This window comes from Lichenostomus cassidix, chromosome 14 (assembly GCF_008360975.1).
Source record: "Lichenostomus cassidix isolate B80296 chromosome 14, HeHo_3.0, whole genome shotgun sequence".
Classification (NCBI taxonomy): domain Eukaryota; kingdom Metazoa; phylum Chordata; class Aves; order Passeriformes; family Meliphagidae; genus Lichenostomus; species Lichenostomus cassidix.
In genome coordinates this window covers 127687-414183 of record NC_139495.1, presented here as the reverse complement: position 1 = coordinate 414183, position 286497 = coordinate 127687, and the positions used below count along the sequence as shown (strand labels likewise).

Here is a 286497-nt window from a genome sequence, read left to right as displayed (position 1 = left end):
CCATTGCGTGCCCAGCGTGCTGTCCTCAGAGAGCAGGACAACGTGGGGCAAAGGGGCTCAAACTTGTGGCCAGTCCCTGCTGACCCCCTGGGCACTGGTGGCTCCTGGACTGTGCTGCCAGCTGTGGGAGGAGGATCATAGAGTGGGGGCTGCCCCAACTCCCAGCCCAGGCCAAGGCTGGGCAGCAGGACTCTCCTCCAGCCAGGTGCCACCCACACGGCTGAACCAACCCCCTGACAGCAGGGCACAGGAGGGCAGCTGCGGGGGCAGGCTCACATGCCATGCATGCCACAGCAGCCCATGGGGCTCCCAGAAATGCCAGTGCACAGACATGCTTTGCCAGAGGTGCCATCATATGTAGAGCTGCCCCGTCTGTTTGCAATGCACAGCAGTCAGGTTTCATTTAAATATTTGCTCTGCTTATGCCAAATAGTTGTTCAAAATCTTCAGGGACATTAATATTTATGCATGAGTTTTGAATAAATCTGTTATGATCAAAAGGTCTTGCATAATTGTGGCTCATTGCTGCTGCCCAGGACCCTTCAGAGCCCACACACAGTGTCAGGATGGAGCGGTGCCACCACCACCCCAAGTGCTGACCTTTATAAGACTGTGTGCTGGGCTGTCCTCATGTCCTGCTGTTCTCCCATCCTCCTGCATCTCTGTAAGCTGTCACTGCACCAGTGCTCCCGGGCTCTCCCTGCCAGTGCCCTGCACACAGCCCTGCTGCTCTGTTCCACCCTGTCCTTGCCCTGTGGGGTGACACACCACCCACGAGCAGCAGCTCTCAGACTGGCCAGGCCCAGTGTCTGATGGTCTCTTCTCTACACTGTCCCATGGTAGATGGGAGTTTGTCACCCACCCCTCGGCCGGCAGCAGGTCCCATGTACCAGGTACTGCCAGAGCAGCCTGTGCACCCAGCCCTGTCACCCTGTTCCCCCATCCCCTTCCCATGCAGGAATTCTATGGTCCAGGGCCTCTGGCATCCTGGCCAGGGTGATGCTTGGGGGCTGCCAAGGGACCATGGTGGGATGGACCTGGCAGGGGGACCTCCAACTCACTGCTGCAGCACCAAAATCACCCAGGCTCCTCTCCTGGGGGAACCTTGGCTTTGCAATCGTTAGCCCAGGGAAGCTGTGATTAAAGAGTGATTCATATCCGGCATAGAGGGTCCTTCCAGCAATCCATCTCCCAAACAAGTTCCTCTGGGCAGAGGCAGGTAAATCAGAGCAGCTGGCAGTGGGCCCGGCTGGACAGTGTCACCTGGGGGCTGCCCAGCTGTGATGGAGGGCTGTGATTGCCACCACGGGGGGCTGCTGCCACTGCCAGGGATTTATCACCCCTGTGCTGCCAACACAAACTCAATGTGGGGAAGCAGTGTAATTATTCTGCAAATATAATTAGGTACAAATGTAGTGAATAAGTAATACTAAAATATATTTATTTCCCACTATTCTCCTGACTCTTACAGCCCATTAAAATGTGTTTTTATGATAATTTGTCATGGAAATGACAACATTTATTAATGCATTAGACTAAATTCCTAGTAAATTAGTAATTGGCTAAACAATGCCACTCAGATCACAGCACTGGGGCCTTTAGCAAAAAAGAGAAATGCAAGAGGAAACCCATTTGTTTTCGTAGTTTCTCCCACTCTCCTCAATGGCAGCTTTGAGTTAACCAGTGGGAGAGTGTGGCCAGCGAGGCCAGTGCCACCTGGTCCCTGCAGGTAGGCAAGCCTGCTGCCAGGCACCTGCCAGGGCTTGGGGTCAGTGCCTCAGCAGGATGGGAGCCCCAGCATGAAGGAAAGGGAAGAGGTGGGAGCTCTCTGCAGCTCCCTGACAGGCAGGTGGAACAACCTGAAGGGGGTCAAGCTTTGCTCCCAGACAACCAGCGACAGGATGAGTGAAGTGGCTTCAGGCTGTGCCAAGGGAGGCTCTGCTTGGACATCAGCAGGAATTTCTCCATGGAAAGCGTGGTCAGGAAGGGGCTGCCCAGGGAGGGGGTGGAGTGCCCATCCCTGGAGGTGTCCAAGAAATGACTGGACGTGGAACACAATGTTCTGGTCTGTTTGACAAAATGGTGACTTAGTCAAAGGTTGGACTCAATAGTCGTGGAGGTCTTGTCCAACCTAAATTACTCTGGGACTCAGATAGCACTGGGGTGTCTGTGTCTGAACCTTCTGACCATGTTTTAAAATTCCTTCTGAATACGAAGCAGCTCTGGGGAAGCTGAAGCCACAGTCGGTTGGGGTGCGGCAGCAGCTACCATTGCTCCTGGGCAGCAGTCGTTGTTGGGGATATGTCTGACATCCTGTTCTCCATTAAACACCAGAACATACCCACCCAGCTCCGCCAACCTCTGCTCTCCATCTTGTTTATTACACAGGAAATAACAGAGTGACGTATGAATCACACTGAAATTTAAAGCACCCCACGGCCCCAGCAGCCTTCCCGCCCGCCTGCCCCTCGCCGCCCTGCCGCCCCTCAGCCGCCATTTTGTTTGGGGGGGGGGCAGCGCCGCCCGGCGCAGCGCGGCTCTCGGGCCGACAGCGACCTCTGGCGGGCGCGGAGCGCAAAGGCGGCGGGGAGCGAAGATAACGGGGAAAATAACGGGGATAACAACGGGGATAGCAACGGGGATAACGAGAACAACAACGGGGATTGTCATGGGGATAGAAACGGGGATAACGAGAATAACTGCTGGGATAACAACGGGAATGGCTGCGGGGCGGGTTGGGTGGCCATGGTGGTCTCGGGTAGCAGCTCCGCACCCTCTGCCTTCCCGCGGTGCCTCAGCAGAGGGCGCTGTCTCTCCAGGCTAGGCTGCTCTCCCTCAGGCGGGAACGCCCCTGAGCGCTCTTTCCAGGAAGGCATTTCCTCAAATATCCCATCTAAACCTCCCTGGTGCTACTTGAGGCTGTTTGTTCTTCAGGCTGTTGCTCATTACTTGTGAGAAGAGACTGACGCTCCTGCCTGTGCAAACGTATGCTGGGAACAGCTGCGGCCAGGTGTGAGCAGGGGCTGCCTCGTGCCCCTCGATGCCACCCAGTGCCGCACGGAGTACCACTCGTCCTGTCCATTTCAGAGCTGCCTCTGCAAACTTCTGAGCCATTCTGGGCCTAAGGGGGCCCCAGAGAGCCTAGAGGTGCTGCCCATTGATGTGGCTTTGTACCCTGTGGTCCTGTGTTGGCCCCCGTGCTGTCCAGCTGGAGGCTCGGTGGGATGGCACAGCCTGATCCAACTGCGGAAGTGTCCCAGCCTCACCCCAGCAGCCAGGCGATGTCTGTCCCTGATGAAAGCGACATGCTGCGTGGTCCCATATGAACAGAAACAACCTTGACACACTCGCTGGCAGGGAGCTGGACCCATTCCCTCGGCTGGCTGTGTGCTGCTGGCGTGGCTGAGCATGGTGCAGTCCAAGTGCCTGTCATGCAGCCTGGTGTTGGGCACAGCGTGCTTGTGTGGATCAAGGCTGTGTAGCAACAGCTGCTCCTTCTACCTCTTCTGCCTGACGAAACAGAAAGAAAAGCAACTCTCTGTAGTGGGCTCTTTAATTTTGTGTGGCTCTTTACTGCCAAGGGGAAGGTGCTCTAAAAGCCCTAGGCAGGGTGGCAGCAATGGCAAATGTTCAGCTGTGCAGCTGAACACTCCAGCCAGCTGAGGTTCAGGTTCCCACCATGGCTGCTCTGAGCAGCTGCAGGAGCACTGCAGCTGGATCTGCCTGCTCAGGAGAGGCTTTGTCTGGCCAATGCTTCTGTCCAAGGGCTCGACTACCTCTGGGGCTGGCTGAGCTTTCTGTTTGCTGGGACTGTGGGAGGCTCCTGCCTGCCTGGTGCCCAAGGGGGAGAAGCAAAGGCTGGTCCTGCGCCAGAGGCACCTCCTGCTCTCCTTGATGCCCCAGTTGGCTGCTGGGGAACAGCTGCCTGTGTTTAGGATCAGCCACTTGCCTGTTTGATTGCTGAGCAGCAGGCAACACTGTACCTACTGTGAGAGTCCAAGTAAGTTGTGTTTGTTTCTGCATTTCTTCCAGCTGAGAAATTCACTCTGTGAACTTTTCATCCTGTTTTCATGGGGCAGGAGAGGCCATTGTGGGTGAGGTGGGCGGTGGTGAGCAGCTGTGTTTGCTGCCTGCTCATGAGGAGCTTTCCCAGCTGAATTAACCTGCAGACTCCAGTGGTGTGCAGGCAGCCCATGTCTATCACACACAGGTCTGCAAAGCAGTGATTTTGGGGATCTGCTTTGCTCTTCATGGTGTTGGAGGCTCCTCAGGCTTGTATCAGACTGCAGAGTCACCCTGGGAATGGCAATGGAAGGAACCTGAGGGGCTTGGAAATGAGGAGGATTTGCTGCATTCCCTGTGGGATAGCCAGGCTGCCTCTGTGTTAAAGACCCTTGTGTGGGCACAAACAAGGCAAAACCAGGATCAGGAGGAGGAGATGTGTCCAGCCAGCTCTCCCCATTGCCTGGTTTTTGTCAGGGGGCTGGAGAAGTCAAAGACAGGGTGGAGCAGGTCTGCTCAGCAGGCAGAGCACCTACATGAGCCCGTGGGGAGCCAGGCCTGTGCAGTGACCCAGAGATCTGCAGCCCGCAGCACGGTGGGGAGCAGGGCAGGGAGATCAGCATTCTCCTGCCCTCCTCACTATAGATGGGACTCAGAAAGCACTGCCTGCCACTTCATTCCACTCTGTTAAACACCTGTAACTGTGACCGATGGCATGGCCCCAGGCAGCTGCTGTTCTCTGCAGTTCTGCTGTATTTTTGCTGTGCTGGCAGCACAGAGCCAAGCAAAGGACGAGAGTAGATATATAAAGACACTCACTCAGGCACCTGAGGTGATGTTTAGGGAACTGCAGCAAGGAAAACAACAGCTTTTTAGGGAAATCCAGAGGCAGGGAAAACAGCTGTGACACAGACATTGTGGCACAGTTTTCCAAGCACCAGACTTGGGCACCTGGCCCTGCTGATGGGCTCTTGCCCACTTCATGCCCTACCTGCCAAGCTGACCTTCTGGCCTGTTACCTTCCCTACATCAGTCACCAGATGTATCTCCATGGATGCACTGTTCCTCTCTGTAACAGCCAGGACCATGCCTTGCCCCGGGTATGCTGTGAAACCAGCTCCTTCTGCTGCAGTGCATCCATACTATCCCCTGCCTGGGGAACAAGGATCTTGGAAATACTCCCATCCATCCCCAGATTGCCAGAGCAAGTCCCCATGCCACCAGCTGGCACAGAGGGGAGCCACTGGGATGCAATGGATCCCAGGGGTAGAGAGCTGCACTTGCGCGTTTAAACATGCCAAATGTGGGTGGAACCACCACTGGCACCTGATTAAATGGGGATGGACGTCTGGTGTCTTGTGGACAGTCATTAAAGGGACAGACTGTAGAGGGTGTGCTGCCCTGATTGTCTTGGGGACTTTTCTGTCTCAGTGAAGACAGACAGAGCAGCACCTGGTAACTCTTTGTATGCCAAGACTTGTGGGACAAGAGGAAACAGATGGTGCTTTGTATTCACACAAGATGAGAGCAGATAAGTCTGTTCTGGTGCTTCAAGTGCGAGCTAGGCAAGGAGCAGAATTCTCTACAGATAAAATCTTCCCCTGAATATGCTCATGTTCTGGCAACAAACTTTAAAAAATCAATCCTCAGCTGTCCTTCCTGGTGCATCAGCCCTTGCCCCCATGGAACAGAGCTGCAACTGGGAGGAAAGAACATTTGATGTCACAGAGAAGTTATATGTTTTGCAGCCCCCTCCAAGCACCCCCATGGCCTCCCCAAGGGCATCCCCACCCCAGAAGAGGGCTGTTTCCCAGCAGCATCGGGGATGGAGGTGACCAGGCCAGTGGCAGTGTGCCAGTGGTTGCCAGGGCAGAAGTGACTCCCTGGCCATGCAGGGCTCAGTGGCTTCTGCAGTTTCAAAGGGAACTTTGGAGCATGTGGCTGTTTTATTTGCTCAGGAGCAACCTGGAGCCCCAGGATGAGATCAGGAACCTGTGAGAATTTTCAAGTCCTCCTTTTGCAATAAATCAACATCTCATTGCATGTGTTACTTATCAGCTTAATGAAATCCTTATCCAAAAAGCACTAATCCAATTCCTCTAGAGAGATGTGTCTGATTAGATTACTTAATCTGTTTGCATTGGAGATTTCCTTAATGCTTGAACTACTTTGGGGCAAATTCCTCTCTGAACCCCAAGTGTTCTGTCTGACCGGGGGAAGAAAGGGGAGAAGGGCAAAGGCATTGCCGAGGTGGAAAAAAAGGCCCTGGTGCTGCAGCTGCTCTAGTCAGAACAGAATGGGGAAGGAGTCTTGGAAAGCAGGGTGCTTCCCAGGGATGCTGTGAGCCCTGCAGCTGGTTGCCAGCTCTGTGCCCCACATTCCCAAACCCCACACCAGACCCCACAGCACCAGCCTCCGTCTGGTGTAGCACATCTGACCAGGTAGCTCTGCAGGGGCTGTTTCTGGTGTTTTTTCTGAGTTTCCTCACTTTGTATACATATTTTGCATAGTAAATTTACCTTATCAAGCTAATCTAATTCCCAGCAGACCTCTCTGTGGACTAAAACAGGATGGAATCAAAATTATGATTTTCTAATTGCCAGTCGGTGTGGGGACACATATTTGTAGCCATTATCTTCATAGCTGCCAAGATAAAAGCTTTGGAAAATTAGTAGGTTTTGCTCAGGAATTTGCTTAATTGCACCAAGATTATTGTGTTGGTCAACAGTGTGTATGTGAGGAGCTGGGGGGTGGGAAGGGCAGCAGGGCCCTCCTGGGCAGAGCTGGGCAGAGTTGTGCTGCTCAGAAGGGTCCAGAGCTGGGGACACAGCACTGAGCAGCATCCCCACCGTTATTCCCACTCTCTGGCAAGGTCTAAAAAATATTAACATTTGTATTCAGATGTGCTCTCCCTGCCCCTTCTCGCATACAGCAAAAGAGGTGATTTAAAATTTATCAGCAAGTGTCAAGATAACCTGTGCAATTCAGCATCAAAGTGCAAAGACCAGTGCGAGATGACAGCTGCAGCATCCATGGAGTCACATGTTTTATCCCAGTAAGTACATGAAAATTGCAATGTGCTTTTCTGCTATTCAGGCTGAAGGGCTCCTTTAGCACCGACCAGCTCCTGATATCAAAGTGAATGATTTCTTTCATTATTCCTGGTTATGAAGCCTATTTTCTTGTTATTTGTCATTTGTGAAGCAATTTGGTTTAAAGATGGCTCGAAGCTTTTGTACCGAGCAATCAGGAAGAAAGTAGGGAAGGAATAACTAAGGGGAGGATTGGGATTCTTCATCTCCTCCTGCATAACAAAATGCAGAAGCTGTCACATGTGGGACAAGACCCATTCCTAGCAACTGGATTGCATGAGCTCTGTGAGGGTCAGGAGATTTCCAGGCTGGTGGGGTGCAGGAGAGGGGCTCAGCTCAACAATTTCAGGTACTTGAGGACTAACAGCCCTTCTGGGACATGGCAGGAATTTAAGCGACTTTGGAGCCAGTGACTTTCTGCAACTCACAAATCTGGACTTAAGAGCCAATCAATTGTGTAGTTGTTTTTGCACCACCAGAAATGGAGTATGGATCTGCTGGAGAAATTTTAGAGGGATTTTTTATCCTCCCATCTGCAGCTGGGCTGCTATTCCTCATGCTGAAAAGCCAGCCATAAGAGTGTCCTGAAAACCAGCCTTGTGTTGCTGCAGGGCTTATATATCGCTCGCCGAGGAGCAGTACTGTAGCAGCAGCTAGGAGGGAAACAAGAGGCAGAATCAATTCTCCAGCAAGTGTTGTTTGATTTTGTCATAAACCCCTAATACTCCATATTTAAAAATGTGGCTACTCAGCCTGGAGATGAAAAGCTGTGTCATTCAAACACCACGGAGGGCAGCTGCAGGTGGTGAGTGCCTGCTGATTCCCATGCCAGGAGATGGGCATTTGGCTGTCTGGTGCTGCTGGGCTGAGCCAGCCTCAGCCCCAGCTCCCTCACACCCTGACCCACACCCTGCAATGCCACTTCTCTTCTGAACCATGCAGGACAATGTCCCCCAGTGCTCCTGCAGCCAGAGCTAGCAGGACTCACTGTTTCAATGCTCCAGCATGAGACAGAGCTGCCCCACCCCACAGGGTAGATGTGCCTCCCTGCGGGGGCTTTGGGGCTGCCTGGCCTCTCTCCCAGTTAGTGCACTGGGCCGGAGCCCTGGGCCCTGGAGCTGGGGGGTGTCGCCATGGGGCTGAGAGGAGCACAGCCAGAGGGGATCAGGGACAGCACAGTGAGGCTGGGCAGCCTCTGCGAGTGCCACAGGTGTCCTCAGTGCCAGGGGCTTGTCCTGTGCTTTTAGGAGATGCTGCTTGCCATGAAGAACTACTGGTGCTTTGCACTCCAGATGAGCAGCTTTCCTCCAAGTGCAGAGGTAGGAATACCAGTGCTTTCCACAGGATATTTTTATTGGCTGCTCGCAGAGAAGTGTCATTGCAAGTCTAAAATAGCTAGTGATGTAAAAGCAAATACAGGGAATGTGCCTGCAGAGGCCCCCTCCCGGAGGAGACAGATTCCATCTGCTCTGGTACCCAGCACATTTCAAAAGAGTTTTAGTCCAGTTTCAGGGATTTGGTTCTCTCTCTCCAGTCTGTATTTTAAGACTGAAGTGAAAAAGGGTGACGTGAGCAGGTTTTAGCATGCACACAGCATCCTCCCTCTCTCAGAGCCTGTCACAGGGCAGCCCGGAGCAGCCCCAGCTGTGTCTGCAGTGGGTCCCTCTGGGTGGTCAGGGACCTTCTTGGGGCTTCCTGCCTTTGGAACTCTTATGTAAGACCTACATGTTCCTAATTTAATTAAAATTTGTGTTTTTCAAGGATTTTAAAGAAATAAAATACTTTTTTTCACCACTGAACACCTGCCCCTGGAATGCTGTTTCCAGCCAGAACAGCTCCGCGATGGAGTCAGGCTCCTGAGACAGTGCCCCGACTGTCACCCCTCAGTGGTGGCCCTGTGCAGAAAGGGACATACAGGAGCTGGGAGGGCCCAGAGCAGCTAGGGCAGGGGCTGGGGCCAGCCTCCCCCTCTCTCCTCCCTGCTACACTCACGGTGCAGCTTGAAAGGTCTTTCTGCTCTCTGTCCCTTGTCTCCCCACCTGCCTGCCCTGTCATAGCTCTCCTGGTCCCCACATGAAATGTCTGCTGAGAGGAACATAAATACAATGGTCACCTTAGAAATGTGTTTTATCAAGCTTGCCTTTCTCCCAGGAAACCTGCAATTAGCTCTGTGCTGATTAGAAGTCCCTGCTGATGAAGGGAGCTAGTGAAGGTGGGCTGGGGTGCAGCAGGTAATACTCATATGGGAGAACTGAAAATTAATTGTAAAGGCAGCAGAAACGTAACAAATCTGTGGAAAGTGTAATGCATCGTCAAAGCAGAGTGCCAGCTCCTGTGCTGCCCTTCAGCCTTGTTGTGCATCCCAGCCCCTCCAGCTCCTCAGGACTCACTACTGGGCACTGAGCCCCCCAGACAAGAGAGGATGTTACACGCAGCTCGGCAAAAGGCTCTGCTTCCTGGTGCCTCTGGGCATGGCAGCCTGGTTTCAGCCTGGTGTCCCCATGGGGACACACTGCTCCATCGCTGGCCATTGGATGGGGCCACCTCACAGAGTGGGCAGAGCATCCTCTGCTCACCCAGGACTGCAGCCGGGCTGGCAGCCAGCGGCAGGCAGCACATCGGGGACCCAGGAGCCTTCCCCTGCCTGGGGCTGACAGGGGGAAACCCAGGCTGTACAGCTTCTCCTGCAAGACACACACATGTACTGGTTCTGTTCAAGTCTGCATTCTTAAAATTACAACAGTCTGGAGGCAGCAAGAAAGCCCCTTCTATGACTGCAATTAAAGATACTCCTTCCTGATTATTGTAAAATTGACTTCTAAAATAAGATACTTAATTAAATGCATCCATTCTTATGATACTACTCAAAAGAGTTAAGTCCAGAAATGATGCAGAGATACTGAGGGATAATGTATTCATGGGGATGGTTATCTGCCTCATAAAGGCATTATGAAAGTAGCAAAAGTAATTGCATTATATTTATGTCGATTCTCTTATTTAACTTGGCTGCAAATGAAGTATTCTGTATTGAACTGCAACCCATTTTAATTTACAAAACCAGCCCTGCTTTGCTCAGTAGTATTGCAACTAATGAAAAATGACTCAAAGGACTAGATCTTTTCCATATGAATGCTCATATAGACCTCGAGCAGGCACTCGATGGATGGAGCAGCTGCTGGGCCTGAGGAGCTGTGGGCTGAGGGGAGAATGAGCTCTAGCTCGCTCTGAAACTTGCAGGAATGGAGGGCTCATCTCTGCAGGTCCCTCTCCTGGGAATGCAGCTGGAGGAGCTCCTTATCTTTCCTGGGGCCCTTTTGCATTGCCTTCAGCCTTGTCACTGCCAGCAGGTCTTGCTGCAGCCATCTCTGCTCCTCAAGGTCCAACTCTGCTCCCTTGGGCTGGGAAATTCCCAGACTGAGGTGGTGTCTATCTTGGACACTTTAGGGAGGAGCAGGGCTGTATGGTGCTGCCCATCGCGTGACAGTGACACCTCAGCCTCGGCAGAGCTGCCAGAGTGGCAGGATGTGCCCTTTGCTGCAGGCAGAGAGGCAGCAGTGGCAGCACCCTGCTGTCCCCATGTCACTGCTGTGCACTAATCCAGCCTGATGTTTCTGCACACAGAGGCATTCCTGTGTGTGCTCAAACATGGTAATTTATTATTATTTATTTACAAGCAACAGAATGTCTTCTGACCTTTCTGTTCCGCTGGGCTGACTCTGACGCTGCGGCTCTAATAGTGTCTTGTACATCTAAAGAATGCCAAAAGCGATGCTGTCCTGGCCTGAATCCTGGCAGCACGAGGCTGGTGTGGCCACAGGAGGCTGTGTTTGCCGCGGCTCAGGGGAGCAGTTGAAGGTGGCAGTGCTGGTGCGGTGGGCTCGGGCAGCTGGCTCTCTGTTCCGGTGGGCAGGGAGGTCTCCAGGCCAGGCAGCGTCACTGATGCTCAGCTCCTCCTCTCTGCCATGCTCCAAAGTGCTTTATCTCCTTCTGCATCCCCTGAGCCCAGGCTCAGCCACCTCCATCAGCAGGTCCCTGCATGTCCCAGCAATCTCCCAGCTCGGCACTTTGCATAATATCTGAGGGAAAGCAGAGGCCCTGCTGTTCTGGGGACTCTGCTGTGCTCTCTGCTCCAACCCCCGCAAGCAATGCCTCAGCGCTGTGGTCCTGAGCCCAGTCCTTTTCCTCGCTGGAGCCAGGAGACTTGTGTGCAAGTCCCTGTCAGTTCTCTGCAGCCATTGTGCCCTCCCCTCCTCCTCCTGCCTCTGCTGCTCTGCAGATTCTGAACATCTTGAGGATGCACTGCCCAGCTCTGAATCTTGGCTGAGCAAAACCCTCCCTGTGTCATGGGCAGGGCTGGGAGTCCAGGGCTGGGGCTGGAGGACGTGATGGGTCTAAAGGCTTCTGCCCTTCCAGATTTGTCGGAGGTTTTGTTTGCATAAAGCTGGGAGTCGCTGCTCATCCTCCAAATCCCTGACAGTGCAGGGTGAGCACTGCTGGGTGAGCTCCCTAAACCCTGCCCAGCCCCACGGCCAGGCTGGCCCTGGCACACCCCACACGCACCCTGCACAGTCCTGACCTTCTGCCCGGATTTGGCTGCCTGGCAAAGGCACTGTGGCCCCAGCCCACTCTGTGTCCCTCACCCTCACTCCGCTGTGGATGCAGCAGCGTGGGTATTTATGAAGCACATCTGAAGGCCACGGCTGGCGGGAAGACATGGCGATACAGAGATTTTCATTGTCAGTGACAATATTAATGTTGCGTGATTTACAGTCTCCGGCGTGCTTGCTCTGCTGGCAGCCCAGCAGCTGCTTCGGGCCCATTTGGGTGGTTTAGATCTGTCCTTGAGGGTGTAATAGAGTTATTGAGAGGGCGCAAACTGACTGATTTGTACTGACTTGCTTGGCAGACAGCCTCATGTGGTTGTGTGGGAGTGAAGGTTTGGGATAGGGGACCATGGCATAAGGGACAGGGACTCACTGGGCACCTACTGGGCACCCCAGAGCCAACTCCACTGACCTGTCCTGGAAGCACAGCTGCAATGCTGAGCCACGTCCCTGCCACTGGCATTTGGTTCCTGGCTCTGAGCAGCAGCAGAGCCCAGTCTGGTTCTGTCCTGGTGGCACTAGCAGCTACTCACTTCCAGGTCCCTGTGTGGAACCTACCTGGTGCCATTGGTGCCCACTGATCCCCAGGGCTGATGCCTGTGCCTGCTGCAGCTAACCCATGCCTGATGGTGGCCTGCTTTGCTCATTCCAGCCATCCAATGGAATTACAGAGATGCTGCCATGTGTGGGCTAAAGGGACAGCACTGGAGGGAAAGCTGTCCACATATTTCTTGCCAGCATGACTGATGGCAGGACTGATGTCCTACACATCCCTGCTGCCACCACACAGCAATAATGAGAAGGATGCAGAAGTGGGGTCACTGTCAGCAGGGCCAGAGGGCAGGAGGTGTGGGAGCAGCCAGCCCAGCTGCTCCAGCAGCAGCAGGCAGTGAGGGAAATGCCTCCTCACCTGGCATCCATGGGCACAGGGTACCAGTACAGGCTGGGCCCCAGCGGCCCATTGCCATGTCGTCCCCCAGCAAGAGCCAGTCGAGAGCCCGTGAGAGAGGGCAGGGGGCTGCATAGGTTCAGGGGACCCTGGCTGCTCAGGGCCACACGGAGCTGCAGCTCTGCCTTGCCCTGTCTGCAGCACAAGGGGACTAACCTCATGTCACCCCCTGCAGTACCAGCCTGCTGGGATGGGGACATCCCCCCGAGGGCAGTGGGAACCTGCTGGGCTGGCAGGGCAGCTGGCCCTGCTCCTCCAGTGCTCCAGGCATGTGCTGTGGCAACTCCTGCTGTGTGGCACCCCAAGACATAATTGAATTCACACTCGAGTTTAACTTATTATCCTGTCAAGACTTTGGCATTTCAAATGATTCACAATTGCTTTAATTATAACAATTGGGGTGTTTAGACAATTCTACCCACCCTGCCTTCCGCCCTTTCCCTGCCTGGTGTTCCTGGCTGCCACGTGTGTAAATCCATGCCTGCTCCAGGACCCCCAGTTGGAGGAGGGTCTCCCCTGGGGCTCAGCTCTCCCTCTTGTCCACCTGCCCTGCCTGGGCACACTGTGTGGCCGCACATGAGGTCCTTTATGGGTGTGGCGTGGGGTGGTGCTGGGGACCTGACTGGTGCAAGCTCCCCTTCCACCCAGAAATGAGCAGCATTCACTGAAGGCAGCATCCATCCTGGAAGTGCCCTGCAGACTTGCAAGGAAATTAATAGCTCTGTTTCCTCCTTCTGTGGTGCAGAATTGTAATTCTTCTGGCACAGTGAAGAGCTCTGCCCAGTGGTGCAGGAGGGATGGACGGGAGCAGGCTCTGCGAAAGGACATTTAGAACTGACCTCCAGAAAACATTTATCACAGCAGGACAAGCTGGAATAATGAATAGCTCCCTGTGTCCACACAGGGGACAGGCAGGAGATGAAACCTGTGGACAGTCCCTGCTCGGTACTGGGAGGTGCTGCTGGAGCCCATGGGCAGCTCTTGTGCCCCGGGATGGAGAGCAGTCAGGGTGCTGGGAGGGAGAGCATTGCCATGCGGGAGTTCACCCCATTCTCCTTCATCCACCTCCCATCAACTCCCAAATCCTCCCCACAGAGCCCACACCTCTGGGGCCTTCTGAGGGCAGAAGATCCCACTTTGGTGTATGATTATTTTATCCAAATCACCAGATTGATACTGGAGCAGCTTGTAAGTACCCAGGACCAACTTTGGAATCTTTAAATGAAGAAATTATTTAAAAAACAAAACAAAACAAAAAACCCCCAAACAAACAAGCAAAACCCAAAAGCAAATACGGAAACAATAACAGCATTTGCCACTTCCTTGATATTTTAATTCAATTACTCGAAAAGGTCCTAAACATTTCCTTTCTGAACATCTCAGCTTGTGACCTGGGGACTCCGTGGTCCCTGTCCCCTACTCCACAGCCTCTCCCTTTCTGTAGGAGCCCAGCTGTGGGTCTGATCAGCCCCAAGGCAGGAATCTCCCTCCAGTCCACCTGAAGTCACTGCCATGGCGTCCAACCAGCCTCAGCAGCTTCCGTGCCCTGGGCTAGGGGCTTTCCTGAGCTGCCAACCCATGCACAGGACAAGCCCCAGACAGGCACAAATAGAGGCTCTGAGGCAGTTTAGTGCCAAGGTCATTTGTGAGTTTTATTCTTTCTTGCCCGTGTTGCCCTTTCCTTTCTGCGCTCTGAAAATATCAACCAGCATCACAACACCACACTGGGCTCCGAAAGTCATCAGTCAATGATGTGTAAAATATGTATTTGGAACAGGAACACAAATTCATCATCTTTGCACAGCAAATATTTCCTATTTTGAGTTCCATGACAAAGTGTGTATCAAGACATGTTATGTAAAATGGACAAGTTAAATTCAATTTGGCCTGGGTTAACATCAGCATTAGAAACTTGATTTCTGCATTTCCAAGCCTTTTGAAACTTCCAATCCATAATTTCACTGGTGGGGTCAGGTTGAAGAGTTTGCTTCTGATACCTGGGGTCCCCATGGTTCATGCAGGACATTTTCTAAAGTGTGTGGTGCACCAATGCCTGGCACTCCCAGTGGCACTCATCAGTGTTCAGCACTGAATGTGCTCACTGGGTATCCACAGAAGGCAGCTGTGTCTCATTTGTGCAGGTGATTCCCTGACCTTCCCAGGTATTTCAGTGTTCAGCACAAGCATTCAGATGTCAGCAGCACAGCTCGTGCCACTGAAGGAGGGGACAGGATGGCAATGATGTGCAGTTCCCATGGGAAAGCAGTGACTGGCTTCCCTGACCAGGAAGCCAGGAAGCTTTGCACTCCCACACCTACCTTCTCCAGGGATGTGGGCTTGGGCTCCCTTGTTTCTCCAGTGGTTGCTTCCGACCCTGTGTTGCTAGTGGGGGTTTCTCTCTCGCCTCCGGCAAGTCGAGGAGAGGAGGTTTATGCAGCATGTCCTGCTTCTCTGGGAATAACAGAAACAGCTTTCTGTAATCCTAAAGGAATGCATTCACTTGGAGATTGTTAGCTCAGACCCCTTGGTGAAACTGTTCTCATTGAAATACATCTCAACTCTTCAATAGAAAAGGTAGAAATTCCTCTGCTATTCATCTCCAATGTTTATATAACAAACCACTGACCTCCTAGTGCTGATCTCAAACAAATACTTATTCAAGACTTGAGACTTAACCATTACTTTTGAATGCATTGTTGTTATTTTCTTTGTTATATTTTAGAGAGGCAGAGAGAAGCATGGTGGCTTTTTCAGCCTGTACCTGGCTTCACTGTGGGTTGTGGTCCAATGCAGCTCATCCTGTGCCCAGCTGGGATCAGAGCTGTGCTGCTTTACCCCTCCTCAGCCCCTGCAGCCCCTGATCCATCCCCACATGCAGGGTCACTTCTCATCAGGCAGGTCAGCCCTTGCCTAAAGCCAAGAGAGACTCCTGAGGAGTTTGCCCTGATCGGAAGTTTTTCTCTTGCTACTGATTCCAGAGCAGAGGTGGGGATGAGGTGGGGGCTGGGAGTTGCTCCAAAGTGAAGAGGCTTCAGCATGGTGGATGCTCCAACTCATGGCGGGGATTTTGGAAGCAACTTGTGACCTCCAGGTGGTCTCAGCTCTTCTAGCAGACACTGAGTGGCACCTGAGCACAGTCCCATAAATTTCCAGGGTGTTTGTGTTGGCTCCTGAGCCATCTCCAGAAGTGGAGTTTGGCCTCTGGAGCTCAGTGTGGAGCACTCACAGCCCTGTGATGCTGGCAGTGGGGCAAGGGCTGGTTGCCTATAAGCCTATTCCCCCCACAGCCTGGAGTGCTGTCCCCACCATGCAGACAGATCCCAGCTCTGTCACTGCTGGCCATAGGGCCACTGCCACTGGCACCCTTCCTCCAAGCATGCTCTCAAAGCACAGGGCAGCAGAGCAGCTGAGATTCATTAGGCCTTAAATTGTACCAGAGCGCAGTCAAGAGCACAGTGTGTTTGTTTTTGAACAGGGCACATGTCACAGTAAATGCCAGCGGCCCTAGTGCTCCGAATAATAAATGTGCAAACAGCAATTAACAGTTGCGTCTTCTGCGCACATGCAAAGGACATAATTAGCCAGTTCCATCTGTTAATTATACCTGCCATGGCTCAGATATTCATATCCCAGCCAGAACTCAGAGGAAGAAGGTGAGTCTGTGCAAGTAAACCTCCTCTCATCCAAACATCAGATCCCATGAGCTTCGTCTCCCTCTCTTGGGTGCTGCTCAAAGCAGGAGGGCAGCAGCTCCCATCCCCTGCTCCAGCCCCTCCCTGGGGCTCTGCCTAAGGGCCATTTCTCCACTTTGGGAGGCTCCAGCAATAGCTTCTCACTGGAAAAACCTGCAGAGCCCTTCGCAAGTGGTTTCCAGAGACAAAATCATATCCGGGGTGGCTTTGAACAGAGTTGTGCTGCAGCAGGAGGTCTGGGTCAGACCTTGGGCTGGTGGGGACTGATGAGGCTGAAAGCAGCTCAGACAGAGCAGGGGCATTACACTGTGCTCTGGCAGTGCCTGGAGCTGGCACTTCCCCATGTGTGTTTTTAGCTCCAAGGAGGTGGAGGATGCATGTGGCTGTCTTGCCACACACCAGCTGTGGGTGAGGGTGGAGGCAGCGCTGGGGGAAGGGGCTGGGGACAGTGCCAAGGAGCCAAGAACAAGGGATGCTGCTTGGGGGCCATCGATCTGGCTCCCACCCTGCCAGCTCTACCATTAAGAGTAACTCCACATTCCAGTGGGGAGGGCAAAGTCCAAGCCCTGGCTCACAACCCCATTCCTGTGTGCTAATTTCAAACAGACTTGCAGGATGTGCTCTTGTGGATCTAAGCAAGCAACAGAATCTTAACTATCAGAGCTCCTTGCTGACTGATAAAATATGGATAAAGGAGCCATCACTTCAGAGCAGCAGGAAGAAAAATAATTGCCAAGGTTGGCTCTCATTTGAATATTGTTAAAACCCTTGTAGCGTGGCGATGGCTGCTGCAGGTTCATTCTGCTTCTGGGAATAATTTTGCCAGACAAGATTTCACTCGGCAGAGAGCAGTGGTAACAAGGGATGCCTGCTAATTGCCCCAGCAGCCCCAAGTGGTCTGCCTGCTCCCGCCTGGTCACCTCCCCCCGGTGCAGGGGGCCCTCCGATGTCACAGCCTCATGCACCAGCTGGGACGCAGCCCTGGCATGGGGCGGCAGCAGGAAATAGTGTGAGCCATGGAGGAATGAGCCACAGAGAGAGGAGCCAAGCTTTGGTATGATTTGCTTTGGTTTGAACAGGCTTTTTTGAGTGGGTTTTTTGGTTGCTTTTTTTTTCTCCTGAGCTGGTGCAGAAGCTGACAAGGACAGTAAAGTGACACTAACTAATTGAATTCTGAACTAGCAGGAGCAATGCAAATATCTGACAAATTGATTTAATTGCATTCACGTACAATAAAGCTGAGATCTAAAAGGTCAGCTAGAAAATGGAAAGGGTCCCTGGAGTGCTAACTGGAGGAAGCTGACTTTAATACACATTCATCACATTTTATCATCTAATTAGTTCACACAATGCCAGACTGATAGACAGAGGCCTAAACAAAAGTATCGATTGATTATTAGCCACATATCTATCATATTGCCTGGAGCTGGCTGTCAGTGCAGGCTGGCAACTCCTGCCCAGTGTATCAGCAGAGGGGGGCATTTGATAAATAGTTTTTCTATAGCAGAATTTAGACTCTGGAAAGTGTTTTACACAGACACTGAATGATAAAGATCCCTGCAAAAGCTCTGTAGCAAAACCACCATCAAAACCCAGCCAGTCTTGCCTGCATCGAGAATATTTATGAGTGTGTGGGCAGCCAGCCCTGCTCAGTGAGGAATGTCCAGCCCCAGCATCGCTCAGCACCTACTCTGAGCTGCTCGTACGCTGCTCCTGCCCCTCCTAATTCCCCTCAGTGCAAATAATGCCCCGGGACACTCGAGCTCCTTTCACATGTTGGTCCAGAGCCAGTGCTTCCCCTTCCCTGGCTGGGAGCCTCCCTGCATAGCCCCACAGGAGAGGTGGCAGGTCCAGGGGCAGCTTGGCATCCGCAGGCGCTGCAGGGCTGAGCCCATTGTGCCTCTGCTGGCAGAGCCACCTCTGCTCTCCCGACCCCTCAGCAGCACTCCTTGGCGAGGCTCACGTGTTATTTACTACTGGTTTGTGAGGCGGCAAACTTGTGATGTAATTCCAGAAGGAGCGGAGGTGGCTCCAGGGTGGCTCCAGGGTGGCTCCAGGATGGCTCCAGTGTCCCTGTCAGTCGGGCGGCAGCTCTGGCAGCGCCGGCAGCCCTGGAATAACCCGCACTGGGGCTCAGAGCAGAGCCCAGAGGATAACTACCGACAGCGGCAGAATCCACACAGCGTCACTCCATCCGCCACTCACAACTGGTACTGCAGCCAGCCTGGAGCAAGTGCCACACTCCGGGAGCTCCTCTGGAGGAGTGAGGTGTCCCCTCTGAAAACATGGCCCACACCACAGGCAAACCAAGGATGTAAACTGAGTCTGCAAAGTCACTCTCCAGTCCTGCCGTACACCTACACCTGCCTTTATTGACGTTATTTTTGTCAGAACATATGGGATGGGACCTCACTAGATGGCTTGTTTTCCCTTTTCCTTTTCCTCGGGCTTTATTAATTTGTATTCAGGATTATCTAATCATTTGGGCTTTAAATATCTAGAGCTAGAAAAAAGAGGTTTGACTATGTCTGATTCAGAAGAATTAGATTCTGCAAAGACTGACATGTTCAACAGCTGCCAAAATAACATCAGACTTGCAAAGAAAATGTCTTCACTTTTTATTGTGAGTGGAGTTAATACGGGGGATGGGGGCATCGAATCTGTGCACACACTGTGCTGCATCCAGTTGTTAACTAGACTGAGATCAGAGCCCAGAAGGAAAGCAGTTCTGAGCCTGAATGTTCAGCCGGAGTGGGGTGCAGGTCGGAGCCCTGCGGGGAGTCCTGGCCAGACCTGGCTCACCTGCGGGGAGCACCTGCAGCACAGCACCCACATCTCACTCCCGAGGCAGCCCCGGCTCCGGGGAAACCTTCCCTCCTCTGCGGCAACGCAATGCTGGCCAAGGAGCGTCCCACCAAGGCTTTGGCTCTGCACAGTGCCCTGCCCTCACTGCTGCTTGCACCCCTGCCTGCTCTCCTGCTTGCACCCCTGCCCGCACTGCCCCCACTGCCCGCACCCCTGCCTGCACCCCTGTCCGCTCTCCTGCCCACACTCCTGCCCACACTCCTGCTGGCGCCTCTGCCCGCAGGCAGGACTCCCTGCGGAGGAAGGAGCTCCTTCCTGGCAGCCCTCTGGCAGTGCCAGGGCAGCAGCACGCACTAGCCTGCACCAGCTTCATCTTCCACCGGCATTTCATCATCGTCCTCCGCGGCTCTAGGAAGGGAGCAGAAGGTCCTGGGCATAGTGGGATGAGCAGACTCGTGCACATGGCTGGCTCTGCAGCCTGGTGTGGCTCTGAACTGGAGAATGCTTCCTACATTTTGGTGTTTAGCCTGACTCTCATTATCTCTCTGAACAAACCACCACAGCTAATTTATTTTGAACAAAGCTAGAAATAAAAGGATAATCAGGTTCTCCCAAATGACAGCTGCAACATCTGTATTTTCTGGTACACTGGCACATTTGTTTTACAAAATACTGTAATCAGGCTGAAAAACTTGTCAATGATATTTCTTTTGTCCCTTCCTCAAAGGAGCAATAGTTGCCTCTACAAAAGAATATAAATTGGTGCAAAATATGGGAAACAGGGGTTTTCTGCAATATTTGTCATATGCAGTCATTTGTTTTTCTGCCATATCTGTCACTTGTCTTACTTTGTGCAGAAGCCCCCTCCCTGCAGCAGCAAGCATGCCTCAGCCCTTCCCTGGTCAGTGGGCAGCATCTGGAGCTGCCTTCTGGAACGTTCACACCCCCAGCAAGTTGAGTTTCCAGCCAGAGCCCCTCACGGAGCTGCCCTGAGGCCCAGAGCTCAGCACTTGCTGGCCCAGCAGCTCAGGGGTCTGATGCTCAGGCCCTGGTGGAGCAGTGGATATCTCAGTGTCACAGCACCCACAGCTCCAGCGCCAGACACACATTACGCCATCAAGCCTGTTTGTTTGACTGCAGGAAAACTGATAGATCTGTGCAATTGGCACTGTAAGAGCCACTCTGCTGCCCACCACAGTGTCCCTGCTCAGCCCTGCCTCCTCCCACATGGGAGCCCCCCTGGCTCTCCTGGAGGTCTCTGCAGGACCCCCTTCTGTCAGCCTGGCCATGCAGATCATTTCTCTGCACACACAACTCCCCTGTGGCATCTTCTGAAGCCACACAGGGCTCCCCCACCACCCAGAGCATCCCTGACAGGTGTGGGCAGAGCCCCTGGCCCTGTACTCGGGGTTCTGGGTGCAGGATCTGCCCACCAGACAGGTGCTGGAGCAGCTCCCAGCAAGCAAAGCTGCACAACAATTGCAGATTTTCTCTTTATGCTCTTTTTTGCTTTCAGCTCTTTAGGTCTGCTTATTCTGCAGGGATTATGTGCTACTCACTGCTGGACTATTGCTTCAGTATTTTAATTCCTTTTTTAGCTGTAAACCCATTTTCCACACTCTTTCAAGGAATGCAGCAGCCAACGCCGATTGCAGCTACTGGGTTGAGGCCAAAGGCAGGGCAGCATCTTCCCAGCTCCAGGGCAGGAGCTGTTCAGGGCCCAGGAGGTGCTGGCTTTGCCGACTGTGACAGCAGAGACTCTTCCTGAAGCCCTGATGAAACTTGGGGCAGCTCCTGTTACAGATTTTACTTTTCCAGTTTTATCCCCATCAGTCACTGTGGCTGCCTGTGTGCCTATTTGTGGTCGTGCCACTGGGTATGCTGCCAGCACAGCAGGACCAAATGGGGTGCTGGCTTGGGTGACAATTCATAATTCCCTAATTTTCATTTAAATCAAGCTTTGTGCTGCCTTGATGAGGGAATGTATTAAAGCCAGAATGGCTGATGTTTTTAAAATAAATTCCAAGATGAATTCCACGCATATCCTGCATTAATGTGGAAGGTGGAGATAAGAGGCTGGAGTGAGCTGAAGCAGAAAGTATACTGTAAATTGAGGCTTGGCACCGAATATAAATGGCAAAGGTTGCTGACTGCCAATAACAGTAAATCAGGCCTGAGCAGCACGGCAAGAAGCAGAAAGATGGATTGCCTTCTGCCCAGGTGGGAGCAGCTCAGTGCTGGGCAGGCCAAGGGGACAGTCCTGGCAGTCAGCAGGCAGTGCCAGCAGCACTGTGGGCACACGGTTTGTGCTGGCCCTAGGGGGGACATGGCAATGCCACACACTGGCTCCCCAGCTGGCCATGGTGTCACAGTGGGGCTGCCCAGCCACCTCCTCCCTGTGAGCTCAGCTATAGTGTCAGGAGAGGTTGAGGCCCTGCAGGTGCCTGTCTGGGGCAGAAAGCCAGCAGTGAGTGCAGTGACAGTGAGCTCAGAGCCTGTTGGCCCAGGAGGGCTGACCAAAGGGTCTGTGGGCACCTGGGCGTGAGCCCAGCCCAGGGCACTGCCAGCTGCTGCCAGCTGTGCTCCCACACAGGGCTCTCTGTGACAGGGAGATGCTGCTTTGCCGCAAACACTACCTTGGTGCCTTGGCAGGAATTGTGTCTCTCCTGAGGACATACCATGTGCCATGTGCACAGGGACGAGTTTCCTGTGCCTCTCCCGTGGGAAGGTGCAGGGGTTAAGGCTTTTACTCTCCCAGAGAGCTGGGGTAGGAAAGGGTGATTTGTATCGGCAGCAGGAGAGGAGAGTGGAGAGGGGAGAGAAGGAAAATGATCACAGAGAGACAATTTGAAAAATGAAAAGACAGATCAGAATGTTTTTATAATGAAAAAGGAACCTGTGCAAAATTGTTTTCGATTAATTTGCAGTTAACTGAACTTATTAAATTGAAATTATTTTATACAGGGTCACATGAAAGCTCAGCTAGAGAGCAGGGAGGTGTCAAATCTGCATTGCTGGCAAAGTTTTGCCTCGGGTCCATCCAAGCAGGAAAAGCAAGTGGGAAGTTGGCTGTCCAGCCCTTGTTCAGCCACTCTCCTCAGGGCTGCTGGGGAATAACAGTAGTGTTGGAGTGGAGTACTCCAGTAGAACCTTGTGGTAAATTACCTGGGGGGCACCTCCTGCCCACTCCTTCAGAGAGGAGTGTTGACCCTGTGCTATCAGACCCTGTGCTGCTGTGCTCAGCCTGCTGCTGGGCTCCCCAGTTCCAGGGCAGAATGAGCTGCCCAAGTGCAGTGAGGATGCCTCAGGTAATCAATCTCCTGCTCAGGATCACCCAGTGTGGTTCTGCAGCCCCAGGAAAGGCTGTCACCCATCAGTGGCAGCAAGGTGGACCAGCAGCTCTCGACAGCCAGGACTAAGGATCTGAACTGGCTCTGAGTTCCTCCTGGAAACCCAGCTGGAGTGGGGTGCTGCCAGTGATGCTGGACTGCAGCACTTGCTCCTCAGAGGCAGAGCAGCTCCAAGGTCACACACACAGGGATCTTCAGGACTTAGCGCCGACATTAATCCCAGGTCTGAGACTCAGGAACAAGTCCTGATTTTGTAAAAGCATCCCCCAAATCATCCATGTCAGCACACTCTTATCAAGCTGGGTTTTGCCGTGACAGCAGCCTGATTCCTCTGACCTGGAGGATTATTCCAGATTTGTGCTGGTATGTGAGAAAACCAAAGACTGATCAGGCCTGATGGGAGCAACAGAAGGCAAATCCCAGCTGTCTTCCTAACATGTCCTTAATAATTAAAACCTTTTAACATAATAATTTTGCAAACAGATTTATCACAAATGAGTCTGACAGCCAGTCTGCTCCTGGAAATCAATCCTCTCATCCCCAGACTGGAGGAATCACAATAAAGGGTTTTTGTAATGGCCAGTCCCAGTCTCCTTGGTTTGCTGGTGCCTCTCCCACGGAAGGTGAAGTCAAACAGTCTCAGGCACCTCAGATCCTTGGGGCAGGAATAGCCCCAGCCTCCTTGGCTTTGAGTGGGCGGCTTTCAACCTGCAGAGGGTGTTTTCCAGGAAATGATAAGCACTCACTGAAACTCCATGACAGTGCCATTGCCTCAGGTCCTTGAGGATCAATTTCCACGTGGATCACTCTGGCCATGTTCTTGGCAAGGTGATGTGATTCTCTTCTGTGTAAACAGCCATAACTTCAGAATTACTCAGGAAAGAAAAGAGACCTCAAGGGATGTGTAAATGACCAACTGTCTCATTAATCAGACACAAATGCAAGCCCAGCAAAGGCTCTAGTTGCTGAGCTGGAAAATTCATTCATTGAGACAGCAGGAATAGTGGATCCCTGCCGAGGTCCAAGAGCTGCAAGGTGGCCCTGCTGACAAGTGGCTCTGGAGTGCTGCTGGCCTGGGCCCCTGTGTCCTGCACTTGAGTTTGCTCCTCACCCTGAGCCAAGCTCAGCACTTCCACCAGTGGAAATCAGCCCAGGAGCATCCTGGCAGCTACACCCCACATTTGCCACAGAGCTGCCCTGTTTGGGATTATGGCACTGTCTGCCTTGATCAGCAGGAGCACAGGCACGGAGGAGCCGGGATGTGTCTGCATCACTGAGAGCTATAGCAAGGCTGTGCCATCCATCCTCCTGGGTTGCCATGCCAACGAAGAGGAGACAAGAACCGATGTAATTTGCAGAATCACCCTCTTGACACAAAATCCAAGCAGCTTGTGAGGAGTAGGGTGAAAGATGTCAAGGGAGCAGGGAGAGACTCTCTGTGCCTCTCTGCATCCAGCGCATGGCTGCGTTCCATTTCCCAGAAAGGATTCTGACATCTCTGCCACTGAGCTGGAGGTACAGAACCCAGACACCAGCCCATGGGAAGGTCACCTGGTGGTGGGAAAGCAGCTGGGACCCCATGGGAAATCTCAGCACAACATATCATCATGTGGTGTTGTGATGGCCTGGCTGGGTCACTGACCTTATGCTTGGAACTGCCTCAGAAGCTTCAGTATTCTTCCCCGTTGCAAGGAGAAGGGGGAGAGAAATGGTGGAAATTGCAAAGCCCTTTCTGCTCTTCATCCTCTTATTGTCATGATGAAGACTCAGCATCGTTCCTCTCTGACCAGCTTCTGCCTGGACTTGCATCCCAAGGAGGTTCTTTCCCTGGAGAGATACCTGAAGACCTGGAAGTGACTGCCAGTGCTGAAGGTCTTGCTCAATAGCTGATTGCATCCATGAAGCACAATCCATCATGTCCAGTCATCCCTGGAGCCCTCCAGGTTTGTCTTTCTGAGTGCATATCCTATTTATATCCTACAGAATGACACCAGAAACACAGGAGCTCCACGCTGTGCTGCCAGGAGTGGGGCTTGCCCAGTGCTGTTCCACAGGCTGAACAACCTGTGCAGTGGGGAACAGAGCTTGGGGCTACCTGTGCCCATTTCCTTGTGCCCAGCTGTGGGTGTTTCCCTACCAGGAAGGTCACAGTGGTAAAAAAGAAAAAAATTTATTTCTTCAAACATCCTGTGGTGATGGTCCATTTTCCTCTGCAGTGTCCTCTGCTCCTCGCTTTCTTTCCACCTCTGTGCAGTTGCCACATTTTGCACTGAGCTCCAGCCCGGGTCACACTCACTGCAGAGACCCTGTCACCACCCGTGTGTGCTGTGTGCCCAGCTGGGGCCCAGCTCCTTCCTGGGGTCCTTCTTGGCCAGTGTGATGGATGTGGCAAACTAGTGATGAGGCCTCAGTGTCCTAAGCAGCTGCACAATGCTTAATTCCATGTTCCTGCTTCAGCCTCTGATCTGAAATCTAAAGAAATACAGATTGCTTTTGGAAGGGGTTTTGGGATTTTTACAGCTGTCTGCAGCACCTGGGATTACAGGATCAGGCCACAGCATCTCAGCACTGGGCTGCCATCATCACCAATCAATATCCCAAATTACCTCTTCACACCAAAGGTGCTGTGCTAATTTTCATGGATCCCCTGTGTTTCATGCCCTTGGTGTCCTGTCATGCACTGGTAGTTTTAGCCCACAAGCTGGAGTGCAATATGCTTATGAGTAATAGCATCTTATTGGAGTGTAAAGATGTTCCTATTTCGCTGATTTATCCTGCACTTAAACTAATTCAAAATTCACTTACTTCAGAAGTACTGGAAGCAAAATGCTCTCTGTAAATAGCCTCGCTTTTCTAAACTGATATCACTGAATGGGAAGATGGAATAACTCGCACTATCTATTTTTCCTCAGAGGGAGCATTGCTGTATTATTTTGACTGTTTTCCATAACGAGAGCTATAGTTGATTCTTCTCTAAGAAGGGCTCATGGGCTGGCAAGGACTATTTGACCTTTATGGCAGACTCTTTAGAAACTCTGCTCAGGTGTAGCTGAAGTTTGTTTGGGCAGTGTCAGGCACCCACTCTGCTTCCAGCCCCCTGCATGGTGGGTTCTGAGTCACACAGTGCCCAACTGTGCCCAGCACCCTTGCTTTGGCATCATGAGGGCTTTTAGCTTTTCCTTTCCTTAAACGTTCTCAAGACTCTCGTGAGTTTATGGGCTATCACTTCTCACACCATGGAAGAAAACCTGCACCTGGCCAGGAGTGGTTGCACTGCTCAGCTGTGACAGAAAGGGGCACAGCTGGAAAGGGGAAAACAAGGGAGGGGCAGGGGGTGTTCCCAGCACCATGCTGGCCATTCATAGGACAGGGACAAGGAGAACAAGTGGGAAAGGGCCCAGGGATCCCTACACAGGGTATTTCCACCTCCATCAGAGGGTCCTTTCCCTGTCATGTCCTGAACTCTGGCAGGAGGTAGCTGCCTTTCCTTTGGGGTCACTGTTCCAGTTTGGAACCAGTCCAGGAGCTCCCCAAAATCCACACTGGGGATTGGAGAAGTCCTGGGAGCTGAGTGCCACAGCAAGGACAAACCTGGCCCATGCTGGCCAATGTGCTAGAGTTGTTGGAAGAGGGACCAGGGGCATAAAGGGGTGACAGGGGCTCTTGGGGGTTGCCAGCTGGTCCTGCAGCCACAGCCCTGGGGGTGGCCAGCTGCCAGCAAGGCCAAGCCCTGCTCTTCCCAGCCAGTGGGAACTGAGGAAAGCACAAGGAAGTGCAGCAGGGCAAGAGGGGCAAGTCCAGCCTGGTTTTGCCCCTGACAGTCCTGAGAGGAGGTGAGGACACAGGACTGTTCCCTGGGGTCTGTGGAACTGCAAGTGACACCCTGGCCTGACATGCACTGACACCAGCTTGCCCAGTCAGTCCCTTGGCACACAGCAAGGGTTTTCTCCTCCCAAATGAAGCCAAATATTTTTACGTGAGTCAGTTCTACCTGGAACTCACTCCTGCAGCTGGATTGGATCACAAACTGAATACATTTGCTCTGCTCTTACAGTAAGGGGATAAGCTCAGGTTTCTTCAGAGAGAACTACATGTGGCAAACACCCATTTTATTTCCTGGTCCTTCTCATCCTTCCTCGATGTTCTGTCCTCCAGAACATGACTGCTCCATCTCTGGCAGCTATGGAATGGGAAATATCATTTCCAGGGAATGCTTCCAGGCTCAATCCCAACTGAAATAATTCAAAATCCTGAAAGAAAGTCCTTCAGCAGTTAAGAGAGCAGAGCCCTGCCAAGGAGTTGGCATGGGTGTTTCTGAAGAATAAATCTTAGTGGTAGCACACTGGGTACCTTGTTACCAGGCAGAGTGATAAATTAGGCAGCTCATGGAAGAGCTACAGAAACTATGCTATAGGTGGAAGATCTATCTAATGAGCAGGGATTAAATTACTTAAATTGGCAGGGCTTGGCTGAGTGGCAGGTGAGGAGGAAGGAGGAACCTTACAGGGAAGGGGAGGGATGAGAGAGAACAGATGATTTGCAGGGACTCACACTGGGTATTGTTGCTTCCAGCAAAGGACAGTAGTGACTGTCTTTGCTCCATGGCCAAAGAAAGTCATGCGAGGGAGAAAGGAAGGAAGAAGAAAAGCACCTTGGCTGGTAGGGCTTTGGCTGGCGCTCAGGGTGAGCTGAATTCCCTTGACCACACAGCTGCAGCGACTGGACTGGCCATTCCCTCTCTGAAAGCTATGATGAGAAAGCACATGACGAGAACCTCAGAACATGGTGTGAGCCAGCTGCCCCAGTGTAGCTGGGAGGCTGAACGTCTGCAGTGGGATCCTGCCATGGACACTCATCACTGGCCCATGAGGAGGCACAGGAGGTGTCCTGCAGCAAGGGATGGCACTGTGCAGGGCTGCAGCATGTGGCCCAACTCCTTGGGCAGCCAAGCTGTCCAGCCAGGGAATTGTCCTGGTGTGGCCCAGCAGCTGGTGAAGGGCGTTTTACGTTGGTGAAACATTTGTAATCCAGCCTCCTGGTACCAAGCTGGCAGCAGGCCGTGCAGCAGATGAGCCATGTCTGAGGCCCTGGCCTTTGCACTGCTTGGTAGGTATGCACTTCCTCCCACTTCAGGGTTTGCCCCAGTGCTGAAGGGACTCTTCCAGCCCCAAGTGAGCAGGGCACTAACAGTGGGAGTCACAGGGCTCAGGTGGCACAGCAGGGAGGCCAGCTGGTCTGCTGGCTGTCCTGTTACACACTTGTCCTTGGCTGACTGGCTGCAAGGTGTCCTGATGGCTCAGAATGAGCTTCCTGCAGCCAGCACTGCACAGTCCATGGCAGCAGTAGGACACAGCTCGAGTCACAGCTGTCCTGGAGGCAGCCCTGGCTGTGAAGCTGAAGCCATACAGTCAGGGCTGGTATCTGCATGATGCAGCCTGCAGCCTCTGCCAGCCTCTGCCAGCCTCTGCTCCCCTCAGCCAGTCTTTGTCAGCCTCTGCTACCCTCTGCAAGCCTCTCTCAGCCTCTGCAGCTCATGCCAGCCTCCAGCAGCCTCTAGCCTTGGGTGTCATGCCCTCACCAGGGCTGGGATTGGACAATGTGACTTCAGAAATGGGGATCAATTTCACTATGTGACCATTGGTGACCTCTGCCTCCCTCCCTGCCTCAGCTTCCCTCTCTGTAACCAAGCAAAGATGTACTCAGAAACTTTGCAAATCTGAGACAGCTTCTCTGTGGCTGCTGTCTTCCCCCTTCTGACCATCATCACTGCTTAGCCCAGGATGGAGAAAGCCAACTAACACCGTATTCAGCATAGCTTTGCCATGTCATCCTGTTGTGCAATCAGCAAAGGGCTGCCTGTGCAAGCCCTGCTCCTCATTCTGTAAGAACTGAGATTAGTCTGGGAGATTATCTCCTCATCCTGTGCAGATAGAGCCACTCACCCATTTACACTGATGAGTACATGACAGATGGGGCAGGTCCTGCAATGCCCTCCTACTGGCTACCAGAGCAGCCAGTCCCATGCTTAGTGAGATTGAGGGTGTCTGGGAGGGAAGCAGAGGCTTGGACCTTGGAGGCTTGGACCTGAGCTTGGAGAGAGGGAGCAGGCTGCTCGGGAGGTCTGACCTTGAGGTGCAGCTCCCCTCAGCTGCATGTGAGCACAATGCCACATCCTCTGTGTTTCTCCATCTGCATATCCCCAAGGAGAGACAAGGCTGGCTCTCCCCGGCACTACAGACATCTGAGTGGGCAGTGGGTTGATTGTAGAAGCGAGGGGGAGGAGGGAGAGCCCCAGCACTGCACGGGGAGGTTTAAAGGGAGCAGATCTGTAATTCAGGTGTTCAGGAATGGAAGGAAAATTCCTGGTTTAGGTCTTTTCTTGGCTTTCCTAAGGTCTGGTTTGTCCCGGCAGTGACAGCAGAAACCAAAGATCCTGAAGCTCCTGCATCCCCTGTTTGCCACAGTTACTGTCGTTAATGGTACAGTGGGAGCTAGAGGCTTTTAGCACCTTTGACTGTGCAAAGACAGACTTCAAGATCTGATGGGACCTTGAGGGACCATCTGTGTCATCTATGAGTCGCCCTTGTCTGTGTCCTCTCTTGCCTCTGCTAGCACACCTCTCAGGCTGACTGGTTTTTCCTTCTGGCTCCACTTTCAGGATTATTCACTGGATAAACCACGTTCCACACCGTATTTGTGGCACACGCATTTTTCTGTGTCCAAGAGCTGTTCCTTTTTTATGACAACTGTGAACAGCATATCAGCGAAACAGTGGATTTGGCACCTGAGCAGCTTTCCCAGAGATGTCTTCTTCCGCCTTTGGCTAATTTTAGGTCAAGGAAATGAACGTAGGTTCCCTGACTGTGCAGTTTAGATCACAGGAGCTGCTATTAACAACCATCAGAATTACCAACAATTTTAAAGCTGAAACTGTTCCTATGAATGGGAAAATGCTTTGACAGTGTGGAATGCCACTGCAAAACATCTTGAGTGCCTTCTTTGACTGGAGTTTGAATGTCATTGCAGTTCTACTGTTTATTTGCTATTCAGTATATATTTACAAACTTCATTCATTCCCTGAAGTAAGTAGAGCACTGTGTGCATTAATCCACTTCTTTTCAGGGTGTTTCATTGCTTCTGTTGACAAGGAAATTATGAGGAGGAATTATGGGAGGTTAACCTCTGAAGTTTCCCAAAAAAATATATTCCTAGTGTTTGTAAAAGTCAGGAAATTGAGGTGATAATCTCTAGAATTTGGGCCTTAGCAGAAGCAGTAATTGGGATATTGGCATGTAGAGATTCTCAGGCTAGAGACTGTCCTGCAGGGACCACATCCCAGCTCACAGCTGGACCCAGTGGGACCAATTTTTTACAAAGAATTCCAGTTCCTGTGTAAAACCTTCCAAGAAAAGTTCCCATGATATTCCTTCACAAATTATTACAAAAGGAAATTACTGTCCTTCTTAAAATACACCCTTTTCATTGCACTCAAATGAAACTAATTCCAGCTTCTCTTCAATGGATCTTGTTAAGCCTTTGATAGATTAGAAAGGCCTTTCCTGTTAGAGGGCTCCTGCTCTGATCGGTGCTTGTGAATGACAACAGGAGTGTGGAACTAGAAAGGGACAGCTTGGGCCATCAAATCCCATTTCCCTGCAATTGCTGGCAACCATGTTATAAAGTCCATTTCAAACTCAATCTTAAAACTAATTGCGTGCCTTGCCCCCAATGCTCCTCTCAGGAATCTGTTCCAGAAAAACATTTCTCCCACTGTTAGAAACCATCTGATTTCCAGCCAAAAGTTATTTGTGCCAACTCATACCTCTTTGTTTTTGTGCCAGCACTGCCTATTATCTGAGGCCATTTTCCTCATTTGTTGATGCTCATCTGCTTGTGCGTTCAGAGAGCAGGGACATGCTCTCCAGCTCCCCTCTCACTTGGCCAAATATGCCCTGGATCCCTCTGACAGGCTCTGCAATCTAAAGATGTCCTCGGAGTCTGGCTCAGCCCCTGCCCCTCTCCCAGGCTCTGTTCATGGAGCAAAGGTGTGAGAATTCTGGAGTAGATAATCCCATGTGTAAGCAGGGATTGCACCAGCACTCAGTCATCTCTGCCTTGGAGTGGAGTTCTGCTTCCCCTCATGAGCCAGGCCACTAGGGTTTGCACAGCAAAACCTCTGAAAGGGCTTCCCAGTCTATTATGTGGGAAACATGGCTCTATCTGGAGGCTGGTCTTCAGTATGTGCAGTCAGACCCTGCCAGCTGGTGCTGGGAAGGGCTCTCAGCTGCCTACCATGACTTACTGTCATATGTCCTCATAACCAAGATTCTGGGACAAATCTCAGCACTGCTGTCCGTGTGGAGATGAGAGTATCACAGGCATATCCCCCAGGTTGGGGCAGCTACAAGTCACTCCAAATGACGGGAACTTAGAAAAAAGCACATGCAAGGGGTGGCTTCTCCATGGTCACCCACAGCAGAGTTCCTTCCCTTTCATCAAAATCAACTGCACCTAATCCCTGCCAAAATGCAGGGCATGACCTAAGTGATCCACCTGACCAACCTACCTTGGCAATTCCCAGCTGGCCTTGCTAGACTGCTGCCTGCCTGGGAAGTGCTCGCATTGCTAATTTATGTGCCTTGGAGGGGCAGGTATGTAGGGTAAATACAGAAGCCTTTAAGAGCAGAACTGTCAAATAAAGTGTTACACTCCATCAGCTCCTATTGCATCCACTGGCTGAACAGCACTAGCCAGCATTGGATAACACTCAGATCTACTCAGGGATGCGTTTGACATCCGTGCAGGAGAAATACACACACTGTGATGAATCAGGAGCTGGAGCCCAGCAGCAGGCATCTAAGGCTGAACCATTTGTTTTAGAGGGCTTTACATTCTGGTTATAAAATTTTTTTCTGGGCTGGAAGCTGGTGCCCAAGAAGAAATTGTCTCTCTGTTCTGTGTGGTTTGCTGTAAATCCTACTAGTCTCTGGTGCAGCATGTCGTGGGAGCTGGAGCCACAGGGATGTCAAGCTGGGGCATTCTGCTAAGCACTGCAGTTTGGGTGTGTGCTCAGTATCAGAAAGACCAAAGCACTGTGACTTCATTAAATAGGGTCCAGTTTGAGGTTTATCTTATATTTTTGGAACTGAAAACTATTTGGGTTTTGGCTTGGGTTAGGTTAGGGGTTTTTGGAGTGATATTGGGAAATTCAAGAGCAGGTTTGTGGCTGCCAGCAGGATCTCTGTGGTTTCTCCAGTTTGGAATAAACGTATCTCCGTGTATGAGAAGGATTCATCTCTCTCAAGGTAGATCCATGCATACCAGAACAATTATATGAGACGCCATGTGTGTGTATTAAGCAGAGGAGCCAAGCAAAGCTGCTCTGCCCAGGGCTTCCTGAGAGCATCCCCCTGTCCCCAGTCCTGCAGCATGACCCACACTGTACCTACTGGGATTCTCATTTAAGGTTCTAGCCTGATTTCCAAATTTGCAGCTGCCTTCCTGTGGGCTTGGGCTGTCCAGGACAGGGACTGTGTTCCTCCTAGTGGGCTCTTCAGCACCCGAGGGGATGCCCAAGGCCAAGTGCTGATGCCCGGGGGTGCAGCTGGCATGGGACACTGCGAGAGGCAGAGCTGTCAGCCTCTGGGGTGGAGGGACATGAGGCTTTGCATCTGTCAGTTCGAGTTAGTCCCCAAACATTCACATTACTGTAATGCAGTTGAAAAGGAATCCACAGGTTACAGGAAATTATTTACAGGACACAAGACACTGCATTTCAGAAGTCTCATGTGTGCCATAAAAAATGTATTATGAAGGAATAATCTCCATTGGAACTGGAGCTGCACAAGAGAGAACACATGTCCAGCTGAGAGCAGCATTGAGCTTTTGTTCATTATGGGAAACATTGGTGCTTTTCCTCTTCTTTCATGAATAGATCTCTCAGCTCTGGGTAGCTGCTTAATATTGGCACTTAATTTTTGTTTCCAAATGTTGCTTCTGCAATGAGACCAAATGTAGCTGAGACTCTAAAGACATGTTGCTCTGGTGGAGGTGGCAGTCCTGAGGGATTTAGATCAGGTGAAGAGTAAAGTCAGGGCTGTGAATTTTAGGAAAGCAAACTGCCAGCTCTTCAAGGAGTTAGTCAATGTGACCCCTGGGAAACTGCCCTCAGGGACAAGGAGAAGAGCAGAGCTGGCAGGTCTTTAAGGACACTTTCCATAGAGCAAAAGGGCTCATAATCCCCAGGCACAAAAATCAGGCAAGGAAGGCAAAATCTGACATGACTAAGGTGAGACCTGCTGGTCAAACACAAAGGAAGGAAGGAGATGCACAGGCAGTAGAAACAGGGAGAGGTATCATGGGAAAAGTATAGAGAAACTGCTGGCTGTATAGGGATGGGAGAAAGAAGGCCAAGGCTGGAGCTGTGCTTGGCAAGGGACACAAAGAATAACAAGAAGGACTTCTACAGGTATGTCAGATGAAAATGGAGGTCCAAGAAATCAGTGACAGGACAAGGGGGGATGGCTTCACGTGTACATGAAGAGGACAGGGTTAGATTGGATATTGGGAAGAAATTCTTCCCTGTGAAGGTGGTGAGGCCCTGGCACAGGTTGTCCAGAGAGAAGCTGTGGCTGCCCCTGGATCCCTGGAAGTGTCCATGGCCAGGTTGGCCAGGGCTTGGAGCAGCCTGGGAGAGGGGAAGTGTCCCTGCCCATGGCAAGGGTTGGACTATATGACCTTGAAGAATCCCTTTTAATTCAAAACATTCCATGATTCTGTGTTCCCTATGCTGCAGCAAGGTTTGGAGATGAGCTTCCCCTGCAAAACCTAGGCCATGGCTTATCAGCTGTGGGAGCACGAGGAAGCTCTGCCAGCTCTCTCCCATCCAACCTCACCCACAACACCTCTGTGTGATTGGATGCACAATCCAGGAATTCCCCAGAGTGGTAAGTGGAGAAGTGCCACTGCCTCCAAATACTCCACCTGCTCACAGACAGGATGAGGTACACAGCATTCACGGATGCACAAGGCTGGACACAGTCTGCATTTTCCCAGTGCTGGTGCAGAAGTGCAGCTGTGGCCATCGTATGCATGAACATGTAGCTGCTCTGCAGCTTTTGCCACTGGGGTCAGGAGCTAGCTCTCTCAGTGATCTGTGGTCCTCAGGTAGTGCTGGTAGTGCAGGTGCACAAGGTTGGATTGCTGCTTGTTCACCTGAGAGGGTTTTAGCAAATGGCCATGTTCCTCAGTTCATCTCTGTTCATGGCACTGCCAGTGCTGTTCTGCTGTGGGGCAGGATGCCAAGGGCTGTGACATGCCCCAATATCCCAGGGCAACACTCATGATGGAGAGACTCCTGGAGACCCCAGAGGAGGTATAGGAGAAAGCTGAGAGACAATAATGCATTTCTTCCCCTCACAAGATCCTTCCTAAAGCCAAAGCTGAGAACTGGAGGTGGGAAGTGACAAAACGTGGAGCTGGAAAGAGGTGATGGCTGCTCCAGAAAACTGTGAGGACGGAGGCTGTCAGCCCCAGCCTGCTCCACCAAGGCTGGGGGCAGAGTTCCTGGAAGAGCAGCATGCGAGGGTGTAATTGGCCTCATCTACTAGTGCAGCTCCTGGCACTTAAACTATGAACCCTCCATGCTCCAAATTAAGTTCCTGCCTGCCCCTGCCCACGGTCTGCCACCTCTTCTCAGGATCCCAGGAGAAAGCAGGCTGCCCTAAGAAATTGTCCTCTCTGTCCCAGATCCCCATGGGGCCAGAACCAAGGGACCTGTGCCCTGGTCAATGGGGCTGTCCCAGAGGAGCAGTCTCGTGGCAGCTGGAGGCTTTGTGCAGGAGCCATGGGCTGGGGACAGAATAGACTTTGAGGGAGGTGGAGGGGAGCAGGCCAGAATAAGGGGCCAAGGAGCTGTGGCACGGTGGTATTTTTGCAGGGGAAAAGGAGGAGGATTTGTAGGGTACTGTTGACGCTGCCCCTGCTTCTGAGGCCTTGCACCCTCCGCGTGCCGTGAGTGCTGACACGGGTGGATGTGGCCCGGCGGGAGGGTCTGGGAAGCAGATGGGGCGAGAGGGGTGTGGGGCAGCTGAGGGCTTTCCCCGGCGAGACGGGTGGGCCAGCGGGACTGCGGCAGCTGCGTTTGCCCGGTCAGGGGGGTCCGGGCTCCCGCACCGCCTCCCGCCGCTGTCCGCGGTGCTGCCCGGCGGTGCCGCTGCCGCCCGGCCCGGCGCGCTCTCCGCGCTCTCGGCAGTGGGGGCGGGCCGGGCCCTCCCCGCGCCGGGAACGCGCTCCCGCCTCCCTCCCGGCACAAAGTTTCGCGGCAGGAACTCGGGCGGCAACAGTGCCGAGCCGGCGGCACCGGAGCGCGGCCCCGCGGAGCCCAAGCGCCCCGGTGCCCCGCGGGGGCCGGCGGCGAGCGTGCCATGCGGGCTCCCCCCCCACCGGCGGCGGCGGGGCGGGCGGGCAGCGGCGCCCCATGCGGCTGGGGCGGCCGGGCGGCGGCTGACACCATGTGCGCCCGGTGCCCGGGGCGAGGAGCGGGGAGCAGCCATGTCCCCCCCCGCCCAGCCGGGGGTGCCGGGCGGGCGCGGCTCTAAGGGACCCCCGGCGCGGAAGCTCCTCTGCATGTGCAGCCTCTCCCTCTGCCTCACCTACCTGTGCTACAGCCTGATGGGGGGCACCGGTCCGGCCGCCCTGCGCTCCCCCGCCGCGCTTCCCGGCACGGCGGCCCCCGGGGCCCCGCGTTCCCCCGCCGCCTTCCCCGTCACGGTGGCCCCGCGCTCCCCCGCCAGCCCCCCGGGCACCCCCGCCGGCTCTCCGGTCCCCTCGGCCGCTCCGCCGCGGGCCTCCAACGGCAGCCGGGAAGGGGCGGCGGGCACCTGGCTGCGGACGCAGCTGGCCCCCGGGGAGGTGATCACGGCGCAGAGCGGAGCCTTCGAAAGGGACCCGCAGGAGTCGAGCACCACGGACGAGGAGCTGACTCGGGCCGGCAGCCCGGGAAGCCGCGGCGGCAGCAGCAGCACCACGCCGGACTACGGGGAGAAGCGGCTGCCGCAAGCCCTCATCATCGGAGTGAAGAAGGGGGGGACGCGGGCGCTGCTGGAGGCCATCCGGGCGCACCCCGACGTGCGGGCCGTGGGCACCGAGCCCCACTTCTTCGACAGGAATTACGAGAAGGGTCTGGAGTGGTACAGGTGAGGGCGGGGGACTGCGGGCGCGAGCCGCGGCGGAGCGGGGGGAGGAATGCGCTTCCGTGCGAGGCGGGGGAAGCTCCTGTGTGATGCCGGGGGTCTCCTGTCGCCCCTCGGGGGGAGTCGGGCGAAGGCGCGGGCTGCGGGACCCCCGCGTGTGGCCGCGGGGACTTGGCGGGTGCGGAGCCGGAGAGCCAAGCCGCGGCGCCGGGGCAGGCGGGAGGTCGCCGGGGGCCGCACTTGGCAGCGGTGGTGTTTGAAAACGCCGTGTTCTAGTGGGAAGGCAGGAAATGTGTAATAACATCCCTTTCGGTTGCTCAGAGTGCGTGAGTAGACCGTAGCAGTTCATCTGTGTATTTGGTGTAAAATACACCTAAATAGGTCGGTAATTAATAATTACTGAAATAAACAAGATCGCAAGTTGTTCCAGGTGCTGCTAGGGCTGAAGGACTGAAATGATGCTGCTTTTGTATGAGCACAGGCTTCACTTCACATACAACGTTTACCCTTTATTCAACAAGTTTTACGTCAGGAAGTTTTTTCCATTGACAAGATCTAATCCTGTCGTGAAGAAGTCTGTTGTCTGACGTTGGGTAATATTTTGAAGGAATGTTATGCCAGAAGTCCTGGTTATTAGAAAACACTGGACTGCAGTAAGGAAGTGTTAAATGTCTTGGCAGATTTAGCAAATCAATGGATTGTGATGGCTCAGTGTTTCTCTCTCTGTTTAAAAATCTCTGAGCAGAATGCAGCACATCAGTGGAACTTAAAAATTCCCAGTAGCTCTGTAGTTCACTGTTCAAAGCAAACCATATTGGTTCTTGATGAGAGCTGCTGAAGTTTGTTATGCTTAGTTGCTCTGAAAATGAAGCTAAAAAAGAGAGGCAGCAGGTTAGTTACTGCCTGGATTATCTGCTCACTCTTTATTGGAGTACATGGTCTTTGTGTCAGGAGTATTTAAATGTGAGAAACTCCAGGCCATCTTCTGTGGGGATTGTGAAAGCAAAGTCTTCATAACACTTGGTTTGGCATCTGCTTGGTTCTGATGAAATGCTGTGGGATTTTTTGGAGGGATTTCAAGAAAGTGGACATAAGCACTGAGAAAGTGAGGCTGTCCCTGAAAGTGTTTTCAGTGTGCTGCTCTGATGGGGGAAGAAATAAAGGACTGGCTGTGGTTATTGTATTTATAGATATCATTTCGGACCCAGTATTTTATTGTACTGAATTTTACTGGAGGAAATGCTTACCTTGAAAAATTAGTTCAGAAAACTTTCTAGAAGATGATGGAAAGTGGCATATAAAAAAGTTTGGTTTTATTCAAAGCAGGCAGAAGATCAAGCACTGAATATGGTGAGCAGCTGCTTTTTCATCTTGAAAGTCATGCTACTAGAAAAGGGCTAGTGAGTGGGTGTAACTCCTCTCGTGGAGTAAGAGGCACACAGATTTTGATTTGCAGAATGGAGTTTCATATTTTCTATCCCTGCAGCAGCTCTCTGGTATGTGCAGCTCATTTCTAGCCCTGGAGCTCTGCTGCTGGGGGGAGAAGTGAGAGAAGAACAGGTTGGGGCAGAGCTGGTGTGTGAGGGTCTGGGCAGAGCAGGCTGTGGGATGGATGCTCTGGGGACAGGATGAAGAAATGACACTGCTCCTCTGTTGCCACTGCAGCCCTGGCTGCCTGACTTACAGTTACCTTCACAGTGCCCAACCCAAACATGTGCTTCTCTCTCCCTCCTTCCAAGAGTGCTCAGCCTTGCAGGGCAGGACACTGCTGGCAGTCTGCGCCTCAGCAGTAGCCACATCTCCCTGGTGCTCTGCATGGTGTCTGTGTCGTCACGGAGCGGCTTGGTGCCATGCAAACACAAACCAAAAGCAGAATGGGGAAAGATCACCGTCCATGCCAGCAGCTCTTTCTTTCTGACCTTCTCTGAGATTACCTGATTGAGTGCACCAGGGAGGCTGGCAGCTCACAGCTGTGCCCCAGGTGGAGTAATTGGAGATTTTCCCTATCCACAGAAATGTCAATGTTCTTTTAGCAAAGAAGTAACTATTGATGTTTTTACCACATCTCCTTATGGTGACTTCTGTGTTAAAAACAGTGGGCTTTTAACGCTGTCAAGTTTTTTCTTACGTAGTAAAATAAAGGATGGCAGACCTTCAGGGTTCCTTGCTTTGTTGTTCAGTCCTGAGATTATCTCCCAGCCCTGAAGAGCAGGAGGCAAGGGAAATTCTGTCTCCACCTTGGTTTCTGCACCTGTAAAGTGGAGACGACACCAGGGCATTGCCATTTCTTTGTGTGTGCCGCATGCCATGTTACCCATGTCTTTGCTGCCTTGAGATTAAAAAGCCCTAAACTCTCTGTGTCTGTGGTCCAGGGGCTCTGTCAGGACTGTCTCAAAGGCTGGAGCTGCTGAAAACAGTGGGCCAGGGGATGCCAGCTCTGTGCTGCTGGGGACAGAGTGGCATGTTGGGATGGCAGTACCACACTGCCTGCTCTGTTTTCCTGGTAACCTGTAGGGAAAACTGACAGGTTTGTATGCTGTCTGATGTCTTTAGCTCAGTGGCCAAAGTTCATGTGGCAATTCCACACAGAGGCCTCACCACACATGTACTGGTGCAAAATGGGAAAAGGTTAGTTTTGGCTAGTTTGTGTTATGCTACCAGAATTTTATGTGTGGTTTCAGTTTATGATTCCATCCATCCCAATCTGGGCTGTATGAAGGACAAGTTCTATTGCACAGCTTTCCTTAAATGGCATCCAATCTCCCTCTGCTATTCCTTTGTACATTGTTGTCTTTAACTTGCTCCTTCCTTCCCCAGGATATGCCATCCTTCCCTGCAGGAGCTGCTGTTGATTTTTAGCCAGTGTCCAAGCATCCCTCTGCTCCCTCACATGCCCAGGCACAGGGTGATCCCTGCATGTCCCCTGTGGCCAGGCTGGACTGCAGGCATTTGCTCTCTCCAGTGTGATACTCATGCTTCAGTAGGCACGTCCTGTGCCGTGAGCTCTGCCCTGAGCTATCCTGCATTTGGAAAAGCACTGAAAGCCTTTCTGAGAGCACAGAAAGGATGGCAGAATGACAGAGAGGCCTCTGAGGTGAGGGAGTGGAGGTTACATCCACAAGTGCTCATTACAAGCACAGACGGATGCAGCATCTGGGATATGCCTGAGTTTCCTGCCTGGGCAAGGATCGAGGGCACACAAGCGTGAAGGGATGTTGTGGATAAGGGGAACTGCAAACTGCCCACAGTATCCAAAACCCGGACAGGTTCATTCCCTTGTGGTGCTGCGTGCCTTGGTTTGGTCTCAGAGAGGAGAGAAGCCAGGGAGCTGGGCAGGCATCCACAGGGGAGCCCTGGAGTCGGTGTGGTTCCAGTGGCTTTGTGTGACTGGAGGAGGAGCAGGAGGTCATCCTGTTTGGCACTGTGCAGTGACCACACTGGCCTGTGCCAGTGATGGGTGGTGCACCGGGTTAACCTGTGCAGATGCCAACACCTTGGGATGCTCAGATGCTGCTGGCAACGGGTCTGGGGGTTTCGGAAGAGAAATGCTGCAGGTGGCTGTGTGAAGGGAGTGGGGGCTCCAAGCACCAGCATGGAGGGGCTTTAGTTGTGTCTTTCTGCTGGTGCAAATGACCAGCACAGGAGACCTCATCACTTGGGCATCCTTGAGGTTCTCTGAGCTGAGTGAAACAGCCTAGTGCTCCCAGTCCACTATCCCCAATTGCCTGCAGGCTCGGCATGGTGAGGTGGTTCAGTTCTGTCACTTCATGCTTTCAAGGCCACTACCTTGAAATCCTGCCTTTAGCAGAAAAACTGGGGATTTGTAACAGTATTTTGAAAGCAAACTTGCAGTTTTAACATGAATATGATTTCCATAATGCAAAAAGAACACCTGATATTGGTGAGTTGAAACTGAGGAGTTTTAAGGTAGAGTTGAACTCTGTGTGTACATGCACATTGCTTTACTCCTTGCTTCCTCTGCAGTGGAAACCTCATGGAGAGGCTGCAGCCATATCTGTGATTAGATCACATTCCCCTTCCTGCCCTGGCCCTCCAGTGCTGAGCGCTTGGACAGGGTGTAGCTCTGTGTGTGTGTGGAGTGGCTCTGCTGCAGGAGCAGTCACCATGACAGGCAGTGGAATGGCTTGCATGTCTAATGCTATTTGCACCGCCTGTCTGAGTTTTTTGGAGTGTTCTCCCGAGCAGTCAGGCCTGCATTTTATTTGGTGTGCTACTGCCCTCATACAAATAATGAATAATGCCATGACAGGGAGTCTTCTCTCAGTAATAAACATGTGCTCACGAGTCAGTGGTTCCACAGAGCCACTGGCTGTGGCTCCAGAGATTGCACTCCCAGTCGCATCGCTGTGGACACTCAGTTCGTCTGTATAGGGGAAGTGCCTGTTGTGTGTGGTTATTGCTGCCATGGGCTCTGCTCCCCGTGGGGCCATCGCACCTCCCATCCTGTGCTGGCCTGGAGGCTGGGGCAGTGGGGCATCACTGCATGCACAGGGATGATCTAACCTTGGAGCAGCTGACATTTGCTGCCACGGCTGCTGGCTGGAATTGTGTCCAGGGATGTAGACGGGGACCCCTCTTCAGCATCCCCTAACAGCTGTTGGGCAGCAATAGCTTGGGGCCATTTCAGCCTCATCCCACACAGTGTCACCCCACTGTGAGCTGTAATTGTGTTGCTGGGAAATGCCTGTGCTGTTCTGATCAGCTCAGTGTATTCAGGAAATCAATCAGCACTGTGGGATCACCTACAAAGGGCAGATGGGCTGGGGTCTGCTGCTGCCCACAGGCACTGCTGCAGAGCCTGGCAACTGCTGTGTTTCTCTGCAAAAGGTGGTCCCAGAGTTGTACCCACTGCACTTCTGGTAACTTAGGGAAAGTATATTGATTTTGTTTCTGGGCCCTACTGTGAGTTGGCTTTTGCTGAAATATAGTGACTCAGCTGCCTCTCTCCTCTGTGGATGCAGTGTATTGGACTTTGCTGGCACCTGGGTCAGCTCTGGGCTGGGGACTTTGAGCAGGGGTCAGGACCTGTGCTGGTTGGCCCCTGTGTTTCACCCATCTGGGGACAGAAGAGAGGTCACTCCAGCAGCAGGTATGGATTTTCTTCTGCACCCAGAGCTACTGCAGTGAATCTGTTGTGTGCCAGAGCTGGGGGTCTCCTGGCTCTGCCCCTGCCTTGAGTGCTGGGCCAGGGGAACCCACCCTGCACCATTCCTGGGCAACAGCTGTCTCCCTCCTTGCTGCTTTATTTCAGCTCAAGGAATGGAATGAAGGAATGGTGTCTCTTTGCAGTGTTTTATCACCTGATGATGGTTATCCACAGGCTGCTCAGTTGTAGCCATGGGAATGGCAGCTGCTCTCAGCACCTGCAGAGCCCCTATGTGCTGCGCTGGCTCTTGCTGCAAAGAGAGTGAGAGAAGTGCCAGGGCCAACACACTGGCAGGAGGGCTCCGGGGCACCTGCTCCTGCAGGGTTTGTCACCGCTTCTGCCTCCCTGTGAAATGTATTTGTAGCTGACTGAGGGCACAAAGTGCTGAAGGAAGGGTGGCAGCAAGAGGGGCAGGCAGCAGGGTGCTGCTCTCTGTGCCCCTTGGCTGTCCCCAGGCACCAGACCCACTCTGCCCTGGCAGGGAGGTATCCAGCCCCATTCCCTCAGAAGGGTGGAGGGGAGTGACCAGGGCTACATCCCACTACCTGCTCAGCTGGGGTCCTGCCCTGCTCTCACTCTGATCCCAATGTGTGTGGGGAGCCTGTGAACAGCAGCAACCACAGAGCTCCCTTGGGACACAGGGCTCAGCACACCAGCCACGCATGTTTGGGATGCCTCTTCCAATGACCGTTGCAGCATCCCTTGGAGCACATAGGGAACTGGCACATGTCACCAGCCCTGAAATCACTGAACTGTTGCACTGTAGTCTCAAGAACATGCTTCCTCTAGGATTTTACTCAATAACCCACTTTGTAAACACTCTGATGTTTTGCTGCTAATGGTTTAATTGTTTGTGAGCTTCTCTCTCTTTGTGAACGCAGTACTGCTCGTGTGTGTAGAGTTACAGAAAACTCGAAAATAAGCCTGGGGAATAATAGCCCCCTGGAGAAGCAAAAGGGGAAGTGTTGGGTGGTTAGGTTCTCAGGTTTAAATGATGCACCTGACCCCTGTGTGCTCCCTGGCTCAGCGAGGCTCACTGCTCTGCACAGAGCCCAGACTGGCAGGGAAAGAACAACAGCTTCTGAAAGAAAGTTACGGGCAAAGACTTTAGATTTTCAAAGTAAAAATTCCAACACAAATTTGTGACACCTTGTATCGACAAAGGTCAGAGTCTTTTTCTTTTCATGGTTTTCTTTCATTCTTCTTGTCAGGGGGCATCCTTTTCTCTGAGTCATTATTTCATGCACTTCAGCAGAAATTTTATTGCTTTGGGGGATGGACTGGCTCATGTGGGACATTTCTCACTGCTCAGAGTGTGAGACGCAGAGGTAATTTCTTTCAAATTATTTTTTCTTGATGTGGTTTCAATGAATTGCAAAGGGTATGAGGGTATGAGCATGAATGAATGGCTGAAATGTTTGTATGGCGTCCAGGTGAGGAACCTGCATGATCAAACTTTCCAAAGCATCCAGTGTGGATAGTGTAATTTCACTGTAGTGTGCATGTGAGCAGCAGTTCATTTTGGCCTTTTTATCCACTTTTTAATGTTTTATTTAGGGTTGGAAGTAGTTTAAATTGGTTTCCCATATATTTGAAATAGTTTAAAGGAAACCCCAGAATTACGAGAGTATTTTCAGTCATAGTGAGAAACTCCTGTTTAGATCAAAGGTGCCTGTCTCAGGCATGGGGGGAGTGGCAGGGCAGGATTGGGCTCTGACCCTGTCGAGAGCAGCTCCTCTCCCTGGGCATGGCCAAGCTGGTGCCCAGACCCTGCTCCACACATGATGGCATGTGGGCACCACTCCCCTCGTTTGTTATTTAAGTAGCTGCTGTTTGCGAGCTGCAGGGGAGTGTTAAAAGCTGGCTGTAGAAGACTGGGGAAAAGACTCATACTTATGAAAAGGAAGAAGAAAAAAGCCAAGATAAAACCCTCAAAAAACCCCTCCTATTTCCCTCCCCAGTGTTAACACACCAATTTAGTAAATGTTGCAAGGCCCAGTATTCCCCCCCTTGTCATATTATACATCCAGGCATCAAGGATGGATCATAAACTTGCTCTTTATGGCTTTAACATTTCAATTGCTAGTCACATTTTATGTAAATGGAGGTATTTACCTTGACAAGCTCTCCTGTGAAGTACAGTACTTCTTTACAGAATATATTTGGCAATATAAACAGGCCAAATGCTGAGGGTGGATGCAAAATTCACAATTGATTTTTACAGCTAAGTAGGATCCTCCCAAAATATACTGGCAGTTGTCTGCTCCAATCTTGTCAGTGCCTGGAGAAACTGAGGCAGGGGGACCTGGGGGGAAGAGGAAATAGCAAAGGGATATCAGTTATAGCCACCGACCTACTAAACAGAACTAGCTTTGGATAAAAATAACTCCATCTGCCAGACTTTATTTTGTATTACAGAGATTGCTGTAACACATTTCAAGCCAAAATCTGATTTCCATTCCCTTCAGAGCCAGGCTGGACTGGACTTGGCCCCCTCCTTCATTAGCAGTAATCATTTTGGATGTGAGCAGAGCAGTGCTGCTGTGGTAGCCCAGATCTGCAGTTCTCCTTTGTTTTAGAGTGTATTTCCTTTCATCTTGCATTGAGATGAGTACAGTGATATATTTAGTATTAGCATTCGTCCACGTCTGCAAATAACTTTATTTCAGCCTCAGCTCTGTCCTTTCTGTATTTGTTCTTGATGGGCACTCATATAATTAAGCTGAGCTGTGAGCATGCTCTTGGGAAGCTGATGTCAGCAGCAGGACTGGGTGTTAAAACATGGTTGGATTCAGCAGCCGACAGCTGCCCCCAGCCAAGGGGGAGATAAACCCACCCAACCTGTGTGATGCCAACATGGGGGGATGCACCAGCTCCAGTGGCTTTGAGGCTCCTCCAGGTGCTTCTGTGCCCCAAGAGGCTCAGCTGCTGCCCACCCCTGAGCCTCAGCCATGTGGGAAGGGGTCACCTCCCAGATCAGCCCTGGGTGGACGGTCACCTGTGCAGGTGACAAACTGTCAATAACTCAGCTCTGGTCTTGCTTATTCAACAACAAACTGACCCTTTTCCATCTGCAGTGCAGACTCAAGAAATGCTGGCGGCAGACCATGGATCCTAGAGTCGCTGCTGCTGGAGGTCTTTAACTGGCTATTGGTTCATCCCCCTTGGTCTGTTGCCTGAGGAGCACCAGCATTGATCCCACAGTACTGCTCCCCTGCACTGTCAGCGCACACACTTTCAAGCTCATTTGGGGGCTCTTTATTTGTAGGCTTTTAATTCCCACATTACTAGTCATGACCTCTGCTCCATGCTCTGTGGCACTGGTGCCTGCAGAGCCAGGAGGTGCACTGAGGGACAGTGGCACCTCAGGAAAGGGCTCTGCCTCCTCTACATGAGCTATTCATCTTGCACAGAAAGGCAAACGCACAGGCATGAGCTGGAGGGGCTCCAGGGTGCTGGGCTGTGTAGTGGACAAGGTGATTCACAGCTTGGGGGAGGATGTCAGGGCCATGAGTGGGGCTGGTGCTGAGCTGTACTGCAGACAAGAGGGCATTACACCTGCCCAGAGCCCAGCTGTGAAGGGAGGGTGCTCAGCAGTGTTCCTGCTCTCTGTCTTTGTTAATGGCTTCCCCAGAGAAATGGGGTATCTGGCCAAATGAGCACAGTCCAGGGCACCCAGGCACCTGTTGCACCCTGTGCTAACTGTGTGCATGACCCCCAGGAGCTGGGTCTGGTGGGACAAACCCCAAAGGGGCTGCTGCAGTGTGGAGGGGCAGAGACCCTAGAGCTGCACGGCCCCTGAGACTGGGGCTGCTCGTCCTCCACTGCCAGCATGAGGAACAGGGTGCAGGAGCTCTGCTGGGTCTGCTGCATGCGCTGGGATGTGGAGTGATAACAGCTCCTTACTCAGCTCAAAATCCTCTAGAAACCCCCCAAAAAATCGAAGCGCTGCGGAAAAATGCCTGAGGCAACAACTTCATTGGTAAACTAAAGCATCTTGCTGAGAATTTCATAGACCCAGCAAATCATAATGCAATTTCCTATGCAAAAAGGGTTTATCTCTATCTAAATATTATTCTGCATCGTTACTCATTGTAGGGAAGTTATTGCTCTCCTAGGTTAACTGATTGAACTTTGGAAATAGAGCTGCAAGCTTATTGTACAGACGGGAGCTTGACTTTTATTGCTCCTAAATTGTAGTGATACTGTTAGATGTGAGTAAAATATACACTCTATTAGAAAATATTAAAGTTTGGTACTACTTTAGAATTAAAAAAGATTAAAAGAAGCATTTCTGCAGCCTAGCCCACCATGAAATTGGAGTCTATTTGGTATCTGAAATGCGTAATACAAATAACCTAACAATTAATGACAGAGGAAGAGCTGGGATGGATTTATGGCTCAAACTACCCTGGATTTCACAAGGCTGGAGTAGCATCAAGGGAAATGTGTTATTAGATCATTACAGGCTTTTCTGCTAGAGCCACTGCTGCTAAAGTTACAGCAAGGTGCTTTATTATTACTCTGTTCCCATGGAATACTCTGAAGCACTCTTGTCTTGGGATATGGTTGTCTCAGTGGGAGACAATCTGTGTCTCTGCTGCAGACGGATTTCTTTGGAAAACCTGATCAGGAACTCCTCAGCCATTTTTTTGCTGTAGGCAGTGGTGAAGTGCTTTCCCATGGCCAGGCTGTGGAAGGCGCTTGTTTATTGGTGTGTAAGTTCAGCGCTGCTGGCTGCAGCAGGGTGATGGATGTGGGATCAGGGCTCCAGCTGGTGAGGGCACCGTGGTGGGTGTGTCTCCTGCTGCCCAGTTTAGGATCCCTCCCCGGGGTGCTCTGGCACAGCACTGCCCAGCGTGGCTCCCCCATGACTCCTTTTAACTTTTTCTAATGCTCGGAGTATGTTGCAGGCAGAGGTGAGCCTGAAGCTCTTTGCTGTCCCCAGAGGGTAAGGATTTGGGATGCTGCTGTAGGGAGGGAGGGGATGGCTCTGCAGAGAAATGGATTTCACCTGTGCAATTGTATCTGTAATCCAGCTTTCTCACCTTGCACTTCATATGAGAGTCATCTCGTACAGGTGCCTCTGTGCTGGAGCATACAATGCAGGATACATATTTCGTTCTTCATTAACGGGATTTATATCCTCAGTGTTCCTAGCTGGATGACTTAGTATTGTAATGAAGAACATGAGTGCTGCCTTAATTAAAATGTAACCCCCACATTAATATATATGTTGCCACTGAAAATTACAGTTCACTGAAAACTGAGTTTAAAAGCTTGTGGCAGGTGTAACTGGCAGCATGTGAAAGGGGAGGTGATGTCGGGTGAAGTGCCCCAGCTCGGCAGCCCAGCCACACAGGACTGCACTCAGCCCACAGCAGGACTGAGGTCAGAGCTGCCTGTGTAGCTTCCTGCCCAAGTGCCTGGCGCTGGGGGTACCAGAACTGTCCCAGGGCTGTTCACTGCTGCCTGCCCTGAGCTCAGTGCCGCTGCAAATCTGCGCCAGTTCCCGTGCTCACTCCCGAGATATTCTGTTTCACCAGGGCGGTGCAAAGCAGATTAATGAACCAGAGAATTTGTTCCATAATATTACTTAAAAAAATATAAAATAAAATCTTGTAATGCAAACATTCTGAGCCTGTCTCCGAGCTGTGTGTGCATTGCCATTGGCAGTATGAGCAGTTATGAAGATATTTTGCATTCAAGGATTTGCAGTTTCTAGGTCCATGAATATTCAGGCTCCAGCTCGCCCTTTCTGTCTGTGCTCCACACCTACCCTTTCCATTCCTTTGCTCCCTTTTTTTTTCCAGTGGATTCAATTAGTTCTATTTGCTGCTTTAGCAATAAAACAATTCCCTCTGTGGCATTAAAATGAGTTTCTTTCATTATTTCATTTGGCTTCTTGTTATATGTGGAAGGAAGGGAGGGAGCTGTGCTCTTTGCACCAGCTCACAGGGGCTGCCAAACCCTGGAGGACACAAGATGTACTTGGGGCAGCATTAGGAATTAATGAAGGGCACTGCCAGTGCAGAGCCGCAGGAGCCACTCTGACAGAGCCACGTTCAGGGCCACCAGGAAAATCTGACTGGTCCCAGAAACTTTCAAGAGGACTTTGGCACCTGCGTCACTGCAGCCTTCGGTGCGCTGTGGTCCTGACCGTGCCTGAGTTGGGTCTGGTCAGTTCCCACACGGCCTTTGCATTACCTGTTGGAAAGAAAATGCAGGGACTGAGCCCCTATTTGGCTTAGATAAGGCACAAGTCAATCTGAGCTGCAACATCAATTAAACCAGCAGACAGGTTTGTGGAGGCAGCATGGCTGGTGTGTGGCAGCAGGGACTGAAGCTGGTCAAGGGTTTTGGTCCCCTTTCCTTCCTAAGCAGAGCCAAGTGCAGTGTGAGGAAAGCACAGAGGCACTATGAGAGCCAGGACAGCAGAGATCGTGTGGACAGGGTGTACAAAGAATTACATGTAGTGCCAGAATGCTCTCGTCAGGCTGCTCTTGGAGCACCCTTTTGGGGGGCTGCAATACTGTTGGGAGTGTGTAGTGCAGACAGACCCATAAATCATTTGTTTCACACCGTGCTAAATGCAAATCCTATTAGTGCACTGAGGAGCATCTAAGTATATGAAAAGAAAGAGGCAAGATAGAAAGAGGCAATGAGATTTAAATCTAATTGCTTTTCTGCCTGTGTTTCACTACTGTTTGGCTGGGACATGATGAAACACAGCGGAGGAGAGCCAACACAGGCAGGAGTGGGAGCCAGTGGTGCTCCTGCTCCGCTGGCCTGGACAGCTGACACAGGTGTTGAAGGTCAAGGAGACGAGATGTGGCTTTGTGTACTTAAAATTATTTTTTTAATTACTTTTCCTCTTCTTTCTGTGACTGGGGAAGGTTAAAGCAGTTGTGTTGATTCTAATTTCTTTTTCATTCTCGGGTTAAATCTACAACCAAACGAGAATTTCCAGGCTGGCAGAGGGGCTGACAAGCACCCAGATTTTTGGAAAAAGAGGTCTTTGCTTTTCCTCTCCCCACAGAAAGGCCTGAGCCCCTCTGCAGCAGAAAGTGAGCAACCACTGGTGCTGGATGTCTCCAGATGGAACTGCAGAATCAGACAGGATGGGTGGCTGCCAGTGGGATGGATTAGTGACAGCAGGTTTCAGAGGGACAAAGTAAAGGAGCTGGAAAAGGAAAGGTTGTCTATTTGGGATGGAAAGCCATTTTAAAAGGAAGCAAAATTAGAGCATGCAATAGGGTAAGTAGGACTGCAAAGTTCCATAATTAATCACACCGTTGGAACTTGGAAAGGAAATAAATGTGATAAAAGGATTTGTCCGAACAGATTACAGGCAAATTAGAAAAAAAGAAAAAAAAAAGCAGGGTCATCACGGCTTTGGGAATTGTGCTCTTCAGAAATCTTCAATCATCCTCACAATCAATTCTGCGTTTCTTTAATAGCACTGTGTTGGATTAAACGCCACCTGCATCCAGACATTAAATGAAGTATCGAGTATTTGTCTCTCAACAATACACTTGGAAATTGTTTATTTCCCTAGTTGTCTTTTGCACTGAATTTCAGTGCTGTAACCCAAGCTCAAATCCAACCTGCCCGAGGTGCCCAGCACTTGCTCCTGCTGGTTCCTGCCCCAAGGATCTGCAGCACGGGAGGGTTTTCTCATAAACTGCTTGTTTGTTTGTGCAGACAATTACACCGGCTTGACTATACAACAGTGTGTTTCTCTGCAGCAAACAATCTGCTTTATGGGTTTTCCTAGGAAAATATCAGCTACTATGCTCACTAATATGATTCAATTGTGTTGTGTTATCTGACCTTTAAGGAACTTGCAATCTATAATGACATGGTTCTACAGCAGAGCCACTAGTAAAAGCCCTGGCTCCTGGGGAATTCCGGCTGCAAATAAGTGAAGCCTGGCTACGGAAGGCATAACAAGGCACTTTAACCCCGTGGCTGCCGGCCAAGGCAGTGACAGTGGGTCGCCATCCCCCTGGCGAGGTGCTGTGGGGGTGTCTGTGAGGGGAGCTGCAGGTGGGAGTGCAGCTCTTTGTGTCCCATCCAGGAGCACCCAGAGCTGGCACCTCTCGCCCCTCTCCCCAGAGGCATGGCAGGACACTGGGCACAGGGAGGGGACTTGCTCTGGGCCAGCAGAGTGGTGGCATTGGCTGTGCTGAGCAGGCAGGAGTGGCTCACCCGTGCCCTGGTCGCTGTGCCTGGCAGCAGGGCGGCGCAGGCTGCGCGCTGCTGCCTTCATGTTCAGTGCCACGGAAATGATTAATGCTGCTATCACTGCCGCCCACCCACCACTCCCGTCTGTCCACTTCACTCCGGGCACTCTGCCACATGTGGAGGCACTGGTGAGCTCCCCTATGGATGGGGGACCCCACGTGTGTCCCCTTGCCCTGCTGGTGGGATGGGGGCCATGTCACTGCCAGTGCTGGCTCCAGGCTGCCACTGTAGAGTGTGGGATTCTTCTGATCTGGCATAGCATGGCCTCTGGCCCTCCCTCCTCCCTTCTGGTCTGCCAAGGTCCCAGGGGGACACAGCACTGCAAGCCATTGACCCCATGGCACATTGGAAGCTCAGGAGCCAAACTGTTAAATGCTCACATCATCCCTTAGCTCCGTCTGTTCTTCTCCCACTTGGAATTTGTCTGCAAGGTACTTAGGGGAGGTCTGCAGGTCTTGGTCTCACTCAAGACTGGAGTGACCCCCAGCTTGTAGGTCAAATACCTTGTTTTCTCAGGAAGGGAAATGCCACCTACCAGCTCCCGCTGCTGGTCCCTCCCTGCATCCCTCCCAGCATGGCTGGGAGGACCTCAGGCTGGAGCAGGACGTGGTGCTTTTGAGGAGGCCTTGGTTGTATGTACAACCTTCAGGGTTGTATGTCCACTGTGCTCTGTTTTGCTGCATTGTCAGCCCACTAATCACTGTCTGATCCCTCTGATTGCTTCTGTCTGACCTCCCTCTATGGCTGGAATGCTTTTCCTAAGAGGCATTTTAGGGATTTTATTCAGCTGCGTGAAAGATGGGGCATAGTCAGGAATCTGTTAGACCCAGAAAACTGGCAAGAGATGGTGAACTTGAGCAGAGAAAGAAACACTTCAGAGATTCACAGAATCACAGAATAATTTGGATTGGAAAGGACCTTAAAGATCATCCAGTTCCAACCCTCCTTCTACCCAGGTGCAGGGTGGTGTGGCTGGAGCACTTGCTGGTGAAGACTGAGACCAAAAATTTGAAAGGACTGGTTTATAAGAAGCTGAGGACAGCCTGTGCCAAGTTCTAGGTGCTGGGTTTTAAGAAAGTTTCCTCAGTCTGCTGCATTGGCTTTTGGCAGAAATCTTTGTGAAACAACTTTTCCATTGAGGAACAGGAGATCAGAGAACTGTTCCCTTTAACACTTGAGTGTGCATGAACTTGCAGGGATATCGTTTGAAGCTCTGCTACCCTTGTTAAAGGTCACTTTTTGATCCCATCAAATACCCTCTTTACCTGGAGATAAGATTTAAAAATGAAAGACAAGAGAGAAAGGGCTTAAGGAAGAAGGAGAAATGGGAAGCTGGCTGAGCAGCCTGTGCCTGGCTGGCAGCAGGGGGGAGATTAAAGCGGGCACTGGCACAGCTGGGAAAATGGCTTTGCAGGGTGAGGATGGAGTAGAAACAGAGGGGCTAGGGCATCTGCAGGGCTGTGGGGCAGCCCCACGGCACATCTGGGGCCAGGAGCACTGAACATCCCGTGCCGCTGGTGCTCTCTTGCCCTGCCAGAGCCTGCTGCTGCCAGCGCCACAGTGCAGAGGAAGGAAACTGCGCCGGGCCAAGGTCGTGGCTGAGGTCAATAAATTATACATGACAATTAATCTTAGAAACCTGCGATTCGGGGGAGAAAGGCGAGGACACTGCGGATCCTGAGCCGGGCTGGCAGGCGGATGCCTTGGCTCCATGTCAGCCCGGGGAAGTCAGTGAAAAACAAGCCTGTGCTGGGATGCTGTGAGTCGCTGTGCGTCACTCAGCTCGGCTGGCACACTTTGGTGCCCTTCCCGGTGGGCAGGGGGGCAGTGGCTGTCACTGCCAGGGCCGGAGGCTTGTTCCCACTTCTCTGTGGAGTGGCTGGGCTGTGGTCCCAGGGTGCCCACCTGTGGGAGCTACTCAGCCTTCACGCATGCCATGAGCCTTCCATGCTGGGGGTTCGGCAATTGTTTGCCTGTTACAATCAATTCCCATTTGAGACGTTTTAAAATGTATAACTGTCTCCTTGAGACTACAGCGTTCAGCAGGTGGTAACACTCAAAGCTTTTTTTTTTAATGTGTAGTAAGGATTTACAAAGGAAACCTTGACTTTTAGATTGATTTTTAAATAAGCATATATTTAGCTGTTAGTGCTTGAAGTACATATTGGATTATATTCTTCTGCAAACAGAATATTCTAATTGATCTTGCTAATAAATAATGAAAGCTAGCCCTGCTACATATAATTCAAGGTTACACTGCATTTCTATCAGCAGCACCAGGAGTTTTTTAATGCTTAAAAGATTATTTCTTTTAAATAAGGAAAAAAATGGGGATAGGGGTGAGACTAAATGCTGAGCTTTTCTGTAGAATTTCCTTTTGTTGTCTTCTAAACTGTAGCTAGCAAGTGCCACTGTTTGAGACCCCCCTATACATATAAAGCTAAACCTAAAAGCCTTTCCCTCTCCCCTCAGGAGCAGCAGCCAAATGAGTGCAGCTCAGCCCTGGCTGCCTGCAGCTGGCCCTGTGACTGCCTGGTAGGTGGGAGGGCCAGGTTCCCCCTTCCCACGCTGTGTGGTGGGTGTAAGTAACAATGGCAAGTCCACAGGAGCTCCTGGGAAGAGGGTGACGCTGCCTGTGGGATGTGAGATCAGCTGGAGGATTGATGTTGATGTTCAGCCTGGCACTGATCAGCACTGTGATGGGTCACTTGGCTGGGCAAGGGCAGCTTCAAGGAGCCTCTGCAACGGGACAGATGTGGGTCCTGCACACCCTGGGGATGTGGAGCTGCCTCTGGGGCTGGGCTGTGAGCTGGGCATAGCCATGGCTCCTGGCAAGGGTGCAGAGCAGCTCTGTCTGCCAGTGCCCACTGCAACCACACTCTGACCCAGCCTGAGGCAGGGACAGAACAGCTGCCTGTAGCTGGGGCACTCGGAGTGTGGGTTATTGCGGTTTGCAGATGTGGTGCAGGTTCTTGGAGTGCAGAGCAGGCATTAATCACCCAGTGACATTGCAATTACCATAGTGGACAGGGCATTTATTTGGCATTTAAGTTGCAAATAGGGGAAATAACTATTTCTTCCCCATTCACAGAAGGTGCAAGTTGCAGCTGGCCAGCTTTGACGTGGTGAGTTTGTGCTGCCACGGGGCACAGAGCTCTTGTGTCCAGTGGAGGTGATGCCTGGTGTTACAGGGACATTCACAGCAGCTGTCCCCACTCCATAACACAGCCTCTACTTTTGGGGTGGTGGCAGCGAACAAAGAACCCGAGAGGTCAGGGCACCTTGCAAGGGGTTGGGGCAGGTCACCTAGCCCAGGGTCATGCCATCCCACAGGGACCACAGGCCAGGGACAGGGTGTCCATGTGCGTACAGTATTCCTGATTCCTACAGGGTGTTTTCGCTCTCAAATGCCCTCAGCCTGAGAACCAGCCAGGCACCCAGTGGGGACTGGCAAAGGATAAAGCCATGTGGCTTTACATCCCGCTAGCTGCTGGAGGGAGAGTGAGATCTCCAGGGCTAAGGCAATGTCCCAGCTGGCCAGTGGGTCAGGGCTGAGTTGATACAAAAGGCTCCATTCTGTTCCATGCCTTTGAGACCAGCAAAGCTCCTCATTCCTGAGCAACACCCTGTGTACCTCATGGCTGGGACCTATCCCATTGGGGATAGGGCAGGGATCCATGGTGGCACATGTGTCTGTTGACCCTCTTGCTGCCTTCCTGTTCATGCTGCAAAAAGTCATTTGTTTGTGGAGTCAAGAGTGGTGCAGGTGCCGATCTCTGAGGCAAGAGGAGACATTCCTGTCGTCTTTTTCCCATAGGCAATTGGCAACCACTCTCCCACCAGCTGGAGTGACAACATGATCAGCCAGGAAAAGCAGCACAGTATTAAAGAGCTGCTGACACCTCATGGGAAATTCACTTTAAAATATTTTATTTAGGTGCGTATCTGTGTATTTTTCTGCTTCTCCTCCCCTTGCTCTGCACAACAGGGAGTACTCTCCGGAGTGCAGGGACAGTGCTGAATGGGGTCTCGTGGATCTGAGTGGAGAAGACAGGGACACAGAGCCAAGCCCATAGAGTATCTGGAACCTACATGCCATGTCCCATGCCTCTGGAGCTGCCTCATGTCCAGCACACCCAGGTGTGGGAGAGACTGACATGGAGCCCCATGGGCTACGCGGGGTGAGTTGCCAGGTGGGAGCAGAGAAATGGAGGGTTGTGGGATGAGGACAGATGGACTCTGCTGGGCCTGACCAGGATGGAGGGCTGCTGCTGGTGGCTGATTATTAACAAAACTTCTCATGGTTATGCCTGTTGTCTGTTCTAGGAAGTCATGATAAATATGGATGTGAGTGCACAGGGAGATGGGATGGTTAATTAGAGTGGAGTCCTGGGAGTGGGATCTCCTGGGCTGTAATCACACCCTGGGGAGGGAGCTAGTACTGTGGGGACCCCCTGTGTGCTGCCAGGCTGTGGGACCTGGGGCTATGGACTTCCTTCCCCATGGATCTAATTGTACCTGCCTCACAGGCTTGTTGTGTGAGTCAGAGTTAATTAATGCTCATAAAGCCACTCTGCATCTTTGGAGAAAAGTGAAGTATCATAGCTGCTGTTCTGATTTACTAGGCAATGCAATTAGTTTAATTTCAGAGAGTTCTCAGTCAGCCAGCCCTTCTGCAGCCACTGTGCTGTCCCTGTTTGCCCACTGCCACAGACAGGTTCACAGCCAGCCAGCTCATGCTGTCTGCCAGGGAGGAGACAGCAGTACTCTGTGTCTGCTCCTCCTGAGCACCTTTTCCCCCCTGCACTGTCCCTGCTTCTTGAATCATCCCAGTTGTCACCCTTTGTCCTCTTAATGGCCTGATGTCATTGTGGCCTGTGGCTCTGGTCACAGCAGCCACCAGTGATATCATGAACAGATGATTTATCCTCAGCTGTTTACCTCGACATGAGCTCTGCTGATGCCAGTCCCTCCCCTCTAGCTACAAAGATCTCTAATGACACCCCCACACTACAGCCCAAACTACTGGGAGCCCAGATGAAGGATGTGAATCCAAACTAGCCTTTGTTCTGGTGACAATCTCATTTTTTCATGCTGCTTCTGGCCAGCAGATATGTGGGACCAGCTCTCTCTCAGGCTAGGTCCAAGTTCTTTTAGTGTTGGAGTGTTCCTGTGTCCCAGAGACTTGGGAAAAGTGGAGCATTAAATCTGTCTGTCACGGGAGAAGAGGGTGAGCACTGCTGGGGAATGTGCAGCTCAGCCCAGCCTCGCATGTCTGCAGGATGAGGCAGGGTGGAGGGTGTCAAACCAGCGGGTGTATTTATATATATCTATGTCTGTGTACATGTGTCTCTGTGTGTCTGTATACATTTATTGGGTTAAGAACTTGAGGACCATCTGTTCCAGCTTTTGGGGGAAGCTAAAGCCATTTCTGGCATATGTTGAGGCTGTAGGTGATAAATCACAGAGGGCTCAGTGGTTCACTGCCACACAGTGGGGTTTGGTCTGCATTGGCTCCACCATCCCATGATCTGAAGCCAGGGTGACCTCAGGTCCTATCACCCTCTCTGGGCACGGGCAGTCAGGGCTGTGGTGGGTGGCAGTGTCCCCTCCATGTGTGGTGTCACAGGGCCACAGAGTCCCCAGCCCTGGGGGAGAGCAGAGCTCCAGCCCCTCGAGTTCAGCCTGAAGCAGTTAGACTGGTCACTTCTTTCCAGGCTGCCTCAGGGAGAAAATCTGGCCTCTCCTTTTGTGCCCCATCTCTGCACAAACCATTCTTTGTCACCAGCTCTTTTTTCCTCCCAAGACATGAAAACTGAGACCTGTCGCCTTTCTCTTTGGCTTTGCAGCAGATGAAGATGTCAGGAGCCTGACTGGCTGTTGAAGAGATCTGCCATTACCTTTTTCCTCCTCCAATTTTTGAAATAATTTCATAGGAATCCAATTTTGTCTTTCATATTCACTCCTGCAAACAGATTTGAAAAACTCTTTGTTAGTCAGAATCATCTCTGAAATGTACTGCTGTATTTCTTTTTGCTATTCTAATTAGCCTTTTAACTCAGCACTGCTTGTATTTATAGCTGGCTAATCCTCCCTCTCCAGGCCCCCTCCTCCTCCATAGCGGAACATTTCCACTGTTTAGAAGCCATTTGCTCTTTCCTGTTTTCTGTTTCCCAGTTCCTTTGCTGTTGCTGTTTCAATGTTCCAGCTCTTGACTGAGTTCCCTGATCAGACACAGGGTCCCCTTTGCTGCAGCACCTTTCCTGGAGCGAGATTCAGCTCTAGGCTGGCACAAGCCTTTGAGCAGCTGCCTCGCTTCTCTCATTCAAGATTATTTCAAGACCATCTATTTTAGCTCCTCAGCTCCCACCATCCGCTCCTGCAAAATGGGCAGCCCAGGGTGGGCACGGATGTAGATACGACTGCCTAGCCTGTGCCAGTGTGAGCAAGGAGCCTCTGGCACATTTTTGGTGGCCATAGTTGTGTCCTGCCACTCTTTGCAGTGCACAAGTGTGACCCCCTGGAGTGACATCATGTTCTGACCTCCCTGGGTTCCTCCACTCAGAACAGTTCCTGAATCTGTGCAAAGGAGGCAGTGGAACCGTATTTTCATCTTCATCCATCATCCTAATTAATCACAATAGTTTGGAATACATTTTTACTTTTTGATGCTTTTATGTGCTTAGGAGGCAGGAGGAATCGGTTTGCTGGAGTGTTTTAGTAAAGCTCTTCAGCTTAGCACTGGGAAGCGTCACAGTTTGCCCAGGGTGGGGGGGGTAAATACACACTTATCCCCCAAAGCCAGTGGGAGAGCACCCCATAGAACCCTTTTTGCTGTGCGCCTCTAACCCTTGACTTAGGAGCAATTCCCTTGCTAATGCTTTTGCTCTGCATTTATGAAGCTTAAGATAACTCAGAGCTCTTCTGGAGCAATGCCAAATGCTGGCATAAAATATCAAAATGTCTTGTATGGTGCAAAGCTTTATCTGTGGGCTGGAGCTGTGGGGCTTTTCCTTTATGTGGCCCTCCTGCCAGAGCTCCTCAGAGCAGGCTTTCAAAGAGCAAATACGCAGGAGATCTGCTGGCTTAGTGCAATTCCTAAATGCAGATAAGGCTTAGAGCCTCGCACCAGGTAGGAAGATTCCGGCGCCAGTTAAATGGGCTCGATTGTGCAAATCTCTGTCTGTGGCAGGGAGAGATGGGGAGCGCTGACAGATGGTCTGGCATAGACATCATGAGGAGCTGCTAAGGCACCCTGGGTAAAACCCATCCTGGTGGCCTTGTGGGCGTCTAGGATGACCTCGAGGTCCCAATTCCCTGTCCCTCTGTGGATGGTCCCACCATCATGGCCACTGTTTTCACACTCCCTCAGCATGTCACCTTCCCCTGGGTGGTCTCAAACTGTCTCCATGAACAGTAACCACAGAAGTGTAAATCACTGAGGCTGTGGAGCTGAGGAGCATCCTATGCTGAGAGAATGGCCCCTGCCATAGAGAGTGGGGCTCAGGGCAGCCCCTGATATGACATGGGGATTTGGCTCTTCTGCGCCCAAAGTCCGTGCACAGCATTGTCTATCAGACTTTAGGAGAAGGTGCTCCTTCCTCCACCTTGGATATCTGGAGCCCCAAGCCAATTCCACTGTGGCAGCTCCTGTGGGGAGGAAGGAGAAGGTCAGGGAAGAGAAGGGTGTTGGAATACAGGGCAGCACTGAGGGCAAGGTGAGGAGATTGTGTATGCCAGGGACTTGGATGAGAAGAAAGGTTAATCAGGACTTTCTTCCTAATACCACATTTTTAAATGTGCAAATCTGTTACTACTAAGTTATTTGCTTTACATAAAATATTAGTTCATGTCAAGATATATCTTTCCTGTGCATAAACTGCATAGTTTGATGTCTTGTTTTTTTTAATTCAGTCTCTCTGCTCCTGAAAATTCATCTCCATTTTATCATTTGCTCAATTTTCATGTTTGCGTGGCATTTCTGAGATAGTCATGGCATCAATCCTCTGCTTCAGGAATCTCAAAGCCCTGGCGGAGAAGAGGGGCTCGGAGTGCACCGAGTCACAGATCTGCCCCCTGGCATCAGGATCCACATAGCAGGGTTTGGTACTGATGGATGGAGCATGGAGAACAGATGTGGGTGGGCGACAGCTTCCCAGGGAGCCGGGGATTTGTTCCATGAGTGCTGCTGAGAGGCTCAAATATGGACTGTGGCCAGAGACACAGAGCCCAGCTCACTCCTGCTTACTGGGCACCAGGGCACAGTGACCTGCCATTTGCTCCTCAGCAGCCTCAGGCTGAGGACAATGCCCATTTTCAGCATGAAAAATTGTTTTATTGCATGTAGCACTGGATCACAGCATAGGAAAAATACAAAAAGAGGTAAAGCAAGAAATCCCACTAGGAACATATTTAGCCACCAGTATTGGACATAGCTGCCTCAATGTTTTAGCTGTCACAGGCATCTTCAATTCCACCTTCTTGGTGTGGATGTGATTCCCCAGCCTCCCTAATCCAGCCTCCATCAGATCTGGAATCTCAGTGCCCTGCATCTGCCTTTGGGAAATCACATGGACCTGGAAGACATGGCTCAGGCTCAGGCTGCTCCTAACCCTTCCCCAGCCTGCCTGGATTTGCCTCTCAGTACTTCCCCCAAGCTGGCATTCCCTCAGCTGGTGTTCCAGGCTCACAGCCTCCTTAAGACCTTGCAGTAAAACTTTACACATCATTTATCACGAGATGTATTAATGGTACAAACAATCTCTAAGCTTCCTTTTATCTCAGCAGGCCCACCATGTGCTGTGCCCATGACTATTAGCAGCACAGATGACAGTTTAGGCAGTGAATGGATGTTTTCTAGTTTCCTTTCCTAACCCCACAGTATTAGTGGGGGGTCTACCACCAGCCCAATGTGAGAGCAGACCAGGAAATTTACAGCATGCAGGGAGTTAAAGTCCTGTGTGTCATTATGCACAGACCAAGAAGATTTCTGTCTGTTTCCTAGTCCAGTTGGTGCTTTTTAAGCATCATAAATCTGTCTCCTTGCTGCTGGAGCCAGCAAGAAATCACGCCTCACTGTGTCAGTCTCCAGTTGGTCCCCTGTCCTGATTTAAGCAAAACCATGCAACTGGTGTTACTGTATGGGAATGCAAACGTTAATGCCTCATCTGTGATGCTGCTGGTGGTTCCACAATCATTAATCTAATGAAACTGGTGATAACTCTTGGGGATGTGGTTCTGGGTGAAATCTCAACTCAACCAGAGACATGCTGTGCAGCCCGTCCATTCAGGCAGTTATTTGTCACCTGCAGGATGGAGGCACCTGGAATGACATGACTCCTGGAAAAACTCGATGCTGCTTCTTGGTGGGGAGCAGACTGAAAAAGGTTTGCTGAAGGAGCTGCACATGCAGCACCACACCAGCAGCCCCAGGCAACCTCAGGGCAGGGACAGGCAGGTGTGGCTTTAGCCAGAAAACCACACAGTCTGAAGTCTCCTTGTCAAATCTGACTGAGCACCTTAGAGCCAGGGGTGTCAGCACCTTCCCAGCAGTGTGAGATGTTCCTCCAGTGGTTTCACTGTCAGAGGCCAAGGGGAAATGTAAATGCTCATTTCTCATTCTCACTCTTGGTGAGGAGCTGAGAAAGAGCAGCCAGAGGAGAGGCAGGAGGTTTCTGCTGCTAAGAAAGGGGCTTTCAGTAATTTGCCCCCATGGAAAGGTTTACTCCTGTTTGATGTACCCTGATGTCCATGGTGGCACCTTCCTGCTGCTCAGCCAGAAATGTACCCCACACTGGGGTATCTGAGTGAGATAGAGGCCAGCAAGGGCCTGAGCTGCTGATCAAAACCCCAGGGACACAGAGCCACAGCCGTGCTCTGTTAAACAACACACCATTTTGTTGCCTTTATGGCTGGAGGCTTTCATGAGAACATGCAGCTTTTGTCTGCACTCCAGCAAGAGGAAGAAGGATGCTTATAATCCGGTGCTGGAGAAATTGGCTGAGAATCAGAGCTCTGTGCCAGCCCCCTTTGCTCTCCCAGAATCTGCAGCAGAGATGCCTGAGAGCGTTTCTTAACCGTTCTTTTTGCCACAAAAAAAAGCTGCTAAGTCAAAACCTAAACAGTTTGCAAACTAAAGTTGATTTTGATGAACCTTCAGATTTTAAAGTGTTTGGGGGAAAAGTTCCATTGTTGACAGAACACCTTCTCTCAGCTGTGCTGGTGAACAGGCTGGAAAATGAGTCAGAATGTGAAGGCTTAATTACTTCAGGCCTAGCATGTAAAAAGCCCCAAAACTAATCGGGCTGAAATCTGGGAAGGATGCATTTCCATAGAGGCCAAATAATTTACCGAGAGATCATAAGATATTGGCCTTTCATCCATACAGAAAGAGCGTTATATATTTTAAAATCTCTTCAGGGGAAGAGAACCATTCCTGGCTGGTCTGTAAGTAGGAATTCCTTGCAGACTGTCCCCAAGTGGTGTCCAAGTGAGTAGGGCAGGCTCTGAGATGGACCAGGAGCTGATTGCAGACTGGCAGCCCTTTGTTCCCAGAGCTCCCACCCCCCAGCACACCCTGGCCAGGAGCTTTGCCCAGGGACACCTTTGCAGGCAGCCACTGTGGATGCACAGAGACTCTCAATGTGCAGAGACCCAGCTCCCTTGCTCTGTGCTTGCCCTTTCCTCTCTGCCTAGGCTGGCAAGGGGTGAGCGATGGTGCCAGCTCTGGGAGCTCCTCATGAGATCTGCCCAGCTATTGAGCACTGTTTTAGCTGTTGCCTCCTCAGAGGCCTCCCAGGATTATGCTGGTTATCCCGCTGGTTTTATGCACTTCTGAGGGGGCAGAGAGAGGAAAGTTTATGGCTGCATTTATGAGGAGCTTGAGATTATCTGCATACGCTAGAAAAATCACAGAGGCTATATAAAAAAGGGAAAGTGCCATCCCTCGGCAAGCAGAGTGAATTGGTATTAGCCTGCAGTCAAAGAGGATCTTAAATTATTGTTGTCTTTTTGTATTGCTGTACAGTAGTTTAAAGATAAAAGCCATCTGGGAAGAGTTGAGATAAGTTGTGGGGGGAGCCAGCTGAGCTCAGAGCTCAGACACTGCAGCATGCTGGAATGAACCTGCTGCCTATGAGGGTTTGTGCTTCACCTCCCTGGGCTCAGGATGATAAAGCTGGGACACCCCAGAGGGGCAGGGTAAATCCTACCTGGACGCTTCAGCCTCTTCCCCACAGATGCCCCTGCAGATCCTGCTGGCTGCACCTGCCTGTTGCAGACACCTGCTTATGAAGCAGAGCTGGCTGTAAATTCACTTGCTGTCCTTGGTGCATATTATCACTGCTCTTTCCCCAAAACAGAAGCTGCAAGCTCTGAGCCAGGGCTGCCTGCTTGTCCTCATCTCCCTGTTGCCTGTGACATCTCCATCACTGGCACAGCGCAGACAAGGTGTTCCTTCTCTCCCAGTGCTGAGGTGTGTGGCTGGGCATGTGGCAAGTGTCTTTGGCTGTTCTTGGGCCCAGGGGACACAGCTGAGTCTCAGCTGGTAGAGGAAGAGAGGCTGCAGGGCTCTGTCCCAGCTGATTGTGGGGGTGCAGGTGAGGGCTTTGCCTGGCCCAGTGCAGACTGCAGTAAGGCTAACGGAGTGAGAAGCACTCAAATCAGCTGGCCCCTGCCTAGTTGGTAATTTAAACATGGATTTATTAGAAATAATTAATTTAGCCTGCAGCAGAATGGTGCAGGGAGAGCAGCAGGAGCTGGCACGTGGTGGGAAGGAGAGCTGGTGGCTCAGTCAGACCTGTGCTGAGGAGCCAGGAGTGCCAGTCTCATTGACAGCCCCACTCCCCTGCTCCTCTCTTCCCTGCTGCTGCTGCCCATGGCTCAGTCCCATGGATGGTCCAGGAGCATTTCTCCAGGCTGTGGTCACTGCCTGAACATACAAGTGGCATTTTGTACCTTTCCTGGGAGGAGGAGGTTTCTAGCAGCTTTACCCCATGCAGGGAGCATGCTAGGCACCACCAGTGCCAGAGCAGTTCCATGCTGCAGTGCCAGGTGTGATGGCAGCCTGCAGAGAGGTCAGCAGGGACAGAACACTGTTAGAGAAGTCACCCTGCTGGAGCCGTGGGGAAGGCAGCAATGGAACACCCGGGGCTCCTTGCCAGGGGCAAACCCTAGGTGAAAGCCGTGCTGAGCCCCTTGCAGCTGGGGCAGTTGGGGCACAAGGAGCACAGACTGGGCTGACTCAGTGATGCTGGGAACCCAGAGCAGTCTGCTTTCCAGACCTGTCCAGGAGGGAAACCCACCAGGAGCAGTCCCGGGTAAGGAGCTGGGTTGATGGTGGATACAATGGGCATGCTTGGTGCTGCCTGTGGGGCTGAGGGCTGGGATCAGCCCTCCTGGCAAGCGGCGAGGCATTACTGTAATCTAGTCTGCAGGAGATAAAAACTCAGCGAGCTTTGTGGAGTCAGACAAGGATAAGCACTGACAAAGTCTGGAATGTTTTTTCAAATTATAATGTCTCTCCTTAATAAAATGCCAAACACAACACTGGCCAGGGCTGAAAGCAGCGGCAGCAGAGGCTTCATGGCCACCCTGAGCATGGCCACCCCAGCCTGGGAGCCAGCCACAGGCCGGCTGGTGGCAGGGGCTTGTAGCTGGCCATAACATTGATCTGGCAGCCTGGAGGCTTGCCCAACTCCACCGCAGCCAGCAGCATCCCCTGACTCCAGCACCTCAACAGAGCCCACTCCCACCTCCAGCAGCTGGGAGCAGCACCCCACTCCATGGGCAGTGCCGGGACTGACCCTGCTGCTGCCATGTGAGGGACAGTGCTGGGAGGGATGTCTGACGTGCACCGGCCTTGCTGGGACTAAGTCACTGCCTGGGCACCAGTGATGCTGGAACACAGCTCAAATCCACCAGGACAGGTGCAGAGCAAGGGAGTCTGAGAAACTATTGCTGATTCCCCAACGGCTTCAAAATCTGTATTTGTGTGGTGCTGCTTTTTGAATTGCTGTGTTCACACAGCAGCTTGAGGGGAGTGATAAGGCTCATGAATACGGAAATTTTTCTCAGATGGGGGAAGGGGGTTTGCTGGGACCTGGGGTGCTTTCCTGAAGTGCTTCTATCCTGCCTTTCTTGGGGCACCACGTGCTCCAAGAAGTGATGTCTGAAGCAGCCCCTGGTGCTCACACACAGGGGAGCTGGCTCTGCTGGCTGCAGGGGCCAGCACAGTGCTGGACCAGGGGCCCAGGGGAGGGCCTGGGGGAGCTCTGTGAGGATAACAAGACATTACCTGTGCCTGTGCACAGACACCCAGTTTTCCAGCAGCTACTTTGGGACTGGGATGCACCCTGTGCACTGCAGAAACAGGCTCATTCCATTCAGCACACACTAACCCTACCAGCAGCACAGCCCAGCATCATGCTGTTTGGCCAGTGCAAATGGTTTTCTAGTTTCTTGGCTTTGAGCACTCCTTTCCCTGCTAATCTGCCTGCCAGTTTGAATCTAAACTTGCCCTTGCTCCTCGCAGCTATCCGTGTGCAGCCAGAGCCTATGGTTCTGAACAGGCATGCGAGAGCCCTCTTGCTGGTGGGGCTCCGTGTGCCCCCAGCCATAGTCTACAGCAGCAGGACTTGGTGTGCCCTGGGAACCCCAGAAATGCTGGCCTGGTTTAGTTCTGCCCAGGTCCTCTGATGGCCCCAGCTCTCAGTGCCAAGAGCCCCCAGTGCTATGGGGTTCAGCACCCCAGTCCCCTGAGCTCTCCAGCGCCATGGTGCCCTCCAGTCCCGAGCTGCAGGGCACAGTCACCACACTGGGCAGGGGGCTCAGCACAGGTGCTTGTTGCACTGGGGCTGTCCCTGGCCCCTGCTCCAGCCTGCTCTGCACACATCCACTGGTTATTGATCGCTCTAAAAATCTTTAAAGATTAACTTCTGGGAACAAATATAACATCTTTATGGAGAGCCAGAACAAGCTGCTTTAGCATTCGGGTGGCTGCTTTGCTGCACAGAGACATCTGTTTGCACCAGGACGTGCAAAGCAAATGATCTGTCAGCGTTCGGGGGGAGCGTCCTACGGGCGGCTGCTCCCCTTGATGGCAGATACAGGTAACCTTGCCATCCATGCAGCTGCACAAGTGGCACTTGTGACACTTGTTACTACACGAAGTTCTTGGCATGTGCTGTGACACCAGCCAGTGTTTTTGCTATGTGCAATCTCCAGCATAACGCCAGGTAGGGCATGGCCTTCCAGAAGCTTGGAGGGAGCAGCTGGCAGCAGCTGAATATGTCCCAGTCCTTTGGATTAATTTCTTTGCCACAGCTAGAGAAAGCTTTTCTTGTGGCCATGATTGCAGAGCACACCTGGGAGCAGGGCACTCTGGCTTCCCAGCCTACGGACACCATGGCACTGGGCAGCAGAGCCTCCATGGTTGTCCTGCTGCAAGAAGATAACCTGCTGCAGAGAAATAACTCCCCTGGTGCAAAGCCTAGCCTGTGGCAGGGCAGCAGACTGTGAATGAAGGCACCTTTACCCAGAGCAGTGAATCAACATTAGAAATTACTCAATGATTTATGTCAGGAAGAGCAAGTCACATATTGGGTCATCCTGCCCACCTCACTAGCCAGCATTTGTGCATTCCCTCTGGGATATTACCAGGGATCTCTGACCCATCTCATGCCGTGGCGTTTTCCCCCTGTCCCTAGGATGGCAATTCCCTGATTAACATGGTTTGCTTCCAGAAAACTTTCTCCAATATTCAGTCTGTGTTTTCCTTATGTTAATTTCTTGCCATTACAGCACCTGATTAATTACTCTGTTTATGCCACTAGAATATTTGCAGGCCATTGCCATTGATGCAGGGACACTTAATAGAAGAGAAATGTCTCTAGATCTAATTGCTTAATGAAGGGATGAAGAACATTCTCTGCTCCCCTGGGTTCTGTAGGACCAGCAAAAGTTTCTGTGGTCTGACTGTGTCCAAGTTGATGTTCTCTTGGGCTTGCTCCAGCTTTTTTTGGTTTTGTGTCTTCTTCTGCAGACTCCTTGTCCCTGGGAATGCTGCTTCAACAATGCAATCCAAAAACGGGACAGGGTTTCTGTATGGCTTTTTAGTGACTTGCAATTTAGGGTAAAAACCCCCAGGGAGGTTGCCCAACAGTGAGTGCCTGGGGGGGTCCAGGTTCCTTGGCCCCACTGCCCAGGTGTGTGTGCATTTGGCACTCCCTACCTGTCATTGAATCCATCAGTTCTCTCTGTGTTTCCCCAGCTCTGGCTGTTGTTTTTTCTCCCCAGCACGTGGCAGTTCCTCCTCTGCAGACACATAATGCTGTGCATGCCCAAACAGGAGCTGAAATCCAGCACGATGTGCCTTTCCCAGTTATCCCAGTTTTCCTGTGGCACTGCTGAAGCCAAATTTCCTGCACAGCCCAGGGTGCCAGCTGGGCAATGCTGGCACCTGAGCCCTGAGATCAGTGTGGCTCCCTGCTGCTGCCCAGGCATCTCCTCAATGGAGCAGCTTGCAGGAGCTTAGCTCTCCTTAGCTGAGACTTCAGCAACCTCAAAGTATAAAGAGGCTCCAAAAGGTCTTCTGACCCCCCCCCAAAACTCCCCAGCCTTCTTGAGTGGAAGGAAAGGATCCATTAATGTTTGGCTTCATTTCTGTTTATCAAAGAGAAAAGCAGCTTTTGTCAAGCATCAAAGTGGAGATTCAGGACACAAAGCAACTGCTTTGTTGTAGGCTCCTGAGGAACCTGAGGAAGGAAAACAATTATTTGAAATTCCCTGCTAAACTGGTGAGTCTGAAAAACCCAATTTGTGAAAAGAGGAGGATCAAGAAATTCCTTGTCTGCTGTAAGCCTCTCTGGAGCCTGGAGCTCCATCCACGTCTGAAATCCTGGGCACCAAGGATGAAGATTCTACATCCTGCAGGGGATTCAGGGCTCCAGGCTGGGCTGAGGCTGGAGCTGGAGCCAGAGCCAGCTGTGCACAGAGCCCTCAGAGAGACCAGAAAGCCCCAAACAGGCTGAAGTAGCTGCAAGGGAAACGTAAAATAAACATGTGGCCTGAAGTCCGGATGTGCAGTTTATTTTAAAACCTAATAACTCCAGATAATTGATAGTGGAGTGCAGTATTTTCCATGCGTTGGATTACGAGCGTCTGTCGCTCACCAGAAGCTGTAACCTTGAGCTATGAGACATTATTGGCAGTATTTAACACAAATCTGTTTTCCATCATTGTCAAATCCCACTTCAATATGCACCACAGGAAGAAAGCCGAATACTAAATTGATTTCTTTAATGGGAAGTGTTCTTCAGGAGATACTGACCTGTGTGGAGATGCATTAATAGGATTACAATGGAACCTTTTTATTTTGCTTTATTTTCTATGGAGATTTTCTATCCTGACACACCCACAAGATGGTGATAGGCCACAGACATCATGATGGAAAGGCAAGGCAAGGCAAGGCAGTGTACTTTGAGGAGAGCATCTTTTGCTGGAGATGTAGCTCCTGATCTTGGGACTGTTACTGTGGTGGTTCTGCCAAGCTGTGGCTGCAGGGAACAGCATGTCAACAGCAGCATTCACCAAACACCACAGGAGAGCTCTCCAGGTACTGCTGATTGGGATAAGGTGCTGCATCCTGCTGGGACAAGAGAGCACCCAGGACACCCCTTCTTCCCCTGGCCCAGCAGCCCTTGGGAGCACCTGGAGAAGCATCTGGAGAGAAGCAGGACAAAGGGAGCACAGACACAGCATGGAGCTGGGTGTGGAAGCCAGCGCAGGCTGTGCTCATCCTGTCCCAGTGCTGGTGCTGTGCCCGGGCAGCCAGTGGCCAGAGCAGCAGAATTGGCAGCACTGGCCACTATCCCATGGGCACGGGACTGGGCGTGGTCAGCATGGGGATTGTTGGTGCCAGGCACCGAGGAGAAAGGTTTGCCTTCTCCAGGAGAGTGGGAGTTCTATAAGCGATGAGATAAATACCTTTCTTCAGCAAAAACTGATTGACAGAGAGCTAATTGCCTGGTAAAAAGTTCCTGTCTGTCCTGCCTGGGCTGGGCAAGAGCCCCCTGAATTTCTCTCAGTTGCTTCTGCTGATGTTGCCTGAGCTGAGGCCTGGCCAGGAGTCCCCAGCCCAGGTGGCTGAAACCTCCCAGCTCATGGGGGTCTGGCCAGCAGGGTGAGGAGGTGGGAGCTACACCCTGCAGGGCTGGTGGTCTTGCCACAACCCTCGAACAGCAGGTTCACCTGGCAGCTGCTGACTCAGACACAGCTGGGTGCATGACAGTGCCACATTAAAATGTCTGTGTCAGGACTGTGGGCTACTGCAAGGTGGTGTACGAGTCTGACTGGCAAAGCTGAACCTTTCCTTGTGTTATGCTGAGGATTTATGACTGTAAATAGTAAGAGGATGTGTAGGAGGTGTGACTAGTAACAGGGCCATGCAGGGCAGACCCTCTGCAGGCAGAAGGTTTGCTCCTCGCAGTAGCTGCACTTCCACTGCGGGGATGGATGCTGCTGAGGGTCTTGGTGTGGAGCAGGGTGTGTGGCACATGGGCTGGCATGCAGGGGCTACACTGGAGGATGTTGTTCAGGCAGGGAAGAGCCACCAACCAGTTGACAAACGAGGCTTTGTAGATTTACAGGAGCACATTACATGTTTCCAAAGGCAGGATAGTATGCTTTGGAGCTAATTTGAAGGATGGTTTTGGACTCAGAGACATGCTGCTCTGGCATACCCTGACAGTAAGTGATGCTGTTGCCGTGACAACTCCCCAAATCTTCTCTTCACTCTCAGAACCCACCTGGGTCTCCAGCTGCCCTGGGAGTGCACAGGGCTAGTGCTACACACCCTCTCCCTTGGCACCTGCCCTTGTCTTTGGTCAGCAAGACTCATCCTGGTCCTGCTGCTCCAGCCCATCGGGTGCTCACGCTGCCCCACTTCTCCTGTACTGCATGTGCAGCACTGGGTCCTGGGCAGGTATAAACAAGCTGTCACTGTGATGGATAAGAAAATCACAGCATAAGTTAGAGCAGATTATAGCTTTTTTCTCCTCTGACAGGAAGGAGATGTCTCTCCATATGTGCCTGAGGTTGCTCAGGGCAGCTACCACCTTCATCCATCACTGCTGGTCCCCAAGCACTCCTTAGCCAGAGATGCATTTAGTCTGAAACACATCCACGTGGACTGAGGCTTTTAAGGTGATCAGAGCTGATGCAGGCCGTGCTGCCTGGAGCTCTGTCTCAGGCATGGAAGTTGTCCTGCTGCCTCCAAGAAGCATAGCCTGTCCCTTCAAGCTGCAAAAGGCACAGCAAATATGGAGAGTCTGGTGACAGTGGGGAAAGTAACTTGGTCCCAGTCAGCATGTGTGCCCAGCATGTGTGCCCTGCTCTCGAGCCCATGCAGCTGGGATGCAGTGTGAGCACCTGCCTGTGGGCAGCGGTGACAGATTCAGACTGAGTATCACCAGCTGGAGCCAGAGGAGCTGGGTCTGCCTTAGAGCCAGGCATTTGTGGCCAGTCAGATAACACAGAAACATCTAATGGTGGTGTCAGGAGTGTTGGGTATGCAGGCGGCTTTGTCCTGTGCTCTGCACAACCGCGAAAGGCAGAGCTGCCGAGTGTCCTGTGTGGCAGAGCCCCTCGAGGGCGAGAGGTCATACAGGAACAGCAGCTGGTACTAGGCTGGGGTTATTGTTCCTGGCAATGTGAACAAGTTTCACTGGGAGGCTAGTGCCCTCCTGGCAGAGGCTGTGCAGGGAGAGTGGTGCAGATATGCAGTGTCTGCATGGCAGCACACAGCCCTGTCATAGACCTCCCTCTTCGCAGTGCACCGGGGACATTGGGGTCACTGGGCTCCGGGAAGATGCTCTCCTCTTCGGGTAGGAGCACTCTGAGGGGCACAGGCCGGGCAGCATTTGCTGCTGTGGCGCCCGAGGACGGGCGGGCTGGGAGTGTATGAGTGCGTCACCTGTCAAACAGCATTGATCCGGGTCTGTCTTATCTGAACGAGCTGTGGCCCCGAGCAAGTGCCAGGAAGACATTCCACTTAACAAGCGCAATTAGAGCTGTGACACAATGACAGGAAAGGAGCTCAGCCACAGTGATTAATGTCCTCACACCTCTGTGTACTGTGGTGAGGCTGCCCGGCTGCCTCTGGCACAGAATGGGCTGACCCATCTGCTTACTTACAACACCTATTTGCTGGAAACTTTCAGGAAATTTTCAAGTAGAGAGGAGAAGTATTTCCTCTAGGAAAGTATGTGGAAATGTAGTGCTTGCTTTTGGAACCAGTCCTGTCGATGTTTTCCCTGGCAGCTGGGAAGCAGGGCAGGCAGGAGCTCGAGCCGGGGCGGGAGTGATGTGGCGCTGCCCTGAAATGACGGTGCGAGAGTGGCAGTGGGATCCGGTGTGCCACAACAGCTGCCTGGGGCAGGACAGGACACAGGCCGGCAGGCTGGTGGCACATCGCGTCTCTGCCAGCTGGAACAGAGCCGCTCGCATTACAGAAGCATTTACTGTTGAGGCTGTGCCCATTTTCCTTCAATGTAGCCTGAGGCTTCTCCAGCTCCTTCCCAGCCATGCTCTCGCAGCACCGCCAGCCCAGTCTCTCTGCAGGTTGTGTTCACAGTCCCAGTGCTGGGGCATCGCTGCTGCTGAGCACCAGAGATTTCATTGGCCATTTGCTAACGGAGTCAGGGATTAACATGGTTATTTTGCATACTAATTGGTGGCATGTGTTGCGAGGAGATCCCTATGTGAGGAATGAGAAGTGAAGAGGTTTAGGGAAGTGGGATACTTGGGGATTGAGACAGGGTGTTTGGGTGCCGTGAGTCACTGCTCCGTGGCCAGGAAGCCACCCAATGTGGGGAACTTGCTTCCAGAGCTGCCGTGGCTGGGGGTTGTGGCTGCCCTGAGCAGTCACAGTTCGGGGGTGCTGATGGCAGGCGCCCAGCGCGCCGGTTGGTATCCGCCACAGGCAACGGCGGGCGGAAGCTTTCCCTCCCACGATGCCATACGGGAAGGCTTCTGTCACTGTGCCACTGCAGAGAGAGGAATTTAAATGTGTGACAAGGCAGGTTCCTCTGAACTGCCTCCAAATACCCGCCTAAGAATAGTATCTCCCTCCAGAAGGGCGGCTGGCTCCAGGCTCTCAGCTCCCCGCGCTCCCAGCACTCCATCCCTCCTCCTGTCAACCTTCGGGCTGTGACCAGCTGCCGGGATCGATGTGTGAGGCGCGGGGTGGGATTTAGGAGTGACACGGAGAGCACAGATCTTCTTCTGCAACCTAAATCTGTACTCCACCTGCACAAAAACAGAAATCCTGGATTTATTCCACAGCTCCTTCCTCTGTTAATAGCAGGCTCTCTGCTCTGCCCATGATGTCTTGGCACAGCAGCTTTACCAGGTGATAAACCAGGCTCAGTGAAGCCAGACTTGGTGTGAAACACTGTAATATTCCCCGAGCACAGCCCCAGCAGTGCACAGCCTAATGCCAGCCATTTCCCTCACGGGGTTAGTCGGCAGAGCCCCTGTGTCCTGTCAGTTGAGATACAGCAAGTCTGGTGCATGCAGCACGGGAGAGGGGGAGAGAAGCACAGTGGCAAGGCTTCCTCCCTGTTTGTCTTCCGTTGCCGACATTTACCTTTGAAGCAATGTGCTGGAAGGTTTCCTTGCTGACAAAGTCAAGCATTAGTATGCAGATGAAAACGTGAATCGGCCTGGATGAGGCTTCCTGGGCAGTAGTGGAAGTCAAGAATTTAATCTAGCCTGATCTTGGACAGGGTTTAAACTGTTCAAAACAAGAGCACATAACCTGCTGCAAAGGTTTCATTTCAATAAACCTTCCTGTCAACAAGCTCCAGCATCCTCTGTTTGCCTTCACAGTGACGCTCAGCAGAGGTGAAGTGCCTAGCATTGGTCCTTGCACCCTGTGCTGCTTCAGCAGCCCGCAGCTGCTGCCAGAACAGATTCTGGCATCCCTCCATGCCCATGGGCTGTGCTGCTTCCCCCCAGCACCTGGCTGAACCTGTTCCTCTGAAACGCAGTAGTCTGAGCCTTCAGCCAGCTGCAACTGAGCCACCAGTGGTGGCTGGACCCTCTCCCAGGACTGTGGTGATGAGCTAGCATGCTTGCTGCTGCTGTTCAGGGACATTGAGAACTCTCTTCTGTCCACCTTGTGTTGCTTGTGGGAAACCCCTGCTTCATGCTCTCCTTGTCCCTTTGCAGGAACCCTACAGCTGTCCATGTGACCAGGACAGCTCCAGCCACGCTGGAGTTCTGAATCTCATCCTTTAAAGTTCTACTATTTCTTCATAAGAAACTAATTGTAATCCCTGTGCCAGGTTCTAGAACTTCTTCTGCCAAATCCTGCATGCATCCCTTTGATACAGAGCCCAAAGCTGTGGAAGTGCCAGCCAAGCCCCGGGTTTTGATCAGAATTTGCAGAAGCTGAGATTGTCTTGTGAGTCTCCAAATCCAAAAAGAATTCATAGGCTGCAAAGTCTATGAACTGCCCAGCCTGGGGGTGCTTGGGTCAGAGCAGTGGCGATGGCATGTTTGGTAGCCACAGTTCACACAGGCAGCTCACAGCGATGGCAGGGCAGGGAGCAGAGTCCTTTCTCACTGCCCATGGCTCAAAAGGTTCCTTGGCCAGGCTTCAGTGTGACAGTGGTCCTGCCTTGTTCCCAAGGGAGCCATGGGGAAGCACGGGGGGATACCATCACCAACACTCAGGGATGGCATCTCAGTGCAGCAGACCCCAGGCCCCAGTGAAATCAGGCTGTTTCTGGGCGGCAGGAAAAGGGCAGCAGGAAAAGGGCAGGCAGAGACAGAACGTCTCTGGACAGAAGACCAGCTGACTCGATCAGCGAGCCATGGATTAGCCTGTGTGCTGCAGCCTCTGTCCATAGCAGCTGTGCACAGGAGCTGGTGGGGATGGGAAAACTTCTTCAGCAAGAAAAAGCAGTGAGACTGTGGGTTCCCAGACCTTCTCTCCAGAGCTGGAAAGCCTTCACACCAGGAGCAGCAGCCAAGAACTGCTGGCAAAGCCTGGCAGCCGAGCACAGCCCTCACTGCACCATCCTTGTGCATAAATTACCTCCAGGCTCTGAGCTAAACAAAGGGCCCTGAAATAATTCTGCATTTTAATAAAGTCAGTGTTCTTGCCACTGTCATCCTTACAGAAAGAGAATTTGCATTTCCTTCTGCCAGCTCGCCCCGCACAACCCGCTGGCACTGAGGCTTGTGTGCTCGCCTGTATTCCCACCAAGGACAACGTTGGATTTTGTTGCTTAATCACTGTGACACCAGAAACACGGCGTAGAGCTGCCTAAAGCCCTAGACTAGAGAGCACACCAATATCTCCAAAGCCCTCCAATGTGCAAGGGTGTCTGAAAATCAGTGCTCTCCAAAACACTTGTGCCAGTGGCTGTGCATCTCCCTCGTGTCCCACTGGATCCCCCTGGAAGCTCATACCCCATGGATCTGAGAGCCGGGGAAGAAGAGCTGGCGCTTGCACTGCTGGTTTGTATTCCTGTAAAATCTGGAAAGAAATAAACGTCAGCTTCTTCCTCCCAAGGGGAAGGAATCCCCTGGGCTTGGAGTGTTCCTCCAGCTGTGCCTCCAGCAGGCAGCATGCAGTGAGCCGATGAGCAGCATCAGAATTCTGTGTGGGTGCCTATGAGTGCTGGACAGATGCTTCCCTGGGCAGGCAGAGCAGAGCCATGTCTTCCTTCTCTTTGATGGGCCTGTCACCCCTCTCATTTCCCTTCTCAGCCCCCTGCGCTGGACACACAGACCAGGGGGTTTGTTTGGCCTGGAGTGCACCACCTATCCCATTGGAGCTGAGTCTTGGGCCAAAGCACCAGTGTGTCCTGCTGAGGGCTGTGGGGCTGCTGTAGGGAGAGGCATTTGCCTGCTCTGGGGTTCACCCCTCATTCTGTGAGGGTCCCCAGCCCACAGAGCTCTGTCCCACCACAGCTAGGTTGCTATGGGCTGAGCAAACCTTGGGCTGCCACAGTCGCTGGGCATCCCTGCAGGGCCCACTGTGGGTCCCTCTGCCACCACTCACCTCCATCCCACTCCCCTCTACTAGCACCTGCACCAGGGCCCTGCTGTGGGGGAAAGCTGCGATCACAGCTTTCAGCGTGTTCAATTACTGTCAGTTAATGATGATTAATTTACAATTAAGGGCCTCTAAAGGGTAGTGTGTCTGTTAAATAAATATTGATCTTTCATTTGTGGCCACAGATGTATTGCCCCAGTTATGGGAAGTGCAGCAGCAGCAAAACTGGGCTCTCCCAGGGAGAGATGCCCTGCAAAAACTGAGCTCATGGGGTTGTTGGGACACTGCAGGCTGCCCAGTGCAGGGGAAGCAGCTCGCCTCATCCCAAGAGCCTGGGCTCTCAGGGCAGGACAAGGATCATGATATCAGGGGTGTTTCAGTGCCATCTGGAAGTGCTCAGGCCTGTTGGTCCTGTTCCCATTCGCAGAAGGGGTGTGGGAATGGAGATGCTGGTGCTGGTGTTTCCCTCTTACATGATCCTTAACTGGGCTTGTAAAGTAAACAAATTGTCCAGAGGCTTCATTTGCAGCCCAACAACAAACTCCTCACTGAATATACGATGTGTTTTCCAACACCATTTCAGCTCTGGAGTCTCTCTCTGGCCAGCGTGGTCATGCCACTGCCCACACATGCATGCCACACTGTGGACTACCTGACTTCTATCTGTCTGAGCCCACTCTCCAATAGGTATTTTTTCTAAAAATCTCTTATCAATTACTTGTTAGCCGTAGAGTTCTCCCCTTTTTCCAAGGCATTGACTCAAATAAAAAAAGGCAATTTCAACCATTTACCAGAGCTGTCCAGTCCTGAAGGCTGGAGCTCAACAGGGATTTCTGCAGGAGTGTAGCGTTCTTCTTTCTCATCTGGGATTCTTTTCCACATGCAGATGAGGTGAAATCACCATTCCACCCCACCTCCAGCCATGTCCCAGGCAGTCCCTGAGAGAGCTCCTTCTCCCTAGCACATTCCCAATCTCCGTCTCTTCACCTCCCTTCCCCTCTGCAGTGCATTCCTTAGAAGCAGGCTCACCAGGAGAACACTCTCTGGCTTCCTCTTTTATTTGAGGCTTGTATTTGGAATGGTGCTTTTGTTCCAAATGGACTCGATTCATTCAGAAGTGCAGTTTCTGGTTTTGAATCAGCAGAGCTGTTTATGCTTATAGTGTCCATAAAACTGTTATTTTAGTCCTGACACTGATGCTTATGAATAAAATTTAGATCTCATTCAGAAGAACATTAGCTGTAGCTATTTGGCGTCTTGTTAAAGCATTAATTTTTATTGAGACCACATTGCCAAGCAGCTCCTTCTGCATCTTGCAGCAACCAAGTACCTCAAAGTGGAGATTTGGGTAGGACCAGATTGCAGCATGTGTCCCCCAAACCCTCAGCTCCAACCACTCTGTCTGCAGTTGCTGGATGATGGTGGGAACCTCCCAATTCCCCCAGGTGAGCAGGGCAGATGGGAGCAGGGGCACCATGCTCAGGGGAGATGCTGGGGTCTGCTGGAGGCATCAGGAGCTGACACAGCAGTGCTTGCTTGTGCTGGGCTGGATGTTGGGTGTTCTGATGCCAATTAGCTCTCCTATGTATTTATTGCACCTTTTTGCTTGAAGCAAGCTGTTAAATGTCAGAAATACTTTAGCATTTTAGCAGAAAGATAATTTTTAATAGATTCCACCTACAAAAAAGAGCTGACTGGCAGAATATTAAACTCAGAGAGATTTATTTTTGCTCTGTGCCTCCAAACAGCTTGAGATAACCATTTTTGCATGGCTCCTTGCTGATTAATGCTGCTGTCTCTTGCCTGTCCTCCTCACTTGGTGCTGTGGCAGCTGTGGCCTCTCACATCCCATTAACCTTGTCTGCAGAAGGGATACCTGGCCAAAGTGAAGAATTAGCCCGTGTAATTAGGAATGTAAACATCTCACACTGCCTAGTAACATCCACACATCCTGCTGCTTCCAGTGCTTGTTAGGACAGGATACCCCCAGACAGGCTATTCCCATCATCAGCTTCCCACACACCAGCTTTCAATAATTTCGAGTTGAAGAGGCATATAAAACCCAAATCAAACCCAAAGTGCCTTTGCTTCTCTAGGGACTAAGGTGAGTGTTCTGTCAGCACTGGCTGTGCACTGGCAGCTGGTGGGGTTTGCTGGGACTGAATGGCGAGCCTTTCCTCTTCCTAAGCGGAGCTGATGGATGCCTGGGACTCGTGGCTGGCAGCAGCCAAGCAATCGTGTTCTTAGTGATGGTGATGTTTGTACCTGGGCGTTGTCACTGGTGGCACAGCACCACAGCAGCACTGCCTGACGTGTTGGAGGGGTGTCACCTGTCACCTCTGCCTGTGGCCCCAGGTTTGATTTTTGGGTGAAGCTGCATCAGTCTGTTCTCAGAATGAGCAGTGACTCCATGGTGCTGGATGGAGCAATTGAGTCATTGCTCATAATACAGCAAGTTCTGAAAATTCTGGTGACTTTATTTGTTTCTCAGTGATATAATGAGCTGTTTTGAGTGATGTTAGATTTAATGGCTAAATCAATGTGTGTATTTAGTGTTAGCCTTTATTTTAGCACTAAATGACATGAGATAAGCAGACTTAGAGAGTGTTAATTGGTTTGTGTTTAGCATTTACACTAATCAGAGTGTGCAGTGCTGCCCAGAGCTCTTCAGCACTAGTAATTCTGTTTATCCAAACCAGGAATTGTTTACTCTATTGACTGGAGTGGCATTGGGCTGTTTTTTCACTCACTTGGATGTTACACCACGTGTGTGAATTAACAGAGAGCCCTGGCTAACCCTGAGTGGTGCTGCACTCTGCCCACTGTGTGTGGGAAAAGGTGGCTCAGCAAACCCTGACGAAACAGAACACAACAGGGCTCCTGTATAGGCAGTGTTGCTTCAGCACTGCAAGTACCAGCGACGCAGCCCTGTGTGGCTGGCGTGTGTCTGCCTTCATTCTGAGCAGCGCAGGGGGAAGAAGAGCCTACACTCCCTGTCCCAGCCCTCTATCGAGGTGGAGCTTCCATCACCCCATTCCTGGTTGGATCCACTGCTGAGCTCTCGGCACCAGCATCACAGCACTCTTTCCATGAACCACACACAAGATGCGGGCTTTATGGGCTGAGATGCTGGGGCTGTGCTGCACAGAGAGGGGAACTCCCAGGCCTGCTGGGCAGTGTGGATGTAGCATGTGGATGTGCCAGGACCCTCCTCCGCAGTTGTGGCTGAACTGCCTGGCCTGGGCTTGCATCCATCCTGTACTGATGGGAGCAGATGTCTGGGCAAGAGCCCACCAGAGCATCCCAGAAGCCAGCGACAGCACACCCCGCCCAGCCAGGAACACACAGCATGGCTGTCTTCAACATGGCTTGGATACAGCCTCACCACTGCTCTGTTCCCATCACCTGGCTGGTTTTATTAGAGTTGGTTTTGGATCATTTAATTTTTATCTAAACTTTCACTTCCCAGCTGAGCTCTTGGAGAGCTCTGGCTCCCTGGGTTGGTGATGAGCTCCTGGAAATGGAACTGCCTGCAGGATGTGCTGATGGCCTTTGCTGCTGCTAGGAGCTGCATCCTGAGCCATTCCTGACCCTTCCCTGTGCAGTCCCAGTGCTCACTCTGCTCCTGGGCCTCTGACTCTTGCAGGGATAGGTGTGATTCACCTGTGAGAACCCATGGTATGGTTCCCAAGCAGGAATGCTCTGGGTAAGAGAGGTCAGACATACCATGGGCCACTCCTGCTCCAGGCTGCTCTAGGCTGTGCGGGGAGGTACAGCAAGATGAATTCCCTTTATTTTACAAAGTGCTGTTTTATTGATTTCAGCCAACCAACCCCAATCTGGGTTTCGGTGCTGCTCCAGTGCAACCCCTGGGGTTAGTGGAGAGAACCCAGAGTCACCATTATCTGGAGCTGCAGCAGCATCATGACAGTCCCTGGCATGGACGTTAAATCACTGTGTGAGGGCAAGCAGAGGGATGTCACTGGGGCTCAGGGAGGAAGCTCTGCTGTACCATTTGCACTGACTGTGTGATCCGAGTCAGAATGAGAATCATAAATCTTGATTATTCTCTGTCTCAGCTGATTTGAACCAAATGCCTTGGACAGGGATATAGTTCACATCTCGCTGAAAACTGCAAAAAAACTGATTAAATGTACAAACTGATATCAATAGCACTCTATCTCTGTTAATACCTAAACTGTCAGAGTTTGGGGAGAGGATCCTGTGTGGGCAGGCTCTGTCCCAGCTCAGAGCAGCTTCCTGGGGGTTTTCAGAGGAAACCTGCCTTTCTCCTCACTGCCATTTATTTTGGTATTTTGTTCCTGCAATGCTGGCTGCTATTATGATGCTGTCAATTACAGATGGCATCTCTGATTCTGATTGCACTTTGCTTACAATTAAGCATCCTATAGAAAAATGGAAATGCTGGGTCATTAACATAGTGTAATAATAAGGTAAACCATTCAATTATGGAGGAAAAACCACTTTGAATAATAAGGATATTGTATGCCTAAAAGACATTCAGATGCCAGTGTATTACCATTTTTGCATACATAATAAATGAACTTAAACCCCAAAATAATCAACAGAAGCAAATAATAAATAGCTGTGCCCTCAGCAGCAGCCTGGCTGGCATCACTCTCTCCAGGGCCAGAGGAGCAGCTCTGGGGTGGGAATGGAGGAGTCCCGGATCTGTGCAGTTCTTGGCAGTTGCTTTGGGATATGCCTTGGTCACCGCAGGACTTGTCTGATGCTGGGACTGGGGTGGTTCCCACTTGCATGGTGAGGAGGCAGAGAAGAGGCCAGGGCAGTGGTGTGCATTGCTGCCTGCAATAGCGAGGGGAGCGCTGGGGCTCTGCCTGGGGCATCTGCTGGGCTCCAGCGGCTGGATGAAAATGCTGGTCCACTGTAGGTGAAACAGTGGGATATTGTGCTTTGGGCAGCTGAGAGGTTAATGCAATTGGGAACTCAGTATCTCTGTGGAGGGATTTGGAACTGTTTTTGCTACCTCCAGCATCTGCTGAGGGCTCGTCACCTCCCCACCTGCCCCTTCAGCTGCTCTGCTCACAGCACTGATGCCTTGCATGGACACATCTCATGGACACCTGGAAGAGGAACAGGTAACTGCAGGTGTGAAGGCACAGAGGGGTCATGCTCCTGGCCATCACCTCTGACCAGCCTGGGGCTCCTGTGGCAGTGTTGATGGTGGTTTTGTGTTTAGCCTTTTCATGCCAGTCCCTCTGGCAGGAGGGCAGGAATCCCTTTTCCATCCTCAGCTGCCAGCAGTGCTGAAACTCAGTGCAGGATGTGAACAATTACTGCTGTTTTCAGCCTATTCGGCAGTATCGCTCCTCCATAACAATTCCCAGCCTTTTAGCTGTTGATGGCTTACCTATTACTCTGGCACTGCGTTAGGATAACATCCAGATACATCTGAAGAATGGAATTTATTTACTCTTTTCCCTGAAAAGCTTTTAGTATGATACAGCCGTGGTGCTTTCACTTAGGCAGCCATTATTGCCAGGGTGTTTTTCCCGGTAGAATTAAATTTTCCAGAAGATTAAAAAGGATTCATCAGGATATGCAGCTATGAACCACTATATTTTAATATTCTATTTTCCTGGCCTTCTTTGGGAAGGGCCCATCCCCTCTTTGGGAAACTGGAGTGGTTTGAACCACCCAGTTGAGTCTGATCAGTGTTAAGGTGTCAGCTGCACAGTGTGCACAGAGCTTTCTCCTTCAGCTGTAGCTTTCCCACATCCAACTGGCTGTTCCAGGAACCACAGCCTGCAATACCAACAGCATCTATTATTGACAGTCTTGAAATTTCCACAGGCATCACTTAGCAACCGTCAAGGCCGAGCTGGGTGGGAGCACTCCAGGGTGGGAGCACTCCTGCACAGCTGTCCATGTGGGCTCCTGTTGATCTGCTTGGGGCAGGAGGAACACGGCTGGTGATGGAGGCTTGTCCTGCTGCATGCTGGCATTGAGGTCCCAGATCGAGAATCCAAAGGAGTGGGCAAGGAAGGTGTGTGATGACTGCTGCCAACAAGGTGCACTTGACTACACATTTTGGAGGGGATTTCTGTCCTGCAAGCAGAGATTGTGTGTGCATTGGCATTTCATGTAACTCTGCCCCATTGCCAGAATGGCAAAAAACAGTGGAAACTGAGTGAACTGAGGGGACTTGAACTCCTGTGTTGAAGGGAAACCTGGACTGGGAGCAGATGACCTTGACTTGACCATCCTCAGTAAGAGGAGGCAGGACTCACCACTGCCTGCATATGAGTCCTCCTTCCAGTGCCGTGTGAGAGGCTCAGACTAGGGCTGCTTTGCTATAACTGTGACTAATATAGTAATTAAATCTGGGAGACAACACTAAGAGATTCCTGGTGAATACTATCACAGCACTTCTGTAGAGAATGGTAGTGAGGCTTGGTCAAAGTAAGTTTGGCAGCACAGGGGTTAGAAATAGGCATTTCCAGCCTTTTTCAAGACCTGTTTTGTGGCTGACTGTTGACCAACAATGAATCTTGCACTAAAATTGCAGAGATTGGGCCAAATTTATCCCTGGTTAAACAATGTCACACTAAATACACATCTCCGTCCACAGAGCTGAGGTTCCTTTGCACAGCCAAAGCCAAGTGGTGCTGAGGGCTGTTTGTAACACTTGGGGAGGTGTGCGATGTACCAAGTGCTCCTAGCCGTGCCAGGAGCTCCCCAAGTGCAGGAGCCGGCATGGCACTGTACATCCTGCAGCTGCTGCCGAGGAGGGCAGTGGGGAAGGGCAGTCCCCATCGGGAACCCCACAGCATTAACCTGAGCCTATCCAATTTGTGTGAGAGCTGTGCACTCAGACAGGCAAGGGATTTTGGCACAAGGCAGCAGCCATGTCCCAGAGGAGATCCACTTGAGGAAAGAACAGAAGAAAGCAAGATTTAGCATTAAGATCATAATTTCAGATTACATGGTGCAAGTATCAACAGTCTATACTCACGAGAGTCTTGGGGAACACAATACCGCAGCAGCTCTCCCAGCCAGCCTGATCAGTGAGGGTTGGTTTTAATTGCAGCTGAATGGATCTAACCTTGTGATGTCTGTTCACAAAGCATTGTTGGATTAATACAGGTTCCATAGTTGCTTCTGCTAAAATATTTTAATGGATCAGCTTAGTACTCTGCTCCATGATTATAGCATTCCTACCCACCTATCATGCCTGAGCCAGATGGTCCCAGTGAAATCAGAGCATATTTATATTTTTGTCTGCTACTCAGCCACCTGCCCACTGATTTTGTTGCATAGTGGTAGGAGGAGAGGAGCCTTCCTAGGTGCAATTTGTCGTGTCGTCCATCCCCCCACCCCGCCCTTCCCTAGCCCTGGTATCTGCCCCACCTCCTAAAAGGAGTAGGCAGGAAAGGGATGTCCCCTCAGGGTTCCAGGGAGGCTTGCCTGGCTGCCTGGAGGGTAGCCACACTCCTGGACAGCAGTGTGGCTCCAACTCCTGGCACAGAGACAGCTGCTTCCCAGGATGCTGGGGGATGTTTCCAGTTCTATTGGTGATGAGAGCCATTAAGAAGGTACAAGTACTAAAGAGATCTTGAGCGATGCCTATAAAACCTTTGAATCCCTGACAGAATCAATAGCAGGTTCTCAGGAGTAACTTCTTATCCAGGCCAACTTAAGCACATGCCAATGAGCTGTTAAAGATTTTGCATTTTGTAGAGACACAGAAGCCCTTTCATTGTGATTGTTGGACTCTAGACTAAGCAAGGTGATGAAAAATCACGTTAGAAATAGACTGTGCTCCAAAGGCCTTTTCCGCAGTGTCTGGGAGCGTGGCTCAAATGGTGCTCCTGGGTGGCATCCTCCTGCCAGATGTGTGCCCTGGGCCTCTGGGCTGCGGAGCCAAGTCCTTTGGGTATTGCTGCAATGAACAGCACTGACCCCTCGCCATGGCTGCCAGGACAGCAAACGAGGAGGACAGGGAACGAGAGAGCAGGAGAACTGTGCCCCATGAAATGGTGGTCCTGGAGGTGGCAGCTGGGATGCAGCCAAGCTGCTGTGGGGTGCCCTGAGCTGTCCCACCAGCCCAGGAGCAGGAGCCATGGGCAGCCTGTGTAGGTAGATACCCACTGGGGTGTCCACAGCCCCCACCAAGCACTGTCGCCAGTGCACGCTTGCTGCCTCTCGGATACCTTTGCTATTGACACCATTTCCAATTTGGCATCTCAGTTGCCATGGCAACTCCAAGCTGCCATTCTCTGATCTGATCAGCTTGCGGTTAGTCAACATGCGTTAGCACCTGCGTTGGTATGGCAACCCGGGACGGCACTCCATCCGGCCGATGTTGCAGACAGACAGATGAACTGGACGACTCCAAGCAGCCGTGGCAGCAATGGGAGCATGGCTGGCCCTGCTGAGGAGCCCTGAGACGTTCCCAAGGCCCAGATGCATCTTATTCCCTGGCTGCACTGGGATCTGGGGCTGCCCCCACTCCAGCTATAGCTTCCTGGGATCCCACATCCTGCACGGCCTGGGGGACACTGGAGAGAAACTCAGCAGGGACATGGCTGGCACAAAGCAAGGAGGTGTCCTTGCAACCCCAAACTGCCCCTCACAAGAGTGTTCTGCATGGACAGTGAATGGCTTTGGAAACTCCAGGAAGAAGGAAAAGCTCCTGGTCTTGGAGAGGGAAACCAACAGTACAGGCAGCCACTAATTTGGGGTTAGAAATCCTACAAAAGCCACAGAGAAGTCATAGAAAAGGGTGGTTCATCCCCTTCTCCCAGCCACCAGATTCCTAATTATTAGGAATGAGTGAGTGAGTCTCAGTGAGTCTCCTGGGGATGGTTTGTGTTCCTTTGGCCCCCAGTCTGAACTGGCACCCTCTTTTCTCAAAGGGCTTTACAATTTGCCTTTAGTGCTTTTTAACAGACATATGTAAGCCGTTTGAATTAGAGCAGTGTGAATCTATTAGGCAGCGACAGATGCAAGTTTTGTGTCTCCTATTAGAAGGGATTGGCTTCTGAGGTTTAGTGATGTGCAAAGGATTGGACTTTAGAGAGATTAAAATTATTTTCAGCGTTAAGCACAATATTTCTGAGCTAATGCACTCACTCTTGAATATAGATTCACAGACTGAAAAGATTATAAAACATTAAACCTATGTAAATTTAGCTGTAAATTTATGTTTGAACAAATTCAACAAGAGATTTGACTCGGGGGCTTATAGCAAATGGGTTCTGCTTTTAATGCGTACTGCAGGCTCAGTTGCAATGCCACTCTCCCCTTGAAAGTCCCACGCCTGCTGAATTACTGGCAGGTCACAGCTGACAGCTCAAGCAATTATACTGGAATGTGTTAATAATAAAAAGAAAAAGGATCCATGTTTGTCTTTTCAGAAGACAAAAGCAGCTGTTTGCTCCACCCCAAGGAGCAGCAGAGGGGAGCTCTGCAGGCAGGTGACACTTTGAGCACCTGGCCATTTCCTCTTTTCATGGCAGCCATGCAAATCCACGTCCTCCTCTGCGATTCTCCTAGCCCTGGGAGTTGCTATGAACTTTTTTCTCTTGTTGAGAACATGAAAATACAGTTAACAAAGACTCCTTTTGAGTGGGCTTGCAGGAAACCTGCAACATCGTGAACGAGCTGCCTACACAGAGATAAATGACAGCTGTGACTGAAGGAATAAACAAGATAATCTGGATTTAAATAAACCACAAGGGGATTTTGGCAACATGCAAATTCGCAAATTTATAAAATGTATCCTTTGAAAATAAAGAGCTTGTTTGAAGCCAGCAGTTAAGAACAATTACTGCAGCACATTTTCCCAATGAGGGCTTAGAGCTGGCCTCTGCTCTGAGCCAGGGCAGGCGGGAGCCAGCTGTCTTCCCTGCCGCACACAGTGAGGTCCTTCCAGGCACAGAGCAGAAACCTGAAGGAGTGATGGCAGCAAGCCCTTGTGTGGCTCAGGGGTGCTGGGAGTGTGCAGAGCAGCCTGGCCCTCCTCAGCCTCTGGGCACAGCACTGGGGAATGAGCAGGAAAGGAGAGAAATATCAAAAGCCTAAGCAAGTACTCAATAATACATACTGGATCATCTGCTTGGAGCACGAAGTAATTCCTGGGCCCAAGACAAGCATGGTAGTTTAGTTTTGGCATTGCACAGTGTAATGATTCTGCACCAACAAGCACAAGGGGATGACACCCATCCTGGAAGGGAGCATAGTGTTTGTTCATGCCTCAGTGGAGCTCCTGCCAGTGGCTTGTTTTCATTGCTTCCCTTTTTCAAGTGAGCAGTGATGGAGAGAGAAGAGGTGAAGGTCGGGAGACACCAGTGGCAGAGCTGTGAGTAGACATATCCCATGCCAATACTTCGCCTCCTGCACTGCCCTGTGGAGGCATGTCAGGTGCAGTCACAGCGTGGCTCTGCCTCTTCAGCAACCAGCCTGGCCTCTAAAGGTACACAAACACTGCAAGGAAAGCTGAAGTGTATTCCAAAGCCTATGTGCCCCATGCTGCAAAGTGCTCTGCATCAGCCACCACAGGAGAGCAATGCGGAGCGTCGCTCTGCCTGCACACACAGAGCTGGTTAGCATTCCGCCAGCACACACACAATTAGGGCAGAGCACATGGCAGCAGCTCTGTGAAGGTTAACTGCTCTGAGGAGCATTCCTGCCATGCCAGAGGCTCGGTTGCTCCAGCTTTAACCCCCTTGTTATTCCCAGGAGCCGGCAGTGCCATGTGCCACACTCTGTTTGGCAGCAGTTATCGCGTGCCACCAGCTGCATGCAGGGCACTTGACCCTAGGGCTGCAGCTTAAGCCTCCTTCTCCTGCACAGTGTAGGCTTGGCGACTGCCCCAGCAGGGCACCACATGGGAAGGGACTCTGAAACACAGCAGAGTTTGGGGTAAAGCCTTTCTGTATGTACATCCCAGAGCCACAAACATTCCAGGCTCTGCAGGGCCAGTGTCTCAAGGACGCACTGTGGCTTGCACTTTATCCTTAAAACTGTTCAGCAAAAGCTGAATCTGCTTCTCTTCCTCTTTTTCTTGATCACTGCTTCCCCATTTTCTTTCCTCAGGGCCAGCCCATCCATCCATTTGTCTTTATTGTGCATGGATTTAAGCACAGTCCTTAAACATGGCAACACTTCCAGATTATTAGCTCTGCAATTTCTTGGCTTCTGTTTATTGTGGTAACATCATCTGAAGGTGCAGTTGTAATTAATAGTTTGTTCATGTTTCTACTATAAACCCCCCGTGTGTTTGTTTTGTACAAACCAAACCAAATGCCATGGGGCATCTGGTGCTACTCTGGGGAATGGACACTATCATGGCTCTTGTCCTTGCTGGAGGTGGATCGCTTCCGATCCTCCACTGCCAGCTGATCCCCCTGGGCTGTGAGAGTGGGCACAGAGCAGTGCTGCTGGTGGTAGCCCCGCCTTGTAGTACAGCAGTGGGCATCCAAGGGCTCATCTCTGATCGTACCATGGGGCTTGCTGTGATGTGCATAGCCATAAAAGCTGCTTCCTTCCCACAGGGCTGTTAAATCCGGGTGCTAGATTCCCCAGGGAAGCTGGTCTGTAATTCTGCTGTGTCTGCAGTCCCCAAGTGCTCACATCCCCCTTAATTTGTTCAGGCTTTTCTTAAAGGAAAAAATACTTCAAGATGCATTGTTCTGACTAATCCTTGCTCCCTTCATGTCACTGCTACTCAAGTGTCTGATGTGAGGCATGGGTGAAGCACCAGAGTGCTCTGGGCAGAAGATGGGACTGCAGGCACCTTGCCATTGGTAAGGCAGCTCCAGCAGGACCTGATACCAGAAGGATGGGCTTCCTATAGAGCCTGGCCACCAGCATGCTGGCCCTGAGACTGGGAGCTGAAGTCCTGCAGCCCCACAGACCCCATTGCTGGTACTCAAACAGAGACTGCAGCAGGAAAGGTTCTGCAGCAGGAAAGGTTCTGCAGCAGGAGAGGGGCAGCCACAGGAACCACCAGCCTTTTCACCCAAAATGCTGAGGACGCTGGCAGCCCTATGGCAGCACCAAACCCCCCCTCACTCTTGCCTTGGTAGGAGACCACTCACCACCCCCAGCAGCCCCTCAGCAGGTAGGCTCGAACAAGCCTGGTAGGCTCGATGGCAGCAGCAGTGAATACACAAATTACAGGGGCATTAAAGCCAGTTGATGCCTATAGCAATCACAAATGCGAGGTGACACTGACAGGCACATCTAGCGGGCTGTGCCTATCAGCTGCTCCAGGCTTCAGCTGTGTGATTCCTGAAATGGGTCTTCCTGGGGCCCAGCAGTTTGACGTCAGCATCACTGCGGCTGTTGCTGCTCAAGGTGCTCTCACAGAGCCATCTCCAGCCTATTCACATTATTTCCTCACCATATGTTTGTACTAAAGATAGTTACAATACAAAGAGATAATCCTGCAAGACCGTGGGCATCACCATCTTCCATGTCTGCCACAGGAGACCTGCCCAGTGCTGTGAGTGCTTCCCAGGAGCTGTGACCCTGCTCCTCCTCCTCGGCACTCTGGCAGGGCTGGGGCTGTCCACAGCCAGGACATTGCACAGGTGGGCGTGGGCAGCAGGCAGGTGCCTGGCTGTGGCACAGCTTCCCCTTTGCCACCCAAGCAGCACAACAGGTGTGAACAAGGCTGCAATGCTCTTCAGGGGACATCTTGTGGTCCCTTCCAACTCAGCTTACTCAGTGATTCTGTGATCACTTAATACTCTCTGGCTGGCTATGATAATGCTTAACTGGTGGCACTGGGACAAGCATTTACCTCTTCATTTTCTTAGATATAACTGCTATCTCACTGCAGTTTCATTTTACAATATGGTAATATGCTATCCAGGAAAATCTTGCTACATGCTAATTTATCCAGTAGGCAAATTCCTTTTGGCTAATAAAAGTGCTTGCACAGGAAGCTCAAAACCCAGTAGCAATTAATTATTGACAGAGCATGTGAATTAGAGATAAAAGAAAAGCCATTCTTTCTCACACACAAGATAGTAAATAAATTTAATTATTGTACTAGAAGCAAGGGATCTTATTCTGTATTAAGTTTTATTAGCTGAGACATTTAAAAGCATGTCATCATAACAAAAAGGTCTTGTGTAATCCGAACTGCGCTGCTCCATACACGGCTCTGGAGTGAATAGGCTTAATTGAGCAAATGGGAGCAGATGGCTTCTGAACAGTCAGGTATTGTGCAGGTTTAGTGTCAATTAGCTTTGGTCTACATATGCCTATGGCAAATTATCTGCATAATGTGTCACCAAGGCTGACTTTACATTTTAGATGCCCACCATGGCCAGGGGCTGAGAAGAAACAAAGCCAGAAATACTCGGGTCTGGGGGTCACACAGGAGTGACATCATCCCCCCTCCTGCATGTCCCACCAACACCTGCATGGTGTGCTCACCCCCCCGTCTGGCCCCTCGCTAACCACCTCCTCTGCTTCTGCGCAGGAATGTGATGCCCAAGACACTGGAAGGACAGATCACCATGGAGAAGACCCCCAGCTACTTTGTGACCAATGAGGCCCCCAGGCGCATTCACTCCATGGCCAAGGACGCAAAGCTGATCGTGGTGGTGCGGAACCCGGTCACCCGGGCCATCTCAGACTATACACAGACTCTCTCCAAGAAGCCAGAGATCCCCACCTTTGAGGTGCTGGCCTTCAAGAACCGGACTCTGGGGCTGATTGACGCCTCCTGGAGTGCTATCCGCATTGGGATTTATGCCCTGCACTTGGAAAACTGGCTGCAGTACTTCCCCCTCTCCCAGATCCTGTTTGTCAGTGGTGAGAGGCTCATCACTGACCCAGCTGGGGAAATGGCCAAGGTCCAGGACTTCTTAGGCCTCAAGAGGATTGTGACAGAAAAGCATTTTTATTTTAATAAAACCAAGGGGTTTCCCTGTCTGAAGAAACCAGAGGACAGCAGTGCTCCCCGGTGTTTGGGCAAGTCCAAGGGTCGAACTCACCCCAAAATAGACCCAGATGTCATCCACAGACTGAGGAAGTTTTACAAACCCTTCAATGTCATGTTTTACCAAATGACAGGCCAAGATTTCCAGTGGGAGCAGGAAGAAAGTGATAAGTAGAACCACAAAATCAGGAAAAAGTCTTTTTTGGTTTTGGGATGTGAATCATGATTTGAGACCCAAAACTCACTTGGAGTCAGAGGCTCAGCCCTGTGTTAACAGGCTCTTGTGTTGTCAGAGCTGCGGCAGAAGTTGTCCCACATGTCCAGTTCTGGAACTGCAGTGGCCTGTCACCTTGGGCTGCACTTAGGTTCTACCCACAGTGATGCTGGGGGTCAGGGATGGGTGGGAGGAGGAGGAGGAGGAGGCAGAGGAAGCAGAGCTCCTCAGGGTGATGGGGTGCTTTGTGTCCACGTTTCGCTGCTGGTGTTCCCCTTGCAGCCAGGCAGGCAGGACCAGACCTCCTGCCACGGTGAGCTGGGTGGGCTGGTGGACTCCGAAAACCCAGCACTGGGACAAACCCATAGATTTGATTTCTCCTGCCCTGCACTTTAGTTTTGCCCAAACAGCAGCATCAGGTCTGGTAAATTCAGGCCATGTGCACTCGCACACTGGTCTTTGTGTGTGAAAGGAATAAAGCCAGTTATGCTGCAAAGGAACTATGTACAGGAACTTCATTTGCACCAGACATTTCAATTACTTGTTGCACTAAAACTAGAATTTACCAAGTGCCACAGATGCCTGGCCTGAATTCTCCTCCGACTGACGGGTGCACCTCCACTGTTGGAAGAGGGTTGTTCCTTCTTTGCTGAGATGCTCAGTGAGACCAGAATTGGGGTCCCCTCAGGTCCCCACCCTCCTGGAAGCTGAAACGACATTCCCAGGCTTCCCAGGAGTGAGCCAGGCTCCCACTGCCCAGCCAGGCTGCCAAGGCACAGTGTGATTCCACACGTCCATGCAGCACCTCCTGGCCAGGCTGTGCCATGCCCTCTCCATGGTTTGGAGCCAGGTGTTGCTGGTGAGGACCACGGGGGTGGCTGCAGGGTGGAGGCCTGGGGACAACCCCAGCATGGGGGTCTGACAGTCAGGACCCCTGGCACTGCCATTCATTTCCACCTTGAAAATGCAATTCCTGCTGCTTGCTGTGGACAGCTGGGGTTGCAGAACAGGGAAGTAGCCTTCATCTTACTTCAAATTTACAAAGGAGTAATTAATTCCCAGGGCAAGCACTGCTGAGCGCACAAAACCTGTGCTTTCTAATGGGAACAGCCAAGTCACCCAAATTTGCAAATCCTGGTAGAAATTGTAGAACAAATCTATATCCCCACCCAATCTTCCAGTGTCATGAGAGCTGTTTGCTGGGCCCAGCAGAGAACAGGAGCAGTGCTTTCACACAAGTGCACAGCTCCACCTCCACTGCTGGGGGAAACCAGGCAGAGAGGAAACAAAGGTGAAATGCAGAGCTGCTGAAACAGTCCCTCACATGGTGATTTCTGAGGGTACTCTGATAGTGCTGGCAGCTCCCTTTGCTCTGATGAGGGCTAAAAATACCTTCAGCTTGTGGTGTAGCCACGAGAGCCCTCTCCCATTGGGCAGGTCCCCGGCAGAGGTGCCGAGCAGGATTGCTGCAGCAGGACCAGGACTCAGTTCAGATTAAGGTGAAAGAACTCCCTAGAGCTCCAGCTAACCAGATGAAATCACTGTTGCATTGGGAGACAAGCTGACCCTGCTGAGGGTTCCAGGGCCTGTCATGTCATTCATTACACTATGAAATGATGCCAGTGCCTTGGATTGGATGGGAAGAGCTGAAGCCATTTGGACAATTTACTACATGGCCCATGCTGGAGGGGCACTGCGAGGCCCTGCTGATGTCACGTCAGTTCCCATCAGCCTGGTCAGATTTTAAAACAGCTCCTGACATAGCACAGTTTTCACAAACTTACAAACTCCCAAATTATTACAAGAAAATTGGAAGTATATATATAAGGAATAATTTTACAGTGTTTCACACATTATTAAAATATCAGAACAGGTCCTAAATGAAACCTGTTGTTGCATAATTTGGATTTGGTGCAAGATGCTCAATGGAGGACAAGAGGCTCCAGGCCTGGTGTCCCTCTCACCACAGAGGGATATCCAGGAATCTCTGCCTGTCTCGAGCGTGCTACAACCCCAGTGTGGTGTCGGGGTGGCCCTGACAGTACTGAGCAGAGGTGCTGGGACTGGTGGCCCTGGCTGCCTGCCGGAGGGGCTCAGCTCCAGGGGATGATGGCTCCTGAGTGGGTTGGGAAGACACTGTGCCCGCTGTGCCCCTCCTACCTGCCCCCCACATTCACTTCTGTTATTTTTGCCATTTATTCTGAGGTTTATTTTTTATATTAGATGCTGTCTCCAGCTCGGCAGGAGCTGATGGATGCCCACTGGGAGAGGAGTCCTTGCTCCTCTGCCCTGAGTGCTGCTCCACCGACACCAACTGCTTCAGGATGGTGGGACAGGACCTTCCCACCCCCCAACCCTCTTCCCAGGTGCAGCTGTAGGGCTACCAGCACTGTAGTGCCAGAAGGGAGTAGGGACATGCCAGTCACCCTGGGGTGGGCTGAGGCATGGGGACTGGGATGGGGTGGGGACTGGTGTTATTTTGTTCTGTTCTTTGGAAATGCGCCGTGTTGGTGCCCCACTGCAGCTGGGACTGGATGGGGGGATTATTTTCTATCCGGCCAGAGACTGGCCTACCAAATGAGAGTCAGGTTAATAACACTTTTTAAAAAGAAAACTATTCAAATGTCAGCATTAGAATACACAGGAAATTGAATTTTGTATTTGGTTTCAATTAGGAAAGCATAAATTATATTTAATTTTATACACAGACTGAGTGATTCATTGTTCTGGAAAAGCTGGTACTTTCTGGTTCAGAGACTGGAAATGGAGAGATGGTCTGTTCTGAGCCCAAACTGCTGCTCTGTCACTGCCTTCCAAATGCGTCTCTGTCCGTCGGTGTCTCTGTACCTGAACGATGTGACTGTCCTGAACTGAACCCTGAAACCCACAGCAGTGAACAATAAATTGTTGTAGCAGCTGTGTTTCTCGGCTCCATTTCTCTTGGCCCCCCCAGCAGCACCAACACACCATGAGCAGGAGCCCAAAACAGAACAAGGCTGGCTGTGACCTGCCACCTGCCAGCCCAGCTGGCTGCTGTGACCTGCCCCACAGGCCATGGCCCCCTCTGCTAGAACGGCGGGGGAGGGCACATGCTGCAGCCAGGACCAGGACAAGGACCAGGACCATCTGGGCCAGCCTGCAGGTCCTGGGGTGGGGGAGAGCTTCCCTCACTGACCTCTCAGTTTGGGGTGCACCTCCCAAGGTGACAAAGAACAAATCCCTGAGCAATGCCTGGGAAATTTCACTTGCTGCTGATTAAAGATAAATCAGTGGCTAATAAAAAGAAAGGGCTGAGAGAGGGCTGGCTGCCAGGCAAAGAAATTAGGAGGGAAATTTTTTTATCTTATTTTGTGTGCATAATTTCCTGCTTGTTTGAAAAAGGGTTATTTCACAGCATGGTCCTATTGTGTCATCTGATAAAAACCACAGAAAAACTTTTATCGACAAAATTAGGAAGTAGTGAACTATAAAATTGCTAATTATTTTCTAGTAAATTTACTTTTAAATAACTTTAGACACCAATTACAGGCGCCATTAAGCACCATTAACACTGGGTATATTTACCAAACAAGGATGGAATACTTATTCAAATCAAGATCATTTTGGTGTAGATTCTGCTCTTTGGAAAGCAACCCCCTCTCACCAGATGTTTAAAAAGCCATCAGATCAATTACACCTCAGGTTCCTAATCTTTGAGTTGTGCTATGATGGAATTCAACCCTTGAAGGAAGCACCTGGGGACAGGAATCCCCAGGTGTTCTGAGGAGCTGCCCGGCAGCACCCGTGCCTCGGCACAGCACCGGCGCCGGTGGACTATTCTCCCGCAAACCCCGGGAAAGCAAGTCTCACATTCAGCTGATCCAGCTGTCTCTTACAACGCCTCCATCCTGCTCGGAGCAGGGTTAACCCCCTTGGCACAGCCCGTCACAGACCAGCGAGCGCGGCTGTGCGGCAGCTGCTGCCCAGCGCCTCTGCACTGCTCTAACCGGCTGCCTCCCGCTGCCGGAGCGGCGCGTTGCTGCCCTGGCCCTCGGGAGCTGTCCGGCCAGCGCGGTGCTGCAGGCTGTCCCGGTGCCGCATCGCCGCTCCCCCGTGCCGGACACTGCGCCAGGACGAACGCAGCTCACGCCTCGTAATTGAAGGTCGCCAAGCGGCTGTCAGAGAGCTGACTGCAAAGCTGCTACCTGCTCCCCCTTTCCTGCTGTCACCTTTGACATCCTCATTATTTATTAACTGCCCTGTACCCAACAGGCTGCCACTGATGCAGAGATGCTCAGATTATGCAGGTTCGATATGCTGCCTGCCTCCAAGGTCATGTCCTCCAGGATGTCTTGCAAGCCAGATTGAAGAGGTACCAGCAAAGATGCAACATGTTCTGTATTGCTGATGCCAAATTTCAAACAGAGCCCTTTGAATAAGGATTACTTACTACATGGCATAGTAGAATCATGGAATTGTTTAGGTTGGAAAAGGTCTCCAAGACCATTAAGTCCAACCATTCCCCCAGCACTGCCAAGGCCACCACTAATCTATATTCCCAAGTGCCACATCTACATGGTTTTTCAGTTCCTTCAGGGATAGTGATTTCATCACTGTGCTGAGCAGCCTGTGCCAGGACTAGACAGCCCTTTCCATGGAGAAATTTTTTTTCCTAATATCCAATCTAAACTGGGCCTAATCCTTTGGTTGTTGTGTACGTGCTGTGTGATGGCACTCAAGATGATCAGGTCCATAAGCTTCCCCAACACCAAGGTCAGACTGACAGGCCTGTAGTTTCCTGGAGGAATTCTGTGCCCTTCAAGACTCCCAAGGAAATCTGTCAGCCAGGCTGCTCAAGAGCTCGGTCTGCCCTCCAGCCATCCAAGCAGGCAGTTCTTCTGACCCCACCTAACTCCTTCAAAAACCCAAACACTATCATTTTGGGTTCTCTATGCCCAAGATGGGCTCTGACCAGATGGTGGTAGCAGGCCCTGCTGTTGCTGCTGTTCCCATTCCTGCATGCCCCACGGAGCATCTTGCACCAGTGTCAGCAAACACAGGAGTCAGAGTGTCAGGCAAGAGCTCCACCACCAGCTTTCATGCTGTGGGACCAGGGGTTTGTCTTTACACCCGATCCCAGGAGGATGGGGATTATTTAGCTAGGCAGGTTGTGACCCTGCAGTGACCTGCTACAGATTGGTCAGCAGGAATAACCCTGCCCTCAGCCACTGCTTCCCTGCTGCAGTGCCAGTGCTGATGACCCCACACCCTGCCGTGCCATGGCATTGCCACCCTGTGCCAACAGCCTGTGACATCCTAGGCAGAAACATCTAAACAATCTTTCACATCCCAGCTTTACTGGGGCCCCATGCTTGGGGCTTTTTTCGTTTTGCTGACCTCAGAAACTCTCCTTTATGAGTCACTTGCTGGGAAAAAATATGATTAGAAAATTTTTGATGCCTTTTCAGATGCTCTTTTAACTTCTGGTACAGGAAGAAATATTTGAGGGTCACATCACTATTACTTTATGCCACCAACAGGGATATTTTGAAATTTTTAGTTATAATGTAAGGACTAATACCAGATATCAGCACTTGTCCATATGTACCCCATGCAAGGACACAGGCTGCCAGATTTACATACAGATTAACAGATTTCTGCTCTCACCCCTGCTGTCGCATTGCCCCCACAGGGCTCAGAGGGAGGGTCACTGTGTGCACAGTCTCCAAGGAAATGAGAAGGGAGAGAACTGGGTTTGTTACAACACCCCATTTGTGACTGAAGTCATTATATGCAGAGAGACATACGGGTAGCTGAAAGACAGAATTAATATAGTTAGTAATCCTCTCTCTTTAGCATATCTTTCTGCATGAAATAATGGTTTAATGTCTAACTTTTCTAGGCACATGCTTTTCCTCATAACAAACACTTATATGAGATGCAGCTATTTGTGTTTCAAGGCAAAAAGTGTGGAATGTAATGGACTCTCCTCTGACTATCTGCCCATGAAGAAATTTCACTGTATCATGGGAAATGAGGAAAAACATTTTATTTGGAGGCAATTTCTTTCTTTTCAAGCCATTCTTATCTTTCTGCCTTGTTCTCTGTTGGAAGGGATATTTGCTGGTTCTGAGCCACCTCTCCTATTGGTAGGCTATCCCCAGCAAGGTCCCCCTCACTGCTCTTGAGCATCCCTCAGAGCAGGCAAATGGCTCATCTGGGGATTTTTCTGATGCCTCCAAGGCCATGGTGGGTGGCACCAGGAGTGTGAGCCCCCCGAGTTGTGGTCTCCACAACTGCAGTGCCTGACCACGGCAGCTCTGGCTGCTCAGACCCCAGTGAGGAGAGCCTGGCTCCACTGCTCCTTTTAGATCCCACAAGGCTAAATCCAGAGCAGTGTGGGACAGAGATCTGTCTCATACAAAGACTTGCCTCCAGGGTGTTACTGTGTGTAGTCACCAAGGCAGATCCCACAAACATTCACACCACAAAGGAGCAATGAGGTTTTCCCTGGCAGTGACACCGCTTAGCACACTCATCCAGATGATGCAGGAGATGTCTGTCTAAGGAAGGCAAACGGTACATCTGGCAATTTTCCACCCAACTCACAAAGATAAACAGTTATAAATATATTCCATTAATAGTGTAAGAATCCTTCAAAGCTTTTGTGGAGAGGCTGTGGGGCCAGCGTGTGGCAAGGGCTGGTGCTGCAGCTAAGGCACCTGAGCAGCAGGTATGGCAGAGCCACCAGGCACTACAGAGCCACCAGGCTTGAAGCCTCTCACTGGCAAGAGAGGAAATGAAGGCTGGCAGTGGCAGAGGGAGACACTTCCTGGGAAGAGAAGAAGCTGGGAAGCCGTAAGTGCACCTGGCAGCACTGCCAGGGCAGCAGCAGTATCCTGTTGGGTGCCAGCTAAGCCATGCTCTCCCAGCCTCCATGGTGACTGCCAGCTCAGCACTGGCAGGTCAGCAGGTGCTCCAGTGCCTCACCCCAGGGACTGACATCCATCCCTCTCCCAGGGAACCCTGTGCAGCACCCAGCAGTGATGAGCAGGTGGACCTGGCTGGGTTTCAGCCCTAGTTCAGCAAGGGACAGTTAACAGCAGGGTTTTGCCTTGATCTAAGAAAGCTACTGCACAGTAAGTTGCAGTTAATGAAAAGAGTGAGGAATAGGCAGGTCATGGGGGTGACCTCACTCCCCTCTTGAAGGATTTTTTTCTGAGCAGAATAAGGAGCTGAGAGCAAGTCCTTTGACGAATTCAGCATTTTCCAGGTAATCTTTACATTCACATGACTTATGAAACTGGAGGGCTGGATGCTGTGCCTGCATCAGAAACCTCTCCCAGTCCAGTGCTGTGCTAGAGGATTGAGAAGGGCTTCATTTCCTCAGTTTCCACATTTACCTGAGAAGAAGTGTCTCATCACAGTTAATTCATGCTAATTTAGTCTAATTTTGCACCACTATGAGTGTCTGCTCCCCCCTGTCCCACGGTCAGAGGCACAGTGGGTGCTGCTGGAGCAACAAGACTTCAGACCTGGCTGATGACATAAGCCGCTCACAGCAGATGACCTCCTTGGAGCAGGGCAAGTGATTTACAGTGCTTTGCCCAAGCACCGATGGTTTTGACTGCCCTGTGGGCTGACCTGTTTGTCCAGCAGATATTTACTGCCTAGCAAAGGTTCATTGCTCAGAAGTTTGCTTTCTCTTAAAAGACCACTGCATCCCCTGAGGCAGTTGTACCATTTCTTAGTCCCAAGCACTGGCACCAGCACGACCCTGCTTGACATGAGATCAGGCTGCCCAGACACTTCATTAGGGACTGTGCAAAGAGGCTGCAATTGGACAATTTTCCAGTTCACACGATCTGCCAGAGTTCACAGCAGAGGAGAGTCCTCTGAGAGGGGCTTCACAGCTCCCGGACAGCTGCAGCTCCCAAGCTGGAGACCAGGTGCAGCAGTAAGCACTTGGCTCATCCATTTGGTCCAGGGCCATCTCTGCATCTCTGTAATATAGAAAAACAGCTTAACTAATATTTTCATCTAGCAAGATTTAATAATAAAATCATAAATCTGGTGTTTTCCTTCCAGATATGACAACTTATGTGGAAAAGTTGATTTCTAAGATTTACGGTGTAAGAACAACTCTCAGAAAGGAAAAAAACCAAGCACACCTAAGGCAGTGCTCCCAGAGGCATATGTTGGAAATCTTCTAATGCCCTGAGAGTTGTGCAGTTTACCCCCATTCTAATAGGGAAAATGTCTTTCCATGTAACTCAGAGGGAATAGCATGTGCCACTGGCTTGTCCATCTGTTTTGCTCTCTTTGCAGCAGCTGAGCTATCAGATCATCCAGTCAGCTCTTGGTCCTGTCAAAACTGCAGCATTCACTTATTATTTTAAACACAGGAAACAAGAGCTCACAGCAATGCAAGCTGTAGCCCTGACCATGCATACCCTGGTTGTGCACTCCTGAGGGTGCTGCACACACACCAGAGCTCCGTGACAGACTGACAGCCATGGTGCCCCAAACCCTGTGGCAGAGGACACTCTTCCTCCTGCACCGTGGAGTGAGCAAGCTGACCTGCACCTTCTTGCAGGAGGTTACACGTGCAGACACAGATTGTTGATGACACTGGCCATGTGGCTGCTGGCCTAGTGCAGTGCAGCCTGATTGGAGACGGTGCTCATGGCCTGATAGCCTGGTTAGGCCAGGCTTGGGGCCATTTACACCATGGGCTACAAATAAAGTGCTGTTGCCACATTTCACCTCCCCCCAGACACACACCTGCTGCTGAAGCCTTCCCGATACGACCAAGAAATCCATCTCTCTCCATGGGCACAGCTGCTGGGACTCAGTCCACACAGCACATACAGTTTCTCTGTATTCACCATCTTGTTTTATGTTTAATGAGTTCATGTAACTTTTTGTTAAGCAGTGAGGAAATGTTTTCCAGGGAAGCCACTTCCAGCACATCCTCTGTGTGTAGGTTGGATGTTATGGAACAGTGGCACTGTTGAATGCATTAGCATACAGCACTTCACTTACTCACCTAATCTGCATATTTTTCTCCGAGGTTGAGGAAAACCTCCAGGTGCTGGTAAGAAGCTCAGGTGGCTGGGGCTCCAGCCCTGAGGCAGGCAGGCATGGGCAGGTGTGGGGCAGAGTGCTGCGGCTGCCCCATGCCATGGGTCTGACAGTGGCAGAGGCATGCCTGACTGACCATGTTCTCCAGCCAAATCACAGTAAGGGGGACCTGCATGAGACAGTGCTAACTCCTGCCGAAACTCTCGCATTCACCTCCTGTCCCCTGCCCAGGGCATGTGCTGCCCCAGCAAGGGGACCATGCCAGCCCGTGTTCTGCTGCCCCAGCCCCTGTGAGGAGGATGAGCAGAGCTGCCCCACAGCTACCTCCTGGGCTGTGCTCATGGAAAGACACACACATGCTTCTGGGATCCAGGCATTTTTCATCTTGGCACAGAATTCTTCCAGAGATGATTATTTGAAAGATGAGTCACCAAATACAATAGCAAAGACACATCCTTGACTTACTGGCAGAGAAGGGATGTGACCAGCATTAAGTCTCCATGCAATGTCTCCATCACACAGTGTCTGGCGTTTATTCTAAACAGCTCTCAGTCTTGAGCAGAATTGTTTTTTCACATCAGAAATCCAGCTACTTTTTCATAAGAAATGTTCCTTAATGAAAAGGAAAACAGACAGTGTTCACAGATGTAAAAATCATTACAGCACAGCTCTGTGCTCTCTGCAGCTGCTGCCTGTTACAGCCTGTTTATAGGACAGAGGCATACCTGGAGATGCACACCAGGATCCCTGCACCAGGGGTAGTGAGATTGTGCCCCTCCAGTGGGGCATTACCAAAAGGACACCTTTGTGCAAGGAGTCACACAGAAAAGATGAGGGGAAATAGCTACCAGTTCCTCCCTAGGGTGGGTCCGTCTGGACACAAGAGGAAAATTTTGCGCAATGAAGACACTCAGATATAGAACAATCTTCCCAGGGAAGCAGTCCCTGCTCATCCCCTCCTGTGTGCCAGCAGAGCCCACAGGAGAAGCCCCTTCCCTTGGCCAGGAGGGAGCAGGGGCTGCATTTCGCACTACCCCTTTGCTGAGCAGGGCTGCTGTCTTGTAGCCTGCTCCAACTCAGCAGTGTCCTGACCTTGATGATGTTGGTTTAACTAGGATATGAAATGCAAATATAGCCCAAGCTCAGTAATTCTGGCACCCAGCAGAGAGCCTGAAGGGTGGAACACTTCCCAGAAGGGTCAGAAAGAGCAGAAAAAAATTATATAGAGCAAATAAACAGAATAAAAGGCTTCCCACTTATCCTGGTGCAGAGGGCTGCAGCTCCAGGGGACTGCAGGAGATTGTGCTGCTCTGAGGCTTATCCTCAGGGACAAGCTGCTGATCGGGAGACAGAGGAAAGGCGAAGGGCAAGCAGTCAATTTGTTTTAAATAACTGCAAGCCAGGAGGGAGTCACCCCTGTTCTGCTTCTTGGCTGATTCTGTGTCACCCATCACCCCACCCCACAGCCAAGGCAGACACCCCAGGGATTTCCCAGGATTTGGGGCCAGACCTTCTGAGAGGTTATAATGTGTGATCAGCCTGGGGAATGGAGACACCCTGGGGGGCAGGGCAGCCCCCATCAAACCTACCCTGCCCCTGCCCCTGCCCCTGCCTAGAGGAGCTGCTATCACCTGCCTTGTGGGGAGCTGAATATACCCCAAGCTACTGCTGCCAGACACAAAAAACCTTTGAATTGATCAGGTAAAAATACCTATTTTCAAATCAAGGTGAGGCTTGCACATTGTCCGTAATCTTCAGCAAAGCCATCCAGAATGCTGATCCCGGCTCTGCATCTCCCAGGCGGAGCAGCTCATGCTCTGCTGTAAGGGTCACAGCCCAGTGTGTTTTGGCCCCATGGGGATGGAGGACACTGTGCTGCCAGCTGTGAGACAGAGCACAGACAGAGCAGACAGAGCCCTTCCAGCCGGCTTTGCCTGGGACCACCACAGCCTCAGCACCCTCAAGGTCCTACTGGTGTGCATCTTGGAGCCACGTGTGAGCAGCAGAGCAAGGGATGCACACCTGCATTCTCAAACCCGCTGAATCCATGCTGGGACTCCCTGGGGGAAGCACAGAGGGGACATGTTTGGACTGGGAGACGGCTGAGCTGGGATGAGGGGTACGTCAGGGGCATCCGGGGCACACCCAGAGGAAGGGAGGGAACTGGCAAAGGCGAAGCTGTGGGCTGGTGCTCCTGGATGCCGTGGGGCAGCCCCACAAGGCACCAGCCGGGGGAGCCCAGCGGGCTGGAGGTTCAAGCCGAGAGGAGCACCCTCATTTAGGCATCATGACTTTATTAAACATTTAAAACACAAATTACAACATTTATTGGGAAGAATCTCTTTCCTAGCAATTACAGTTAATAGGGTAAAATTAATGTACCAATTAATATGGCTGCTTCTAAACTTGGTCTAATATGTTAAATACTGTTCCTATCTCTGTAAATGCAGTGAAATAAAGTGATGATCAGGGTAGGAGCTAATAAAGTTTTGCTTCTCTGTACTTAAACTATGTGGCATCACTGAGTTAAGGCACAGGAAAAAGGAGATTATTTAACATTTTAAGGTTTGTAAGACCCATAAATCATTTCATACATGCCATATTTGTTGAAAAGGATAGAATACATTCAATTTTACAGTATATTAAACTTCATCTAATTTGAACGTAAGAACAGACCAGCAAAATAAATGACCAATTTCTGAAGCAGAAATTACCATTTGGCTGCTGCCATTATGAAGCTGCTGGTATTTTATCATGTTCTTAACATAATATTGCTTGTCTATTGATGCATAGTTATAGTGCTGGTCCAAATTGGAAGGCGGTGAAAGAGGACAGTGCAGAGGGTTTTTTTAATAGGCGTCATTTGTCAGATGTTATTTCAGAGGTCTTTGCACTGATGATAATATGCAGATTAAACCAGAAGTAAATAGGGAAAAAAAAAAAAAAGAGAGAGAGAAAGGAAGGCAGAAAGGGAATGAGAATTTCAGCCCATTTTGGCTGCAGCAGGTGGACTAGCCCCAGTGGGGCCAGATAGCAGTAATTAATCTGGGTTAAAGGGTTCCTTCTGAAACCTCACAGCACTTGACAAAAGGAGATTTCCTCCCCTGCATCCCAATGCTGTGGGGGCCACAGAGACTGTGGGAGCACTAAGTCCCAGGGCAGGACCAGGGACTGAATTCCTCCGGCCCAGCACTGTCCCCCTCCTCACTCCCCCTGCACCATCCAGAAACCTGAGCACAAATAAAAATTATGTTTAGTTTGCAAAACAGGAGGAAGGTATCTCCATCCTCTAGAGTTCATTGTTCTGCTAGACTTGGTATTATAGTGGCAATATATTACAGAGAAGGAAAATCATCTGGCTGCTGCCTCCAGAATGACAATGGAAACCACCAACATGCTGGAGCTGCAGCTGCCCAGAGAGAGCCTGCAGGGCTCTGCAGGCACTGGGGCACCAGAAAGGGTGCTCATGGGGGAGAAGTCCCACAGGCACCCACTCCCATGGACACAGTGTCCCACAGGACACGGCATCCCACGGGGCACAGCATTGCATGGGACAAACAGACACCTCCTGTACAGCAGGGACAGCCAGGCTCCGGGACAAGGCAGGCAGGGCCCCAGAAGCTTTAGTCACTCCTGCTGCTTCTCAGCCCTCTCAGGCTCTTCAGGCAGCAGCTCCTCTGCCAGAGCAGAACACCATCCCAGGGCAGGGCATGACCCCCAGGATAGGGCACTACCCAGAGCAGGGCACTCCACTGGCACCAGGATCAGCCATGGCTGCACACAGAAGTAGTCACTGAGCACTGACCACTGACCACTGACCACAGTGCCTGCCCCAGTGCTGCCCATGGGCATAGGTACAGAGCTAAAAACAGCTTCCTGCCAAATCCACCCAAGCAAAAATGCCAAGGTGGTTCATTTTTATTAAGGACAATCATCCTGTCCCCTAATCCTCCAGTTCCCTCAGTGAATTCCCTCAGTGAAGGGCTTCTGCTCGCTGCAGGCTGCCCGGAGAGGAGGCACAGCAGGGGGGGCAGTAGGGATGCCTGGGGCAGCAGGGCAGACTCTGCAGAGTGCTCTGCACTGGCACCTATTGAGAACCCCCCAAGCCTGGGCCTGTTTAAACCAAATTAATTGCTCCAATATTAGAACTGGAATTGGGTTCTGTACCCTCAAATGTGCACAGGGATATATTGTGCTTTAACATAGATTTCAATTACTTCCCAACCTTCAGTGTGATGATGCGACATTATGCTCTACTGTCAGGGTTTGCCAGCATGCTCCTACTTTTATTTCTCCTGTTAAATATGGTCTTTGTTGCGCTTCATTGATCTCTGAGCATATTCTGCTGTTTACAACTTTGATAATCTTTGTGTAATCTTCAGGGGTAATTGAATTCTGACAAACATAGCTGAATTTTAAACACCACACAGATTTCACTGCATTGAAGAGCCATGATATGAAAGTCAAAACTGGAGATGGGGAGCAGCATTTGCTTTCAGATTCTGTCCTGAGCAACAGGAGCAGAGCCAAGCTCAGAGTCTGGGGACATCGAGAGCAGGTTAGGAGACATGACTGGGGGTGGGACCAGACCTAGCCCAGAGCTTAATCCCAACTAGACAATATCATTCCATTTAATGATTTTTTAATATACACCCCCAAGATACTTCTGCACTTGCACAAAATCCCAGGAATCCCACTGGGTCTACTCTGCTAGGATAGGATACAGTCAGAAGCTACCAATCTTCACTAAATACCTCAGGAATTGCCCTTGCACAAATAATTTTTTTATGGGCATATTTTGTGAATTAGACAAGGGGGAAAATGTTGCAGTTGGATTTTGATGTAGATGGTTTTTTTTGCAGAGCCCACGGGGCACATGCATAGCGCTTCCATAATCATTATTGTTATTTATTATTTGCCAGCACCAGGATCGTGCCCAGCCCAGCTCAGGCCACATGGAACAAGGCTGCTGGGCAGCACTGTGCTCCCAGTGCCCACAGACAGCCACCCAGCCTCCTGCTCCTCGCCAGGACACCAGCGCCACATCCCCTGCCCCAGCCTGTCCTTCTCTCCCCCCACTGGCTCCCAGCTGCTGCAGTAAGGCACAGCCTCCCTTTTGGTGGCTGGAACAACAGCTGCCTTGCTTAAGGACATCAGATTTTTGATGCATTTCCTACAAACTTTAATTTCCCAAACCCTCCTCGCTCAGGATGCAGGGGGACTGCTCGAGCACGCTATAAATTAGTATGCCAGCAGAGCTGCTCCTGGAAGGAGGATAAGCTCAGCCAGACAAGAAGGAGCCTCCAGAAATCTCAGTGCTGGAAGGGAAAACTTGCTGCTCTCCTGCTGTTTGTGCTGGAGCTTCGTGTCTCCAGTTTATTGCAGCAGCACACGACAGCCTCGGTGCAGCAAAGATTTTCTGCCAAAGGGTCTGAGCTGCACGGAGGGTCCCCACACAATCGAAAGAAAAGGAATTAAAGGGCTGTTTGGCCTGAGAAAAGGGATATTGAATCTAATCTGAGACAGCGTAATTTGGAAATCCAATTGCAGTTGCCTATCAGCAAGGCAGCCACTGGTGAGGGGGGCCAGGAGGCTGTGGAGGACCAGAGCCTCAGCACCACAGCAGGGAGGGCTTAGCCCCACAGGACCACCAGGAGCCCCTGGGGAGCCCCAGGAGAGTGCAAAACCTCTGTCACCTGTGACAGCCCACAGCCCTTTCCAGGGGCTTTTATACAGCCTGGCACTGCCACAGGAGCCACATGCAAGACATGCTGCTTTGAGTCGGAAAGGAGAGGCAGGAGGGAAGCAGCTCAGCATAACCTCTCCCCACCTTTGCTCCTTGCCCCAAGACACAGGGAAGGAAATGCTGGCTGCCCCCACACCTGGCATGGCTCATCCCATACCGCACTGACACCTCATCCCCCAGGGGAGAGCACGGCTGCCCCTGCACTTCCCTCCCTTGGAGGTGTTTCAGAAAAGACCAGACACTGATTACAAATGATTTAACACTTTCTGCTAGAGCTTAACTTGGGCTCAGATACCTCCTCAGTTCACTTTCCCTGGGTCATTACACTAATATTTTATCAGAAGCCAGACAGAGTTTATTAAGGTCCTGGATGGACTCAGTGACCCAAATGAGGCCAGAGTCCTCTGCCATATGGCCCTTGGCTAAAGGCTCCTGCAAACCACCTGCAGCTCCCAGCTTCCCATCCTGCTTTCCCCCGCCCCCCCCCCGCCCCAGGCAGGTGGCTCAGAAGGTTTGTCAGGATTTTAGATGCCAAATGTCCATTACTTTGCACACAGGGTTTGGCAGTAAGGACATAGTCTAAGTCTGATTGCAAAGCCCAGCAAGCAGCTGTTCCTGGCACTGGGGTGCTGCCCATAGCTAGGTGCAGGTCATGAGGCCCTCATCGAGGATGGAGTCAGCTCAGCAGCCCACCAGCTCCCACAAGGGGAGCGAGTGGAAAGGAGACACATCAGGGCCACCTGTCCTCAGTCCACCAGCTAGCCCCTGGAACTTCCGCGGGTGAGGAAAGGAGGGCAGAGAAACAGACTCAGGCTCAGTTGTATCTCCTGCGTGACTTGGGGGCCCTGATGGAGCCTCAGGACTGGCCCTGCCCTGATGGAGAGGTGGGGAGAAGACGAAACCTCCCCGCAGCACAGCACTGAGCATCCCCTCAGCAGGAGAGCAGGAGCAGAGCTGCTCTCAGCTATTAACTCCCCACATGTGCTTTATTTCCTGAATTAAAGAGCAGAATTATAATGAGACTTGATGTTAAATTCCATAAAAAGTCAAGCTAATCAGTGACCAAACCTGTAATTGATTCTTTTGCTAGTTCAATACTTAATGCTACATGTTAAGCAATAGGATTTTACAATTTGCTAGCTAGCACTTCACTTACAGAGAATTAAGCAATAAAAATCCATTCAGAGTACAAGTAGCAGAAAGGGAGCCACAGCTGCTAATACGTGAACAAGTCAATAAAGTGGCTCAACATTTGCATCAGTATCTTGTTTTTCTGAGTATCTACCCCTGTTTGATAATGAAACCTCTTTAGCACATGCAAGGGAAGTGTGAAACCCCTAGGGAGGTAATGCCAAGGCAGAGAATGCCAGGTGCAGGTGGCAGAGGATCACTGCCAGGCCTGGGGGGCTGCAGAGCAGGTCACACCTGGGGGAGCACCCTCTCCCCAGCCACAGGGCACTCAGGGGCTCAGCCCAGAAGAGGAGCCACCCACCTGAGACCAGGTGCAGGCTTGTTGGAGCAGAGAGAATGGGACCTGAATCCAGCCAGCTGCTCCCTACACAGGGAGCAGAGCTCCTGCCAGTCGTGGGTCATGGCCACCCTGCATTGGAAGCGGCACTGGAAGGGACAGCATGGCTGAAAAATGCTGCTTTTTAGAAAATGTTTGTTTTCAAGTTTCTTGCCCTCTTTGATTTTATTCAAGACAAAATTCAGACCAAGAAAACAGTTCCCACAACCATTTCCACAGACATGTACCAGAATTCAGTTTCAAACAATTTGTGTTTTAAAATGCAAGATCACCCACACCCCTTTTTGCCCAGTTTGCCCACCAAGCTTCGCACTTTTTTTGTGTCTCAGCACAAGTCAAATCCTTGTCTGGGAACCACATGGAGCTTATGCTGAGTGTTTAACCCCCAGCAGTGTCAGCAGAGACAGTGACAGCAGGTCTCACATGTCCCCAGGAAGGGAATACTATCACATGCTGACCCCCAGCAAAAAACCCTGGACTTTTCCTGCCATGACCTGCTGGGCTCAGCGGTGCTGGGGGCATGGCAGGGGTGCAGATGCTCCCCAGCACTTTTACGTTTGCCACCACCTCCGCCAGGCCCGGTGCACTGTGGTGGGAAAGATGCTCTGGAAATACAATTATTATGGTGAGGGGAAGGGCTGTGCCTCTGGTCTCTGAGGGGGTTCACCTTCCTGCTATGATGATTCAGGGAATCTGCCTAGGCAGATTTTATGAACTGCACTGAAGCTGTGGAACTGCTGCATTAGGCAAACCTTGATGATTATCAAGTCAGCCCCTTGCTGTCAGAGCTGCTCTACATTGTCCAGGCCAGGGAAAGCAAGTGCTCATCAGTAGATTGCACAGCCTCCATGGTTTTCAGTACTAGCCCTACATATCTTCCCTACAGCCCACAGCAGCATGTCCTGCAGGTCCAGAGCCCCTTTCCCCTTCCAGGGCTTCTTTCAAATGTGTGCAGAGATGCTGCAAAGGAACCTGCTGATCTGAACACCCCCCTGCTGTAGGGTTGAAATGCTGAAGCATGGGAAGGAAACAGATCTACCGCCTGAGAAAAAGCTTCTGAATGAAAACTTTAAGTAGTAGTAAATCTCATTTTTAGTAATACAGATTAACACTGCCAGGAGATGTGGCTAAGAAAATAAAATTTCACTGGGTTGGAGTAGAACATAGAGAAATCAAACCCTATCACTAGGCACAGCACTGGGCTCCGGGGGGCTGTGGCTGCAGGGAGCCCCAAGCGGGGGGAGCAGCTATGGGGTGATGGCACAACAGAGTCCCAAGGAGCTGCTGTCACCACTGTCAGACTGCAGGCAGCCCTGCTGGGTCCTGGAGATTATATCTTCAAAATATACCCGGCTAAAGGATTCATGTCTGACAGCTTCAAGTGTTAGACAATTTGTACAGCATGAGAATGTGTCTGAACAGTTGTCACTGCAGACTTGTACAGGGAGCTGTGGCCACACACTGGGCATGCCCTGCATCTCTTACAGGTGCATCCATCACCTTCCACAGGCACCGTATGGAAATCACTGAGTACCCAAGTGATGTGCTGCTGCCACCTCCACAGCAAGGACACCTGGTCTCAGTGGCCTGTCTGCATTCCTGCACCTCCAAAGCCCTGCTCTGTCTGCTGGCAAGGAAGAAGAACACAAATTTGGATGTAAGGTTTCTGCTGTCTCCAGGGGAAGCAGAGGAAGCAACTGGAAATGCAGGTGCCTGTGAAGATGGGAGGAAGGCAATAGCTGCCTGTGCTGAGCCAGGAGCTCTCAGCAGCAGACAAAATCATGATCTTGGGTCAATTCTGGTGGACATTTGGAGATTCAGCGTTGCTTCAGGTCTGTTCTCTCGTGCCCAGGCTGGGAGCAAGAGCAGGAACTGTGGGTGTCAGTGTCAGGAGAGGCAGGCACCCCACACACACCAGCCAGGACCCAAAGATCTGCAAGCTGCGTGAGCATTTCTCCAGATGAGATACCTGGAGAAGCAGCAGGTCCAGCTCCACCACTGCCAGAGCTCAGGACACACACTTGGTGTTTGTAGCTGAGCCTCTCCTCAAATGAATTCTGCACTTCTGTGTCATTTCCCCTACAACATTTAACACCTCATTATCAGGTGTCTGCCAGAGCCTTCAGTCATGAAATTATATGGCTTTACCTTGACTTTAGATTTTCTCAGTGACCATCTCCTGCAGAATACACACCAGAGCTTGGGGCATTTCTCTGAATAAGCCAACAAAAAATACAGCCCAACTGCACTCGCTCCCAGTTCACACCAGTACCCCTCCAGCTAAATACGTGTCTCTTCCTCCCACTGTGCCTGCAGAAACAGGCACCACCTACAAGGATCCAAATTCTTTTATTTCCCCACCTTCTTCCAGAGGATTTAAGAGACATTCATCTCAAAACTAAAAAAGCCCTAACGGTGTGCTGCAGAGCAGGAGGCAGAGAGGACTCACAGTCCTGTGCAGGGACTGGGCTCAGGAGGGCTGGCACAAAGCTCCCAGGGCACCTTCGGCTGGAAAGCAAACTGCATCCCACCAGGATGCTCCTCTGTGCCAGCAAACTGATACCGTTTCACTGCCCGGGGGGAGAGAAGAGCCTAGACAGACACCCGAACCCCCCACCCAGGCAGGGAGCCTTAAAAGCAATGCCCTCGTTCCCTGGGGCGGACAAAAGCCCCTTGCTTTTCCTACCACTCTGCTCCAGCAATCGAGAGGCATCTGATCTTCCACGAGCCTGACAGAATGAGAATGCCAGTGTCATTACCAAGTTAATTACAAAAACTCAAATGGAGCTTTAAACATTTTTATAATACATTTGGGTCTTTTTGGCAGGATTATTGCAATCTTTTGGGTTTCTATTTCCCATTAAAGCACTCTCAGTAATGCACATATGAAAGCCATGTGATCTTGGCTCCTTGCTGCTTTTTTTCCCTTTTTTTTTTTTTTTTGGGGGTAAGATTTATTAAATATTTTAATCAGTTAAATTGTGGCAGCTTAAACATTTTCTTTAATAGCCTTGTTAAATGTGGATTAGGTTTTAAATCCCTGCCTCTGAACTCTGAAGCAGCAGTATTTATATGCAATGTTAAAAAAAATTAAAAGCTTTACAAAGCAGTAATTACTCCTCTGCTGCAGGAGGAGGAGAGATTGACTTTCCAAGTTATTTTTAGGCAAGTTTCCCAGCCTCACCATTCCCAGACAATACCACACAAGCATCATTTATTCCTCCTGAAGGATGCCCTGCCAAGGTGTGGCATGCCTTACCTGCAAAGCCCACACCACCAGCTTCGGCTTTGTTTTGTGACACGGGAAGCAGCCAGCAGCCCTTGCAGGACACTGCTCCCTCTGAGCATCCCACACACAGCAGCACTCTCCCTGGTCAGTGGATGCCCAGCACTGGCCAGGAGCAGTCCAGCAGTAGGTGGACAGGTAGCTGCCCCTTTAGCTGCCCCTTTATCAAGTGAACCCAGCAGCCCCTCACAGCCCCCAGCTGCTCCCCTCAGATGCAATGGGCCAAAGCTGCAGCCCCTGGTTGGGGCAGCTTCTGCTCCTTAGTCACCCCATTAATGAGAGTTCTAACGGTTGTGCTGTGTCTAAGCGATGTCTGCCCTGACTATCGCCACAACTCCATGCTGTGCTAGCAGAGGACACAGAGACCTGGTTTAGCATTACTTGGAGTCCAGGAAAACTTTCAGGTGCCATTAAGAAAAGCTAAAGCAAAAAGGAAGTTTCTTGTCCCCTGTTTTCCCTTCCTTTCCCCCTCCCCAGCAGCAACATATTGCCCCCTGGGCTGGGACAGACCTTGTGCATGCAGGAGCTCCCAGGGGAGGCAACGGACTAGGCTGTGGCAGGGCAGCATCCACATCTCTCTCACAAGCACATGATGGGCTGGGAAGGGTGGGGAGGGTAAGTAGTGTTTTACAAAACATGCCAGTGACACCAGTTTAGGTGTGCAGGAGCAGAGCAGCACCTCAGGGAGAGCCACAGGGCAGCAGCCACTGAACAGGACACACATGGACACCACAAATGCAAAGCCACAAAGAGGGGAGGGTGGCCCAACACCCCTTACACCTTCTGGAGAAGCTGCCCTGGCTGCAGGGATGGGTTGGTTCAGGGCAGTGTGTCCGGCTGGGACAGGAGCAGGTGACAGGACAGGACAGGGTGAGTCCCACAAGCAGGACTGCAAGGCGTATCTCAGCAGGTGTGCCTAAGTCAACAAGGCTTTTCTGGGAGAAAGTGGTATTGCTACATGCACCTCTGGATGATCTGGAAGGCAGCTGGAGGGTCCCAACAGACCCCAGAGGGTGCCCAGAAGAAAGCTGGCTTGTAGGCAGCACCCTGAACTCTGGGGCAGCAAAGCCCGTGTGAGGGAGGGAGAGCTCCCCAAGCAGCGCTGGAGTGCGGAGCTTTCCCTCACCTGCACGCCACTGCGAGAGCACAGAGGAATCCACACAGCCCTGCCTGGGCGGCACTGAAACTCCTCAGCACGTGTTATTGGAAGGATGAGCTTTGCTGAATATTTCTGAGGAACAGAAGGTACCTTTGGGAGCATTACCTGGTTTTAATGAAGCTTTTTGCCATTGAATGGAAGTCAATTTTCTTGGAGTGATTACCCTGTCTCTGGAGAGTATTGTAGGAATAGGTAAGAACTAGAGAGGGACAAGAATAATATCAAGGACTAGAACAATTCTCAAATTAGGAGAGACAGAAAAACAAGGTAGAAACAGAATGAATAAATAATGAATGGTCTTGAAGAGACAGTCTGGGAGCTCCTCTTATTCCACTCTCATAAAACAGGAAACATGATGTTGAATTAAAAGGTGGAATAAAAGGTAAACAGTTTCCTCATGTGAGCTGTTACAAGTGCATGGAGCTCAGTATGGCTCCAGAGGCCAGACACTCCCCCGGGAGTGGGTGCTCAGCTCTGCCTCACAAACTTCTGCCCTGAGATGCAGAGAAAGAGCCTGGGATCTGCTGGTGGCTTTCATCCAGGTGGTAAACTGGCTCCCTCCTGCAGCAGAGGCATCTCCCTGAGCTAATGAGAAACTCAGAGTTGGGGTTTTGGAGCTGAGGTCCCTGCTGTATGTAGGGAAGGATGCTCTGCCAACGCTCTTAGATGCTGATGCTGTGTTCCCACCCTGGGGTGCCAGCTTCCATCGTCTGGATCTGCAGCTGGCCCTGCAAGGACTGTCACAAAGCCACAGGTAAAACACGGGAGAAAACAGATTTAAGAAGTGCTAATGCAGGAAGAGCCCATGAGCAGATTGTTCCTGCCTTAGCCAGCCCTGTGAAGCTGGCTCCTGGGGACGGGACTTCAGGGAACACAAACTCTTCTCAGTTCTGCACCAGAGAATGAAGACTTTCTCCTTTTAAAATTCATAAAACAACGCAGGCTGTAAGTTACAAACTGTGGAGCTCCTATTTACATATATCACTGCAACAACCACAGTGCTCATTATGAATTATTTAGCATGATGCACTCTCACACCAGCCCTGCTTGCTCTGTGGCCTCCTCTCAATTATGCCTTTATGGCAAAGGGGTCAGTAATAACAGGTCACTTAACTGTAAATAAAAGTGACACTGAGAGATACACTGGAGTATTTATTTGTACTGTTGTATTACCGTAAAACTGCGTTTATGAAGATCAGCTCCTCACACGTTCACTTGTCATGCAAAAAATATGTTTAGCAAAATGCACGGCACACAATTTCCCCCCAGCAGATGTGGTTGTTCAGTGCGTGGCGCTGCCAGCCGTGCTGTCAGCTGCCCTCAGCTGCGGGCACTGAGCTCTGCCAGCCCATGGGAGCTGTGGCACTTTGGAGGGTGCTGGCAGCACACAGGAGTTGCTCTCCTTGCCCAGATGAGCACAGTGTTGCATCCAGGCTCAGGACAGCACAGTCCCAGCAAACACTCAAGACAAGCACCATGCAGGCATGGGAGAGCTGCCAGGAGCAGTTGCAGAAATAAACCATTTTGTGGCAAAGAAGCAAATTTGCTGACAGTGAGTTTGGGTTCATCAATTTATTTGGGTTTCAAAAGGACAGTGTTTTAAGGAGAAGTTTTGGTGCTTTTCCACCTGATGCCTTTAATGTTCTTAAAAAGAACAAATTCAGTAAGGATATTAAGTTCCTCACTTTGGACCAAATTAAGCACTTCCCCACACAGAAAGTCTGCCCTTTGTTCTGTGTTTTATGGTACTCTCTGCTTTGCAGAAGTTTTTGAAAAGTCATTTAATGTCAAGCCGTTTCTGGGCTTTTTGAGTTGCAAGCAAATAGAAAAATCAGGTTTTTACCCCACTCCCAAGGCAGCTCTCTCACAGCTGGCAGCACCTTCTCCCCTCTCTGCCTGGTACCCTCCATTCCATGCCATCTATCAGTCTCCACCAGCACAGTTGCACTGCAGCTTTCTCCTGCTACCTGACACAGGGCCCTGGCCCTGGAGGATGGTGGGGACCCTGCAGCCTTCAGCCAGGCAAGGATCCCACTGGCCTTGGTCTGCAACAGTCTACAAATTCATTTGCCGTCAGTGGGATCAACCTGCATCAAAAATTAAACTGCTGCCTAGCGGAGCTGTGTTGTCAGCAGAGGATGTCCCCGGGACCATCCTCGGTGCAAAGGGATGGAGAGCAACATGGGATGAGGATCCCTGATGCCCTGAATGTCTCTGTAGAGATGTACCTCTGCTCCCCTGTCTCCAGAGTATGCAGCCAGCCTAGCCCCGCTTTTCTCTGTGTCTTTGCAAAAGGCTCTTAATCCCAAATCCCATGGGGAGGCACTGTAGCAGCATCTCCCTCCAGAATGCCAGTGTTGGCTGCTGCCTCCCCCCATGGCCTGGCAGGACAGGGCAGTGGGACTGGAGGCTGCCCTACGTACTGTGGGACAGGGCAGGATCCCTCACATCCAGCAGCAGCCCCTTCCCAGGGTTCAGTACGGCTTTTTCCAGGAACAGTTATTAGCTCAGTATGGGAGGTGATAATAATAAGCCATTAATGGGAATCTGTTGGAGTGCCACTGTGTGGCAAGATCGTAAATTAATGGTCGTTTCATTTATTGTCATTTTATCCATAACAAGATGCTGATTTTCCTCCTGGGATAATGAAATTGATCTCTAAGAACCATAAATCCTTCCCTGTGGTGTGGCTGGAGCAAGGTGCTGGATTAACAGGCTAATGGCAGAGATGTGAAAGCTCATGAATCACATGGCAGCGGGAAGAGAGGGCAGTTGTGCTGGGGAGAGCTGTGCTGGCATCACGCTGGCTCCTGTGTCAGAGTGCTCTGCAGGCTGACAGCAAGATATTTTAGGTGTCAGACCAGGAAGAGCCAAATATCCCTCAGTGGCTTGCATTTTCTGTTCATGGAAAACAAGTTTTTAAGGCAAACGAGAATGGTCCAGGACACTCCCTAGCCTTCATCCCATCAGGGGTGTCCCAGACAGATGCTGCCCAGCCCACCAGCAGCTCAGGGTCAGCCAGGAAGAGGATTGATGGCCTCTGTTGCCTTCACCTGGAGCATAAAACAAAAACACATTGAAAATTTATAACACCTATTGAGTTGAAATGCTTCTTTTGCTTCATGTTCCTTATTGTTCCCAGGACCCCCAGCCAAGTACCTTTACTCAGCGGACAAGTCTGGCTTCACAACAGCGACCGCCTGGAAATAAAAATTAAAAAGTGAATGTTTCTCGTAATTAAGTCTTTAAATAGGAGAAGGAATTAGAGCTCTTAGGGTGATGAGTACCATCCCCAACCTGATGCAGAAGCACCAGCCAGAGCAGCAGAGACACTCACCTTGCACCATGCCTGTCCCGTGCTGAGCTGGCTGCAGTGGTGGTCCAGGCAAATGAGAGGGCTGTCAGAGGTCACTGAACCAAGCAGTCACTGTCCTGGTCACCCTTTTGGGACCCCACTTCTCACACCCCTCGAGTGCTTTAACCCCCTGGTGCCAGTTGGAGCCCTCACCCCTAAACTTTTTCCCCTCCTTGTCTTGCTCTCCCCTTCACAAAATGACACACCCTTGCCTGGCTCAGGGCAGGATGTGGCAGCAGGGCTGGCTGGGCACAGAGTCTCCTACCCAGAGGGATCCTTAAGCAGAGAAAGACAGTGGGGAGGATATCCCTTGGACCCTCTGCTGCTCCCAGGAGCCCTCTGCAAACCAGCACATCCTGCGGCAAGGTATTGAGAAGGCCTTACAGCTTTCTGGATTTTTCCTTGTGTAATTCAGAAGATACATAATTTTAAGTATTGCTATTTTTCTCACTCAGATATGAAAAATATTAACTGGCCACACACTGCTGTGGCTGTCACCATCCTTTTAGCAATGCGATTGCCAGCAGGGATTTATGGTCCTCCCCACACCTGGGTTATTTGAGTTTTGCTTTGCTGCAGGGCCAGGGCAACAATAAATTTCCTTCTCCTCTGGAACATGCTCTAACCTCTCATTTTCTAATAAAGTGTTAAACCTCGGAGCAACCACACTGGCCTGGTGTTGGAGAGGAGGGGAGTTCCAGCTAAGCCAATAAGCTGCCTGCTGCAGGCAGGAGGGCATCCTTAGGGCCCTAGACATCTCTTCCCACGGTGGCTGTCTGAATTCTGACTTCCTTTTCCAGGCAGATTCCCCTGCCCTGGCAGAGGCCCCCCTGCACCTCGCCAGGTAGAGGCTATGTCCAGCCTGTCCCTAGCAGCCACACCCAGTGGAGAAGAGTGCCTGAAGGTATCAAGGGAGGGTGTGCAGAAGAACCCACCCAGCGAGGTCTGACCAGGACAGTGGCAAAAGGGAGCAGCTCAGGGAGATCCCCCACCCCACAGACTGCCCCCAGTACAGCCCCCTGCCCACTCCAGCCCACGCTCCTTAACCACACAGCAGGCTGGACCCCAGCCAGAGGAGGAGCAACGGCAAAAGCTGCTGGCAACACTGAGCTTATCAGCAGCACATGGTTTAGGTTGTCAAAAGGGTTCCCAGCTGACAGCCTACCACCCCTTGCCATCCCAGCCCTTCCTGCTCCTGCAGGGCTGCAGAAGAGGCTGACAGGGCAGGAGTGATGATGGGTGGGTGGGCGTTGCATCTGCTGCTGGTCCATTACAGAACCAGAGGTGACTGTGACACCAGCTTTCACTGGCTGAGCTGGTTGGTGAGTTACGGCAAGGGGCTGTGTTGTGGTGATATGATTTTTTTCAATATGTTCTGTTTGGATTGGCAAGTTGGTCTCACTCTTTCTCAACTGACTGATAAAGCGCTAGACAGGGGATTAGTCCTCTTGGAAGCTAAAGAAAGAGGTAATTTGGGTTGTTTATAGCCTGCAGGGGTAGAATCAAAATGTACAATACCGAGAGAGTCAAACTTTTACAGCGTATGGCAGAGCCATAACTCAGAGCAAGTATCACACATTACAGTCCTGTGAAATGCATTCCCGTGACAAAAGGCTGGAAAGGCAGAAAGAATGAGAGGAATTAATCTGTTCTTGGGACAAATATTGTAATGAAGACAGGAAATGCCAAGAAAATTAACCCCCACCTGGTTCAGTGTTGGCATTGGAGTGTTTAGCCCAAAAGTCTTGGCTCTGCACTTTGGGCAGCATTGGAAACAGCCCCAGCCCCAGTGACTGCAGTGTGGGCAGAGGGGAACCCCAGCGTGACCTTGGCTTTTCTGCACTAAAAGAGTAACAGCTTTCCCTCAACTGGGTTGTGCTGGATTTCCACAGCTATTAAATCTAATTGCTGAGATAGAGTTATAAAATTATAATTTTAACCATGCAATTTAGATGGAGTAACCGGTCGCCTATTTCTGTGATTATCCCTGATTATTAAATGAACAGCTGCCTCCAAATATGTTTGCAACAAACTAATTCAATGAGTGCATGTGCCTGAATATTCATGGCCCTGATTCACGGCACAGACTTTTTCACTGTGACTTTAAAAGTTAATTTATCTTGGCAATTTAAATAAATCCACTCCCATCAGCCTTGGTTTGAGCTCCAGACTTTGACACTGAGTTTGGCAGAGAGGAAGGTGTCCCAGCCCCTGCCCCAGCGGCCGCTTGCGCAGACAGCAGTGCCCGTGTCAATTCCAGGCTTCTCCCGTGTCTTGTTTGTGGGTTTGACAACCCTTCTCTGCACAGCACTAACACAGTGTGACACTCCACAGTCTGTTTGGTTTAGCTTTTCCACTAAAATTTAAACCATGCCAAGGAGCCAGAAAATAACCCACCCTCCCCAAGCACTGAAACATGGGTACAGCTGGCCGGCGAGACAGCCAGCCAGTGGCTCCCCTGGCTGCTGGGCCAGTGTCGGCTGAGGAATGGCTTCCAACAGCCAGCAGTCATCCTAGTATCAGGAATTTCATCTTCCTCCTTTCAAAGGAGGTGCCTTGCATTGCCACCAGCCAGAGTGATGGGCAGAGGGGTCAGGAGCATCCCTGGAACTGTTTTCAGCCTGCAGTGTGCCAGGGGTGGCTGTGCAGCAGCCACAGAGCCAAAGGCACCACAACACTGTGGGGCAGAAGAAGGCAATGTGATGCGGTGCAAGTACCCTTTGGCATGTGGCTGCTTTGGCCATCTCTTGTGGCCCTGGCCAGGGGCTGACTGCACGGACTGGGGCAGAGCTGTGTCATGGTCTGGCTCCCCATGGGATAAATGCTACTGCCCCAGCCTGGACTGCAAAAACACTTAATGGATTCCTTGGACTTAAATCTCTGCGCACTCTTGAGAGCAAGCTGCACTGCTACTGACCACAGAAGCATTTTATTAATAGCCACAGCATGCTACAAACTGCTTAGAAGCCCAAAAGTACTGCCTGAATGGGTGCCCAAGAATAGTTATTTCACCTGATGCTGCTCCTATCATGAAGCTCTGGAGTTTCCCCTGGGGTCTTCCAGCCACAGTAGCAGCATGCAGCCTCTGGACCCCAACAGAAACCTCCGGCACTTAAGAATGTGCTAGGATTTACATACTCACTGGAGAGAAACAGCAGCTGCTCAGGAGGCAAGCTCAGCTCCCAGGACGCATTTCTGAGGTGCCTATTAGGCAAATGCTGGCAGCACATGCCTGGGTTCTCCAGGCAACCCATCCATCTTGCCCCCTTGGAAGATCAGCAGCTGCTCCACTGGAACAGGCACGCACCAGCCTGGAACACCGAGCCTAGCTGGGGCACTGACTTGTGCAACCTCTGAGTGTAACAGCTTTCTCACGTTCTCCCTGACATGTCCTTTGGCAAGCAATCACTATTAAAAAAAAAAAAAAGGGTCTTTTAAAAGCTTTTATTAAAAAATCCAAGAAGAAAAAGAAAGAAAAGAAAAATCTGTTAAAGCATTTGAAATGTAAAGTAGGGCTTTCATTTGGACAGCATCCCTGCTGCCTTTTGTCTCTTCCTGTACAGAGGTTTCACAAAAAGATCCACAGTTTGACAGATGTTCAGATAATATTAAAGAAGAAAACATCTGATTGTGGGGGAAAAGAAACAGCTCAGTTGAGGCAGGGCAGAGCTGTTGGACTGTGACTGGCTATTCTGTAGAACCAAATACCAATAGAAAGGAGGGCTCAGAGGGGCCTGGCAGCCCCTGCTAGAGAGAGGAGCCCATTCCACAGCCTTCCCAGCTCCTCGAGCTGAGCATGTCCTCCTAGGGGGCATCCCTCCATCAGTGTGGCCTTGCCCCCCAGGTACAGGGATCTGGGTCTGGCTGGGGCTCCCCAGCCTCTGCAGCTGCCATGGCTCAGACAGTGCTGTCTCCCCAGCTGTGCTGAGGGTGCTGTCCCTGGGTGCTGAGGCTGCATCACCCAGGCCATTTGCAGTGAGTGAACACAGGAACAGGCATCTGTTGCAAGAGATTGCCCTGGTGCTGGGCTCTGCTTGTCCCGGGTTTCATCTAAGGAAATTTCCAAGGATCCACATGGCAATTCACCCCTGTGTACCAATCCCTTTGGGAGAAACCAGGCTTCTTGTCAGACCCTATTATGACTGCTCTCAGCCCTGTGTCCCTGCTCTATGAGGTTGTCCCCATAGGCAGGGCAGGAGCAGGCCCTGCCCTGGGACCAGGCACTCTGGAACCCTGCCCCAGGACCAGGGGCTTTGGGTCCCTGCCCGGGAAGTAAGGCTTGGCAGGGATGTCACTCTCATGGAGCTGGGGAGGCAGGAACAGGCACCAAGGAATGCTCCTGCTGTTCTAACAAGGAACAATAGATTAAAAAGCTAGTTAAAAATTCATCCAGGAGAGGCAGAGTTTCCCAAGCATATCAGAGTTAATATTTATAAAGGGGATTGTTGCTCAGTCTCAATTATCCTAAAAGCTTGGTACAACTGCTGCATTGGAGAAGCCACGAACACAGACGTGTCAAGGGAAAACCATTCCCTGTGACCGCTAACAAAATGCAATCAGATCTGCAGCATGTGGAGCCAATTGATTTTCAACAAGTCCTACAATGTAAACAAATGATTGATTCTCAGTGCTTTCATTTCTGAGCAAGCAGCCAGAATCCTCTCCAGCTCCCGGAGCAGGTGAGGCTGGAGGTAAACACAACTGCAGTGGGGTGGCTGCAGCCCTTTCATCAACCAGAGAACAGCAGGAGCTTTGATTTTTGCTTCCCCAGCCCCTTAAGCAGACACTAAATAATGAACAATTCGTCATGTAAGCAGCCCACAATCATGCGAAATCCTTCTGCTGCCAGTGGTCATGTCGGACCACATTCTGCCTTCAGTGGGAGTCAGGAGATTTTTATTGCTTTTGCATTTTGCCTCCTCTGATGTTTCCAGCTTTGCTCTGATTTACTCGAGACAGATGAACCAGGAATATCTCCAAGAGCTTTATCACTGCTTTGTCAGTGGCTGCAGCAGTGTGCCGGTGTGTGTCTGCACCAGCTGTACAGTGGCTGCTCAGATCGCTCCCTGTGAAACCAATAAGCCATACTCCACTAAACCAGTGGTTTCCTGACCATGCTCCTGGGTACGTCAAATTAAACCTCAACCCAGCGCTGGCGGACGGCCCATATCAGCAACTGTCCCTGGGCAGCACTGGGCAGCGCTGGGCACCCAGGAGCTGGGGCTGCAGCTGCCAGTGCAGCACCGACCCCGATCAGTGGAGCCACAGGGCACCAGGGTGTCAATCACTGGCACATCTCCCTTTCCCTCTCATTCATGCCTCTGGTTCTGCCCTCCAAGCTGTTTTGGTGCCATGGAGGCATCAGTGTGGGGCAGTCTGTGCTCCTCCACACCTCCAAGACCTGCTGGAATCCTGTTAGGATTACTGGTGGAGTAACTGAGGAGAAAAGTCACATTTCCATGAACTGTGATAATCATTGAAGCAGTAGCTGTAAAACTGTGTTTCCAGAGCTCCACCACCTGCCTGTTTCTGCCTTACGTGCAGAGTGATGAGCTGTCGGGTGCCTCTGCAGCACAGGGTCCTGAGGGTCCCCGAGGAGGAGGAGCCACTGCCCCATGTACCAGAGCCCCAGGAAACTAGGGCCTGGAGCTCTGCATTCCCAAAGGTGCCAACCACCTCATGCCATCAGCAGAGAGCTGCCCTTGGGAGCCACATCTGGGTATGCAGTTCCTTCCCTGTAGAGAGGGAACAGTGTAAGGCTGCTGCCTTGGATGTCTGTGTTGGGCTACAGCTGCCCTCTGGCCACAGAACCAAGTCCTTCCCAGGAACAGCCTCCCCTTTCCAGAACTCTATGGGGTTTGGCATTCATGGACCCCCAAACTCTGGGGTCCCAGCAGTGGCAGAGCTGCAGAGCTCCCCACCTGGCCACCCGAGTGGTGTATGTGGTGGAACACACGCTGCGGAGAGGGCTGGTGGCACCTGTGGTATGCTGGCGGCTGCCAGGCATAGTGCCTGCTCCTTGTGCCAGGGGCTGGCACCATTCCCCGCAAGTGGGCACAAATTCTTCCTAAAACACAAACAAAGGAGGAGGTTTGCGTGGGCACTGACAGATTCCTGCACATGGAGGGACTCCACCAGGGCCAGGAGTGTTTCTGTTTAAAATTAAAATGGTCTTTTTAAAGCAAATTAAAACTCGTTGTGAAAGCAACCACGTGATCTCCTCACAAAGGCCTTCCTGGCTCTTTTAGAAATTACCCTGTTCCCATTATAGTATCAACATAATTCTGCCTCTTTATTTCAAGCTTGCAAGATATTTATATTCCAAATAATTTTTACAGAGTTCAAATGTGAATCACAAGTTGTTTTTTCTGCTTATGTATTAATTGCATGTGTGTGTCCAGTGCTGAGCCTTATCACCATGTAATTTGTACAACATAATTAACCATGTAGAAACCATATTACATTGTGTTTGGAAGTGTTACATCCAGTTAATCTAATTGACTAATAACATGTTTTCATTTAGCAGCACGTACTGTATTTCCAGTGATTGAATTAATGTCATGTTAACGGCTGCTTTTTGCAACAACATTTGGCATAAATTGCATTAAAAATTGATGTTCATACAAATGTATTTTGAATACAACTCAGCATGAGGCCTGGGAAAACACTCCTGCTGTTTTTTAAATCAGCTTCACTTACAAGTGCACTCTGAAGCACAGCACCAGTGCCTTGCCCACGTGCTGGGACCCCCTGGACCACTGTCCCCCCATCCTGCCCCAGATCTGAGCCACCCCAGCTGAGATACAGACTACTCTCACTGCCTTGGGCTGGCAGAGCCCAGGGTCACAGCTTTACTGCCTGGGGTCCTGTGACGGGTTTAAAAAGGAATCTCTGTTGATGAGATTGTGGTGGGAAAGCTCCAGGCACCTGCTGGTAGAGGCAGACCCAGAGGCACCACCAGCCGTGTCCTTTGGTGAGTCCCCACTCTGCACCTGGCCAGCCCATTGGCCTCTTCCACAGCAGCTGCACAGACAGGATGGACAGGTGCTCCACAGCTACCTCCTTCCCGCCTGCCCGTGTTTGCAGGTGGTACCCAGGTAGGTGATCTATGTGCCTGTAGCCAGGAGACTACCACTCGCCTTGATCTGTTGTTGGAGACAACTGGAACCACAATGCCCAGACCACTCTCCACAGCTGCCCCCTCTGGGGGGGCCAGGAGAATGGGCATGGGCAAGGTGCACTGAGCACTGCCAGGCCAGTGATGTTCAAGTCAGCGACCACAAGACCAATGAAGGAGCCAAAGACTCTTGCTGTTTCTCTTTGACGGATTAAAAACCTTGATTTTTTTTTAATTCCATACCCATTAGTGCGTTCTGTTTTTGCTGGGATGGAGTGAGTTGGTTTAAGATACTTGTGAAAGCAAAGCTAAAAAAGAACAGGAAAATTGCTGGTTGTAGTGGCACTTGTCCAAAGCCAAGAAAGCAGGAAAACAAGGCACAGATATATTTGTGCTGACGGCAGCTTGATGTCTTGTCTCCTCAGAGACGTTTTCCCCACCTGTATAAGCACCACTCTTGTAAACTGGAGGGGCTGTAAAAGACACCACAAGTGGTCTGTGAGCTGGGGGTGTTTTACAGCTTTGTGGGGGAGAAAGTTCCCTTTTCTGTGTTTGCTGTCTTCTTTGCAGGCTATACAGGCTCCATTTTCCATCTCTCCTACAGTCACTGCTGATCAGCTCCACGGGTGAACATCCTGTGGAGGGGGATTCACTGGAACTCCATTCCTGCTGCCGATATGGCCAGCTGCCACCCTACGGCATCCACATCCCGTGTGGGAGCAGCAAGGAGCCACCACAGTTACACCTTGTGCCCTTCATACTGCCCATCCGTGTGCCGCCCCAGCTCAGCCTGCGCACCGCGGGGGAAGGAGCATCCTGCAGATCCTGCCGGAATGGCACAGACGGTGCGGAAGGCAGTGCTGGACTGGACAGCACAGTGCAGCGGGGAACAGCCTTTGCCTCCCCGCACGGGGCAGGTGTGGGCTGACACCACCAGCCAGGAATGCTGCTCCCGGGAGACGATGCCTGTGGGTTTTCAAAGGCAAATCGTGGACTTGAGCTCCACCCTAGAATCAGCACAAAGAGGAGTGACAGACTCGACTCAAGGTAATGTACTTTATTGGACCCCAGTGTGTTATTGTATCCCACCTAAGTTCTCTGGGAAACAAAAGCATAACCAGAAAGAAGCTTAAATCACAGAACCACAGAGCAATTAAAAGTCATGTTCATACAGAGCCATTAGCGCTGATGCTCACACTCTTTACATAGGAGCAGCACATAATAATAATTTCCAATTAAATTACGCTTCTCCAAGGTGCATTAACCACTTTTATCCATCCAATTAAGTGGATGCATCTCTGCTGCATGAAGCAGTTACACCACTCCAGAGGGAAAGTAGACAGTTAATAACACCTGCTGCTGTGGTGCTAATGCAGGAACACTGCTGTCAAACCCATGGGCACACTCACTGCAAACTGTCCACCCAAACACAGCTCTGCAGCTCCTTGCTCCTGTGCTGTCCTGTGCTCTGCTCGCTCCTGCGGTGTGACAAGGGGATGTACCAGTGCCCTGACTCCACACCAGCACTCGGATCTCGTGTTCCCTTACTCCCAGGACACGGAACCTGGTGGTTCTGTGAGGAGATTGCAGAGGGCCCAATTTGTTCAGGAAGAGCTGACCTGCTGCCATGACCCACGGGTAAGAGTTTATTTACTTGAGAGGGATGCATATTTCCCTGCAAATTCTTTGGGCACTCAACTCTTCAGACTCCCCAGTGAGAAATGAAGGCAGATTCCTCACCTGCAGCAAAAGTGATGTTTGTGCAACACAGCAGCAGCAGCAGGGCATCATGTATCTGAAATACAGTGAATGGGACACCAGATATGTGCATGTTGGCCTGAATGTGTCTGCAGAGAGCACACAGACACAGGGGCACAGCTGCACTTGGGATGGACCCCCAAGGTGCCATCCTACCAAAAAGGTAAGAAGAGATCTTTAAAATAATTGTCGCTGACCTTGGGGCTTTGTTAATCAGGTCAGTACAGTTCCATGAGCCCTATCACCTTCTCATGATTGCAGTTGCTCTGTGGGAGCAACCACGTACACATCTCTTGAGGATCGAAGTGATTCCCCTGTGCTAGGAGACAGTGCAAACACGGAAGATGCCAGGTGCACCCAGAGCAGTGCACACGTGGACCCCAGGCAGTCATATTGGGGAGCAGTGAAACTGGGTGGGCACTAGAATGGTAGCAGGGTCTCTAAACCAGAAACATGGAGCAGGAATGGGACAGAGACAGTCCGTGTCTGAAAGGGAGAGGTCCGTTCCAGGAGGTCTGATGAGTCTCTGACCTGCGCTGGAGGGTGCTGGGATGGCAGCTGGGATGGCAGAGGTATGCATGTGCTTTCTCCCACGTGCCCATGCTGCAGGGATGGCAGCATTCTCACTCATTCTTTCTGCAGGCACGGATGACATACCCTCAGGAGCATGCAGTTATCAAAACGTTATAAATTGCTGCCTTTTAAATAGTGTGGTAATTTGCTAGTCCATTACAGGAGGAGTTGTAGGATACAAGGAGCACACTAAGAAAAATTAAGCCTCCTGCGTCACTGCTGACCTCTGCAGCTGAGGTGCTCTCAGAACTGCTCCATTATGTCAGCCTGCCCTGAGCAATTAGCCACCCATCAGCACTCATCAGCCTGTCACCATGCCTCAGAGGACCACGGGCCTGGCAGTTCCCTTCCCCAAAGCATTCTCTGCAGAGGTTCCAGCCAGGGCTGCATCAGCCCACTGGTCACCGGGAGATGGTCCCAGCAGGGAACCACAGCAGCTCCATAGTCCCCTCTCCTGCTGTAATTAGCATGTTTGTATAGCCATCACTGTGAGATGCATCACCTAATTTTAGTCGAGCAGTTTTTCTCTGAATCCCTCAGACTTGGGAACAATCCTTTCATGTGAGAAGCAGTGTTTTCCGTGGCAGTGCTGCTGCCCAGTTCTGTCCTGCAGAAGGCTCCCGGCTCCAGCACAGCAGCACTGATGATTCCCAGCAGGAGACGTTGCTCTGGGGCTGGGGCAGGGATAGCTGTGATCCCCATTCAGTATCTTGCTGGCAAATGCCAAGCTCTCCTCTTCTCATAACAGTCCTCAGTCCTATCCCAGTCTCATTACCTCCGAGATTCTGTAAGTCCTACTTTTCCAGTGTTAAAGCAAAATAAAGTCTTTCTACATAGTCTATAGCTTTTGTTCAAGGAAAATATATTCTATGATATAGACCATCTTTAGTCTCCTAAAGGATTCTTGGAATTCCTGTGGGTCTTGAACACAGGGATATAAATCTTGCCTTTGTTGCTCACTAACAGAGGTACATGTCAGAGGTCCCCTTTTCCAAGGCCTGAGCCAAATTCCCCAAGGGTGAGCTTCTTAAGGCCAGGAAAAATGCATAGAGCCTTAGTAGTGCCACCTCCACATCACACAAGAGCACCTGAACCAATGGATGGGATTGAGCCAGCTCAGGGTTCTGGGACTTCTGGAAATAACGCTGCAGCAGAGCATGCAGCGTCCTATGGATAGTTGCAGCCTTGGGATGGGTCAGAAGACCCCAACTGCAGCAGTCTGGACAGACAGCAATGGGAAAAGGCAAACCAACCCCTCCTGTCTGCCAGGATGGCCTGTCACATCCTCTGTGCAGCTGCTCCCAGGCCACTCTCTGGAGACTGATGTTTGTATCCTGGCTGGCCACCTGGGCCCAAAAGCCAGGGAGCACTCCCTGTCCATGGACTCCCTGAATGGTCCCAGCCAGCCCTCACATGCCTCCAAACCCACCTGGTTTGTGCCAGCACAGGCTGTGTCCCATCCCCAAGCCTCCAGCCAGGATCCTCCCAGCCCCAAGGCTCAGCAGCGAGGTGCACACCAGCCATGCTCTGCAGTCAGGGAGGGTGGCAGCTCTGGGACATGCAGCTCACACCCGTAGAATTACGTTCAGTACACCAATTTTGTGCAAGGCAAAGGGATATTTCTCGTAACCCATGTTTAATTTCTCAACATAAATCCCTCTGAAATGAAACTTCCCCTTTACTTTATGTGCTTAGATATTTTCTCACAAGGTGCAGGTGAAATCCACGTCCTGGCACACACATAAAAGCAAATGCAGGAGGGATGTGTCCTGGCAATATATGCATCCTCCCTGGAGATAAATATTTTCTTGCTTGCGAGGAAACGCAAAAACACTAGCTATTATTTTTTCTCAAAATATATACCTTTCAGAATAAAAATAAACATGTGAACACAGGATGTGCTAATCCCAGGCTTTCTGCCCAGAGCCAAGGTGACAACCAGCAGTTTGGAGGAGACTTGCACACAAGTTATGCTCAGCCAGCTCAAAAACACATCGAGGAACCTCCAGCACCCTGGGAACCCCTGAAGCAGTTTCTGAGCCTATCACACACACAAAACACACAGGCTGCTGCTGTTCTGCTCTAGCAAAACCCCTCAAAATGGGGAATGCAGGAAAGGGTGGCAGCAACACAGGGTCAGAGGCTGGCAGAGCCTGGCAGGAACGCTTTAGGCCCTCACCCACTATGCCCAGGCACCCAGTGAACCCACTCCCTTCCCAGGGATGAGCCAATGCTTCCACCATGGGTGGCTGTCCTGGTCCCTGTCAGTACAGGACAGCTGTGAGCCAGGGCAGAACCTCACTGGTTTGCCTCCTCCACATCACATTCCTCACAGGAACACCATCAGGGAGCTTTGTGGGATCGTGAATATGAATTGCTTTGACCTCACTTAGTCTGATATGGTGGAGCATTAAATCTCTATTTTTCAAGCATTAAGCCTGTGTAATAGAAGGATGCTGTGAGCAATTTGCAGTAAGATGAAGGGATATTACTGTCCTGGGAGACAGACAATCCAACCACATCCACAAATTGATAACAGAGATAGTGGCTTAGGTTCATGCTAGCTATTAATTAAGGGCATGTTTTATGTGGAAGACAATACCAGCTTACACTGGCAGGTAGTTGCTGGCCTCCCCTCCCCTGCAGTGAGCTGTGCTGGCAGAGCTGGAGCGCAGCCAGGTGGGTTCATATCTTGCTGAACCACAGTTCACACACGTACATTTGAATCTGACAGGCGAAATTAATTTCTCAAGCTTTTAGCATCACAGCTTCAAGAGTGGCTGTTCTGACTGAGGAGCAGTCAGCAGCTGCTGGGAGCCGTGCCACTGGGGCAGTGTGCAAGCCCTCCTTCTGGGGACAGTCAAAGGCTTGGCCAGCCCAAAGCACCAGGGTGCTGAGAACTCTCACGTCTCTGGTTGTTAATGAGCACTAAGCATGTCCCAAGCTCTTCATCTGCCCTCAGAACTCAATGCCTCATTAGCTGGCTGATCCCGAACTCTCAGCAAAGACATCCAATATCAGGTTTCACTCCTCCTCTCGTCTTGGCTGTGGCAGCATCCCACTCTGCTGTTACCCCTCTCCCACTTGCTGCTCTCAGCAGGCTCGCACTTCCTAGCCCCTGCGGCAAGACTCTCCCAACATCTCACATCCACTGATTAACTTAGGATGATTAAACAGCCACTAATTTTGTCCAAATTACCAACAGAATATTACCCTTTCACAATGTTTTGTTCCTTGCCCTAGAATTTAGCAGCAAGCCTGCAATATGCCCTGACAGCTGACTTCCATGCTGGCACAAAAGACCAACCACTGATTCAGCTTTGCTCAGGAAAGCCTCTCCCCAGCCTCAGATGGGTTCCCTGAGCAGGGCAAATCCATGCAGGGACACTCACCCTTGGCAGTTCACAGACACCCATGGCACAAGGTGAAGAACCAAGAGACCCCAGCTGGTATCCCTGGAGCCTGTGCAGCCGATGAAGCCAAGATGCCCAGTGGATCCAGAGCACCAGCAGTGCCACACGGCCCAAGTGCTCCTCTAGAGAGAGTCTTCCCAGATAGAAGTTGCAAAACCAAACAGCACAGGTCAGCCATGGAAGTATATATGCAATACTGAAGGAAGCAGCTAAAAAGTCATACATCATGAATAAATTAAAGCATCCCTGTTTATGGACAGACACCTATGGAAAAGAACACAGATAAACCAGGGGGCTGGGCTGGGGACAGAGAAGAGGTTTATTTTTTTTCAGATGGGACTAGAGAACAGCTGGAGTATCGATGAGGTGGCAAGGACAGGAGATGGCTCTAATGTGTCATTGAGAGCCTGGAGGCCCTGTGCTGGGCCACAGGAAGGTCACATACACCTTTCTGGAAAACAGCGCTCACAGATGGGGGGAACTCCTGGCAGGAAGCACCAACCCTTACAAACCATGACAGCTCCCCTCAGGCTCTCCTGATAAAGTGTCTCCTGGCCACTGTTTCCCAGAGAAATCTGTCAGACCCAGAGTAGGTCCATGAAGCTGGACAGGAGCAGACCTGCTTGGACATTCCCAGCTAAGCACAGCAAGGACAGGCAGGCAGGGATGTGTGTAGGGGCTGTTGGAGAGGGGTATTCTGGTCAATGGTAAAAAATGGAAAAATTAACAAAACAAAGGGAAAAAAGGACAAGCTGGATGTCAGGCCACTGAGGATAAAAGGAGCAGCCCTCATGTTGGGAGAGCTCACAGCTGCAGACATATCTGGCCACAGGCTCACTCTGTCTGCGGGGTCTCCATTAAAAACCCGATGCAAATATGCTTATTTGCGTCGGGCTTTAAATGCAAAGCATGTCCTGGGCTGAAGTGATCCTCCACTCAGCAAATCTGGGAACACCTGGCCTTCACACACCTGGCACCTGTAGCCACATGGCGATGCTCTCTGCAGCTGCTCTGTACTGCACCCAGCACACTGCAATTGCAGCATCCCAGGCTGCCTGCTGCAGCTTGGCTGTATGTCTGATCTTGGGTGAGAAATTTCTCTTTACACCAGGCTGTCTATTCAAGTCATAAAAATAGGCTTTTTTTCCTTCTGTAAGTGCAACACTTTTCATATTTTTACTTCCAGCTGTCTAGATAGTATTTCACTTTTTTCATTTCTAGTACTCGCCCTCAGTTATTTAATGTGAATTTCTAGGGCATGGTGCCCTTAGCAGACATCAGAGCAATATAATACAAGGAATCAGATATACACTGTTCTAGGAGAAGGCAGGAACAAAAAGACAAAGTAGGCTCTTAATCCATATGGTGCTTTTGATTCATGGAATATAGAAAATTGTATTTGATTATATCTGTAATGGATCCTCGTAACTTTAGATTAGGGTTATGCTGATGGCCCAACTAATGGACAGTTTATTGCAGGAATAGATTTCATCCTATCATTTTTTTTCCTGGTATCAATTATTTGGAATGTTTAAATGTCTCATTTCTGTGGATGTTTATTGCTTAATTTTCCTTTCTAAGAAAAGCGTACATGCACACAATACATTGGTGTTCCTCTTCTAAGGAGTAAGGAACTACAGGCTGTGCTCCTGGAGCCCAGAAACTCCCATAATTTCTAGCTGCACAGGCCAGGAGATCCACTCTAGAGGCTCACAGCTACCTGTGCCTTCGTGACACTAAGCTGTGAGGGAACACACGTCTTAGCAGACATGTGATGCTATTGGAAAAAAAAAAAGAAAAAAATTAAAATGCTTACTAAATTAACCTGTCTCAAGAGTCAAAGCACTGGGTGGGATTGCTGCCACAAAGTCAACAGCAGAGCTGACGGTAAGAGAGGCTGGAAGCAAAGACAGTTTGGTGGAGAGAATCTCATTTGCAGTCAGCTGAAATGCGAATATTATGAATAACAATAACAGTAATAATAACAATAAAAATATTACTTTAACAACAATTATTAAATAAGAATATTATAAAGCCCTGAAGAGAAATGCTTGACTCTCAGTAAAGAGTATAGGAGGCTGTGGAGGCACCAGAGATGTGACCTATTGATCCCAGAGCCAGAGGGCAAAGAGGCTAGTGGATTTTTTAATTTTTTTTTTTTACTTTGCCTAGCTGTAACCACACCTGAAATTCTCTCAAAAAATCCCCCAAAAACCAAAAAACAAAACAAACAAAAAAAAACCCCAAAAACCTGAAATAAACTAAAAGCCCAAAAGAAATATAAAAACCCCCAAAATATAAAAACCATCTAAACAAAGAACAGTAACAAAAAAACCCTAAAGCACAAAAAAAACCAGCAAAAAACCCAAAAACTCCCAAGAAAACAAACTTGGAGAGAAACATACCACCTTTGTCCCATTTTAAATACAGCTGCTTAACACCAGTGATTTCAGAATGATCTGTACTATTTGCTTTATAAAAGTGTGCCTTGCTTCATTCCACAATTGATACCTGCCGGCCAAAGGAGGGCCATGAGGTTGGTCTCCCTGACGAGTCACAATCCCGAATCAGGAACAGATGCTGAGCATGGCAGGCATCTGTCAGGGAACACAAGCTGCACATCCCAAAGGATGCCCAGCAGTGGGAATTTTTACTTTTTTTTTATCCTTTAGCTGAACTCTTCCATTTGCCCAGCACGCCAAGAGGGGAGAGTGCTGAGGGTCTTCAGTCCTGGCACGTTTTGTTGCCACAGCCCCTGTTTCTTGGGGAAGAAAGCACCTGGCAGCTGGGACACATGATGGCCCCGAACTGAATTATTAAAGAAGGGCAAGGTGGCATGTTGGCCACAGCAAGAGACAGACATTTCTTGTTGTGAGGTGGGATCATTGCATCCTGCTCCTGGATTTTCCTGGAGCCTTTTCCCTCACACTTAGTGGAAGCCCCAGCCTGAGTTGCAGCCCCTGCACACAGAGCCAGCCTGAGCATGCAGGCTGCTCAAGGACACCGGGAGGGAGGGGACATTGTGGGGGGACAGTCACTCACAGGGCTGGGAGCTTGCAAATGCTGAGCCATCTCAGCTCGCTCAGGCACACTCATTCACATACAGGTGGCATGTTATCGCTACTTCAAGAAGAGAGCTGGCTCCACTTACTTTTTTCATTAAAATGCAAATTAATTTAATAAAAAGTGGAATTGTAAATTAATGAAGCACTCTAAAATTCTACATAATACAAGGCTAATACTTACTCTGTAGTATTTTCTCTGGTTAATACCACCACTAACTCCCCTGAGTGGCACCAGCTCTACCTATTTCACCAACTGAGATGAGGTCAGAGCTTGCAGAAATGGGCACAGTGCCTTCGTACACTGGCCCAGCTTCTGGGGCAGTTCCCAGGTTCCCTCCTCCTCAGGACTGTCACCCTGCAGCATCTGCCTTCACCCTGACGGCCAAGGCACTCGAGAGCAGGGACGCTGCCTTTCCTCTATAAATAGCAATGGATCCCTGTAATTTACTGTGGCCCAACAGTTCACACGGAGATTGAGGGGGCTGCTGCCCAAACCAGCCCCAGGGACGAGCTGCCCTCCCAGCATGGGGTCAGCTGTAATAATCAAGGCTGCCTCAGGTGCTGAGGCAGACTTTAGGCATTTTTGAACTTAAGAGAGACTGTGGATCCACATGGTTTTTTTATCTTTATTTTTAAAAAGCCACATTCAGGTACTGACTCCAAAGCCAACCCATTCTGGGGGTTGCTCCTCACACAGGGCTGCAGCCAGACAGCCCCCCTGTGCTGCCGTTGTGTTCACGAGCAGCTGAGCTGCTGCACAGATCCCTCCCACCTTTGGCCAGGCTCTCAGCAGCCCCTCTACCCCCTCCACTGCTGCCACTTCACTGCAGGAAGAAGCAGAGAAACCGGAGAAGGTACCCGGGCAAGGCTGGCAGGGGGCAATTACTGCTCAGAACCACCTGCCTTCAGGGCAAACCTGGCTCAAGGAAACAAAACATTACCTTGAATATACATGTGCAAGGCTTGTTCTCTACATCTTCCCTTTCTAATCTGTACATGCATGAAAACACTGTAGGCAATCCATCCTTAGAAAATTCATCCTTAAAAGAAAGTAGAACCAGAGAAGCACACTAGGAAAATATTGGGCAAAATGAGTGAGGTATTTCCAGCAGGATCCATCGCTCCTGACTTACAGGTCCACATCTGAGCTCATCACCTTCTACTTTCTTTTATAGCAAAAGGAGAGAAAAGGCAATTCTGAGAATAATTCAGTTCATCCTGAAGTAAGGATCTGGAGTAGGCTGGTAAAACACACCGTAAACCTGCCCTTCCCTCTCTGCTGGTGATAAAGTGTCCCGGCAGACAATTCCTGGAGATGTGGCACTGGTATATCCAGAGCTGGGCGACATGAGTTCTTCCTGTCACCTCTCCTGATGAGACCCTGCTCACCCACGCACAATGCCCCTGCCCTCCCAGAAGAGCCCATGGCTGCTCCATGTCCTTTTTCTCTGACCACACAGTAGGGACCACACAGTCTCTGTGCTGGTGTTAATCACCCACCACACGCCTTTACTGCCATGTGTACACCACATATTATCCCTTAAATAAAGCTCGCCCACCCTATTATTGTAATGTCAACCATGAACCTGAGATAAGCCCTGCAGACAATTTATAATTACACAGCAATAGCTCTTCTAGCTGCATGGAGGGGCCATGGAGAGAGGATTTTGGTCTTTCACAGAGCCAGCATTTGACAGGTCTCTGCTGTTATTTTATCCTGACAGCTCCTTGCCACCCGACTCCTCCTGCAATGCCACGCTCGGGCTTTGTTGTGTGATCTCAGGTGAAGAGAGCACATAATGGGCAATAATTGCAGACGATTACTGTTTACTTGTTAACTCTGCTTAGCAGAGCAGCTGTGATGGACACAGGGACTGGAATATTCTCTTTTATCGCCTGTAGCACTGAGAGTGAGCTGGTGCTTAATTCAAAGGCTGAAATCTATAAAAAATAAGATGAAACCCATCATTAAATTTCTCTTAGTGGCTATGTGCATAATTCATCCAAACACCATCAAATATAAATGGCCTCATGTCAGGCTGAGCACTACAGGCACAGCACATCCTGTCTGCTTCAGGAGACAGGCACAGCCAGGCAGCCACTCACCTTAATGAGATGGGCAGCACCAGCACCAAAGTGAGCCCAGGGGCTCCCCAGCAGGACACGGTCACTGGACTGAGCCCCCTGCTCCTGCCAGCCCTTGGCCCCAGCTGGGCAGACAGAGCAGGATGCATGCTGCCCACAGAGCCCTGTGCCAGGAGCCCACGCCAGGGCTGGTCCTGATCCCCAGTCTCTCCTGCGGGCATACTGTTTACTAACTTTTCCCCTCCCCTCCAGAGTTTAAAAAGGCTTGCATAAATTACAACATCCAGATTCTTTACTGCTCCATGCTAGGGTCTGGGCTTTAATTAGGAGCTGAAAGCCCTCGATTTCACCAGCCACAGGCACATCCCGGCAGACAGCCCTCATTCCACACTGCAGATGTCAATCTGCAGCAGTTTAGAGAACACTTGCAACAAGTTTTCTTGAAAGTTTTTTCCAATTATTTGAAAAACACCAAGTTATTTAATAAATCACAGAAAGTTGTTTTGCAAAAGTATCCTTTGAACCATTAGATATTATTTTCAATGCCAATTTTTCTTCCCACCTTATGGCAGGATAAAGATACCCCACTCAATTTTCATCAAAAGCACATGAAAGCAATCAAGGCTCCTGTAGTTTCTATGGAAATAAGGGATGCAAATTGGGATTGTGTGGTGCCTTTTTTCTTGAATTTATCCATAAAAATGCAAATATTCTTCCACAGATACTGAAATATTTTCCTTGTTCTAAGGGAGCAGAATACACAGACAAGGCTCGTTTGTCCACTGGCTCTTCTGGCAAAGGTTTGATGCCCTGTGAAGCACAAGGCTGTAAAAGCTGAACAAGCCCTGCCAGAGCATGGATGGCAGCAAAACTGGCTCCAAAAGGTGTGTGCTCAGCCCAGAGGACTGAGGCTTCCCCTCACAGGTCCCTTAGCCACCAGCATTAGCAATTGGCTTCTCCTGCCTTTTCCCACAAGGTGATTCACCTCACCCCCAGGTACTGCATTGATCCCTGCCCACAGTGCCAAGTTGCCAGCCCTGTGGCACTGAGTTAGGATAGTGATGTTAACACCTTGGTGTGGAAAGTATATGCCAAGAGACCAGCACAAACAAATCACATTTGATTTGATGCATCTGCTTTACTTTCCTGCCAGACATTTCAGAGCAGACCATCCAGTACAGAATATCCTGCTCTGTTGCTGGGGTTCACCTTGTCCTGATGCAGGGATGGATCAAAACCATAAAGCAGAAGATCTAAGTAATTCCCTTTCAGCCTGAAGGATACAGAAGAGTTAATACTAGCTAAGGTCTCTGGATTATTCCCCAAAGTACTCTCCAGTTCTCTCCTCTCTGTGCAGGCTGGATGTGGTAAATTTCACACAGCATTCACCAATAAATAATCCAACAGCCTGAGGCATTGCCAATCTGCAGCTGGGCATCTTATGCTTGTCAGCTCTGGGTGCTAAGTGCCTCCCATGTAGGAGGTTAGGGCTACTCCCCAGCATGTGCACTCTGCCTGTGGGCTTACTGACATTGAAAAGGTCAACAAATGGTATTTCAGATAATTCTTGTTTGCCAGAATTGATGACAAACCCTGGCAACTCAACTAGTAAAACTCTACGCATGAACTAGAGCATGCTTCAGCTGCACAATTATCAGCCTGCAATTAATTAATTGTGCTGTCACTATATGCACCTGAGAACAACAGCGAGATCAAAGAACTGAACAGAGATCAAAATGATTTGTAGATCACCTTACTTACAGCTGAAAGTGCCAATTAGATACAGCAAAGTCAGAGTCTGGTTTACTTGCTGAACAGCTCTGGAAAAGTCACTCAATTGACTCTAGGAAAAACCCCAAGAAAGCTGGATTGCTTCTAGCCTGGGCAAAGGGGAGCTGTGATGGGACTGTCCATTGACTTCTCCGCTCCAAGGGTATAGGACATCTCTCTGTGCCTGTTTCGCTCTACACCATCTGTACCTTGGGCTGTGCTGCAGTGAGCTGGGCAGTCCCTCTTATTGTGTGGCTCTGGGACCCAAAGGCCCTTCCAGCAGGTCCAGGAGCCCCCAGAAGAGGAGTCCAGCTGCTAGCACATCCTCTGCTGAGGACCCTAGGGGGTGGTTGCCTGTAACCCATTATGTGCCCACCAGGAGCTGCAGCATTGTGGGGCTGAGCTGTGCAGGCAGGCTGTGGAAGTGACTCTGGTGACAGTGCCCAAGGTCCCAGTGTGCCAGTGACATATCCCAAAGCATCGAGGGCTGACCCACAGCACCATTCCCTTCTGCCAGCTCTGTGAGCTGCTCCGCTCTGACTAAGTCAAGCATGTCTGTAGTTATGGTGTTGATTTAAAATCTTCTGTAACGTTATTGGGAAAACACATTCCAGCTGCACCTTCCTAGCCTCCCAGGACGGACTTGTCTTGCCTGTAGACACAGCCTCTCCCCTCTGCCAGCACACTGAGGGCAGCAGTGGGGAATCCTGCAGATGGTCATCTTTCAGAGAGCAACACTGTAACTCACCCAAAAATACAAGCTCCCTGGAGGAATTAGGAATTTGTTCCTCGCACTCGTTAAGGTGGATGCCATGTTTGTGACCACAGAGAGCAGCTTTGACTACAGGGCTGGTCTGTCTGAGCTCTAGGCTGAGACGACGCACTACTCTGAGTTTGAGGGATGCTGCCCTTCCAGAGCCTTCCAAGTCCCCACACTCCTCACCAAGCACCCAGCCCCTGAAGCCAGAAAACATCTGCGCAAGTGCCCAGAGGAAAGGGATTTGCTGGACTCTGCTGCTGGCACAGGAGAGAAGGTGCCAGGAGAAGAGGGCAGACCAAGGAGGAAATATATCCTAAGAAGTGGGCTCTGAGCAGTGCCAGTGCCAGCCCCCCATGAGACAGATCCCACTCCCCAGTGAGGTGATTGCAGAGAGCCAGGGAAGGCACCGCTGCACTGACACTGACTGCTGTACACAGGGCTGTTTTACTGGGTGTCCTTCCTTAGATGTGCCAGCTTTGTCTCCATTGTCTCCTGCTTGTCACATTGTTTAATTTTTCTTTTTAATTGACTCAGACATTTTTTAATTTCTCTGTTTAATTGGTGCAGACTGAGAGGCTGCAGGCAATGTCATCTTCACGTCACGTCTCAGAAACCTCGCTGGCGTGAGGGTGACATCATTGGCCATACACAGCAAGTTGTGCAGAACCTACAGATCCTCCCAGCTGGGGCCAAGGAGCAGGGACAGGGAGCAGATATAAATCATGGATGTCTGCAGGACAAAGACAGGGAGCTATCCTGGACTGTATAGGAGCTGCTTTCATTTACCATGTAAGTGGGATGGCAGGCAGAGAACTCAGCCTGGAACACAGATGACATAACTATTTACATCGTTCAAATCCAGAAGTTCTTGGAGGGGAGCTTCTGAAGCATCTCAGAATGAGGTGGAAGCAGGTAAAGACAGTGAGCAACAAAATCCTGCCAAGAGACTGCAAGATCTATTTAAGCCACATGATTTTCTTTAGCAATACAGAGTCAACAGATACCTGAAAAAGTATTGAACAAATGTTCCTTTGTATTTTAAAATGCCTTGCATCTCACATCATGTATTTTTTCAGTCACATGAATTACTTGAACAGATGTGTTTATCTCTCTGGGTTCAACAGAGACAAGCCAACGGCTGCTTCATCAGCCTGGTTTGACAAACCCAGGGGGTTCAGGAAGTGATTTTCCACACAGGTTTCTTTCAGTGGGTGCTGGACAGGACTAGAACAGCTAGAGGTGAAAAATGCAAGTTCAGACTTTCCCTGGAGAGCTGCAAGTGTTTGAAGATCTGCAGCACTGCTCACTGAAAAGATTTTTAATAGCTTTGACCTTTATGGGGTCTGTACAGTCCCCTTTTGTCAAAAAGTGTATGTGGAAGAATTGTGGGAAAGAGCTGAAGATAATACACATGTTCTGCAGGCTGCAAGGGGATTACAGAGCACTCCTTACTTGCTTGGTTTATTATTCCCAAGTTTAGACCATCAGCATCAGCTGCTGCAGGTGTATGGGGATTTATTGTCAGAAAGAGCAAATCATTGCTGGTCAGGAAGCAATATAAATGTTAGTTATTGCAGATGACTTAAAAATAAATCATTTGAAATGACAAAATTAATCAGACAATTCATCTGACAAATAAGTATTTGATCAGCTCTGTCTGAACCATTGTGGTCCACTAGGCACTCTGTAAAGAATCCCTGAAATTTATGGGAAGCAATATCCCAACCTCAGGAGGCGCAGGCACAGAGAGCAATGGCCTGAACATAAATTGTGGGACTCAGGCGCTCCAGACAAGGCAGGTTCCAGAATGTTCCTGGGGGCAGGGGCAAGAGCAGCCACAGGGCACAGCCCTGGATTGCAGCACCCACCAGGCTGTTGGGGACACTGACCCCTGCGTGGGCACATTGATGCATGGGGCACTTGCGAGTGGCCCTGAAGTTTCAGGCAGTGAGAGGACTGTCGCCAGCCACGTGCTCACATCACTTTCTAACTGTGCCAAGCTAACCTGAGCAGCAGTTTATTTCTTTTCCAAACCCACAAAATGAGCATGTGTCAGTCTAATAGCTCTGTGTATTCTGCCTCATCTGTATTCAGCACATCACCAAAATGTGAGGAAGAAAATAGCCCCTGAAAATAAAAGTGTGAGAGAGAGAAGGAGAAAAGAGCCATAAAAAAAGCAAACAGCTCCCTGCACGTGCTCTGCCAAAGGGGGAGCTGGACACAAGTCCTTCCTGTTCACATTACACATCTCCAGTGCCTTTATCAGAACCCTAAACACTGTGACCTTCCCTTGGGCTGGCACATTCTGAGGAAGTGAAGATCCTTTGACAAGGAAAGATTTCATGTCCCGTCTGCATATTTTAGGAGGAAGCTTCCTATGAAATCACATACATGCAATTTTCATACAGTCTCCAAATCCCCAGCTGCTTTCAGCTGATGTAAATAAAACCTGTTATCCAGCTTACAACTCTTGCACCTCCCTCAGGATGGGGGGATTTATCTGAAGCCAGGAGGAGGAATCAGCAGGTTAAACTTCTCCTCATATCCAACAATTTCATGGTTGATTTTTATCAAGGAGTTTTAATGTCACAAACAAAACAGCAGCAACCCTGCCAACAGCAGTGACATCACAAACCCCATGGCTCGTGTGATGGGGACACAGCAGTGACTGTGCTGGGCAGCAATGGCTCATGCTGGACAGGGCATGCTGGACTCTGCATGACTGGCGAGACCCTGCTGGCCAGAGCCACTCTCACCCAGGGGCTGTGTCAGCCCAGCACTAATTTGGCCAAGGCCTGCTTTGGAGGTATGTGTGCAACCCTGCACTCCACTCCTCTCCCTGGAAGGTCGGGGCCGATCCAGGCGGGATGTGGCAGTATTTTCAGGACTGCTGTGGGTATTTTCTACTCTGTCAACCTTTAATTTAAATGACATTTGGCTGCAGTGCTAAAAGTGTGATATTGAAAATCAATACGTGGAAAGTGTTTGAAAGCCAATCTAAATCAAATATTACAATATGGTGAAGTTAATAATCTGAAATTAACCTTATAACTGCTTGAATCACTCTAATCTATAAAGAAAATCAATATAAGCACATCAAACCCTGCTGAGCTGCTGTCCATTCAAGCTGACCACGCAAATGGAAAATAATAGCCAGTGGATGTTTATTGCTCCCTATACGTTAGCACTTTGTATGGGGCTGAGATGGGTAGATGGACTTCCCAGGGAGATGTGGTCGTGAGATGCAGGCAAAGGCTCCTGCTCCAAAGAGGTCCAGGAGCTGTGAAGACCCTCTGAGACACTCTCCCAGCAGTGGATTTCAGGGAGCAGTCAGTGCTGTGAGTGACTAACAGGCTGTTTCATGAGGAGAATTGATTCTCCCTGAATGAAAAACAACTGCCCCTGCACAGCACCTTGCACCCTCCCTGGCTGCAGCTCCAGGTTACATGCATAGTGGCTATGGCATCATGCTGGTGATTGGACTCAGCTCTGGGTACCAGCTGAGGACACAGGCACACGTGTCCCCACCAGCATGACCAGCAGTCACCCACCCAGTATGCAGTAATCCCAGCTGGGATACCTGCACTGTGCCCACCGCAATGCTCTGCTGGGGCGTTCTGGGCCTTTGGAACCTTTGGTTCCAAAGGTGACCACCACCAGTGTGACAGGGATGTCTCTAGGAGAATTCTCCCCTGTGGAGGCACTGCTGGCTGTGTCACTCTCTCCCAGTGAGCAGCTCCAAACCCTAGGTGACCCATACCCACCCTGGTGAGAGCTGCAACTCCAGGGTGGGGCACAGAGATGATGGCCCTCCCTGTCCAGCTGCATCTCCAGAGTGGCCATCAACGGGCATTTGTTGGAGGCTCTGGGGTATGACAGTAAGTGCTTTGATAGCAGTCAGAAATCTATAAATAAAAACAGTTTCTTTCAACTCCCTCATTTTAAAATAATGAAGACATTTCATAAAGTGACAAGTGTCTCAAACATTGAGAGTAAAAGCTCAGAGAGGCTCTTTTAGAAGTTTTGGGAACTGAGGGGAGGAGTGAGATCCCAGCAGCAACCTGCACAGCCTCAAGAGCCTGGGGCTAGTCAGAGCCAAGGAGCTCAATCACAGGCTTTTCCAGATGTTCCTCCTGGGCACCAGATTTAAAGACGGACGAAGGTTTCTGAGCAGATGCTATTGTCCAGAGAGTGCAGCTGCTTCACACCACTCCTGCCTGTGCTAGAGTGAAGAACAATATTTGCCTCCGAGGTCCAATAGCAGAGCTGGACTCTGAGAGTGCTCAGTGGTGAAGCTTTCTGTGCAAGATGTGGCACAAGGCAGCCAAAGCTCTGACTCCAGAAGGGACAGGCTTTGGCAATGGCGGAGGTCATGACTCCGGCAGAACTTGGTTCTCCGCAGCACAAGGGTCCCCTATTTTGCATTATAATTTAGAGTTTTAGCTTTCTGAGGAGGGCACTGCATCTAATTTAGTGTGGAGAGAGTACACACTGGCCAGGACAGAAAATTTGCTGAAGCCATGAGCTCTGGCACAGTGCAGAGAGTGAAGTAATGGCAAACATTAATATTAACATTCATCCAGGGGTCTCACAGCAAGAGCTCAGGGCAGGGTGGCACAGTGTCAGCAAGGAGGTATGCCATCATGGGGTGAAGGGGTTTACTGCCCTTGTCCTGATTCTGAGCCTTCACAGACCCTCTGTAAAGGAGCTGGGATAAAAGCCCCTGGAGCTGGTACTGCTGTGAGCTCCTCCACATGATCTGCCATGTCTCCCAGTGACCCATGAGAAGGGTCAGGCTCAGCAGCCTCCCTCCGCCTCTCCCCGGTAGCACTCGGGGATGCAGGGATGCACCACCGGGTCAGCAAGTGCACAAATGTAAAGCAGAAGGCAGGCTTTGCCCAATGTCACTAACACCATTTGCAGCCTATTGGAGGGGACAATTGTCCCATTAAGAAACCCAAAGACATTCTGGATCTCTTCAGCCTCAGGGCTTGGAAGCAGGAAGTATTTACTGCCTAATTAAATTTTCATATACTGGCAGAGTACAGTTCTTCTAGTGAATCTATATTGGACAGTGTGCCAGATTTTGCAGAAAAAGAGCAGGCTCAAGCTGCCTGGGGCTGCCAGCATCAGCTCTTGGCTGGCGTGGAGGGCCCCAAGCACAGCAGTCACAGCATCACCTCCCCAGAGCTGCCGTTTGCTTCTGCACATGGATGCACCATCCATTCTCTGCTGCCTGCTAACAGGCAGCATCTGAAGCCAAGTGGTTTTCTCTTCCTAGCAGTGCTGCTCTTTTTTCTTACTAAGGACTCCTCTGGGAGCTTCTCTACTCGTTTTCAAGGGGCAGATAGCAGCCAAAAGGGCTGACGCTGCTCCAGGCAGAGGTGAACACCGTGCAACAGCTGGCAGTGTCCTGGGCATGTGCCAGGATCTAGGCAGTTGCTCTCCTTGTGCTCCCACTTTGGCCCAGCAGTGCCCCCCCTTACAGCACATGGGCTCCTTGCACCAGTGACTCACGGAGTAGGGTGTTCCTTGCCCGTCCCCACTATGCCACATCAGAGCTCCACACCAGGTTTAGCCTTCCAAATAAAACTGCTCCTGACTCTCCTGGTGTCTGCTGCTCTGCACACCAGGACACAGATGGAGAGCCCAGCAGACAAGCTGACTGCTCCTGGATGCCCCTTGTTACTTCTGCCACGGTCTCAGCCCTTGTCTGAATGCCCTTGATTCCTTGTGACAGGATGGGGATAAGGAGCCCTGTGCTATCCCCACCTGGATACAGCCCACCACACGGAAACACCATGGCCAGCATGGGGCTGGCACCACTGGCACCCTGCTGATAGTGCCCAAGGGCTGCAGTCCCCAGCCCTTATTTCCTTGGTAAATAAATGCCTGAAAAGCACCCAGTGGGGACCAGGGACAGGTCCTAGCACTGAACCCATCACAATTGTTCATGGGGTGACTTGTACATTCTCCTGTGCCACAGCGCTGCCACCATGAGCTGCCTCAGGAAATATTCCCACCAGACTTCCAGAGCACAGGGCTGAAAGAAGGTGCTGTCAAAACAACCCAGATTTGCATAGCTGCTGCCAGGAGCTGTTGCTATTGTATTGTCTCTCTGTCAAAGAACAAGTGCTGGAGTTCAGACTGGGACAGGCATGTGAAGTGGTGCTGGGGCAGTATGAGGGATCTGGGAGAGTCTCCATGGCCCAGGGCTGCCAAAGGCACCAGGCAGGTTCCAAGGGCTGAGTTTAGCTCTCAAGCAGACTAAGGCAGAGCATTCCTGCTGACCAGGTCACATCCAAACGTCTGTGTGAATGCGCAGCTCTGAGTGTGTGGATATGTACTGCCAAGTTATACAGACACCTAGCTCTCTACTCCCAGACAGGGACAGCACTTCCTCTCCACACACACCTGTCTGTCCAGCCCTGCCTCCCTCCCTCCGTCCTCCTGGCCACACATGGGGGTCCCCTGCTGCCACTGACCTGGGGCTTGGGCTAAATGCAGGAGAAAACCTGCACTGTGCAAGGCATCAGCCACACACATCCAGCTCCAGAAAAGCCACTGCTGGAAGTGCTGGAGGGTGAAACAGAAACAGCATTGTGCACTGCCCCACCACAAAACACATATGCACACACACTCCCTTGCCCCCCCTGCAAACACTCTCTAGAGCTGCCACACACAACACAAAGTCTTGAGCAATTGAGTAGTTGAAATGCTCTGTTTCAGTCCAGCCAGGGAAAAAAGCCAGTGTTTGATCAATAGTTTCCACAACAACCACTTCCGTGTGATAAATGCAGTTATAGGGAAGAAGAACAAATTAACCTTCTGGTGCAGATGGCAGCTACTGCCTGGGAAAAAAGATAGCTCAATTCTGCAGGGAAGCAGGGAAGGGCAATGCCAGAATTCCTGCAAAACTGACCAGTTGAGGCAGTATCTGGGAGGCATTAATGAAAATCAGCCCCAGGAGCACACCCACTGTACAGGGGGAAGGCAAAACAAGCCACTGAAAGTGGCACCTGCATGACTTGTAAGAAGCTGAACCAGGAGAAAATATATGGACTTGGGGCAGCTGATAGATGAAGACAACTGAGGAACTGTGCTGCAGCACCGAGAATGTCAGAAGATAAAAGGCATCTTGAAAAGTGCTTCCCAACATCAATCCTTCTACCAGTGACAAATTGTCTGAAGTCAGTGTAGTTCAGCAGCTGTCTGGATCAGAGATTCCATCACAGATTTCTCAGCCACAGGCAGCTGGATGCAAATGGCAGTGAGTGGAGATGTGCAAAGGGTGCACTGTGTGAGGTACCATGCATAGGAGCTTTGCAGCCCTGGGAAAACCAGGAGGCTGAAGAGTGGAAAGATGAAAAGGCAATGGTCCATGCAAGGAGAAGAAAGGCAAAACCCGCACGTGGAAGGTCCATCTTTGGGCTGGACATCTGTAACCAGCTGCTTAGTCCTGGAGAAGACAAGGCAGACTTCCCAAACAAACAAACAAACAAAAGCAAACAAACAAACAAAAAAAAACCACCACCACCCCCCCAAAAAAAAAAAGCTAGAGAAAAAGATCAGAAACCTCATAGGGATGAAGACATCAATTTCTCTCTGATTATGTATCTTTGACCATTCAGGTTACTTTTACTCTTCTCCCAGCGGCAAACGTGGGTGAAAAAAAGCTCTTATTTCACTGCTCTGCAATCCATCTTGATTTTGTCTGTATGTGAAAGTAACCTTGTGCTGCCTCAGCATCAGAGCACAGCAAGCAGGATTCCGTCTTGGAGCCTGGTCCATGAGCTCTACAGGAGCTCTGTTTTCCTTCTGAACCCCATCCTGCTTCCCCTGTCAATGCCAGGCTGCCTGGCTTTGTGCTGCCATCAGTCTCATTGTGGGGACACCACCACAGGACTCTAAGGAGCTGGTCCTGTGCAACAGCCCCTAGTGTGTCTGGGGTTTTCCTATCAGATCTAAGCAGATTTTGCCTCCTGGAACAAGCGACAAATGTAGTTGCACACTCACATCCTGTACATGCCTCTCTGCCATTAGCAGTGAGCAGCCCCAGGTGTTCCACAGAAAACCCAGAGCTGTTACTACAAAGTACTGCTAGGAGAAGGCCCAGAGGACCTGCACAGCACAGCATAACCTTGCTGTGCTCTGGGCTGGGCCAGGACAACACGCTGCCTCACTTGAGTCTGCCCTGCAGGCAGGAGATCCTGGCCTGCAAGGACTGAATCCTGCTCTGGAAAAGGGGATTGACGTAAAAAAAAAAGATCACGTGACCTGGGAATAGTGAGCAGCAAGGCAGAGGGGTCATAAAATTCTGCTGAAAGAAGATGAAAGCCTGTTCATGTTCTAGTTTCCCCCTGAAACAAATACACAAGGCATGAATTTGCTGGAAATTCACCAATGTTCCGCGTATTTCCAGGAATTTAATTTATCAACTAGTAACTGCATAAATAGAACAGGCAAAAATGCTGAAAGTAGATTAAACATTGATGTAAGTATATATTGATTTGAACATTCCTGTGCCTTTGCTTGTGACACATCAATAAAATAAAATAATATCGTAATAAAATGTCTTGGTAATTATGTCTTTTCCCTTGCATAAGTGTGCCCTCCAGCAATGTAATTAAAACCAAAATTACATTAACCCTCCAGTGACCATCTTACAAAAAAAAAAATTAAGAGTCTAGAGGTTTCTCTGAGCTCTTACACTGAGCCAGCCCACTCTCGGTCACACACCCTGCACACTCCACTTCCATCCTGATGGTGCTGTGAACAGAGATCATGCTCACTCACAACATGAGTTGAGTGACATCCAAGGAAGTCAGGGAACTCAAAGATGGTTCAAAATTTCTGGGAGGACCTGGTTCTGAGCCCTGGTGCTAGTCCCCTGCAAAAACATTCCCATGGCACTCAAGCAGTGATAAGTTGAAGACAGAGCAGGCACAGAGCAGGATTCACCTATGGGCTCTGCCACTGCCACGGGACCTCTGCTGTGAGGACACCGAACTGACTTCTCCTGTCCTGGACCCAGAGAACCATGGTAAAGCCAGAGCTGCCTAGGCTTGCCCACCTGTTGTGGCAAGACCATGCCAGGGGTGCAGCAGAAGCCCCCTCCTACCCAGCACAGGGACACCTACCACAGCTGAGACCCAGAAGCAGCTCTTTGGAAATGTCACCAAGAAGCTTTGCCATTTCCAGTAGTGATTGGAGCAGATGAGAGCCCATCATCACCACCTGAGGCAGAGAAACCCCTTTTGATTCCCATTTAGTGGGGGGAATAGCTGCTCTCCCACTGCCAGGGACACTGACAATGTGGCCTTTCAGGAACCACCAGTGATCTGTTTGCTCCAACGCTGCTGTGTCACTCTGTCAGCTTGTCACCTAAACTTCCCATTCACATAACCTATTAGTTGTCCAATTTGTCTTTCTGTCATGGCCCATGTGATGCTCAGCACAGTGACTCTGTGCATATTTATTGCTTTCGTTAGTTGATAAAGCACCACTTTGGAATTTGAGGGAATTGAGAAGACACCTCTGTCACAGCACATCGCTGTCCTTGGAACCCAGCATGTCCCACCATGCTGTGGCATCTCACTAGAGCAACATAATGGGACAGGAACACAACAGCCACAGCTTTGACAGTGCTGCCACACGAACTCATCTCCCAGCCTGCTCAGGACACCTGCTGAGGATGTCATAAAGGCATCTGCTCTTGCTTTGGACAGAGCTGGGCATGGATTCCACCACTTCCAGGGCAGATTAAAAGGTCCAGAGTGAGACAGACCCCACCTTGGCTTTCATACTTTCTGCTTCACTTCTGGGCTTCAGAGTGAGAGGGAATTGCAAGTGAGTCCCGCCTGAGGAACAGGCAGCTGCCAGCGGCGTGGATGCAGGGAGGTTAGGGGCATATGGATTAATGACAGCTTCAGCAGCAGAGGCATACTGCAGACAGGGACTTGGAAGGTGAATAGTGTCAGATTAGAGGCTTCTCCTCCTGCCCTGATGCTGTGATGGTGTTTGTGCCATGTAGATGCATCTGTCCCGCAGATACCATGTCCCGGACATCAGTGTGGCTCCAGTAGGTGCTAGACTCACAACTTCCAGGACTGAAGGGAAAACCTTCCCTCATCCTCAGGAGATGATCACAGCTGCATATCTGAGCAGAATCCAGCACAGCAAAACCTTCTGGTCCTGACTGGCAGCACACAGCATCCTTCAAGAGGTGACTGCACCCTCCACTGTGCTCCTGTGGGTATTTCATCTGAAGGACTCACAGAGAACTTTGTAGCCATTCATTAGCACAGAACTTCCTGGCACCATCAGCTAATGAGAGAAGGGAGACAGATGAAAAAGCTGTTCCCAAAAACCGATATCAATCCTGAATTCACAGCAAAGTTTTTTTTTTTCCTGCTTATTAGGTTTGGAACTAAAACAATCTGGCCAACAACTCAGCTACTTTGCATATTTAATAAGCAGGTATTTTCCTATTCAGATACAATTACAAAATGAGCCTTGAGTGGTACAGCAAAGAGCTTGGAGTTCCTGCTCACTCACCTTTTCACTGAAATCCTTGTAACACTGTGTGCCATACTTCACCGGGTAGTCAAACACCATAGTTAAAGCCCCAGTATGACATTTTACACCTGACTTAACCAGCACTAGATTATAAACTGTTGGCACGAGAGTGCCTTTTTTACAACTTGCTTGTCTCTGAACTTGCATTTAAGGGTTCAGGAAACCTAGTGGGACTGAGCAGGCTCAAGATAGCAGTGGTATAACTTCACAGTTCTTGGCGTGCTCGTACAGACCACTAGCTGCAGATGTCCTTCTGAAGATCAAGAGCACTTCAAAGCCTTCTAAATTCCTTCCTAAGCTCCAGAGGCTTGGAACATTTGCACAGCTTATGCCAGCTGACCTCAATTCATGAGGCAGCACTCAGATCCAGACTACTACTTCTCTGGAAGGTAGTTTAAATGTCTCCCATTCTCTGTAATGAAATAATCAGCAGACTTCATTTGCACACATTTGAAAAGTTACATTTTCAGTAGTCTGCCTTGTCTGCTGCTTGCAGACAGTCACCTTCACAATAAACTTGGGGGAGACATCCCATTCACTCTGTCTGGGATATCAGTGGACACATTCCTGTTGCTCCTGGCACTCTTGGGACCAGGCAGCAGCTGGCATTAGTATTTGCAATTTCACAAGAAACACTGAAAATAGTTACTGATTTCTGAGGACTATTGTTAATTCGCAAATATTCTAGTGAATGACAGGTGCTTTGGAATTTGAGGATCACTGATGATGCCTTTTGTCTGTGCTTACTGTTGTAATATTAGCAGCAAAATAATTCAAATTCAGATAAGATAAATGCTTCATGAAAGAAAAAAACAATGCTAGTCAAAGATCCAGGGTCATAGACATTACCCAGGAAGGCAGACACTCAACCTGTACGTGGAAATTTGGAAGGACAGGAACCCCTGGCACACCTAGCTCATGATCCCACTTTCCTCTGAGGACCTCCTGATTTACTGGCACAACAAGGATAATCAATTTCCATGCTTTTAGGAAAATGAGCTAGGCACAGCTCAAGCAGGACAGTCCACAGCCTGGAAAACAAACACCAGAGTGATAACACAGATCAGATGGGCCACACAGGGCAAGTGGTACAGCAGCATCTCCTCCAGAGGAGGAAAACCAGCACAAATAGAAGCGACTTTCCATGCCTCAGCAGTTCCTGCCAGGGGTAAGTTCACAGTGGGCATCGATCAGGCAGGAGCCCACTCAGCATCATCACAGATGGTGCTATATGAGAAATTGATTTCTCCTTTAGCACTCTCTCCTCTAGTGGACACTGGCTCTCTCCGTAGCAATGGGATGGGCTGATGTCTTAACAAGCTGCCAATGGGATTATGCAAAATCATTTTATTGGCTTCAGGAGCTGTGTGAAATGACATATTCTGGAAGCACAAGTCTTTGTGGCACTAACTGCAAAGGCAATGAGATCTGAGCCCAAAGCCTTGTGATATAGAAGAAAAGACACACATAGCCTGAACATCATCAATATTTCAGAGCTGAAAAGTCGAGTTCCTGCAGATGGTGGGCATCCAGGAACTGCTGGGGTTTCTAGGATAGGCAGGGATTTCTGCAGCACACACAACAGAAACTGAGAGCACCACAGCGATGAGCATTTCCCGCAGCAAGAGTGCTGGAGGCTGGTCAGCCCACCCGTGTCCAGCCCGCCCACTTCCTCCCACAGGAAAAGCAGATGGAAAAGCACCTAGGAAAAGCAGATGATGGTCCCTTCGTGACCTCTGCTACTGTCAGGGCCGTATAAAAAAGCTCAGGCCCTCCTAGCAAAAGGTGAACAGCTTACCTAACTTCATTAAAAAAACAGCAACATTCATTATTTCAGCCTTCCAGGGCAGGCACAAAGATAGATGAAAGGAATAAAGGCAAGCTGGGAACATCAATAAATTACTGCATCCTCTTATTGGCTGCAGTATTCAATAGTTTCAAATGTTTTCTGGTGCCTTTGGCAAGCAGAAGGTTTGCAAAAATGCTGAGCCTGTCACCCTTTACATGTCATCATCACTTATCGCTGCTAAGTTGTGTTTTCTCTCCCTTCCCAAGCAGTGCATGTGACTCAGAATGGCTGCAGCAGTGAACTGGGGATGATGGCTCTAAGCTAACAGAGCTTATTGGTAACAGGAGAACAGCCCCATACAGACAAAAGCAACAGAGCTGACTGAGTGCAAGGTAAAAGATGTACTTCAACTACAGTCACCAATTACCCTAAAAGAGTTGGACAACTTCCTAGGTGAGTAGACCTGCCTACCCACACACAGACCTCCCCAGCCTGCCTGGGGACAAGAAGGACACTGTTCCCCATGAAGACTCCTATGTCCCCAAGCAATGATGTGCCCTGCAGCCAAGGACAAAGCTCGCTGTTCTGTGACTGCATGGGAAAGCAGAGGTGAAGGCTTGGGTCTTCCTTACTAATGAGCAGTTGGTAATGAGTCACAGATCCCATTCCTATAACTAGACTTGTCCAGCTCAGCAGCTCCTGAGCAAGTTCAGAGGTGCCCAGCCAAGGGCAATGAGGCCACACTGCATTTTTGGGGCACTGGGCCAGGGAGCATCCTCTGACCAGTGCAGCATCACCAGCAGCACTGACCCTTTTCTGGGAAAGAACTCTGCCTCCAATTGTACACAGGGAGCCCATGAAGAACCCATGCATGGAGGATATAGGATGTGAAGGACATGGTCAGGCCCAAGAGGGCACATAGGGTGCAACAGGCCTGGAGCCATTCAGAGACATCCTCACAGCAGCCCATGGGGAACCAGTCCAGTTAAAAACAATCCTGGATGACAATGCTCCCTGACAGTACCATGTACTTGCACTAAGGATTTTCACAAGTGTAGTAGACTACACCACGTGGCTTTGACTGCTGTTGAAAATATTTAATAAACTCTGGAATATGAATCACTATCAAGGACCCTGAACATTAATTTCAGTCACAGCTGGCCACACTCTATCAGCCTATAAACACCTCTCCAGTTTCAATTAACATTTCTCTATCTCCTGTCTCACTGAATATTATATTTAACTAATTTAAGAGGATTGGTAAAGATAGTTTTCACACTTCACAGGAAAGCATAATGAAATAATGATACCTGTACCCACAAAAAGCATGAGGATATTGCATAAAGAGCTTTAAAGTCACCTGAAGCAAAAAACTTCTCCAGGAGACCTCCATTCTAGCTTTGGCTACCAAGGCCCCCATGCAGGTGTGTGCCGTCCCTGGCACAGTGTCTGGCTCTGGACCCCAGCCCCAAGCAGCCACAGCCAGCTCAGCCATCGTGTCCCTACATTCTGGTTTCCCCATGTTGTAATGAATGCCTTTGGAAGGAGCAGGCATTTCCCATGGCAGACTCAGAGAAACTGATTATTTTTGTGCTCATTTACAACTTCATCTGCAAAAACACCAGTACCACAGGTTTTCAAAATCATGGAAATTTAAGCCTATATAGGACACAAGACAGCTGAATGCTGTCCTTTGTGCAATAACCTTTCCTCTGTTTGAAGACTGTCACTTCCCCCCTTCTTATTGTCCCATTTCAGATCAATAACACTCAATTCTTTCAGCCTTTTTTCATGAGCCATATATTTTGGATGTCAGCATCTCAAAATTTTACAGTGCTTCACCAACTTCCCCGTATTATTTCTTAGAAGAAATATATATTTCATTATTTTTAAGAGATAAAATATTTTTATTCTCTGATATTACATGCAGGGGGAACATTTATACCTGGGCCCATACAGGCAACACTCATGTTAATGTACCCTAAAATAATGCTCTGCTTTTTGGCATCGTCACACCCACATCCTTTCCTGCAAAAATGTTGCCTTGCCAGATATTTCATATATCAAAAGCAGAATATATAAATGCATAAGCATAGAATCCTGCTTTTTAGTCCTCCCTTCTGTGCAGAATGTGGACTTTCTGTATCAGTGCAGACTACTTTCCGATCCTAATTGTGCCCTGGGGACTGCTCAGATTCTCATCTACACAACTCAGGCCAGAGTTACAAGGTTTATAAGCATGTAGGCTCTGCCCTCATCCCCAACCAGGGTTTGGTAGATCCCCCCAGTTTCCTATATTAAACAAAATAATTTTCCAATAATTTGCTTGCTTCATCTCCCTTCTGTGCAGAGGAGAAGCAACTCCCTGTGGGAGCACAGCTCTACCTGGCTGACACGTGGCCAAGTGCTGTGGCAGACCCCAGGGTGGGAGAGAGATGTGGAGGATGCTCCATGCAGTGACACTCCATTAACAGCACTCCCCATGCAACTCCCCACCCAGTCCCTTCCGGGGTTCAGCACCCCTGAAACACAGCCATGCTCCGGCTGAAGTGGCATCACATGGTGCTGGGAAGGCCCTGGACTTACCCAGATGAGGGTCCAGCCTGGGGTAATATGCCCACTCTGGGAAATCACACCATGACTTTTGCCCCAGCAGAAACCAGACTCATGAAGATTTCTGTGAAGCTGAAGCACCACAACGACTCAAAATGTTCTTTGTTTTTGCCACTACTAGGTCATATTTCCCCCTGCAATGGTGGCATAGATTACATGCATCATCAGTGATGACATATATGCATATATATCCCCATATATGCACAGTCTGGGGAAGCTGTTTACAAGAGGAAGAGATGACAAGGCCTTGTGATGGCTCCTTCTAAATCCTGGGGAAGCTCTGGGACCTGTGGGTGATGGGGCTGAGTGAGCAGGTCAGCAGCACTGAGAGGTGTGAAAGGAATTCTGTCCTGCAGCAAGCACAAGATGAGGTGTACAGCTCTGCATTACCCCTGCTGACAAATCCCTCATGCTCCATTCCTGAGAGGTGCAACAACTGCACAGGTTGGGGTCCCTGCAGAAAGTCTCCCACAGCACAGCTCAGCCTGTGAGAAGTTTCCTTTTTCCTTCCCCAAGCACGGACTGTGGGAGCCAACAGTTAATATTGTCATTTCCTTTAGACTGCGATGCTCTCATTTTAGCACAGTAACTTATTTTTAATAGAGTTTGGAAAGATTTTTTATATGTCCTCACTTCTACTCCAAGCATGTTTGCTCTCAATTTATTTCTGCTCTTCTTATCTCCTCAACAACTGCATCTCTTGTTCCAAGTCCTGCTCATTTTCTGCTCTGTATTGTGATTTTTCTTTAATTTCATCTTGTTCCCACACTTCCCAATCACACATTTCATCACTCCTGCTTCCCTCTTGCCAACAATATGTGATTTCTTTATCTTAATTGTATCACCCAGTCATCTGGTTCCAGGATGGCATCTCTTTACCTCACAGTGTAGTCCCTTTAATCATTACCGCTTCTGGCATGTATAATAATAGCTGAGACAAGCTGTTAGCTTTCACCTCCCAGTTACAGGCACAAGTTTTTTTTATTCCATATAAGTCCTAATGACAACACAAACTGAAACCATCCAGACATCACTTCACACAGGCTGCAGAAATAAATCCACAGCTCCATAAGCTCCTCTTCCCTGCTCCCAGCTGAGCAGCGGGGAGCTGTGCAAGACCAGACCTTGAGGAGAGGATTAACAAGATTAAGGAAGGGTTAACAGCTGCTCTTCCTTCGGAAAAACAAGGGCTAACACAGAACTCCTGGATGCAACTCAAAACTGGGAAGTTGCCATGTATGGGTTTGGAAACATGGGGGCCATTTTAGCTCTGGTAGCATGGAACCTCCAGCCACATAGCTCCAAGAAAAATATCCTACGTAAACCTGGTCTTTTCTCCTCTTTCTGTAGATTCACATGGAGCTGATCTTCCTGCTCCATCACACATTCTGTTTTCCACAGCAAACATCAGCCACCAGCCCACCTCATATCTTGCACACCAGGACACGCAGCACCACTGACCCAAGAGCACTTCTGCTGAGATGGACCTTCCACCACCTTTCCCTCCCAATCCCTTCCAAGAGCTTTGTGGCTAGAGGTTTTTCCAATGTAACTTTCCAGTTAACTTTTCCAGCAGGTCTCAGCCAAAACAAACAGTTGAAATTGACTCTCATAAAGGAGCAATTCTAAATCTTCTTGTGCATTAGCCAAGCTCCTGGCATTGATGCACAGCAATTAAATAACTTCATAAATGTATCTTTTCAAGCTTCTTACTGCACAGACAGGAATGCCTTAAGATCTTATCACCTCTGCTCAGAGCCAGAGATTGATAGGCACAGGCAGCAACTCAGATGAAGATAGACCAAGTGGTGCATGAAATCATACCAAAGCTCTCCCCAGTCTTCTGACAACAGGCAATGCAGCCTTTGGGGTAAAAACTGCTGCTTCAGAGATAGCCTCTGCCCCTGGCTACATCTCTTTGAGAACCAAAGTTTCTTTCTAATCAAATTATCATGCCAATGCATGCGTTTACCATCAGTGTAATTAACCTCCTCACACATAAAATACAAATTATTGAAACAGTTCTCCAGGCTCTGTGTGACTCACATCAGAAAGGAGTGGTGCTGGTCCATTCCTGCTGCTGGGAGCTTCTGTGGCTTCTCCTGGCTCCAGCAGCATAGTCCTCCTGCATTCATCTCCTCTCAATGTACAGTAAGCACTAGCACCAACCCTATCTCTCTACACTCCTCTTGTCCCATAGAAGGACAAAAAGAAAAAAACCTGAAGCCCACAAAACCTCATAAACAACTGGTCCCTGCTCCTATGGAGTTGTGGGAGGACAGGAGGCCAATGATGAGGACAGTAGCAACATCACCTGCCCTCAATGAAGCCTGCAGGGTGGACAGGAGCCAGGTGAAGCCTGGGGCTGCTCAGGGGCAGATACAGATGCCTGTGAGGAGTGATGGGTGCTGCCCTCACCCCACTTGTGTGCAGGGTGTGCTGGGGGCAGAGCACATCTCCTCTTGTGCCACTGCACATTGATAAAGCTCCCCTCAACACAACTCTTCCTGAGGCTACCCTGAACCGTGGTATCCAGAGAACCCTGGGAATGCTGTCTTGCGTGGGGTGGTGAACAGTTCCAGAGAGCAAAGAGACAGAAACATGATTTCTTTCTTCCATCCTACACACCTGGTGCCACTGCTGCCACAATGTGAAGAAAATCAGGTCTGCCCAGTGAGAGCTGTTCATCTCTAGGTGGCACCTGCCCGAGGTCAGCCACATTGTCAGCAGTTGGTGCTGGCATCTGGAAAAGAAGACACACCAAATACTGGAGCTTTTCCCTGCACCTAGCAACAGCATCTAGTGCAGAGGGAACCAGCCCCTAGCTCTGCAGAAAGTGCTGGGAGGGACAAGCCCTGGGGCTAATTTACATGGAATGAAAACACTTTCTGCATTGAATTCCTGACACTGTGGCAGCCATTTCCTATGAACAAAACAAATGCAGCATTGGTTGCTATTTCACCCAGTCTTTCCCTGCCCTAGAAACAGCTCTGAAGTACTCTTCAGCATCGACAGTGCTGCTAAACTATTGCTGACTGCTGGAGCATCCCCTCCACAGGCACACTTCAGTGGAGGACCCTGCTGGGCCCTGGCCAGGCTGTGCTGAGGTGCCATTCCCACAGGGTGGTACAGCACATATTCATCTCCTGAGCCTTGACACCAGAGCCCTGGCACACCAAGGCAGTCCAGGAAGGGCCACAGCCAGGCAGGTACAGGGTGCTGGTGGCTCCCTGGCCTCATAGACATGGGGCAATCAGGTGGGCAGAGAGTGCTGCTGGCTCTATGAGCAGGTGGACACAAGGCCACATCTGCAGGAGGCAGCTGCCTTGTAAAGCCCTAAGAGCTGCTGGAGTATCCATTCATAGTCAGTTGTGGTGATGCATTAAGAGAGGATAAAAAGCCTTTTCCTCACACCCACAGCAGCAGCAATTACAGTCCCTGCACCAGGCTCAGTGCCACGGCACAGCTCTCCCTCCAGCCCCACCACCACCTCCAGCCTCCCCCTACTCATGGCCACTGACAGCTCCTGTGCTCATCCCCAAGGAGCAGACACTCCCTGTACATCAGCAATTCCCAGACAGGGATATCAGAGGCTGTAGCCAATGAAGCAAGCTGAAATCATGAGCCTGATGTTGCCAAACATGGATGAGCTGTTGCTAGAACAATCAATTTTTAAATATCTCTCTGCCTGTTACACTCAGCCTGCAGTAACTATAGCAACATGCTCAAGGCTCCCCTCTTCAAAGGTGCTACAGCTGTGCCTGGGGCCAGGGGGGCTCTGGGGGCTGGAAAGGCTGATGCCTCCCGAGCTGTGTCCCAGGATGCTCTGTAGGTCATGCTGGAGCATCCCATCTGCTCCATCCCAACAGCACCTGTTTAGGCACTGGCAGAAGGATTCTGCAGACACCAGGCAGCTCCAGCCTCTCTGACCATGAAGCATTCCTGTCAGCATTGCCAAGGAATCCCCAATATCCAGGGAACAGGAATCCACTGGAAGGGGACACACTGCCCACCCACAAGGCTTTTGCAGGGCTCTTTCAGGGGGGTCCAGCATGGTCCTGCAAAGCATATTTCCTCAGGCACATGTGGCTTTTGGCAACAACTGGAAGAGCCCTGACATCCTTAGCCCTTGTGCCTCAGTCCCTGCCTCAGAGTGGTGCTGACAGGCAAGTGCAGTAGGAATGCCCCCCACCCCAAATAGTACTGCCTTCAGTAGCGGTGCTCACAGGGATACCATGCAGGCCATGAGGAATAATGAAGAAAAAACAAGACTTAACTTGTTTGCTGAGCTGAATTAAAGGATCAAGCAATAAATACCAGGCTCAGAAGTAGGAAATGGTGGAACAGTGATATGCGCTGCCGGTATTGGACAGCCCAGTGACTGCCAGCTGACCTGTGGGCTCCCTCAGCATCCAGAGTGTTGCCATGTCCAGCACTAGGGCCACAGACCTCTTTCCATAGTGGGTGCAGAGACACAGCTCTCAGGGTGCGCTGTTGTCCAGTATCAGGGCAGGTCAGGGGCGATCCCATCCTCACCTCACTGCATGCACACAGCCTGGTCCAGAGCACAGCATCCCACCACCTGCAGCAGGATGGCATCTCCTTGGCAGCCTGCAAGTGGGCTCTGGGACACCTACCCCACTTTGGGAACGCCTCATGCTGGGGTCTGTGCTGTCTGGGATGTTTACCTTGTTTTTCTCCCTACCTCCATTCTGCTCAGTAAAAATGCAAACAAAGTGTCATTCTGTTCACTCTTTCTGCAATGCAAATGCTGTGTGTTCCCTCTGTACCTGCTGCTTCCCAGATTGAGGGGGTGGAGAACAAGGAGGAAGGTGGGTTGGCTGAATTGCAACTTAATTGGGCTCCTCCCCAGACAACATGCACTGTGAATTTTTCAAAATTATATAAATAATGTAATATCAATTATTCAATCATTCTGCTAATCTAAAGGCTTCCAGAAGACCTCTAACTTTGTAGGAAAGCCATATATGAAGTATCAATAATTGACAGCCTTCCCGTCAGAGGATTAACTCCCAGAACACATCCCTTTGGAGTGCAAGTGGAGCGTGCAGTGCTCCCTGGGGAGGTATTACCTCCACTAGTCAAAGTGCTCTTGGAGAGGCGTCATCACACAGAATTCCATCACAGCATTTTATAAATCCTATCCTATTAGATGCATTTATCTTGCAAACAACTTTGCAGTATAATTCCTAGGTTTCTTCCCTGACATTACTGAGGTCCACATAACCAAGCTACATAAGGGATTAACACAGCAAGCACATTTGACAATCACATTTGCAGACAGTTTCTGGAGTGTCCCACACGATTGGCCTCTCTGCATGCAGACACTGGATCAAGGAAGGTCACATCCTGTGCATACAGTGGAAGCTGAGAGGGGGTAGCCCATGTCACAACTCAGGATAACTGCATGGTTTGTCAACCTCTTTTCATCTCCCCAAGTCCCAAATCAGACACTTTACATCTTTCATCAGATCAGAGTGGGGTCACACTTTGACCTTCTCCCATAACCCAGGTTCTCCCTGCACAACCTTTCCCATGCCTGGCTGGCATCCAGCTCCCAGAGGGCACATTCCCTGCAGCCATTAGCCAGACTGGGATGCTCTCTGAGCAGCTTGTTGAGGAGGCTGCCCTAGGCAGGCACCTTCGCGGCACAGGGCATGTAGCAGCAAGAGGCTGAAGATGATGGTTTTCCCTGGCAGTTCTGGAAGCATGTGCTACAGAGGCTGCAGAAAGCCGCGAGCTTGCCAGCACCAAGCAGAGTGTTTGGATGCCTCCCACAGGCAGGAGTGGCACAGAGAGTTAATTAAAATACACTGAGCAAGTGTAAAGTTTCATTACAAGACACAAAGATAGGCTGAGTTCCTCCTCCAGCAGACACATCTGTATAATCTGGCCGGGCCCTGCAGCTGCTGCTGCTGCTGTGCTCACTGCTGCTGCAGACACTGTTTTCATCTGTTTCATTGAGTAAACACCACCTCAGGTAGGAGCTGCATAACCAGCCCTGCTGTGCAGTAATGCCTTTGCTTTCTTCCCACAGATGTAACATATAAGTGACCATCCTGCAGACAGTCATGCCCATCCTTTGCCACTGCCTTTCCTGCAAAACTGGGAAACCCCGGGAACAGGCATCATGAGGGCAGGAGGGGGATTTCAGCTTCATGGCATGCAGTTACACCTCATGCTCCCAAGCCATGTTAGCACTGGGTTTGCTGAGCACAGGAGGAGTAGCACGGGTACCATGCTCCTGCACAGGTGATGAGACATGTGTATCCTGGTGGCAAGCACCAATTCCCACAGGGAAATGAGCTGCACTTGAGTCCCAGATGAGATGGAGCTGAGAAAACACATCAGCATCAGCAGGCCAAGCCCTGCTGCAGCCCTGATGGTCACAAGAGCTGGCAAGGTCCCAAGGGCTGTGCCTGTCAGGTGCCTGTCCCTCTGCCCCATTGGGCAGGCACAGAGGTGTTTTCCAGCAGGAAGCAAATGCTGGGTGGGAGGATTGAAGGGCATTGGTACAAGCAAGGAGCAACTCAAGCTCTGGAAGCACAAGCAGTGTGAGCCTGGGGCAATGCTCAGCCCTGAATGCAGATGGTGCAGGGAGGAGAGGAGCAGCAGGAGGCAGGTCTGTGGATTCCACCCTGTCAGGACAGTGGATTGCAGAAGGGGAGGGAGATGGTGCTGCCTCACTTATGATAAAGAGAGCTTGGCTTTCAGCAGTGTAATTAATGAGCTCTTTAAATTTGGGCTGTAACATCCAAACTACCCCATTAGGCAAAGAGCAGTTCCAAGCGTCCTTTCCTGTGATATCAGAGAGATGCATGGGGAGCTCTGGAGTGCAGAGCAGAGATGGGCTTCTGCAGTGCCAGACATGCGATGGGCCACAGCCTCAGCATGTCAGAGATTTAAAGCCTTACCTGGCACGGCAGCCATTCTGCTGGCCCGGATGATGCCAGAGATGCCCTGTGCCTGTCCACACTGAGCTGCCAGCCTGCCTTATCCTTCTGCACAGGCTCTGGGAGTCCATACCTTGGGGCAGTGGCAGGTTGCAGAGACCAAGACAGCAGTGCTGGAGCAAGGGGACAACTGTTGGCTCTCTTACTGGTCTCCAACACAGTTCGCTGGGGGTTGCATCACTCTGAAGGAAGGATGTGAGGATGTCTGGGCCCCAAGACAGGCATCTGGCAAAGGGGCATCCCCATGTACAGTCTGCACATTAGCTGGTGGCTTGGCTGAGCGCAGGACACCTTTGAAACCTCAAGTGGTGTCTGGGGCTGCAGCAGCCTGGACACTGTCCAGGGTCAGCAGTCCCACCGCAGTGCATTTTCCCAGGAAAATCAACAAAAAGTATTGCTGGTTCCCGGGTTGAAACCCAGCCCAGTCTGCAGTGTTTGGAGAATGAATATACTGTATATGTGAACTGCAGATTTGTTCCACATATTTTTCTCGAAGACTGTATGTCTTTTTCTTTTTTTTAATAATGCCAGTCATAAATGTCACGTGTTGGAGCCTAGATCTCATTATTGTGAGCAGAGAAATGTATGCCAGGCAATAAATTCTTTTGTTGGAAATAACCCTGGTGACTAGAGAAATTTATGAATTTATTACTCTTTGTAGGAGCCTTTCCTCCTATGACCTAGAGAGATCTATCATGCTACAGGAGACCTTGCTAGTTCTCTAGAAACCTTTGTAAGGTTTTTATGTCGCATTCCTGCCTTCCTGTCCTAAGGATTCATTCCACATGCATCGCTCATTACAAACAAGGCATTCTGAAACCAGGCATCAGCACAGCAGCACTGCCGGCGCAGCCCATGCTGGCACCGCTCCTACAAGGAACTGCTGCCATGGCTGTGGCAGAGAGTGTCACCGGTGCTCTTCCCCAGAACCCACAACCACTGCCAGGCATGATGGCACTGGTGTTGGCATGCTGGGCCCTGCAGCGCTGGGGCTGAGCAGCTCCCAGGGAGTGGCCCTGTGAGGGAAGCCACTGGCCCCCTTCTCGAGCCCCTGCATTAGATACTCTGCCAGCTTTGTGGCAAATGGCTGAGTGGTGAGATGAGGCTGGCAACTGAGGAAAATGAGAGGAGTAGATTGCATCAGTTCAGCTCCAGACAGAGTGTCAGGCACCCTGCTGCCAGCTGCCGAACACCCAGAGCCCAGGGATGGGTGCGTGATCACCTACTGACAGAGCCACTACAAAATTACACCTTGTTATCTCACTGTCAATTATATTTTTATATAAGTCTGAAATACTCTGAATACAAACCTTTTCTGTAAGATTACAAACTGTTCAAGCACTTCTGCAATTTGGATGGCAGGGGGTCAATTATTTGGGCATGAGTTTGCATATAATGGCCTGCAACAGACTGTAAAGTTTCTCTGTTAATGAAGCAATTATGAACACTGAATCCAAACTACGGCTGGAGGGTGGTGGAATGGGACCATCTGGACATGGAGACACAGGTGCAGCTGTGAGCAGACGCCTTCGGCCAAGTGCTGTAGGTACTGGGGTATGTGTATGGTCTCCGCAGAGCCTGCTGGGGCAGAGAATATGTGGCGTAAGAGACAGGCCAATAACAAAAATAAATATAAATACAAATGTGAAAATAAGAAAGAGAAGTGTCAGAAATGTTTTTGCCAGGAAAGAAGTTCAAACTTCACTTCCATGTGATTACTGCTTATTCCAGAAGACCAGATCACTTCATTCATTTAATGATTCAAAACATGTTATTTTCAAAAAACCTTAAAAGCTTTCACAAACAGACTATCATCCAGCCAAAATCCAGCTGGCAAAGCTCCTGGGTATGAGGATAGATTAATTTATCACTTTTCAGCAATTAACATTAATTTTCTATTTTGTTGAAAAGGAAAACCCATCAGGGTTTTAACCATACAAAGTGGCGATCACTGCCCTTAAACACAGAACCCAGAGTGACTGCCATGAAGGACTCCAGAAACCACCTCCATTACAGCACATTCCCAGCACCAGGCTCATCTGCACCATTCCTGGGTTGTCTCCACAGCTAGTTTTTCAGTTCCGGGCTCCTGTCCTGCTCCCCGCCACCTTGTCCAGGGCGTCATGTCACCTGCACTTCTCTAGTGGCACATGGACCCACCGGTCCTATGCTTCTCTGTGGCATTTCGCCACCATTGTGTCACACCTGTGCCCTAGCTCAGCACAGCTGAAGCCTTGTCACAGCTGGGCACTGCCTGGCTCCCAGCCACCTGCACTGGCAAAGCTTCCTGTTCCACACCCAGCCACACAACTTGGAGCTATGGCCCTGACTTCCTACATTTTTCCATCCCTTCATGAAAAATGAATGTTGGGTGAAAGGTTTTACACAGCAAACAGAACTGAGATTTAGGGCTACAAATGTCAGATTTCACAAGACTGCCCATAAAACTGAAAGTCACGTCACCAGTAGCATGAACCAGGGGATGGGACCACAGATTTCCTAAAAGTAAATGAAAATGACATCTGAAGTTATTTTTCTCCTATTCTTAAAAATCAGCCTAGCAGGAACATCAAAGTAATCCATGAGCCAGGTCATTCCTGTAACACACTGGCATAAATCAAAAACAAAACTGTGGTTGAGTAGTGTAGAAAATCATCTTCCAGAGACATCCAACTGAGCTCAGCAAAGGAGAAAAGGCTGACACAACATCTTTAAACATTTTTAATTACCCTGTCAAACTGACAATTATGGAGCTAATTATTAGGAAGACAATACCAGATATACTGAATAGCACATCAACAGCGTTTTTATGTAATTATGCAATTTAATGAATTGAAGGCTACAGTAATGGACTATATCTGGTTAATTAGGGACTCCCTTTCTGCTAATAATGCCATTTATTTTCAATTCACTACATTTTTTTTCCGCAAAACCAAGCACATTTCCACAGACATTGAAGGATTCTTCAGAGCAGCTCATACACCCCTTCCTGTAAGGGTAGGACACAGAGCTTTTCATGGGGTGAACAATGCACTCCAGCTGTTTCCCTTTCATTTCCAACTTTGCCATGTTCCCTAGGGGTTAGTTACATCCCAGGGCTGGGCTCCTGGTGTTGGCACTCAGCCTGCCCAAAGCCACCTACCACTCTGGGAATGGCTCCCTCCTCCCTGACCTTTCAGCTCAATCTCCCACCTCAAACCCAGCCCCATCCCAGGGCACTGCGACAGGAGGTCCTCAGTGGTACACAGACAGGTTGAGGTCGCCTGTCTCTGGAGCTCCTGCAGTACATGTGGGGCCTGTTGAGCTGATTCCCAGATGGATCCTACCCTCCAGCACTCACATCTGCATCAAGCCCCACAGCTCTGCCAGCCCCTGGCCCTGCTCCCGCATCAAGGGCAATATGTACAGGCCTGGGGCTGGCTGGTGGTGCTGCTCCTCCAGCACCAGTCACAGGAAGAAAAAGAAATAATTGAAACATTTTCCCCAGCAGATAAAATTTTTCAGAGTTTCAAACCTCCTAATTTCTCATTGTTGACCAAAAATTCTCTGATAAATTATTGATCATATTTTAAATGTACCCACAGAAGTAACTTTAATTCTTCTTTTCTGTTTTTGGGAATAATTAACCTGTTTAAATTTTTCAATCACTTAAAGATATTTCCTAATTGTTGTTACCTGGTGGGGAGGGGCCCTGTCTGCCACACAAACCCACTGACTTGAGGAGACTCTGGAGGGAGGAATGAGCTGTGGGAAGACTCATGGCCATACTCCACTGCTGGACCAGATCCCAGAGCTAGTCCCAGCTTCCCACAGCATTCCTAGGGTGGGATCTGCCTCATCAGCCTGTCCCCAAGGAGAAGAGGTTCTACAGGACTGCTGTCAGCCTGTGCCCACATTTTTTCCTCCTTCACAGTCCATCTCACAAAGACAAAAAAAGTGCATCTGGAACTGCAGCTCTTAAGGGACAGAAAACAGCTCAAAAACTGCACTTGCCCCCTCAGTTCTGCAAAGAGGGTTGTCGAGGTGCATCTGCTGCCCCATGTTTTCCTGCAGATCCGCAGCCAAAGCTGCAGCTGGCACAGGACCCATGACCAAGGGGCATTTCGGCTGCAGAGATGAGACACTTGTCATAGCAGAGGGGCCCCAAGTGGTAACACAGATACAAGCTCAATTTGATGCCCACCTTGACTCAGTGGGCAATGGAAAGCAGCTCAGTTGAAGGGCTGCATAAAGTCACCAGTGAAGGGCATGCTTGGACCATTGCCTGTACAGAGCACAACAACCTGCCAAGGTGGATATGAAAATGTAGGTGATAAAGCTTCTGCTGAGTCAGATGGAGCCACTGTCACCACAGGTTCCTTCAGGCACTGCTTTATGTGCTGTCCACCACTGAGGTACAGCTCAGATCCTGGCCTTTCTCCCCTCCTTGAGGCAGAAGTATGCCTGCCCAGGCTGCTACTGCAATCCTGCCAGCATCCCCCACACCATCTGCCAGCCAAAATACCCCTGCCCCGCTACTTTGGTCTCTGCAGCTCATTTAACTGTTGTTATGGGAGGGGGGGTTGGCAGGTCCCAAAACATAGATAAAAATAGAGGTATTTCACTCCAGAAGCAGTGAGAAGTATCATAGTAATAGATCAGCTTTTCCAGGTTCTGATGACAATTGGTTCCTTTCAAAGGAGCTGCCAGTACGTATTTATGCCAGAAATATAGAAAATTTAAAGGAAATGTGATGGAGGAAGAGCCTGTGTTTGTACCAAGTGCTGGTGGAACTTGCAAGCTGTGCAAGAGCCTCGTGACCCACCCGCCAGGTGACACAGTCAGCTCTGCTCCCAGCGCTAGAGCTTCCCATGGCATGGTGACAACTGGCAGTCTCTTCCTTCTGCAAAGAACTGCAATACCTGACAAATTAAAGCACCTAATTCACCTTCTCACATTTGCAGTTTACTGGCATTAATGACACAGATATTTGGCAGGTGACCCTTTGCAGAGTTTTACTGGCTTTGCGACCCAAACACACTGAAGGACTTCCCATCTAAGTGGAAGCTGCTGTTAGGAAGGAAGAAATGCAACAATGTACTTGTATAATAACAAAATCTTCGTGATTGTGAAACCATCCTGCACTTTTGTTGGCCTGGAGATTTATTTAGTCCTGCTGGCTTCCCAGCTGAGGCAGAAAATATCATAAACCTGCCAAGAGAAATGCCGCTGCACAATGCTCCAGGCTCAGCTATAACATTCCTCCTCCTTCTGGCTTAACCAGCCAAGGTATCCCAAAAAGGCCAAGACCTGAACTTGCAAACCCTGTCCCATCTGTCCTTGCCAGCGGCTGCTCAGGAGCACTAACGCTGACAAGAGCTAACTGTTCTGCAGTTGGAATTTGGTCTGGGGGGATCTTTCAAAGCTTCCTTCTTTCTAGGAGTGTAACAAGCCTTGAACTGTGTTACATGCCCCTCAAACTTTCCAGAGGGGAGTGCTGGGAGGAAGTTGTGGGTGTCCGGACTGTGCACAATCCCTGCTGTCAGCTCAGGCTGAAGAAGAGCCTCTGCTGAGCTGCAATGGGAGCAGTCAGAGGTAAGCATGCTACATGCCCCATTCAAAGCAGAGCACCCAAGACAAGGAGACCATGCTGGCCTGCAGCACTGGGAGCTCATGGCAAGGGGGCCAGGAAAGGGACCAATTGAGTGCTGCAAGGCACAGAAGCAGTGGGAGTAGCTGTCTGGAGTGATAGTCACATTTCTGCTCCTGCCTGTTAAACAGGGTAGACAGAGCTCCCTGGCCCTCGCTCTCCCAGTGATGCTCTGAGGCAGTGAAACATTTTGCTCCTGCTGCACAAGTCAAACACATTAACTCCAGCCCTCTGGGGAGTCTCTGAGCAACTATACTGAGCCTTGTCTCTGAGCCTTGCCACTTCCCCGGGGTCAGTAGCTGATCCAACATCTTCCTGACTATCTGTCAAGGCAGCAGAATTGTCCATATATTCCTTGGATTCATAAACACTCTGAGTACCCAAGTCCAAGTGCAGGAGTTACATGCTCTCTATGAGTAGCATCATCACAGGGTGGACCCCAAGGACACAAGGGTGCTGATGGGAGCTCTGCCCTGCAGACTTGTAGCTCAGATCCCAGTGGACAATGAGAACCTGCATGCATGGGATGCTTTACCTTTTTAAGTGCAGGAACAGGATGACATCCAGGGTATGGAAAGTGCTGAGCAGTGAGGACACCAGGGCTTCAGTCAGACTTCACCGAATGTTTAATAGAGAAATGATCCAGAACCAGCACTTCTGAGGCACAGCAACATTTCATTTTCATCAGGGAATACTCAGCTAGCTGATTTTATGACAGTGTGTCTTTTTTATGTATATAACAGTTGTGAGTGAATTTAGTGCTTGTGAAACCAAAAGAGTAATCACACTGGCACAGGCCATGGATAAGGCGGAAGGACCAGCCAGCATCTTGGGTCATGAGGCAGCACAGCAACATATGCCATACCACTTGTACCACACCAGGAAGGCAGCTGCCCTCTTATTCCAAGCACTCAGAATCAGACACTGGCCATTTCCTGGGACTCAAGTACTTAGTACTTCAGGAGGAAAATCTCCACCAGCCTCAGTGGAGAAACATGAGAACCACTCATGAAAACAGAAGTTGGTTTCACCAGTCCTTGTGTGGTGTAAGTGATGCCAAGGAAACTTCATGCAGCTCTGCCAGATGGAGATTCATGAGTCGTCTCCAAAGGGGTTAGTCAATATGCCCCAAGAGGCAACAAAACAGAAAGGCAAACTTGTTTAATTTGCCACCAAGCTAGGCATAAGAAGAACTGAGCTTCTCCTTCTCCTGCACCCCCGAGCACCTTCCTTGTCGTGGTCTGTGTTCTCTTACTGCTCCTCATTTCGAGGGGAAACCAGTACTGGGGAGCCCTAGGAAGAATCTTGAGCACACCACTCATCCCACAGCATCATTCCTCCTTCCAGCCCTGTCCTCAGCCTCCCCTGTCTGGATGTATTAATGCTAAACTGTCTGCAACACTGTCCAGGCCTTTGGCAGCATCTCACTGTCTGCAGAGCCAGCAGTGACCATGGTGACATCACGCATGGCTCAGTCCCGTGCCCCCACCTATGCTCCCACCCCTTTGGCTTCTCTCCTTCTTTCCTCCACAGGCTTATCAGCTGTGCTGCCACTGTGGGTTTGATCTCTCATCTAATCCATTTCATGCAATGACACAGGCAGATTTTTGTCAGCCATTTGCAAATTTTTACTACTTTACAGTCTAAGATTTTCTGGCTGATAACAAAACGATCATCAGGATGGACATCCCCACCATTTTGCTCAATTGACTACCTCTTGCACCTGCTCAGCTTTCAAATATCCAGGGTGCCCGTGATATTTCAGCTTTTCCTTCTAGCTCTTTTGCTGCAGATCCTTCTGGGCAGCTGCTTCCTCTCACCCCTTCTGCTCTGACATGTCTTTGGCAATTGGTCAGGTTGGATAAGCAGTCACCTCCTCCGGTCTGGGACCTGTGAAATGCCAGATTTTTTACCACAGTTCAATTTCCATCTCGTGCTCAACCATCCATTAGCCAGAGGTACAGACTGAGCTTTCACAGAGCCCCAGAGAAGGTGAGGGGCTGGCAGAGCTGCGGGCTGAGGGCAGGAGGGATGATCAGAGCACAGTGAGGCCAAAACTGCTCAGGCACAAAGGAAGCACCACTCCCAGCAAACAAGTGTTCTTCCGATGCCATCATCCCTTTGTTCCTGAAACAAAGCCATCAGATGCCAGAACCTGGTGTGCTGGGGGCACTCAAAGAAATAAGAGGGGGGGCTCTCGCGCCAAGGAGCTCACCCTGTACAAAGCAAATGCTGATCCTCCTGCTCCTTCTGCAGGCCCAGAGGAGGGAAAAGGCAGCACTGGGGGTTTCAGGGAAATAGCCCTGGAATTGAGGAGTGGCCCAGAGTCCTCCAGGGCCAGAGCAGAGAGAGCAGCACTGGCCACTCTGCTGGCAGAGCACAGCCCAGCCATTGCCAGTGCCAGATTCTCTTTGCTGCAGCTGCTCAGCCATCACCCATGAGGTGGTCACACCACAGCACCCCCTGCTCTCCCCCTACCGAGGGTGCCCCATCCCACTCCTGCCTGCAGACCATGGTATTTGCTCCTGCCCACTCCAGCACAAAGATCAAACCCAAGATTTTCCTAATGACCAGTCCACCGGGACTGCAGGGCAAATGGAGAGTTCCGTTTCCTGGTTTCCAAATGTTTTTGCAGAGCTCCATCTAGGGGGGATGATGCTGGACCAGGCTGCAGAGCAAGACAGGTACTAATAAACAAGTCAATGGCTCCTTCCCCTGGCCTGAGGCCACTCATCACACACAGTGCTAATTAAAAAGGAAGGAAACAGCCTATAAATTTTACAGTTTATTCTAATTTCAGCTGCAGCTGGTTTTAAAAGAGCTGATGAAGTCAAGTACACCTGTGCAGAACAGTGGTGCATCACAGACAGAGCCAGAGCACTTAATTAAATGTTATTCTAGGAATAGCCATCATTGGACAAGACTGAGTATTGAAGCATCAGTTTTCTGAAGGAGACTCAGTGTAATCAGAGTCTCCTGCTAGAGGAAAGCAAAACTAATCCCAACTACTGACACCAACGTCCCTCAGAGAGTGCCAGAGGAAAGTAGCACAGCCCTGGAAGTGCCCACTGTTGCTAAGAACAGAGTGGCCTGCAGAGAGAGAAGCCCCTAGGAGGTCTCAGAGGTCTGCTCTGCTCACAGCTGGCCCAGCACAGGGAGCTGTGTCCCAGACCACTCTGTGAGCTGACCAGCGATAGCAGCACAGGTGCTAAAAACGAATGGGCCATTCCCTGGCCCCACTGCATGGCAGAGCTGACAGATGCTGCACTGGGGAAAGTGTCACAGCTGTGGCAGCAAACAGCAGGTTGGGTCACTGACAACCCCCTCAGATGGGATAGAGTAGATCTAGCCTCATCCTCTATGTGTTTTTATTTTCAGGTGAATTATGCTGTCTCATTTTATGGCCTCAGCCCCAAGATGAAAGAATAGCATTAAACTTCACAAATCCTCTAATATTGCTGTGCCTAGAGTTGGAGGCCTCACGTATGCAGATATTACTTCTCTGTTGCTCTGAGGTCTCTTTCTAATTTAATACTTTAACAATATTGCAAAATTCATAACATGGGCTTCTCCAGAGGAACACAGCTTATCTCTCAGGAAAGGGGGTCTGTCACTGCAGTGGATTCTCTGCTGCTCCACCCTGTCCCCATGTTTGAACGGCGAGGTGATGACTAGGATGCCAGCACACACCTCTGCATCCGGCCAGGCATTTGGTGTCCGCGTCAGCCTCAATGAAGCTGCAGCAATCACAGGGCAAAGGCTGTGTCTGTGGGTCCTTTCCATCCTCCAATGGTCTCCATGTCTTCCTGCCTGGAGCCCTGACACAAGCAGGAGGGGAGGGAGGGAGGGGGACAGAGGGGCTGGCAGCCAGATCTGCCCTTTGCTGTTACTGTCAGATCAAATAGCTGCTAATTGACCAACGTGTCTCCTTTTGCTGAGCTATTAGCTGCAGCACCATGGCAGCTTCCTGACATTAATTATCTGTGAGTTAGCAGCATATGAAAGCATAAATAACAGTTTGCCATTATGGCAGGGTGAGCTCAACACCGCAGGCACTGATGTGGCTACCATGCTCTGGTGTGGTGGGTGCCATTGCTGGGCCTGTGGCCAGCAAGGTGCCAAGCACCATGTAGGGCAGCCAGTTTTCCCAAAAGCACTCAGTTTTGTTGGACTATCATGGTCCAGGGATGCCCTGCTTCTCGGGCCACTTCACTGGTGACAACAGTACCAGAGACATCAGCACCAGACAACAGTACCAACAGGACCACAGCACGCTGGTGTGAGCCAGACTGGCTGACCTTTGCCCTTGTTTGGAAGCACTGTCTTATGGCCAACACAAAGAAGAAATGCAGCATGAGGGTCATTCCTCCAGCAGACCATCACCACAGAGAGGAAAGGATCAAATATAGCAAACCTTTGCACATGTTTCCTTTCCAGGCAGCTCTAAGCTCCCATTAGCACCCTTGGTTAGAGGGGCTCTGACTGTCCCTCCAGCAGCCATCTCTGAGACCAGTAGAGCTTACCAGTCAGCAAAGGAGCTGCTGCAAAGCAAGCAGGCTCCTGGCACTGCACTGAAGGAGCAAGGAGGCTCTGAGCCTTCCTTGCCTCATTGCACTACAGCTCTGGACAGACCTCCAGCCTGGCCCTTCTGGCCCCACGCAGGGGGTGGGACACTTAGGACACTGCCACCCCAAGCCCATGCCAGGCACCACTAGGAGAGAGAATGGAAGTGGCCCCAGTCAGTGCTTCCTGATGCACAATCCCACAGTCGGGGGGAGGCAAACCAAATCACCACATCTGGAGCAGCACCAACAAGTCCTGACACCTAGACTGGGGACCAGCTGGGGAGCGGCATTGGTTCGGGGTGATGAGTGGAACAGGGCTCTGAGGGCAGAATCCGCAGCTGGGAGGAGCCGGATCACCTCCCTCCCTCCCTCCCTCCCTCCCGGAGTGATTCATTTGAGGCTATGACATTATACGCTTTTAGAGTAATGTAACTGATGCATGATACAAGGCTACAATTAGGAAAGAATTAATTAATTGATTTTCATCTGTTAATCCAAAGGCTGGGCCCCAAATTGCAATACTTATTGTGGACATTGTGTAAGAGCCAGCCAGAATACTTCAGAAATGTGCTTAATGGAGATTTCCATCACTCAGAAGCTTGTTTGTGTAATGCCAGCTCAGAACCAGCTGACATGCCAAAGTAGATGTTTTATCAAATAATAAGATAGAGCCACACAGGACACTCTCACCTAAGTGGGGAGTGTGCTGCCTGCCTTTTTGTCACCTGTGTGTCTCCAATAATCCTAGAGTCCCCACTAAAACTCCTGGCTGGGACCATCAGTACTGTCTCACTGTGCCCCCACTCCTCTGCCTTGAGCCAGCTCAGACTGTGCCTGCCAGCGCTGCCAGACAGTCTTGATGATGCCCCTCACTCTTGAGCCTTGTCCCTGCTCTCTGTGCCAAGCCACATGGCAGGCACTCGAGGAAGTCACATCAGGGTGGAAATGGAAGCAGTCTTCAGCCCACACTCCACTCTTGCCAGTGCCAAACTCACACATGGCAGGGATCTGGCTGTCCCGAGCCCCTCCTCTTTGCCAGCATCTGCTGTCCCAGGGAGTCTGCAGCCACTTCATTGGTCTGAGGACAGCCAGGGCTGTCTGCAGTACCCCACAGCTCTTCTGATTCCCTCTGGTGTTCCCAAGCTCTGTCATGGCAGCTGCTCCAGGCAGCTTTTCTTGACCAGTTTTGACCAATTCCTGCAGTGCTGAACTCAGGTGTCCCAGCCCATGGGGCTGGCTCTGACCATGGGTGACACACAGGCAGGGAAGGACAGCCCCTTGCCATGTACCCTGTCGCCTGTCATCCTGCCCATGGCTCCATTTCTGACCTGTTTCTGTGGGCTTCTTTCCTTGTGTATTTAACCCTGTCCTTAAGAACAACTGAATTCCTGCTCTGTAGAACTAGCTAGTGGGTTCAGTGGTGAGAACATGGAGTGTGAGTTTCTGACCCCTCAGGGCAGTTGACACCCACCAGCCAGTGGCCAGATCCATGGCACACAACACCCTCCCTGGCATTTCACCAGTCACTGTGAGGGCAAGGTGCACAGCAGGTTCAACCAGCCCTGCTGGAGCAGGGCTGCTTTCAGGGAATCCAGATCTTTAGTCAAAAGGATGCAGATATGGCCTGGAGTGTTATCAAAACAATCTTGCCATTTTTATTCCCTAGTAGTTAAAATATTTCAGAAGGTGAATGACCCAAGGTCATTGAATTTTCTAAAGAGAATACTGCATGTATTTCGAGACATCTATCAGAAACCAAATCACCATGACTGCTGATGACTAGAGGAAAGCAAAGGTCAGCAAACACTAAATTGTCCTGGTTTATATCCCTTCAAAATTTTTGCTGAGGTTTCCTAATTCTCCATGTCCAATTTGATAACCATATTAATTAAAATTAGAGTTGAATAAGAGGCACCCTTATTCTCTTATCACTCTATCTGCTATGAAGAATGAGTCTAACTTTTGAGAAATATAATGAAGATAGATAACTGTATAATGCAGGTTCTTTAAACCAGTTGCTGATTTAAGGACTGTTACTTTTGGGGACTACTTTTGTTTGCCTGTAATATTCAAGAAACATGTAAAGATTATTTAAAAGTTATAGGTTGCACAAGTACAACATCACCCATGACTCCATGAAAGGGGCACTACAGAGCATCCTTGCCTCTTCCCTGGACAGCAGCATCATCACTGATGATGGACACAATGTGATGGATGCAATGTAGGCAATGACACCCTTGCTGGCCAGGGGCCTCATGGGGTTTTCCAGGCCAGCAGTCACAGTGTTGTGTAGGGCAGGGACAGCACATCCACTGCTAGAGTGGGCACCTGTTCCCAGGAGGACCCTGTCTTTAGAGCCCACACAGCAGCACCAGACACTGCTGCTCACAGAAAAAGTATGACACAAACTGATACAGCAGGATTAGACTGCAATTTTTTGTCATTCTTTTTGCATCGTTTCAGTGTGGGACAAAAAAACCCATCAAGCACAAGCTAACATGGTCAAGGTGTGAACGTGAGAAGCCCAGAATGCTGTGAATCACATGAAAGGTTTGATCACAGTCAATATCAGCTGCTGAGCTATAATAGCTTTTGTGATTCTCCTAACAGCATTTTAATTTTATGTTTATTATTTGGGGACCAGCAAAGCACAGAAAATGCCTGTGTGGTGGTGCAGGCCCCCTTCCCTCTGTTCTCTGGAAGGCTGGGAAGACTCAAGTGCAAAGCAAGCTCACTTTCAGCATTTTCAATTTTTGTTTGTGTTCCCCAGGCTTGGCAGGAGAGAGTGAACTTAATTAAAATCAATGGAGAAACAGAATGGAATCTGTTCATATCACAATATGAATATTCTTGGTGCCTGCATTGAAGCACAGCACATGGCTCTGCCAGCAGTCAGTGACTCCCTTCAAGGCTGGAGGAGCCTCTGGCCCTCTATTGTCTCCAGCAGCATCAGCTGTTGGAGCACAGCAGCCCCACGACAGAGGCTGTGCCCTCCCTCCCTCACTTACTCTGTCATGACCAGGGAGGGGAAGCAGCCAGGAAGCATTGCTGTGCCAGCTTGTGCGTGCTGTCCCAGGCACACAATGTGTTCCCCAGCACCCTTGGCCACAGACCCAGCCCCCCCCATCACTGGCCAGCACCGCCCCTGTGCAGAGGGGCTGCCACCCCCAGCTTGACAGACCCCAGGTCTGTTTCCAGGGGTGAAGAAGAGTTATCTGATTCCTTTCCTCTATCGGGAAGCTTGGTTTGGCAGTGCTATGTTGATGCATGTTTCCCACAGCCACACACAGCATCATCCTCCCTGTGCTGGCAATACCTGGGACACTATAGAGTCAGAGCTGGGGACAGGCCTGGGACACAGCTGGCAGGAGCAGAGCGAGTGTTACTCCTCGTGGTGGTTCAACTTCTGAGACCCACCACAGACCATGAACAGATCAGGAAATGAGAGGAAAATAACAAGGGGAGAGGAGCAGCAGGAGGATACTGGGAGGGAACTGCCAGCCCCAGCCCCTGCTTATTCCTGAACAGGCTGTTGAGAGGAATCTTGGATTGCTTTTCAGAGGCAAATAACAGCTTTTTAGAATCACCTACCAGCAGGTGTATGTACTTTAAAGCTTTTCCACATCTGTCAGAATAGAATTGCCATACATAGTGTGCTGAGTTCTCCAGCAGGTTAGAGGAGTGCCAAGAGTGCCTCACTCCAGGCTGGCTGCATATTGGAGGCTGCTGCACTTGCCATCCGTGTGCCCACAGGAGACATGCTCGGGTATCCAGGTGTCTGCCCCAGACAAGAGCAGATATGCCATCACTGCCCTGCACCTTCCTCCAGAGGCACTTTTTCCAAGCCCTTCTCTTACAAGCACTATATGGAGCCACAAATCCAAGCAGCAACCAGCTTGTGCCCCTGCTGCAGCAGAGAAGAGCCCTTGGCTCAGTGAGGAGCATGAGAAACCCCAGAGGCAGCCTGTCTGCCTCGCCAGCTTCAGTGCTATGCTGATCTGCCTCCTCCTCACCCGGGGAATCTGCAACCAGCACCATACCAGGGCTCAGTCCTCCCACCTCATTTAGCTGCTGCCATAGTCATCATGCAAGACCTATGGGGCTTCCTTTCTCCATGCAGCCAGGGGTTCATAAAAAAAATCATTATACCATTGTTTAACACCACATGCCAATCCCTTCCAGATGAATTAATTTCTTAATCACACTTTTAATGACTGTTAGAGCCCATGAGGGAGAGGTTAATATCAGTACCATTTAACTGTCGAAAGCTTTTCATACCGTAAACCAAGCGCACGGTCGAACAATAAACCCACAGTGTAATTGGCGGGTAAGAGGCCTCCCGGCGCTCATAGCTCCTGGCGCTGACAGCAGCCACCGTGTGCCAGACAAGGATGGCCAGCGACTGAGAGGGTTCTGCCACATCCCCTACCCCAGAAGCCCCTGGCCCAGCTCAGTGCGGCAGGGGGACCCCAGAATGATTGTGGGGCAATCACCTGCCTCCAGGCTGGATTGCTGCCAGTGGCAGGGATGTATGAGTGGGTGCATGGCACGAGAGAGCATTCAGCGTGTACGTGGGCTGTTCATAACTGTGTTTTTCTTCCAGTCAATCTTTCACAGATTTATGCTGGAGAAATGGGAACATTAAATATCCCCTTGCTGTAATTCAACATGCAGCAAGAGATACAGATTTAAATATTTAGTAGCACGTAACTGGCTAAAAGCCCCGGTAACATTTTAAAAAATCACTTTTTAATAAAACTGGACTGAAATATTTCCTACAGTTAGAATTTATGGTTGGTAATGGGTGTTCTTGTGATAAATAGGAGTGAATATATATTTATGAACAACAAATATTAATGAAGAAATAATATGGGAGCCCAACTTCAGGCTGTGCAGCTGCTGATGCTCTGCAATATTCCCTGAGGAAAGCTGACCTTAAGCAAACACAAAGGCCAGATCAACAGTGCTATTAGACTGAAAAATGCAGGAGGAAGAGGAGCATGGCCTGGGCACAGAGGTCAGCTCAGTGGCAGCTGCACTCAGTGGGAGCCTCTGCACGCAGCAGCAAAGGCACAACTGAACTCTCTCCTTGCCTGCAGATCAGAGACACCATGTGCCTGACTCGCAGCTTGCAAACACTCCGGCATGACTGATTTGTATCGGGGTGAGCCATTAATTTGCATGTGTTTCCTCATGATTATAAACCTGGACACAAAGCCCACAGTAACTTCTCCTGTCTTCTGTCCGATGGCAGGCACAGATTTATCTCAGGGTGGTGATCTCAATTACTGCCTGGGCGCAGCCAGGCAGGAGCAGCATGCTGATTTCTGTGCATTTTGCACCCAGCAGGAGCAGTTTGGGTTTTAATGTTGGCCATCTTCTGCACCAAAACCTAAAGTAACACAAGCCAGAATGAGGACTGCCAGAGAGTGCTGGGGATCCCACCCCCTCACACAGCAGCATCTGCACCTATGGGGGCTCTGTCTGCACCCAGTCTGGACTAAGTAGAGGGAGCCATTAGGCTCCCCAAGGTTTGTGGAGGGTACCACAGCCCATGGACTAGGCAGAAACGCAGTTTGAACACCATCCCAGGGGACCAGCTTCAGGGTGTCAGATCCACAGCAGGAGCTCTTGGAGCAGCCATGACATCTCCCTGCCCCACGGGGAGGCTGCACTCGCCCCCACACCAGCAGTGCTAAAGAGCTACAGCAGCCAAAGGAAACATTTCCAACACTAAATGAAACAGACATGTTTATTGTACAATAGAAGCTCTGTGATCTTGGAACACAATTTGCATAAACAGACAATTTGGCTATAAACAATTTCAACATTAACTGGTATTTACATATAAAACTACTCACTCAAAATACAATTAAAGGCCTTGATGGATTGTAAAATGTCAAAATATTTAAAAGGCTACAATATATGCTTGGTTTACATCTCCTTGATCAGACATAAAACTGGAGTTTGTTTACATTTTCTTGGCCAGAGCCCAGAGCACATGGGGCTTCTGGCTCCCTGCGTCAGCACGTGCAGGGATCAATTTGCTGGTTATTCCTCCACACAGGGAATAATCTGTGTTTTCTCTAAGAATAGATTTAAAATAGGAAGCCTATGGTTCACCTCACAGCTCCACTCACTCAGTACCCCTAATGGAATATAAAGGGCCACTGTTCTCCATATTGTCCAGAACACAGGGGCTGGTAGGATGGCATTCATTCAAGACTGAGCTATTGCAGCAGAAGACAAGACCTGGATCTCACCCCAGGCTGCCTGAAAACAGAAGAATCCCAAATCAGCAGCAGCCTTTGCCAGTTTGGGCCAGAACCTCTAGCTGTCCAGAGAAAGCATCTGACTCCTCAGCATTTTGCTCCAAAATACACATCTCCCTGCTCCCCACAGAGTCTCCTGCTCACAAGCTCTTTATTTCACCCCAACAAAAAGCTATGTACCCAATACAAAGGGGAACAAATCCAGTAGAAAGTCCTCCTCACCTCAGAGGCCACTGCACTGCCATGAGATGTTAGAGATACATGTCCAACCACCCTTGGAGAAGAGGTACAGCTCAGCTCAGGCCTCCACATCCTGAAAGATGCTCTACCAGGAGGAGAGTGCAGGCAGGAGCTTTGCTGGCACTGCAGATCTGCACAGCTCAGCTCACCAGGCAGGAGTTTTGCAGCACACAGCAGCCAAGCAAGGTGGCAAGAACCAGGCTGCACACTTCTATCTGGTTCAGCTTCACACTCTCAGAGCTTGGCTGTCAGAACCAGCACACAAGTCACCCAGCCAAGACTCTCCCAACTGCCAGGAGTGATGTATCACTGGAAATCTCACCAGACACTTGGTAATTTTACTTTCAAGTTCTCTGCCTCTGACTGCACACTGAGTTACCTGAGAGGAAGAGGAGGCTGGAGCTCAAGTTGCTTCCCAAACTACACCAGCCTAACACACCACCTACTGCTGAAACAACAAGCAAGAGCCATTGTCCTGTCTGATCATTCTCAGAACATTTTGAAAGCTCCTCTCAGCATTTCTCCTCTTCAAGGTCAGATTCTTCAGGGGCTGAGCAATTCTGCATTCATCCTAAAAACACAGAGCTTATTTATAAACTGCCTAATATATTTTAAAGGGCAGACTCTCCACATTTTACTTTTCATTGCCACTTTCATCTCTGCCGTGGCTTTTATCCTCCACTATGCCAAGGCACATCTCCACAGCCCTGCTGCTGTGTGGCTGATACAGCAGAACACTGGGAACTCAGTCAAGTGCAGCCCTTGTAATCTGTCAGAGCTCATGGAGGGGATCTGGGTGCTTTCCCAAACACCACTGAGCATATAAAGCAAAGCAAAAACCCATAAGCAATCGTTGACCATGGAGCTCAAAGAAAGACTGAGAGATATATTTATGAAACCCACAATATTAGCCTGGGAATGTGGTGGAGGAGCAGCTCCAAAAGGGAATAGGATTTGCTCCTGGCAGAGCAACGTCATTGTTGAGAGTCTGTTCCATTCACAGAAAGCCATTTGCCTCCCTATGCTCTTTTATGCTTTCCTTCCAGTCTGCAGCAACTGCCCGACCCCGTGCCATCCTGCAGGACAGCCTCTGGCACAGGGTCCACCTGCAGGACAGGTCTGGCACTCTGACAGAGTCCAGGCTCTGGCAACACACTGGAGGACCTCCACACCCTGCTCAGGGGCACAAGCAGTGGGACAAGGATGTGGGTTCTGCACCCTGCTCCAGGGGCACAGACAGCATGGGCAGGTGGCGCAGAACCTCTGGGTCGTGGCTGCAGCTGGAGAGAGCAGAGGTGCTGCCCAGGGAGCCTGTGTGGGGCCACCCACTCCTCTCCTGCTTCCCACCATCCCTGTCGGGCAATGCTGCCCCTCAGCCCACAGACCCTGCCAGTTCCTGGCAGCACCAGCTCCACATAGCAAAAGCAACAGAACAAAGAGCTCACTCTGCTCAACCAGGTTCAACAGTGCTGTATTAATGGGGCTTGTGGAGGGTTCTCATCCCTTCTTAGCCTGTCCCTCAACACCATGAGCATCCAGCAGTGCTTTCCTGTGGTGACTCCTCAGCTGGACTCTCCTTCTCTAGCCATGGTAGAGCTCTTTGTTCATGCTGTTGCTGCTGCTACTGCCTGTCAAGTTGCAAGTATAATTTATTACAACACAGCATTTGGATGGTCTCTTATGTATTTGTCGGCATTAAAAATTATTTAAGCCTTATTAGGTATTTATCAAGTAAACTGTCAGCGTCTGAAGTTTTCTTATTGTAGTTGTAGATATAGAACAGCAATTTGTATGGATTCTAGCCCTTGAAAGGGCTTTCTGCAGGCTGAAATTATTACATGACCATGTTTCATGAAATACTAAAACTTAACCTCAAAATCTGGGGAGAAGGGAGTGAGGGGAAGCAAGCTCTCCAGGGTGCCTGACACAGCAAGAGGCTCCCAGTTGTGCTTCTCCTGGAAACTTGAGGGCAGCAGCTGATGGTGGGGCAGTAGCAGACAAACCAGTGTGACTGCCTCCTCAGGTCAGCGCACCCACTGTGACTCTGCAGCACTCCTCTGCTCCTCCTGCCTGAGCAGGAGACAGATTGTCCCTGGCTCAGGGACTGACAGGGGGCTGATCCCTGTCCTCCTGTCCCTCCTGAGATCTCGGGGCCTTCACGAGAGTGCTGCAGCAGTAAACACAAAGCTCACTGAAAGCCAAGTCTTCCTCTGCGGCTCCTGCCTGCAGCCCCTGCCTGCAGGGCAAGAGGGGGGTTCCAGGTCATGAGCCTTCCCTGGGCACAATTGTCCCCAGCCCCATGCAGGGCAGCAGGGGCATGCCCACCGCAAGGACCCCAGCACCCCTGGGGTTCTGCATGCCTGTAGGTGGTTGGACATGTATCTCTTGACTTGGGAGCTGCAATGAGGAGGGAGCTGTGGGCAGTGGCTACCATGTCTGCCCTCCAAGCAAACCACCAAAGTCCCAGCACTACTGGTGAGGAGCCCTGGGCTGGAAGAATTGTTACTAACAGCTCCTCTTCCTCACCTCTAGGTTCAGCATTTCTCTCTCCCAACCCAGCTCTCACAACTTCTGCAGCAGGAACTTGGTGTGCTAGAATATCATGCTTCTTCGTCTGTATCTTGTGCAAGCTGGACATCCACATGGGGAAACTGAGGAAATGCTGTTTAGAAAAGCTGTCAGCTCTTAGCAAGCTGCAGATGGGAGAGAGGCAAGAGGTCTTACATAAGCAGCAACTGCAGCAACCCCAGCCACACTCCAGTCATCACCATAACTACAGCCCATGTCAGGCTCTCAGAGCAGACCTTGCAATGAATTCATTTAAAAGGTTTCAGTTTTCTGATTGAATCCTGTTTGCCTTGAACCCCTTGAACAGGATGCTGTGGCAGAGTAGTAGCTCATTCCTGGCAGCCTCCTCTCACTTCACCAGATGGCTGCCTCGGCAATTGTCCTCAGCTGAAGAGGCTCTGGGTGTAGGGTGCCCCAGATGGGCCCAAGTGGTGGCCCAGCACTCCTATCCTCCCTAGCTGAAGCTGGTCTCTATGGAGGGAGCTGGGGAGCCCCAGGCAGTGCCTCAGCCCCCTGATAAAGGACCATGAAGTCAGGTGTTCTGCAGGAATCATCAGCAGGTGGCTGTTTGGGATTCGAGGTCATTTTGGAGAGCCCAGAGAAGGGGACTCTCATGAGTGAGGACAGAGGATCCCAGCCATGCCATTCCTCCCTGGTGGAAAGGGGCCAGAGGTGCAGCAGAGCCCAAGCAGCAGAAGTCCTGGTGCTCTGCATGCAGCACAAGCCTGGCATCAGCTGCAGGACAGGATCTGTGTTTGGGTCTCTGGGAGGTGCCAGGTGCCCTTTTGCCATTGCAGACCATGCACAGATGAGGGCTACTGACAGGCATTGTGCTCCATGTGTTTCACCTGGTTGGTGCTGAAGCACAGCATCACCAAAAGTCATGTATCACCTACCAACAGCTTCAACCCACATAATTACAGAAACTATGAAGTCTGAAAGACAAGTTGCTTGTGACAAACACACAGCAGGTGACACAGATACCAGCACATTTGGACTGGGTCTGCATCATGGGATGATCCGTATAGAGATGGAATCTGTATAGAGATGAAAACCAGTACAACCAGTTTTCAATTCCTGCAAGAAAGCACATTTTTTCCTTTATAGATTCTTGATAATTAACCTACTCAATGCTTTTTACTTGCATTGATCACATTTTATAGTATGATTAAATTTGTATGGAAGCAAACCAATTAGTTTTGTTTTACACTTATTGAATCCACTTTATGGTCAGACAAATTAACTCTCAGTTAGTTAGTTTGATTTATCTAGCAGCATAAAATAACAATCTGGACTCTCAGATAAACAGTTTTAAAAGAATTATCTTTTTTGTTATTTTTCCTACTTGGGAAAAACCATTAAACCTGGAGGCAAGTAGGAAGAAGAATCAAACACTCGTTGCAGACTGGCCCTGCCTGGAGATTTCAAAACTCAACATGCCTGTTTGCTTCCTGCCAAAGCCTCTGTTGAAAGGCATCACCATATTCTTTCTTTCTTTCGGTGTCTTTCAGAGACTGTCTCCTGGCAGAGAGGGAGTGCCAGCACAGTGACCCTGTCCTGAGGAGTGAGTGCCAGGCTGTTTCAGGAAGGTTACGCTACACACTGTTTGGGCACTGCATGTAGGCACAGGACCTACGGGTGTAGTGGGTGTCCAAGATGCTCCCTCAAGGAGCAACTGGAAATGCTGAGCCAAGGGTGTGTGCCCAGGGAAAATTACCAATGGGAGAGCTAGAGGAAGAGCTCAGGAAAGCAAGCAGCCTGGGCAACCCATCAAGCCCTGCAAGGGTGGAAACCTGCCCATAGATGTCCCTTCTCCCTCAGTCTCCACCTGGGCTCTGCCTGTCGTCTGCCCTTGGCCTGTCCTGAGGACAAGAGCTCCCACTGCTGTGGCAGGCAATGGATGGGATGGCCCTTCTCAGAAGTGTGTGTAACAGGGGTGAACCTTGCTGTACCCCCCACATAGCTCTCAGAACATCATTCTTTCTACTGCTGTGTCACTACAGAGATGTGTGTCAGGATGGGGCACAGGCCATGGCTGATGGCTGCCCTTTGGAAGTGGTCTGCTGCAAGGCTGTCCCCTCTCTCTTTGTCACTTGGGCAGGGCACGCAGCTTGCAAAAAATGATTGCCAGTGCTGGGGATGTGTTCCTCTGCACTAGAGCAGACCTTTTGCAGGTCAGCACCAGAGATAGGTCTCTGAGCTTGGTCTTCCTCCTGTGTAAGCATTCCTTAGCCTGAGGCTCAGCAACCCTCTTATGTATAGCAGGGCCCATCAGAAGAGAAGGTTTTTACTGGCAGCATGACACTGCCATTGACACAAGGACAAATGGGCCAAGGAAGCTTCCTGGCACCTGGGCAGCTCTGAAGCCCAACCTCATTTGAATTTGGCAGCTACAAGTCAAAAGAATTTGTTCCCAGTTACTAAATGAGATTTAGTTAATAAGTTGGCACATGTGAGCAAGCTGCCAGTTGTTCCCATGCAATGCAATAAATGAACAGATGAAAGCTTATTATTTTACAAGAAGGAGCTGTTTTGTTACACAATGTTATGTGCAGGAGAAATGTTATTTTTTTGGCAGGCAGTGGCCATGTTTGGTGATCATTCATTTCATGGATCTTCACATGGCAGTCAGAATGCTGCCAAGTCTGCTGAACCGTGCAGGGGAGCCCCTTCCTGACAGCTCCATCACCACCAGACCCTCCCACCTCCTCAGCTCCTCAGGCATGGGGAGCTCCTGTCACCGATGCAAGCCCAAATACATCTACTCAATTTCTGCATTTCTGTTCTGTATGTAAGAAGCTTTAATTGTTTCCAAAACAGCCTAGTTTCAGACACCTTCAGCACTCAGCGAAGCACAGCAACACAGGTGCCATAAAACACACGGTGCTGGATCACTTCTACAGCCTTCCACCAGCAAACATGAGATTCATGTGCTGATCATGGCCAAGACACAGTCAACATAGCCAGTACTTATGGAAACAGAAGGCATGTTGCATTTGAGTAAGATGAACGGCTAACTCCAGGAACACAGAACACCCTCATGGATCACAGCAAAAGGGAAAAAGTACCAGGAAGGACAGGAAGGAAAAGTCCCTCTTTCCCCAGCTGAGGCTCACAGCCCATTAGAGCTGCCGCTTAGGGAGAATCTGACACTCAGGATAATGTTGACTGCCCTGTTCACAGACACAGCTCCATAAGCTGGGGGTAGCTGGACACAGGCCAGGTTGGCTGCAGGGATGGGGACAAGCACAGTGCCTGTGCCATGCAGGGACAGGGCTCCGGTCTAGAGGCTGGGGACAGGGCAGTCTGGTCCTCATCTCCTGTGGGCAGATAGAAGCAGAGCCCAGGCCAGGAGGGTCTCTGCAGTGACACTGGTGGTGATGCAACAGCCCTGCTTTCGTGTCAGATGGGAGAGAATGGGCAGCACCTCCCAGAGAAACATAGGATCTTTCTTTAAGAGCTGTGGCTACAAAATCACTTCTCTGCAACTGAAGTGATTCAGGACATGCATCTCTGATGGTGAAGGGCTGCAGCAGGAACAGCTCAAAGCCCTGACCTGGAGGAGGCTCCTGCAGGCACAATGCTCTCAGAGGAGGCAGTGCAGAGTCTGAGGGACACTGCATCCCCCCCACCTCAGAAGACCCCCTTCCAGGGCAGGGAACCCACTTCACTGAAGAAACTGAACTCACAACTGCTATGATATATCCAATTTTGCTTTTTAACATTTGCTTTTCTTTTTCTCCTGTCTTTGGTATTTCATTTCTTTCTGGAACAATAACAAGAGCAGATAAGCATTCTTTAATCTGCTCCCAGGGAAAGGTGGAATCCTGATTGCTTGTGCTGCCTCTTTTGGTCAAGCATTTTTATCCTGACTTGCTATGGGAAAAGGTCGTGCTCTTCAGGCACCTGCTTTTGTCTTTCTGTGAGCTGAAGGGTTTTTCCCAAAGTGAGTACTGAAATGCTTCAATGATCTTTAAAAAAATGTTGTGCAGATTTTGTGAGACTTCAGGCTGCAGTAAAAGCAAAATTTAACATGTGGGATGTCATTTTTTTACAGAGTTAAGCAAAAGGCTACTGGAGCTGTCAGAGTTTAAGCTTCAACCTTTATGTTTACAAAGCAAAAAGGGCAATTAGGTGTAGAAAAATAAATTTTTTTCAGGACTCTGTCAGTGGTTGTGGTTTGTAGTCAGACTGCTGAATGACAGGATAGTTTAATGCCATAGGCAGAGACTCAGTGTAAAGCAGCCCTGACATTTCTTTGATGCTAAGCAGTGTACCCTAATAAAGATGTTCTTTGAAGTCACTCTCTCTTGCCTGGCACGTAGACATTGCAGAGCATTCCCAATGCAACAGGACTGGGACTGCCTGCATGTTCCAGGCCTCCCATGCCTGGCATTCTGCTTCCTTCCTTGCTTCAGGTACCTCCTCCACACCTCCATCCACTGAACCTTAGGAAGAAAGTTTTGGAATAAATCAAAGATAAAGCTAATAGGCAAGTTCTGTGCTTTCCCCTCCCAGCTATTTCACGAAGCCTGTTTTTACCAAGGTGTTGATGACAGAAAACCTCATGGTCCTGCGAGCAAAGTCCATGAACGAGCACGGCCCAGCATGTGGCAAGGACACCTGCCCAAACTTGCAGCCAGTAGCAGTCATCCAAGCACCTGCACAAACAGCTGAAGAAAGACTTGCTTTCTCAGTAGATTAAGTGAACTCCTCTTGGCTCTTTCCTCTGCACCCTGTCAGTCAGTTTTGAGCCCGTGGCCAGGTCAGCACAGCTGCCTGTGAAGGCAGGGCATGGACTGCAGATAGCAGCTCCCCAGTGCCAGCTGTGAGGTGCTGGCTGCCATTCAGGGAAGGACTACAATCCCTTCCCATTCCCTTCCTAACATCCTCCCATTCTTCACATATTTCTTCTCTCTGCAAAGACCAAAATGCAAAAAGAGAGATGAACAGAAGTGGGGGAAGGCACTGGAAGCCCATCTCCTCCGCAGTGTGAAGTGACAGCAGATGGCAGAGGTGCTGCTCTATGGCAGATGAAGAATGTGTCAAAGGCAGTCATTACATCAGCCTGCCTGGCTGCCTTAGCTCCCAGCTGCCAGCACCCGTTGGACTTGGAGCTCCCTGGGACACAGCACATCCTTGAGCCTCCTCCCTCAAAGCTACAGACACAGGCACTGGAACAGCCTGCAAGGCAGCTCCTCGACCCCTCAGGAAGGATGCATCGGTGCAGGGTCAATCCACAGCCCTGCAGCACAGATTTGCTTGGAGCTGCCTGGGTGTGAAATGTTCCTCACGTGCTCAGCAAAGTAACATTGTTCCCTTCACCATTTCCTACGCTGAGCATCGGTGACTCAAGCCAAGCATGGCTTTTGGCACAGCTCCACGCACAGCTCCACACACAGCTTCATGCTGAGCACACAGGGCCGGGAGGGAGCAGAGCCAGATGTGGACAGAAGACCATGGTCCTACCTCAGAACTGGAGCAGGGCATCCCAGAGTGAAAACTTAATTAATTATAACACTAAGCACTGCCGTGATGCCCTTACATTTACAAAGCACTGGGTAAACATTAACTAATAATTCTACTGTACTTAGCAATTATATAGTTCTTTATATTTTCCAGATCCTGTGCAAACATTAGCTAATTAATCTACTTAATTATTTCCATGTTTTATCATCCAGAGCACTGCACACTGGCAGCATAAGGAGGAGGCATTAGCAGGGATAGTTGCAAGCACATTCAGCTTTAAGGGGCCTGACACATTTTGGGGAGATGTCTCAAGATGGTGCCAGCAGTCCTGGACAGTCCTGCTGCCACAGCATGTCCAAGAAAAGTACACAAGTCAAAACTAAAGAAATACAAAGCTTTTTCCATCAGAAAGGTCCTGAAAGAACTGAGTCTGCCAATCAAATACTCTCCAAACAAAGATTAATGTGCACCCCCTCATGCAGAGCCACAGCTCTCTGTTTATTGCATTTTAACATTGTCAACAGCACTTGCCATGCTCTGCTGACCTCCACTATTTGGGATGGCATGTGAATTGATTGCAGTTGAAAGATTCTTACTGGAATAAAATGAGCTTCTCAATTACTGTCATCCAAATAAATCCCTGTATTCCAATGATCTCCACTGGGGAGCACTTCCAAAACCCCAAGTTCATGACTATACGTGTCTCCAGCTCACAAAATACAGGTAACTGTGTTGTCATCGCTGTTGAGGTACAGAACAGGAGAGACCAGGCAACACTCTATACAACACAGGGGATGGAGGCTGTAGAGACAATGTAGGGCCTACTGATGTGTCTGATAGATAAATGATAAACTCTCTAGCAAAGCAAGTTGTGATAATTTTTGATACCTTTGGTCTAACACAGTGCAGTAGATATGCATGAAGTATTAATGGGATGATGAACAGGTGAACCAGATGAACCTGCCTTTCCTCAGACATGGTACAGTAACTTAGGAACTAGTTGTTTCTTTATCATGCTTCTTTATGGCACTGTCACACAGGCACATATGCACAATCATTGAAAAATATAATTTGGCCAGAAGAAAACATTGTTTCTATATAAAGAAAGGGGTGTCTGACACAAATGAGCTCCAAATCTTCTCCAGAATTATCCTGAAGAGGCTACACATACACATTTGCTTCTGATGAGACACGTCCTGTACTGCAACAGAGGTAATGTTATGTCTTTCATTAGCTGTGGAGAGTACACATACTCTTTCTAAATACACAAACCAGCAGAGCATTGCAGTGGCAATATCTACCATCAAACAGCATCCTCAGGGGGAAAGGAAAATGGTGAGGTTCCCTCTTTAATTCAAGATGTCCTTGATGTACTCACTGGGAAGTGATCTGATATCAGGACTCTTCCAGTCTTCCAGAAAGGGATTTCCTTTGTTCATTGTGCATGATGGAGAAAACTAAGTGCAATATTATGTGGTGTCATAAAAGTGATTGATAATATTGAAAATGAGGCATATTCCTGTGACAAAGGGAATGGCAACAATTTGCTACAAGTCTGGTAGCAAAGACATTGATGGCTATGAGAAGTTGCCAGGAGAAGAAAGAAGAGCATCAGATTAACTGGCTGCATGTCATGATGGATGAGACATGTTTGGCCAGCAGTTTGGAAAAGTTTTATCTTCCTAAAGATTTCATTGCTTAGGAGCAACCAGTGCCTTTCAGAGGCAAATTTCTGTTTAGACAGTGTATCTAGGAAAAACCTTCTAAACACACCATCACATAATCCATACACACACACACACACACACCCCTGCCACCCCAGGTTTGATGGTATGCTGCCAGGACATTACATCCTCTGAACAGAGGTGCTGCCTCTTCTCCCATGTCCCCTTTTACACTTGATCTTGCCCAAGTCAGCCAAAGCACATTTATCTTGCACCGGTTTTGATGTCCATCTCTCCCCCTCACTCTGTCTGCAGTGTCTCTTGGAGAGGGAAATGATCAAGGACTCAGTATGCAGAGCAAGAGTGGAGAAGCCATTGACATGAAGGTGGAATGCACCAAATATTGTTTTCTTATCACATTTCCTGTGAATTCCACATTTCTTACACATTGGTTCATATTTTGTGTACACTGAAGAGTTTCCTTGGCTTGCCTGCAATAATGCTGCACTGAATTCAGAATCTGTATGGTACATGAATGATTTAGACTGCTCATTCCAGTGTCTTGCCCTACATTTGTCAGTGGTGGCTAACACTCCATTTCACTTTGCTCTCAGCTGACATTTCCCCAAAGAGAATGGCACACAAACTCCTGGCTGAAGGCTCTACTGCACGTTTATCCACTACTGCAGGCACTGGGTTTGTTGAGGTGATCCTCACCAATCATTGCCTCTCAGACAGACACTCCAGGAGATGAATAACAAGCCAAGGAAGCAAAGCATGTGTCTTGCAATTCAAATGTGATCCCATTTTCTGACCGTCTGCATCTGCCTGGATCACTGAATCACGTTCTCCTGTGTCTCAGATTGTTTTGCTGCAGATGAGGTCACCCCCCACCAGCTGCTGCACAAAGTGGTACACCATTGCTGCTTCTTTCTGAGTAGTGTTTTCTGTGATGAAAGGCTACTCTCTCCTTGAAAATATTCTGGGGTGGGGAACAGGCTCCTGAGCACCACAAAGCTGACCTCTATAGGCTACTAGACCAAGCATCCAGTGTACTCCATAATCAGTGTATTATATCTCCATTCAATAGGAAAATATTTTTAATAGTCCTGTTCTCACTTGAAGCCTGCCAGCATGCATGCCCCTTTCTCCCAAAGCCTGCCCAAGAGGGCTGGCCCTCCCTCCCTGCAGGTTACAGATGGTGGTGCCACCCTGCCCTGGCAGCCTGGCTCTTTCAACACCAGCCCTCCAGGACCAGTGGAAGTCTCATTGTGACACGGAGGAGATCCACATGCAGCACAGCCATGGTAACCTTGAGGCCCCACGGAGAGCCGGAGTTGCTCTGACACTTGCGGTGAGGGGAAGAGAGCAAGCATCTGCTGGAAGCACTGACTCCAGTCTGGGTACATCCCTGAGCGTGCTGTGCCAAGGACAGGCCTGGGCACATGTCCAGACTGGAGCAACAGCCACTCTCTATACTGGCTTTAGTTTGAAGGGACCATGTGCCATAACCATCATATAAATCATGGAAAGTCACCTCAGATGAAGGTGAAATGCTCCCAGGTCCATAGGATGAGCTGTGTGTCCAGCATGGAGTCTCTGGCTCGCCTGTGAAGCTGTCACGGACCAAAGAAGGAAATCCTTCCTTGTCAGAGTTGCTTTTTTAATATGCTCTTCTGTTCAGTCGTGATTAATTCAGCTTCATGTCTATGTCTCTTGCAAATTAATTGGCAGAAAAATGGAAACCATTAAAAACATTAGTTTCTTCCATGTTCCCCTGAAGCAAAACACTGCAATACTGTCCAAGCCTGCTGTGCTCCTACTGAGCAGGACTTGCAAGCCTTAGGGTGGAGTCCTGGATGGTAACCACTGTGGCAAACCTATCCATGACCTGCCAGGCACCATGAGAGAAGCTACAGCAGCAGTGTTACAATTTAAGTTGGTTTCTTCCCTGTGGATCTCCGGGGACTGCACTTCCTTTGCCTGCTTTGTACTTGACAGAAAAGCTCATGCCTGTGAAAGGCAAGTACCTCGCCCATAGATCTGGCAATTATTTACAATTACATTAACAAATAGATCAAGCAGACTGCATAATAGACATAATATTTCATTTTTTATTATAATCTATTAAAGATAGATTCTCTCAAGTTGCTGTAATAGAAGAAAGATTTCTGAAAAGCTGATTTAAATACTACTCACAAGGACAAACATCAGGTATTCAGCTGTTTCTGTGTACCTGAAAAGATTTTTCTTCTGACTGATAAAGTGAACACTGCCTATGGGCACTGGTAATTGGAGTTCTGATAGAGTTGACATTGGCATTATAACACTAATTAATAACTAGTTTTTAAATTTGAATTAATTAGAGGACTATACATCTGGGGTTAATAAAAAAAACAGCCAAAGCCCTTAAATGTTTATGAAATATTTACCCGTGCTTGAACTTGCACACCACAGCCTGATTCTGAAGAACAGCAAGTATTCACTAACATACTGGCTCTGCCCCACAGGCGACAGCAGAGCTGTTCCCAGAGCAGCATTCGACCCAAGCAGATGAGCACCCAGGAGCCCAACTCCTCCAACAGCTGCTTTCATATTCATTCCTGGGGAACTGGGACATGGGAACTCTGCAGAAGGGAGCAAATGGGGTGAGGGAGAGCTGGGACAAGGAACCAGGTAGCCGTGCCACAGACCCCCCCAGAGCATCTCAGCACTGCCCTCGCCAGAGTAGGAAAAAGCACTCAGGACACAGGAAAAGTGAACAGATTTTGTTTCTCCAGGAAAGACCTAAGAGGAAATTTTAACCAGCAAATGTAAACAGATGACAAAACTGATGCTGACATGTCCAAACAGCAGTGCAGAGCAGCAGAAACCACTGAAGCCTCTGCTCCCTGACATGCACAGCCTTCCTTACAGCAGCATTCCCACCATCCTATGCCACTTTCCCCCCAGAGTCCTCTCACATTGGGTGAAGATGCTGTACAAATCTGCAAGGAGGAGATAAGGAGCAAGCAATAGGATGGCTCCAAGTGGCAGCACTGCTCAGTCCCACCCTAAAATACCAGGACAGATGAGCCACGTTTTGCACACCAAGGACGTCCAGCAAAGGAGAGGATCTGTGTTGGGGAGAGGGTCACTATCTAAATGAGGACAAAGCCAAAGGAGGAAGACAGACATCCAGTGCTTCTCTGTCTCTGCTCAGTTGAAAGCAGGGAGATTTTCAAGATCCACCATGGCCCCTTGGTGACATCAAATCAGAGAGGGAGGCAAGCAAGGGACAAACAGACACTCTTTCCCAAGGCCGCCTGAGCCTGCAATTGCAGCCAGATACAATCAGCATGAGATTTGAAGGGTTCCACATGTCCTCTACCATAAGCAGCACCAGCATGAGCAACAGCTGTGACATGCCACAGCAGAAAATGACTACATGGTCTAAGGGACAAAGGCCAGACACCTGCCAAGGACCAGTGCTCACAGCAGCCTGATTTCAGCATCACTCCACAGATGAATCTACCACACCATCCCCCGACTGCCTGGACCAGCGCCCTACAAACCTGCACAGTCCTGCAGCCCCACTGCTGGCTCAGGCAGCAAGCCCAGGGTTAAATCCATCTCAGCAACTGCTTCCTGCCCTCTGCTGGTGGGGCATCCCCTCCACGCATGCTAGGTACAAGGCTGAGCACGTGGATGCGAGATAAGCGTGGTGCTGCGCCTGCTGCTCTTGGGGGAGTCAGGGGTGAATCGTAACTTCATCAGCCTACAAGGAAAAGAACCAATTATCTGGCAATTGTATGCGGTCCATTTCAGTGAGAGGCTCATAACCTAACCAGCCCTTGTAGTCAGGGGGAATAAAATATATGCTGACATCAGTACACAGAGGTTCCCATTGGAAGCCACTTTCACTGCAGTGTCGTGAATCTTTTCAGAAGCAGCTTGAAAAGATTCACTTAGTGTATCAATCTTCCTGGGGAGCAGGGCTGATGGTCGCTGTACATAATAATACTTAAGCCAATTCACATCTACTGTTAGTGGCTGTCTACAAGTCCTGGCCCTAATCAGTGCATTAAATACAAACATATGACTAATAACACTGGAAGGGCCTCTCCAGGGGCAGTGAAATCCTCTGCCTTGGCCACTATCAGCTCTTCAGGCTTCTTCTATAGTGGCACAATCTCCCCCTGGCTCCAAGAGGGAGAATGGAAAACCATAACTCTTCTCTTTGTTCAGGTGACACATTTTTTATGAGCCAAATTCTTTACTTTAGGTTTTGATGGTGATTCTGTGACTTTATGTTTGTAATGATACATGATGTAATGATATGTTTGTAATGTTTGTAATAATACAGCTTGTATGCTGTAATGACAGCACTTCTCTGAAGCAGAAGCAGAGCCCATAACTGCTGCTGCCTTAGTCAGCTTGTGCTGAAGGGGAAGAAGCTGCCCCATTGCAGCCCCCTGAAACAACCTGCCCCCTGCTGGGGTATTGTGGGTGCCCAGCTCTCCACCATGACAACTCCCCTCGGGCAGCCAGCCTGGACACGTGGACCCACAGTCTCCCACTCTGATGCCATAATGACCCCAGCAGCTCTAAGTTGGACAGCAGCTCATGGAGCAGATGACTCGGAGCTCTCTGGCTCAGGACCTCCCATGCAGTCAGGATTTCTTGCACAGTATTTCTACTGTCATACCTGTTATCACCCATAACAATTGGGGGTGGCACATAGGCAAGGATGGAATAACCTTAAATCCCACATCTTCTGCAGAAAGCATCTGATGCACCCTTACCACACATCCATGTGCTCCAATACTGCTGGGAGCACTCACTCAATGTGCAGGAAAATCTCTCTAGAAGCAGCATAATGCTGTTGCAGACTTCCTATATAATTGACTTTTGTGTGTCTTTTCCTTCTTTTTGATTCTTGTGGGGTTTTTAACAAGTAGTAAAACACCTTAAAACTTCCCCTTTCATCATTACACAAGCAAAATCTGACTGTTAATCCCCTGCTTATCCCCTGTGTACATACACCTCTGGTTATTGCAGCTGTGGGAGTTCCCAATTCAATCAATGAAGTAACCAAGCACCTAGTTTGTGCTGCCAGAGGAATGTAGTATTTGAGAGAGAACACAGTATTCCCCCTTACTTACCTTGGTGTGTACTTTACTGCTAGCTCACCGGTACACCCTGCACTTGGGGCCACTGAGGAGGTAACACAGAACACTCCAGGTGAGGCAGCACCCGACCATGTGGTGAGATAGATTCGGGGGATGCTGCCATCACTTGTCACAGGTTTGTAGGAATGAAGTGTCATCCTACATCAAAGCCTTGTGAGTGATTTCCCGTGAAGAAAGGGGATAGAGAAGAAAGCATCTTACAAAGCAGATCATGGCTGCCTTCACCTTCCCCACCTCTGTATGACTGAGGTGCAGCTCCTGATACACTCGCTGTGCCCTGATTGTGTGGGCAGCAGCTCTGAGCTGGGAGCCTCTGTGCCATCCTCCGTAACAAGCACACTGAGGGTAGGAGAGTCCAGGAGGGGTGTCCAGGCCAGACTAGGTCCAAATCCAGTGTTAAGAGCCCCCTATATGTTGTTTTCTGCAGCAGCTGAATCACAGATGGTGCTTCATTAAGCTTGAGATTCATCAGCCATTGTTAGTCTTTCACACAGTAACAAAATAGTATTTTAAAGAAAATAGACATCAGAAGAAAGCAATTCCACTGGCTGTTGGGTCTGCCATCCCCCACCAAAGCCTGGCAGCCTGCCTACTGCCAGGTCTGATAGGCAGGCAGAGATGGGAAAACCCCGCATGGCTCTTTTTATTGTGATAGCCCTATATGAAGCTGCAAACATATCTGTCACCTTCCCGCACATTGTTTACCAGTTCTCCTCACCATTCCCCAAACAATATTTTCTAGCGACTGTAATTCAATACTTCACACCCTAGAGCTGTAGCATCAGCCCAGAGAGCAGCATGATGAATGTATTGTGTTCCTTCAGGGCTTGGGAACTGGTTTGTGCTGTTCCAGCTGTTAATTATCCCTCTGCTTTTTGCTATTCTCATCCCAGCTGTGCCTCTGTATTTATCATATGGGTCTACATGCACTACAAACATCCTTACTCTTTAAAGTATAAGGAGTAATTTATCCCTTTTGTGCAACAACAGGCAGCTCAGGGAACCAAATGGCAAAACTCGATCAATAAGGCACTCACTAGATTAGAGGCACCAAGGCTCAGACCTCAAAGTGCTTGTTTAGAAGAAATGCGAGAGAATGCACTGAAAATGTTAAGCACAGACACAATTTCTATCCCTCTGCCTTCCCCAGCCTGCATCCCAGAGACATCCTCACACTAATCACTGCTGAGGACACCATCCTGAGCCAGGCCATGCTGCTCACTGGGAAGAGCTGCTCCTGCTCTCCCACCCGTGGCAGCACTGTCTTTCCAAGCAGCCAGGGCACAGGACAATGCCCAGGCAGCATCCCCACTTTGCTGAGAAGCAGTACACCAGTCTCCATCTGCTCAGCCCCCAGCACCTGCTCAGCACAGAGCACAGCTCTCAGGTGGTTGTTACCCTGTTCTCACCCAGAGAGCTGCAGCCATTCCCCAGAACACTTCTACTCACTCCAGAGTGCCACCACGGCTCACTCACTCACACAAACCTTTTGTTAGCATGGAGTATGAATGTTGAAGGCTGCACACATTCACTTTCAAAGCATGCAATCCAGAGGACCAACCAGCAATATTGACAGATAAGTTACAGGTGCCAACACCTGTCCTTCATATGTTTCTAAGCAGTTTATCTTAGTCCTTTATCCATCCTGTACTACACCCTCCTTTTCTCACCACTCCAGTACTGCTGCAGGGCTTTCTCACGCCTGTGCTGAAATCTTGTTCTTTGCTTATAATGACAGCTTGGATTTCTTACAAAACCTGCAGCCTTATGAAACAGCCATGATATACCCAACTCAGGATCCCTGGCAGGATTGCTCTCCTGCTTTCCACCAGCGGCCAAGAGGCTTCCTCCCACGGAGGTACCACACGTCTCATTCCGTACAAAAGCGAGGGGTAGTTGCTGACCACAAAGACATCTTGGCTCTAAGGACCTCTTACAGGTAATTAAGACTGGTAATTAAGACCCATGCTTCCACTTCTTGGAAGTGGAATACAACACATAATAACATTTTGGACATATTTTTAATAGAAATTTCAGGTCTTGTTTGTAATGTGATATTTATCTTCTATTAGAAAACAAACAGAAAAGCCTGAAAATCGTTGCCTATATTACAAATTACTTTACTGTTGGTTTTATTACCTTCTCCATTAAGCTGTCACAATCTGTGCCCCTTCCCATTCTTGTGATGACCAGCCACTGAAATCCATCATGTTTCCCATGTGATTTATACAGGACCCTTGTTATAACTTTATTCACCAGGAAGATAATTATAGGTTATATTATTAAGGCTGCTCAGTTGCCCTGGGCATAATGCATCAGAAAGGTTAAAATATTGACAAGCAATAAAGTATCTATTATAATTAAACCAGTGCCAGGATAGATAACTGGCTGTGAGCAAGAAACTGAGCTACATCTTTGCATATGCCCACTAAAGACAGCAATGCCATGGTCCCAGTGCACACATCCCTACAGGACTGCAGCAGCCTAGGCCCATCACCTGGAGGAGACCCCAACAAAGAGTGTGCCCCAACCCATCCATATGGACACCAACAAAAGGCATGCCCCATCTCATTCACATAAATCGACCGTTTAAGCCCTGACAGCCCTGCCCTCAGTGAGGTCCTTTATGATTCATATTTGAACAGGAAAAACAGAGGAAGTTTTTCAACAGTCCTTCTGTATTTCTTCCCATGTTCCCTAACACAGCTTATCTTCATAAGAATGGCAAAAGGAGGCAGAGCAAAGAACTGGCATCTCTGAAATGAAATATTGATTTCTTCTGGGATTGAAGCAGCTAGGTGCATGCCTTGTTGGTAAAATGGTATATAGGTATAATCTGAAGGACATTGCTGAGATAAATTGCTCTTTGGTTCAGGCACTAACAAAACAGAGCACTGAACAACTTGGCACTACATCTGAAGTAAGACCATAAAACTAACCTTGGTCATTCCTCCAGATCTACTGTTGCTACATCAAGAAGACTAGACCAGGGATGGAGGAGCTCATAAATAATTTCTCATGGAAAGCACGTACACCAGCAAGACAAAATCTCTCTCTGAGAAAATGTGGAAAAGTGGTAGATTTAACCTACTTCAAAATGTCATTTTTTGAAGGAAAAAAAAAAACGCCAATCCACATCTCTTTCTTGATGCTTAAAGGACCTGTCTGTACCACAGCAGCATGTTAAGTACCAAGCCCTAGACCTGGCTTTGAGTAGCTGAAAGAATTTGCTGCATCAAACTCTGCCACTTCCCTCCAGTATAATCATATTGGGAATAGGTGGTCACCTGTGGATAAACATGACTGAACAAGAATTGTAAGACATTAATAAACTACATTGGTTAACTTTCTTCTGCTAAGGAAGTGCCAAGGACTATAGAAACTGTATTTATCTCAGGTTCATCTACATCTCACTGGATTTGTCCAGGGGAACATAACTAATCTAGAGAACTGAGGTCCTGCAGACAACGGTCAGAGCTCTAGCGTGAGACAGCCAGCAGCATTTCTCTGGAATATGGGCTTGTGTTATACTTTAACTGGCCCTTTGAATGAGTCATGGACACTGGAGAAGTAGAGGTAATTCTACAAAATATCCCTTCTCTGTTCACCACAACCACAAAAGTGAGAGCATATGGCGTTCTCTTATTCAGAACCAAGAAGCCTGGTGCTGTAGATGCAGCCTTGTGCTCCTGAGCAACAGTCTTTCAACCCAAGAGGTGCAAGACACACCCCTGGAGCAATAAGCAGATTCAGGGGCCTTACAGTAATTACAAAACATGCCAAGAATTAGCTATAGTGAGCCCATGATGCACTCCAGCTCCCCTCAGCAGACTCTCTGGAGTCCCACAGGAGACGCTTAATGCAGTTCCAGAGGAGAAGCTCCCTGGGTATTCACGACCACATCTGTCTCCAGGCTTAACATTTAACCTAGAGCTGGACAACTTACTTCTGCAGCCCACAGCTCTGGGCTTCAAACGACAAGACCTCTGCAATGGCCACCAGGGAGCTTGCCTTCCCGCCTGCTCCCCAGGTTTTTCCTCCCCCATCCAAGGAGCTGGCTGGCACTCAGCAAAGTATCAGACCCAACCCTGACTTGACTTAAGGACCTATTTGTGTCACCCCCAATGCCAGATCCAGCACAGACACACCAAAGTCCTGAGAGCATGCCATCTGCTCCCCATGCAAGGGGGCTCCCATGAAGAGGCATCACTGCAGCCAGTGCTCCACTCACACAGGGAGGTCGGCTGACCCCCCAGAAAGGCTCCTTTAATCTGCAAATTTGTTGTTAACTTCCCTGATGACCCCCACACCATGTGCTGCAGGAGGTGTTAAAACATGGCTAGATAACCAAGAGTTTCCTCAGGTGACAACTTTGTGGGACTGATTAAGAATGTCTGGCCCAGCCTAGCCACAGCTGGTGCTGCCCAACACCTTGTGACAGGATGAGCGAGACGTGAGCAGCACAAGCTAGAACAGAAGCTCATTTGGTTCACAGGCACCTTGGGAACTGAGCATGTTTTACAGTGTCACACAAGCACATAGGGAACAGATGACATAAATGGAGGTGAATTAAAACCCACATCTCATGAGGGAAATGGCTGTGCATGCAGCATCTGCTCAGCCTGCAGCTTCAAAGAAGCAGAAACCTTAAGTGCTACCATCTACAAAAGGTTCATCTTCACCTTTTGTTTGACTGTAAATCTCTGAAGCTCACCTTGTTAAGGAAAAGTGTGGAACAGCAGGAGTACTGTACCTATGCCATACCTCCCCCAGTATATTCCTCTCTGATGCATTACAAATCACCTCCAGGACAGATACATCTGCATTACAAAGCATGAATACTCCTTTCAATAACAGATGTGTCCACTACATGCCTGACAGCAGATGACAGAGTGCTTCATTTGCAGTCACCTTCTCCCACCATCAGCTGAGCCTGCTCGGGACAGCAATCCTAGGAGGTGTTTCCTAGGTGTGCCACAGGGAGCAAGAGCACCGAGCATACTATTTGGCAGGCACTTTTCTGTGTTTGTCTTTGCTCCGTTAATAAAATGTCCAGACAAAACCACGGAGTGAGAGGGGCTGGTATCAGCCTGGGAAAGGCACAGGGAGGTCAGTATATCTTCCCTCCCGCCAGAAGAACTGAAGGCTGAACTCCCTCCTCATTTGAAAGAACCCCTTCATACTTACTGACAGAGAATTAGACAATACAGACTCTTAGAGGAAAGCATGCTTAAATAACACCCCATCCTTTGCACAATGCATACAAATGCCTACTTTGGCTCTCTATATGCAATCATTTAGCATAATACTTTGCAGAGCACCAGAAGACTGTCTCCACAGGACTATTACCTCTGACTCCTGATAAAACCTCTCCTGAAGTATTTTCTTCCCATTGTGCCTTGCAGATGTTTCCCTTTTTAATTTGTCAGAGACAAGTAACTGCATCTCTGAAATTAACATTCTTCAATAACACTCTGTTTACTGCCAGATCTCCTTCCTCAGCTAATACTGGTTGTTTATCCATGTTTATCAGATGGGCAAACTGCAGCCCAGGCCCATGGTTTAGGTTAGTATCACAAATATGTTCAAATAAAAATCAACTTTATATTATTGAAAACTCTATAGCTATGAAAAGATGGGAAACATGAAGTCTTCTTACAACAAAAGGGGCTCTGGCACCAGGCTACGACAGAAGACTGGAGAGGATTTGAGAGCACTGATGGTACAAAGCCACTTCCCCACCCAGCTTCTGCCACAGAACCTGCAGCCAGAATGCACCTGATTGCATGCAGGTCACAAACCTCTGTCATTGCTGGGTTGCAGCTGCTAGGAAAAACACCCAGCATCTTCAGGGAACCCAATACCACAGGGCTGGGAAATTCCTCCTACCAGTTGCTGTCCATTTGTGCTATAGTCAGCAAAGACCCAGGAATCAATATTACTGCTTGTAGGAATTACAAGCATTAAGGATGTTAGATAGAAGGTGAACCTGTCCTTTCCTAGAGCTAAATGTCTCCTCATGGCACTTGAGCAGCCTAGCAGTAATCTGCCCTTGCTGGATGTACAATTACAGGGGCTCTGCCAGCACTATAAGCAGATGAGGAGAGCAGAACCAGCACCTCAGAGGACAGTACAGCAGCAGAGCACGTGGCAATGTGACCAAAGAAAGTCTGAGAAAAGGAGTGCCTTCTCCAGGGAGATGGCGCAGAAAGGTGCCAGTCTCCTCCCTTCCCCATGGGATACCATCAGACTGAAATAAAAGACACAGAGCACAGGTGTCCCATGTTCTTAAGGAAGGCAGAAATTTCAGGATTCCCCTAGGCTGGACACAGAGGCACTCTTGCCGAAATCTCCAGTCTTCACAGCCTTCACAGACCCCTACCTCTACAGAAAGTCCAGTTCTACTAAGACATGTATAATGAGGCATTTTGTCCTGCCAAGCTGCTTACCTGTAAGAAGGAACAAAATTACTTGTCCCTGTTTCCCTCAGTGAGCTGCGAACACAACTCTGATGCAGCCCTTTGACAAAGGCATCCTTGCTGCACCTGAAGCTGGCAAGTCTCTGTTAGAGACCTCACACTGTCTCCCTGGGTAAGTAAAGGCAGGTTTCCAACTCAGCAGGCCGTTAACCTTGTACCAGAGTTGCGCAGGCCAAGTAGAAAGTATAGAAGGGATTTTTCCTCCTAAAATTAAATAAACCTTATGTGAAAAATGCCATTTTGAGTGTCTTGAGCTGTCAATTGCAGGAGAAAGTGATATTGATTTCTACAGAAACTTTACTTGACTAACCTATTAAATGAAACTTATTTGACACCAGACGACTCCTGCAATTTAATTCCCGAGTGAAGTGATGTCTCCAAGGCTTTGTGATGTTTTTTATCTTGAATGATGAAAGGCATTTTCCTTACAGCCATTTGCTGATGGATCCCAGGGTCTTTGCAAATAAAGTCCTCTAAAGAATCAAGAACATGCTTTCACTGGCAAAGTGCAGCTATATAGATAACCCAGAACATACCAGCCCTTAGGAGCAAAGCTAAAGGTGCAAAGAGCCTGAGAAGAACCACCAGACTCTGCAGCCTCCACCTGAACAAAGGCACTGAGCAAAGCCCTAGGATCCAGGAGCTCAGTGGTCACAGGTGCTACAGTCCTGCTCCAGCCAATGCCTGTACCAGAGCAGCCCAGCTAAGTGCTGGGGTATGCTCAGACCTCAAAACCTCCTCCCCTTCCTCCTGCACATTCCTCTCCCCAAGTGCCTCAAGGCCAAGCTAGAGCTGCAGAGACATTTGCTTTTCTGTCCAGCCCCCTCTGCATTGCGTCTTGAAGACTTGTTAGTTGGCTGTGAACATGCTTGTCGTGCTTCAGAGACCACTTGCTTCTGCTCAGCAAAGCTTTTCCACAGTTTGTTCTTTTAAAAGAAGCCAATTTATTTTTTATTTGAAATTTACAAGAAACAATTAAATAGCAAAACTGTCAGATTCTATCTCTTTCATCAAAATGGCTTAGTCATGTCTGGAGTGTCAGCACTAACAACCCCAGTTCTTTGGTGCTCGTAGCCCTAAGAGCTCATGCTGCAGCACCAGACCAGCTGTGCAGAGCCCTGTGAGGGCTGCTTGTGCTGGGAGATGAGTCCCAGTGGTCCTTCTCAATCAGACGCCCCTCCCAAGGGCCCTGCATGGGCAGAGACACACAGTTACCTATTCACCTTAATCCCTCTGTTCCCAAAGAAACAAGAGCTAAGAGTGCCTCAAGTTTCAGGAAGACTTTTCCAGCTGTGTACTGCAGGAGAGGGACATAGAGCACTGTGCCTGCGTATAGGAAGAGCCTTCTATGGTGCTCTGAACAATGTGTAGGTCAGGCAAAGCCACAACTTGGTTGTAAATGTGCTCATGGGAGTTCCACGAAGTTCTGGAGCTCAGCAAAGACTCAACCTCAAGCAAGACTAAGGACAGGGGCAGAAGCAATGCCAAATGGTTCTGCGTTAGGTGGCAAAGTCTCTCACTAGGATGCCTCAGACCACAGCACTGGATGCTGAGCAGACCTGGGCAGGTATAGTTCCCATCAACAAACAAACAACATTTAAAACGAGAGCCACACTCTGAGCAAGAAGCTGACTGAGGAGCAGCTCCCTCCCAGGCACTCTCAGCAAAAATCCCAGGGCATGGACAGCAGTCACAGTGCACTGAGGTTAGCCAGGACCATCAGTGCAGCACTGTGGCCACAAGAACATGCAGTTATATCCTCCCTGCTGCTGTCCCATCTCTGGCCTGTTTAAGAGAGAGTAGAGCCCAGACACCAAATGCCTCCTCCTGCAGCCATCCATCCAAACTGCTTCAATAAAACTACTTTGTACATTTCCCCTAATTTTAGTTCAGTCACAGCAGATCAACCCACAGGATTTGAATGTAATTTTCTCATTGAGTTATACTAAATCCTTCAGAGAGGGAGCCAGAACTATGTAGAATCCATAAAAATAAGAGTAACATTTCTATTCTGCATTTTAACATTTTATTATTATTTAACCTTTTTTACTTCCAAATCATTAACTAATTTTACATTCTATTTTCAGATCTGGCCCATAAGCTACAGGAAACATGAGATCACTGTTTCTTTCATACATACATGAGCTAAAATATAATGGGCCACCCAGTGGTCATTGCTTCTCAGAACAAGGCCCAGAGAAATCAATTCACTCAAGACACACTACAGTCTGCTTGTTCAAAGAGGACACATAGATTCCACTGCGATGCACCTAGCTCAGCTCAGAGTGTTTCACTGACAGTGCCCAGCCAAAGCAGCTTCACCCCAGCAGAACTTCTCTGCTATCAGGGTCATCTCCATCAAATTTAAACACAACAGCTGGGAATCTGGGACCTAAGAACTTGGACAGTAAACACTACAGCCCAAAAAAAATCAGAGGAGTATGTTTAAAACAGATAAGCTCTCAGCTAAGCTGCACAGGGCACCACTGCTCGTCAGCAGCAGTGGAGGCTAGTTGGAACTGCTTTCTTGCATAGCATCACGAGCTCTCATTCCAGGGACAGAAACCAGGCTTGATGGATGCAGAGTTAAATTAATGATGACCCTTTCCATGTTAGCTGCCTGAGCGCTGGCAAGTAACTGCCACACTCACCATTCTCACACCTGGCCTATCTGCTGGGAACCTGCAGGGCATGTCCTGACCTCAGTCCAGCCAGACCCAGGGCCACTGTCTCAGCCCACTGCACCAATCCAGCTAGGTGCTGTGCTCCCAAGACAACCCACAGGAGTTATTCTAAGATCAGCCTAACCTTCTGGAGGGAGGACCTGGAAAGCTCATTAAAGCCTCAGATGGAACAGCAAAGGGGAACTAGAGCTCACCTGTCCCGCTGGCAGCGTGTGGCAGCCCATGATCCTGTCAGTTCAGCTCTGATGGGACCAGAATCTACACAGCTCTGAAGAAGAAAGAAGTTTTCCTGGCTGAGCACAGGGCATGTCCTCTCACAGAGAGGAGCAACTGGAGTAATCACCTTGTCAGTTCAAAGCAGCAGCTCCTACCAGAGACCAGCAATTTGCCACTGAAGCCAATTCCTGACAAAGGTGTTGGGGTGCTGCTGGAGCTTGTTACACTCAACATACAGCTGATGGGCTGCCACACGGATCTCTCACAGCTGTGTACTGATACATGATGGAGTATACCCTTAAAGACAAGTTTCCATCATTTAGTATGTTTGTTTTCTCTTCCTGCTGCCTTTCCAAATGCCAAGTCTTCTTTAAAAAGAAAGCACACAAAGCAGCATTTAATTTTTAAAATTTAAAATTAAAGTAGTTTAAAATTAAACAACTTTTCTTTCTGAAATTTCAGCAAAGCTGAAACTTGACTTGAAAATTACCATCAGCTGCATTTACTCTACAAGTAATTAATTTGCTCCATCCAAGTGCTACCTTGGGAAAGAGAACAAGTCACAAACATATTCACCTGTCATTAAAAAAAGACAGACAAAGTAAATAATTCAAGAGGTTTAAAAATAAATCCACACATTCACAGAAGCAGACTTCCAAGCTTCTTTTCATCTCCTCTCTGCAGCACCCTGCTGTAATAGAACAGTGACACAAATATAAAGGGAGAGAAAACAGAACAAGTCCTGGGCTCGACTCACTTGCAAACCAAAGGAGTCTCTTTGTGGGGACAGAGCCCTGTGGAATACACACAAAGGCTCCTGGATTTGCAGTTGGCCCAAAGGAACCAGACCCTTGATATTCTGGAAAAAAAATGCAGGTTTTCAAAGCAAATCAGGCTCTTTTTACTGGATGGGGGAGGGAATCTGCAGTGCCTCCTCAGAGCTCTGTAAAAGCGGATATACAGCTGTGCTGTCTAACAGGAACCACATCAGCTTTGCTGCTGCATTTATGATGCAGCATTCAATACTATTTTGGTTCCAGCTGGTACTTTCAAGCCCTACATTTATTCCCAGCAACCTTACTAGAATGAAATAGTACTGCAGGTGCAGCAATGAGGCAGCTGGCTGCCCCTGCTCTTCCCAAGGTTCTGTGTACTTCTGAAGAATGCCAAGACAGGGTCCCTGGCTTCACTGCCATAGACCTTTGTCCCAGGTTGAGTCTGGGACTGTCCAGGGCTGGGCACTCGCAGACCTCACCACAGTCCTGTAGCCAGGAAGACACTGCTCAAGGACTTGCTCCCAGTCACTGCCCCTTCAGCAGTTAAAAGGCATTTCACAAATGACGGGCTTGGAGATAATCACTAGAAAGTATGAAAAATCTTTCTTGACTCCACTATGCCCAGGATATTCTGAACCAAGACACTAAGGCTACACAGGATTGATGCTCCTTCCATCTACCAGGGTGTGCCCGACTATTCTACACAGAATTGGGTAACGTAATTTCTAATACTGGGTAATAATGATCCATGACTTTTAGTATCTTCAAACTCTGTAGATTTTTATTTCAAAAAAAAAGTGTTTGAAATTATTCTTTGCTAATAGCTAGCTAAATGTCTTTAAAGCTAAACATCTTTCCAGGGGTGGGTCAAGTAGCTCAGATCAGTCACCATTTCCTGGGGTAGAGGAGTCACGGTTCACACAGACTTGGAGTCGTCCCCAGTTCAGCACTCACAGACTGAGGCACAGAACTCTGCAGAGAGAGAGTCCCAGCAAAGAGCTGCCTTTAAAGTAGCCAGAAATCAGGTGGTATTTTGCATGTATCATTCCCTGTGCTCATCCTTTATTTTCTCCCTTCTGACCTCTATCACACTGTCCTCCCCTTACAGGTCAAATCTGATTTAGTTTTGAGAAATCTTTTCTTTTTTTCTCTTTCATAGGAACAGCAACAAGAGTGGGAAGATCTTTGGCATCTAAGCCAGAATTGCCTGCAATGCCTTCTTGCTGAAGAGGCTTCCTGTCACGTGAACTTAAATATATCTACCTCACACAACAAAAAAAGTGAAGCCACCTTCCAGGAAAAATCAAGAAGCAGCAATTTCTGGGAGATCCATCCAGAGCAATGATAGCATATTATTCTTTAATGAAGTTTCTGTGCCCAGAACAACATCCCACTGTGACTGAGACAGTGTCAGATACTTCCACACCACAAAAGGGCTGTATGGATGTTATTATACACTGCCCAAAGATTTTGTGCTGAACCCCGTAGTTGGGCAACTCTGTAGCAGGAGGCTCTCACTCCTCATCAACCACATGGGCGTGTGGCTTCCTGAAAAGACTGCATTTTATCCCTCACTACATGAAGAGCTCCTGTTTTCTCTTAGTTCAGTGTACACATATCCATATTGAACAGCACTTTGCTCAAATGCTGCCTGCTTTCCCAGTCTTTCAAAAAATCCTTCCAGCATGCGCTGGCAAGAGACAGTGTCCCAGCAGGCCTGCAGCACCAAACACTTGGACTTTATGATGCAGGCCAGATGGAGCAGACAGCCAGCATTCAGACTGATGAAAAAGGGATTCTGTAAGCACCTCCTGCTGGGACTGCATGGGACACCAGCATTCTTTGGGCCCATGAAAATTGGATCACAGCTGGCTGTGGCAGAGAGGAAAAAATTCTCTTATGAATGTAGTTCCCTGAAAGTGTTCTTCCTTGCAGAAGGATACAAAGAAACCAGGCAGCTGTGGGAGCTCCTCTTGGGGTGTGCAGCAGGACCAGGATGGTTCAGGTTATGCTGCTTTGTGACTTGTCATGACAGCTGAATGCTGGGGATCTCCCAGGAGCTGGCTGAGCCAAGACTGAAGAGTTGGTAAAAGGATGTGCTCCAGATCTAGCACAGAGGCAAGATGGATGTGGATCTGGAAACCTGGCACAGAGCACTGTGGTCATCTGCTAGGGGTGAGGGAAGAGGAGCCCTGTATCAGCACAGCTTCTGTCAGAACTGCTATCAGTCTGCCTCAGTAACCATCACTCCTCTGCTTGGGAGGAGGGAGAAGAACTCCTCTTTGATATAATTTAATTTGTTCTCCTTTGCAATCCCAGCAATAGGATGAAAGCAGATAATGCACAATTTGTTTTAATTCAGCTTTATCTTGTCAGTTCTAGCTATAACACTGCAGCAAACATCATTCTGAAGAATAAAGATGTGATGCAGCAGGGTCAGATTCTGCAATACCTGTTGATTACATCACAAGTCATCACTATAAATATTTGAAGGAGAGAAGAACTCTTGATCTAAACATGTTCATGTAACAAAATGTGCAATTGAGAGTGAGTGAGAGATGGTTCTAACAGGACAGAGATGCTAGAAAGCAAAGCATTTAAGATGCTTACCTTTCAACCCAAATAACATCCATCAAATGGAGCATTGTGAAACTCACACTGTGAGAAGAGAAATACAAAAGGCTCAGTGTGCAGGAGCCTCAGAAGCACATGAAGGAAGTATGCTATGAAGGAAGCACTGTGTTTCTAATCACTACAGAAGAACTAAAGCACTTTCTACAGCTCTTTTTTTGGCCAAGAACTGCTGTGAAAATGAGGAAGCCTAGAATTTCTGTGTGTATCTGTACTGGGTGGAGGACAGTGCTGACAGCCATCACAGACAGAACACCAGTGCATCACAGCATACCCTGTTTGTTGTTCCAGGTTTGTCATTGTGCCAACACTTCTCACTGTGCAGGAAGCAGAGAACAGGGATGTCTGGCAATCCCTGGCCTGTCTGCCCTTGGAAAAACCCTGGGCTCTTGTTCTTCTCCAGAATAAAGTCAAATTCTGGGAAAAGGCAATGCGTGCAGTCAGCACTGCCATTTAGCGGCTGCGGGTTCTCACCAGGTCTGCAGGAGTGATGCACACGGCCAGTGGCTGCCCTCCCAGAGCCAGCAGCTGTGGCCTCAAACCCTGTTCCTCTCCTTGTCCATAGGAAGCAACCCTGATTCATTCAGTTAGTTTTTATTGGTCCTCTTTTTGTTATTTTTATGATAAATTGTGATAATTGTGAGGCGATTTTTCCCTGTTTAAACTTGAAGAGATATTGTTCAAGGACTTGTTGAGATGCTTCTCTCTCTGACAGCTTTATTGGATAATAGCCACAGAGTATAAGTGTGCAGACAGTCAGACCTTTTATACTATGTGTGTTCCCATAAAAATGATTGGGTTTAAAGCATTATTCTAGCATTGTTGTGATTGTACCACAGCACCAAGCAGCCTAAAAGGCAGATGTGAACTGAAGGCAATTAGTAAGTGTGCCCTGATCCTCCCTGTCCTCCATGCCCAGCAGGGACAAGCCAGACTGGTATCTGCCTGTGAAAGCAGACAGCATGGAGAAGGAAAGAACAGCTCTACTGAAGTTCAATCAACAAATTATAGGCAGACATCCCAGCTTTCATGGGGAACAGCCGTATAATCTTTCTCTGCCATCCTAAACCAAGCTAGAGCTAAGGAGCCAAACATGGCTCTTCTGTCACTCAAAGCACATTCTGCCCCATGACAATGTTCCTGACACAAGCTGTGGAAATGCCCAGGCAGACAGTGCTGGGGCTGCCCTTCAGTATGACATAGCCAGAGCTCATGGCCATCTGGGGCCTCTGGTAGCCCACCCCTGCCCCCAGATATCCTAAAACTGTGTCTGAGGAGCCCATATGCTGCTGCTAAGAGCACCTATTCACGCAGACAGCAAGCTCTGTTTATGGCACAAGATGGTCACTGAGGGCTCTTCTATTTATCAGAATGTTTTAAAAGACTTCACTGTGTGCAGCTTGGAGGGGTTTTGATCCAAATGTTTGTAAAACAAAGGACAGTCCCTCTTAAAAGCAAAACTGAAGGTCTAATTGATGGTACTAGCATCCCTGCTATTCTAATTCCAAAGGAGAAACTGTGTTTTTGTTAATTCATTAACCAGTGACATTAACTACTATTAGTTAGTTCTCACACATCAATTCAGATGATTTATATATTTGATTGCTTTTTATTTTGTCAGCAGTTTCAGAACTCCATCTAATCAGAAGTGAAAAAGTTTAAATGTTGTGCCAGGTATGGATGGCCCATGTAGGCACGGGTAAGGGAAGATAATGAGGAATAGTCATTGATGATTGCAAAAATGAAGAACAGATGTTCCACATATTAAGGATCTGTTACATTAAGTGTCATTCCAGTGACTTGTGGGAGTGGCACACTCAAATTATTAAGATTAGCTGTTCCAGCAAGGTCACTTTTGCTTTAATGTAATTAGTTATGCCAGTATTGATAAAGAACAAAAAAAGAATACAACCTGGCAATGAAGCATCATTACCTCATCACAACACTACCCCCTTGAGTTCAGGCTTCCTCAAAATCCCAGAAGAGTCCAGTTCATACATAACACAAGATTTTGTTCCTTCCTTTTCTGTGGTGGACAAAAGGGGATGTGTCTGTTGAACCCAAGATGCAAATAAGAAACCACAGGGTTTCAGAGGAAAGTTGACCGTAACTTTTCCTGGGGCTGCACCACACTGGATTTTGGTCCAGTAACTAAAAAATAAAATGTTATCAGATTTTACACTAGTTTCCTGGACCTGACCTGATACACGTGTCATGATAAAGGGCCTTGTGTTCCTGGGAGCTGTTGAAAGGACACTGACATTTTTTTCTATGTACATATTTTTAAGGCTCTACCAGGAGCCTGCTGATGAGTCTGCAAGCCATGCCAACTGCCTGTGCTCCAGGTGCACATTGTTGTTGATGTCACCAGGTCACCCTAGGAAATATGGATGCAAAGTCTCGACATCCACAGATGGTGCAGCCACAGCTCCTAAGCGCAGCAGCAGCAGCCTCCACTGGGACTCTCTTTGCTCCTCAGCCTCTGCCTTGTTGTGGCACCTCAGGCAGCAGAGAGTGAGGAGTCTCTGCCCATCCTGCTCTGCTCTGTACAGGGCTCATGGCCTCTGGGCCAGAGCCTTCTGGCCACAGTGGGAAGAGTCAGCTGCGTACCACAGCAGGTCAAGGGGCCAACACTACCTCACTGGGGGCAAGAACCCACGGGAAGCCCCTGGTGGAGCAGAATGGAGCAACTGTGAAGGCATGAGGCCACCGAGGAGTGAGCCCCCATGCCCAGGTCCACCACCCACCAGTGACCTGCTGCTGCTGGCCCCACCCCCAGCCCTTGGCAGGCATCTGCTGCTGCCAGCCCTGGGCTGGCCAAGCTCCTGGGCTATGCAAGCCCCGAGGCCCTGCCCCACAGCAGCAGGGAGGCACAGCAGTGGCAGAGCCCTGCACTCAGCAGGTGGGCAATGCCAGCCCCTGTCTGTCTCGAGAGCCCACCATCAGCTGTCCCCACCACTCCACCGAGAACTCTACACCTCCCTTCCCTCCTGCTTAAGAAGTGCAACATAATGGAGGGAAAAAATGAGACTTCTGAGTGCATGCAAATGGCTCCTGAAATCAGCAGGAAACCCACTCAGAAGCTTACAACGCATCCAAGTAGTCTAACAATACGTGTTCAAACAAACATATTTCTAGAAGCCCAGTTCCCACCTCACCCTCTTTCCTCCAGTGTGTCAAACCTCCACCATAGTTTCCCACCTGTTCACAGTTCACAGAGACTGATCCATGCTCATCCTAGTGACAAAGCTAGTTTCAGTTTGAAAGCAAGAAATCAAAGTTCAATTATTCTGTCCTTCAGAGCTTTATGCTACTTTTTACAAAAATTTTACTAGATATGAAGAATGATCATTGGCTGACCCAAAAAGGAAATAATTGACCGACAGTTGAAAGAAAACACTTTTAAGGACAACACTATGTGTCACTCCAGTATTTTTCACTCTGAAGACAAAACCCATTTTATCAACACCCTGAAATTATTTTGTCAAGAAAATTCATTTTGCAGCATTACCTTCATCTGTCAAGCTGACAGAACATTCTCTAGAGTGTTTTAAAACCATTTTGCTAACATGATTAATTTCTGTAAATTTAAATTTTGTCTTTTAATTGTATGTGTGTGAAAGTATTGTAGTACAGACACAGGATGGTATGAACAGCAGCACCGTGAGTTCAGGCACAAGCAAGACACCATGGGTGCAGAATAGTTTACGCAGATTACACCAGTCCAGCACAAGCTGGGAAGAGGAGATGAAACAAGTGACCGGCTACACATAGGCAAGAATCCTGATTGAGTGAATCATGCTTTTACAAGTAACTTCATCTCACTGAAAACATTTAAAGGAGCTTTATGTAAATGACTGAAAGGCACTTAGAGCACTCTGTGTGTGCATACATAAAAAAAAGCACTATCACCCAACATCAAGTACAACCTTTGAGGTGGTTCTATTACCCCATGACATGGACAACACAGAAGATGGACCAGTTCCCAGGCAACAACAAACATGCACAGCTAACTCAGAATGTTGTTTTATACACCTGATACATCAATGCTGGTAGCAATCAAGTGCTGTGGTTCTATGCCATATGGGAGATTTTCAACATTTTTCAAAATGCCCTCCATAACTCAGACACTGAATTCTAATATATTTTCTACATTTCCTCTCAGAATCTCTTGACTGCCTTTCTACTTGAATTTAGATTTTTAGTGGGTATGTAAATGGATAATTTTCCTTGTGCCCATTTTGGTTTTTGATAAAATGATCCACACAGAGGTCAAATAACTTTCCCAATGCCATGCATTCAATCAGCACCAGGAATCAAACCTAAGCTCCCTGCCCTGAAGCACACACCCCTCGGCAACAATCCCAGGGAAATCTACTCCCAGAATTACATCTGCATGTGCCAGGATGAACAATGAATGAGCTAAAACCTGATCCGTCCTCTCTTTGTCCCATCTGTGCTGGGCTTTTGTAACCACCACCACCACTCTGCCCCTCTCCATTGCCATATTCTCGCTCCTCTCCCACTGCTGCCTTCTTACCAGCTCCTGATGAAGTCTATGACTTACATAGACTTCCTCCTTCTAGGCCCCTTTTTGACACTGAATCATTAATTCATTGATCTGGTTTTCATACTTCTAAATAGAAACAGACATGACTGGTGGGGTGATCAATACTCTGTTCTCCCATTCCACTCAATTCCCATCATTTTAGAATCTTCTCTGCTTTTAATGTTAGGGTTTTTTAATAGGAATTAGTTTGTGAAGAATGTGACACTTCATTACGGCAGCCCCACACTAATAGATTTAATAATTCATATCTGCATTGGTCACTCTTAACCGATACTGTACATTCCAGGGCTGCTCCATGACTCTGAATTCTTGTGAGCCAGGAACAGCTTTGACTTTCCCCAGTGATCTCCTGTTGCATTACCAACACAGGAGATAGTGACCCTATCTGTCAAGACTCCAACTATGTCCTCGAAAATCTATCAACTATGTCCTGGAAGATCTCCTTAAACTGATCTTGAGAACATTACAAAACAGACTGTACAGGAAACAATGAGATGACAGGCTGGAATGAACTTCACAGTCCCTGCCTTTCAGGTAAAACCTCATGCCTGTAAAACAGAAGCATCTTTTCCTGACATGCAGCCTAAATCTTGCATAGATTCTCAGCACAACAGCTCCCAGTACTACTCCTTGTGACTGTAGTGAGCTCTGTTTTACCCTTGAACTCTGTGATTTCTCTTGAAACTAACTGTCCTTTCCATTACCATCATATGCCTTGGGGCAAGGCTTCTAGCAAAAAAATTTTTATTATTGAAAACATGGAGTTTCACAAAATTGAGTTCAAGCAGCCCAGACAACAAAGTCGGATGACATGTTTGCTGCAAATTCCAAAGAGAGAAAATTACCACTTTTACGGTAACAGGAACACCTGAATGAGACATTAATAGTCCCTTTAATCATAATTACAGAAGTTGTCCTTCTCTTTTCCTGAAATGAATGAACACATTGGTAGTTGGACCTCAAACGCTCCCCAGCTGAATTACAGTTGCTCTAGACTTGACTTCAAATCAGACTGATGAAAGCCTGCATTTCCTTTTGCTGTTGCTGTAGTAAAAGCATAATAATCAGCAATGCTCCTTTTGGCACAGGAATTCGCTCTGCAAAACAGGTTTTAAACCATCCCAGGTTCAGCTCATCCAAGGAAAAAACTATGTAAGACAAGCCAGATGGCCCTTCCCCACAACTCTCACTTGGTCCTGAGGGATATATATAGTAACATAAGAGGTCTTTCTCAGCTTTTACTTTGGTTGCTTTGGAAGGGGAATATTTTTACCCTGAGTCATGAAGAATCTACTCCTATCTAGAAGTATAATGGCAGAATTGTTTCTGTCCAACATGGGGGCAGTTTCTGGCATTTTCTCACAGAAGTCACCCTCACAGTTCCTCCACTGCCAAAACCTTGCCATGTAACCCCAACGCAGATACCTACAGGATGACGCAGTCCACTCCATCTATTTCTCTGCTCCTCCTGGCTCCTGACCCTTCTGCAGCAGGTCATGGAGAAGAACATGGGACCCACCAGGTAAGCAAAGGGTCTGAGAAGTGATCACACTAGATAAGTGCCTTTAACTTATACACACACCTTGGGCACTAGCTCCCTTGTCATCTAACTCCAGCAAGAACACGTTAATGAAACCCTTCTGATTGTTGATTCATTTTATTGTTAAAGCTTGTGGAATTTGTGCTGTTATTATTCATTGTTATTAATGTTCACAGCTCAGCCTCTCTCTTTCCAATACGCTCCACAGAGGAAATCGAAGGCTGAAGCCAAATTGTTGCAGTAAATGAGTGATGGAGATGCTGGAGGACAGGACAGAGCCCGTTGCTGTGTGACCGAGGCTGATTTTGGGGACTACATTAATCTTCAAGCTCAGAGACTGCAAAATGAGTGGCTGTTTCAAGTGGGTTCTCTTGGTGTGTGCCCTGCTTGCTTAGTCAAGTCATCAGGGAGCATCACCATAACAAAACTGTGCACAGAACTAGTGACCCAGCCCAGATTCTGATCTATGTGCAGAAACAGGTCTAGACAGTTTCAACACATTGACCCAGACAGATGCTACAGGCCTCACACAAAGCCTTGCAGAAAACAGACCTCCATATGATGGCATGTACTGAGGAAAAGCAGAGCTGGATAAGATCTGGAAGTTCTTTCCACTCCTGTGCTACTGCTTATTCCTCACCTAAGGCCTAGGACAACACCAGCAGGAGACAGCTGGTGGTATCCCAGACCTCAGGAGTGCAACACTCTGATGTGCTGTGTTGTAGCAAACAGCATGTTGCTTGCTTTAGCACACTCCCCCTCCTCCCCGTCTCCAAGCCTCCTTCACCTTTTCACAGCCTCTTTGCTACACAAATGTTTGCCCATTCTTGCACCACATACAAACCCCCTAGGCTGGGATGGTCATTCTCCTGCCTGTCTGGTAGTTGGAATGCTTCTAAATCCTCAGTAGCATTCTTATACCAGCTCTCCAGAACAATGTATTTGTTCATGCTATATCTTTGGCATCTTCAGAGCCATCACATACCATACTCAACCCATTATTCATCTCAGAGAATTCTGCAAAGCAAGAGGAAATAAAACAGAGTATAATGCAGCTTTACTAAAATGGAATTTGCCAAAGACTCACAGAAAAATGGATTTAATTAGGGCTGCTAATGGCGAACAGTTTGTTCCTGTGATTTAAAAGAGAAGTTAGATAGTGTCTGTAATTTCAACATTTTTAAATTATATATAGGGGGTTATTTCTCATTTCTACCTTAATTATAAAAATCCATCTTTATGAATCACAATTTTGTGGCAAATAAAGCAAAGGCAGCAAAAATGATGTTTTAGTTAACAAAACTTTTAAAACTCACCAAAGAAGCAAAAGACAATTCAGCACGGATAAAACAGGTTTTACATAGCAAGTCATACAGTTTTTGCAGACAGTCCTCTGGATGCTACTTGAGGACACAACAATAAGGTTATATTTTTAACTCGGGAATAGGTGTGTAAAGGAAGGTGTGTTCTGTTACAAGACATGAAACCAGGTGTAGTTTTTAGGGAATAATGGGAATGTCCTCCATTTAATTTCGCAGCTGGGTCTATCTAAGCGGCAGGCATTAATTGGCCTGGGATGCTCCAGCTAATAATCCCAGATTCTAGATTTCTCTGCTACCCATTCTTACACTGATTACTGTAAGATTTTCTGAATTTCCTGCAAATTGTTTGTCTGGATTAAAGGGAATAAAAATATAGAACTTCTGTAGCCTTTGGTTTTATTTAAAACCAACAAATGTTGTTTTTGTGAAATTCCTTCGATAACTGGCTCTGATCACATGACCCAAGTAAATGAATCCCAGTATTGTAAAGCCCTGATTAATTTAATTACAAATAGCCCAGACAACTGGTAAGCAAGCTGGGCCTAGCTGCTGTCACTGCTGCAGATTCTTCACCAACCATAATGCATTTTAATATTGCACCTTCGATCAGAACAGAAACAATGAGTGGAGTCCAAATGTGGCACATTTCCTATGTCTCTGACAGCTTATTTCATGGATCACAGGGACCAAAGTACAGCTGCTTATTCAACAGAAGAAAAAATGAATCAATTTTCATTCTTTAACACACTGTGTGACCTATTCTCTTACTCTCTATCCTTTACAATGGTTCCAGTCTCTTCAAGACCTTCAAATTTGTCAGATAGAGAAAATTTAAAATAATGACAAAATGCCCTGCCCTAGGTCTGCTTCCAACTGACTGAGTGCTCTGCTGGTAATAAATCCAAATGAAAGCTCTTATGTCACTCAGGTTGAATTAAACAGACAAATTATAATCCCAGGTCATTAAAAATGAACCAATCTTCTGGAAGATTTCTGTGATTTCACTCCAAGCTCCTCACAAAAGGCACTGGATGCCACAAAGATTTTGATCCTCATGTGCTCCAGTTTCTTCCCCTACTTCAAACATGAAGGACTAATGTGACAGCACGGCAGCCACAGCAGCAGCAGCTGCTGACCTGTACATTGCACTGGTCGCTCCTGTGTCTGCCCCGTGCAGCAGCACTGAGGCTAGCACAGGGTACCAAGGCCAGCAGGCAGACACAGAGCTGCAGTTCTTTAGGCAATGCCAGTTGGGCATAATTAACACAATGAGATGCATAATGTTGCAATTTCAGTGTGATTTTTCTTTTTAATTTAGAAATAACCCTAAACATTGCAATTTTAAATACCCTCTGTGTACCTTGTGTTTTTATTTTATTATTAACCCCTGTTCACTGGTGACACTTGCATAGCTCCTGTTATTGATAACTTGATATCAGCCTGTGCGTTCTTACTGTAATTATTTTTCAGATGAAGGAGGTCATATTCTGAAAAGGAGAACAGAGCACAAGGATGAGTGCTGTGGTCACCCTCAGCAGCCATGGGCACCACAGACACCCCAGAGTAAAGGCAGCGGGGCTCCCTGCAGTGCCAAAGGCAGTGGGCAGGAGCCTGGAACCAAGACAGAGGGGCAGATGAAGTGTCAGACAGATGGTGGACCTGACAGCATGAGCTGAACTAGAAACTCATGAAAAGAAGAACTAAGAAACTTTCACTGGCAAAGGGAACATCTGGATCTCCTTTCTCAAACTCTTCTTCTCCTGTCTCATTCTATTTTATGACTGATTCCATGAGGTTTGCCTGGCCTTAACACACAAAGGTAACAAATCAGGCCTTACTAGAGTATTACCCAGATGAAACACATGTATCACAGCCAGCTTTATTTGCGTTCTCTCTGCATAGCCAGGAGCTCAGATCTAGGGCTTTCAAAGCAGTGGATTAAACAAATATCAGTACTTCAGACAAATTGCTTTTTCCAGTTCATAAGACGGATCTGGGACATGCACAGGTCACTAAATGGTTGCAGCAAATGCTCTAGTCAAGACCTGTGTATAAGCAGGCCATGAGATGTAGCAGACGTTGGTTGGATTTGTTTGCCCCTGAGAGATTAATTTTTATTTACCTGCCTTTTGTGAAGGAAGACCAAAGACCTATCACAGTTCAGGATGGCCCAGCAGTGGCAGCCATTCCACTTACTGCTATAGTCTGGAAGCAAACAAGATAGCTTGTGGGAGCTGGTGGCTGAACTGTGAGCTCTTCAGTATATGCCATCTCTTTTCTCACTCAGGCAGGAGCGTACTGCAGCTAAAAAACTCACCTGAAATTCCCACTGATTGGGTTTTGGCACAATTCTGGAGGATGGTGATGTGGAATGGAGGCTGAACATCCAGCAGACTGTCAGATGCTGAACAAGTGGATTTGGATGATGCTCACCAGATCAACTTTGGGTGCACTAATCAGAACTGCACATGCAGTGCTGAGCACATACTGCCATAGAGGTTACGCTCTGTGTTCCTGTCACCAGCACCTATTTGTCCCCTGGCTATCAGAGAAAAATGCCCACTATGCTCTGGTGAAGTAATGTTCACAATGGAGTTCTAACAAGAATTTTTCCCTTCGTATAGTGTACAAATTAAGAGTCAGCAGCATTTGAAAAATGGCCCCAATCCCTGTCCACATGGGGAGTTTGTTCCCAGTGCGAAGTGCCAGATTATGACAACAATATATACTTCAAGTGGGTGAAAATAAATGAATAATAACACCCTGACAGTGCTGCAGTTCCTGAGTGCATAGGAGCTGGGTAAAACTGACAGTGCAAAATGAGTATGGCACTGATATGTTACTGTGCATGGCTTGTCAGGAGAATCCAGATTTACTGGCCAGTACAGATGGGTTAATTCTAAAGGCTGCATTTGATTCTGAGCCATAGTTACTCTCTGAGCAAATAGGGAAGGCTCAATCACTTGAATGACTGAATCACACGTGGTAGTCCCATTTGTGAAGAAAGCACTGGGTGGTCCAAGAAACAAAGGATGAGAATTCGCCAAAAGTGTGTCCCCAAAGGCAGTCAGCATGGGCTGACTCCCCTGCCCACTCCCAGAGGGTCCAGCCTAATGCAGATGGATGACTCACCTACAACTGCAATCAAGAAGGCAGGACTGTTCCCAGATGGAGGGATCACCAGCGCACACCAAATGTTGACTAGCCAATTTCATTGCATAGGAATCACAAGGTGCCAGGGAAACTATTTGCTGTCAGGCTGACAGAGGAAGGTGAGTGTGACCCCAGGATCACATGTGGCTCTTTACCTGGAATGCTGTGGAGTCCAGATGTATTCAGGCTTAAAACAGGCTTCAGAGACAATCCTGGAGCACAACCCCACCTTCTAGTTCAGAGCAGTGGTCGAACACAGCCACTGCTCCAGAAGGACTCTGATCATGATCTCAAGTACTCCTCAACCTGTCTGCCATGGGCTTTTTGCAAGCATCTGCTAATGGCTGTGGCCAAAGCGTCAGCCAGCCTCCCACACCTCAGGGTATGGCTTTCTCTCAGATGGCTTCCTTGGTGGTGCTGAGGGTCCTTCCACGACTTATCACTGCCAGTACCTGCTGGCAGCACTCCCCAAGCTCAACGGAGAATCCCCAGCAAGGGGAGTCCCTGTGTCTCAGCTCTGCCCGTCCTCCTGCAGTGCTGTGGCATGTCCCCTATACCTGCAGCACCAAGTAGGCTGTCATCAAAGAAGGGCTGGCCTGCAGCAGCAGGCAAGGGTCACTCATTCCCCGAGACTTGATATAGCTGCACCTTGTTTCCACTTCAGTTTAAACGCAGTCAAGGGCAGATCTTCTCTGTCCTCCGAAGACACAGAGCACGTACATCCCCTGTGTACCTCTTTCCAGGAGAGATTTCAGATGACAATAACCTTGCAGTGCATCAGCCTGGTGAAATCATGGTTGCAGTGATGTCAGGATGATCTCCAAGACTCTTACCCCAGACACCCTCCTCCCCAGGAGGAGCTGGCTCCTGTAATTACAAAGTGGAGTCGTATTAGAGCAAAACTAATCAGCTTGCTGGATGCCAAAAAATTAAATATTAATCTAAGTATTGTGAACACAAAAATATTCATCTTCAGATATTTTCCAGCGCAAGTGTCAAAATCAGAGTGGAACTAAGGCTTTATTCATTTTCCATTATCAACTTAGATAAAAACACTCAGAAAAATGGGCAATGATGTGCAGAAACCACTCAGCACAGATAATTACAGAGTAAGTTTAGGAAGCTAATCACTTCTAGAATATGCTTCAGATCAAGATAACTCTGACTGGCTTGTTTCCTTGCCTTGTTAAATCAGGCAGATTCTCAGCTTTGCCTAATGGGGAAGGAGCCCCCAGAGTCAGCATCTTTAACTAACAGTAGGACTGTCTGGTAGGCATGGATGCTATTCCCACAAGTCAGCAGCAGGACTGGGAGATGGTGTCCCTAGATCAGAAGAGTAAGACACAGCAGAAGCAATAGTGGGAGTCGGGGCAGGCAGTGGGCAGGGCAGGGACAGTGGGAGGAGGGCAGTGCAGAGGAAGGCATCTGTGGCAGCAGAGGGACCAGAGAGGCAGCAGAGGCAGCAGAGAGCCATAAGCAAGGACATGTAAAAGAAGGAGGAGCATCTGCAGTGGCAGCAGTGGGACAGGAAGACCAACTGAGAGAAGATGCAGCCTTGCAGGGGGCGATTCCCTGCAGGATAGCAGCTCTGGCCTCCATGGCACTCACAATGAGGGGCTCTTGGGGCTGCCCAGGAGCAGCTCCTGCATACCCATCCACTCACACCCACCCTGACCATTGCCACCAGCCACCATCAGAGGAAATAATCGTACTGACACCAATGAATTCTCCTTTGGGAGAATCACTGTGGACAAGAGGCAATTTTCCACAGCTTCTCCTCTGGCATGTCTGTTCCAACCTTCCCAGGACTGCCAGTCCACAAGCTTTACACTCCAGTTTCAACAAAGACCTGAGTGCTGCTGGAAGCCGTGGCAGCAAGCAGGAAGGTGAGCTCCTGCTGGGTGTGGGGCAGGTGCCATACGTGCCATCAGTGTACCAGGGACAGTGAAAGGAGCACCCACAGGAGACAGAACCCACTCGGCTGCAGTCTGCATGGTCTGCACTCACCAGTGCCTCACCACTGCATTTACTTTATTCAGAATGGAAAAACTTCACCTTTATACTTCTAGTGAGTAACCCTTATGTTCTCAATCTCACCAATTTACAGGGGATTTTCCTTGGAACTACAGCAGGAATTATTTTTACAACAGCATTCATGGATATTCTCTCTTCTCCTTAATTATTAACTTTGCTGTAGTAAATAAATGGTGTTTAGGAATTCCATCAATTTCAATAAACCTTTTGCATTAAAGTACTGAATTAAAAATCTTCTAATGAAGAAGCAGCATTCACTTTTGCTTTATTTAAAGAAATTAAAGGATAAATATAGTTCTGTGGATGCTCTTGTACAACTTCCTAAATTCAAAAGCCTGCCAGAAATTATGCCTGACTTACTAGCTGCTTTATTATACCAATCCTAAAAGATAGGAGTGGACTGGAATAAATTGGGAGTTGAAAGAGCCTACAGGCCCTTCAGCAAGACACAGACCTTCAGAGATAACAGCAGCTTTGTTAGTTAACACGGTAGTCAGTATACTGCTTTGATATGACAGCGTCTCTCCCTGTCAAGAACTGTGCACCAGCTGAACCTTTTAGCCATGTCACCGACTGCTGCTCGGCAGGCTCTGCTCACAGCACTGCTAGAGCTGCTTTGGAGACAAATGCAGAAATTCCATATTTATTTCCCTTAGAACATTCTGTGTCCATCCTCTCTTTGGTCATAATGATGAGCTTGTATTCTGTGAAATGCTGAGCTGCACTACTTCTTGTCCTTAAGATCCCCATCAGGTAGAATGCTCAGGGGAAGTGCCAGCCATAGATTTTTCAGAGTAGTCCCCAAGATTTGCCTCACCACTGAAAATGTATCTTTTGAGAGGTACACAAACTAAAGCAGTAACTGTTCCTGGGGATTACATGTCCCAAAGCACCTCGCCCAGTTATTTATAAATTATATTGCTAAACAGGTATTTCCAGAGTTTCTTCTTCCACCAGTGTTTCTTATTCTGATCCAGTCTGACCCTGACAAACAGTAGCTTCCCTGAAAAAGGCATAGTCTCTTCTGTTTTCTAAATAATCAGCAATCTTTTGTCCATCTTGATTTAAGAAAGCTAAGATCTCTGGATATGTTCTGCTTAAGATCCCAGGGGCTTGGCACTAGCTACTGACAGAAACCAGTGAATTATTCCAGCTGAGCAGAAAAACAACTCAAGCTTTTGTCAATATAAACCAAAAATGACCATGCTCTCATTCTGGGAGAAACTGTGATATTAGAAAGCATAGGTTTGACAAGACAAGCTAAAACCTACACTCTTCAGATTCCAGTAGGTCTATGCCGTATTAATTATTTATCAACATGTTTTCTTAAAGTAGTGTCTTTGTGCCTTTAATTTTCAATTCCCTTAATGCTAGGAGGATCTCTGCTGGCAACGCATCAATTATTAATAGAGTTAAAACAATATTTGTTTTCCCCCAAATATAATTTTGAATGCTGCCCTCATACCAGTCAGGTTTTTCTGAAACTTTAATAAGGGTTTCTGATTTCCTCCAGACTCATGGCTGAGGCACAGGCTTGGCTGGGCCTTTGATTTGGCTGTGGGAGCACACGTGGCACTGCATCCTCACACTGTTCATCCCACTGGGGCTGGGGGAGTGATCAAGCAAAACAGCTGTGATGAGGCAGGAGAAACAGCAGCACGTCTGTAATTGGGAATTTCAGTTGCTGAGTTCAGAGGTTCTGTTGTTCTAGTGACTGTTCTGCATTTTTTTATTCCAGCAGCTGTCCCTGGGCTCAGCAGAGAAAGCCCATGCTTCTGTCTGCTTGGAATACTTTTCTCCTAACAAAAAAAATACAGTGCAGTTCCTTTAATCTACAAGAGAGCCATTTTGATTCAGCAAAGGATACTTGAAACATCATGGTTTTAAGAATTTTATGCAATCTCAGCCACTTCTCTCTCTTCCAGGGAGCATATAAAAAATTAAAACCCCAAATATTGCTTCTTGCTCTTCTAGGCCCTAATTACAAATACATTTTCAAAAGGAGGAGTCAACTTAAGCCTAATATTGTGCAAAATCTCATACTTTCAATAGAGTCTTCTCTTGATGTGAACTGGTAATTGGAGCTGTGGAATCAATTTCTCCCATACTTGAAAAACCCAAATGAGTATGAAATGTGTTGCATTTGTTCCATGCACGTTTACAGTTCTGCACTTTGCTTGGAGTGCAATGATCATTCTGATGTATTTTTTATAACAGAGCAACATTTCCTCAGACTTTGATGTTTCATGTACAGAGCTATTATAATCATTTGCCATTTAGGTGCATGATCCGTGGCTAATCTCCAAAGCTTTGATGCATGCAGTAATTATTACTATTGATGTTATTGCACCATATTTAAAATATTAACATCTCATTGTAAGTCTACAGCTAACAGAAAAGAAAGGCAACCAGTCCACACCAAGACTGGAAATTCCCTGTTGGTGAACATCTGAAAGAGTGTTAAGATGACATTCCACAGCCTCCATTGAGTAACTGACTGTGAATGCAAGGGCTCTGAGACCAGAAGGGTGATGCAATGAGTGTGCTGGCATCTGCACTGAGAAGGGCTCTGGGAAACTGAGCACTGGGGTCTCACTGGGGTCTGGGGTCTCCAGATGCCATATTCTGACAAACTCTTCTTGAAGTTTGACCCTGAACTCAGCCATACGGCATATTTCCGGCAACTCCTGCACTTAGGCCTCTGAATAATTTTATCTGTGCCTTGCGTCACTGGCATTCTTGAGACCAATATTCATTCAAACCACAGTTTCCAGGCCTGACTAAGCAAAACACCTGGAAGTGCCTCAGAGCTCTCTCCTGCCTTTTTATGAAATCTGGGTCTGAACAGATTGTTAGTTGGTACATTGTCATGAATGTTTTCAATGAGGGCTGCAAATATGTGGGCCTATGTTAACACTTTCAGCTTGCTAAAATGTACTTTACAGGTCTCTAATTACACTGAAACAAACTTCATTAATGTATTTAGTTAACAGTCCATTTATGGCAACTGTTTCTGGAAAGTCAAATTAACAACTCTGAACATCTGACTAATAGGAAAAATGTTACGTTTTGATTGCACATGAATGTTAATGGTTAATAAAATTTCAAAGCTTCTGTATCAGAATGAAATCAGTATTTCCTTTAATCACCTTAGTATAATGCTGCAACTGTGGAAAAAATTACTAGAAAATAACTACAGAAAATAGACTAAGGTCTTTAGCCTAAAAAGTCACATGGGTCTGAATGCACTGGAAATAGTCTGCCTGGAGCATATAGGACAAGATTAGTTTGATTCTGAAAGGTGAAAGTCTGAAACTGCTAAGCTCAGCCTATTCCCAGGGACACGTCCACTGCCTGGATGTCTCATTGTGTCTCCCAGCCTTACTCCACCATTATGACCAGAGCCATAGCCTTTACTGCCTCTGTCTCCTCAGAACTGCATATGGTTGCCCTGCTCACATGACCTGTTCTGACGGCTGCAGAGCCCCTCCTCCCTGGGTCCCTAAGCACCTGGACAGCTGCTGGCAATTCAGGAACTGTCCCCTGCTATGCAAACATGCTGCCAAAATTGCTCCCAAAGACATTGGATGTAGTTGACTATCTGGAAAAAAATGTGAATCCATGCAGAGAAGTGAAACCAGAACTCTACCGAGGTCCTGACCAAGGGAAACCTCTTTCTGGCAGGCAGAAATTCCTTAGTTTGCTTCCAAAGGCAGAGCTCTGCACAGGTCCTGGAGACCTAAGCGGGCACCCCAGTGCTCCCAGTATCCATCACCCCCTTCTCAGGTGCTTTTAAGATAATCACTTTACATGCCCTTCCTTTCCTTTTCTGTAATCTAACAAACTAGAAAGATTGTCCCTGTCACAGGTGGTCCAGCTGTGCTGTACTGTCATCTCATCCCAGGGCATAAACCAGGGAGATACAAATGTTACTGATTGCTGGATGAACACTGTCTAATGTCCATGTCTGAAAGCATGGGCAAACAGAAAGCAGAGAAGACAGACATGACAAGAGCTTGCTTTACAGATCACTTTATCACCTTTCCAGTTAATGGGGTTCTGGTAGCAAAATCATTGAACTTTCCAGTTCCATCTTGTAGGTAGCAGTGCTACTTCCTTCATCCAACATTGAAAAAAATTAGCAAGTTTGACTTACTCCCTAGCAAAAGCTCAAACTGCTCCTCTTACCACTATGCAGAGCACAAGAAAAAAAAAATAAAGTGAGTGCAGGGCAGCAGATTCACAGCTGGTGTAAATCATAGTAGCTCCACTCTTGTCTGTGGGGTGGCTCACTCTGGAGCTATTCTGGCACCACAAAAATGCCTTGGCAGAGCTCATGTATTTCTATTTAATTTCTGAAACAAATGAGCTGAATGCAGCATCTTGATCTTTAGCTGGTGACAAGACACCTAAGATGTTTCAGCAAGATGACACAGAGCTCCCAGATGTCATTATCACCCGTCAGGGCACTTCATTTGATTTCCTCAACAGACATCCTTTGTAAAGCCGCATTGAGAAGGAGAGACCAAATTAATCTAGAGACCAAGTTAATCTAGAACTAAGTCAGGCACTTCATTCTGCAATATAGCAGTACAGATCAGAAAGCACTAGGAAGGAGTTTAAGCAAATGCAGAATCTCTCTGAAAGGGCAATATCAACCCCCAAGCCTGTCAAGCCCAAGCAGCATCTCTCCAGAACAACCTGAGGTCACAGTCCTTCTGCTGGGAACAACTACCTCACAGAAGCCCTCCTTGGCTGCCAGACCACTTCCGACACTGACATTTGCCTATCAGTGAGTGAGACAGCTGCAAAGTCTTGTCACAGTTTTAAAATTACATGACTTAAGCATTAAATAGAGCAAGTTCAGAACACAGGTGATCAGTAATCAAGCCTGTCCTGCATTACCTTCATTCTGGACCTCGCCAAGAACCCTCAGAGCTGCATGTAAGGATGACACAGTCACCTGAGCAAATCTGCAAAAGAACCTCTGGGATATTTTAGAATTCACGTGACAACATAGCACAGAGCAGTCTTACTTTCATGTAGATTTCCAGCTACCGTTCATGATTCGGGCTGTTTAAAATAAAACAGAAGCACACAGGGGTGCATTTTCCATAAAAATATGTTCATGTATCTAAATGGTTGTGTATGTGGAGGCCAGGTGCCCACCAAAGCCATTTGATCACTCTCTTCCACAAGTAGACAGGGGACAGAAATTAAAACAAAAGGCTCACAACTTGATATGTGGGCAAGGAGAGGTAACTCACCCATTAATGTCACAGGCAAAAAATACTGGACTTGAAGAAATTAACTGAATTTCTTACCAATCAAAATCAGAGCAGAATAATGAGAAGAAAAAAAAAATCCTAAAAATACCTTCATACCACCTCTCCCTCCTTCATGGGCTTAACTTTATTCCCAATTCTCTACCTGCTCCCCTCAGCACTGCCGGTACATGAGGAATGGGGGTTACAGTCAGTTCATCCCCGGGCATGTAGGTACCCGCACAGCTTCTGAAGTCTGAAATGGGTCTCTGGAAAGGATCCATGTATCACTCAACTCAAAAAGAGGAGGAAAAAAATTTAAGGTGTTGCTGCCCTTGTCACTCTGTCAACAAATCAGTGAATGAGCTCAATATCTACCATGAGAGCTTCATATGATGCATCATTTCATCATCCTCAACAAGTTACTAGGTAGCTTCTCTGCCTTTGATTTCTGTTCCAAAGAAAAAGAAACTTCTTCAGAACAATTTGACAATACATTGGCAGAACAGGCTCTGCACAAGTTCACCATAACTCCTTATCTCCTGCCAGCCTACAAAGATGGTGAAAAATCTGTGGAGAATTGAGTGTGCATCCTAGACAGCAACAACTACAGCCAGCGCACAGCAAAGTCACAGACAAAATGAAGAAGCATGAAATGCCATGCATGGAAAATAGCAACTACCTTTTCTTACTATCTGAGGTTTCTCATTTTGTTGTGCAATCACTATTACACATGCAGTGACTACTAGCACTGTTAGACCACAGCTTGCTGTAGCCAAAGACTGTACACATACACACTGCATGAAACTGTTGGTAGCAACAGAGATTTATATCCTACCAGATATATTTCTTCTGAATACCAGAGCAGAAAACAGCAGCTGATTCCTACAGAGCAGAAAGGTAGAGTGTGTGACAGAACAGCAGTCAGACCTTCATCACCTTACTGTGTTTGAATGGTGCTTGTAAAACTGTCCCTGCATCATGCCTTCAAACAGACTTGTCCTCCTTTTTCTCAGAGAGGCCTGAAAACACCTCAGGGCTGGATCACAACAGCTCTCCCCAAGCAGGTAAAGAATGAGACACCAGCACCTTTTTTATCTGCTCAGCCCTCCCTCCCTTCCTGTCCGGGACCTTTTAGCCAATGACTTAGAAGAGCAGACAACTTCAGCAATAAGGAGAAGTCCCAAATTCTTGCAACAAAGTGCCAGAGTTGCTTATGATCTGCATACACAGAAGAAATACCTGTACAGTATATAAATCACCTGTCATCATCCTCTCTGGAAAGCTCATTACTATAATAGTCTAATCATTCTGATATCCAGTGGCATTATTCCTCCTAACATAAATTCTTATTAGTTCATCTAGTATTAATGTGTATGTCACAAGTATTTCCACGTGATTTTCCAGGCTTCTTGTATGTATAAGACCATCTTGGTTTCTGCTTCAAGGAAAAAGCTGTTCATTCACCATCTGTAAGACAGTCAGGCACTGAAGTGCCAGGCTTCGAACCTAAGGAATCCCTTCCTTAGGTCTCTCAGTGTCTTCCTCTCAGTGAAAAACATACTTCATACCCCACCACCTTGCAAGTTCCTTGGTGTAGGGGATCTGTATTTTTGTTTTGTTATTTTGTGCACATTCCACAGAGCCGACTTCAGCATCAGTGCTCAACAGGTAGTAACAACCTGTCCACAATGCTGGAGTCACCAAGTCCATCACATGCAGGGTCATTCTTTTAAAGGTAGGGAGGCGCTGGGTTTTCATACACCTGCTCTTCTGTGTTTGCGCTCTCCCCTGGGCAGTGGTGTGGGACCAGCCTGTGGGCAGATCCCCCAGTACCAGGCACTGGTATCAGTCTGCAACAGGCAGCAGAACTGCTGTCGAGAGACAAATTCTCCTGTAGGAACACGAGTGGGGATCACTCTGCTCAGCCCAGGCATCTCATCACAGAGCCAAGAGTTTTACTACCAATTTCTTCAATGCTGTTTTACGTTTCACTAGCTCTGCCTTAAACATGGCTGGAATGTAAAGCAGATCTCCGGGTGAGGAGCATCAGCTAACCCATGCTGCCCTCCTCAGGAGCTGAGCATAGCCTGCACAGGGAATGACAGGCTGCTTTACATAAACACGCATCAAGAATTTCATTTTAGCAAAGCTAAAGAGCTTCTCAAAAGGAAGGGTCTTTTCTACAGCACTAAACACGTTTGTCTTCAGCTGAGGCTCAAGGAGCGAGAATAAGCCTTTCTTCGGGACAAACATGCACTCAGGAAATGCAAAGGGAGACAAAAGAGCAGGTGCTGCTGTTAGTAGCAGTAGCAATATCCACTGCTTGCACCTGGTGGAGCAAAAAGTGGATGGAGATGAAAGGCAGCAAAACCCATACTCCCTGCTTCACATCTGGATGCAGTGGACAGTACACAAATTGGGATTCCTCGATAGCACATGGCCATCACATCCACACCACACAGTGAGCTCCGCTGCTCAATCACAGTCACAGACTCAAAACACTGGCACTGTCCTATTGTGACAGAGAACTTTATAGCTCCGAAAGCAAAACATCCAGAGCCTATGAAGCTGGTCCACCCAGTGACAGGAGTATGTTTCCCAGAACCAAAAGGGGCTCCTGAAGGGGAAAATGGGTGAGTATCAAACAACAGGGAGATAGCAATCAAAATGAAAACATCAATGAATCACCTGAAGTGGGAACAAGGACGATTTTAGCATTATATCAATATGGGGAAAACCAGAAAATCATTGAGAGAATTCCAGCTAATTATGTTTCATTAAAGAGCTAGAATTCAGCAAAAGGCTGTGTTTGAAAGGTGCAGCTCCATCTGGGAAGGCCATAGTCTAGCATGTGCCACAAAGCACTGCCAGAAATGGTGTCACAGTAAAGGGCTTTTAGCTTCTTCCCATGGCACAAGAGGAAAAAGCTAGAGCAATCATATCCAAAGCAGCTGTCTGGAGGCAAGCTGTGGTGCATTTTAGAGATCAGGATTTTATAATCAAATGATGTTTAATTATTTTGCTCTCATCTGCCAACCAGGGGCATCTTTGCATTTTGCTTTTATTTATCATCAAAGTCTATTCTCATTCCAGCCCACAGAGGCTAATGAACAATATTTCCTTATTTTTCATTTCAGAGGATCATTACTTATGTTGAACCCATTTGTCCCTAACATAGATGTAAGATGTAGTTCCCTAGGAATTCAGAGGTTATTTAAAGCTCTTTTTCAATATCCAGTTTGCCTGCTATTTATTTAGGGAGTTATTTCTGCAGGAATCTTGCAATTGAGAGGCACCTTGACTTGTTACCGACACTGGTCTGAAAGGTGGCCAGAAGCTGGGGCAGGCAGGCAGGCAGGTGGCAACGTTACAGATTAAAGCAGTAATTGCAACAGAGAATCCAACACCAAATAAAGCAAACGTAGAAAAGCCAAGGGAGGAAAAGGAAAAATAAACCAAGAAAAATATAGCGGTGCTTAGGATATTCACAGTGCAGGAACTAGAGCAAGCACAGGGTCCTGAGCAAGTATTTCCTAGCCAGACACCACTTACTTCAGAGTAGCTCTCCTTATGTATGTTGTGATCATACATGTGGCTGCTAGCCAGGCTGCTGTATCACCTCTCCAGAGGCCATCAGCCAGGCCTGTGCTAGCAGGATGGCTCCTGGACCACTGTTCAGCAGAAGGGCCAGCCTGGATGCAGCAGAGTGTAGGGCTGGTCCACGGCTGGTCCCAACAGCAGACTTGCAGCCCTGACTCTGCCTGACTGCTCTGCTGCAGACACACTGTGCAGCCCTGGGCAAGCCTCTTCACCTTCTGTCAGAGACACTGGGTGACAATGACACTCCTCACACAGTGACAAGCGATATATTTCTGCCTGCCTGTACCTGCACAGAGTTTGCCTGATAGGAGAAGAGACTGAACAAAGTCTTGTCACCCAGCATTCCCAGGCACCCTCCCATGCAGCTCTCAGCAGATATGCAGCAACGAAAGGGGCTGGACTCAGGCAGTTACCAGGGGCTGAGCAGCCTTGCTTGCATAGAACTTCTCTGGAATAAAGTTCCTTCTGAGTAAGAACTAGCCGGGCCCCTCTGCACAGCACCACAATGCCAACTGGAAATTCTATGGCACTTGCCTGGCAGCACCAAGCAAACCTGCATTCTCCTTAACAGTAACAGAATGAGCATTAAGAAGGTATATCCATGCTCCAAACACCAGGCAGCTGCTAATTATTCCCACTACTGTTAGTTTCCTCTGGTCTCACACTGATCATTCAGCAGGAAGTAGATTACGTGATAATCAAATGTCGGAACCAGCAGAACTCCCACTCCAGCAGGGGATACACATTATTTACCCATAAAAATATTCCAAGGGGTTTTACCATGTAAACTGTGATTTTAATTAAATTCAAAGGAGTTATTTCTGTGGCATGTAAATGGAAAGATTCTTGCAGAGGAAAATCTGGGGAGTTGGCTCCATCCTGACAGTAACACAGCCATGCAGTGACAGGAAGCCCTGAACTCACCCACAGGACTTTGGTGCTACACAGTGAACAAGCAAGTGTGTAAGCAGTAGGAATGGTGGAGACTGCAGTAGGTGCCTGCTTAACCCAATACAAATTTCTACCTACTCAGAACCGCCTGACTGTCTGAGTTTCTCCAGGCTAGCAGGCTGCCAGCCCCTTCCACAGGCATTTAAGTGTATGGTCCTAGATCACAATCCACTGCACAGGCATCTCCATAAATATTCCCAGGGCGTCAACTGACCATCTCACAGAGAACTCTGAATGGATCCTAGATGCTGACTGAACCTGTTCTTTCTCTTTCTTCCTTCACTCCAATCAATCACCAAAACATCACTGGATCAGGGCCCTGCCTGCCTATCTGTGACATCCCTGCACAACAGCACTTGTCTCCCAACTTTAGACCTGACTTCCACTGCCGGCAATACAACTTTCACTGCAAGAATTAAACACACCACAGCCTAGGGCTGCAGTTATCTCTGATGAGCCAGAGGAAAATTTTAGAGGTAAATAAAGCGACAGTAAAAAATACTCGCCGTAAGTGCAAATCTGCATCATATGTAGCATCTTGCTTGAAATGTCTCAAGTTGAGAATAACATAAATGTGTAAGAGTAGCCACATGGCTTCAAATCTAAAGTCCATTCAGCTTAATGTCCTGCTTCTGGCAACAAACAGAAGAATGTCTAGAGAAGAAGGTAAGAAACAGAAAAGCATGTAGCCACATGTTCCCAATCTCCAGTGATGCATGTACAGTTTGAAAAACTCCTAAGACCGAATGTGGTGGGTCTTTGGCATTTAGTACTCACAGATGGATTTCAATTCCACAATTTTTGCTTTAACTTTTTGAAACTTTTAGCACCTACACCATCCTGACACAAGGAGTTCCACAGCTCCAGTATGCATAATGTGAAGAAGCACCTCCCTTTTTTTTTGCTTTGAGTTTGACATATGTATTTTCATGTCCTTCCCCTCCACCTCCAGCCCCTTCATCAACAGAGGCAGTGAACAATCATTCCTTCCTCATCCTTCCTATGCTTCATGATTTTATACACATATATTCCATTTAATTTTCTCTTTTCCAAGGCAAAGCTCTCCTCATAAAGAAGTCATTCCAGATCTTTTATCATCTTTGTCTGTCTTGGTAACATTTGCTAGTTAAATTCTTTGCTTTCTGAAATGGGGGGACAGCACTGCATAGAGCATTCAAGGTGCACAACACTGGGAATTTAGGTAAGGACGTAATCCTGTTACGTGTTTTGTTGCTTCTCTAAGAGCTCCTAACATATTATTTACTCTTATGATTCAGTGCTATGCTAGCTTTTCCATATAAGTGTTTATTCCAATCCCAGGTCTCACTGATTACTTTTCAATCATCTCTGTACTTTTGACTGTACACAAAATTGGATTATTCTTCCTTCTGCTCATCACTTTCTAGTTCTCTAAACTGGATTACATCAGCTCAGTCACTCAGAGCACAAGAGAGCTGTCCCACTCCTCTGTGGAGATAGCAAGAAGGTCAGAAGTGGAGAGGAAAGGTGAGCACCTACATTCCACTTACATGATGATGTTGCTCCTCTGAGGGCACAGGAAAGCTCCCTGGTTCCAGGGCGCCAGCCTACAGCACTGTGATTGGCAATGGGCTCTTCATATGTGTCCGCTTATTCCTCATCACATGCCTGCCACAGGGACTCCTAAAACCAGCTTCAAGCCCAGGGGTTCAGTTACACATTGAGAACAGCCACACTGGTGCAGCAGACAGGAGAGTGAAACTGCATGTGTGACTTGGGAGCCATTTGTCACAGAGTTTGTTCAGTTTCTCAGAGTGAAGAAAACAGCAGAACATAGGATTCATCATTTTAAATTCTATATAGTGACAAACTAGCAAGTGCATTTAACAACCAAAATACACTTCACAGCCAGTAATTGATACTGTTAAAGTGTAAGCTGGTACTTGGATTATCAAAGGCAGAGTCTATCAATTTTTAGTTTTGCATTGAAGATGCTTTTCTGTCTGTTGAAAGTGGCTCTTTGTGATTTCACAGGGCATTACACTTTATGTGTCTTGTTCACTGCACCCAAAGGAATTTCATTCTGCTACATTAAGAAATACCTTGCTACGCTGGCTAAGCTTTTAACTTTCCTGAACACACTGATCCATGTCTTTCTCCATCCTGGCAGTTACTTGAGTGTCTAAATTATACATACATACACACATACAAGATATAGTGTAATTCACGTCATGTTGGCTTTGGCCCAGTGAGGATCCTGTCTCTGTCCCTTTGTGACCTTTGTGGTCACCAGCCCAGCTTCTGTCACATATGTACAGAAGGGACATGCCTGATCTCTGAAGCACTCTTGGATCTGTAGCTTTTGCTTTGCTCTGCATACACACAGGTGGAGAAATGGGAAACTACGCTGAAACTCCTTTTGCTGGAGATGTCCCACAAATGCATACTGCATACACAGACAGCTGTGCCTTCGTTCTTGTGAGAATCTCATTTTTTCATTTTATGGTAATGTACGGTCCAGCTCATTGTTGCCATGCCAAGGCACAGCTACCACTTAGCAGAGGATCACCTCATACATATCACCACAACTACCCTCTACTACAAGTGCCATCGCAAAACCCACTTCCAAAAGCATATTCCATTCTTTCTTAAAAGCCACGGCAACCAAACATCTGTAATTATGCCTCAATAGTAAGCCTGGTCTCCCATTCATCCCAAACTCACAATGCCCCCATCTCCCTGCAGGCTTGCCCTTCCTGTTATTGTCACTATACTGCATCAGTTCAGATCTTGCTGCCATTAGACACGTATTCTGAAGGATCTTGCTACAAGTTAAATTTGGGAAAGGTTTAGTATATTGCCGAATCTAAGCTTCCTACTGGGTCTTTCCCAGTTGCACTGTTATTTCAAAAACTGTTAAAGGATACCTTGGCAGGTGACTTGAACCTGCTCTGCAACACACACTGGCAAAAATACATGCTCTAGGTGGACCTGCTTTAAGCAGAGGGTTGGACTAGATGATCTGCAGAGGCCCCTTCCAAGCCCAGCCATTCTGGGATTCTGTGAAAAGCAGGGACAGTCTAAGCCCTGCAATACATTTTTGGAGCAGTAGTGTTGTCCATGGATCTCAAACACAAGCTGTGTGTAAAGCATGGATGGGTGACTTGTTGGGAAATATAGTCCATTTCCACAGTGATGCATATTACATTTGAAAATCATTATGGAGAGAATCTCCAGGGCAGAGGAGCTGTACAGCATTTTCATGGACTATTACAACATGAAGGCATGCATACTGCTTCCCTTATCCTCATTGTGGTGACCCAGAAAATTCTCTTCCCCAAGAGTTCCAGCCTGCCCGAACTGATGAGTTGCTCACAAATAAATGGAGGATGTTCCTTCTCAGAATGTGCATGAAAATACACCCATTTCTATTAATTATCCTTTCCATGGCTAGTCACTGCTCTTTCCAGAGCACAAGGGGAGCATGGCCTGACCTTACAGGACACTAAGACCTTCCATCCTGGCCAGATTCTCTATATGCTTTGTGAGGAGCTTTGCTATCACAGGCATCAGGCAAGATGGGTACACAGATGCTCAAGAAAAATTAACCCCAAAATTCCACACAGCATCTTGGAACGAGTCAGGAGGAGGCAGCAGAGCAGCATATCTACCATGCACTCACATGTGAAAAAGCAAAACCTGTCTCCAGTCCAAGGAGAGTAGAGGCCAAGAGCCCCTGATTTCTGCTGGGCAAACGTGGAGCCGCAACAGAGTGCAGCTTCTGATTTCTGCCACAATTCAAGCAGGGACACCAAGCTACACAGAACAGAGTATTGCCAGGCCTTGCAGAAAAAACTGAAACATCTGAGCTCGATGGGTTTCTTTCCTGCGTTTTCTTACAGCCTCCAATATTGTTACAGTGATGCACAACACCAGAGAATATCATTGCTGTAGTGATTACTTACAGCCATTATATTAAGCTTTAAAATGCTCCTTTCAACTTGAACTATGTTTTTTTTCAAAGTCAACAGCTGGTTCACAGCTTGAAAGCAACAGTTTAGATAAATTAAATAAAAAGGGTAATAAAATCACAGACTAAATTTAATTTTTGAAGCACATGCAAACTCCAACAAAGACTTTAAAATATCTTTCAAAAACATCCACAGAAACAAAAGGCAATAAAACTGACAATTATGGTGTGCTCATTAATAAGAATGTGATGTAGGAACACACATAAATGTCTACACATCTAAATATACTTAGAGCAGAAAACAAATTCATGCAGCATCTATAGCCCAAGACCAGGGGAAGAATCAAACACAAGTTTCAAATGAGATTTTTAAATCTTGGGAGGAAGACAAAAACTTATATATATATATATATACACATATATACATATATATACACACACACACATATATATGCATTTTTTTTCCTTCCTCTTAAGGTACATACATGTACATAACATGTGGCTAATGAGAATGAGCCTGCCCTTAGGATAAAAAGGGAATCTCGTGTGTGCTCAAGATCAGTACAACACCAGGAGCCTGCATCAGCTCTTGAAATGCACTACTGGAATGACAGGTAAGACTTATATTTTCAGAGTGTACACCATCAGCTAAATGCCAAGAGACTTTTCTCTGACCTGACCCTCTGTTTGCTATTGGGAGAACACTGTTCACAATTCCAACAGCCTCTGCCTTGCCAGCAATGAAGCGCCAAAGCTACACATCCATTCAGATGAGACAGAAAAACATAAAGGACCCATGCCCTCACTTCCTTCCATTTGTGTCAGGAAAGCTTTCTACCTGCAGCAGTGTTCCAAACAGGCTGACTACAAGCCAGCTCCCTCTGTGCCTCAGACTTTCAGGCTGCCAATCAGCTGTTCAGCAGTTGACATCCTATGGCACTTGAATAAGAAAATGATGCAAGAATCAGAAATACATATTCTACCTTCTTCATCAGAACTGGGGTTTCTGCCTTATGAGAAAAGCTGTTTCTCATTAGTGTTCATTAGCAATAAGAAATATCCAAGTCAATTTTCCTTGCACCTATATCTATAAAGATTGTTCTAAAATTTCATTCCTGTCATAGTGCATCTGCTCCATTCCTTCTTGGGTCACACTATGATCTAAGAAATGCTGGTTAGGCTTCAGCCTTGACAAACAGCACCTGCACCAAGCTCCTCTTGAGCTTATCAGAAACAGTGTCTGTCTGTTCCCCGGAACTGATGCTGTCTAATGAGCTCCCATTTTTAATGAACAGCCTTGGAAACTAGTTTTTCTTGCCTGAATCGAGACCCAAGTGGAACAACATTTTTGTTATCAAACTTTCAAAGAAAGTTACCAATCGGAATTGCAGCCAGGATGAAAAATTGCTATGACTGAAACCCACTCTCTTGCAACCCTATAAACAGCTGTCCTGAGAGACCCTTTGAACTCTCCCAGACTGCAGCCAGGTGTGACCAGCAACTCCTTTTGAGTGGGGCCACTCAGAGCCAGTGAACTCTCAAGTTTGCTATACAGACAACCACTGCTGAATGACAAGGACAGATCCTAGGCTGTTACCTCCACTCCTCGAGGCTCAACCCTTGGCCTGTTGAGAAGATGCAAAGGCATCCAATGTGAATCCTTCACTGAATTCAAGGGAAATTTTTCACAGGTATATACTTTGTACATAGTGTTTAGGTCTCTGCACATGTGAATGTGAATATGCTATAGGAAATGTACTGTGAACATTTAATATGTTATACAATATATGTTCATATGTTATATGAATATGCTATATGAAATGTACTACAGACGTTGCTCTCTTAAATTCTTAAGAACTTCAGATCTGTATGTGAATTATGCCTGTGAGTTAATGCTGTGATACAGAAAATTCTACATGAATCTTTTGTTAAATTGGTTAACTTGAGCTATCAGTTAAGTTTAAGAGCTGTTAAACCTTTGGGCCTAAACTGTTGGTCAAGTCCAGGCTCAGTTTAGCACAGAGGTCCATTCTGAACCTTACGACTCAGCCAAGAGGGTCTTCCCTATTCCTCTTCATCTTTATCCTTTCCCACTCCTACCCTCTTCTCCCTTCCACCCCCCCATCCTCCACACCGATAATTTTGGAGTTGATTCTGGTTTTAGATTGATTAATTTTTGATTTTAGTTTGCTTTTTGTAGTTCTTAAACGAAGTAGTAGAGTTAACCTTGCCAACAAATTTTTCATGCTTCCATTTTTATATAAAACATGCTTTTGTCTATCTTTGCAACCTTACTGATACTTTAAGCAACCTAAAAACACTCATTCATGACAGTTGCAAAGATTTTATGTTTTCTTTAATTTTGAAGGAGCTGTCTGAACATGTTTGCAAATATGAAGGGGATTCAAGTTGATATAAGAAAAAAATTTTAAAATAGTCTAACTTACATCATTTCCATCAAGCAAAGGTAACTAAGGCTATATGTGTAAGCAATACTGACAGTCTCAGTTGCATCTCAGCACTGACACATACATCTCAGATGGATGTTACATAATGTTTTTGTAAAATAAGTATTTTCCAGTGATTTCTGAAAGTAGAATCGGGTATGCTGATATAGCTTGCTCCAGAAAGAACACTGTGTCCTATACCCACTGCAATGAGATGCATTCCAAAGTGCCATGCAAAACGTCACCTTATCTCACTTAAAGTTATTTCATCTAGTAATATCAGAGAAATTACAACTATATGTTGTTCTACATGAAAGTACATGACAGCGCTATTTGTGAGACCTGGCAGCTGCCACTCTCGGCTGAGCAGATGGCAGTGATAAAAACACATTGCAGGGAACAGGTTGATAAAGACATATCTGTCATTACACTGTCGCTGCACAATTACACTCAGCTCCAAGATACCATCTAAATGCATGGCTGCGTTACTCTCAATCAGGAGGACCTTGCTCATCTGAGGAAAATTATGTTTAACCATTAATTCTGTACATATTTTAATCAGAATCATTTAACTCCTGTTCATAGAAACAGAAAAAGCAACAGGAAAGTCATCCAAAATCTTTAAAGTCTTATGTCTTCACACTTTTGTTCTTACAGAAGAGGAGACAACCATTCCCTGCAAGGGAAAGTAAGAGCCAACCATGGCTTTCATATCACAGTCATCAATTTATGTTCCCATTTAAGTGCCAGAAGGCATCTTATGTACCATTCTCACTTATTTTTATGTGGGGCTTTTTTTTTTTGCAGGGGTAGGGAGGCACAAGGGTGATGGTAAATGAGTATATTGCTCATGGAAGGTACCAGTCAACCACTCATGGAAGCAAACACACCCTGCAGCACAGGTGGTAGGGCAGCAGCAGTACCAGCCGGTCCCACTTCATCCCTGCTCCTGGCCACTGCCACTACCACCAGGCACTTACCCACTGTGATGGCCAGTGAAGGCACATGCCCAGGCATTCGGAAAGCCCTGGAAATGAGGGAACAGATCACGTCCCCTGGTACAGAATTACAGAATTGTTCAGGTTGGAAGGGACCATGGGTGGGTCATCTGGTCCAGCCTCCCTGCTCAAGCAGGGTCATCCCAGAGCACATGGCCCAGGATTGTGTCCAGATCATTCTGGAATATCTACACTGAGGGACTTTCCACACCCTCTCCAGGCAATCTGTTCAGTGCATGTCATGCATACAGTAAAGAATTTATTCCTCATGGTCAGGTTGAACTTCCTGTGCATCAGTTTCTGCCTGTTGCCTCTTAACCTGTTGCTGGGCATCACTGAGAAGAGCTTGGCTCCATCTTCTTGGCGTCCTCCCTTTAAGGAGGGTGTAAATTCCAAAGTGCCAGGCTGCCAAAAGGCATTCCTGAGGAGCTGAGCAGCAGCCTGGAGTCCCGAGAAGGAAATTCATCAGTGTTACTTGTGCTCTGGATTGCTAGGCATGATGTTGCACTGGAGAAGGTTTTACCTTTAATAAGAACTCCAGACAAGCCAACCCATCTGACATTCACCAATCCGCACTGCAAGCAATTTACACATCATGACTTGTGTTTATATATTTGGGGCATCTGTTCAGTTTTTATTACTCCGGGCCTCAGCTCTCACACCCCTTCACAGAACAAATAACTGCTTTCTCTATCTGCTAATTCCAACAGCTGGCTATTACTCACTAGGCTCCTGCTATACTTGCCTGGGGAAGAATCATAAATAAATGTGTACAAGGAAGCAGATGCTGTCATTTTAAAAATTGATCCACATAGTACAAACATCCTACTTTGGACTCAAGTGGTAAATCACTGAGCATGTGCCTTGATGTCATTTTAATAAAATCCAAAAACAATCACAGGGCTTTGTTCATTAACAAATTAGAAAATTAGGGAAAAGTGCTATAAAGGAGAATATTCCTATAAATAAATTTTTTTAAAAACTAAATTCTGGACAGGCCAAATCCTTTCCACTGAAGACAAACACAAGATAAGATACAGAGCTTTTTTTAAAATATATATTTGGTGTAACTAATCACTTTTTCACCAGTGGCAGACAAGGTAACATCAACTGCGGGTCATGGAATCTATGACTGTAAACAGAAGAGAGAAATACAGATGGTTTATCAGACTTCATTATCTCCCTCAATTGTGTGCCTGTTTGTTTGGGTATTTTAAAATAAATAATTTCTTTCTGAAAGTCAATGCTAGGAGAAAGAGATGTGGCTGGAGTATATTTTAAAAATACACAGAATATAAAAGAGGAAAAAAAAGCAGACACTATAATCTGGGAAGCAGCAGGGGAAATCTTGGTACCAACTTTTCTTCTGTGCTTTAAACAGATATCTTTCTACAAGTTTAGGCAGTCTGGTTTCCACAATCTTTAAAACATTAACTTCTGAGGAAAACAGCACAAGCTTCAGTGATGGTGATATAATCCATGGAACTCTTTTTCCCATCAATTTCTGCAGGTTAGACACATGACAGTAATCTTTGTTCCTTGGCAGCAGGAATCAAATTCTCTCTTATTGACCTAAAATGGAAATGTCTAGCACTGAAGTCGTCTGCTTCCTTGGTCATCCAGCTCACACAAACTATCTGCAGTAGTTTACAGGCATTTCAAAATTAGCACGCATTATTGCAAGTTTAACCACCCTGAAAGCTAAACTTTCCAATTCAGCATTTGCAAATCTGTTGGGTTTTTTCCCCAATGAAGACAATTTCAACTAAGTTGGTAAGATGCAGCATGACATTATGAGCTTTTAGTGGATTTTCCTCCTAGACTAAAGGCCAAATGTACAAGACTCAGTACACACCTTAAGACCCGAGCTTTATTAGCTCAGCAAATATACAGCCCCTTTAACTACAATGACAACTCCCGGAAATGAGGTTGTAGCAGGGTGGAGGTCGGTCTCTTCTTCCAGGCAGCCACTAGCAGGACAAGAGGAAACTGTCTTAAGCTGCACCAGGACAGGTTTAGGCTGGACATTAGGAAGAAGTTCTTCACAGAAAGAGTGACTGGGCATTGGAATGAGCTGCCCAGAGAGGTGGTGGAGTCATCATCCTGGAGGTGTTTAAGAAACGACTGGAAGTGGCACTTGGTGCCAAGGTCTAGTTGACAACGCGGTGTTAGGTCATAGGATGGACTTAGTGATCTCAAATGTCTTTTCCAACCTGGCTGATTCTGTGATTCAAGACTATTAATGCTGTACCAGAATTCAAACCATTGCACCAAAACTGACTAGAAATAATTGTGTTCCTTTGTATGCTCAAAGAGAAACACTGAGCCTCCCTAAATACCCAAAACCTAAAATCACCTGCAGTAAAACTGATATAGCTCATCATGGCCTCAATGCTGTGCTGGAGATTACATGTCCAGACCTTGGTGTTATTTGAAATTTCAGAAAGAAAATCCTAATCTTCAAAGTTGAACTCGTGAAAATATTACTCATATTTAAACTGAGAAAACTATTATTTAATGACAATTGTATTAACCAACTTAAATGCAAATTAAGTTTATGTAAATGGTAATAGAAAGTGGACAGTCCACAGGCACAAGACTTAGCAATACTTGCTAGCATCCTACATTACAAATACCAAACACAGGGTCTAACAATAAAATCTCCTTGTCACTTAAATACTTGCTCCTACAGCAGCATATATTAACATTTAGCAGTCAAGGAGAAAATTCTGAATGAAGGTGCTAAAATCACACTGTCACAGTAGAAATTTAAGGTGCCAAGAGAAAGGCAGTCAGAAGACAGGCATTAGACAGGCCAGCATGATAAGCAATGCACAAGTCTGAAGTGTGAGAACAGAAATGATCATTTCGAGGAGACAGCTGGGAAGCAGGGGAGAGCCATCAGCAGCGGCGACAGGAGGATTCACATCAACCTTTTCTTTTTTTTTTTTTTTGGAAAACACTAGTGACTGAGCATGGAACAAAGAAGAGTGAGTGTCAGCACAAAAAAGTGATTTTTCTGTAAAGCAGGATTTGCCTCAAGTCTGAAGATTTCAACCCTCACCATGAGCTACAAATTCCTCACTTCTTGTTATGGTGGTTTAGAGTTTGGTTCACCACATTAAAACAGTCCTCATTTGCTGAATTTTACGTAAAATACTTTTCTGCCTTTGAAGTCAAGTATTAAGTCTTGACAACACATTCAGAGCACATTATCAAAGCACATTGGGACTCAGTGATGGCGTGCCCAGCGAGTTAGAAGGCTGACGCGCATATTCCATGAAGAAAGCACGTCCTATGTGCAGATTAACACCAAACAGCTGAGCCAGCGAGAGGACAGGGGCTCAGAGCCCCGCAGGGCTCGGCTCGAGCTCCTCAAGCACACTCGGAGGCCCGAGCAGGGACGTTTCTTTCCAGCACAAAAGGGAAGAGCCTATCTCCCCTTCCCCCAGAACTCACCGCCTGCGCTCCGCTGTCCCGCGACCGGGACTGATAAACTTCAAAGCGCAGGCAGTCGCCTCCTCACGCCGGCCCTGGGTGAACGCCCGGAGAAGAGACCGTGACCTCCACTGGATCTGTGTGCTCCCCTTTACTGCGAACGGCAGCGTCGGGCACAGACAGAGAGCACGAGCGGGCTCGCCGTCCAATGACGCAAGTCACACTACCGAGACCAAGTCCTGGCGGTACGACGAGAGGCTCCGCCCCGGCACGGCCAGCGTGGCCGTCCCCTGGCCCCGCCTTAGCCCCAGCTCCAGCGGCCCTGGTCCCGCGCGGCTAACGCGCTTCCCGCGTCCGCTCCGGCCCGGCAGCGCCGCCTCGCGGACGTCGGCACAGGCGCGGCCATGGCGGCAGCCGGCGGCGCGGAGGGCGCGACCGACGGCCCCGCGCTGTGGGCCGAGGTGCGGGCGCTACTGCCCCGCACCGAGGAGGGGCTGACCTTGGCGCTGAGCGGCGAGGTGGAGGAATGCGTCCTGCCGCTGCTGCGGCGCGCCCGCGCGCTGCTCTACGGCGCGGTGGGCCGGCCCGGGGCGGCGGCGGCGCTGGAGCGCCTCAGCGACGTCCTGCGCGACTACTCCTGGGAGAAGCTGAACGCAGGGCCGTGGAGGGAGGTCGGCAAGGCCTGGCGCCAGGTCTACGCTTACGGCTGCCTTTTCGGGGCGCTCGCTGAGGTGGCCGCGGGCCGCCCGCTGGCACGCGCCGTGCGGCTCTGCGACCTGGGGCTGCTCATGGGCGCCGCCGTCCTGGACAACGTCCTGGCACGCCTGGTGCGCGCGCTGCAGCCGCACCTGCCCCGCGCGACGCCGCGCGACGGAGCCCGTGCCGAGGTAGCGCGCGCAACCCCTCTTGCGCCCACTCCTTCCTCGCGCTCCCCCCCTCGCGCTCAATGCCCCACTGCGGGGGTCTCTGCCGGGTGCTGAGGGGGAACATCCATTCCAGAGGGTTCGGCCGGAGCCGCCGCCGCCCCCCGCGGTGCAGCCGGAGGAGGTGATTCCGCACCTTCGCTGCCCTTCGCTGGAACACTTCAGAGACAACTACCTCATTCCTCAGCGGCCCGTGGTCCTGGAGGGCGTCATGGACCACTGGCCCTGTATGAAGAAGTGGAGGTGAGAAATAAATCCCTTGCCTGTCCAAGTAGAGGCACGATCCTGTGTCGCGTATCTTGATGCTCAACAGAGCACCAGAGACCTTCACAGAGGATGGATACTGTGGGCAGTGCATTTTGCTAGCAGCACTGTCCTACTGCTCTGTTGAAGTTGTTTTATAGATGAGAGAAGCTATTGAGAGCATTTAAAGCATCACATGGCAGGTGCCAGACTGTCTCGGGGCAAAGGTGACCCTTTGCCCAGCCTTTGGCTATTCATGAGTGACGGCTGCCCTCTGCCCTGCAGCAGTCCTGAGAGCCCAATGGCAAATTGCTGGTGCCGCGTGTTGCTCACCTGGGAACTCACAAGGAGTGCACATTGCCAAGTGCCAGCGAGCTGCTCACAGCTCAGGGGATCTGTGTGACGCACATGACAGTGGTTTTTAGCCCTTGGAACTTGCCAATAATTAGTGCAATAGAAAGTGAATTTCAGAGCCATGAGTAAGCATGATTGACTTTCATTCATAAGTCCAAACACTGATGTTTGTTCAGTGTTGTGTGTGAATGTTGAGTTTCAGACTCCACTGTGCAGGAGTGTTTAACAGCATTGTGCTGCCTGAGCATTGAGTATTTGTGAGGTGAAGGTCATGATTCCCTAGAAAAGGGGAAAAACCACCTATGCTTAGTTGGAGTAATTGCTTTTGTTCAACAACCAAAGGTAAAATTAAGTGAACACACTTGTTATTTCATGGGGGTTTTGTTCATTTTTGAGGGAAGGTGCTGCACTGGTTAACTTTAGACACTTAACAAGATTAACTTCTCCATTTAATTAATACTGTTGTCCATGGAGAGATGGATTCCACCCATCAAACTAATCCCCCTGGCTATAACTGGAATGGATATTATTGGCACCTTTATAGACACCTTTATAGACATGGACAGAGAGTTGATCTAGTATTAATGAATAAAAGATACAACATTTTGTCAAATGTGGCAGCAGGCAGGAAAAAATTTGGCCATCCCTTGCCAAGAGACAGTAACAGCTTAAATCTTTTTCATTTGAAAGGAAACAACAGTTAACTGAGGCAAACAAGCTTTTAAACCAAAACAAAACAGACAGGTGTGGGGTAATGTACACACAAACCTGCCTGCTGATTTCCTTGTTGTTTGCACCCTTTTCTGCTGCATTTTGCCTCTGGTTGGTTGGGTTTAGACAAGAGAAACTCGGGGTAGTAGAATTTCATTTTATGACCCTAGAAGACTGATTTAGATTGATTGCCTTACATTCAAAATTAGTAAGAGCAGTATAGAAGGTAATGGAACTTTCTTTATTTCAGTGTGGACTATTTTTGTCAAGTCGCAGGGTACCGCACAGTCCCTGTGGAGTTGGGTGCTCGGTACACAGATGAGGAATGGTCTCAGCAGCTCATGACTGTCAGTGACTTCATCAGACAGTATATCATGGATGAGGTCTGTTACACTCGTTTGTTTCATCTCCAAACACAGCAGCATGGTACTGGTACAGACAACAGTTCTGCTTACAACAAACATACTCAGAGGTGATGTCAAGGGAGGGGGTGTGCTGTAAGTACAATTCTGAATTAAAAAGTTTGACATCTTTTTGAGACCTGAAGCTAGGAATAGTTATTGCAACAATAAGTTTGATTTTTACATATAATCAAATGTACAGCAGCTGGCATTTGACAAATAAATACATACATACGCAGCAAAAACCTGACAGGTGGAATATAAGGATAAGGGATCCTCAGCCAGCAGTGTTGTTCCTCTTTGTCATTAAACTGCTTAGTGAGATTTAGGATCGGATCCAAATTTATATGCCACGAGGCAGAAAAATATGAAGTTGATTAGCATCTGGAATGTCCTTTTGCTTTCACAGATGAGGATCCCAAGCCCCCATTTCTGTTTCCTGGCCTTCTGGCAGGAAGGAGCATGTGCCATAGCAAACTGATCTGTGGTGCATCCTGGAGTAGTGTATGGAGGTGGTCCCAGGGCATGAGGGAGAACCTGGTCTGTGTGCCAGCAGGGTCTGGCTAGAAAGATGCAGTGCATTGTCAGCTGTCAAGACTCCACAGGGAGTCCCAGCTTCCTTCAGTAACTCAAGCTGGATGATTTATTGATTGTGGAGACACATCTACACTGTCACAATTTCAGTGGAGCTGTAAGTTGCTATTTCTGTAGACCCCTTATACTGTTGAAATAGTTGCAGTACTCTGAACAGGACATTGGAAATGGCTGTTACCTAGAAGTAAATTCTATTCACCTCTAAGGAAATTAACTGACTGTCTTATACTGCATGTCACTGTGTTTTTTCTTTCTCTGCTGTCATTTCAGAACAATGTAGGATACCTTGCCCAGCACCAGCTTTTTGATCAGGTGAAAACTGAGTGAATGTTTTTATCTTCCTAAAGTCATGTGTTCCTTTTGTAGCACAAGTCGTCTCTGAGGATGTTGTCGCACTAGATTGAAGAGCATACATAGAATTGCCAGTAATTCTTAAGTTTCTATTCCCACAATGTGAAGGAACAGAGGGAGAGGTTTGTTCCATTTGGCTGCAAGACATATAAACAAAACCCTTTGGGGATGAAGACATTCAATCCTAGTGCTGTTTCAATACAATGAGGCATATGCTTGGGGTATCACATGGAAAGCCCATTTCCTCAAAGACTCTGTAAGTCAGGGAAGAGATCTGGACAGGAAACAGTGTTCAACATGGATATGTTTACCATAATCTGAAATGTCATTCCAGTTTACCAGATCTTAGGTTGGTGGGAGACGTAAAAAAGAATCTCCCAGAGAAGTATGTGTAGTATAGAATATATCAGCTGCTCCTTTCCCATGAAGAGCAAACATACTTATTCTTGGGGGTGTCTCTGGTTTCTGCAAAACCAAAGGGTCTCTGAAGAATGACAAAACACCTTTTCTTTCTCCCTCTTCTCCTTCCAACAAGAATCCACTCACTTGAACAGAAAGTGTGTGAACATTTTTTTTTGCATATTCCTAGCAGGTCAGCTACTTTTCTCCTACCCTTGCTGGGTAGGAGTCATTTGCCAGTCATTTGTTTTCTTTGTGTCCAGCCTTGCTCATCTGTTCTATGAATTCCAAATGTTTGGCAAGTCAGCACATACCCTTTTTAATATCTCTTTCCTTACGGAAATAGATCCCAGAGCTGAAAGAAGACATCAGTATCCCTGACTACTGCTGCTTAGGGGAAGGGGAAGAAGATGATATCACCATTAATGCTTGGTTTGGTCCAGGAGGCACAATCTCACCTCTCCATCAGGATCCCCAGCAAAATTTTTTAGCCCAGGTATGTACTGTAGTCACTCTACATATGCCGTTAATGCAACACTTAGAAAAAATGCTTATGGTATGTGTTAGAGACAAGGGGAGCACACTTGAGGTACAATTGAAGGATAGAGAACATGCAGATACTATTTTGTTATTTTATTGCATTTGTCACTTCTGCAACTTAATACTGAATGTAATCTTACAGACCACAAGTGTTGCTCATTGAGACAGACCATTACTTACCCTTGTTTCACAGATGATAAATAGAAATCGCGAGAAGCAGCTTTTCCGAGGTCACATGAAATTTGTAACAGAGTTGGGAAGGATCTGGATCCTGTCACAGTGTACTAAGGAGTTTCTTTTTCTGGTTTTGTGGTTTGAGCCCAGCCAATCCCCAAGCCTCATGCAGCCACTTGCTCATCCCCCAGTCAGCAGGATCCGGGAGAGAATGGGGAGAGTAAAAGCTAGAAAACTTGTGGACTGAGGTTTAATAAGCAAAAACCATGCATGCAAGCAAAGCAAAACAAAGAATTACTTGACTGCTTCCCATGGGCAGGCAGGTGTTCAGTCATTCCCAGGAGAGCAGGGCCCATCATGCTTAATGATTACCAGGGAAGACAAATGTCATCACTCCAGACATCCTCCCTTTCTTCTTCTTCCCCCATTTTATATACTAAGCATGATGTCCTGGCATTTGGTCGGTCAGTTTGGGTCACCTGTCCTGGCTGTGTCTCCTCTCAACCTCCCAGGCACCCCTTCCTTGCCAGCATAGCGATATGATAAGCAGAAAAGGCTTTCAGGTATGCGTAAGCCCTGCTCAGCAATAACAAAAATGTCTCTATACTATCAACCCTGTGTTCAGTACAAATCCAAAACATAGTCCCATGCCAGCCACTGGGAATAAAATTAATTCTACTCCAGCCAAAGCCTGCATATCTGGAAAGCAAGATTTGAGGTGGACTTACATGCATACTTTAGTCCATTTCGGGTTACCCAGTAAAATATTCATGCATGCAGTGACATAGGAATTAATACTTGTACTATGATCTCATTTCTGTTGAGTTCCTCTTGGTGGACTTTTTGATGATGACTTTTAGTGCAGAACAACCCAATAAAATACTGGGGCTTTCTGTGGTAAGCACTAAACAGGTCCAGGGATGTATTCTGGATTCAAGCAGTTGACTACTGTGAATCTTCAAACACTGAGGTATTTTGCTTACTGGAGATGATTGCTGTCCTATCAGACTCTTTAAAAAAAAAAAAAAGGCTTACACACTTTTCTGGCCAGATTGTGACATTATTTTCTACTGATGGTTATTTATGTGTTGATCCTTAATTTCTCTGTTCCAAACAGTTGCATCTCACTAACCTGTGTTTTCACTTGAACCTGAGGCTTAATTCCAGCCTTCTAGAATGGTTTTTTACAACAGCCATGCAAGTCTGTATGGATTGTATTTCTCTTCCATGCCACCTGCCCAGCACACACATACAGCTGCATTCTGAAAGTAAAGTACTGTACTATGCATGCAATGTAAAGCTTGAGGGGAATTGTTCTTGGTGGAAGGAAAACTTACAGGAGCTGTTGGACTGGGAAAAGATACTTCCCTTACAAAGCTCAGAACCTGTTTTCTTCTGCCTGAAAAATTGGAGATTATCTTCCAGTGCTGTGAAAGAGTCCTTGTAATTTGAACAGCTGGTTATCTGGCAGCTTTCAGCTTTCAATTAAAACTGCCCTGGTTTGTGATGCCATTTAAACTGTGGCCATGGAGTACAGAAAGGCACAAGCACAAGTAACAAGGTCAAGTGATCCCTGCTGGCTGGCTGGTGGCTGCTGCCGAGATAGTAATTTTTCCATTAATGAAAAAAGCACTATCTGGAGATGCAGGCTATTGTCCATTAACTGGTACCCACAGTCTTTTAATATACAAGGTCTTACCCCAGTGAAGCAAGTGAAGGAAGGAGCTGTTAACAGCTGATGGCAGTCCCAGAAGTTCAAGCATTCAGAGAACATGCTGTTGGAGCAATAACCGGTATTTTTGCACTTCCATACGTCACCAAAATACGTTGTAATACTTGGTTCTTAAAGAGAGCTAATATATCCTTCTTCCCTTTGGGGTATGGAAGGCATCCTAGAAACACATGGACAGCCAGAGTTATATAGATCAATGCTCTAGTAGTTTAATCAGTGATAGTAAAGAGTAGGACAGAGCAGGAGTATGTTGGTACTTGGTACTGTAGAATACATTTATGTGCTGTCCTTGAAGCAACAAACTCTAAATATCCAGCATGACAGCTTTGGTGTTGGTAAGATTTCAGGAAATCCTTTTCTATTATGTGGGAAGGGATGTTAAGATAGAGGAAAAGCAAGTTGGTTAGGAATGGTTGGGTAGCCACTCCAGGTTGCTGGGGTTAGTCAGAGTACCCTTAACAGGACAGTTCTTGAGGTGATCTGGAATGCTGGCACAAGCAGTATGAATCTTCACCTTAAACCTTCTGTTCCACTGGTATCAGTGGAGGAGTCAGCTTTGACTCATTCATGCTGCCACATCTTGTCACCAAAAACTTGCAGTTCATGTAGTGTTCAGGGAAGCCAGGCCACTCGCCTTACAAATTCTCATTTGAGCACTCCAATGAAAGAACCAGTTTAATGATGACACAGAAATAAGAGTTTGAGGGATAAATGGAAGCTTAGCGGTCAGTTACTGTGTAGGTACCTCTGCCTGTTGATGTGAATTGCAATGAAGGTTCAGCCTCCTTATTCTCGGTTCTTCTACTTCTTTCTAGCTACCTAAAGCCCAAATAACCATGTATAAATTGGGTGCTTTGAATTGAAAGCAATTTGGTTAGAGGCATTTCCTTTTCAAAGGTATTTCAAATTCTCATCTGCTCCAAGGGAAGAGGTACTTGAATTCCAATAGCCTGATTTAACCTTTTATTATAGCAGCGTCTGTTACCAACAAAGATAATGATATTGCTTGTAATCAGGTATATTTTACTGGTATATGCCAGCTATGGTCCCCAGCTTCCAGTAATGTGCCACTTAATGACCAATGGAAAAATTTTATTACATACAGGTATTTGGAAGAAAGTATATCCGTCTCTATTCACCACAGGATTCAGAAAACCTGTACCCACATGAAAGCCAACTTCTTCACAACACTAGTCAGGTAAGTAGTTGCCTGAAATCAGTAGTGCTATCTTATCAAATCTTACTTGAGTAAAGACATTCTTTTGATGACTGTTTGGTTTTTTACAGGTTGATGTGGAAGATCCAGACTTGGTCAAGTTTCCAAATTTCACAAAGGCTGCATTTCAGTCCTGCATTCTCATGCCTGGACAGATTCTGTTTATTCCAGTTAAATATTGGCACTACGTACGATCGCTTGAGCTCAGCTTCTCTGTCAGTTTCTGGTGGTCATAGCTCTGAAATATAGTCAGCAGGAGCAAAATGTGAATTAAAAATCAGGAAGTAGCATCTCTCTCTCAGAAGATCTTAGAGGTGGAGCAAATCCAAAAACCAACAGTCTTGCTAAAGCATGGAGAAGGAGTCACAGTAGGTAAATAGAAAGATGATGCTGCAGCCACCTCATTTTTGTAGATGTTTCTACTAACTCCTAAAGAGCATGTGTTACGCCATCATCCTGTGTGTGCATCTCTCAAAAAGAAGGGCTTGTGTACAGGCATTGCCAGGGCTCTGTCTCAGCCTCTGAAACACCAGAACAGCATTATCTTCTACTTAGATTTAATAACACTAAACCCTGGAGTTAGCTAGACAGATGGTGCTACCTAGAGGTTCAGTACATTAAAAAATTAAGCTAACACCAAGCAAGGTATTAGTCTCCTGCATGGGAAAAGTTACTCATGTCCTGTTTCTGGCCAGGACAGGGTTAATTTTTGCAGTAGCCAGGAGGGAAGTGGCCAAGACCCAGAGGTTATTCTGTACCACCTCAGCCAGCCACAGCTGTGGGCTGGGGACAGGAAGGGTTTCCTTGGTCTCTTAGTGATTGAGTTACCCTTTTGTGTGAATCTTTTGTCTCTCTTGTACACTTTGTTAATGATATTGTTGCTGTTACTGTTCATTTCCTTATTCCATTGCTCTTTCCAGTAAATTGTTCTTACTGCAACTCATGATCCTTATCTTTTGGGCCTCCCAATTCTACTCTCCATGAAGGGAGAGGTAGGGGGAGGATGGAGTGAGCAAGCATCTCATGGTTTGGAGTGTTTTGGTGGGAACACTTACTTGGGGAGTACCATTCCTAAATCACAACATCATGTTAAAGCCTAGAACATAATTAAAGTTAATACATAGTTTAATTCCCATTACATAAACTGAAGTTTAATTACACTTTGATTAACCGTCACCTGAATTGCTGACACAGCCTTTCTGCAGTGTCACACATCTCTACCAAGGACAAGAATGCTGCCATTTCAGTCTGGTGTCTGGTAGTAGCCAGTCCTTGGCTCCTTTCCAAGTCACTCTTAAAGGAAAAAGCATCCTTACTTAAAACTGGAGACAGAAGTGCCAGGACTAAAAACGAAAATATGTTTGCAAACATATCTAACATTGCCCCAGGTCCAGTCCTACTGCATCCCAATCATTCTGTGGCAATATTCCCTCCTTACTGAGCACAGCTGCTCGTGACCTGGCCTTACGTCAAGACAAATTCTTCTGCATCTAAAGAAGAGACAAAACACAACCACAGTGCCAACTAGAAGTGTTCCAACTCCAGCCCTAGGTCACAGGCTCAGCCAGCTGCCTTACACATACAGCACTTATTTTTCACCTGCTTGAGGTGCTACAGCAGGTGTCATTTCCATTGTGCAACTGAATTTGTACTTTCCCTGTACAAATAGGGAGTACTTGCTGAGAAAGGCTTCTTTTAAGAGTTCAGCTGCACATACCAGCTTGCAGGACTGACTAAAACATTTGCATCTTTCATCCCCAAACATGCAGAGAGTCCCAACTCAAGAATGTGGAGAATTACAAACACAAAACATCCTCAAAGAAAGCTGTGCAGGCATTACTGGGAAGAGGAAGATCAATGATAGTTTTATTGTAAAATTCTTAGAACTTTAGAAAATAAGTACACTGACCACTGTTACTAATGAATCAGTCTGGCTGTTGCTCCAGAGTCGGGGCAAACAGATGTCACTGACAGTTTTACTGGCATCATCTAGGGCCAGGAATGGAGCTCAGTGGTGAGTCTGGGAGCCTATCCGACTCATACCTGTAACAAAAACTAAAGGAAGGTTAATGGACAACACACAAAAAAAGGATACTATTGTATAACCTTTTCTAAAATGCTTTGCATATTCCTGTGTTGCTGGTCACAATCTCCAATTTCCCTGAAGAAATGGAGGAATTCCAAAGAGATTCTTAGAAGCTGAGTATTTCCAGAAGTTTTAGTGTCATGGGTTGTGTGTGTCTTCTATTCCCTCCCCACCTCCTAAAGACAGTTGTAAGAAAACATGCACAGGGTCTGCTATGCCCCTAATAGCACTCTTTGGGCACTGTGGGGGCTTGATGCTGCCTGTGTGTGGTTTAGTGTCTGAAACATACAGCTAAGTCAGAAATAGCTGACAGTTATAAATAATACAGGCAGTGCCACTGAACATCACAGACCATTTCCTAGTATTATTACATTCTTTTTTTTTTAAAAAAGGTCACGTGGTACCTGGGTTGTCACAAGACCAGAATTCATTACACTTGGGACAGCGGGGTTCAGTCTGAGCTCTGAAGTACTTTCTGACACAAGGTAAATGCATTCCAATTCCACAGGATTCACATACTTGGCTCTGAAATCAGGAGTGTTGATTCAGAAAATATTTCTAACCTGTGCTTCTATTTAAGAGAAAGTTGTTACAAAGGGCAGCAGATACACAATGCTTTGTTCCAAAGAATGGTTCCCACAATACAGGTGGTAGACACAACAGTCAAAGCTGGTAAGTGGTAAAAGGAGGTATTTTTCTGTAAACTAGGAAATAACTATTTCTCTATATGGACAAAATTTAGCTTGGAAGGCAATAATTTCAGTGCAATAAAGGAGACTAATTGAGATGGAAAAAGTAACATGGAAGTGTGGTAGTTGGGCAAATCAGAAGCTGCAGGCTCACAGAGCAAGAAAACGTAGCAGTTTTGGAAAAGGAATCCAGCCTGTAACTACTTATGCAAGACTAAGCTGGTAACGTCCCAGCTATCAAAACAGAGTGCTTTAGCATGCTGTACATAGCACACATGTTCTTTCTGAGGTCCAAGCACAAGCAATTCCTGAACTTAAATCCCAGGACCAAAAATGAATGTGTCACATGAAAACGTTCGTTGGTAAGGCCCAAAGAAGACACTGCTAACACCTGACTGCTAAACCTCTTTCAGCATCAGGGGTTCATCTCTTAACATGCTGGTTTGGAAAGCCAGACAGCACAACCATGTTCCTCACTGCAGGAGTGCACTTTCCCCAATTTTATACTTGGAGATACTGCTCCAAGACAATTTTATTTCTAAAGACAGAAGATAAAATGCCTACAATGAAAAAAAAGTTTTTTTACAAAATACATGAACACCATGACCAGATTACCAGACCAAGATTCTTTAGTGCCTACCTAATACCCAAGGGAAAGTATCAGAAACCTCAGCTATGACCACGCAAGTCCATTGGCCGAGCTGATAAAACATATTACCTGGATGGCGAGGCTGTGACAGATGTTACATTTCCTTGCCACATCCTGGTAGTTGCTGAGAATGTACTGTTCCATCTCAATTATGCAACGAGTATGCAGAGTATATTCTCCATTTTTCTAAGGAAACAAGTGAGGAATTTCTTTTAATGAGGAATGAGGAATTTCTTTTAATTCCATTTACCTCTTTTGACTTTGCTAACCACCTGTTAACGAGCCACTTTTTTCTACCATCATGAAACTAATATGCTGGTACAATGCAACACCGGAAAACTTTTGAAATAACAGGACTCCTTTGTTTAGAGGAGCTGAATAAAGATCCCACACCTTTAACAGAGATCTAGTCCCTGGAAAATATAGATGAGGAAACATGCTCTCCTTAACACAGTCATGCAGTTTTGGGACCCACCATTTGCATGTTAGAGGAAATTCTCCAGGCTTTCAACAAAATGTAGGCATTTCCTGCTTGAGGTATCTTTAGGAATCTCTGCCAAATCAATTTAACATATAAGTAACTGTGTGGCAGCAGGTTGGAGATATACTATGCAATGGCTCCAGCAGAAAAGCATTTAAGGTCTCACTCGGCAGTGTCCACGTGGTGAGCTCATCTCCACTGCTCCCTCATGAAAAAAATCAGATGTAACCATGTGCACAGTGGTCCATGCATTTCTGGTTCAGGAATTTTCAACATGTCTGGCCTTACTCCTTTTCAGAAAATTCTGAATGTAACTAACAGCACTGATCATTCTGAAGTTTTCCTCAGCTCTTGTTCCAGGTTGAAGGATGCTGTGCTGTTGTGTTCAAAGGATGTCTGTGTGTCACTGGGCAGGACTGGACACACAGTCCCACCTAGCTCAGGTACAAGAAACCATATGGTCCTGTACAGACCTACCCAAGGACTTTGTCCTTGTAAGTCTACTTCCTTTTCTGCAAAAATCACTGGAGCAGCAATAAGCACGGGCCCCATAAAACCATTTTTGCCATCATTAATTTAAGAACAGCTCCAGTTTCAGCCTCTACATCTGTAAGAACATGGTAGCTGGACCTATTGAACGATGAACACTTGAAAGTAGTTACCTCAGAGAGCCACTTATCTGCTACAAAAGCTTTCAGCACTTGTTCTGCTTCCTTTTTCTTCATTTTCTTTGTCTTAAGTTGGTCAGCCAAATTTAAAATATCTGTAGATGAGGCAAAGCCATTTTCTGATAAAATTATTAGGTCCATCTACAGGAAGAAACATTACCAAGTATTAGAAACACTGCAATTAGACAGACAGACCTTACAGTAATGTGCTGACGTGCAGTTAATTAGCATCTATATATGTGAGAGATATTACAGTATATGGCTTGAACCAGAACTGTAAAATGAAGCCCAAAAGCTGAAACAATCACTGTCCCCTTGACAGTTTTGATCTTTGCCAAGAAAACATTTCCACAAATAGAAGTGTACATGCTGCCTAAATGAAGCTGTATTCAAGGACCCCATAACACACTCCGTGGTGGCAGATCCGTTTCTTTTTATATACTCTTTGTCAAAGTTATTTTGAGGAAAAGCCTTAATAACCATAAACAAATGTTTATATTCAAATCAGCAAATTCATTTTGTATGTTACTAGCATTAAAAACTACTGTTTATTACTAAACTACTGAAACCAGTGAAAAACTCAGCAATCATGACTGAACACCCTGAAGAAAGTTGTTTGTGTAACTAAAATAAGGCGTGTCGAGTCCCTAGCCCCAAGGAGCCCTTCACTGGTGCTGATTTTGCCTTACCCATAACTGACTGCCAACAGCAAATCATCGCATATATATCTCTGCCCACCGCGCCCATTTGATCTCAGATAAACTGAGGAAAAATGGCAACTACTTCCTCAACCACATCTCCATTAATTTCTATTTTCATTTGTTTTAAGATGATCTCTCCACTAATAATGTGATTTACTAAGTGATAACTGGCATACTTACTGTTTTTCTGAACAATTCTAATTCAATTTCTGTATAGTCAGATGCCATTTTTGTAACTTCAGTTTCTGCCAAATTCACCTACAAAAAAATAAACTGATTTCAACTGTTGTAGTTTTACACCAGAATCTGTAAAAGACCCCCTGAGATAAAGAATACATCATCTTACAATTAACATAAACATTAGTTCTTTGAGGAGCACTCCATGGTATTCAAGTCCTTTCTTTACAACCCCTGATCTTCCGGCCACAAATTCTCCACAGCTGCCTCTGCCCAGGCAAAGCCGTTTAATAGCCCAAGCTCCCAGAACTGACACAGAGTGCTGCAGCAGAGCTGACACATCACATCAGGTCTGGTGCTAGACAGCAGCAGGAACTATTTTATCAGTCACCTTTTTTTCACTGTGAAAAACAGTTGCCTGTGTTTTCTACTCTTATTGCACATGCTACTACTATTAATTATTAGCTCAACTTAACTGGCAAAAGGCAAGGTTAAAAGCAGCAGCTAATGTTAGAATACCTCCTGTATGTTCTTCTGAAATTACTAAATAACCTTCCTTCTCTGACATGCACATTGCAGATCACCTGGGGAAACTTTTTATAGGCCACTTCTCATCAACCCTATCATGTTAGGTTGATTTTTGAGTGGGAGAAAAAGAAAACTAATGTTGGAGGGCTCTCTGCGTTTTCTAGTTCAAAAATCTGTCTGAGGAAAGAAAGTCTCCCGCTGAAAAGGAATCTCATACTTAAGCAATGTTTACGCTATGTAACGCCAACACTGCTGTCATCCTTGCTGCCATGTCCTATTCCCACACCTGGGCTGTGGCAGTTTATCCTCCCACCAGCTCCTACAGCCACTACCAGCCCCACACAAACACAACACAGCAGATACCTACTACAGCATAATGCGCTCTCCCATCATCTTCTGATATTCCTTTCCGGATCTGCATAAACAAAGGCTGCAGGTGGCTGTTAATAGTGCTGATAAAATCATCCAGTTTATCATGTGCATAGTAAACTGAAAATAAATGAGAAAAGCCACATACAGAGAAAAGCCAACTACACATCAGGCAGATCTTTTCATGTCAAACATTTTTTCCCAGGTAAAAGTGCTAAAACTGTGGGGGGCAGAATTCAAACAGGAATTCAAACTGTTCTATTCAGCAGACATATCATTTCCTTGTGCAGTTGCCTCATGGCCTTCAGAGACGCTCAGCTCCTTTAAGATCAGTTGACAGAGTCCAGACACTCTGCCCTGATGTAGGGAACCTATGGCATTAATCCAGCAATTACGGTGACTTGAGCTAAGCTGAACTGAAAACAAAACATGACCATGAAAAAATACTATGCATAATAGAAAAACACACTGACTAGAATTCCTTTGCACACAAGGGATTCCTTGTTTCTGTGTGTTCTGTTTCACAAATTAATGGCATATAAGTGATCAAGTTGCATATCAGAAAATCTAAAATTCTAACGTTTCAGAAACACGACTAGTATCTTGGGTCATGTTCTACAAACCAAGTAAATACTAGCAGCAGTTTTATCATAGACATAATTAAGATGGACTTTGGAGTCGTTCTGTGGAAGCACATGCAACGGCTCTCGCCTGCATAGCACCAGCACAACCCTCATGTTCATCCAAAACAAGATTTTGCCAGTGGCAACATACCTGTTGCCTTCATCAGGGTTTGATTTCAAAAATAGAGCTAAGTAACAGCTCATTATTTTAGATAAACGATTCATATCTCAAAAATACAACCAGTTATCACTAAATTAATCCTGTTCTCAGTCACAGGAGTCCCTTGCTCGCATAACAGCATTGGGCCAAGGTTCCATGCCCAAACCCCATGGCACTATACAGCATATACAGCACAGTGCCAAACAGCACTCACAGGATGCTCCTGCCCAGGAGTTCCTGATCCTGATATACAATATTCCTTTAGTGAACAAAGCCAAAAAGCAGCAAGAACAATAGTAAAGTAAGTACAGTATTTAAGTATTATTTTGCCACCAACTTGGCCCCTGTCAGCAGGAAACACTGCACACAACAGTCCGGGAGCTTTAGTGACAGATCTCAGAAAGGGTAAGAGATGAAAGATAACAGAATATTTTTTTGTACCACAGCTGTAACATTTTAACTGAGATGAGTGGCTGCTCCAGTAGACCTTATGTGGGAAAAAAGGGATAAAAACTCTATAAAAAATGATCAGGGGTTAAAGCAGACCAAAAGTTACACATCACAATTTTAGACCTTCTAAGAAGTAGGTCAAGTTACAGTTCCTGACTTGGGAGACACACAAATAGAGTACTTCGTTCTGAACTTACATCTGTGGATAAGTAAATACAAATTCACAGAAAACCAGAAGAATCCCTGCAGAGTGGGTAGCATGGTGACATGGCACAGGGATGCTCCTAAGCCTGGCAGGAACGCAGCTTCCAGGACTTAGAATGAACAATACAGTGCAGGTGAAGTGGGAAAAAAGCACAGTAATTCACCAGGAAACCTCATCTCATCCTCACTGAAATGTTTCTGCAGCAGTCACTTTTCCCACAAGACCTGAGAGAAATAACTAAAGTGTATTTACTTAAAAGCATTCATTATAATGAAGTACTTCCAGTGTCAAAAATTATTTTTTTAAAACCATTTATATGTTTATATGCATGTATGTTATACATTTATATGTATAACCTATAAACAACAACCCTGATAAAATAAAAAGTACTATATATGAACCTGGCCTGATTAGAAGTTAGTTAACTCATTGCTATGTCATTTTATCTTTCAAGACTGAGAGGGAACATTCTCTCTCTGAGAGGAAACATCATTAGAGTTTTTTAACTTTTTTTAGCTGATGTGTGCCCTTCAGAAATCTAATTATTTGTACGCTGCGCCATGAAAAAAAACCCAGTTCTTTCATCACCAAGACAGACACACCTTTATCGGTTTCACAGCAGTGCTGGTGTAATTTCCTGGCCTCTGATCCTTCTGTTATCCCATTAGACATCAGAACCTGCAAGAAGCGTCGATGAGCATCGGTCATCTGAGCTGCCATCACAGTGTTTCACCAGGCTTCAAGCGCTGCAGAAGGTGTAAGATGGAATTAATGCACATGTTCATGCAAATTAAGAATACACAGTCCAAATGTCCACAAGATTTCAGTTAAACTCTATTACATTGAATGAGGGCAAAAAAAGCAGATCCCCAGGTCGTCCTCAGAATGCAGAGGGCGACCAGTTCTGTGGTTCTGGAAGGGTGCAAAAGATAAAGTCCAACTAGTTTTAGTGATAGAAAAGAACAACGTAGGCATTGTGTTGCTATCACCCAAAATCACGAATAAAACTCTTGAGCACCAATGTAGTATTATGAAGCAGGCTATACTTTCTTGCAGCACTGGACACACAGGGGAATCACTGACTCCTGCTTAACATGCATGGCTGGCTCTCGGTGATACACATACTAAGTCGCTTGAGTCTGCACAGTTAGTCTCAGACGGTCTTCTTGGAGGGCCCTTAGGCACCCCTGGTGGTCACTGAGCCTCTAAACTTTGACGAGGATCTTTACACGGTGTCGTTTTCATCAAAGCCGCACAATCCATTGCTGAACAAACTGGATTGACTCGTTATGAAGGGTGCTTAAGAGAGCTCTCAACGTCCCACTAACCATTACATAACGTTCCATTAACCGTTACCCTCTCCTACGATCTTTACGACACTATCATCCCACAAACCTGGAAATAACAGTGCTGGGTGAGAAACACAACACCGTCTGTGAGTCTATGTCGGATAAAGCTCCTGCTACCCACATAGCCTGATTCGAGCACAGTCAACCAGAGCGGGTGGCTTCGAACTGACAATAATCCTCTACAGGTTTCGAAGAACGCCTGAACTAACTAAAGGCAGCTCAGGAAATTACCTGACCACTGCACCGACCGACTGCCCGCTTCTGGCTGAGCTCCGACCCCCCTGCTTCGCCGCCCGCGCAGCCCCGGGCCAGCCGCAGCCCACGGGGAAAACAGGCCGGGAAACGGGCCGGGAAACGGGCCGGCCCGCGGCCCTGCCGAGACTCACCGGGACTCCCACCACGGTACCACCCCCTCAGAGAGCCGCCGCACCGGCCTGTGCTCCACACCTCAGCGATGGCTGCGCGCGCCGACCGTCATGACTCCGCCCCGGGCCCGCCCCCTAAGCCACTCCCTCCCCAGCGCCGGCCCCGCCCCGGACGGGCGGTGTGCAGGGGCGGATGGCGTCGGGACGGGCTGGGTCCGAGGCAGCGCCGCTTTCGGGGTCGGGATCGCCCCGGTCCGGAGCCCGGCGCGGAGGCCGGACAAGACAAGGTACGTCCGACCGCCCCTCCGTCCCGGCGGCGGGACCAGCTCCTTCTTATTACCTGCCCTTGGCGCGCCTTTTGTGCGGTCTGTGCATTTCTCCGTGCCGGTTCTTGGAAGGGCGGAAGGTCTGTGCTCCCTCCGGAGCTTCGCGGGGTGGAGATCGCGGGGCCGTGCAGTGGCTCTGTCTGGACCCACGGGCAGAAGCGCTTTTCTTTCCTTGAGCTTGTTTGACTTCGGTGCTCCTTTTACAGTATTTTAGACAAAACTGGTAAAATTCTCTGAAGCGTCGTTCCCACCGGACGTGCTGCGCGGTGGGCGCAGCAGCCCCGCGTATCCCGGGCCCGCGTCCCCGGCCGGAGCCGTTCCCGGCCGTGCTCAGCCCGGGGCTCGGGCTGCGCCCCCCCGTGTGCCTGGAGATTCACAGAACTTCGGACCGCTTCTTGCTGAGTGCCCGGAAAGGGGCTCAGTGCGGCGTCAGAGGGAGCGCTTTCTCATCAGAAGGCATTACACTCTACACGGGTTTTCTTTACAAAGTTTGATACAGAATCTGTTGATGAACCTTTGCTTTGCCATTTACCGCTTGTCTCATTTTATCCCGCGTTTAGAGCCAGTGCTTTAAACTAGAAAGAGTAAGACAAGATGTTCCTAAATTTTAAAAAGAGCCGGTTTTAAACAGAGAGTGATGCTTCAGCTGTACAATTGCAGCAACGGTGCATTAAGCAGCCTTGTGTAATATCTGATCTCTGTGGTTTGGGCAGGAATTACTCTGTGCATGTAACAGTTTTGCAGATTATACCTGCAAATGAAATGTGACCATAATTTCCTTAGAAGACCAGACCAAAAGTTAGTACCGTTTTTCTTGATAATAAATGAAATAATTTTAATCACATCATATTTTTGTCAAAAAATAAAAAGGTTAAGTGATCAAAGCATGTAGCTTGTGCCAGTAATCATGTAGATCTGCTTCTAACCCTTACAGATTTCTTTCCTAGTTTTCGGGAAGTCACTTAGGTCTTTACAATTTCCTTCCTCAAATATATCAGGGTTACTAGGTTTGCTGCAATTTTAGTATTGTCTATATGTGTTATACACTTTTTTAAGATTGGTATTTCATTGTCTGGCATAATGAAAAACTTAAGAGGCAACAGGCAAAAGAGCTGTGAACGTTTTAAAATTTTCTCCTATTGCAGTTTCATTAAAGCTCTGGCTTAACTCCATTTTCATCCACATGGGCAGATCCATTCTTCCATAAGAAGATGGTTTTGGTCTGCCGTCTGCTTATTTGGACGCGCTTATGTAGCTCAGGATTTTCTGCCAAAATTTTAAGAGTTCTAAGAGTTTCTTGGAACTCCAGTCATGTGGCAGTATTACCTAACAGTGTAAAGCAAATGCTTCCTCTCTTGAGAATTCCAGGAAAAAAAGAAAAGAAGGATTTTTTTTTTTATGCCGGAGCAGTTGGCTCTCTTTTTTTTGAGCAGCAGCAAAGGCACTTGTGTTCTTTTAAAAAAAAATATCACTATGCTTAGTCACATTTCATCTATTCTCAGAATGTGAAAAACTCAGCTCTTGAGTAATAGTTTTCTCAAGCTCTTATGAGAAATTGTCTTTCGGGTATGTCCTTTATTACTAGATGAGCAATAACTGCCCCAGAGAAGGTCACAGAAGAGTCTCCATTCTGATCTTCTGTTTTCACTAACAGTGTCCTTATCCCTTAACATCTAAGATGGATATTTTCAGACAGACAGGCAGACTCACCTCTGTCAGACACGTGAAACGTGGTTCTGCTGCTGTGGTTGGCTTGGGGCAGAGGGTATTGAACCTCCATCCACAAACGCCTTTAAGTGGTCTCTATTACTTCAGAATCTGACCAAGTTTCTGCAGAACACCCAGCACCACTCACCTGCTGAAGGAGATCTGAGGAATTCTCTTCTCTTTTCTCTTCTCTTCTCTTCTCTTCTCTTCTCTTCTCTTTTTTCTCTTCTCTTCTCTTCTCGTCACACTGAGATGAGGCTTTGAAATAAAAACTAATGTGCTGCCTGGGAGCTCTACAGATGTAAAGGGAACAGCTGAAGCTTGCAGGCATCAAGAACACTGTCCAGACATGGAGGTTAGAAAATTCCAAGAGCAGGAGAGGAAGGGACCAAAGGGCTGTGTGTCAACAATGTGCTGCTGAACAAATTTTATCCCTCTTTATACTGAATGCAAAGCCAAAAGTGTATTAGTTAGCATGACTTCACCTACAAAGTTACCAGAATTTTAAATGCGTCACATCCATTTGTAGTGATATGGAAGCTGGTAGCCATATCTTAGGCAGAACATGGTCTTCCATTAAGTGGCTACATTGGTAAAAACATCTTGGGGACACTTGCTATTTTTAAGTCTGAAATTAATTATTTCATCTGTTCTCAATTTACCTAAATAATTTTGCTATGCTTAGGGACATAAAAGCTGCCTTATTTTCCTTCTCCAAAGTTGTGCTGGTTATATCATGATTAGGTATGTGTTTTGCAACTTCTAATTATTTAATGCTTTAATGAATCTGCATTCTGTTGGAGCAACTCTCAGAATTTAAGAACTCTTAAAATTTAAGAGGGTGATACTCGGATTATCAAGGTATCGGTGATAGAACTTGGGAAAGACATTTTAGTCAGTAGATCAGACACTTCATTCTTAAATTCTTTTAGTTATCTGAGTGGAATCATAGGGCTTTGGTGACAATGTCACTGATTTTAGTCTAGTGCTTACCCTTTTAATTGCTCACATACTAACAACTGTCCTTTTCTAGTAGCTGAAAACAGTAGGTCCACTGCCAATGTCAGTCCCATATCCTCTATAATTAAAATTTTGCGGAAAAGTCTTCTAGCTCATTTGTATTCTCCTTATTCTTATACATGTCTGATTGTTCCATGAGCTAATTGTAGGGGCCAGAGGTGAGAAACAGGTACAGCAGGGGATCTGAATTCTAGCATCTAGCAGAGTGGTAGGAAAAACTACACCTTTACCTTAACTGAGACAGTGATGTAAGCTTATAATAATATTTTCTGTTGGCAGAATTGGAGCACAGCTTTTCCTACTGAACCTGATCAGTGTCAATAATGGCAAGACTCCCAAGTGCTGCACCATATACCCTGTGGATCCTTTTATTTTCATATACAACAAATGAAGGTATGTTTGTCAATATTTTATATTATTATACTGAAGTTTGTATTGACAGCATTTTTCCACAACCACTAGGTAATGCTGTTACCACTAATTTACTACTATAAAATTTGTAACTTCAAATGTCTGAAATATCCATGTGCTAGAATAAATTCTTAGATTTTTTTCTTTACATTGACCTTGTCTATTTGGGCAAGAAAATTTGCAGAAAGGAGAAACAATTTTGGAAAGCCATCTCCTCCTTCCCCACTATCTGATCGGCACGGAACACCTCACTGTGAGCAAGGTCTCAGCACAGCCCAGGGAGATCTGCAGGAAGCTCCACTGTTCCCTGGCTACTGCCATTTGCCCACGGGACCGCAACAGAGCTGTGCTCCAGAGCTGTGCCTGCAGAGCTGCTGTCAGTTTGTGCTCTCCAAAATCTGCAGAGAGACTGAGCTGGAAAACATAGTGGCCTGGATTTGAACAGATTTGGCTGGCCCTGTCTGTGGGACATTACAGCTCTGACTTGGGCCTGCGCAGGGGCAGACAAGGGATGGGATCTCTGGTGTGTCCCTCAGCCTGTTCTTTCAGCCTGCAGATGCGTAGAGTCTGAGCGCTGCTGGTTCCTTAAGGGTTATTTCGTGAAGCTCAGTTGGCAGAGGCTGAATATAAACATGGGGTTTTTTCCTTGCATCCTTTATGATGTTTGATTATAAATACAAATAATATATATATATAGAGTAATGGTTTTCAATAATGCATTTTTATTTTCTGTAAAATGAATCTCACACTTTGCTTTCTATGTTTTTTTAAGCTAGTTCCACAGTAGTCTATAGTTTCTTAGGTCTCATTTTGTTTTTTAAAGCAAACCAAAATAATTAAAAGACAATTTAAAATACCCTGTCTCCAAAATTGCAGATTTATTAGCTAATATCTTATGTACTATGAAATAGTGCAATTTGAATTAATGAGAAGGATCAAGGTTTGCAAGAGCATGTCGGCAGGTTGTCTGATCTAGCTAATCCCACCTTTTCATTTCCATTAATGATCTTCATCAAAGTTTAATTTTATAGTGTTTTGTTTGGCTTTGTTTGCCTAGTTAACTACGAGTTTTAAGTTTCTTCAGCATCGTGTACTATTTGAGGATTAAAAAAGGAATTCAGTATTTCAGTTCCCTTTTTTAACTACATGAACTCAAAACAGACCCTGTATTGCATATAGTTTCAAAAGGAAATTCTCGAATATTGGAGTTTTTAAAAAAAATGTGGTGTACCAGAGATGGAAAAGTGAGGAGGTGACAGCAAAAGAGCAGAGAATGTAATTTAGAGTTCTGAAAGGACATGAAAGCACTGAATGGTAAGATAAAGTAAAACTGTTAGTCATCATGGCTTAACACTGCAGGAAGATCTTCATTTAACTGAAGTATTCTTGAAAGTCTAAGATGATTAACACACTGAAAAACAATGTCACTCATCCTTAAGAGCCGTAAAGTGATAGTACTTCTGTTAAAAGTACATTTAAAAGTGAGAAAAGATAACTAGCAATAAAATTCCAAATGGCAACCAAATATAAACAACATCAACAGGATAATGATTATTTTCAAGTAAAAAGCAGTGTGACTGTTAAAATGTTGCAGAAGTTTGACTTGCTGCTTTTTTGGTGAGTTTTGAAGCATTGGGTACCATGCAGAAAAAAAAGGAACCAAACATGGTACTGCCATCCAGAAAGGACATTACAGCAATAGTTCTTATCTGCAAGATAAATATGTAGCCTTAGTAACTAAACCAAAACTTTTTCTAAGTATTTGAACACTAATGAAACCATGAATTGCAGTCAGTTCTAGGTTTATAAGCAGTCAATATACAAGAGAACTTAGAATCAAAATTTTATGGATCCCATTGTGTTATGTATCATGTCCACTAGAAGGTATCTAACCGTCACATTTTACGTTTGCAGATCCTGTACTGTACCAGAGTATGCAGAAGTTGGATCATAGTAAATTACACAAGTGAACAACAGAAAAATAGAAATGTAGGGAAGATAAAATGAAATCAGATACTTTCAGCAAAAAAAGCTTGGGAGGAGTAATCTGAAATTTAGATACCCGTTGGAAGGAATAAGCCTATGAAGCAGAAGTAACTGAAGGACAATGACCTTTCAGGATGTGAATTGCTGGCTACTGAATCTTGAATTTGCAATGTAAATAACAAGCATGGAGAGTTAGTGAAGTACTGGGCCATGTACACAAAATTTGTTATTGTATAAGTGCCACAGAAAACCTTCTTGCAGAATCCCTTTGGAAATTCTCAGAAAAAATTAATCAAAAAAACAGTCAAAGCTATTTTAATTTTTTTACAGCAAATTGACAGGTAAAGCAGGAATTTTTATTTATACAGCTTGTACAAGAAAAGGGCAATGCTGTTACTATTTACCTGTAAAAGAGAAGTCAAACATCAGAAAAGGCACATAATTGTCTTGGATTATAGAAGTATTAGCTATTTCTGACTCCTTCACTGACAAATTATCACATTCCAGGGTCCAGTACCAGGGTTGGCACACTGTTAGTCCACATAACAGCATGACCTTACTGTCATGTAGCTTCTCCAGTTTGGTGTATCATTCATGTGGAGCACGTTGAAATAACAGAAAGTGAGGCTGGAGGGGTACTGAGGGTTGTGTATTCTATTTCTGCTTCCAGTTCTAATAAAGATATTTTGACCATTATTTTCTATTTTTTGCTTAAATACTGCCAGTGAAAATAGTTATAATTTGAACACTGGTAGTGCAAAGACTCTGGGCTTTTGTGTACCTCCTCAGTGCCTGGCTCAGTGTAACTCTTAATCTCTCCTGGGCCTTGAGTGCTCTCATGACAATAACAAGTAGAAGACAGAACAGGAAGTACTGAGTGAAATGAAGTAATGGTATGTTCTAGAAGAAAGACTGGCTCAGGAAGATCTAGGCACTAGGGAGCTGCTCTGGGGAGGCAGAAGGTGTGCATTTGGGAAGCTTAGAACCATTGTGGGTAAAACATGAGTCATGAGTCTAAGCAGTTATCCTGGTCTGACTGTTAATTATCTGCATTTTGGGTTTTGAACCTTTTGTATTTAACAGGTGGGATGCTGTTTTGCAATTTAATGTTGAAGTGTTTTAAACAGAGCTATTGGAATCGGATTTGCCGTTATTGGAAGTCTGTGTTGGCTGAGATGTGCCTTTCTATTTCAGTATTACTACTGCAGACTCTTCCTCTCTAAGACCATAGACATGGTCTCCAGAAAGCTGGAGACGGTCTGAGTGCTCTCTTTCCACTTACCCAGGCGCAAAAAATAACAATGTTTTCACTTAATTTGTAGGGGTTTGGCAGCTCTGTTTAGATGGACAATGTTTCTGCTTAGTCCAGTATAGTCTTCTGATTCTCTTTCTTCTCATTGTGTGCTGCTTTTCCCTAGTTATGACTGCAGGACACATACAAGAATTTGCATGCTCCACTGACTATGACAAAGAGCTGGTTTGTCACTGGAAGGTGCCTGCACAAACTAATTGCTCCAAAGAGTTCCTGCTGTGCTACAGCAAGGAAATGTCTTCTGTGTCGTAAGTGTTTAATAAGATGTTACAGTGCCCCTGTTAGAGCTTCGTATATCCTGTAGCCACTATTGGCTTGAATTCTCTCCCTCTTCCATGGGTGTCTGGGACAAAATGTAATTCAGATTATTCCTTTTAAAGTAAAATTGATTGTTTGCTCTTAAGTAAAAAGGGGTTTCTACAATTATCAGCACTCTGTTCATGGTGTACTCTTCTGTAGAGCTTTCTGACTCTTAGTACAGAGAATGGATCAAGTCCTACTACCAGGAGTTGTAGGGCTCTTATAAGTTGTCAAGATCCTAACTTCATGCAAAATTTTACCTTCTTCTTGAGAAATCTTATGTGATTCACCAGTCTGTAACCTGTGTGAAAGATACTCTCTGCTGGAGCCCAGGTTATTGTCTCTGCATACAGTCTAACTCCATGTTCAGGCACAGACTGTTGTCCCTATTCTGAGCGGGGCCAGTAATCATCTCTTAAAAAGGAAGGTGCATCTGGGTTCTCCTGTTCCTCTCTGGATGATTTCACCACACAGACATTCAAATAATTACTCATTCAAATCGTTGCTCATACACTGCAGTAAGCCTGTTCCTATACTAACAAGCTGTTCATATGTTCCTTTAGAGGCTGAAGTGTAACAAAGAGTGTTATTTAGGATCAATCTTTAGCCTTCCTGTCAAGTTTTTAATTTGTGCTATACAGATATTCAGGGGGTGTCTGAGGAGGGTGGGTTGTTTGGGGATCTCAAATTTGATTTAGAAACTTTTCTGGGAACTGACTTGTTTGTCTCAGTTTATTTAGATTAGCTCTACATGCTGGGAAACTTGATTTCACTTTTTCAAGGAATAGCGTGTCACATTCTCTTAAACATCACATAATTTTTTGACATAACATTTTTGAAAACATGTTTTTCAGAAACATATGTGTTCCTGAGAATGAAAAAAACAGTTTAAGGTGCACTTGCACAATATATCCAGATTATTTTGTATCAAGCCTCACATATATTCTAGCCCTACAATTCAATGGGACTGATATGTGGAATTACAATGTTACACCAGCCCTTGTTGGTAAGAATTTGTTTACTTTGTCACTGGGACGTCTGGTTTCAAGCTTTGCAATACTAGCAAACTTCTCATTCGTGTCACCAAAAAAACCAGTTTTTGTTTATCAGAGGTGGAAAGTGTCACGGTAGCTTAAATGCAAAATCCATTTGTCTTAGAGACCTGACTCTGGATTAGATTCTTAGGGAATGAGTATAAGTAAGGGGGAAAGCAGAGTTCCTCTAGCTGTACCATCTCAGCTGCAAGCCAGCAGGAGCTTGGGGGCTTAGATTAGTGCATTTTACTTGTGGCTTAAAGGATGAAGAGGACTCATGCTACTTTCAGTTTCTAGAAGGCAGCTAAGCTATCCCTACTGAAATTCCTCCCATTCCTGTCCCTGTCATACTCTGATTTTTCATGCTAGTTGAATCATGCTACATGAGCAGAAGGTTTTTTACAGTAATTGCTGTTGCATTTTAACAGCCAGTGATAAAAGGTTAAAGAGACTGCTCTTTCACACAACCGAGTGTAGATGCAGTTCATGTCTGCTTAGGCCCCCAGTTTGGTCAGAACAATGTGCTTGTTGGTAACACCTGTCATCTTAAATACTCAGAGAAATCATTTGCATACCTTAGGCAGGCCAAGGAGCTGGCTCTCTTCAAAACATTTGATTGATGCTGTTGCTTATCTGCCCAATAAGCGTAAACCTGCATCGATTTCCAAGAGACAGGGAGCCAAGACAGCTTGGCTGTGACATTGGAGCTCTGTGCCTACCCTGCCATACAGCTTCTACTGTCAGGGCACAGGTTATTCCTGTTTTTCCAGGCTGAAAGCTGCATCCAGTGCCCCAAAAGGCCTTGTTTGCAGTTTGTGCAGCCAGCTTGAAGAATCAGTGCTAGTTAATAAATACTCTGAAGTTGCTGTGGTTTGGCCTCTCCATCCTTGTGCTACAGCATAGTGAAAAGGGCTAGGTATGTTGACTATGATGATATTCTGGTGTCTGGTGAATGCTTCTCTCTCTGCTTCTCTATCAGTGCTTTCCCATTATCTTGTTCTCCTTAACTGTATTTTTTGACATACAGTTAAGCCGAGGGCCCCCAAAAATCTTGCCATTGAGAAAGCTGAAAATGGTAACTTCAATCTGAGCTGGGAAGAGGGCTACTCTCCTTCGTCCATGCTTTTTGGACAGCCAGTCGTCTATGAAGTGAAATACTGGAGGAAGCAGCGCCCTACAGAGGTAAGAGACAGCCAGTCTCTTAATTTTCTATCTCTGAAGCTTTCGGGTTTAAAAAGTCCCCTAAAAAGTCACTTCATGAATAATAGTGTAAGGGCCAGCAAGAGCAAGTCCCACAGTATTCCTGATTGTATGCTTGCCACAGGTCACCTTGCCCCCACAATGGTTCAGCTAGATGTCAAAGGATTGAAACTCTTCTGACTGCCACCCCAAAATGGTCTGCCGCTTGCAATAGACAGGGCTAAGAATGAAAATGTAATGCTTCTGTTCCATGAACTTCATTTTTGCCTTAGACATCAGGAAGCTAGATGCTGGTGGCTCTGTGGGGCAGGTGAGGCATTTCAGATACCCTTCTGAATAATCCAGCATTCCTGGGCTGGGCTTCTTCTGATAGAAGAAGAACATGCATATTGCCATGTAACAAATACCGCCTGCTAATGACATGAACTGTAGTATTGTACACATTCATTTGTTCATTTCTGAAAAATCACTGAAACACATAAAACTATTGGTATTTAGTTGCTGTCACTAACCCTTCACCTTATGAAGAAGTCAAAGTGAACTTTCTCACTTTCTTTTCAGGCTTTTGTAAAAGCAATTAACTACCAGGCCAAAAGCTTTGAGATTACTGCAAGCTCCTTGAAGAGAGGCTATGATTATGTTGCAAGTCTCAGGTGTAACTACACAGACTACCCAGCCTTCTGGAGTGAATGGAGTGAAGAAGTTGAATTTCACAATGGTAATGGTGTCAGAAATAGCAGCTTGGTAAAAGGATGGTATGGTCCTATATACTCTGCTGCCCACTTGGAGGAGATTGATGGACTCACCACCTTCATAATTTTGAATGGAATGTGAATACATCTGTAAAGGCTTCCAAAGACACTAAATATAAACAGGCAACTCCTTGGGAAACTAAGAGAAGACCAAGGGAGGTTGGATTGCTTAGCCTTGTGAAAAAAAGGCTGAAATTGACATGTTTCTTGATAATGCCATTTTAAGGATTGTATGATAGGCTTTGTCCCTGAGAGCTGACAATGGCCTCACATTACATGCTGGCTCTCCCAGCTCCTTACATGCCCAGGAGCTGACCACAGTACCTGTGCCTGGTGGTCTCTGACACACCGCACACCATCGCTATTGGCAACTGTTGGGGTCTGTTTATGTGCTGGAGGCTTTATTTTACATCCTCTAAAGGAATGTTTTTTCAAGTTGCAGAAGAGCAGTAATGAATTTGGCATGGCCAAATTCGTGTATTTAGATGCACATTCACATGTAAATATTTGTTTAACAGATTACCAGGTGACAGCTGATGACATTCTGCAGATGGCTGTGCCCACATCCTGCATACTGATTGTGGCAGGATCTGTCATTTGTTACTTCTGTTTTACCAAGTAGGTATCATATTTGTTACAGAGTTTATAGAGTAACCGTTTCTATGGCTATCGGTATTGCTATTGATTAGCTAAATGTCTGTTAGTACGGAAATCTTATGTTCTGGGTTTTCTCAGCACCTTTATCTAGCTGTCTGTGAGCACAGATTTTATAAACACAAGTCAGTTGCACTCTGTAATTTTCTGAATAGTCTTTATTAATCTTACTAAAATAGGTTTTTTATAGTAGGGGTTTGTCAGTTTTGGACCCTGGTCTTTGCTGGAGTTCAAGTAATGATGGTTAAATATCTTTATTTCTCTTAAATTTTTTTTAAATGGTAATGTGAAATTGAGTTCCTCTCTGTTTCACACATCATTGTAAACAAGATTAAAAGAACAGGTGACTGTCATTGTGCAGAGCAGTCACATACCAAACATATAAACATCTTTGCACTGGTTTAATGAAAAGCAAGAGATGCACCAAATGAGCACTTTCTGTGAGCACCAAATGAGCAGATGCTTAAGAGGGAGAGGACAACAGAAGAGAGAAATGTACACCAGTTAAGCCCAAGTGCAGTCAAAACAAACAATTTTTATTCTTCCATTGCAGAGTGAAGAAAGAATGGTGGGATCAAATCCCAAATCCAGCAAAGAGCCATTTGGTTGTAAAAAATGTTAAGGTAATTTAAAAACTTTGCAAAAAATACCTTTTCCTGATCATCAGAAGTAGAATATGTAATAAATTCTATTATCTGTTTAGTGCAGGATATACAAAATACAATTCATATGTGTCCTAAATCTCATTTGTTTCTTTATTAGTTTTCAGTTTTGTCCTACTTTGATGAAATTAGGTTCCCTTTCCATGACTTAAAGCAGAGTCATATGGAACAACAAATGTAAGTAAGATTTAAAAAAACAACCCTCTGCTTTACAACCTTAACTTGTTTCCTGTAACATAAACATTAACTGTCCTTTCCTTTTGACTTCCAAAAACAGAAGTTGCAAGAACTGTCTGGCTCAAAGGTTGTCAATCCAAAACTTCAAGGGAAAAGATAACATCAGAAATGTTGAGAAATCTTGCAGTTGCCACAGCAAGCCTGGAGAGTGTTTGCCAAAAGGCAGCAGTGCAGTTTTAACCCCTGATACAATTCCAGTTGAAGAGTCTATAGAAATCTGTGAATGTTTAACAGACAGTGAAACTGAGAGCCAGGAAGGAACTGGCAACCAGATCACCATGTTTGAACCTTGTGAGAGCAGCAACAGTGCTTTCAGAGAGCACCCTGAACACAATGAGTTACTAGCGACCATGTTTGATGCACTCCTGGCAGATGAAAATAACATGCAAGACAGTAAAGGCCCAAACACCCTCACAGGTGAGGGGAAGACCTCTGAGAATGTTGGGTCAGAAAATCCATTGCAGAGAAATCCAAAAGAAAGTGCAGCTCAGAGTCAGCAACCATGTGATATTTCTCCTATAGCTTCCCTTTTCACCAAAGCCTTTCAAGATGACTACAATTGTAGTACAGCCAGCAAAGAGTCAGAACTGTCAGGAGAATCCTTTGAATCTGGCTATCGGAGCTCCAGCATAAATTCTTCTTCTCTGGATGCAAGACATCTTCAACAAATGGTTCATCAAAGCCTTTTTCTATGTAGTTCTGAAAGTGAGCTTGACTCTTGTGTCCTGATCCAGGAATCTGCAAATAAATCATTGTTTGGGACCAAAACAGACAGAATAAACAACCCTGCAGACAAGAATTTTGATACCCTTCTGTCTGCCTCCATGGGGTTGTGCGGTTCTGCCTACAAGAGCTGTGACGCCCTTTTGTCTCCATCCCTGGAGTCCCGTGGCTCTGCCTACAGGAGCTTTAATGTGCTTGTGTCTGCATGCAAAGAACCAAGCAGCTCTGCATACAAGAGCTTCAATGCCCTCATGTCTCAGTCGATGGCTAACAGTAGCCTGACTCTTTGCTTTGAAAGCACGCATTCCTCACCACCTTTGAAACAGTTGTCAGAGACGCCAGAACGCAGCTGCAGAGATCAAATTACTCAGCCTGCTAGCAATCAGACATGTTATAACAACTACAGATCTCCCTGCACTGAGCTTGATTTTCTAAACACTTGTTCAGAGCATACTGATTTTCTGTCTTTCTCCACACATGTAAATGAAGGTGCTTTAGCTCTTCTATCAGAGGAGGAAATACATAAGCAAGTAATATATCAAAATGTTCAAATGAAATCCAGAGTAGGTTCTTGCCCCATTGCACCTCAGCCATCTGCTTATCAGCCTTTTGGTAGTGCAGGTGAGTCTAACAGTCTGTACTGTGACAGTGACAATGAGGTTATCTCTCAGCCACTGCATGAATCCTTCATGAGTCTGCGCAGCAGCTTGAGTGAAGCACCTCCAGATACTGCAATCTATGAACCTGGCCTGAGGATAAAGGACAGTGTGCATTTGACTCTTCAGGGTTCTGACTGCAGCACTGTCCCAGGTTTGCCATCGAGTGAGAATGACACACAGAATAGAGATGGCAGTCCTTGGATCAACAGCTCTAGTGAGCTGTCTGGTGATAGCAACGATGAAAATACTGGCAGAGATGAACAGCTGTTGCATTTGTTAGAGATCAAATGTCAATATTTAAACAGCAGAGAAAGAGCTACAAAGGGGACAGAATGGAAAAGCTTTAACCCTACTGGTAAAGTAATGCAAGAGGGCAGTGATAACAGGCTAAATACTGACTTTCACTGCCACTCACACAACCTCTTGAGGGAGCTTGGAGGTGCTGGGGGAAGTGAAGAGGTGCTGAAGCATGCAGAAGGGAGGGGGTGTGGCTCAGCAGCCAGCTTACCAGCATCACTGGACAGTATTGGGCTAAACTTAGACAGAGAAGCTGCAGAGCCTCTGGAGCTCCATGTCTCAGACAAAGTGTTACCTTGTCATCTTGTCCATAATTCCTGTCCTTCTGATTCTCACACCATTCATGGTGAGGACTCCAGACTGGCACTTGCTGTTAAAAAAAGCGCAATAGAACCATTAAGGAAAAACAGCAGAAAGAATGGGAAAAAAATGAAACTTGTGCAAGCCCTTGCCCAAGAGGACAACTGCTATATGGAGGTAGCCTAGCTACATTTGCCAAGACTGAATTAGTCTTTGGAAATAAACTGTATGGCAAGTTGAATTGTTGCTTGTTATTTCAATCTTGACTGAAGTGAGAGCTGCTATAGGTCACCCGTGATTCAGTGGGTTGTAGCACTCATGCCTGCCTGGGACTGACAGCTGGGACATGATGCAGGACCCTGGGACAGTTAACACCGAGGAGTGGCAGCCACAGCTCTACAGGTTCAAAGTCAGAGCTGGTGTCTCCAGCTAAGAGCAATCTCTAAAAGGGAGAGAGCCAGAAGCAGCAGTTCTTAGTACAGCTCCTGTGGTTATCGCCCTGGCTGTGTGTTGCTTGGGAAGCACACAAAGGTGATGTGGAACATGCTGACACACCTGAAAGTGGGACACAGATGCAGGTCAAGGGGGAGGTGATTGACTTACCACACAGCTTCCATAACTTACTTCTTTTGTAGTGGGAGATGTTGTCCTGTGTGCTTAGCTCTGGCATGGGGTGTATGTTTCTCTATCTGCTCAATCAGGACCTGAAATAAAGATTACCATCATTTGCACTTACACAGTGCTATTATTGGTGATTAGTTCATTTTGTAGAAACAAGCAGAGTTACTTCTGCAGCTGTAAAAGGAATCAGACATTTCAAAGCAATGCTTCTTCCCAGAAACATTATCCAGTGTGTGGTCCAACACTCTACCTTCATGAAACGTTTTTTTTGGCTTCTTGTTCTTGTCCAGTCAGAATGGGAATTAGCCTGCAGCTTAAAGGCAGTATGTACTTCTTGTTGGGTAATTATTCAAGAAGTTTTGCTGACAACTTCTCTACAGCATTATTATATACTTTGTTATGGTAAATTCCACCCTAGTATGTTGGCAGTGGCATAAAACAGTTAAGAACTATTAAGTAGTGGGGTTTTTTATTAAAATTTATTCTCATTTAGAAAACCTATTTGTATTGCCATTCATAAGGAAGGAAACCCTAATGCTAAGCAACTGGCACTGCAAGTCTCTGCCACGCTGGCAAAGCAGTAGAGGTATCTATGTAGGGACACCAGTGGTGCTTTCTTCCCATTCTACTCCTGTGCTTTCTTTTGTGCTCCTTGTGAAGTTCTCCATGAATATTTGTGCTTTGCTGGACAGATCTGCTCAGACCACAGTTGGAAAACTTTGCTGCAGCACTTGCTTTTCTGCTGAACCCAAGCTTCATTCTGCCTTCCCCTGGCTTTTTTCTTCCACGTCACTATGCCTTCCAGTCTGCACATTTCCATAAGATGGCTTCCTGTGTGGGGTTATTCTTCCCTTTCTCTTCCTTTCTCTCTCTGAGAAACTCTTTCAGTGTTTCTCTGGTGAAATGGAACCTAACTCTCAGAAAAGGGGAATGCCCGTCCCTATGTCTTTGTATAAACCAGAACTGGAGACAGACAGTGGGACTGAGGAAGGCAGCTGTCTGGCTCACCCTCTCCCTGCAACAGGCATGGTGCCTGGCTGTAGTGTGAGCTGAGTTCCATGTTTCATCCTCTATCCTTGCCACTTTTGCCATCCATAGCTATTACCAGGCCATGAAACCCATGTGGGTTTCAAATGACAGGTTTCTAGCCCAAGCTGGTGATCTGCCCCTTGGGCAGTGAGAAGTCTGGACTGAGGTCACCAATGGGGGACCAGCCTGTGCCTGCATGCTCATACAGAGAGAGGCAGCTCACTGTCCCAAGAGAGGAGCATTAGTACCCTCCCAGACATGTCCTTTTTTGCTAGTGGAGGGCTCCTGCCAGGACAGAGAATTACTGATCATGGTAAGTGTATTTTCAGTGGTTTTCAGTTTGTTTTGAAAGACTGCAGTGCAAGTGAAGGCTTGTGACAAGTTTTAGCCTAGATATACTGCCATCTATTACTTGCTCACAATCACTCCACCTCCACATCTTTCTCACCTGGCTGTCTACCAAATACTAGCAACCTGACTCACCCTGAGAAAAAAAGCTGGTGTATTCACAGTTCAGGAGAAGCTGGTTCAGATACACTCTGTCCATTGCAGAAATGCCACATGCTTGGCTTGTTTTCATTTCTGAACGGGGTTGGCTTCTTGGAAATGTGCACCTGGCAAATTCCCATCAATCATAAGGTTTGTCATTGCCCGTAGAAAACTAGCAATAACTACACAGCAAGGGTGACACTCGTTTGGAGCAGGAGCTTGAGAATGTGGAGTCAGGTTCTTGGGGGTACAGACAAGTTAATTTAGAGTGAAGAAGAGGTCAGTTTTTTAAATAAGTTGCCTCTGCATCTTGGTTTGTGACCCTACATTGTTGAGGCAGGGTGCAAGGATGTCCATGTGTCCATCCACCACGAGCTACAAACTTGTTGCAGTGATAGGACCAAAGGAACAAAGGGTTAGAGAACCAAATGAGGGGGTTGTACCTAAGGTGTGCCTCTGACTGTGGAATTATGTGACAAAACTCTTCAGTGAAGAGACGCTAAGAAAACAGTTTGCTTTCTCCTAGCCATGTCTTTTCTGCAGAAAACCCCTTAGGGAGCATGATTCATGCAGGTTGTGTTCTAGCCCTGACAGAGATGCTTCCAAAGTGTGTATTTTGTATGCAGTTGCTTTTACAAAAAATAGGGTTTTTTTGTTGTTAAGGGAACTATGCCTGTGCAATGCCTAGGCATGTGCTCCCATGCATGCACACAAACACACAGATCATTTCCCACCTCTGCAGATAGCTGAGTACAAGGTCTGCCCTAGGCTCCCGCGTGATGATGTATCATGATCTTGCATTACCTGGAATTTTATTTTTTTTCACCACACTTCTGTGACTGAAACCTTGCAGCCACAGCCCTCAAGGCCTCTCCTACTCCACCACAGTCACAAAGTCATAAGCCAAGCAACAGCTCAGCAGGAACTTTCTGGCAGTCAGAGCAGGGAGACCAGTGAATTGATCTGGTTTTCAACTGCGGGACCCTTGTCTCTCTAAGCAGATTGCTCCAAAGCAAAGGAAAAACACATCCAAGTGAGAAACAGGGTACTTTCCAGATACCTCACTAATACAACCTCAATAATACAACCAAAGTTAAAGCTAAATGAATTGCTGTACCTGCTGTCAACAGCACTGCTGGATTGCTAAATCCTGAGTGTTTTTATTCCTTGTGACAAGCTTGTTGAGAGGAACTTCACATCTCTGCTGAACTCTGGCCAAAGATGCTTTGCTCTGTTTGTACCTTTTGCTGTCCTGCTTCCAACCTGTTCCTTCTGTGGCTTTTTATATTGTTGAAATGTCCATACTGTCCCATCAGTAAGACTGCAAGATGAAAGAAAAACCTTCAGCAGCCCTAGTTGAACAGAATAGGGAACTGGCAGCTGTGGCACACTTAGCTGAATAAGGGGAGGAGCAGCTGTTTTCTTTTTTTGCTCTTAGACAGAATACTCCATAAAACTCTGACCAGCTGTGCATGAGACCTAAGATTCTATATTCTGAATGCAGAGAGGCAATTGTCATGGCAAGAGTTGTTACAGTGCAGCCTGAGCCACAGCCTGTCTTTGGTAAGAGGATTACTGTGCTAGACCTGCCCCAGTCCACAGAGCATGGCAAGTATCCTAAGGAGCTCCTTTCCAAGCTTAGTGATCGATCAGCCATTTTCTTCATCCTGTCTCTACCCACTTGTAAAGAGCAGGGCATTCATAACAGTGTGGTGTTTGTTCTCTGATTGAAGGCTACCAAGTTGGTGACTAACACATAGCATTGGGATTTTCCTACTTCGTGCTGTTTCCCCAGCTCTTAGAAATGGGGAAATTTGCTACGAGCTAAAGAGTTTGAGGTTGACTGCTTCTCCCCAGCTCAGCTACTGCTGGTTTCACTTGCAATGAGCCACCCACACAGCAACGTGAATTATGAGGTGAGAAAGCACTGGACTGCATTCTGGTGGTAGAATTTCCACACCTGGGTCAGCCTGGTAACCAGTCCCCAGTACTTGTATTGATACCCTGGACAGTTGCTGTGAGAACCAGGTGTGCATTGGCTGAGGCTGGCTATGGAGCCAGTGTCTGTGGTAAGTACCCAGCAGAGGTCTGGAGGAGCTGGCTCATACTGTGCTGCAAGTGCTGAGCAGTGCAAATGTCTGGCAGGCCCTGGGCTTGAAGCCTGTCCTGGGCTTGTGCAGGACAGTTCACTGCTGTGTGGTCTCCCCCCTCCACTGCCTGGCTGAGGTGCTTCAGAAGCACATTGCTTGCTCCTCCACAACATGAGGAGGGGCAATGAAGCCATGAAATGCCTTGTTTCCTCCACTACAGCAGGAATTAGGACACGTGGTTTGGCATGTGCTGCCTATTTCATGGCCTCATTCTGAGCTGTGCGGGGCCCCTGCAACAAACACTCTTGTTCAGGCGTATCAGGGATTCTTCCCACTTCTGGTCAAGCTGCCTTTGCTGTTTTTACAACTTAAAAACCTCCAGCTGTGCTCCTATATTGGGTTTGTGTAGCAAGATTGTGTAGTGGAGGGGGGCTACAAGGGTGGCTTTTCTGAGAAGACACTCCCTTCCTGCCTGTTCTCCTAAACACACAGTACATTGCTGCCAGTGACATGAGAAGTCAATAAATGTGTTAGGACTGCATGTTCCGTGGTTTACGGGTGCAGCTGGCCACCTGCCTACAGCCTGTTGTGTCCTGTATGAGCCCTTTGCTTTGCTTTGCACATGCTGACACAGCCAGATGTGTGTGTTTTTCACCCTATGACAGGTGCCGGAAGCTGCCTAAAGCACACTCCATTGCTGTACACAGCCCCGGGGGTGGAAGAACTGCAGCCAGGCAGGATAGGTGGGTCATGCTGATTTTTGACAGCTCTGGTAAAACAAAGCTCCATGCGATGCAGATGAGGCTAAATAACTGTGTGACAGCAGCAGAGTTCTGGTCTTGGTGCATCCCCACTTGCAGAGATCTGGAGACAAGCTGGTAGATGTTGTATCTAAGGGAGTCAGTTTCTGCCAACCTGCATGAAAGGAGCAGGGAGTTCTGCCAGCGCTGCCAGCTCAGGTGAGCACTGTGGGAATGTGTGACAATATTGCTGACCTTGTGTAGAGATGCTCTGGGGATGCTTTGCATGGTGCAGCTGAGGATGTTGGGTTTGAGCCTGAGCAGGGCTGTAGGTTTCTGTTCCAGATGGTCAGGGTGAGTTGACAAGCACAGTCATTCCTGTTTCTGTTTACCAGCATGTGTCTGGTGATTTCCTAAGAGAAGATACGAGCTCTGTGCAATCTCCTTTATGTGAGCAAGACGTACATAGTCACAGCACTGTGAAGGTAAGCCCTTTTCCTCTGGCAGGAGACAAGTGGTTTCCTCTTACTGTAGCGTTCATGCAGTATGGGTTCAGGTTTGATGGATATTGGGGAAAACGAGGCTGAGCCCTGTGTTGGTGGCTACAGATAACTGGCAAAGGCAGAAGAGAGGTCGGAGGACAGAATGCTGGGGTCTCTGCAGGTGATGCTCAGCATTCCCCAGACTGAAAGCAATGCACTCCTCCCACCCCTGCAGCATCCTGTGTCAGTTCACAACCACCACCTGTGGAGCTTTGGTGCTTTTCAACCTGCTGCTTTGCTGACTAACACCTCCGCTTTCTGCCTGGCTCATTCATATTTTAGCCTGTTTCCTGAGCTTTGAGGTGGTTTCATCTATTGCTTTCCCTTCCAGCAGAGCACTGTTACTCATGTCTCAGCTGTTCTCCTGCCATTTCTTTATTTATTGTCATGTATGATTATCTTCCTCCTAAATGTCACCAGCCAGTAATGGTGCCTTTGACCCTAAAGTTATGCCAGGTCTGTATCTTTGATGCTGCTGGGGATATTGGTTTAATTCTGTTATGACAGGAAGAAAATACAGAGGTAGTACTGTTTCTGTGAAGTTTTTTCTCCTTTTCTCCAAATCATGAACCTGATAACTACAAGTGTGACTGTTTTATTTCCTAGAGAAAGGAATTGTCAGCTCTGATTGTTATTTTTTCAATGTGTATTCTTGCTGATAAATACATACAGATGCTGCCATTCTTCCAATGATGGCAAAATGGTTTTGGGCCACAAATAGCAGAATCTACCACCAAACCTTCCCATGTTTGCCCTTCACACTTGCTTCTTGGTGAATATTTTTGCTGCAGGTTGGACTGAAATTACACTTTTTATGAGTTAAATTTGAGGAAAACAGGCCTTTTGGTGCAATATGTCTTAATTTATAAAGCCATTGGTCTTACAGTGCTACCAGTGTTCTTGTTTTAAAAATTAGCTCTGTAGTATTAAATGCATATTATTGCATGGTTTAAAAATAATGTGGCTTGTGCCTGCCAGAATATCACTCTTTGGACTAATCGCACATGCTACCCTTTCCCTCCTTCCTCTGCACAAATAATGATATTGCCACACTTCACAGAGTCCTGTGTAATCAGCGGGCAAAAACTACACCACTGTCCTGGTGTGCTATCCTCACACCAGAAAGATATGGAAAATTTTCAGAAAGAGCCTGGAAAATTTCTAACTTAGATGCTCAACCTCATTGACCCTGCACTGCACCCAAGCTTGGCGACAATCTCCACAATGCATAGGCACCATCAGCTGAGACTAGTCTTTCGTAGAAGCTTGGACCTGCATTGTACCTGTAAGGGATCCACAAAGCATGCAGAAGGGAGATCTGGTCTTTTACAGAGGCTGCTCCTAACACCATGAGGAGAAGCTTTTGGACTAAGTCATGTGACCTTCTGCATGCATGTTCTAACAGTGTACGACCAGCTCAGTCATCAGTAACTACCTGGCAAGCATGGTCAAAAGCCACCTGCCCTGGCCTGAATGTTCCAAAACATCTGTTTTTCACAGGGTGAGCCAGAGGCATGGAGGGCTGAACACGGAGCCCCCTCATCCTGCACCCTGTTGCTTTGTGCCAGCTTCATTCATGGCTTCAGTCTTCTTGGGTTATTACAGTTGCTTGTTCGTTACCCTCCTACCTCCACATTATGCTGTGTGTGCCAAATCCTTCCATAGTGCTATTTGTTTCCCTCTTGTCCAAGAATACAACTGGGCATGGGTTCCTTGCAGCCCCTTTAAAGTTAGGCTTAGGTGAATTGATGGACCCTCCCTCAGTGTCAGCCTTTCAATCTAAAGAGATCCAGCCCAGATACAAGCTACAGGCATGAAATACAGCAGGGGTGAACCCCTCATCATCATCACCCCTCATTGTGCAGGCGCCAGACAGCCTCCCTGCCTTTGGTCTGAGGATTGGTGCTGTTGCCCTGATCCTGGGACCCTTTGGGAAATGGACGGAAGCTGAACGCAGTGGTGCTTGACTGTCTCCACTGTGGCACATGTTGTACTATGCAGTTTGGCTCAGCCCTTTAATGCCTTGACACTGATGCCTCCTCACTGCACAAGTCTAAGTCCACCAGCCCCACTATGACCTTTTAGATATGAGGCTTGTGAGTTTTTATCAGCTCACCCACCCTTTTCTCATGTAAGAGAGCAGAGCAGTACAGTAATAAATGTCGTGTGGGTGTTTGGACCTGAATTCATCACCTCCTCTCACCACATCCTTCTGTCGGCACAGTAATACTGATACAGTGATGACGTCAATCTCCATTTATCACCATGTAGTCCAATACACCACGGCCCTTGGTTGTGCACAAGTAGGCTTTGCTCTTACTCGGTGCTGAGGAGACCCATGTGCTCCCCAGGTGGGGTCTGCAGTTGCAGTAATGATTTAGCCAGGCCGGTCATGGAAGTGTTGGAGGGCTGAAATGCACAGAACAGGGCAGGTAATGTCCATGTTTCCTGCATCTTTCCCTGCTGCCAGTTTGTTCCTGCTTGATATTGCAACTTCACTGTAAATCTTTTTATAACTGATGTGGCCCTTGTGCCCCAGCTGTCATTGGTGTTGACCTTTGGACAGTCAGAGCACCCCTTTGTCTCCCTGTTGCTTCAGCTTTGGGATTAGATGGCAGTGTGCATCAATAATGATTTTTTTTCAAGAAGAAATCTTGTTTGGGCGTATAACTGGTGGACTGTGTCTTCCATTCTTTTTTTGCTTGGGTGTAACAAAATTAATTTTCTCACGTTTGTAAATACCATCTTTCTTTCTTTCTTTCTTTCTTTCTGAAACTGAGTTCTTAATTAGTTTTGTTTTGGGTTTTTAAAATTTTTTTGGTTTGGGGGTTTTTTGGGGATTTGGGTTTTTTTGGGTTTTTTTGGGGGGCGGTTTGTTGGGGGTTTTTGGGGGGTAATCCTTTTTTGGATTTTTTTTTTTTTGGTGAAAGTTTTGAAGTACATATGTTTCCTGCAAACACTTCAAGTTGTTAGCTTAGACTGCATCCATGTTTGGCAGCTTATAGCATCATATTTCCAAATCCTTAACAAAAATAATCTTCATATGTATCTGTGTCTGTATTGGTCCTATCTCCTATTCTCTGGTATATTAAAAACTTGTAGCATTATTTACATGTGCATATTATGAATGGCTAATCAGCTTATTACTGTGGTCTCATAAAGATACTACAGAGTTTTCAGCAGTGGTACGTGGCAGTTCTACAATGCTTGACATTTTATAAGGATTAAGTGTCTGTGTTTCAAGGATGCCTGAAGCTGATTCAGAGTCCCCATTTCACAGACAAAAGAAAATTAAATGAGGTGGTAGAAAGGACTTTTCTAATGCCAGACTGGGAATAAGTTCCTGCCTCTGCTAATTGCGCACTGCCATTCCTTCCTCCTGGTGAATAATCACATGCTGACAGATGGAAGCAAATGGGAAGGGTGTAACAAATGGAGGGATGTAGGCGAGGTGGGGGTCTCAATCATAGACTGTGATTGACGTTTACCAGGAGTCTGGTAAACTGGACTGGAGAACACTTCAGAATAAGGGCTGCTACGTGTTTCTATTGAAGTAATGAAGTCTTTGGCATCAAAGACCACAAAGACTCTGCTGCAGATCAGCAGCTTTCCCAGCTCTTCTGCACGTCTTGTTTGTCTATGTCTTGTCATAACAATTTGGAGCACAGCCAGGAGGTCAGACACACAGCACTGAAACTGTCTATGGTGCTCTGAGAGGTTGTAGTCCTTTCCTACCACATTGAGGTAGGGAAAGAGGAGATAAATATTGGACTAATCTGTGGGCGGTGGCAAGGGTAAAAGATGGGACAGTGGAGTCCCGGCTGAGGAAGTATTGTCTCTTTGTTTCACCTATTTTAGCAGATCCTACTGGTTTTCTTATTTTTGCTACTGTACTCTTCTTCAGGAATCTTTCTTCTAGATTACAAGGCTGTATGTTAACTTCTCCCCATTGTGTAATGGCAGCCTCTCATAAGTCTGTAAGACATTTTCCCAATTAGCTACTTGGGCTTCCTGCTGTGACTTTTTCCTGCTCAGTCCTGCCTGTCCCTTTGCTTTGATGGTACCATTCTCTGAGCAGAGGAAGGAAAGTAGGGGTGGCCCTTGAAAGAAACTATAGGACAATGAGTAAAAGCAGCAAAGGCTTTCCTTGCATTGGTCTGTTCAATACCAGAGCTACAGCAATACCATGGATACAAAGCACCAGAGGCCCTGCCAATTTGATTCTGAAATAAGTGGTGGGTCTGCAGACCCTTCCTTCCTTCCTTCCTGCCTTCCTGCCTTCCTTCCTGCCTTCCTGCCTTCCTGCCTTCCTTCCTGCCTTCCTGCCTTCCTGCCTTCCTGCCTTCCTGCCTTCCTGCCTTCCTGCCCTCCCCTGCCCTCTGCTCCCCTGCCCTGCCCTGCCCTGCCCTGCCCTGCCCTGCCCTGCCCTCCCCTCCCCTCCCCTCCCCTCCCCTCCCCCCCCCTCCCCCCTTCCCCTCCTTTCTTTGTTTTCCATAGTGGTGGAGATCGTGAAGTGCTGAGATGGGCTCATAGTGCAGCCAGTCTTAGCAGGAAGTCGAGAGAGCAGGTTTCAGATGGCAGGATAACAGCAGGCTTTCCTCAAAGGAATGAGGATTTGGAGAAGAGCACTGGAAGATGGGTGGGATCACAAGGTGGGGTTAGACAATGGGTTGTATCTCAGTGACCATGGACTGCACCACCAGTAGTGGTAATGACAAAGAGTTATTATGCAGAGAAAACTTGGAGAGCTGGGACCAGAGGGGTCAAGAAAAGGTGTTTACTCAAGGCAGTGTGTGATGCAGAAAGAAGGGCTGGATTATGGAGGCAGAGAGTTTGCCCTGCCACCAGCAACAGGTGAGGGAGGGTGTCAGGGTGTCTGGGGCTCCTTGCTGAGCGGGAACAGTGCTTCATGGGCAGGGTTTGTTTGGCAGGAAAGGAGGGGCAGCAGCTGCACCATTGCTCCCACCACAGGGTTGTGATGCTGCAGCCTGTGAGTATCTGTGGCAACTCCGGAGCAAGCCCTGCTGATCTCACCTGGACACTGACACCCTAAGAGCACGTCTGTGAGCTCACATCAGGCTGCAGGGGCTTTCTGGCAACTGCTAAATTTATTTTGCTTTCATTATTTGAGTAAACCTGGGAAATTTTTAAACACCGCAAATATTCCCCAAGTGTTAGAGGCCTCATGGGCTTCTCTCTGCTGAGTGATTGCCTGGGTATTTTTTTCTTGTGGTGGAGGCAGCACAGGTACCCCAGGACCTGGATACCTGCAATCCCCCATATCAATACAGCCCGAGGGACAAAAAGATTGAGACCAGCCCTGCTAACAACGACCTGAGGGCATTGGTGGATAAAAAGCTGGACATAAGCTGGCCATGTGTGCTGGTAGCCCAGAATCCCCTGTGTCCTCAGCAGTGTGGGCAGCAGATAGAGGGAGGGCAATCTTCCCCTCTGCTCTCATGAGACCCCGCTTGGGGTTCTTCCCTCAGGTCTGGGACCCACAATGTGAGAAGCATATGGAGCTGCTGTAGTGAGTCCAGAGGAGGCCACAGAGATGCTCCGAGGGCTGGAGAACCTCTGCTAGGTATGACAGGCTGAGAGAGTTGTACTTGTTCAGCCTGGAGAAGAGCAGGCTTTGAAGACACCTTACTGCAACCTTTCAATATTTAAAGGGAGCCAGTAAGAAAAATAAGGATGGACTTTTAGCAGAGTCTGTTGCAACAGGACAAGGGATGATGTTTTTTTTAAATTAAAAGTGTATATTAGACTATGTGACATGGCATGTGGGCCCTTCCTGCTGTCCATGCATCTTTGTAATTTACTTCCAATGAAACTATGTCCCCAGAATAATACAGGTTGCTTCTCCAAAGTCTTTTCCCACTTGAGAACAGCTTGAGGAAACAGTGCTGAAGTCTGTACCAGGTATCCACAGCCAATACTCTGCAGGCAGCTCATTTTAAGTCTTTTTGTGCACATCCATGTGTTTCTATAAATGTTTAAATGCTGTGAAAACACAGCCACACTGCCTTAATGCGTTATATGACTTGAGGGCTTTGTCTTGCAGCAGGGGCTGTGGGTTGAACAGTCATTTGCATGTGATGCCATTTCCTCTTTTTTAAACATCCTGCTGTCATCTTCTCTGAAGACTTTCTTGTAGGTTCTCTTCACTAAACTATCAGGGCAGCCTCTCCCTGCAGTCAGTGCTGTACACTGTTCTCTTGGGTGCCACATAGGAAGCTGGTTTTTTCTATTTTTTTCCTCTGGTCTGTCTTTCTGGAGTCCCTTTACTAGATATTTCATGCTTATTTAACCATGGGTAGGCAAAATCAATGAGTTCTCACTACCTTTGCTCAGACAGACCCACAATGACATTCAGGCTCCGTTTGGCTAATTGACTGCGCAGCTGTTCAATCTGCAGCAATGTCACTTCCAGTGGCAAGGCATTCCTAGTTGCAGGATACTAATGAAGAAAAAATGGGTTAGCACTTAACCCAAGAGTCTTTCCTGTTGCCTGGATAGCCTGAGCTGGAGTCACTTCACTGCTTTCTCTGCACACGTGCTGGCAAGGAGCAAAGATTTCACTGACCTCGCTTATGGCATGTTGGTATGCTGTTGGTCATCCCCCCCCGCCCATGGAGTAGATACACACAGGAAAGCTGAAATTAATTTACTAAATATGACACTACTTGTAGACATTTAAATGAAAGCAAGATTAATTCCACCTCAACCTTAATCAAGTAGATGTCTGAGCAGAGCTTTTAATTGGTTGTGGGAGTTTTGTTTGTGGTTGTTTTTTTGTTTTTTTCTCCCCAGGACATCCAGTGAGAACTACCATGAGGAACAAACGGTGGCTCCAGAATATTTTCTTCTGCCTTTTATTCCAGTACAGTAAGTCCTCAGATATTTCTTTCAGGTTGTACACACACAGGATTTATCTTAGTGACAATGTGTGCCATGAGATGTGAGCTCTGATGTGAGATCTGATGAGATATGCATGGCATAAGGTTGCCCTGGGACAGCAAGCACAGGACAAGGTCCCAGGGGAGAGGGTTCCATGTCGTAATGACTGGAGGACTGGCACAGGAAGGTGCACAGCTGCACAGAGCTCAGCCAGGCTGTATATTGACCTGGGGAGCAGCATCAGCAGAGAGCCTGCAGAGGCAGTGCCTGCCTTGCATTGAAAAGTCTCCTAGTGACATCAGAGTAGGATCTCCCCCACCAGAAAAACCCTTTGCTACAGAAAAAGATCTGGTGGCCAAGACCAGGATATCCCCAGGATCACTGTTGGCTGGTCAGCCTGGCTCAGTGCAATGATCCTCTTCTAGTCTGAGTTCCCTTGCTTAGGACTGAACTAAGAAGACAGTCACTCCCCCCCCCCTTTTTTTTTTGCTGGTTCCTACCCACACTGCAAACTCCAGCTGACTCAGAACTGACTTTCTGAACAGATCAGATGGACAGAAAAAGGCAGTAACAACCATGTCTGCAGGGAACCATGCAAGTTCAGTATCTTACATGCTGCTTGTAGGCAGAATATTGGACCTGCTCCAGACCTAAATTAGGAGAAAAGATGCATTCAGAATTATATATTCCTGTCATAGGGGACCATTGTGATGTCTGGTCTGAATTTTGTGTGATGCAAGCCAGGGAATTACCATGTACTAGTTTCAGTTTGGATCAATCTAGATCTTACTGTTAGAAGCATTTGAGTTTTGTTTCTGAAGCTGCCAAGGACAGACATTTCATCCTAGATCTAACTAGGTTTAGGACACTTAATTATTTCTTTCCCAGTAAAAAGCTGTCCTCTTAAATTCATTAACAGGTTCTTGCCCAAAGACACACTTGCAACTTACCAGCTACCTAGAAATAGTTGTCTGTTTGACTAATTAACATAATAGCATAGAAGAACACTAATTACCACTCCTTAATAGCTTATTAATACTTTCTGCCCTCTCTAAAGGAATGCAAGAGATTTCTAACCTCATTTTTCTAGGAGAATAAAGTTAGGCTAAAAGAGGAAAAGTATGTTGCTTGGGATTCTGAACTAAAAAGTGCTTGGTCCAGAACCCTCAGAGGAGTCTGTTGAGGGTTCAAAACAAAAAGTGAAAACTTAATGAAAATTTTAGAATAGACTTCTGAACTCAGTGTGAAATTATAAAGTCAAAATGAAAAAAACTCTTATGTACATCCTTGGGACCAATCTGTTGCAAACATCCCCAGATTTCTACTGCCACCATCCTAACTCTTTGGGATAAGGGGGATCTTGTATGCAAATCTGAGTGCTGCTCAGAGCCCACGCAGGGAGAGTAGTGTGTGCTCTGATATGTGAGGACTAGGAAGTAAATGTTGTGATGGGTGGCTTCAGCAGGGAAAACTGTGACTTTGTTTTCCTTTGAACTTACCCCAGCTTAGGAGGAAGCTGCACCCTCCATTGGACTCGCCTGCCGGGCATTGTGACTGCAAATGCAGACAGCTTGTTTGTGGGGACAGCCATTTGATCTGGAGGGTGGAACATGTTTCTGGTCCATTAATGCACACACTGTCTGCATTCCATTGTGGTTCTCTGCATACAGCTTCAACCGTAAGATTGGGCATAGGGGTTGTTGAGCATATCACATCAGCAAACAACTCTCTAGACACAAAGCATGTTGCAACAAAGAAGAGGGAAGCAGGGGATGCAGCTTCTCTAACCAGGCAAGCAGCAGAGTTACAAAGGGAAGTGAGCTTGCAGCATGGTTAGTATGAAAGGGTTTGGTTGCCTGATGGCTGCAAAGTAGTGTATTCCCATGAGGCTGGGAGCAGCCTTTATGGTAGGGGAGGACCCATGCTTGATTTAAATGCAGATGTAAAAAACTTGATTAATTTCTTACATTATGACAAATTTATTTCCATCAAAAAGGGGTGATACTGTACATTTCTGGGAAAAATGGTCACTGCAGTAGGCATGGTTTGAACCAGCATGGCATGCTGCATCTCCTGTAGGCCTTTCCTCATTTAGCCATTCCTAGTGTAATAGCAGTGGTTCTTGTCAGCCCAGGGAGCTGTCAGGAGGGGACTCATCAATGCAGGAATTTCTCACTTTGCAACCGTCTCACCTGCCTTGAAATCCAGGGAGATAAGTGTGTTATGCACAGGACAATGATACTTTTATACAACACATATTGGATACTGCTCTGTGAGCAGAGCTCCTGCAGAACAATTACAAGAGTATAAATGCTACTTTGTGACCACTTTCAAAAAATTACTTTATTTTCCTAATGACCAGTGTAAGTTCTACAATTGCCTCTCAAGTTCTTTTGAGAAGTCTGTAATTAATAAATTGTGCTTATCAGAATGTTTATAGAAATTAGAGTAACTAAAAATTTGCAATATTTTTTATTCCCAAATTCTATGAAAAACATACTTCAAGCCTCTGAAGCTGGACATAAAAAGTATTGACACTGCAGATATCAAGCTTTAGAGAACAGAAGAGAGAATGGCAAAGAAAAAAAAACTAAAATAGCATTTATTTATTATTATATTATTATTTATATATTTTTAAAAGTCTAAAGTGGTATGTCGATGTACAATGAAAACAAGACTAGCAAGAACAATACTCAATTTAGAAACTGGTATCAATAAAATATATGAATATGCTACTGTTTCTTATTGGTTTATCATACCTCTACTATGGACCATATAAGCTAAGACTTGCTGGAGTATGTGACTCTGCTATAGTAATTCTATGAGAGGGGACAGGGATAAGTCTGAAAATTCAGTCACAATTTGGGCATTTCCTGATTTTGGCTGCCATAATGTTTTTAATAATTTTTTGTTTGACACTTATCTTGCCATAAATGAGTTGTCACCCTGTAGAGTTGGCTCTACAGGGTGCCCCAATACTGGAGACCTTCAGCAGGAGGGAGGAGGGTTGTCAGAGGTTTGTCTGTTCCCTTCAGATTTAGTGGGCACCCTGAGGAGTGCATATGTTGATACAAAGTTCTGCTTGCTTTATCACGTAAGTTGATACTGTGTTTTCTCTTTCCAAACCTACAGTCCTGTGTGGTGAAAACCTCACTTGTTTTGTGGACTACGTACAGACCCTGTCCTGTATCCTGCGAAATGAGTTGGATGCCAGCTCATACAATCTCACTGCAACATGGTACGTCTTGGTAGGATAAGCAAAATCCAGTTGGCAGGAGCCTCTGCATGGCCATAGCCCAGTGGTGACCTTCTGTCCTCTTTGTTATGTAGAAATCCTGTTCTTCCTGCCATGCTGGTTTTTTACTTGGTATTTTGCACTGCAGTTACAAACTGACTTCTTCCCTTCCAAAGGACCACTGGTTCCTGTCTCCACTGATTATGCTTCTTGCTGCTGACTGCTATGCTGGCTCCAGCTTCCTTAGCATTACCTTCTCTCCTACCATGGGAATATTTTGCCCTTTGCTGCTGATAACAGTAACCTTTCACCCATGTGCATGGGCTCATGCAGATTGTACAGCCCCATGTGGCTGCTGCTCTGCCCCAGCAAGGCAGTGGATGCAGTCTTGGGCTGTGTAGCCATGAGGAACACCTTTCCTTTCCAGAAACACTTCCCTATTTCTCTCAAAGATGCTAAGATGAGCAAGTAGAAGGGAAAAAAGAAATCTGTTGAAATTCAAAGGTAATTTTTTAATGGAACATGTTGATTTTTCATTTAAATCGGCTCCTATGCCTGGTGGTTCAGCAACAAATTAATCCAGCTACAGTATGTAATGCATGCGGACTTGTTTATTTTGTCTTTCTTAGGGTTCCTGAGGAAGATCCAGAAAATACTGTGGCTACATGCAGTCTCCTGCAATTGTCAAGGAACGCCAGTCACACACAGTATATGTGCACTGTGGACATGACTGAACTCCTAGCAGATACCAAAGTCCAGGTGGATGTTACAGATATAGCTGATAGGCAGCATGTGCTTTCCAAAGACTTTTATTTGTCAGAAAATGGTAAGTACAAAAATGGTAAATTTGATGAATACTGTCTAACTTTATGTGCTAGGATAGTCTGGGCAAGGAGTGAGAGTGGCAGCAAGCCGCATGGGGCTACGTTTGCTGTACGCTCACCTACATAAATCACTATGCTCTTATTGTTGCTATTATGCTTGAGGTTGAGCTTAGAGCTGGCTTGCTCCATGCTTTTTATGGGGAAATTCCTTTTCCCCGTGAAGCAGCAGGTGATAAATTTCCACCATAGATCAGTCTCATACCTAGACTATACAAGAGTTTGGTCTTGGCTGGATTCTAAAGGGCAGGAGGAATTGCTTTATTACAAATGTCACAAATCACAGAATCCTTAGAATTGCTTGGGTTGGAAGGAACCTTAAAGATCATTAAGCTCCAGCCCCCTGCCATGAGCAGGGACACCTTCCGCTATCCCAGGTTACTCTAATCTCCATCCAATCTGGCCTTGAACACTTCCAGAGATGTGGCAGCCACAGTTTCTCTGGGCAACCTGTGCCAGCTCCTCACCACGCTTGTAGCCAAGGACTTCTCCCTGATATCCCATCTAACCCTGTTCTCTGTCAGTGTGAAGCCATTCCCTCTTGTCCTATCACTACATGCCCTTGTCAAGTCTTTATCCAGCTCTCTTGTAATATCGAGGGAGCTGAAGGCTCCCAAGAGGCTTTTGCAGTGGACACTTAACCAACATGACATTAGTTTGGGTGGCACAAGATGTCCCAGATGCACTGGATGAGGCAGTTCTCCTTTCTGGGACAACTCCTAATAATTTCTCCTGTGTGACATGAAGACTGAATGCAATCAAGTAGCTGACATGGTGGAATGTTGGTATGTTCTGGGTTATGTAGCAAACTGTGAAGAAAAGGAGTGGTTAGCCAGGCAGATGGGTACCATGCAGACACAGGAAAAGGATTTTTCTATTTGGCTTCTTCTGAAATTAAACTTTACTTTAAAGTGTCATCCTTTTAATAAATGCCATAACATTTCAGGAAACCTCCTTGCTCCCACTGATAGGCTAGGGATTGGGTAGTGGTGCTTTGCATATCTCCTAGACGTCCTCATCCAAAGGCATCATAGCCCAGTGCTGGGCCCTGATGACTGCTGGAGTTTTATATTACTGCCTTTCAATATACAAACACTCCCTGCAGGGATACAAAAGCTTGCTTTTTGGGCACTTAGGACACAGAATTGCTCTGGGTTTATGCAGCGTCCCCTAGCCCCAGCTTTTCCTGATGTCTGTTACACTGCGGGGTATTTCCCCAATTTTGCAAGTGATCATGACTACACAGAGTTTTGTTGTGTCACAAGAAAAACGAAGTGCTCTACATTTTACATCTCCTGAGAGTTATTAGCCCTGTGTACTTTCTTCTCCTGCTCTGCTGCTTTGACCCCCTATGCTCCATAGGCAGTGAAGAGATTCGGAGACAACCAGAAAATATATTCAGAGAAATGTGGTCCTGACTTCATTATGCTGCTCACATGTGAGATTCTGTGCATGGCTGAGGGCAGGAATGCTGTGGATGTTCTCTACTGTAGGAAGGCTCACCCCTGCCAGGGCAATTTTGTTCCCTACTCACTCTGCATTGCTGATACCATACTGGGCCATCTCTTGACTGTAGTAATCTTATGAAAGGTAACACTATCCTGTCTTCCAGTCAAACCACAGCCTCCATTCAACCTGACCGCTTGGTTCTCAGAGGGTTACAATATTTCTTGGGAAACCATCTACCAGAACTCTTCCCTCTACTTTTTGAATGAGGAGCTGGAATATCAGCTGCGTTACAAAAGAAGAACTGATACTTGGGAGGTAAGTGAGATGTCAGTTTACCATCATGTAGGATGTACCAGAAAAGAGGAGGCCAGCAAAACCAGGACAGTAGCTCTGGTGTGGGAGAAGGGTTTTCATGGTTTAGAACAAATGTCTCTCTGCTTGAATGGACTGAAAACAGGCAAAACCAAAAATTAATTGAAGCTGTGTGAGAGTATTAGATTCTGTGAGGAAAGCTGATAATTCATTTGATTTTCATGCTGTCCTGCATGGAAGGGTCCCCAGCTGCTGACCAGTCAGAGCATGGCATTGCAGAAACAACAGGAAAGCAGAAGAGGTTACTTTGCAGGCATCCTCACTGTGCAGCAGCGAGAGCAAAGTGAGAGCAGACACTCCAGCCCTGAGTGTTTGGTGTTTAATCATTCACAGACTCAGAAGACTAAAGCTGTTCATGAAGATAAACGGACACTGCTGATCCTGCCACGGGAACTACAGGCAAACACTGAGTATGAGTTCCAAGTGAGAGCTAGACCCCGGCAAGACAGTGGCTACGGTGGTTTTTGGAGTGAATGGAGTTCTCCGCTGTCATTGAAAACCAGCCCTGCCGGTACATGCTGCCAGATCTCCTTGCCCCCTCAATTAGTCCAGTGTCAGAGAATGCTTTCAGAAATTTAATCAAATCTATTTAATTAGAACAGATTTTAAACAGTACAGTAAAGAGAGGTATCGTTAGCTTTCTTACCGGTTATGTGAACCCTAGGCCTGGGCTGTCAGTATTGACATTCTCACTGTGTGGCAAAAGAAGTGTGTTTGGTGGGGTTGGCTGTACGTTTGGATGCTGCTTGCAGGAGTGCAGCCTCTAGCTTCTCTTTCAGTATCAAATGTCCAGGGTCCTACATACAGCTTTCAGAAACAGGAGAGATCTCCTCTACTGGGTCTTAGTGTTCTCTTCAGCTGAGGGGAGGTGAATCCTGCTCTCAAACCTGAGCTCTGTGTCTGGACGCTGATGTTTGGCCACGCTGAGCATGGGTGTTTTGTTTGCTAGCCACCACTCTGCAGGGAATTCATGGTACCTTATACATAGAAGTATGCTGATGCTCATCATGGTGGAACTGAGGCTATGCCTCAGTTAAGGAGGCATAAGGAGCCTTTGGTCCAATAGAGCAGGTGCAAAATTACTGTGGTCAATGCCAGCAGTATTGCTGAGCTTCCCTGCTCTCACTCATCTGCAGCTCGAACTGATGTATTAAAGGGTATACCTAGTGCTGTGGCAGCAGGGCCAGGCTCCATTTGCGAAGGGATATCTGAGTTCTGGATCTGAAAGACACTCCTTTTCATTACAGGTGGAGGGCAGCCACCAAGCAGTCATCTAGTCAACACCTGTCTCTAATCACCCACACTCTTTTCACTTCACAGATTGTCTGTGGAGGTGTCCCTAAACCATGAGTCAGAAACACCAGGGGTCGTTGTGGCAAGGAACTGTGCTGCCCCAAGTATGTTGGCTGTCTATCTGTGGTGCAGCCAGGCTGTAGGGCAGCTGATATACTGCTCCTTTCATTGATGTGGTTTTCTCTGAGCATCCTCAATCAAACCTGTCTGGAGTACTGGGGCCCAAGTCACAGCCTTAATATCCCTATGAGAAAATCTGGGATGGAAATTGAGGGTTTCTTATAGAATCATTTAGACTGGAAAAGACCTCCATGATCACCAGGTCCAACCTTTGACTGGCCATCACTTTATCAACTAGACCATAGTACTAAGTGCCATGTCCAGTCTCTTGAACACCTTCAAGGATAGTGACTCCAGCGCCTTCCTGGGCAGCCCATTCCAGTGCTTGACAATTCTGTTCCAAAAATTCTTTTTCTTCTCACCACCTCCTGTTTATTGACCAGGATATAAACAAGGTGAACCTGAATGACCTTGTCTCTTTCTCCAGCAGTGACACAGACAGCAGGCATGGAATGGCTGTTGCTGTTTGGTATTGTTGTGGCAATCATGGCCTCAATCACAACCTTTCTGGCCAAACAGCAGAGGTAAGAAAGCTTCAGGAAGTGGAAGTTAATGCTTTTATTCTATCTTGATAAAGATGGGGTGTTCACATGCAGCCTTCTTTGAGTCTTGTATATCTATGCATGGGCAGCTATGAGCCTGAGGGACAGCCAAGTATGGTCTCTAGCTGATGTACTGCCAGGAGTGACCTGCTTTTCTCTGGGTCTCTGCTGCCATTCAGCTGGTTGGGACAAGATGGCGGCACATGGGAATGAAGCAAGACCACACAGCTTCCTGAGCTGTTCTCCTGGTCTTGTCTATGCTCTGCAGTTGCCAGATAGAGCAGTAGCCAGGGCTAGGCTGCCCATTTCCAAAGCTGACATAGGTTCCTCAATGTTGGCTGGAGGCCTCTGTCCCACTGAGGCTTCTCATGCCGTTGAAGAGATATGGGGTGCTGATGTGGAGGAGGGCTGGGCTGGTGCAGCAATAGGGCTGGCGCAGCCCAGGTCCACAGAAGAAATGCATAGGGCAGAGTTCTGGCCTGCAGACCACAAGTCATCCCAGCCTCAGTGGAAAATGCATTTCTAGCATTTAGTGCATTTCCAGGAAGGAAAAAAATGGAACCTCTTTCCTTAGCGTGAATATGTGTGTGCCAGTGCTGAGGCCTCACCTCCAGTGAGGTTCACAAGAAAGGCCATTAGATGGCTCTGGCAGCCCAAGACATCCTTGGAACCTCAGCCACTTGCTAACTCATGAGGCTGGGTAGGTGATTCCAGTTGCTTGAAATGGATCTGGAGATGGCTTGCTTTGTATCTGTAATGTGTGCTTAACCCCAAGCCTTTCTCTTTTCCAGCTTGTGGAAGAAGATGGCTTGTATCCCAGACCCTGCTCCCTTTTTCAAACCTCTTTACATGGCTCATAATGGAGATTTTAAGGTATAAATGGAGTGCTCCACACAAGCGAGTGGATCACATGACAGATTAAAAGACCATCATGCTATCCTGGTCAAGTGACTCTCATTAGGGTTTTAGAAAGGGAAATCTATCTCAAAGGAATGCCAAATGTCTCCAGATATCAGGACCAGAGCTTTCCAGTATGTGCTCAGTGCCATGAAGACCTTTATTTTACATCTGTACTCCTTATTCTCTGTAGATGCTGTCTTAATGGGTGAGCTGACTTCACATGATTTGTGAAGCTTGCAATCCTCACAGGAGTGTCAGAGAAAACTGCTAAGCCACGCAAACCTCTCAGAGCTAATTATTTTTGGTTACTTCAGTTATTCTCCTGCAGTTGCCTGTGTCTCATAATAACAGCATCTCCTACACTCTTATATTGGAGGAGTCAGTGATTTTAGAGTTTGATTTTGCCACTAAACAGCATAAGAACTTTGGTTATGTCTGTGGAACCTCAAACTTTGTGACACTAACCTCTTTCTCTCTCTGTGTCCTTTTCTGTAGAAGTGGGTTGGTGCATCCCATGTGAAAATGACCTTTGATTTCTTTGAATGGGGAATAGTCCTTCCAGAAGTCCTAGAAGTTTACACCATGCATCCTTCCAACAGCACCCCACAGGAAGAGCAGCATGACCTGAGAAAGAATCTGCCTTGCAAGCCCTGTGCATCTTGCCTGACTGCCCCAGGTCACGACAGCCAGTCCCTGTGGTGTAATGTAAACAGCAGTGGTGGGACTGAGGACCAATCATATGGGCACTTGTCAATTGATACAGTGACTGTGGCTGATGAATTTACACCTTGTAACTGCCAGTGCAGCTGTAACCATGTGTACAGGGAGCCTGAGCATACCAACAAGGAAGATGATAGTGCTGGAGAACCTGGTTACCCCAAGGTTAACATTGATGAGGAAAACAGAAAGATACCCAGTGACTTGCATTTGGCTGATCTGAGCACACAGGACAAAATACTTGCTTCAGGCTCTGTGTCTACAGATCACCTGAGGAGCACAGTCAACCAGCAAGGAGAAAGGGGAGTGGAAGGAGGGGTGGGGAGCCTCCTAGAAGCCCTTTGCTTGCAGGCTCATCAGTGGGATTTGGAAAATCCAGGTTCTCTACCTTCTCCTGATGGTGAAAGTGTTTCTTACAGTGAAGGCTCTTATGACTTCTTCCCTCACAATACAAGGCCTGGTGACAATTATCCTTTGATCTGTATAGATTTGGACACTATTGACAGTGGCTTTGTGGACTCGGACTGTGGAAGTCCAGTTGACTGTGAATTTGGGCAAAACAGTCAGACCATTTGTGGGCCCATCTCTCTTGAGCAGGAGGGGAAAGATTTTTCACGGAGCTATGTCAAGCAGTGGGTCTCCTGTCGCTCTGACAGCCCTGTCAGTAGGACCCAGACAAACTAAAAATTTGATGTTGCCTGGCTGAGTGTGGCACCTTTTCCATACTATGCCAGGAGCAAAATGTCAGCAAAATTCAGAAGAGAAACAAAGTTTACTTTGTGTAAGCTCTATTACATAAACTGAAACCTCTTAGGTCCACAAAAATATGCCTATTTCTATTGCATCTTATCCTATTAATGTCTCAAATTTGTTGTGATTGTTTGTTCCTGGGTTTTGTTGGGTTTGGGGTTTTTTTGGTATCCTTGATCAACCCCTCTTATAATTTCAGAAAAAAACAACTGTACCTTGAAAATTATCCTTTGGCTTATGTAGATGTGCAAAATTTTTTTCAGTAATCTTATAAAGAGTACAGAACTTTAAATTATTTTCCCTGGTATTCTCACATGACTTGAGAGTTTGGCTGTACATGGAACCTCAGAACCATAACCAATGGCAAGCACGTTTGCTACATTAAAGTTCCCTTACCCTTTCCAAACAACATGTGACGTTACTTTTCCTTCTACTATCTTTGCTCTTTAAACTCAGCTGCAGTAGTTTGTTAATTATGCAGGGTTCCAGACCTGTCCACAGGGATCAAAATCAATTCTTACGTAATCATTGCAGAAATGTGTGTACTAGAGACCAAGCACAACTCAGGTTTCAGAAAGACTTTGCCTTTCCAGGTGGAATCTGCAAATGAAAAGTCTTCAAAACACATATAAGTCTAGACTAACTCTTGCCACTATGCTTTTCTATTGAGTCAGATTCTCTCCCAGCGTTTTCTAAGCATATTAATTCAGCAGTTTTTAGAATTATGCCAAAATTACTGAAATGTTTTCCTACCTGGATGTGCCTGCTACTTCTGCCTTGGACTTGCTCTGCTGCAGTTACAGGTCAGGAGCACAAATTTTGAGCAATTTCCGCCAATAAAGCCAAATATAAAACTGCACTGTAACTGTGAATTTATTTTTCTCTCTGACATCTCTGTATCTCAATTTGTTCAGGATAACTGTTGTAAAAAGTCGCTGTAATACTGAAGTTGAATGTGAAGACCTTCATCTTACAGAGTTATAGTACTACTAACCCATAGGCTGCTTGGCTCCAGGTCGTCATATCTTGAGACAAGCTTTGTGGTGAATGATGCATGGTTCCAGTGTAGTAATAATCTGTTGTTGCTGCGATACCAGTAAACTCCCTTCCCTCACCCCCTTCTCTAATCTGAGACTATAGGCAACCCCACAACTCCCTAAACAGGAGAGAGCACTGTAGTAAAGAGAAGCCGTTTCTTTCATAGGTGACTGCTGGGACATTTTTGCAGTGCATCCACATCCTCAGGTTTGATTGTTCAGAACCACCGTGGTATCTGCCACATTGATTTTGGACCTACATGACTTAGTTTTGCCCACGTTGTCATTTTTCCCTCAATACATCCCTAACTCAGTGGCTTCCTGGGTGCTGCTCTAAGATACATTAGCTTCATTGGTTTCTTCCCTTTTTATTTTACATTTTTCTTGTCATCTGCTGTGATAAATCATGGGAGGTGGTGTCTTCACATGCTCATGCATACTCCCTGCTGCACTACTGGTCCTCCATGTGCCCTCCACAAGGCAGCAGAGGACTGCCCCAACTCCACTGCCCTAATGAGCTGACTGCCTCATACTGTCCTACAAGGGCTGCTTGCATTGTGCTCGTGTTGATGTGAATGCGTACTGGGCAGAAACATTTCTGATGGTCTCGACACAGTCTTCTGCAGCTTCATCTGGCAGCTATTTTCACTTCAGAAACTCCACTGTGATAACTGACCACAGACTGCTTAAAGGAGAAACTAATTTGTTTTTCTGGGGCCCTTTACATCTCAGTTCTCAGTGCTCCTTGTTTCTGTTTGTATTGATGGCCTCAGAACTGCTGAAGGAGCTGTTTCTGTTAATGGAACACTATCTGGCTGTGCATCTGACAGAAGGTGGTGATTTGGTGTTATGTTGGGCTAGAAGTTTTCTCTGTTCACCCTAGGAGGTAGACTTCATGAACAAGTGTGTGGCACAGCAGTATTAAAATAAGGGATGTTGTTCCCTTCAAAGCTTTTGGCCAGTGAGTTGTCACTGTGGATGTGGACGGGTTTGAGGTGAGGAGATTTCAGTGCCTCTTAGGAGCAAACTGCAAATGTTCCTGTCTAGCAGTCCTAATTTGGAAAAAAAAAATTTCCCCAGGAATGACAGGGCCATAAAGCAGTTACTAGGAGAAGCATCACAATCCATTCTATGTACCAATTTGGAAATCTCCATTTCTGCATGGCCCCTGTGTCCCTCTCTCTTTGCCCCAGAAGCTGATACTGACCGACTTATTAAGTCTGTTCTTTGCTTCTCTCTTCTTCTCTGGCACTAGACCCATGTACAGGACTGACTTGATGGATTCTGGCTGTAACACTGCCACTGCATCATTGTAGCTGGGCATGGGAAGATCTGTTCCTTATACACTCTAGGATCAGGACAAAGAAGCACTGCAATGCTTGTTTGCCTTTGCTTCCAGAGCTGCCCTTTGAGCACAGTGCAGCAATCGGCTGTGGAAGAAGTGCAGGACAGGGCAGCTCAGGGGTGCTGCAGGGCTCTGAGAAC

The 286497-nt window shown here is 48.0% G+C and overlaps 5 protein-coding genes and 1 long non-coding RNA gene across 20 annotated transcripts; 4 read left to right on the top strand and 2 right to left on the bottom strand.

Moving 5' to 3' along the window:
• Positions 1-34946: 34946 nt before the first annotated feature.
• HS3ST4 (heparan sulfate-glucosamine 3-sulfotransferase 4) lies at positions 34947-89242 on the top strand. The gene is made up of 2 exons (XM_085074209.1): positions 34947-35690; positions 85647-89242. The coding sequence occupies exons 1-2, from the start codon at positions 35047-35049 to the stop codon at positions 86281-86283; spliced, it is 1281 nt and encodes a 426-aa protein (XP_084930335.1). The 5' UTR covers positions 34947-35046; the 3' UTR covers positions 86284-89242.
• Positions 89243-97662: 8420 nt separating this feature from the next.
• LOC146430524 (uncharacterized) lies at positions 97663-231225 on the bottom strand. 4 transcript variants are annotated; one of them, XR_014855026.1, is made up of 5 exons: positions 231087-231225; positions 208059-208770; positions 113602-113867; positions 110264-110304; positions 97663-110157 (listed from the first exon to the last, which is right to left on the bottom strand). It is a non-coding gene; the product is annotated as an uncharacterized LOC146430524 (long non-coding RNA). The 4 variants fall into 4 exon arrangements; XR_014855023.1 differs by lacking the exon at positions 231087-231225 and adding an exon at positions 230609-230747; XR_014855024.1 differs by lacking the exons at positions 208059-208770; positions 231087-231225 and adding an exon at positions 184506-184696.
• KDM8 (lysine demethylase 8) lies at positions 230992-239164 on the top strand. Of its 3 annotated transcripts, none has more exons than XM_085074202.1 (7): positions 230992-231449; positions 231505-231753; positions 233069-233201; positions 234084-234125; positions 234910-235059; positions 238115-238207; positions 238297-239164. In XM_085074202.1, the coding sequence occupies exons 1-7, from the start codon at positions 230992-230994 to the stop codon at positions 238459-238461; spliced, it is 1290 nt and encodes a 429-aa protein (XP_084930328.1). In that variant the 3' UTR covers positions 238462-239164. The 3 variants fall into 3 exon arrangements, with proteins under 3 accessions (XP_084930328.1, XP_084930326.1, XP_084930327.1); XM_085074200.1 differs by having other exon boundaries at positions 230992-231474; positions 231587-231753; XM_085074201.1 differs by lacking the exon at positions 234084-234125 and having other exon boundaries at positions 230992-231474; positions 231587-231753.
• On the bottom strand, positions 237194-248087 carry NSMCE1 (NSE1 component of SMC5/6 complex). Of its 6 annotated transcripts, XR_014855022.1 has the most exons (9): positions 247592-247738; positions 246614-246757; positions 244572-244693; positions 243680-243757; positions 242793-242939; positions 241719-241835; positions 240716-240836; positions 240135-240280; positions 237194-238463 (listed from the first exon to the last, which is right to left on the bottom strand). XR_014855022.1 is itself a non-coding variant. In XM_085074208.1 (8 exons), the coding sequence occupies exons 2-8, from the start codon at positions 246729-246731 to the stop codon at positions 238456-238458; spliced, it is 711 nt and encodes a 236-aa protein (XP_084930334.1). In that variant the 5' UTR covers positions 246732-246757; positions 247592-247738; the 3' UTR covers positions 237194-238455. The 6 variants fall into 6 exon arrangements, 5 of the variants coding, with proteins under 5 accessions (XP_084930334.1, XP_084930332.1, XP_084930330.1 ...); XM_085074208.1 differs by lacking the exon at positions 240135-240280; XM_085074206.1 differs by lacking the exons at positions 237194-238463; positions 247592-247738 and adding an exon at positions 248066-248087 and having other exon boundaries at positions 240062-240280.
• On the top strand, positions 247864-262040 carry IL4R (interleukin 4 receptor). 2 transcript variants are annotated; one of them, XM_085074193.1, is made up of 10 exons: positions 247864-248012; positions 251058-251171; positions 254594-254735; positions 255642-255793; positions 256849-257003; positions 257583-257739; positions 258292-258391; positions 258981-259050; positions 259190-259266; positions 259367-262040. In XM_085074193.1, exons 2-10 carry the CDS (start codon positions 251102-251104, stop codon positions 261489-261491), a joined length of 3048 nt encoding a protein of 1015 aa, XP_084930319.1. In that variant the 5' UTR covers positions 247864-248012; positions 251058-251101; the 3' UTR covers positions 261492-262040. The 2 variants fall into 2 exon arrangements, with proteins under 2 accessions (XP_084930319.1, XP_084930320.1); XM_085074194.1 differs by lacking the exons at positions 247864-248012; positions 255642-255793 and having other exon boundaries at positions 251062-251171.
• A 4185-nt stretch (positions 262041-266225) lies between these two features.
• Positions 266226-284834, top strand: IL21R (interleukin 21 receptor). Of its 4 annotated transcripts, none has more exons than XM_085074198.1 (10): positions 266226-266493; positions 266670-266759; positions 273630-273704; positions 276849-276954; positions 277581-277777; positions 279445-279596; positions 279987-280164; positions 281494-281590; positions 282400-282481; positions 283004-284834. In XM_085074198.1, the coding sequence occupies exons 3-10, from the start codon at positions 273650-273652 to the stop codon at positions 283907-283909; spliced, it is 1773 nt and encodes a 590-aa protein (XP_084930324.1). In that variant the 5' UTR covers positions 266226-266493; positions 266670-266759; positions 273630-273649; the 3' UTR covers positions 283910-284834. The 4 variants fall into 4 exon arrangements, with proteins under 4 accessions (XP_084930324.1, XP_084930323.1, XP_084930322.1 ...); XM_085074197.1 differs by lacking the exons at positions 266226-266493; positions 266670-266759 and adding exons at positions 267762-269248; positions 272306-272400; XM_085074196.1 differs by lacking the exons at positions 266226-266493; positions 266670-266759 and adding an exon at positions 267763-269248.
• The last annotated feature ends 1663 nt before the right edge of the window (positions 284835-286497 follow it).

Bases quoted from the DNA above. Each gene is read 5' to 3' on its own strand.
- HS3ST4 (XM_085074209.1), top strand. From the start codon at position 35,047: ATGTCCCCCCCCGCCCAGCCGGGGGTGCCGGGCGGGCGCGGCTCTAAG. The intron at 35,691-85,646 runs GTGAGGGCGGGG...GCTTCTGCGCAG, and splicing joins AAGGGTCTGGAGTGGTACAG to GAATGTGATGCCCAAGACAC.
- NSMCE1 (XM_085074206.1), bottom strand. From the start codon at position 246,731: ATGGCAGCTCAGATGACCGATGCTCATCGACGCTTCTTGCAGGTTCTG. The intron at 243,758-244,571 runs GTAGGTATCTGC...ATTTTTTTGTAG, and splicing joins GGAGAGCGCATTATGCTGTA to GTGAATTTGGCAGAAACTGA. The intron at 240,281-240,715 runs GTACCACGTGAC...ACCTTCCTTTAG, and splicing joins CTGGTCTTGTGACAACCCAG to TTTTTGTTACAGGTATGAGT.
- KDM8 (XM_085074202.1), top strand. From the start codon at position 230,992: ATGGCGGCAGCCGGCGGCGCGGAGGGCGCGACCGACGGCCCCGCGCTG. The intron at 234,126-234,909 runs GTGAAAACTGAG...TTACGGAAATAG, and splicing joins AGCACCAGCTTTTTGATCAG to ATCCCAGAGCTGAAAGAAGA. The intron at 235,060-238,114 runs GTATGTACTGTA...TATTACATACAG, and splicing joins AGCAAAATTTTTTAGCCCAG to GTATTTGGAAGAAAGTATAT.
- IL4R (XM_085074193.1), top strand. From the start codon at position 251,102: ATGGCAAGACTCCCAAGTGCTGCACCATATACCCTGTGGATCCTTTTA. The intron at 258,392-258,980 runs GTAGGTATCATA...CTTCCATTGCAG, and splicing joins TGTTACTTCTGTTTTACCAA to AGTGAAGAAAGAATGGTGGG. The intron at 259,267-259,366 runs GTAAGTAAGATT...TTCCAAAAACAG, and splicing joins AGTCATATGGAACAACAAAT to AAGTTGCAAGAACTGTCTGG.
- IL21R (XM_085074198.1), top strand. From the start codon at position 273,650: ATGAGGAACAAACGGTGGCTCCAGAATATTTTCTTCTGCCTTTTATTC. The intron at 277,778-279,444 runs GTAAGTACAAAA...CCTGTCTTCCAG, and splicing joins CTTTTATTTGTCAGAAAATG to TCAAACCACAGCCTCCATTC. The intron at 280,165-281,493 runs GTACATGCTGCC...CTCTTTCTCCAG, and splicing joins ATTGAAAACCAGCCCTGCCG to CAGTGACACAGACAGCAGGC.